This window comes from Equus asinus, chromosome 17, assembly GCF_041296235.1.
Source record: "Equus asinus isolate D_3611 breed Donkey chromosome 17, EquAss-T2T_v2, whole genome shotgun sequence".
Classification (NCBI taxonomy): Eukaryota; Metazoa; Chordata; class Mammalia; order Perissodactyla; family Equidae; genus Equus; species Equus asinus.
The window spans coordinates 3,057,361-3,299,953 of NC_091806.1; the positions used below are offsets into that span (position 1 = coordinate 3,057,361).

The following is a 242,593-nucleotide window of genomic DNA, read 5'->3' on the forward strand; positions in this document are numbered from 1 at the left end:
GAACTCACGACAAGGCTGAACACAACCTGAGGCGGGGAGCAGGGGCTCTCGACCTGGAAGAAGCGGGCTGGCTTCCAGGGTCCACGAACTTGTCACTGAAGGTAAAAAGCGGAACGCTCACTTCCCACAGGAAGGATGCACAGCTTCCAGCAGATTCCCAGTGCCTACAGCCCCGAAGGATTCAGAACCGCCATCTTGCAGAAGGCAGCTCAGCTTCTGCGAGAGCAGACAGAGAGGAGCACTTTCCTAGTGTCTCAGGAGTAAATTTTCTCATCTCTACTTCGGTTCCAGGGTTTTCCAAATGGAGCTAAAGTCACAGGCTCCGTGTCCCTTGCAGAGTCCTATGTGTTAGAGAGAAAGCTAGAAATCTGGGCCAAAGTCCTAATGAGGCCACTTCCCAGCAGGTGACTTGACCTCAAAGAGCTGATTTCTTCAAGGACAAAGGGAGGATAACAGTCACTGTCGCACCAACCCTCTGATGGTGGACGAGCAGTAGATGCACAGAGCTCTCTGCGTCGCCGCCATTGGTGCTCGGAGCTAACGTCACCAGGCCCTTCCTGTGTGCCCTCACAGCGCTAAGTGCTCTTAGGGACGCTATGTCCTTTCATCTTCACAAAAGCCCCACAGAGCAGGTACTGTTACCATCCCCATTTAATTAAAAAAACTGGGGGGAACCAAGGCCGAGAGGCCAAGCGCCTTCCCATGGAGCAGGGGCGCCCGCCCCCAGCCCTCCGCACACACCACCCGGGAAGCGGCCCAAACAGAGCGACCTGGACGGGGAGACCCCGACACACTGAGTCCCGACAACGCGCCAGGCACGTGACAGAGATGACCTCGTCGGGTTAAACCCTGAGGCGTGCTTCCATCACAGCTCTTGTAACAGGCACACCCCGACTGTCCACCTTGCTTTCTTTCACTCTAGGTGACAGACACTTGGAAAGCAGTGAGAGTCGATGCCCGGTGTCAGGTCACACCTTGCTCACAGGCTTAGCTGCGAGTTAGGGAGCTGGGGTCACCTTTACGAACAAGCGGCAGCACCTCAGGCTGAGGACAGAAGCTACCAGAGCCCTGAGCAGAATCACGACCTTGTGGAACTGCTATTTATTTCCAATCCCTCCCACTTCCTCACCCCGGAGCGGCTGCCGTCAATCACGGAAGGGGCCGCTGGCTGCACGAGGGGCCTCAGCACCCACGTCAGACCCCAACGCTGGAAGGCGGTGCAGCGGGCCCAGGGAGCTCGGGAAGGCACCAGACTTCAGCAGGGGGCCACACTACAGTGGCCCTGCTCTGTGGGGTCTGCCTGGCTCCTCTGGCAGAGAGGCGGGAACTGCTGGCGTCACCCACCTGACTCCCGGCTGTGTCCCAGGCGTGGAAATGGCCCCATCAGAGCCACCGCTGGAAGGGAACTTATTAGACCAGCTCCACAGTTCGGGCCTGAACTTTCCATCAGCCACACAGAGGCGGCTGAAGAAGCAAATGTCCCCTCGGCTGCCCCGCGGGCAGAGTCGCACACAGGAGCCGGTCAGAGACGGAGGCTTCTGCTCAGCAGCCTCAGAAAGAGAAAGAGAAGCAGTGGGAGAATGGCATGGGCACGGCTGCTCCCTTCTGATCCAGCTCTGCCTTCCTGATGGCAGCCTGCCTCTGTCCCCACTGCCCTGCCTGCTCCCAGGGCAGCCGCGGCCCTGAGTGCTTCCTCGAGGCCGAGCAGGGGCCTGGGCTGGGCCAGCAGCTGGCTGTCATTTGTTGGCCACGGCAGAGAGCTGGTCTCGGATGCGGCCCAGCCCATCTAACATGGTGTCCAGCGTTTCCTTACTCAGCTCCATGGTGACCGCTGAGACAGAGGGCCCGTCTCCACACACACTGGGATCTTCCTGGATCTGAAAAGAAAAAGGGCCCCCAGTCAAAGCTGCCTCTTGTGCTCGCCCCGTGCTGGGGACCCTCTATGGAGGGGCTCCCTGCCCAGAGCTGCCAAGCGGCCCAGCCCTGGACTTCCAGCAAACGGGGCGAGCAAGGGATGTATCTCATGGGCTTGGCCGTTTCTGGCTCATTGGGTGCTCAGGGCGGGGACCAGGGATGCCCAGGCTCACTTGGCCCCAGGCCCCTCGCTCTCAGCGGTCAGTGAGAAGACAGCACAGGGGTCCACACTGGCACTGTACACAGCGGGCTCGAGGGGTACATAAGAATCTACTGGGAGGCAGGAAAAATATTACAACTTCTAGTTATATTTATTTGTATCTTTAAAAAAAAGTAAGCTTTACTAAAATTGAAAACTTGCTTGTTAGAGGCGCCCTTACACTTTCATTTTCCTACAGGTGCTGCATTTCTGGGTGTCTGGTAAAGCAAACACAGCATTTACATGATCTGGTTTTAACTAAACAAGCCTTAAAAATGGAGATGTGGCTTAAAAAGGTTCCTGAGAAGAACTGTAAAGTGAAGACAACAGCAAGGAGGCACAAGCATGGGCACAAGAGAATGAAGAACTGACGCTTCCCCAGCTGCTGAGAGGAGCTGCTCGTCAGCACCTACAGACGGCGAGAGCCTGGCCCCACTGGGCGAGAAGCTGGCCGAGGCAGACACGCTCAGGAGGGCAGCCTGACACCTGAACGCACGCCCTACTGTTGAAGCCAAACTTCCCTCTAAGTGTGGAAGGTAACTTTCAGGTATCACAAATTATTTTACAGTTTATGCTTTGTGTTTATCATTTAAAATTTATTTCAGCCCATGCTGTACCCTATCTACGTTAATACAGCAGTACACACACACTTTGTCAGCACTGCATTTAGGGGTGCTAAATGCTTCTCGTAGAGATCCCTGAACTTTGGAGACTGGGACTCTTGATGGCCTGCAGGGGTGCCGAGTCACTGCTGTCCCATCTTTTTTTGTGTGTGAGGAAGATTGGCCCTGAGCTAACATCTGTTGCCAATCTTCCTCTTTTTGCTTGAGGAAGATTGTCGCTGAGCTAGCATCTGTGCCCATCTTCCTCTATTTTATGTGCGATGCTGCCACAGTGTGGCTTGACGAGCAGTGCTGGGTCCATGCCTGGCATCTGAACCTGTGAAGTCTGGGCTGCTGAAGGGGAGCGCGTGAACTTAACCACTACGCCACTGGGCTAGCCCCCGCTTCTTTCCTTCTAAGGAGCGTGACGAGGACGTACCTTCATCTGGAGCAGGCAGGTGGGCACGGCCATGCGGCTGATGCTGTCTGAGGCGGTTTTGATATCCACTCTCCAGTCCAGGTCGACCAGGTGTGGCAGAGAGACTGTGGAGGGGATAGTGGCGCTCAGAGCTTGCGCCCCCGCGTGTCTGAGCCTCTGCTCTCTGACAGGCAGCCCTCGGGGCTGTACGTGCGTAATGCATCTGATCCACCCAGCCAGTCTCTGAGGGAGACGGCCAGATGGCACCCAGGACCCCACAGCGCGTCAGAGACCTCACTCAGCACCGCGGGGTGCCGCCTGCACTAGCACTGAGCGATGGCTTCTGCCTGAACACCCAGCCCTCCAGATGTCAGGTGGGGATGAGAAATGACATAAAGAGGAGAAGAGGAGGTCGTGGCCCGAGTCTTAGGGAATGTGCAGCAGCGATGACAGTGGAAAGCTTTGGTTTGAGAGACATGCAGGCTTGAATCCGGGTTCCACCGCTCGTCTCACCTCCAAGCCTGTTTCTCATCTGTAAAAGGGGTCACCCTGGCCTCGCTCACGGGGTTGCTGGGAGGACTAAAGCAACTGATGCAGGGAGAGTTCACCAGCATTGTGGCTGGCTTCAGCACTGTCACTGACAGGGTTAGTGACCATTTATTAAACACCCACTTTTACTCAACCTTTCAAATTAATTTCAATTATGGTTAATTTTTTTCCTCATTGAAATATACTTATTTTAACTACTTCACTTTCTGCTTTGGACATTTCTGTTGTTTTTTTAAACAATAAGTTTATATTATATTAAGTTTACAATGAGAAAAAAATTAAAAAATAGAATTAAAAAGACAAACACAATGACACTGCTTGGTCTGAGATTAGAATCACTCACTTTGAGTTTTGCTTCAAAATTCGGGCCCCGGCAGATTGAGAGCTGGGCTGGGAGGGGCAGGGAGGAAGAGGCGGGGCTCCGGGTACTCACTCTGATTTGCTTGGGCTTCACTTCTCCAACTAGATCTGCATCGGAGGGAAAGACGAGGAAAAAAGAATGGAAAGAGATGAGAAGGGGGTCTCCTGATAAGGAGGGAGGCCTCTGCCCTCTGTGATCTTCAAACATGTAATCACGTCCTGGCAGGAAAGGACCACAGCAACGCCCCCTCCAACAAGCCGCTGTTCGTTTGTTTACTGTACAAAGCTCAGTGATGCGACGGCTGTAAATGCCGTTGGTCAGTTTTCACGGCTTTGGGCAAAAAAGGAAAGCTTCACGCACTGTAATCTTATCTTGCTATCGTCCTCAGAGACAAAACAGAAAAGGTCAACCTGTTCTCTTTTTGCTGAGCATCTACCAGACAAAGTATTGCATCTTACACAAAAGACACCCAACCGGATCTAATGCCACAGCAAACAGCATCACAGTGCAAGGCCAAGCAGAGGCAGGGTAAAACGTGGTCACGGAGGAGAAAGTTTCTAAACAAACAAGACCCTTGGTAACTGGCATTATCGGTCATGACCATCAGAGAGGTCTTTCGAGCCTGCTGCTGACCAGCAGTTCATCAGTTCTGCTTAAACTGTACGTGTCTAAAAGGACTTGCCCAGTCAGAGAATACACAGATAATTCACAAAAGAAATCAACATGACCGGTACACATATGAATAAGATATTCGACGTGGCGAGTATCAAAGACACAAATTGAAATGAGGTATCATTTGCCATTTGGGAAGCTGGGAAACAATGTAAAAGAGTTCCCTCAGTGCTGGTGAAGGCGTGGGGAGAGCGGCACACGCCCGTCCTGCTGGGGAACAGCTGCTGCATCTTTCCAGTGGCCGACCTGTGCAGGTGAAGCCAAAGCCTCCGCACGCGCCTGGCTTCGACCAGTCAGGCAGTGACGACGCTGACGAGCAGAGTTCCCACGGTACACTGCGCACCGAGGGGAACCTGCCAGTAGCCCAAGGAATGTCTGAATTCGACATGATTTCTCCATAAAATGGAATATATTTAGCCATTAAATATGATATTGAAGATAAATACTCATTGACCTAAAAAATCATTAACATTAATACTTTTAATTGAAAACAAGCAAGTTATAAAATGGCATGACCCTATTGTGTTAAAAACAATTTTCAAGAAGACACAGACCTCCCTCTATGTGTAAATAGAATAAAGGAGTCTTGGAGGCTTTCCACGCAGGAATGAACACCACTAGCCCTCCGCGTGGCAGGACGAGGGTTTGCTTATTTTCGCTTACCTGTGTTTTCCAACTTTTCAATAATGAACATATTATTTCTAGAACAGGAAAAAAAAACATAAGCATCGCAAGGAACTCAAGAAATGAGCACTCACACGTGTTCCAGGATGATTTTCGTCAGCAGGTTTTTGAGGTTTTGGTGGAAATTCTCAGGAAAGAGAGCCAGAATCGCCTCGGCCGAGGACAGGTCGCGGAAGGCCGCCAGCCTGGTGAGGCGGTGCAGAGCCTGGAGCAGCTGCAGGACAGAGCCAGAGCGGAGCCCTGAGTGCTGGGGAGGGGCAGGGCGGGCGGGGGCAGGGCTCTACCCCCCGCTGCTGGGAAGAGGGCCTGCCACACACTGCCACCGTCCTTCAACAGAGGCCCATGAGTGCTGAGGCCTGCATCGCAGACGCCGACGCCCACGGGCCTCAGCCACAGGCCTCAGCTGCTCCGAGTCCACCTGCCGCTGTAGGAAACAGGTGCCGCCCCCCCGACACAGGAAGCTGTCACCCTGCCAGAAGCTCTCTTCCTAGGGGCCAAGGGTTAACAAATCCCCTTTCCTTGTGCAGAGACTCTGACCTTCAGTTAACTTGCTAGCCTGTTCCCCTGGTAGCCTGAGAGAAGTGGAGAGTCAGCTGTGTCACAAGGCAGCACTGCCGGGGTCCCCAGCCTCGGACTGGGAGACCGCACAGAGCCCCGCGGGGCCCACAGCTTTCGTGGGCTTCCCTGAGTGCGGCTGCTCGCTCCTCCCCAGAACCTGGAGCTGCACTTACTGAGCTGTTACCAGAGGTAACAACTGGCTCCCATGGGTTTCGGCTTTGAATCCACGGTGGTAGGAGCGTCATGTCCCTGCCCTAGGCTGTCACCTGGGAGGGCAAAGAGAACAAACAGCCCCAGGCTGGCTGTGTGGACCCCGTGTGGAAGAGGAGTGCCTGGCCCTGCCGTGCTAGAAGGCTGTGTTCCACCCTAGGTCCTTCTAAGGGAAGCTGTAGCCAAATGTGGCCTGTGGGCTCCTGTGACAATGATGCTTAGCAGAGCTAAGAAGACCCTGGAGTAACCGCCTCTGCTTTGGGGCTTTCTCTGATGCCACGGAGGCTGCTTGGCTGCAGACAGTACAACCCAGAGGTGAGGGGATGCTCACCCCGTATCCACGAGGGGTGCGGGTTAGTGGACAGATGCCCCAGCCTCCCCACCCTCCAGGGGACAATTCTCGGGTGTGCTCCTCATGGTTTCTTACAGGATCCCGAGGCTGAGCCCCCGCTGCCCGCAGCAGCAGCCACTCATTAACAGACCCTTTTGTTAGCTTGTCTGTCTCCCTGCTTGATTGTCTGCTCTCCCTCCTTTGGGCTTTCTAGAATCATCTCCCAAAAAACTACCTGCATGCAAGTCTTTGCTTCAGGGTCTACTTTTGAGGGACCCAAACTAAGTCCCCAAATCACTTCCACAGTCTTGCTCCTGCCTTTGACTCTTCCACAGATGACTTCAATGAAAAAGTTCGGATTAAAAAAGTAGTAACAACAACACAGGCCCACGTGGATGGACTCCTGTCTCAGAGGGGAGAGGAGAGATGAGGCTGTGAGAGACAGCCTGAGTCACCGTGCTTTTCCTCTTGGCCGCCAGCTGAGGTCAGCTGAGGTCCAGCAGCACGTGCTCCCTCATTGTGCTCAGGGCTCAGAGCTCCTGCCCATGGGCCCCTGGAAAGTCTGCCTTAGCATCCAGCTGACAGTTATCAGCATCGGCAAGTTGCAAGTTGGGAAAGAAAATCACCAAAAGGTTGGCTTTTGTCCACACTGAAGGTAACAATCCTGAAAAGGAAATGGTCAGGAGCTCTGATTCTGGGATAGCTTCTGCCATCCATGCCTCTTTTATCAAAAGGAAGTGACAGTTCAAAGACAATAGCTTTTAAGTTCATTAACATTAAAAAAATCTATTTTAAGTTTGCTATAATGTCAACTCACATTGCAGGGGACACATTTCCTCGGATGGGGCAATGCCTGGGAAGTCAGGAAAGAGACTGATGAGTTGAGAGTCCAGGGGCCAAAGGTCATTTCTGACCACACTTACCTGCTCGGCCTCCTCCTGGGTCACAGACAAGCTGGAACACGTAATATCCAAGAGTTTTTTCGAGCCAAGGGCTGAAATGGAAAAGCTCTCTTGGCACAGCTGTCTGACAACATCTTTCGAAGAGGCCTATGATTTAATTTACAGAGGAAAACAAGGAACAAACTCAGACTCTGGAAATACATGTGTTAGAACATAACATTGTCTCAGGAACAGTGTGACACCTTTGAGATTCAAGATTAAAAGTGCAGAGGACACTCTATGTCTAATGGAGTGGATGTACTTTTCCTTATTCTTCCTGTTAAGCACAACTGAAATTCCTGGGCACTAGACAGAAAACAAACATAACAGGAGTCTGAAAGCAGAGAGGAGAAGACGGACCTGCCCTGGACCTCACAACCAAGGAATGAGATGGTGGAGAGTTCCCTGGGTTTTCTTTTTGTGCATCTATCCCAGACTTGGAGCTGAAGAAGAAGGCAACCCAGAATGCCAACGGGGGCAATAAAAAAAGCTCCAACACACACCACTCTCTCCAACCAGAGGACCAAGAAAGGCACAGCTTAGCAAGACAGAAAACTTTTAGACAATAACAGCTCGACTCCAGGAAAACACCACAGAAAGAACTGTGTTTCCCACTGTCACTTCACATCAGCAAAAGCTGAGTGGAGAGCCTAGACTTCTACCCTTGTGACGCTGTAACAAGGTGTCCCAACACTCCTGCTGGAGCTGTGTCAGAGAAGGCCACGCAGGGAGCTGGAGCTTCATCTCCACCAAGCAGTAGCAAGCCCCACCACCTCATGGCACTAGTGCAGACTAGATGGAGCCAGCACTTTCACCCCTGCCCAGTGGTGACAAGGAACCCCAAATTTTAGGTGTCAACAGGAGCCAAGTGGGGAACCAGGACTTTTACTTCCAACTGGCAGTAATGAGGCAGCAAGCCCCCTTCCCTACCTGAGCAGTATCAGAGGAAGCCAGCTAAAACAGAAGATTTAGGTAATATCCAGAGTCTGAGAACATAATATGGAAATGTCCAGGTTTCAACTAAAAATCACTCATCAGGGGCTGGCCCTGTGGCCGAGTGGTTAAGTTCACGCGCTCCGCTTCAGCAGCCCAGGGTTTCGCGGGTTCAGATCCTGGGCACGGACATGGCACCACTCGTCAGGCCATGCTGAGGCGGTGTCCCACATGCCACAACTAGAAGGACCCACAACTAAAATATACAACTATGCACTGGGGGGATTTGGGGAGAAAAAGCAGAAAGAGAAAAACAAAAAAGAAGATTGGCAACAGTTGTCAGCTCAGGTGCCAATCTTTAAAAACAAAAAAAAAGTCACTCATCATACCAAGAGCCAGAAAGATCTCAAACTGAATGAAAAAAGACAATCAACAGATGTTAACATCAAGAGGAGAGATGTTAAAATTATCTGAAAGGGATTTTAAAGCAGCCATGATAAAACAATTCAACAAGTAATTATAAACATGCTTGAAACAAATAAAAAAAATAGAAAGTCTCAGCAAAGAAACAGAAGATACAAAGAAGAACAAAATGGAAATTTTAGAACTGAAAAATACAATAACCAAACTAAAAAGTTCAGCAGATGGGCTCAGCACCAGAATGGAAGTGACGGAGGAAAGAATCAGTGAACTGGAAGACAGAAGAATAGAAATGACCCAATCTGAACAACAGAGAAGACGGACTGAAAACAAAGAGCAGAGCCTCAGGGATCTGTGGGACTGTCACATATAACGTAACATCCAGCAATGACATCTAACGTTCACGTAATTGGAGTCCTAGAAGGAGAGGATAAGAGATGGCAAGACTGAAAAATACTCAGACATAATGGCTGAAAACTTTCCAATTTAGCTTGAGACGTTTGCATACATTCAAGAAACTAAGTAAATCCTAAACAGGATAAATCCAAAGACATTCACGCCAAAACACATCATAATTAAAATTCCAAAAACTAAAGGCAAAGAAAAATCTTGAAAGCAGTGAGAGACAAGTAATATCCTATCCACAAGGAAAAAACAATTAGAATGATAGCAGATTTCACATCAGGAACCACGGAGGAAAGAAGGAAGCGGCACATTTTTCAGATGCTGAAATAAAGAACTTGAACCTGGAATCTTACAGCCATTCCTTATCCACACCCTTCAAGAATAAAGAGGAAATCAAGACATTCTCAGATGAAGCAAAACTAAGAAAATTTGTCACAAATTTTACCCTAAAAGATTGGTTGAAAGAAGTTCTCTTAACCGAAGGGAAACAATAAGAGAAACCTTGGAACATCAGGAAGAAAGACAGAACACGATAAGCAAAAAATACAGGTAAATACAGTAGGCTTTCCGTCTCCTCTTGAGTTTCTAAATTCTGTTTGAAAGTTGAAGCAAAAATTATACCAGTCTGTGATGTGGCTCTAATGTATGCAGAGGAAATATTTAAGACAATTATATTGTAAATGAAGGAAGGGATATACACAGAAGTAAGGTTTCTATATTTCACCCTAACAGGTAAAATGACGACACTGATAGACTGTGGTAAGTTATGTATATGTAATGTAATACCTAGAGCAACCACTAAAAAGGCCATAAAAAGAAATGCACTTTAAAACACTACAGATAAATCAAAATAGAATTCTAAAAAAATGTCCAAATAACCCACAGGAAGGCAGAGGAGAGTAAAAAGAAACAAAAAAATAACAGACAGAAAATAAAAAATAAAATGACAGACTTAAGCCCTAACATCAATAATTACAAAAGCTGTAAATGGTCTAAATATACCAATTAAAAGACAGAAACTGGCAGAGTGGATTAAAAAATACGACTCAATTAAATGCTGTCTACAAGAATTTCCCTTCAAATATAGTGATAGAGACAGGTTAAAAGTAAAAGAAAGGAAAAAGACATATCACACAAACATTAATTAAAGGAAAGCAAGAGGGGCTACATTAATATCAGATAAAGGAGATGTCACAGCAAAGAAAATTACCAGAGACAGGTATGATAAAAGGCTCTATCTATCAAGAAGACAGTCTAAATGTGTATACACCCAGCAAGAGAACTGCAAAATTGTAAAGCAAAACCAGATAGAAATGAAAGCAGAAATAGAGAAATCCACAAATATAGTTGGAGACTTCAACACCCGTCTTTCAACAATTAATAGGACCACTAGACAGATATTCAACAAGGACACAGAAGAATTCAATGACACCATCAATCAGTCTAATTGACATTTATGGAACACTACCCAGTAGCAGCAGAATACACATTATTTTCAAGTGCTCACTGAACATATACCAAGATAGGTGATATTCTGGGCCATAAAACAAACCTTAACAAATTTAAACTTACTGAAATCATTCAATGTGTTCTCAGTGACCACGATAGAATCAAACTAGAAATCAGTAACAGAAAGATGACAAGAAAATGTCCAAACACTTGGAAACAAACAACATACTTCTAAATAATCCAAAGATCAAAGAGGACGTCTCTTAAAAACCTACGTTGAATGAATGAAAATGAAAAGACAACATACCAAAATTCTGGGGACACAGCCAAGGTAGTGTTGAGAGGGAAATTTATAGCACTAAATGCATATATTAGAAAAGAAGAAAAGTCCCAAATCAGTAATTTAAGCTTCTATCACAAGAACCTAGGGGAAAAAAGAGAATAATAAACCCAAAGCAAGAAGGAAGGAAAAAACAAAGAGCAGAAACCAATGAAACTAAAGGCAGAAAAATAGAGAAATCAGTGGAACAAAGAGTTTGTTTTTTGAAAATATCAATAAAATTGACAAACCTTTAGCAAGACTGACAGTTAAAAAGAGACGAGACACAAATACCAATATCAGGAGTGAAATGGGGCATATCACTACAGATTGCTACACATCCTGTAGATTTCAAAAGGAAAATAAGAGAAAAACTACAAACAACTCTATATCCACAAATTTGACAGCTTAAATGAAAGGGATCAATTCCTCAGAAAACATAAACTACCACAACTCCCCCAATATAAAATTAATAATTTGAATAGCTCTAAACTATTAAAGAAATTGAATTCATAATTTTAAAACTCCCCAAAAAGAAATCTCCAGGCCCAGATGGTTTCACGGATAATTCTTACAAACATTTAAAGCAAGAATTAACCAATTCTACACAACCTCTTCTAGAAAACAGAAGAGGAGGGAACGCTTCCCAGTTCATGTCATAAAGCTAGGATTACCCTGACACCAAAATCAAAGACCGTACAAAAGGAAACACCCCGCAACTACAGACCAACATCCCTCATAAACACAGATGCAGAAACCCTTAACAAACTATTAGCAAACAGAAGTCAGCAATATATAAAAAGGATTACTCACTATCACTCTGTGGGATTTATTCCAGGGATGCCAGATTGGTTCAATATTTGAAAAATCTATGTAATCCACCATATTAATAGGCTCAAGAAGAAAATCACGTGATGTCAATCAATGCATAAAAAGCAGCAGACAAAATTCAACATCCATTCTTGATGAAAACTCTCATAAAAACAGGAATAGTGGGGAACTTCCTCAACTTGATAAAGAGCATCTACAAAAAACCTAGAGATAACATTATAATTAATGCTGGAAGACAAGGTGGGAACAAGACAAGGACGTCTGCTCTCACTACTCTTATTCAACACAGTGCTGAAAATCCTAGCCACTGAAATAAGGAAAGAAGAAGAAATAAAAGGTATACAGATCAGAAAGGAAGAAATGAAATTCTCCCTATTTGCAGATAATATGATTGTCTACGAAGAAAGTTCCAAGGAATGTACCAAAAAACTATTAGAATAAGTGAGTTCAGGAAGTTAGCAGAAACAAGCATACAAAAATCGGTTGTATTTCTATACACAACTAATGAACAAGTGGACACTGGAATTAAAAATACAATGTATCATTTGCAGTTGCTCAAAAAAAGAGAAATACTTAGGTATAAATCTGACACAACACGTACAGGATTTGTACAGGCATATCTTGGAGACACCGTGGGTTTGGTTCCAGACCACATGAATTTTTTGTGTCCCAGTGCATATACAAGTTATGTTTATACTATACTGCAGTCTATTAAGTATGCAACAGCATTATGTCTAAAACAACAATGTGCACACCTTAATTAAAAAATATTTTATTGCTAAAAAATGCTAACCATCAACTACTGAGCCTTCAGTAAGTCCTAATCTTTTTGCTGATGTAAAAAACATAGCACCAGCAAAACTCAATAAAGCAAAGTGCAATAAAATGTGGTATTGCCTGTAGGCTGAAAATTATACAACACAGATGAAAGAAATCAAAGATCTAACTAAACGGGGAGACATATCATGATCATGGATGGGAAGATTCAACACACCAAAGATGTCAACTCTCCTCTAATTAATACACAAGTTTAAAGCAATTCTATCAAAATCACACCATGTTTTTTTAGATATAGCCAAGATCATTCTAAAATTTCTATAGGAAGGCAAAGGAATTAGAATAGCTAACACAACTTTGATAAAGAATGAAGCAGGAGGAATGACGATATGATTTGAAGACTTATGACAGTAATCAAGACCGTATGGTCTTGTCAGAGGGATAGACAAAGAGATCAATGGGACAAATAGAGAACCTGAAACAGAGCCACACAAATATGCCCAACTGATTCTTGACAAAGTTGCAAAAGCAACTCAGCAGAGGAAAGACAGCCTTTCAACAAATGGTGCTGGAACAACTGGACATTCATAGGCAAAACAAAGACAAAAAACTCTCAAGTTGCCTCACGCATCTCATATTAAATTAACTCAAGCTAGATCATGGGCTTAAATGTAAAACATAATGTAAACGCAAAATGTAAAACTATAAAACTTTTAGAAAAAACAGGAGAAAATCTGGGGATCTATGGCATGGCAAAGAGTTAGACTTGACGTCAAAAGCACATTCATAAAAGAAGAGGCGAAATCACAACGGATAACAGAGAAATACAAAAGATTCTAAGAGCATACTATGAAAAGCTATATGCCAACAAATTGGACAATCTAGAAGAAATGGATAAATTCTTAGACTCTTACAACCTTCCAAAGCTGAATCAAGAAGAAACAGAGAATCTGAATAGATCAATCACAAGTAAAGAGATTGAAACAGTAATCAAAAACCTCCCAAAAAATAAAAGTCCAGGAGCAGATGGCTTCTCTGGAGAATTCTACCAAACATTCAAAAATTTATTACCTATCCTTCTCAAATTATTCCAAAAAATTTGGGAAGATGGAACACTTCCTAACACATTCTAAGGGGCCAACATCACCCTGATCCCAAAGTCAGACAAGGACAACACAAAGAAGGAAAATTACAGGCCAATATCGCTGATGAACCCATGTTCATCAAAAATCCTCAACAAAATATTGCAACCCAAACACAGCAATACATCAAAAAGATCATACACCATGATCAAGTGGGATTTATACCAGGGACACAGGGATGGTTCAACATCCGCAAATCAATCAATGTGATACACCACATTAACAAAATGAGGAATAAAAACCACATGATCATCTCAGTAGATGCAGAGAAAGGATTTAACAAGATCCAACATCAATTTATCATAAAAATTTTTAATAAAATGGGGATAGCAGGAAAGTACCCCAATATAATAAAGGCCATATATGACAAACCCACAGCCAACATCACACTCAACGGGGAAAAACTGAAAGCCATCCCTCTGAGAACAGGAACAAGACAAGGATGCCCACTCTCACCACTCTTATTCAACATAGTACTGGAGGTTTTGGCCAGAGAAACTAGGCAAGAAAAAGAAATAAAAGGAATCCAAATAGGAAATGAAGAAGTGAAACTCTCACTGTTTGCAGATGACATGATTTTATACATAGAAAACTCTAAAGAATCCATCGGAAAACTATTAGAAATAATTGAGAACTACAGTAAAGTTGCAGGGTACAAAATCAACTTACAAAAATCAGTTGCATTTCTATACTCTAATAATGAACTAACAGAAAGAGAACTCAAGAATACAATCCCATTTACAATTGCAACAAAGAGAATAAAATATTTACAGATAAATTTAACCAAGGAGGTGAAAGACCTATATAATGAAATCTGTAAGACATTACTGAAAGAAATCGATGATGACACAAAGGAATGGAAAGATATTCCATGCACATGCATCGGAAGAATAAACACAGTTAAAGTGACCACACTACCCAAAGCAATCTACAGATTCAATGCAATCCCAATCAGAATCCCAAAGATATTCTTCATGGAAATAGCACAAAGAATCCTAAAATTCCTATGGGGCAACGAAAGACCCCAAATAGCTAAAGCAATCCTGAGAAAAAGAACAAAGCTGGAGGCATCACAATCCCTGACTTCAAAATATACCACAAAGTTATAGTGATCAAAACAGCATGGTACGGGTACAAAAACAGACACACAGATCAATGGAACAGAACTGAAAGCCTAGAAATAAAACCACACATCTACAGACAGCTGATCTTCAACAAAGGTGCACAGAACATACAATGGAGAAAGGAAAGTCTCTTCGATAAATGGTGCTGGAAAAACTGGACAGCCACATGCAAAAGAATGAAAGTAGACCATTATCTTTCACCATACATAAAAGTTAACTCAAAATGGATTAAAGACTTGAAGGTAAGACCTGAAACCATAAAACTTGTAGAAGAAAATATAGGCAGTACACTCTTTGACATCAGTCTTAAAATGATCTTTTCAAATATCATGTCTACTTGGACAAGGGAAACGAAAGAAAAAATAAACAAATGGGATTTCATTAGACTAAAGAGCTTCTGCAAGGCAAAGGAAACCAGGGTCAAAACAAAAAGACAACCATCAAATGGGATAAAATATTTGCAAATCATATATCTGACAAGGGGTTGATCTCCATAATATATAAAGAACTCACACAACTGAACAACAGAAAAACAAAAAATCTGATCTAAAAATGGGCAGAGGATATGAACAGACATTTCTCCAAAGAAGATATACAGATGGCCAACAGGCACATGAAAAGATGTTCAGCATCACTAATCATCAGGGAAATTCAAATCAAAACTATACTAAGATATCACCTTACACCCATTAGAATGGCTATAATCACCAACACAAAAAATAACAAACGTTGGAGAGGATGTGGAGAAAAGGGAACCCTTACATACTGCTGGTGGGAATGCAAACTGGGGCAGCCACTGGGGAAAAGAGTACGGAGGTTTTTCAAAAAATTAAAAATAGAAATAGCATACAATCCAGCTATCCCACTACTGGGTATTTATCCAAAGAACTTGAAATCAACAATTCAAAGAGACTTGTACACCCCTATGTTCACTGCAGCATTACTCACAAAAGCCAAGACGTGGAAGCAACCCAAGTGCCCATCCACTGATGAATGGATAAAGAAGATGTGGTATAAATACACAATGGGATACTACTCAGCCATAGAGAAAGACAAAATCCTCCCATTTGCAACAACATGGATGGACCTGGAGGGTACTATCCTAAGCGAAATAAGCCGGACCGAGAAAGACAAACACCATATGATTTCATTCCCACCTGGAAGATAAACAGACAGACAGACAAAGAGAACAGTTTAGTGGTTACCAGGGGGAAGGGGGTTGTGGGTGGGCACAAGGGGTCAAGGGGTGCACTTATATGGTGACTGACAAATAATAATGTGTACAACCAAAATTTCACAATGTCGTAAACTATTATGACCTCAACAACAACAAAAAAAGCACATTCATAAAAGGAAACAATTTTGATAAATTGTACCTCACCAAATTAAAACTTTTGCTCTGCAAAAGTTTCTGTTATGGGTTGAATTGAGTCTCCTTAAAATTCACATATTGAAGTCCTAAACCTCAGCATCTTAAAATGTGACCTCATTTAGACACAGGGTTGTTGCAGATATAACTAGTTAAGACGAGGTCATAGGATGGACCCTGACCCAATATGACCAGTGTCCTTATTAAAAGGGAAAATTTAGACACAGAGACACAAACTGGAGAACGCCATGTGAGGATGAATGCAGAAATCTACAAGCCAAAATACACCAAATATTGCCAGAAACCAAGAGAAGCTAGGAGAGGGGCATAGAACAAATGGTCCCTCACAGCCCTTGGAAGGAATCAACGTGGCTGATACCTGATCTCAGACTTCTGGCCTCCACAGGACTGTGAGACAATGAATTTCTGTTGTTTAAGGCCCTGAGTTTGTGGTACTTTGTTACAGCAGACACAGCAAATTAATATACCTCTATAAAGAGGATGAAAATACAGCTATAGCTTAGGAGAAAATATCTGCCAACCACATATCCAACAAAGGACTAGTATTTAGAATATATAAAGACTCTTAAAACGCAAAAGTAAAAAAGCAAACAATACAATTAGAACATAAGCAAATGATATAAAGAGATATTTCCCTGAAGAAGATGCACAGATGGTAAACAAGCACATGAAAAGATGGTCAATGTCATTAACTACTAGGGAAATTCAAACTAAAGCCACAATGAGATATAAATACACACCTATCAGAAAGGCTCAAATAAAACACAGTGATGACAACAAATGCGAGGATGGGGAGGAACTGGATCACTCAGACACTGCTGGTGGGAATGCAAGGTGGTACAGCCACTCTGGAAAACAGTTTGGCAGTTTAAAAAAAATAACCCAAACATGCAACTAACAAATTATCTGACAACTGTACTTCTGGTTATTTACTTCAGAGAAATAAAGGCTTATATTCATACAAAACCTGTATGCAAATGTTTGCAGCAGCTTTATTTGTAATAGCAAAAAACTGGAAACAATCTAGATGTCATACTATGGAATGACAATAAAAAAAAGGAACTATTGATACTCACAAAGGGAATGAATCTCCAGAGAACTGGGCTGGGCAAAAACAGCCAATCCCAAAAGGTTACATAATATATGATTCCATTTCTATAACATTCTTGAAATGACAAAATTATAGAAATGAAGAACAGATTACTGAATGCCAGAGGTTAAGGAGGAGATGGGGCAGAGGGGAAGTGGATGTAGTTATAAAAGGGCAACACGAAGCATCCTGTGATGATGCAAACGTCCTGTATCTTGACTGTATCAAGGTCAATGCCCCGCTTGTGATATTATACTATAGTTCCACAAGATGTTACCACTGGGGGGAATTGGGTAAAAGGTAAATGGGATCTCTCTGTATTATTCTCTACAACGGCATGTAAATGTATAATTAACTCAAAATAAAAAGTTTACGTGTTTTTTTAAAAAAAGGAAGTACAGGGACATTAGGAATGAAAATGAATGAACTACTGCTACATGATGGCAAGCGAAAAGAGCCAGACACAAATAAGCATATGTTGTATTCCATTTGTGTGAAGTTCAAACACAGGCAATATTAAATTGATGGTGTCAGAAGTAAGCCTAGTGGTTACCATTGGGGAGGAGACTGCGGAAGGAGCAACAGAGGCACCTCTGGGCTAGTGGGAATGTTTCATTTTCGGACCGTGGCGGTGGTTACACGGGTATGTAATAAACCATTAAGGTGTGCATTTATGATCTGTGCACTTTTCTGTGCATGTTACACATTAATAACAATTTTAAAAGTTTATTAAATAAAAAAGTCTATACGACGAATAGGCCTGGGGGTGGTGGACAGAGCAGCCACAAGCAGAGTGAACAGGCACTGGGCTGGGGGGCGAGAGCCCTAGGTTTCCAGTCCCAGCTTTATTACTTCATTCACTAGCTCATGTAGCAGCTATTTACTGAGCACATGCTGTCTGCCAGGCGTTGGGGAAACACTTGTTGGGGATCCATCCGTGAATAACATACAGCAGAGGCCTTTAGGGATGGAGAAAATGAGTGAACACTGGAGGCTGGAGGTTAAAACAAAACAGGGACCATTGCAGGGACCAATGATGACGTTGTGCCATGAACTGCTGAGTGTCATTAACTCAATTCTCTTCATCTGCAGGTGAAAAAAAAAAAAAAGGGCAAGGCCCCTCATGGATCTTCTATTCTTGTGACAAGTTCCACAGAGGAAGATAAAGCCGCCCCTTCTATACGGGAAGTCGGAAGTTAAGCAAACAGAGCCAACCCATCATTTCATCTGATCCTTACAAAGCCCGATGAAGTAGGCCCGTTTCAACCTCGCAGTCTTTTAAGTGATTACCAGGAGGTTTTGAGCCTTGCACAGGGTAAAGCAAGTACGGAAATCCCGGGACTCTAGAGAACACGGAAGGCGCGCTCACTTGGGGCGGGAGGGACGCAGAGGAGAGCCTTTCCCAACCACGGAGCGCGCGGGGGCGGCGCGGACCTAGCAACGCCCGCCCCATGCAGCTCTCGCCACAGCCAGGCCGAGAGGAGTAGTAGGGATGTTCGGACAGCGCCTTCATGCCCAGTGATCTTCTTCGTCCCCCCACCACGCCGTCCGGCAGGGCGGTATTCTGTTCCTGCCTTCAAAAGGCTCCGAAAGGCCAACCACTTGCCCGGGGTCACACAGGCAGTGGGGGAGACGTGGGTCCTCTTAATTCCAATTCCTGCTCTGACCAAAGCCCCAGGGACAAAGGCCTGCCTCACGCTGTCCCCACCTCTCCAATTTACCTTCAGCAGGCTCTGGAGCGCTACAAAGTTCTCCGCCGTCAGCGCGGCCATCTTCCTCGCGTCACGTGACTGCAGCCTCGGCGGCGCGCGGTCACGTGGCTCCGGCGTCTGCCGCGGGGATTGCCGGGAGCTGTAGTCTCTCAGGATGGCGGGCGCTGCCAGGGTTGTGTCGCTACGGGGAGCGAGCGGAGGACTGAGTGGAGCGAGAGGGTTGGATGGCTCAACCTCGGGACGCGAGGCCCGTGGGACTGCGAGGCCACGGGCGCGGGATGGTTTTCAGGGGAGGACATTTGATTGGCTTGTCTATTTACTAGGTCAAGGGAAGCTCTGATTTTCCCTTGACCCACGTTGTGGGGGGGGGGGGGGGGCGGATGGCTGGCTGATTTGGAGGTGCACCTGCAAGCTTGGCAGGCGCCCTGGAAACGTAGCTGTTCTGGAGTGATCAGCGAACCCGGCCGCTTGGAATTAAAATGTGGCCGTGCTTATTGGAATTCTTGGAATTTACTCCTCCCCACATCTCGAAGACTATAAAACTGCTTTCATGTGTATAGTTTCCCTTCTGTCTATGGGGTAGGCAGGAGCTGGTATTATTTGCCTTATCCAGATGCGGAAACTGAATCACTTAGGGTTTTTAGTGACTTTGTCGTCGTAGTAGGGGAGATCTGTTTTGAAGAGCAAGTGCGGAGGTTTGGGAGCGGGAGTAGGGAGGGGAGAGGGGGTACGGAGGGAATAGAATGAAAGATATTACCTACTAAGGTTCCTGTTACACCTGTGGTGGGGGTGGTTCATGAAAGTCATTAAATTCATTTATTCAACAAGATAATTATAATGAATGTGAGGAGGGGTTTTGAGTGGCAGTGAAGGACTCTGATTTGCCCAGTGCTCCTATCTCTAAACAGACTGAAATTGTAAAGTCATGGAACTTAGTTTTTAAGGAACCAGCTGCCTCTTCTGCACCCGGACACCCCAGCCTCTGACTTTTCCCTTATCCACCCTTAGTATCTGGTTGGCTCTTTCTTTTTCCACCTCCACTTCCTTAGCAAAATTTGGCTCAAAACGGGTCTGATAAATTCAAGCTAAAGAAAGAATGTCTAATTGTGAAATTCCGGAAATTGCTAAGCTGCTAAGGTCGTTTGTTCCTCTGCCTCTTGCTCCTCCTCCACCTCCTTCTCTCCATCTTTTTAGGAGGTGTTGTCCAAGCCCAGGAAAATAAACCCAGGTTGTCTAAGGATGAGCCCATACCTGGACTAGATTTTAGAACCATATGGTCGTGGAGTCCTGATTCCACCTCTCTTTCTTGGCCTCTCCCTCTTCTCTTCCCCAGGACCCACTGGCTTGCTTCTTGTTTTCTGGCATAATTCGCTGTAAGCTCTAGGTTTACTCTTGCCTGTATCCATAGCCCAGCCCAGTGCCCTGAGTGAATTGAGTGTTTCTTAAATAAACAGCAATCCCCCCAAAGTGGTTAGACTAAAATTGCCTTCTGAGACTTTTCTGTGGGGAAATTGCCTTATTATTTGCAGGACTGTGGCTTCTTGTCTTACTCTAGAAAGATGGGCAGTGTGGTCACCAGCATCCAAGATGGCGCCCATGACCCTTGCTCCCTGGTGTTCACACCCTTGTGTTGTCCCCTCCTGCATTGTACCAGGATTGGTCTGTGTGTCCAGTTTCAGATGGAAGAAGTGATGGTGTGTCACTTCTAAGATTAGTTATAAAAGACTGCAGCTTCTGGGTACTCTCTCTTTGCTCTCTTTTTCTTGACTCTCTTACTCTGGGAAAAGCAAGCTGCCATGTGGTGAGCAGTCCTCTGGAGAGGTCCTTGCGGTGAAGAGATAAAGACTCCTGCCAATAGCCAGCCAGAAACTAAGGCCGCCCAACAACCGCATTACTGAGTTTGGAAGCAGATTCTCCAGCCCCACTAGAACCTTGAGATGCCAGTAGCCTTGGCCAACATCTTCACTGTAACCTCATGAGAGATTCTGAGCCAGAACCACCCAGCTAAGCCACTCCTAGATTTCTTGCCTTCAAAAACTATATGATGATAAGCATTTGTTGTTTTAAGCTACTAAGTTTTGGGGTAATTGTTACACAGCAATGATAACTACACATGGAGGCAGTAAGGGAGAATAGCAGCTTTAGAATTCAACTGAAGTTTGAATCCCAACTCTACACGTTATTAACTATCGCTTGAACAAATTCTTGAACTTCTCTCAGCCTCAGTTTCCACATCTGTAAAGTGATGTTGATCACGCCTACCTAAGAGAGCCAAGCTGAGTGACAGGTGCCGCCCCAGTAGGAGGATACTCAGCTGTCCTTGCCTTGGGGGCACGTGTGATATGAGGGGATCCCCCAGGCTCCAGTCGGTGCCAGGCAGGGCCTGCAAGCCTGCACCATGTCATCCCATTTTAGTCAGGCTGCTCCGATCTCCGCTACCATGTTGCATTTGAAGGTTTGTCTGTGGTCTGGAGAGCTTCCAGCAATTCCTAAACCATAAACATTTTCAAGGGAAGGAACAGAACAGAATGTCAGAGTTCATTTCCGTGATTTGGTCTCACTGCCTGGTTTTTGTTAGGCCTAATCTGATTTCTTTCCAATTCTGTGTGTTTGAAGCTGTGCTTAATTTCATTTATTTAATAAACTTGCTGTGTGCCAGGCTCCATTTTAAAGCCTCTTCCACTTGTTGATTTATTTACTTCAGATAACAATCTTATGTGATACACACACAGAGAGAATACTATTATTTTTCCCATTTTACATGTGGGAAACTGAGGCAGGGAGAAGTTAACTTGCCCAAGGTCACACAGCTAAGTAGCGGCAGAGCCCGGCTTCAGACTTGAGCAGTCCACCTCCAGAGTCTGTACTGTTAACCACCAAGCTGTACCTGTCTCCTTGTCTTCCCAAGCTGGAAACTCATGCTTCCTCTGGAGGTCTGACTACCTTCCCCAGGCAGCAAGAACAATTTAAGCGTGTTGCTGGACGGTCACCCCAGTGGTTTGGTGAGACACAATATGATGAGTGGAAGGGGTACCCTGGGCTTTGGAAAAAGCCCGAGGCTCAATGTCCAGCTCCTGTGTACTTCTGGCAAGTTACTTCATCTCTTTGAACCTCAGGTTCCCCATCTGTGAAATGGGAACAACAATAATAAAAATACCTTTTGACGGTTAGGGGGAGCTCAATAATGACTTACACCCAAAAGGGAGAAGGATTATTTATCTGAAGATTGCATTCCAGCCATTGGCAGCTCTAAAGAGCAGAGATTTCTTGTGCTATGGGAAAGGGTTGGTACCAAGGTGATCAACCATCTCAGTCCTCAGGGGTGAGGGGTTTCCTGGGACGTGGCTTTCAGTGCTAACCCTGGGACAGTCCTGGGTGAACCAGGCCAGCAGGTCACCCTTGTTTGTGTCCTGAGCGTTTGAGGGAAACTATCCTTTTGTAACTCTTGTCCTGTCTTCTCCGACGGGACTGAAGTGAAGAGAGCGATATAGATACCGATTTTCTTTTTGGTGAGGAAGATTGTCCCTGAGCTAACATCTGTGCTCACCTTCCTCTATTTTGTATGTGGGATGCTGCCACAGCATGGCTGAGGAGCAATGTGTAGGTCTGCACCTGGGATCCGAACCTGGGAACCCCAGGCTGCCGAAGTGGAGCATGCAATCTTAACCACTATGCCACCGAGCCGGCTCCCAGAATTTTTTAATAGAAGATGCTTAAGGGCTGCAGTCTCAGGTTTCTTTCTTTCTTTCTTTTAAGTAATAGCTTTATTTAGGTGTAATTCACATATCATACAATTTCCCCATTTACAGTATGCGATTCCGTGGGTTTTAGTATATTCAGAGTTGTGTAACCATCACCACAGTCAATTTTAGAACATATTTACCACCCAAAAGAGACCCCATAGCCTTTAGCTATCTTTCCCCAGCTGTCTCCATCACACCCCAACCCTGAGCAACCACTGATCTCCTTCTGTCTCTGTAGATTTGCCCTTCTGGACACTTCCTCTAAATGTAAGCAGATGACATATCGTCTTTTTTAATGGTTTCTTCTACTTAGCATAATATTTTCAAGGGCTGTCCGTGTTGTAGCATGTATCAGGGCTTCATTGCTTTTGATTGCTGAATAATTTCAATTGTGTGGATAAACCACATTTTGTTCGTGTATTCCTCAGTTGATGGACATTTGGGTTGTTTCCACCTTTTGGCTTTCATGAGTTATGCTGCTGTGAACACCCTTGAACAGGTTTTTGTGTGTATTTCTGTTTTCATTTCTCTGGGGGTCTATACCTGGGAGTGCAATTGCTGGGTCGTATGGTAACTGTGTTTAACTTTCTGAGGAACTGCCAGACTGTTTCCCAAAGTGGTTGTACCATTGTATGTGCCCATCAGCCACGTATGAGGGTCCGATTTCTCCAAATGCTCACCAGCGCTCGCTATTGCCTTTTGCCCATAGCCATCCTAGTGGGTGTGAAGTGGTATTTCACTGTGAGTAATCTTGTTTTGAAGTTGCATTTGCACGGCAAGCACATTTTGTCACTTAGACTACTTATGTTCATTTGAGGTACTGATGGAGATTATGGGGCTCCAGCCCCAGCCTGCGCTCTGATCCTAGCACTAGTCCTGGCTGCCTTCCTTATCAGAGGAACGCCTGCAGGGGCGGACTAGGCCTCGGGGCCTGTAGTCCTTTAGGGACAGCCCCCCTGATTTTCCTGGTTTCCCTTTTCCTCACCCCAACTCCATGTATTAAGATGAGGGCAAGTCCAGGGAGAAGGGACTGCTCTGTCTTTTTGGTCCTGGGCCACCTGCCCTAAGCCAAGCAGTAGCTTGGAAGTGGCCTGAGCAGCTCACTGGGACACTGCAGGCAAACTGGGGACAGGAGACCTGAAAATGACCTGCATGCACTGGCTCGGAAATGCTACCCTTGTCCAGATGGGGCACCACAAGCTGCGTGATTTGGGACTCTCTACACTAACAATATCTTAGGTAACACTGTGTTTCAAAATTGGGAGATCTAACATAAAAATCCAGTTTTATGGCTTTTCTTTAAAAACTGGCAGGCCTAGCCATGCTGTTTCCACCTAAACGCGTTGCAGCTGTTGGCTGGAGCCAAGCCCTGGCTGTCCCCTAAAGACTGGCATGGGCTCTCTGAATCCCCACTGTCCCCACTGCTCTCTATTGTGTCACAGTTGGTCCTCTCTGTAGTTTGTCACCTGCCTTATTCCTGACAGTATTCCTTAGAGCCCAACTTCCCTCAGGGACCTACTGGGGTAAACTCAGGCTGTAGTAGGCGGCCAGGCTGCATTTTGGATCCTGGGTTTCCAGCCATTTCCATACCATCTCCCCATGAGTCTAAGCAAGTTGCAGGCATAACGTGGGCATCTGATTTGTCATCCGTGCTTCCTGAGCAATTTTTACGGGCCAAGCACTGTTCTAAGAGTTTTACATGTATTAACTTATTTAATCCTCACAGTAAATCAAGAATAATCCCAGTTTACAGATGGGAAAAGTAAGACTCAGAGAAAAAACTTGCTCCCAGTCCAGGGGAATTAGTGGCAGAGGCAGGATTTGAAGGCAGGAGAAATGGGGTCATTTTGCGAGCTTCATGGTATAATGTCTGGTCCATTATGGGGGTTCAGTGGATGCTGTTATGTAATGACTCATCTGGTCTTGCCAACTGCTACTAAGATGCTACACGGCTGGGCACTGGTCCAGGCCAGGTGCCCCTCATTTGGAGAGATGGTATCTGTGATTCTTTTCAGTTCTAACTTGAGGCGAGCCTCTGAAAACTGGTGAGAGAAAGGGGGGGCGGGCATTAGGGATTAGCCATGCCTAGAAGACAGGACGTACCCAGTAGGTCACTCCTGGGGCATGTCCCCTGCCCCCCATTTCAGAACACCATGGGCTGGGAGTCCAGAGTTCCTCTCCCAGCTCTGACTGGCCTGGTGGCCATGATTAGTGAAGTCCAGGGCACGTCAGACCCGGGAGGGCACTGTGACCTCGTTTCTCATCCTCCCGTCCCCAGGAGTAACACAGAAGTGGCTGGTGACACACAGCATTGTCCTCCCACACAGGGCCCCTTTGTTCCGCTGATGCACAGAGCAGCGGCTGTGACAATGGCCTTGAATGGCACTGTACTCTCCTTTCTCCAATGTTACACTGTGTTTTCAGTTCTGGAATCAGCTAAACAATTATTTCCTGCGGGCGGGGTATCAGCTTTTCATCTTTTCCGCCTGCTTCTCTGTCAGTCCTCAGGCTCCAGGTCAGTGGGAACTGAGTAGAAAGCCAGGCCCAGAGAGAGCTAGGACCATTGAAATGTCGCCTTCTCAGGAAGCTGGAGGGCCGTGGGCCTCACCTCTCCCCTGCAAGATGGGACCTGCCCTGGAGGAGGGAAACAGACCAGGTAACACAGGCGAGAGAGCTGCTGGCGGGGAGCAGGGGCTGGAGGTGATGGCTGAGGGTCCAGCCCCAGGAAGGTGGGTTTTTGTGTTCAAGACATCTGTTTTCTTGAGAGCCACTGCCTTCTGATAAATAAGCCAGCAAAAGCAGCTGAGATCAAGTTCGGTAGCCTCCCGGTTAGGGAAACACTCTGCCCATCTGACCCCTGTTCGATGCCTCTGATGTCTTTGGGTGACCAGAAACTTCAGAGCCCATGTGGGTTTATTGAGATGACCGTTCCCTTAAGAATAGCTGCCATTATTAAGCTCTCACTGTACGCATTGTTTCAGTATACATATTACTGTACGTATCCTACTGTATCGATAGCAATAATAGCAAACACTTACACAACGTACTTCCCATTTCTGCTCGATTCACACCCAGGCGGCCTGGTTCTGTGCTTTTCATCCTCTGCCTCTCATATGCTGTTCTTTACAATAGACCAAGGTTATTGCAGGGTTTCACTTGGAGAGGCAGTGATGTGTAACGACAACTGTGAGTGTCGAGTCCTTTGCCCTGTGCCAGGCAGCGTTCTAAGTATTTTGCATGTATTTCCTTGTTGACTCCCCATAAGAACCCTGCTGGGTGGGTCCTTTTGTTATCTCCATTTTATAAATGAGGAAACTGAAGTCCAGAGAAGTTAAGTCACTCGCTCGGGGCCATGCAGCTGCCAAGTGGCAGAGTCAGGATTTGAACTCAGCTCTCTCTGGAGCATTATGTGACTCTGAAGCCTGCCCAGCCTGCGCTGGTTTGGTGAGTCTCCTTCTCTGGGTCGTGAGGTAAGGAGGGCGGCGTTCTGTCCCTGGCTTTGTGTGACATCTGCACTTGAGTTGTCAGCTTGAGGAACACAGAAGCCCATAAATAGTTAGTTTGTCTGGTGTCATTAGCTTTTGCCTCCCTCAGAGAACATGGAATTGCTCATGGTGACAGGACGGGATTTGGAAGGATGGTAATTGCTCAATGAATGCCGTCTCTATGTGGCCAGAGACGGGCTAAGCTGCGCATGTGGAGGAGGAAGTATGTTAAGTAAACAGGACTCGCAGGGTATATTCAGGAAGCCAACTTTATTTTTGCCTATCACTGCCCCTCAGCTTTTCCTGTGGTGCCCCACTCTTTGCTTTCGCTGGGATGAAAATTAGGGCAGGTCTGTGACTTTTCTGCTGTCTTTCTAGTTCCAGCACTGTCTCAGCCAGTAGCTGATGTGTCCAGGTCTGTGGGATAACCCGGTCATCAGACTTCCTCCCAAGTGGAGGCTGCTCTCCTCCTCCAGCAGGGCCCGGAGCTGGGACGGGCTTTGGGGTCAGATTTTCACTTCCCACCGTATGCCTCTCTCTGGCTCCCTGAAGGTTCCGATCCCTGGTGGGGAGAGGAGGAGGAAGGGGACAGGGAGTCCTTACTTGGTTGATGCTGTGGTAAGCTGGCACCCCACTGGCTGGGCCTGGTGGGTGTTTAAACTTGATTCTTTGTCTCGCGGTACGATTTTGTGGATACTTCAGAGAAAACCCTCCTTCCTCAACTTTGGGGATTTGTACATGGCTAGTCCCTTGGAGCTGGCTGCCTTAGACTCTTTCCTTAGTCCCCCAGCATCTGAGCAGTGCTGTATCAGTTTGTTGGGGCTGCTGAAACAAATACCGTGGACTGGATGTCTTAAACAATGATTCTCATGGCTAGAAGTCTGGGATCCAGGCGTGGGCAGGGTTGGTTTCTTCCGAGGCCTCCGTCCTTGCCTTGCAGGTGGCCGTCTTCTCCCTGTGTCCTCACACAGTCTTCCCTCTGTGGACGAGCATCCCTGGTGTCTCTTGTGAGTCCAAATCTCCTCATGAAGATCCCCATGAGATTGTCGTAGGGCCCACTCTAAAGGCCTCCCCTTAACCTAATCACCTCTTTAAAGGCCTTTCTCCCACTGTGTCACAGTCTGAGGTCCGGGGGTTCGTGCTTCAACAAATGAATCTGGGGGATGCACAGCTGTAACAGATGCTATCAGGTTCTCTCTGCCTCCTGGTGGCCCTCTTAAAAAGGATCTGCATGGCCCTCAAGGTGGCCCATTCATACCTCTGGATTACAGAAAATACTCAACTCCCGTTTGCCTGCAAGCGCAAGGCCGCCCCCCTCCACTCCAGCTGGCCACCCCATCCCTGCTGCACCTTGAGTTTGTCAGGCATGATTCAGACACGAGCCTCGGTGACAGCCCAGCTCCAGGGCCACGGTGGCTTTGAGCTCCCGCTCGGCAGTGGGGCCTTGGAGCGTACCCATTGCTGACTCCAGAGTTCCTCCTCTGCTTTCCCACTGTCTTCCTCATCCAACCCACCCTCGTGGGATGGGGGTGGTCCGGTAAGGGGGGCCTGGTCCCTTCCATGAGTCCCATGGGGTGTCACAGCTCCCTGTGGAATGTGTCATCGAATGTCTTGTGCCTTCAGCACAAACTGAGACAGAAATCGTTTCTCCATCCTTCTACACGTCTCCTTTCATTTTCATGAAGAACCCTATGAGAAAGAAAACAGTATCCACAGATAGCCAAAGGAGAAGAATCGGGAGCTCAGAAAGGTTCAGGAGCTCACCCAAGACAGATGTTCAGCAAGAAGGGGGAGGTGGATTCCGGCTCTAACCTGATTCGTTATCCTTCTGCTGCCCTTCGCCACCCGGGTTCCGAGATCTTTCGCCTGCCAGCTTTTGTTCTGTGCTGGTAGAAATGTCCTTCTTAGCAGAATGTTATAAAGGGAAAAAGGGAAAATCTTTGCTTGTGCTCCCGTTGTGATGCAGGGGCAGGTGCTGGGGCCACAAGGACCGCGGGGACTTTCCCAGGGGCCATATGAAACCAGTTCCATGTACCAAGGGGCTCTCTTCTCAGAACCCCAGCCCCTCCGCCAGCGTAACTTGATCAGTGGAATAATGATGTAGAAATGGAATATCTTCTTTATAGACGTGCATGTAAACAATATTGTATTCTGAAAATCCTATTTGGGGCAGAAGGGGCCGTGCCCTCTCAGCTTCTGTCTCCTAGAAGGCATTTTACCTAAAGCAGACTTCAAAATATAAAGGAATTTGTTTTGAAGAAATTTTTTTGTTTAGATTTTTAATTCTTTTCTTTAAATATAAAAGGTCCATGCCTGGTATTGCCCATCCTTGCACAGTTTCCCAGGAAAGGAAGACTGTGTCAGGTCCGGCAGCTGTTCGGAAGCTGCGTGCTAAGGCTGTGTCCAGGGTCCATCTGGTGACCGTGCAGGGCTGCGCCGAGCTGGGCTGGGGTGGAGTCAGGGGACCAGGGAGCAGGACTGGGCTGGGCTGGGGCTGCAGCTGACTGGACCAGGGAGGAAGGAGAGGACAATGATTCTGTTCACCCAGTTGGCAGGTATTTAATGAACACCTGTTATGCCTGCGGTGTTCGTGGGCACTCTGCCAGGGAGGGCCAGATCGTTGAATGGACCCTGGAAAACATGACGTCTGAACTTCTCTCCGGGGGTTCTCAGAGGAAGGTGAGGTGCTGGAGGCAGGGACATTCAGGTGGAGCGATGGGAGGGAAAGCATAACGTGCTCAGAGACCCGCAGATGGTTTTGAATGGCCAGAGATCAAGCCGGGTGGGGTGGGGAAGCAAGAGTCAGGATGGGGCGAAGGATGGAGGTGGGGAGCTGGCGGATTAGTGCTTGAGGCTGGAGGGGGAGGCCCGGCCCAGGGGTGACCCAGCAGGGCTTAAAGCAGAGAAGCAACCCCAGCGGGTTTGCCTTTTCGAGTGCGAGGACTGGAGGTGTCAAGAGTCAGGGGGCTGGGCCAGGGAAGATGGACGGCCCAATGGAAGCTCTGGCCTCCTCGAGAGTAGAAAGGGGAAAGGGTTAGAGCAGAGAGAGAGTGGGAGCCTGTGGGCCCACCGAGGGAGATATCTAGAACGCCCTTCTGGTGTCTGACTGGGACCACTGAAGAGGTGCTGTGCCGTTAGCGAGGGGTGTGTGTGTGTGTATGTGTGTGTAGGGGGCAGCTGGGCTGGGACTGGAGGAGGATGGAGACCCTTCTTAGCAGGAGGAAGTGGGGCACAAGGGTTGTTCTTTCTTTCAACAAATATGTACTGAAGGCCTGGCACGGCTGAGTGCTGGGGAGAGGGAGGCACAGGGAACACAGTCCATTCCTCCCGGAGCTGAGAGCGAGGACAGGAGCCGTCCACTGAGATGGAGCGGAAAGGCTCTCAGAGGGAAGAGGGGAGTGCTGGGTGAGTTTGGATATGGACCAAGTATTCAGTGATATTAGGCAATGATTCACTTTTTTAGGTGTGGTTATGGCATTGTGTTTTAGGTGGGAGAATACCCCTCAGCTTTTTTATTTTTTGGAGATGCAAATTGAAACGCTTAGGGGTGAAAGATGATGTTGTCTGTAATGTACTTGAAAACAAAATAAATACAGAGAGAGAGAGAGAAAATAAATATGATAAAATGTTACCAATTGTTGGGAGTATATGAGAGTTTGTTGTGCTATTGTACCACTCCTTTGGCTTTTGGATTTTCGGTGTGAAATAGTTCATAATAAAAACTTAAAAATACAAAGTAGTAAGTGCATCGATGGTAAGTCAGGGTACTGTGATGAGAAGAGGAAGGCCCCTAACTGGAATTTGATGGGTGAGACACTTCCCAGAGAAAAGGTCATCTAAGACCTGAGAGGTGAGCAGTCAGCAGGCAGAGGGACGGGAAGAACTTCTAGGAGAATGTTCTAGACAGGGGGAACAACATGTGTGAAGGCCTCGTAGCCTGTTTTGCTAGAGGAACAAGACATTTAATGTGAGTGCAGAGTGTGAAGCGGGGAGTCCCCGAGAGGTGCGAGGGGAAGGGCGAGCAGGTCCTGCAGAGCTGTGAGGTGCGTGCGACAGTTTGGACTTTGTCCTGACGCTCGTGAGCGCAGGGGGCTGCGTTTCAGAAAAACGCCACTAACCAGTACTGGGCTCCTAGGGTCTGGCAGCATGGCTCTAAGCACTTCATCTATGTGAGCTCACTCAGTCCCCATTGTGCCTTTGCCGGGTACCCACAAATCAGCATCTGTACTTTAGAGATGAGGCAAACTGAGGCAGAGGAGAGTTAAGTAACCTTCCTGAGGTCCCGAATCTGGAGGGGCCTGGAGGAGCCGGGATGGGAAGCCGGGCACCTGGATCCGGAGCCCGTGCTCCTAACCTCCAGGACACACTGCCTCTCAAGCACAGTCCCTCTCTGTGGGGAAGGAGCTGCAGGAGAGCAGGACTCAGGTGGGAGGACCGCTTAGGGAGCAGGTGCAGGAGCCCAGACAAGTGGTGATGGGGAATTGAACTAAAATAGTAATGGTGGAGAGGGATACCACGGACAGGATCACGTTATCCTGGAGTGGAGTGGACAGGACTTGGTGACGACAGTTGTGGGCAGGGGGAGTCAAAGATGGGGCCCATTCCATACCCCGTGAGAACCCGGCCCATCTTGGCATGAGAAGTGGGGCCTAGTCAGAGAGTGTGGAGGCATCCTCTTCAAGCAAGGGTGTTAGTAGACCCGTCACATCACCTTCATCCGTGAGGGGCAGCTTACTGTACTTCCAGCTCCCACTTCTCTGCTCCTGGCCTCTGCTAACCATCATTTTGGGTGCAACTTACTACTTTCATTGTTTGAATTTTGTCACCTGCAACTGCTGTAATCTCTGGGTCATTCCTGTGTCCTAAGTTGACTGCACAGGTAAGCCACAGCCCCTGGTCCCTTTCCTGCTTGTCTCCCAGTGCCCCCACGTGCCGTTAGCCTTGACTGATGCATCATGAGTTCCTGGGCTGCTTCACTGGCAGCCCTCGGGCCCCGGGCAGCGTCAGAGGGCTCGACAGGGACAACAAATTAAACAAATATTGAAAAACAATAGAAAGAAAATACTCGACTGTGTCCTTCTAATGCTTATTGATTTTTAAGATCTTGGGCATGAAAACAAGATTCACTGCCGGCATCTTGGCATTGGCTTCCTGTCACCTGGAAGAGCGGCTTATCGATCAGGTGGGGGTGGCCAGCAGGGCAGGAGCACCCGTCTGCCCTCCAGGTGACCAAGCCCAGAGGTGGAGCCCGGCTGGGAGGGAGCTGTACGCACTGAGGTCAGGGCCACTGCGCCCGGGGGGTCCTCCCGACATCCTGGGAAGCCACTGAGGCCACTTCTCAGTTTCATAGCAATTCTCTGGGGCCTCATTTTTTTCTTGCTAAAGGCCCCAACACTTCCAGGTTATTGTTTTTTCTGTGCCAAAAGTGATACAACGACTGCATGAATTCATGCATAGAAGACATGGGTCTGCAGAGTAAAACATGAGCTCCTCTGTGCATACGCGTGCCTTCCGCTCGTCTCTCCAGAGGAACTGTCCATTGAACAGCAAATATTTATTTAGCCGCTACTGTGGTCTACATCCTCTTCTAGGTGTTGGCGGCAATGCACAAAATGAAAAAGTCCCTGCTCTCCTGGAGCTTGCTTTCTAGGGAGCACTGTGAGGAGGTTGGGGTGTAGCCTTCTAGTCCATATCTATATCTGTATCTGTATCTGTATCTATATCTGTATCTGTATCTGTATCTATATCTGTATCTGTATATATATCTGTATCTGTATTTGTATCTATATCTGTATCTGTATCTGTATCTGTATCCATGTCTAGATCTATACCCGTATCTGTATCTATATATTTATATATCATCTATATCTTACATATCCATAGCTATATCTACATCCACATCGATATCTATATCTACGTCTACATCCACTTCTATGTCTGTGTCTCTCTAAGGGCTCGTTTTGCACGCGTGATTCTGTGACTCGCTTCTTTCACTGACCGTGTGTCTTGGAGTTCCTTCCACGCCAGCATAAATGGACTCTCCTCATCCTTTGAGAGCTGCCTAATGGTCCTCTATAGGGATAAACTCCTTTAGATGGGCATATGGGTTGTTCTAATTTTTTTTCATGAACAGTGCCACAACAAACTTTTTTTTGCATATAGTGTTGTATAGACAAGAATATGTACACTTACTAAGTAACCAGAGTCAAGTTAATCAACCTCTCTGTGCCTCACCTTCTTCATGAATAAAATGAAGGTAATCATGGTACCTCCCTCAAGGAAATGCAAATTAACCACAATGCGATGCCACTTCCCATCCAGTAGGATGGCTATAGTAAAAAAGACAGATAATGCTGGTTGGCAAGGATGTGAAGAAATTGGGACCCTGCTGGTGGGAATGTAAAATGGTGCAGCCACTTTGGAAAAACATTTGGCAGCTCCTCAAAAGGTTAAATATAGAATGATCGTATGACCCGATAATTCTTCTCCAATGCATATACCCAGGATAAATGAAAACACATGTCCACACAAAACTTGTACACAAATAGTCTCGGCAGCGTTATTCACAACATCCAAAAGGTAGAAAAGACCCGAATGTCCGTCAACTGATGAACAGATAAAGAAAATGTGGTCTGTCCACACCGCGGAATATCGCTCGGCGTTGAGAAGAAGGCAGTCCTGACGCACCTGCAGCCTGAGGGAATCCTGAAACCTTACCCTCACTGGAAGCAGCCGGTCACCAAAGACACATATCAGACGATTCCATTTACGTGAAATGTCCCGAATAAGCGAATCCACGGAGACAGAAAGCAGACTGGGCGTTGCCAGGGTGGGGAGTGGTTGAGGCGGTGAGGAGTTTCTTTTTGAGATGATGAAAATGTTCCAAAATTGATTGTGGCGATGGTTACACAACTCTGTGAATATACTAAAAACCATTGAATCGTGCACTTTAAGTGGGTAAATTGTATGGTATGTGAATTGTGTCTCAATAGAGCTCTTATGAAAAAATAGTACCTGCTTCATGGGTTGCGAGGATTGCCTGAGAGGACACAGAGCTGCGCAGAACAGGAGCTGGCATTCTATGAGCTCCAGCTGTGTCCACTCCTCTCATCGATGTTTCTGGAGAATAGATTCCTCCAAGCAGAATTCTGGAGCCAAAGGGTTGGTGCATTTTCAAAAAACATATTGAAAGGCTGCAAAGTGGCCCTCCAAAAAGGGCCTCCCAAGTTCACCCCCAGGAGAAGTGTGCAAAGAGGCCTGTTTTTCTCTTTTTTTTTTCTTTTCAAGGAAATCACCACCACAAAAAGTCTGGAGGAACACACACCAGTGTTCACAGTGGTTTTCTTTGGGTGATGGGATCATGTGTAAATGTTCTTCTCTTTTTCCCATATTGCTTATCCACATTTTCCATATTTAAAAAAATATATAAGAATGATATAATATTTAAAAAGAAAAAAACGTGTCGCCCTTTACTCTTTGCTGTGCAACTTTCACCCCTCGTGGGCTTCAGTGGGTAGAGGAACAGACCTGACACTCCTCTGTCCACCCTAGAAAGACACAGGTCCTTCTCGTTGTAAAGGTTTTATTGCAACTTTCCAGAAGGAACAGCCAGAGGACAACAGCTGTCAGCACAGGGAAGCAGGGAAACTGCAGTTTTTAGCTCAGGCCTGCACTCTCCTGCTCGCTGGTACCAATAAGTCCTTTAATAAAAATCATGGCTGCGAGTCATTTGCACCCTTACCAGGCACCAGACGCTGCCAATTTGGAGTCAGAGAGATTGACTTGCCCAAAGACACGCTGCTGATAAGTGCTGAGCTACAGCCTGGTTAAGATGCCTTTAGCTGTGAGTCAAGAGTCACCAACCAGGATATTTTATTATGTCATTTAAAAGTAGACATAATTAGGGCAAGCCTCAGGGGAGGTTGATTCAGCAGTTTGGTGCCCTCAGGACACCTGCTCTTTCCGTTTCTCTGCTCTGCCATCTTCCTGTTGTTTCATCTGCAGGAAGAATGAGGGCTCAAGCAGCAACATCTAGACGTAGCAAGGTTGAGAGAGAGAAGAGAGGGTCAGTTTCTTCCCAGAGCTTTCTCCTCACAGGGAAGAGACTCGTTCTGGAAGCCCCTCCCTACCTCTTCCAGCAAACTTTTCCCACAGGCACTGTTTGTCTCACCAGCTCATTCTAGGTCACAGACTGTTCTGGAACCAATCATTGGCAAAGGGAGTGGAGTTACCGCTGGTCAATTAGGCCCGCCCTCAGCTTTGTGTTGGAGGTGGGTCGTTATTCCCTGAGGAGGGCAGTTCCCTGAGCAAAATTAGGATTCTATTGGAAAGGGAGAAAGGGAAATGGATGCTGAGGAGCTGGGCAGAGGCACCAACAGCGTCCAGCAGAAGGAGAGAATCGACTAAGGAGCCTTTATCCTAGTTACTCACGGTTCTGCATCTTGGCCAAGACTTCCACTGCCAGAAATGGAATATCTAGGATGGAGCTTATAAATCACCCACAGCTGCCCCTTCTCTCCATCTGCAGATCCCTTCCTCCACAAAGGGGCCCTTGAAAGCTGGATCTCGGGCAGATCATTAGGAGTGAAGTAGTTGATTTTTTAAATATCTCAGTCTCGACTGCATAGTTTCCATCTTGGGGATCTCTGTTCTGGGAGACCGCCATTTCACATTTCCCTTGGGTCTTTCAGGAAAGGGCCTTTGGAACGGTCTCCTCTTGGCAGCTTATTGGGCTGACTTGATTAATAGGACAGCATCAGTTTGTAGATTTAGAGGACTTTGGAAAGATGCACTTGACCTCCCTTCGTGGGGACCGCGTTTTTAGCTGACGTGGTGGACCGGAGTATTATTCAGCAAATCTTTGCTCACCTCCCTTGCCCCTTGGGACGTAGGGCAGTTATTGCCCCACTAACTTTGGGCATTGGCCAGTGACTTGCTTTGGCCAATGGAATGCAAGTGGGTACGACTCTAGCAGAGGCTTTAAGGAATGCCTGCATGTGCTCCGGTAACCACCACGAGAGGAGCACGCTGTGTGTAGCCACGGCCCCTTCTCTCTGGGCCCCAGGATGAGTCGCATGGAGCAGACCCAAACCTACACTGAAGCAGGGTTGCCCCAGCCAACCTGCAGACCTGTGAGCAAGAAAATGCAGTGCTTGTTTCCTTAAGTCACAGTCTTTATTTCGAAGCGGCGTGGCAGCGACAGCTGACTGCTACGGGTGATGGTTCTGAGTGCTGTACAATGGGTGTGGACGGTGCGGCAGACGTGCAGGGCAAGCCGTGAGAGCCTGACCGTCAAAGAGGACCTGGAACAGCGTGTGGAATACAGCTCAGGAGGGAATGAGCTGGAGATGTCTTGGTGAGTTTCTTGGAAGAAGCTAAATTCTAAGAACTTTCTATAAACCATTCTCTGACCCATTCTTAGCAAAACAAGCTTCACGGCCAAGAAATTACTAAACGTGTTTCATCGCCAATGCTCAAATGTAGTGAAATTAGAGGAAAGAGCACCGGACCCCATGTGGTTTGGCTCCACAGTTCAGCTCATGTCTGTGGCTTCTGGTAAGTCATTTAATCGCTCTGAACCTCACTTGCCTCACCTGCAGGTTGGGAGTGGTTATAAGAATAAAATGATGATGCATATCTATGGTTTTCAAATCGTACTTTTAGAGGAAGTGAGATAGCAAGAGAAGGCCAGTAAATGTTACGTTATCAGCAAGTTACCACAATGGACTTAGCCCTGCTGAGGACGCTGGAAACCACATAGAACACGGTCCTGAGAGCTGGTCCCTGAGCAGCCAGGGAGCAGAGCTAGTTACTTATACCAGCTTCGGTTAGTTGTCAGTTGACGGGTGCTGGGACAGTGGTGGTGGTGCTGTTAATCACTGAGTCCTTCCAGCCTGCCTTACGTGTGGGCAGAGTGGACACTGGTAGCTAGAGAAAGAGCTCAGGCAAAGAGATGCAGATGCTCATTGTTGAAAGCCAGACCAGTGTGCCCCGAAATGGTCCCACCCAAGAGAACTGGGCAGGTCACCAACAGCATCAGTGACAGGGAGGCAGAGAGGGAGGAGATAACTCCAGAAAGCAGTGACTGAGTTTGGGGAACAGCAATGATGCTAGGACAAATCAAAGGGCATCCGAATTGTCCTAATTCTCATTTTTTAGTGCTAGTCCTGTGCAAAAGGGTGGCTGCTTCGCAAAGCTGTTTTTAGTAAAAACCTTAAAGGGGTAGGAGAAGAAATACACACCATTTCTAGGTGACAAATCTAGCAGTGAGGTGACAATTTGCAGCTCCAGGTGAGCCTCTCCGGCTGGGCGGGGGGGGGGGGAGGGTGAGGGAGGGGCGCCCAGGGGAGAGCACTGCCACCCGCCCTCCTCTCGAGCTGGTGTGTGGGGCTGAGCTGGATTGTGCACTACCTCAGCGGGCCCCCCCGAAGTCATAGCTTAAAAATGTGCTATGTATGGATTACCTAGTTCAACATGTCACATTTTTTGGGGGGCTGGAGAGAGATGGAATCTTTGGGAAAAGGTGGATGTGGGAGTCTCCCCTGCAGAGCAGGATCTTCTTAGGGTAGGACTTTTGCTGAGCATGTTCTTCTTTGCTCTGATGGATTGTAGTGGTGGCTACTGTTGGAATTTGGGGATGCCCATCAACCTCCCTCCTTCCCACTGAGTTCTAACCAACTGAGACATAGGCACAGCGGTCAAAGTGTCGACTTATGAGTAGCAAAAGTCTGGAGATCATTTGAATGTTTGTTAATAAGGGGAAGGTTAAGTAAATATGGTACATCCACAAAATGGAATAGTACGCAGCTATAAAAAAGAATGCAGATGCTCTGAGTCTTCACATGGGAAGACCTCCAAGAAAATGGGCAAGGGTGAGGGGAGATTACATAAGTGTGTGGGCTCCTACATATATATAAAGAACATTTGGAAGGAATCACAAGAAAATACTGATAGGTAGAGCGTGGGTTTGGTCACAGGCTAGGTGCGGCCTTGGGTGGGAGGCAGACTTTTCACTGAATACCATTTTGGGGGAAGCTGTAAGTAAGTTAGCCGGTATATATCTGGAGATCCAGGGAATGACTCAGGGTGGGGAAGACAGGCCCCTCACCGTGAGTCATCTCTGTCTCCTGTCATGACTTTGGGAACGGGAGATGGAAAAGGGGAGACAGGCAAATATGAGAAGGTACAAGTGAGGAACAGAGGGTGGGGAGGGGTGCTCTGCCTGAAGGTGGGGAGCACCCTGCCACCTGCTCCTTACATCACTGGCGTGCTCCCACATCTCGGCTCATCGGGTGGGCTTTATGGTGAGTGCGTGCTGGCAAACAGGACTGCGAGGGCCTGAGCCAGCCCGAGTGCTGCATGATCTGTTGGCACGGCTCTTCATTGCCACCGGCTTGGGAGGCGGTGTTGGGGGACAGGACCCAGCATCGGAATAAACCTATGTTCAAGTCCTGGCCCTGCCACTAGATGGGTGGGCTTGAGTATCTGACCCGTCCCTTCCTCGCTTGTAAACAGGAATAAACCAGCACCCACCTCACGGTTAGGAAATGTCACATGCAGAGTGCACAGGACAGCGTCTGGCCCATTATAGACGCTCAGTAGCTTTTGGTGTTTATTTTTACGAGTTTAGTCATTTATTTTTGTGGCCGGGAGCACAGCCCCTGACTCTCTGCACAGAACAGAGTCTTCAGTTTCTGGCCTGGACAGGGCGACCTGCCCCTTCCTCGCTTTGCTGGCTGATGCAGCAGCTGTGTTTCCATACCAGCCTCTAAGGCCTGGTGTGCGGCTCCCTGCAGGAGCTGCTGTGCTGGCAGATGTGTCCTTTAGAATTCCAGATGTTGGCATGCAGCTCTGAGCCCAGAACACTCTATCAGTGTTTATTCCCCGCATAATGGCAAAGTAAATGGCTTAATGTTACTGTGAAAATGACTCTAAAAGTTAACGGTTCCTCTGATAGGCGAGCCCGCCTCCCCTCTCCCAGTGGCACCGGATGGCTAGTTCTTGGTCTGCTTTCTGGCTCGCGGAAAGAGGCGAGGGACCCAGACTACACCCTGGGCGAGAAACTGACTCCGAGTTTCGTTTGCGATGACCTAATCTTGGTCGGGGCCAGAAGTAAAGCAGGTGTTCGCCGAGTTGTTGGGGATTTCCCACTCTCAGTCTTGTTTTTTATCGCACCTGGTGAAAGAAGTTTTAAGCCACACCGACATCCAAGGTTCAAAGGGTTAACTGTGTTCCAGGTTTTGAAAACGTTGAATACATCCCAGAGAGGTTTGTCCTGGTCCCATGTTCGGGCCAGAGACGAGCTTTGCTTTCGTGTGTTGCCAAATGCTGTCTCCTGAAGGAACAGAGGTGCAAACAACGGGCAGCCTGCTCTCGGATGTCATCAGACAGGGAAGGCTGGGCTCAGAGCAGGGAGGGGCCGGGGACCAGACAGCTGGCGGTGAGTCCAATGTCCTCCCCGGCATCTTTTCCTGTATGAAAAAGCCAGACATCTCAAAATAGGGGCCCAGCAGCCGCCTGCGTCATCGACCTCACCTGCGTTGTTGGTGACCCCTACCTGGAGGAAGGACATCAGAGAGACTGTGTGGACACTGTCAGCTCAGGAGCTAGTGGAGGGGACGGCCCTGCAGTTCCTACATTCCTGGTGAGCACAGTGGCTCAGCGTGTGGCCTCTGGGGCCAGGCTGCTTGAGTCCAGGTCCCAGAGGCGCTTCTCACCAGCAACGGCTTAACTTCTCTGTGCTGCAATTTCCCTTTGCTAAAATGACGACAACAGCACCCACTTGATAGGGTTGTTGGAAGCGGTAAATGGGTTAATGCAGGTAAAGTGCCTCTTTCATAGCAAGTGATATAGAAGTTTAGTCTCAAATACCCTGAAAGTTTTTTTCTTGTTTAGTGCCCGGTACTGAGAGTACTTCATTCAGTTGAACCACGTGGTTGGCCAGAAGGAACTGGAGTAAGCTCCCTATAAGTGGTTTATCTCACTCAGATGGATGTCACTTGGCCCCTTGAGCCTGGGCTCCTGCATCCACATGAGCAGGCTCTGTTTTTGCCCGGCAATAGTCCAGATCTTGGCGTCTCATTGAATTACCCAAAAGAATCTCCTCACACATCAGTGGGCACGGTGAACGTTGCTGACAGTACTCTGGCGAAGTGTGAGGAGGGACTGACGAGATGTGTGTGGCAGTACAGACATGCGTGCACACCGCTCGCTGCAAACAACTTTAACATCGCCCTTAGGCTTTCTTCCTTCCAAAACCCTGCTTGGCTAGGCTTTGAGGGTTTCCTCCAGTGCCCTTTTCCCCACAACAGCCTCCAAAGTCGTTCTCCTCTCCCTGCCTCTTGGGAACCTTCAATTCCTTCCTCTTCTTAGTAAGCAGAGCCGTTTAGCCCTGCCCCAGCTCCAGTGCACAAACTTACCCAATCCAGGCCATCATAGCTCAGCATCTCCAACTTGATTCCTGTGATGTCTCAAGACGGTGCTCTCCTGAAGGGGCCTGGAAGCGCTTCGCAGACACGCAAACACCCATTCCCCTACTGAGTGCCCACTGCTCTGTTATTGACTAGCTCTGTAACAGTGGGCGGGTTACTCAACCTCTCTGAATCCCAGGTCACTCACCTGAAAAGCGAAGACGCTAGGACTGGTGCCTGCAAAACAGAACAGTGCCTGGTGTCCAACGGGAAGGCAGGTTGCACTTTCTGAGTGAACAACAGCCTGATCTCACACAAAACAGCGATGGGATTTCTCCCAGTAGAAAATGGCGTGGATAACGTTTTACGAGATGTGTGTAAGATGCCAGGGGCACAAAGGAGGGAACAGTTAGGGCTGTCTAGACGGTGTTGGGAACTTCTGCAAATTAGTTCATCACTCTGCACACTCGTTCCTTCCATTGTAAAATGGAGGTAATAATGGAGCCTATTTATATGGCTGTTGGGAAGATTAAATGAGATAATGCACGTAAAAATAGAGCCTCGTCCAAGTTAAAAGTTTGGAAAACTGTAGCTATTATTGTGAAAAGCTTATGCCTTGAATTGAACTATTAGGATAGGAAAATACATTTGCCTCCATTCTTGGTATAAAATTCAAATTTGGAAAGTCCAGATGTATTTAGGAAATCCCAATGCTATTTTACTGAAGGCTTTAGTCAAGACAGAAGTTATTTTACTTAAGCTGATGGCTTCGGCTTTAGAAATTTGAAGTCACTATGCAATTCATAAACTGCCTAATGGTTGTTTTTATCAAAAATCTCTTGATATTTGGTTTAGGAAATCTTCTCTTCTTTTCAAGCTGTTAGCTTTGTAGTAGTTTCCTTTCATCAGATGCACGTTAAGAATTAATTTTGGGTAGGGGGGCCAGCCCCATGGCCAAGTGGTTAAATTGTTGCACTCCACTGTGGTGCCTGGGGTTCACTAGTTCGGATCCTGGGCACAGCCCTACACACCACTCTTCACAGCCATGCTATGGGGGCGTCCCACATAGAAGAACTAGAACGACCTGCAACTAGCACCTACAACTATGTACTGGGCTTTAGGAAGGAAAAAAAAGAATTAATTTGGGGTACAAGCTAAGAATCCAGCACTCCTGACCAGTGTTTCCTTTGATTTTGCGTAAATTGTGAGCAATTGGCCATGTTCCATGAGCAATTAGTTATGAAGATGGAATACGCATGAGCAGAGTTTAGTGTTGGGATCAAGTAAAGACTGTAACAAATTTAATGTGACATTTTACAGGATATGCAAAGTCAGTATTGTGCGGTGGGGTGATTAAACATAAACGCAGTACACAGAGGACCATAGTTACCTTGTCCCAAACAAGTCCTTCCAGGATTAGCTACCAGAGGAAGGTGCTGGGAACATTAGGAGGAGAAGGCAGCGTTGGGGCCCCTCAGAGTCCTCCTGAACGCAGAGCATCCAGATGTCTCTTTTGGGATGGGGCATGGGTGACCAGGAGACTTGTTGCTTAGGACCAGGACATGACAAAATCAACCTCCCCCTGGTCTTTATAGGGGTTTGACTGCAAGGGAAGTTTATTAGTCTAGGCCAGGGTTGACTAACTTTTTCTGTAAAGAGCCAGATAGTAAATATTTTAGGCACAGAGGACCATGTGGTCTGTGTTGCAGCCACTCGCCTCTGTCACTGTAGGGTGAGATCAGCCATAGACTATACATGGACTGATGGATCTGGCTATGTTCCAATAAAACTTTATTTAAACAAGCAGGTGATGGGCTGGATTTGGTCCTGTAGTTTGGGCTGTAGTTTGCAGACTCCTGGTCTAGGCTAAGGCTCTGAGTGGGAAGTGGAGAAGAGAAGAGGAGAACCCAGAGCAACACTTTCCTGAAGCAGGCGAGCATCTGGGTTGATGGACGAAACAGGGGCAAGGGAAGTCAGGGCACAGGGAAGCTTCAAACCCCTTTTTCTCTTCCCCTACTTTAGAGGGTTGGCCTGTCTTCATGAAGGCAACCGGCTGGAAAGGCAGTGCAGAATGGATGAGAGTGCAGGGACCAACCAGGATCAGGTTTAATCCTAGCGCTCTCCTGATTTAGCTGTGTGACCTCTGAGCCCACCTGTAAAATTGGGGTACAGAACCCGTCTCATAGAGTCTTGAGGATTGAATGAACTTTGTTACATAAACTCTTCAGTACACATTAAATGGTAGACATAGTGTGTCTGTATACTGTGTTTTATGGGCAATTTAAGGAAAGTTCAACAGTAATTTTGCCTTTTGGGGTATTTCTACCTCTCATACAGACTTTAGGATGCAACTCCACATAAGCGGGGTCTGTGTTAAGAGTTACTTGACTAGTTCCGTGATATACCTAGGAGGGGACTAGGTTTGGTTGATAACCTAGGTGGGTCATAAGTTGTGCGCGTTCAGCTTTGGTGGACACCAAACTGCTTAGCAGACACTAAGTGGTTTTCCAAATGGTCGTACCTCTTTGCATTCTCACCAACAGTGTTATGAGAGTTCCAGCTATTTATCATTCTGGTTTCTGGTGGTTTTCACTGGTGTCTTCCAAGTGAGTCATGAGTTCGTCGTGTACTTTTTCGTATGCTTATTAGCCATTTGAATATCCTCTTCTGGGAACAGCCTGTTCAAGTACCAAGTTTTCTTACTGGTTTGTAGAAGTTCTTTACATAGTTTGGATATGAGAACTTTTACCATCACAGATGTTTTCTGATAAGTAGATATCCCTGATTTTAATAAGGTTGTATTTGTCAATCTTTGTTTTATTTTTTTAAGTTCAATGATTTAAGTAAATTATTTGGTACTGTTTACACCCCATGGATCAATACACACCAGTTAGAACCACTAGATTAGAACCTAGCTAATTTTATTCCAATCTTGAGATTTGATGAATCCATGAAGCCCAGCCAGTTGGTGTTCATTTGTGTTCATTGTCAACACACCTGAAAAGGATGGTTGTGGACATGTGGCGCAGCCATCAGCTATGAATCATTACGTACATTGAGGGTGCAAGTTTTGGAGGCAGGAACCTACACTGGGACAGGATTTCAGGGGCGAGGTGAAGTGGTTTAGTGAGACAGAGGTTTGAGCAACCATGCAGCATAGCCAGAGAAGGTCCTGGGTATCTGGAATGAAGAGGGTCACAGAATCCAGGGAGTGAAGGAAGATGGGGGGAATAGGTGGAAAAGAACGTTTAAATTTGGTAGCAAATGTCTGAGACTCAAATGTAACAAAATAAGGGGTTCATGGGAGCTTAGCCTGTTCAGAGCTGATTTCCTTGAATTTCCCCAATTTTTTACTAGAAAGGCTCTAATAGTCCAAATCACATAGCAACATTTTTCTTTTTCCTTTTTCTTTTTTTGTTATAACAGAAGCACTTAATACCCACTACTATTTTTTCTTCTCCTGATGGGAAATAACATGGATTATTAACTTCTGAATAGGTGCTGTATGAAATAAAGGGAATAAAGGAAATTTAGAAGTGGGAGCAAGCGCTGTGAACAGTATATATCCCATGTCAAGATTACAGAGCTAGTCCAGCCTAAATCTCTCCTCTTTTCAGGGTTCTCTTTAGGTCGTATTGGAAGGCTCGTCGTATCAGACAGAACTCTCGTTTGCAAGTGACTGAAAAACTCAGCTGGGAGGTTTCAGTGATAAAAGAAGTGTATGACTCTCATAGTTGAAAAGTCTAGAGTGGGTGCTGGCCTTGGGTGGCCTTTTTCCAGCAGCTCGAATGACATGGTCCAGGGTTGGGATTTTCTCCCTGTCTTCACTCTGCGTCATCACTGTTGACTTCACTCTTTGCTTATATGCACAGTACGCCCCCATACCCTGCTCATGTCCCTCTCCCCCCTCATGAGAGCAATAACTAAAGCAGCAGTAGCTGCCTGATCCCACACGGGACACAGGAACACAGTCATCTCTTCTAATGTGTCCTGCTGAAGACCTAGGATTCACAACCTCTCATTGGCCCAAACTGGGGCCCGTGCCCAGGCCTCGCCCAAACACATGCGAGCATCTAAGGCGGGCTGACTGTAAGAGGCAATGAGCATCCGCCGTGCAGCTGGGCGTGGAGTTGGTCCCGTGCTGGGGAGGAGTGGCATCTCCAACAGCAGGCGGGGTGGTGACACCCGGGGCATCGGACGGTGGCCGTGGTACCTCGCTGGGGGGCCTGGACCGTCAGGGCAGCTTTGAGAACAAAGAACAGCCGTGCGACTTGGGATCAAAGGCTGACTACGTGCACCTTCCTCTGGTAGCTGCTGGGTCGGGAGACCCTGCTGGATTCTGGCTCCAATGTCACTGATTAAGTTATCCGACGCTTCCGGGTCTCAGAGTCCTTATCTGTCCCGTGTGAAGGTGATTCCAGCTCTCTTGTTATTGGAGGAGTAAATGAGAAAATATTTTCAAAACTGTTTTGGACAATACAAAAAATACGTGGATGTGAATGTACGGTATTTTTACCACTAAAGACCATGGCACAAATAAATCCCAAATGCAGTGTTTCCATTCAAAGTTCAACTTCTGGAGCTAAAATTCATGCAAAGTAAAATTTTGGCTGGGCCTCAGTAATGATGATGAAGGTCATGGCGTTGACTGTGATAATAGTACTAACCACTGATATCTAACCAGGGCTTACTATGTGCCAGACACTGTTCTAGGCATTTTTCATATATTTTTTCATTTAATCTTCAAACAACCTTATGAGTTAAACATTATTATCCCCATTTTACAGATGTGTAAATTAAGCCACAGAGAGGTTAAGCAACTTGCCCCACATCCCCCAGCTAGTAATGGTAGAGCCGGGATTCAAATCTTGGCAGCCTGTCTCTAGAACCCGAAATTTGAACCCCTATATTATGCATACCTAAGAGTGTTGAAATCTACCACTTCGCACGTCAAGTGACAGAGCCAAATTTACCTACACCATTTTATGCCCTAATATATCTAATTAATGCAAAATATATTAATGGACTCATTAGCTGTGAAAATAAATGCCTAAACAGAAGTCTCTGTTATGTTGGTATTTTTTCTTGTGGCAATTCAATTCTTTAGCTTTGACCTGTGGCGTGTGGACACGTCCTAAGGCAAGAGCCTGTCATTTATGGAATTACAGCTTGTAGATTGGGAAGAGTTTGGATTCAGAAAACTAGAATTACAGGCACAGCTCAGTCAGTTACCAGCTATGGCCATTTCGCATTTGTAAAGTGGAGATGGTGTCCACTCCAGAGAGAGAGGTGGGGCCAAAGCCAGATGGTGTCTAGGACTGTCCTTCGAGCTGTCAAGCATTGTAGAGATCTAAGACATTTATTACTTTTCTTAATAATAGTGCTCCCAGAGACCATATGCACTATCAATGAATTATGTTCCATGGGAACGGCGTTTAATACTTCTCTGGATAGCCATGAGATGACGCCTTTACATTTCCTCGGAGTCTGGCCCTCCTAAGTGGCCTGATTCTTTCCATGGAGGGTCTGGATCAGCTGTCAGGATGACATGACGGGCTCCTTCACCCACTTTGGGGGCTCGTCTGAAGTCAGCGTACACAGATGCTCGATGGGGTCCTTGAGGGTTCATGGTCATGGGCAGCCTGGACGAGCCCACAGATCTCCAGCCTCTCGGGCCCGACTCCTGCTTAGCACCACGGTCCCATTCACCCATGGGGATAAATATTTTATTTCCTTAAAACCACAGGCTGATCCCGTCTGACCTGGCTTATCAGTTAGTGTTTCATAGTGGATGCTTGTGTGGGGTTTTGTCTGTTTTGTTTTTTTGCCATCTCATATCTATTTTTATTCTGGTAAAAGAAGCCCCCATAATGGTTTGGGCAAGTTCAACGCCAGGCTGTGCTGGAGCTGGCAAGGGAGAGCTGACAGCTAAGTATAAGCCAGTGGTCAAACCCGGCATTACTAAAAATTAAACATGTAAACGTGCGGTTCAATAACATACTAAGAGCCAAGGAAATAAACACTCAAAGTTCATCACTTCCTAATATTTCTCCTGTATTTGTGACTGTCTCTGCCCCAAGAAGCCTCCTGTCTGTGGTGTCTGGGTGGAGATCCTGTCGAACGGTGCCGCTCTGTGTCTCTGCCCAGCTTTGCATTCAGCAACTTCTCAGTGGCTTGAAGTCAGCCATGGTAGAAATATTTACACTAGGAAATTCAGCAAATGTGGCAATTCAGGGCTCCCCCCCACCCTGAATCCTGGTTTACCCTACTCTCAGCTCCATGGGGTGAATCCTGATTGATTTAAACCAATCATTACGTTCTGTCCCTCTGACCACAGCAAAAGGCTGATGTGGGCCAATGAGTGTCTGACCCAAGACTTTTACTTGTCTGTGGAGGAGATGAAGCTGTTGTCCCTGCTTGGGCTGCAACCTCAAGGAGAGAGGCATTCCAAGAAGCAAGAGAACACATGGAACAAAGCGGACAGGAGCTGAGAGATGGAAGGCCTGGGTTTTGGAAATGTCACTGAGCCCCTGGATCAAACCACACCTGACTCTGAATCTATTTAAGTCAGAGGATGGCCAACTTTTCCCCATAAAGGGCCAGATAGTAAAGTTGTGGGCTTTGTAGGCCATACTGTTTCTGTCACAGCTACTCATCTCTGCTGTTGCAGCATAAAAGCCGTAGAAGCTCTTATAGCTATAAAAGCTATACGTAAACCAGAGCTGCGTTCCGATAAAACTGTTTACAAAGGCAGGTGGTGGTCAGGATTTGGCCCAGAGCAGTAGTTTACAGATCCCTCCTCTAAAGCACTAAATTCCCCTCTTTTGCTTAAGCATTTTTGGCTTGGGTTTTCTAATATGAGTAACTGAAAAAGCCTTAACTGGCACAGGCTCTCGGGTCATGGACAACAGAAATGGACCCTGAATTCCTTAAAGGAAAACAGAGATTTATTATCAAAATGAAGAGTAGCCAAAATTCAAGTTCCCAGGAGACAGACTCCCATTGTTCCAGCTCAGGCCACATGTCCGGGGGGGGGGGGTCACCAGACCTTCCGAGGCCACAGGCAGCCGTGGGGAAGGGGTTCTTTCTCTAGGGAGATTAGGGGGCTGTTATCAGGGGAAGAGGCACCGGGACCTGGGTCTACTCCATTAAGACAGGGAAAAGCTCCCAAAGCGAGCATACTCAGCAGGCGCCCTAGACATGCGGCTCAGCAAAAGCAGTTTGGCGTGTTAGAAAAAAGCGCTCATCGACAGAACACCTCCATCGTATTTGTCCTTCTTCAACTAAAATGCTGTGTTGCCCTGAGCAAGATATGAAACTTCTCTGGGCCTTAGCTCTTCAAGAACAAAATGAAGATGATGAACCAGGAATCCGTATGGGCCCTTGGAGTGCTAAGTTTTTTCCTTATATCAATGATCTCGCCTGTCGGTCTCTAAGACTCAATACTCTGTGCCCAGTGGTTCACCTCTCAGCATCGTCACTAGCTGTGGGACCTCCCTCGTGTTGCTCGATGTCTGTGAGTATGACCTTCCTCGTGCTACTGGCCCCGCCCTGGAAATTGGTGTGGGGATGGGAATTGGATGCTGCATCCCCGGAAGGCAGTGTGTGCGCCGGTTTAGAGTGCGGCTCTGGAGTCAGAGCAGCAGGCGGGCTCGATCCTTGTGGAGCAGTTTTCTTCCTGTAACGTGGAGCAGATTATCGAATCTCTCGGCATCTTTGTTTCCTCGTCTGTAGGGTGGGGCTATTTACAACGCCCTCTTCCTGCAACTGTGGTGTGGATTAACTGAGAGACTGCACGTAACATGCTTAGACGGGGCCTGGCGCACAGCAGATAACCTGTGAAGGGGAATTGTTTATTATAATTCCTTGTAGTGATTTCACTTGGTTTTTAGAAACAGGGTCCTGATAGAAAACTCCTCCTATTATTTACTGTGCTTATTATGGACTTTTTCAAAAGTCATTCTTTGAATTGTGACACTGTTGGTTGCTTTTAGTTATTTCTCTGAAATCGTAAAAGTAATACATGCCTATTAAAAAAAAGTATTTGATTTTCCAACCGTTACAGTAGGATGCTTTCGGTTAAGGTAACGGATTTATGCAGAAAGGGCATTTATTGGCTCATGTAATTGCCAAGTCATCTAAGGCTCAATGAAGCGCTCAACGATGGCACCAACGATTGCTGTCTTCCTCTGTCTACACTCTGCCTTCTGCAGGGACCGTTTCATGGTAAAATGGTCTCAGCTCATGGCCGTAGATGGTTGCCAATAGATCCAGCGGGGACCTGCTTCATCTTCCACATCCTGTCGAAAGAAGAACAGCCTCTCTCTGAAAAGCAAGGAAGTGTCTTTCCCGCGAGCCTCTAGGAAACGTCTTTTCAAGCCTCGCTTGCCCAGATTAGGTCGTGAGCTCATTCCTGAAGGAAGCTGTGCCCACAGAGGTTGGGCATCAAGACTGTGCTCGACGTCCTCTTACCATGTCTGATGCCGAGTGCACAGCGTGGCCGACAGTGCGCGAGGCATGCCCCAGGGAAGCCCCGCGCCCAGAAGCCCCAGCTGAGGTCACGCGGGCCGTGCCTTGGATCCTGTCGGAATCCTCTGTGCTGGTTCCAAGTCTTGTGTTCATCTGCCGGGCCAGGGCTGCCTACAGAGTACCCCAGACTGGAGGCTTCAGCCCGGAAACTTATTTCCTCACACTTCTAGAGGCTGACAGCCCAAGAGCCAGCCTGGCCGGCTGGTTCCTCCCAAGGCCCCTGCCTTCCTTGGCTGGTAGACGGACATCTTCTCCCTGTGTCTTCACGTGGTCTTCCCTCTGCGGGCTTGGTCCTCATCTCCTCTTCTTACAAGAACAGGAGTCATGTTGGATTGGCGCCCACCCACATGATCTCATTTTACCTTAATCACCTCTTTTTTTTTTTTAAAGATTTTATTTTTTCCTTTCTCTCCCCAAAGGCCCCCGGTACATAGTTGTATATTCTTCATTGTGGGTTCCTCTAGTTGTGGCATGTGGGATGCCGCCTCAGCATGGTTTGATGAGCAGTGCCATGTCCGTGCCCAGGATTCGAACCAATGAAACACTGGGCCGCCTGCAGCGGAGTGCGTGAAGTTAACCACTCGGCCACGGGGCCAGCCCACTTAATCACCTCTTTTAAGGCCCTGTCTCCAAACACCGTCACATTCTGAGGTATTGAGGGTTAGAACTTCAGCATACGAATTTTGGGGGGCCACAGTTCAGCCCATAACAGCCCATAACCACCAACGTCCAAGACCGCTCCTCAGAGTAGCTGTTCGTAACAATTTGGTGCATGTCTATAGCTCATAATTGTTCCAAAGACATTCTTTGAAGTGAGCCTACAGTGACTTTGCCTCGGAGGTTAAGACAACCATTTTATCCATGAGATTCTCTCCACAGTCGGGAAATCTCCCATGTGCCTGACAATTTTACTCTAGAAAAGTTTTAAAGCAGGTGTTACCAGTAATTTGGGTATCTATTTTTAAAAAGTATCTCAGGAAAATGCCTACACCAATATACCCCAAATAAATTCTTGAAGAACCTCTTAAAACAAATTGGTAATAAATATAACCCTAGAAAATGGAATAATTTAACTTAATGGTTTAGAGTGACCTGTGGCAGCTTTGGTTTTCACCTGCCTAGCACTTTGGTCAGACCATTTCTTCTGGTTTCTTTGGGGAATTCCTTCTCTACTCCGTGTGCTCTTTGAGCACTGACAGTCAAATCACTGCTGCGCACCACACAGCTCCGGCCTCATCATGGGGGTGAGTGTGTGGCTGCATCCTCGGGACCGGGTGACCAAAGGACTGGACACATGGCCGGCGACAGGACTTCCTGGCTGTTAGGACTTGGAGGGAGAGTAGCTCTCCTCTTGTCGGTTGAATTGTGTCCCCCAAGAGAGATGTCCTTACCCCTGCTGCCTGTGAATGTGATCTTATTTGGAAACAGGGCCTTTGCAGATATAATCAAACTGAGATGAAGTGACACTTGGTTAGGGTGGGCCCTAATCCAATATGACCAGTGACCTTATCAGAAGAGGAGAGACACAGAGATGCACAGGAGAACGCCATGTGAGGACGGAAGCAGAGACTGAAGTGATGCTATAAGTCGAGAAACACCAAGGTTGCCGGCAACGCCAGAAGACAGACAAAGACGAGGGACAGACTCTCCCCAGAGCCTTCAGAGAGAGTCTGTCCTTGCGGACACCTTGCTCTCAGGCTTGTGGCCTCCAGAACTGTGGGAGAACAGGTTTCTGTCGTTTAAGCCCCGGTCTTTGGTACTTTGTGACGGCAGCCACAGCCACAGCTCCTACATTTCCCATTCTCTTGCACAGCAAGTGGTCTGAGCTGTGATTCTGGGTGGTCACTGCCCCCAGCCTATGGAGAAACAGTAAAGCCAAAATAAAGAGATACACAGAGATGAGAGATGGCCTGGTTGGGCCTGAGTTCTGGCGTTACTGAGCCCCAGTTCTGACCTCTTGGCCTGGTCCCCATAATGCTTGTTTATTGTGCTCCCCATGACCTATGTGAGGGCTTCCCAACCAGGGCACCGGAGGCAGCAGGCTTGTAGGTGTCCCGAGATAGGCGTCCTCCTCAGCCTCTCGGGCGGCCAGGCTGGGCTGGGGTGGGCAGGCGGCCTCCGAATGCAACCAGAGGCAACTCGGTTTAGGATTGCCGCCATGTGCTCCATACGTGTTGTCATTTTCTACCTCTACCACGAGGTGAAAGAGCTCGGAAGCACTAAGCTATCTGCATGGCCTTCCAAGCCTTGTGAACCAGTCAGTTCCTGTTTTTGCTCATACTATTTGGCCTTGCTTTCTGTCACTTGCACTTCAAAGGGTCCTAGCTAATCCAGCATCATTAGCTATCAATCTGTTAGGCATTTGGAGAACGTCTAACAACAATTATTTGGGCTAAAATTTCAAAGACTGATGACATCACATGGTGGCCAGGCTGTGGAGCAACTGAAAGTCTCGTCCATTGTTGGCGGGAATACAAAATGGCACAACCACTTTGGAAAACTGTTTGGCAGTTATTACTAAAGTTAACCAGTTATTTCACGTCTAGGTAGATACCCAAGAGAAGTGGTTGCATATGTCCACAAAAAGACTTGAAAAATAAAGTTCATAGAAGAACTATTCCTAATAGTCAATAACTTGAAACATCCCCAATGCTCCAACAACAAGATAATAGGTAAATAAATTATGGTGTATTTATATAGTGGAATCCGGGAACACACAAGAATATAGATAAATCACAGATATTGTGTTGCATTACAGAAGCCAGATACAAAAACATATATACTGCATAGTTCCATTTATATGATGTCCAAGGACAGCACAAACTTGTCCATCTTTATAGAAGTCAAAACAGTGGTTACTTCTAAGGGGGGGGGGCAGTAGACTAGAATGTGTATGAGGGAACCTTATAAGGTGCTGCAATGTTCTATGTCTTGGTCTGGGTAGTGGTTACACGGGTGGGTACATTTCTAAAAATTCATCAAGTTGAGATTTAAAATTGGTGTGCATTACTTCAAGTGTGTTGTCACTCAAAAAATTCTAAGAAAAAAATAGAGCCTTTTGAGTTTGTAAAATGTGATATTTGGCATTAAAAGTCGTCTTAACCTATCCTTTTTTAATTTGCCTGAAAACAAATATATGTTTCTCTCTCAACTTTAGAAGATACAGAAACGGAATAGTAAGAGTAAGTCATGCACATTCTCACTATTTAGAGAAAATCATTATTGACTTTAGAGATATATCTTTTCATTCTCTTTTAATAAAATCAAAATCTGATTATAGAGTATCAATTCTTTAGTTACTAATTTTTTTTACCTATTGTGAACATTTTTTATGTCAGTAAGTATTCTCTGGCAACACTGTTTTTCATGATGGCGTAATGCACCAACATGTTCCTTCACTCTAAGTTACTTAACTTATGATAGTCGTGATGAAACCGTCATAACCATCATTGACAGTCACTATGGTATTTTCCACGTTCTGACATCATAATTCTGTCTGGGACAAATATCCTTTTAGTGATCTTTACATATATCTGGGATTATTTCCTTAGGATGGATTCCTAAAAGTCAGTTCTTGAAGTTTGCAAAAATGCTGAGGTTTTTTTTTAAGAGGCAAACATTTTTATTATTTTTGATGTGTATTCCAAATTGTTTTCCAAAAAATTTGTATTCACTTCCACTCCCAGCAATGATGTGTGCTGTTTTACTTTTCATTATTTAAAATCTCAAACATACAAAATTAGGACAGTAGTGTGACTGCTCCCGTATCTTTAATCATCATCATTTTGCTGATCTCATTTAATCCACATCCCCCCGCCCCCTCCAGTATACCCCATTTTTTCTTTCCTGGTATAATTTAAGGTAAATTGTAGATGCTGCAGCTTTTCATCCGTAAATACTTTAGTGTGTATCTCCAGTAGATAAGGACAAAAACAAAAAACAAATGAACATCACACATGCAACTAAATATAACAACAATCCACTCAATTTTGCCAAATTAAAAACATTTTCTTTAAGTGTGGCTCATTGGAAGCAAGATCCAAACCAACATTTCATTTGATTGATCCGTCTCTTAACTCTCTTTTAGTCTCTAACAATTGCCTCCTCTCTCTTTTCCCCAAAATTGCACTTATTTGTAGACCCTGGCTTGGTCCTATAGTGGGTACCGCATTCCTCATTTGACTCCCTGCATCCCTGAGGTGTCCTTAATATGCTCCTCCCTGTTCCTAATCTCACCAGGTGGTAGATGGCACAGGTCTCACTACACTATTTCAGTTAAAGTGGCTAAGCTCTTGAAATGACTTTTTAAATGTCTCCTGGAAAGATAGTGAGTATTTAAAGAATCTAAACCATTCTTAAGGACCCAATTAAATATCAAGGTAAGTGGTTGTTAAAATCTTGAGTAGTTAGGGCAGTAAAAATAAAACTCTGTTATCTTCATCTGCTGAATTCCCCTACAGGCCAGTAAGAGATAAAATATAAAGGTGGTACGAAGTCTTTAAGACATAAGCCAAAGTAGAGTGGGAAAGATATTTCATTTACTTAGTGAATTTTCTGGCTCTGTGCCCACCTAGGTCCTTTGGGCAAACAGAAGAATTATTGTAATACAGGTAGCTCTCAATGAACACCACCTGCAAGGCAATCTCTGTTTTATTTAGTCTGTTGAAGAGGAAAGACTTTTCATCTACCTCTTACATTCACTGTTTGGAGATCTGCAAATTAAACTGACAAAAGATTAGCAAGATAGAAGACAGATTTTTTATTCACGTATGTATGCAAGAGTTCACAGAAAACGTGACTCAAGGAGATGGTTAGAATTTAGGCCTTATAAATCATCTTAACAGAGGAAGGGAGGGGGAGAAGGGCACTAGGATAGATGGGAGATATGATCGTTTTGTGACAATATCTGTTTGGATAATTTCTTATCCCTGTGTCAATTTCTTGTCTCTGGTGATTCGAGTCAATCTTCCCTGTTTGTGAAACTCCTGGGGAGGAGATTTGCAACAGCTGAATTCTTTTGGGAGGCTCTGATTTTCAGCAGATAAAGAGAGTTCAGAAAAAAAGACTCTTCACAGTGGTATATTCTGGATCCCTTCATTTGCCCCCTCTGAAGCTTCTCTAGAAGTTTTACAGACGAGTTGCCTTGTTATCTTATTGACCCATATCCCACTGAACTAGTCTCTTGGTCCAGGGAATAGGTCAGCCCAGTTATACGTGTCTCACTTCAGGAGATGGTGGCACAGGTAGACGTAGGGTGCCACTGAGGTTAGGCCTTTGTATGGTGCAAGGAATCAGGCATTTAATTCTAGGGAAACAAAAGAAAAACAAAGATTAATGGTTGGAGCAAATTATAAACCCAGTTGCTGGCTTGTTTTGTTTCGTTTTGTTTAGGGAGTCCACAGCGCAATCAGTCAAAAAGATTTCTAGACGTTGAGCTTGAAATGTCTTTAGGTGGTGGAGCAAGGATGATAGTGGCAATGTTGATTGTGGTTATTCCCTGGAGGAGAATATGGAAGAGGCAGGTGTTCTGGTGAACTTTCTGAGTGGCCCACACTGTTGTGATAAATCACACAACTTTGAAGTTATGCCAAGTCATCTAACTTCAGTTTGCAGGGCTTTGGGGAAAGGACATTTTTAGTTCTCAGTGATGACAAGTCAGGAGGGTAAGAAAAACTGGAAGCATCAATTACTGACAAAATGCATAAAATGGCAGGGTCCAGTTTGTGATGAAGTGAAAAGAGCTCAAAGACAATGAGCAGAACTAGAATCTGATACCCAGAAGGGTGGATTATTTTTCACTGAAACATAAAATTTCCTTCTACAATCATCTCCATTTTGAACAAAGATAATCAAAGTGAGATTACTCTTGTTTACAAAATCAGTCTAGTCTCATTAAATTTGGCCTGCTCATTTGTATGAGCACAGCAGAAATGGTAACCAACCACACAGGTGTTTTAAATTTTGCTTTGCTGTCACTTTGATAAGGGATGTTAGACTAGACTTTTAAAAGCCTCTCAAGGATAAGAAGCCAGGCCAAGAACTTGCCATCAGACTTTGCTTGCAGTACCTATAGATCTGAGTGAATTCTTCTCTTCTTGAGGTTCCAAAATATCCTAAGGTTCCTAGACCTGCCTGGAAGTGACTTTCCTTACTCACCAGGAAGGCTGGGAACCCTGTAATCCAAGTACCAGGCTGGGTTTTCTAAGAGGGCTTTGTAAACAATGGCCCCATAAAGTCAATCTTCATTCCTTAAAACTGTCTGGTAATATCTGATTCTCTGTACATCATTCTTGAACATGGCATTCCAGTCAAAGCCATGGTAGTAAAACCAATGTTTCTCATTATTTCCTGTTACAAGGAGAACAAATTGTTATTTACCTTATGCAAATAACTATGAAACATTGCCATGAAAACAAGAATACTCAATCTAAGAGTTTCCAAATTCTGGAGGGCTCAGGTAGGGAGAAAAAGATTAATGTTTCATTTCTGTTTACAAAAGTATAACCTACTAATGGCTGTCAGTTATAGATAGCTTCTTAAAAGAAAAAAGAAAGGGGTTCCTTATATCCAGAAATGGAACATTAAAGAACCAACAATGTTCCAAACAAAAAGACCATAAAAATTATAACCATTCTCCATCAGTTCATTCAATCCCATGTAGTTAATTCTTATTCTGCTTGATCTTGAATTAACAGTTTCAAGAACCCATCAGCGTCTCCATTAGTTCTGGAAATCTTGACTCAGCCCTGTAGTATGATCTGACAATTCTTTAGGCAATGTCATCATAAGCGTGTCTCCAAGAGTCCCTGTCATAGTCCCTTCTCTGGGTCTCTGAGATGGTCCCTTTTGTTGATGATGAAACACTTCGGCCTGTAGCAGATTGAAAGCACTTTCATGAATGCATCAGAGTAAAACAACAACTGTGTGTGAGTGACAAAAGGCTTAAAATGGCTGTGGTTATAGATCTGGTGAGAGTTCATTATAACGCAATTGACAAGGAAATTTGGTTGTCTCTGTGAATACAGCATTTTAAGATGATACCTGGAATTATGACTGATAACATTATACCAGGACATATCACAGACAAGAAGGACATTGACAGATTTCTAGAAGCATTATATAATTTCTGAAATACTTATATTAGTAACAAATACCCACACAAACATAAGCTGAGGAAGGTTATGTGTCTCTTCTTGACAGTGTTTCCCATGCAATTTAGCCTATCAAAGCTAATTAGCGTAACCTCTCTTTTTACAAGGTGAGAGAACAAATCCTTTGGGATTTTCCAGGGGCCCTCTGGAAAATCTCAAACTCAACTCAAGGTCAAGAAGATTTCACTTAGAATTTGCTTTTGGGAAGATGTCAAAAACGTCAAAAGGTTTGAACACCTGATTAAATAAAGATCACAAGAAGACTTGGTTTTCTTAAATAATCAAAGACATGATAAGGACAGTAGAAAGCACAGGAAATTATTCTGATAAGACGCAGAATCTTTGTTTCAGAGGTGGATTCCTCAAAAGGTAAAGAAAAACCATTTACAATCTTTTATTAAGAGCAGACTGAAGATGCAAAAACCTGTCCTCTGAAGAGACAGAGCACCCAGTTTTGTTTTGTGTTGGTAAACTATTGATATTAAAAGTCATTTAAAGACCTTATAATAAATGCATTCAGTCTCGGCCAGCTTCACACATTAATTAACCTTCAACTTAAAATGAGAAAAGACAGATTTTGATTCACAGACATATGCAAGAGTTCACAGGAAAATGTGACTCAAAGAAGCGGTTAGAATTTTGAGCTTATATTTGTCAGGGTTCTTTAGGGAAACAGAATTGATAGAATATACATATATTCCATATATGTATATATATGATTAGTTTTATATATATCATATAAAGGAGATATACATAAATATATATATATATATATATACAGAAAGAGATGTATTATGAGGAATTGGCTCAAGCAATTATGGAGGCTGAGGAATCCCACAACTTCTCCGCAAGGTGGAGACTCAGGAAAACCAGGGGTGTAATTCTGTCTGAGTCCTAAGGCCTGGAAACCAGGGGAGCTGATGTATAAGTCCCAACCTGAGGGCAGGGGAAGACCAATTTCCCAGCTCAACAGCCAGGCAGACGACGGGGCAAATTCTCCCTTCCTCGCCTTTTCTTCTGTTCAGGCCTTCGGTGAATTGGGTGATGCCCGCTCATGTTGGGAGGGGCGATCTGCTTTCCTGAGTCCATGCGTTCAGATGCCAATCTCAGCTGGAAACACCCTCACAGACACACCCAGAAATAATGTTTAGCCAAATATCTGGGCACCCCATGACCTAGTGAAGTTGATAGCTAGAATCAACCATCATGGGGCTTATATACCATCTTAATAGAGGAAGAGGAGGGAAGGGCATTTATGGGAAAATAAATGACTTTTAGGAAAGATAAGTGGGCCCTTAGGAGAACAGATGGGAGATATGAGAGTTTTGTGACGATGTCTGTTGAGGTGACCTCTTAACCTGCTGCCACTGTCTCATCTCCGGTGATAGAAGCCAGCCTTTCCCATTTGCAAGACTCCCAGAGAGGGCATTTGTGACAGGTGAAGTCTTTTGGGAAGCTCTTCCTTTAGGCAGATAAGGGGAGTTCAGAAAGAAAGACTCATCATGGTGCAATATTCTGGATTCCTTCACTCTATAACATTTTGCTCCATGTACCCTTACATGACAACGTAGCAAAGGTTATTTTTCTCATTTTACAGATTGGGAAACTGAGGCTTGGCAGGATGAAGGAATTTGAACAAGTTCACACAGCTAGGAAGTGGGGAACTGGGCGTCACTCCTACCTCAGGGGACTCTGCAGCTTTGTCTTCCTACTACGTTGTGTTTTGAAATAAAAATCACTCACCCAAAGCCCTTAGTTTGGTTTTTAGCATCAGGTCTACTTATTATTTAGGTCCTTTGATTTTACTTCCCCCCGGAATTGGAGGTAAAAGGGGAAGAACACACAGAAATCAATAATAATAATAATTTCACGAGGATTATCAAAAATAGCAACAATATTATGCAAAATTCTTGTGAATGCCAACATCAGCATATTTGCAGCATTTCCTGCCAAAAACACTATCCTGCACAGCAAAACAAAGACACAAGCAGCCCAAGCAGCAAAAATCACAGGCTTGCCTCAGCTGCAGCTGGAGAAGTTGCCAGTTGTCCTCTGTGTGACTTCGGCATCTTGGGGGTGGAGAGAGCAGGGGTTGGTATGTCCTCTGGCATGAAATGGGCCTGGGCCCGAGACCCAGCTCCTCTGCTGTGTAACCCGAGTGATTCTCTGAACCCTCATACCTGATCCATTACTGATCCTCAGTCCATTATGTCCTCAGGACCTTGTCAACTCATCCATCTCCCTCCGTCTCCACTGCCCGTGCCCTCTTCAATCCACCACCGTCTCCTCCTGAAACACAGGGGTTTCCTAACTGGTCTTCCTGCTTTCACTCTTGCTTTCTGTATTCGAGAGATTAGCTTTGGCTGGGAGTGGAAGAAAATCCAAAATAACATAGCTTAAACACAACTAACAAGTTAATTTTTTCTCATATAAAAATCCAGGGAGCCCAGTGCACACCCATTAGAATATCTAAAACTTAAAAGACTGACAATACCAAGTATTGGCAAAAATGTCAAGCAACTGGCATTCTCATTCTCTGCTCATGGGAATATAAAATGCTACACTCACTTTGAACAACCGACTGATTCTCATATAGTTAAACATATGTCTGTCACACAACCCAGCCATTCCTAGGTGTTTACCCAGAGAAATGAATCACATGTCTACACAAAGACTTGTACATAAATGTTCATAGCATCCTTGTGAACAATAACCCCTAAAAAGTAAACAACCCAAATGTCCATCAACTGGTGAATGGATTAAACAAACTGTTGGAGCTCCAGTGGCGCAACCGGTTGGCGGACGGTCCTTATAAACAAACTGTCTACGTTCCTGATGTAATGCACATTACATGTGCTACATTCATGAAATAGAACACTGCTCAGCAGTAAAAAGAATGAACTATTGATACAACAATATGGACGAACCTCAAAATAATTAACGCTGAACGAAAGAGGCTAGACACAAAAGAGTCCATGATTGCATTTATGTAAAGCTCTAGAAAATGAGAATTGTCATCACTGTAGTGACAGCACGCAGATCAGGAGGCCTCCTGCTGGGAGCAGAGGGAGGGTGAACTGCAGAAGGGCATGGAAATCTTTGGGGGGGTGACAGAAATGATATGACTCTTGGTTGTGTTGACAGGTGGTTACACGGATGTGTATGACTGTCAGGACACACCAAATTGTACACTTTAAATGGATGCAGTTGTCATTTCTTTTTCTATGTATATAAATTCTGCCTGAGTAAATTAAAAAGTTGACAGAGCTGTCCAGGGCTGGTAAAGCTCTCCATCACGTCAGGGATCCAGGATCCTTTTTTCTGGTTGCTCCTCCATGCATGGCATCTTCCTCATGGCCCAAGATGGCAGCATCTGGTTTCCCAGATGCAGGACGGAGGAAGGGACAAAGAAGAGGGCAAAGAGCACAGTGACTTGCCTCTTAAAATATGGTCTCAGAAGCCCCTCCCACCTGAGGATTCTGCTTATCTGCCACGGGGGATAACTTAGTCACATGGTCATACCGAGTTGCAAAGAGGGCTGGGAAACGTATCGTTATCCCAGATGGTGACATGTCCGTCGAGGAAGGGCAAGATAGATATTGAGGGACAATTAGCAGACAATTTTTACACTGCCATTTGTCTCGTTTTCAAAATGTGCGTCTGATCATATTACCCTCTCTGCTTAAAGCTTTTCGGTGGCTTTCCAGAGCTCTCAGAATAAAGTCCGAATAGGCTCCTTGCTGTGGCCTCCTGGCCTGATCTCGCCCTGCCTGACGCCACCCGCACTCTCCTGCCAGTGTGTCCCGCCTCGAGCTCCTTGGTGCACTGAGCACACCGGGCACACTGGGCACACCGAGCACACCACAGGGCCTTACCTCCCCACCTCCCTCCACCTGCAGCGCTTTCCCTCCCTCTCCGCCCGGTCAACACTCCATCCTCGGCCTGGGCCATCGATCTCGGGTGGTTCTCGCTTCCTTCCTGGGCAGCGCTTCTCAGTTTCGACTCGTGTATATGTGTGACATGTGAGTCCATCTTTCCCACACACTGAACTGTAGGCCCCTTCTTGTCCATGCCTGTGTGCCAGGGTCTAACCCAGCACCCGACAAGTCGGGAGCTAAACACGCTTTTATGCCCGAGAGCGTGACGACGGCACGGTGCCCCGCGCTGCCGACTGCACCAGGTTGCTCAGGGCTGGAGGCTCCGTGAGCCCTGCCCACACCGCAGCCCCTCGCCCTTCACCCCTGCAAGGCGGCGGCTTTGGAAGGCTGAACCGCATCTATCTGATCTTCTGTTCTGGCCTCCTCCCCGAATGTTCGTTCCAGTCCCGTCTATGCTTCGAGGGGACATCTTTCCACGAATACTTCCGCTTGGGTGGCAGGCGTGGGGGATGTGAAATGAATCCAGTTTGTGGCAACAAAGTCGCTGTTCATTAGCTCCCATTTCGGTGTGGGGGAAACTTGAATCATTGAGGGTGGAACAGAAGTGGCGTGCGGAGGACGGCAACGTGCTGCAAGGTGTTCACGGTGCTCGTTTAACCGCGAGGCGGGCGCTGTCGATCTACTGGTGGGACACATTGTGCTCAAGCGCATGATATTTATTTGAATGCAGGTACAGCACGGTCTGCTTAAGTGGGAGCTCTGACAGGATAATTACAGGACATTAATAGATTCAGACGAACAGGTTCTCCAGAGCACAACTCATAGTTAGTCAGCCATATATTAAGCAAAAGTGAAAACCACTTTTCTTTATAAATATTTTCTTATCCAGAGTTTCCTTGATTTACAAGGCTTTGCCATAGCTAAGCCAATTAGTGGGTTTTCTTATAATTTTGAAGTGGAAATACTCTGATTCAATCTTGTGTAGACCTCCAAACATAGTCAAAGAAATAAATAGGAGACTTGAGAGTGTACGCAGAAGTGGAGGGAGGTGGTGGTGAGGATGTGGCGAGCGCTTCTTGGCAAGAGCGCCAGTCTAGAAACTTCTTCCTCTGGGTGCTAAATGAGGGGCCTCGGGCCCAGTGCATCCCAGGCGTGGCTCATTTTGTACCACCCTGGCCATTTCTGCATGTCTGATTACCAACCAGGCATTGCTTACTTAATGAGATCTGTTCTATTTTTCAAACTTAAATTTACTTAGAAAGGCAAACTAAATTAACTGTAAAAGAAAATTCATAATGCCAGCTCTAGCAGGTCAAGAATTTTTCTGTTTTGCTCTTTGTTCTATCCCCTCAGGCCTAATAGAGTGCCTAGTAGGTACTCAATGGATGTTTGTCGAATGAATAAATGTCGTTATCATCAATAGAAAAGCAAGTATTCCTCTAAGATATGTTGTCAATATACAGCTACTACAAGCAATTAAAAATGTTATCTGCTCCCCACTTAGAATCTTCTCGCATGCCACCAGCGGTACACACCATGCCCCACACTTTTCTAGGCCACATGGCAATTGTGGCCTAGAAAATTGACATCATTTCATCATTGACTTACTGTCTTACTCACTACACAGGCAACTCCATTCTTGCTGGTTGTGTCCATCCCTGTCTTCCCCTGTCTTCCTGGCAGCCAGGACAGTGGGGTGCACACACCAGGTATAAATACAACAATCTGTGGGTGAATGAATGACCTCATATAGTTCCTACAGCAACTCTAGCACGTAAACCGTTATCCCCATTGTCATATAGATGAAGAAGAAAGCACGGCACAGAGGCGTTGACTAACTTGCCCAAGGTTGCAGCGCTGGTAATGGAAGGAGCTGGGATGTGGACCCAGCAGTAACTCAGGAGGAGTCCTGCGTTTTAGATCTGATCCTGGACTGTCAGATGTTCTCTGGTCCAGCCTGAGCCACCAAGCCTGTCAACTTTAGTTAGACCGATGAAGCAACAAGTTTTTTCAACCTTATCAAAGGATATTATGCTTTGTGTATTTTTTCACTTTTTTATCTCAATTCTTAGGATGGTTTTCCCTCACAACAGGTTTCAGGACGTGCTCATTTGTGATGGTCAACTTTATGCATGGACTTGACTGGCCACAGGTGCCCAGACATTTGGTCAAATGTGGTTCCGGGTGGGTCTGTGCGGGTGCTTTTTGGATGGGGTTGGCATTTGAACCTGTAGACTGAGTGGAGCAGATTGCCCTCCCCACTTGAAGGTCTGAATAGAACAAACAGGGCTGAGTCAGAGGAAACTCCCTCCCTGCCTGACTGCCTTTGCGCCGGGACGCTGGCCTCCTACCCTTGGACTCAGACGTGGCCTGGAACGACGCCATCGGCTCTCCTGGGTCTCCAGCTTGTCACCTGCAGATCTGAGCACTGCTCAGCCTCCATAATTGCATAAGCTCATTTCTCATCATCTATGTAATAAGGAACATGCATATTCTATTCCTTGTGTTTCTATGGAGAACACAGACTAACACACTCGTTTATTCACCTTGCCTAAATTACCGCACTAACCGCCTCTCTGAGCTCCCAGCCTCTGGGTTCTCCTCCTCGCAAGCCCATTGCACAGTTGCTGCCAGACTGTTCTGTATTGTACTCTTTACATCAAATATTCATCTTGTTATTTGCCTGTTCATAAATTTCCAGTGGTTGCCTGCAGACCTTGGCTTGTGTATAAATTAGGTTTGGGTTTGGTTGCACGTTAAAATAGACCCCAAATAACAGTGGCTTAAACTGTATAATTTATTTCTCTTGTGTGTAACCATGCAGAGGTAGGATATCTGAGGCTGGTATAGTTATCAGAGAGCTTGGTTCCTTCCTTCCTCTGCCATCAGTCTTAGAATTGTGCCTCCTGATCTAAGATGGCTGCTAAAACTCCAGCCATTGTGTCAACATTCCAGAATTTGCACATAGGACTTTCCCTTAAGTCCCATTGATCTTAGCTAAATTAGAACTTAGTCGCACGGCTGCGCTCAGCTACCAGTAAAACTGAGAAGTAGAGTCCATTCTGGGCAAATAAATTAGATGTTTTGTTAAAAAATACGAAGCGGAGACATCTAGCAATCTCTACCATAGCCTGGCATTGAAGGCCTTTTTCAATCAAGTATCAGCCCAGCTCTCCAGCTCTCCTTCTTCTACTAGCTGTTCTGAACACTTTGTCCCCATCCAGTTCCCGTGCTCACTGTCCCCAATACACCCAGTACTCTGTCGCCGCCTCTGCGCTTACTCAGCCCTCTTGGAATGCCTCTTGGTTTCACATCTAAGCCACACCTTTGCTTCCAGGGGACTGTCCCCAACTGCATGGATCCTGGTGATTCCTTCTGAAACGGACCTCTTCCAGCAGGGACCGCGGATCTGACGCATCCAGACTCCCCCTCTCCTGCTTCGGGCCACCCCGCTCCGATGCCCTAAACAGTGGGGACCTTTCTTTGTTAATCTCTTACACACTTGGTCTTGTCTGCCCCACGCCCCCCGACTTCCAGATTCCCTGAGGACGGGGGCCCCTTACTCAGTGAGTATTCACTGGCCTCCCTCACATCCCGTGCTGCCCCGAGGGGGAGTGAGCAGTGAATAAGACGTGGGCCTCTCCTCAAACTCCTACTGTCCCCAGGAGCCTGGTTGCAAAGCTTGCACACATTAAGTGCTTCACACATTTCTGTTGCTCTGTGGGCATTAAGAGCTGACATTTATTTGAATGGTTATTACTCACCTTCCTGATAGCATTTACTAATTACTGTGTGCCAGGTACTATGCTAGCTTTTCACATGTGTCACTTCATTTCCTTCTTGTGACAGCGATGAGATAGTCACTAGTAATTTTCACAAATAAAAACGAGGCACAGAGAGCTTAGGTTTCTTGTTTAACGTCACACAGCTGGTAAGAGGTGGAGCCAGGAATTAATCCAGGCGGCTTGAACCCTGAGGGTCTTAGTCAGTATGCTTAGAGGGTGACTGGAAAGTGAGGGTGGTCCCATGATGCCAAGATTTAGTGGCACCATTTAAAGTGGCCATCTCCTATCTGGACGTTGCCTGCCACCCTGGCCGGACAGGAAGCTTGCATGGCTAGGATGCCCTTTCCCCCTGGAGTGTGGCCTGGTGGGCACTGCCGGCCCACCGCTCCCCTCCGGGTCTGCGCTGCCCGCTCTGTCCTCCAGGGGGTCGGGTCCCCCAAGGCGGTAAAACCAGCCCCCTCCTTCTGCATTTCGGGGGGCCGCAGGCTCTGGTCCCACCCTTTCTGCAGGACACGTGCAGGCTTGGTGGAGGCCGTGGTCCGGAGGCCCCGCTGGGTCAGGCTCGCTGACTTGTTTCGTTGTGTCCAGCTCAGCGTTTAATGTTTTTTAAACTCATTGTCGGCATTTACAAATTAGAAGATGTCACACAAAATCTGGATTTTTGGCTTCTTTTGCAAAACTGGAAGATTTGGAAAGGCCGGGTCTGTGTGCCCACAGGCTCCGGCGGCCGCGTCCACGCGGAGCCTGTTGTCTGAACTGGCACCATGTCCTCGTCCCTGCGACCCGGACACCTCCAGCCACACTCCTTTCTCAGCAGCTGAGGACAGATAGTAAAGTGCCCCCAAGTCCGCCCGTCCGTCAGGCCCCGCTCTGCGTGCTGTGCTGTCACCGCCGCGGTCACCTCGGGGACAGGCGCTGCCACGGCCGCCGCGTGCAGGAGGAGGGGACGGCCAGCGGTGACAGTGGCGAGGGCTGGGCCTCACAGCGGCCACGGGTCCCTCCCAGTGGAGGCGCTGGGATCCACGCCGCTGCCCTACAGGGGGAGGGCCACAGGGGGACTGTGCCTGGCCCCCGTGTTGCCTCGTGTTGACACCCTGAAAACACAGGCCCACCCGCTGATTTCCTGCACAACAGCGGGCGAGCGGGGCGGGCTGCTCTCCCTTATTGCTTGAGCAAAGCTGCACCTGGTGCATAGGGCGCGGCAGGGGTGGTCGGGGCAGGGCCAGTGGCGCGGCCATCGCGGAGCCAGCTGCAGGGGCCTGCGCGTTGGGCCGGCCCGGGGGGGGGGGGGGAAAGCCCTGACCCCACAACTCGTGGGCTGGGCAAGGGTTTGCAAACAACTATTAAGACAACCCTGCCGGCAGCTCCCACAGCAGGGCCGTGGGGGTCCTGGGCTCAGGGAGGATCGGCAGAGGCCCTGCCAGGTAGCTCACTCCTGCCATCAGGCTCTGTCCGTCCACGCGAACACCTCTGTCCAGCTTGGCAGCTCTGAGCTCTGAACCAGCGGGAACCCTTTGACATGATCAGACAGAAGAGGAAAACTAAGGCCCAGCGAGGGAGGTACTTGCTCCGGTCACACAGGCAGTGAGGGACAGGGCCAGGCTCAGGTCCCAGGTGAGGTGAGCGGTGGGCGGCCCCAGCACAGCTTTTGGCAAAGCGGGGGTCCTTTCCCTCTGAGAGGCCAGGGAATCTGCTCTGGATTCTCTTCTGGATCCTAAATGGGCTCTACCCCAGCTCTGAACTCTGAGCAACCCTCTGCCAGGAGAGACAAGGGCAAGGTCATTGTTAACAAGTATTTATTGTTAATAAAATCATGGTGCATTTACAGTAAGTGACAACATTAATGTATAGTTACAGTATCATACGATATTACAGCAATAAAATAACGCCTGTCCCTTTGTACATCCTGCCCAAGCAGCTAGTCGAAACACATTTTCCAGGACTGCAAGCCCCCGGGCTTTTCAAGGTGACCCCCTCTCCTTGGGACAGAGGGAACTGATTATCCTGCTGAGCCTCGGTCCACCTGTCACTGAAGCGTTAGCCCGTGAACGGCTGTGGCCCCTCTCCCCCCGCTTCACCCCAGGGAGGCGTGCGGGTGCAGGACCCGGTGCCAGGCTGGGCACGCGGGGCTGGGCCCCCAATGCGGAGTCCAGGCGGTGAAAGGAGCCCGGCGCGCAGAGAGAGCCTCGGGGAGCTGAGCCTTCGTCCCCGGCTCCGAGGCGGAGGCAGGTTCAGGGGGGTGGCGGCCGTCTCAAGGTCCGCAGGCCACAAGGTCTCTGAAGCTGTCGCTTGAGCGCTTCTGCATGCTGGGCGCTGCGGGTGCAAAGATGGCCGCACCTGCGGCCAGTTAGGGGACCCTAATGCCCCAGACCCGGGCTTGGGAGAGTGAGGAACACAGGCCGGAAGGGGGACCTCCAGGGCCGACGTGGACGAGGGGTCACAGGAGGCCACTAGCCGGGCGGGGCAGGTTCCCCTGCGAGCCTGTCTCCTGCTGCGTGACATGGAAAGGGAGCAGCTCCATGTGCTCGCTCTTGAGGCTGTCGTGAGGCCGTCACAGGACGCGGGGGCTGCAGGCGCGGGGGACCCTCCCCACGGGGCCACCCAGCTGTCCCGGCCATGCGAGGCCAGAGCCAGTCCTCCGGCTCCAGGACGCGGAGGGAATCATCCAGGCTGAGGGCGGGCAGAGGAGGAGGAGGAAGGAAGAGACACCCGGACGGGAAGGCACCCGGGGTGGGCAGGCGACAGCTCGGGGAGAGTCTGCTCAGTGGCCGCCGTGCGCGCACCGTGGTCCCGGGTCCGCGTGTCCGTCGCCGCGCGAGGCCTTCGGTGGACCAGCCGCCGCTCACGGATGCAGATCTCTCGGGAGGATGCGACAGACCCCAGGCGGGTGGGGGGCGAGAGCTGAGGTGCCCCCAGCCCGCGGAGGCTCCCCCAAGGGAAGTCCAGGATGCCCAGCGCTGGGCCAGGCGCGGCCCACCAGCGCCAACCCGGAAACACGAAGCCGAGACCCGGGCAGGCGGGAGGGGTACCGCCCCGTGGGCACGAGGGGACTTTAACTGCAACACCCCGTCCCTGGAGAAACGGGGCCAGGCCTCCCAGGCCCGGAGGGCGCGTCCAGGGTGGGCGGGCGGAGCGGATGGCGGCTCCCCAGTCCCGGGCGCTCTCGGCTCTGCATGCCCCATAAAACCGCCCTGAACGCGGAGCTCTCGGAAGACCAAGGGCGCTGCACGGGATTCTCAGGCGCCCTGCAGGCGGCCCAGGAACCTGGGGCTCCGCGCTGGCTCCCTCAGGAACTCTCAGCATCCTGACTCGGGACCCTTCGCCCACCGGTCTTGTGGCCCCATTACACACGGCCACACTGCAGAAAGGAATGGGAGAACACAAATTCATTAAAAAGAGAAAAGAAAGAAACCCTAGTTCAAAATCGGTAAGGGAATAAAAAATGTAGAAAATGCAAAGTTCAGAATATGGAGCTACCTATGATTCTTGCTCCAGATTTAAATAACGTAATTGTTGTACTTACGAGTGGCGGGGAGTGTCTTTACTGCTTTACAGGCGGGACCTGTGTCATTTACTCTGAAACTGCAGCACAGACCACATGATATTAGGTATATTATGTGAAGCAACATCCCCAGGCAGCTCCCAGGGGTGGTCAGCGAGGGCGAGGTCGGAAGAGTCTCACCCCAGAAGGGCTTCCCTGTCTTTACCTCTGGGAGACGCCAGACGCTCTGCCAATAAGCAAACTGCATCAGAAATGAGTTTTCTCCTGTTGACGGCTGTGATGGGTGCTAGAGAGGGCACTCAGTTATTTTCAGTGAGTGCCATTCAGGTTTGTAGATTGGCCAAAATGTTTTATTATGGATACTCCATCCTCGTGTGAAAGTATGTAAGAATTCAAGTCTTGGCACCTAAATGGCCCTCGATCTAACTGTTTGGAGAATTACTTGCTTGCCTGAGGCTGGCCACAACAGTCCCATAGTCCTGCCTCTGAAATACTGTTTCAGCTGCCTTGGGAGCCTTTCATGCAAGGTGCTGGTTGGTCTGAGCAGTAAAGACAGCGAGAAGGGACTTCAATGGAGCATGCAGCACAGGTCATAGGAACTACATATTCCTGCTCACTAATAAAAGTTTAGCAAAGGTTAGTAGTGTAAAGGAGGAAAAGCTTTTCCTCTGTCCTCTTAGATTCTGTATCTGGGGCCTGTGAATTAAACTGACAAAAAAGATTAACAGGAGAAAATTATTTTGTATGCCCATGGGAAGCCTCACAGAAAAGAAGTGAAAATTCCCCACAAGTGGTTAAGCCTGGGAGCTCGTATATCAATTTAACAAAGGGTAACAAATTGTGGAGAAGTGACAAGACAAAGGAAAGGGGGTTTGGGCTTCTAGCGGTCCACGGAAGATAAGGGCTGTTTAGGAAGGTTTCTTTTGCAGACTCCAGTCTCACCATAATTCCCTGACTCAGGCACTATTACTGCCTCCACTTAGCGCTGAGGAAACCGGCCTGGAGAGCCCGAGCCACTCATGCAAGGATGCAGCGTCAGGACATAAACTAGGTCATTTGATTAGAAAGCCTGTGCTCTTCCCACCATGCAGAAGTAAGTTTTATGAGTTTTTTTCTTGATTTTACAATATCGCATGCTCACAGAAAAATTGGAAAACACACGAATGTGGAACAGCCTGATTCCACTGCTCACAGCAAACCACATCCAGCCCTGGCGTGAGCCCTCCAGCTCATTTCTGTGCATATTTAGGTGAGATTGTGCAGTGCGCACAGTTTTATGTGCTGCTTACTTAACAAGTCATCAATAATTCTCCATGTCATTAACAAATCTGCATTACATCGTTTTTAAGGTGAACAGGATATTCCACCCCATGACTATGTCCTATCGCCTCTTGTTGGATGTTTAACTGCACTCTGACTTTTTGCTGCCATCAGTAGGAGATGGCGGCCTCGGAAGGTAATCTCTTGTTTACTTTTATACTATTTCTTCAGGGCAGATTCCTGGAAAGGAAATTTGTGGGACAAAGGGCAAGAAGGTTGAATGGACATTGTGAGGCATTAAAATCGACCACAGTGTAGTCTGTGTCTGTAAATAGCAAGGCCAGCATGACTTTCTAAGACCCAGATTAAAAATCAAGAGATTTGGCTGCGTGGACTTGCCGCCGGCCGTCAGTTTATTTCCAGCTACTTTTCTAAGCAGTAGGGGGCAGCACAAACAAATGCCGCTGGAGAGCCTCGTTGGCTATTGAATTTGACATTTTTGTAGCCTTTTATTTTTATTTTTTGCCAAACTTCCTTTGTTAAAATTTAGCCACAACAAAGTCATCAAATTTGCAGGCAAAGGCCAGAGAGGGAAATCTAGTTTGCTTGAAAGATTTACGACTTTCAGGAATGTTCCGGAAGACTGATGCAGATGGCAAAGGCTGGAGGGAAAACAGGCTTTCCGGGCGGCCTTGCGCCGGAGGCTGGGAGGCAGGTCAGGGTGACAGCAGCGGAAGGAAGAGTGGTGTCAGCCGGTGGGACTGAGGGTGGCATTCCGGGACCAGCGAGAGGGCTGGAAGCGGGTTTGTCTTCCCAAACAGGATGGAGGAAGGGGGGCGCGTGACGGCCACCTGAGGCTGACTGTGCAACAGCAAGCTGAGGTCAACGACGCAGAGGGCGAGCGTTAATGAGTGACAGAGGAATCGGCCGTGGCCTCAGCCGGTGACAGGGCCCCTCTGCCTCAGCAGGGAGCGTGATTGCGGTGGCTCTGGGGCCAGGGTTGTCGACCTGAGGACTGGGCGCCCCGAGGAGTGGGCGCCGGTGAGGGCATCTCCAGGCAGCCTGAGGGACAGGATTTATGCAGAGTTCATTCGAAAAATAGACACATTTTTCTGGGGGAAGATCTATAGCTTTCAGGAGTCTCGGGACCCCGAAAGATTAGGAACAAGTGATCTGTGTATATTCCTCCATCTGCGGGATCAAAAAGACACTCTCTCCCCCGAACTGTCCCATCTGCCCTGTCCCAAAGGCACCTCTTGCCCTACAAGCGGCAGAACACGGGCCAGGATGGCACAGCGGGGTGCCCCAGCCTACACATGTGTTGGGGGGGTGCTTGGCGGGAGGTGTGAGTGGGTGGGGTGACAGAGCCTGGAACCTCAGGGAGAAGCTCTGTGGCCCAGCAGAAAGCTGGGAAGCGCCCAGGCAAATCTGTTAGGACAAGATTGCCGCTTGAGATCCACTCTCTTTTCTAGAAGTTTAATTCATCCCCCTGGAGCCTGGTGACACCCAGGGCTGGCCACAAGTGCTGCTGGAAGAGGCTGATTAGCCTGGAGGGGGCCTCACATTGGAGCCCTGTGGATCTCTTCATTATAGCCAGTTTCTTCTGAAGGATTTAAAAAGATGGATGCTTGTCACAAGCACTGTCCACAGTGGCAGAAACCTGGAAGCCATCCCATGTCACCACACTTCGCTTCTGACAGACGTGTGGGTTTCCCACACCTAGCCGTGCCTCAGGTCTCTGCGACACCACCTGGGTGTCCCACAGGTCAATTCCCTTTGACACTAATTACAGAGTTAGCCCGGACCCCACAGGTTAGGGGCTCGATCCTCCACAACTGCTACCCTCACTTCAGATGCCGATCACGAATAGCGGGGTCCAAGGTTACCCAGGCTTCTGTCTGACTTGGCTACAAATTGGGTATTCCCACGACCCCCTCCTCAGCTCAATAATCTGCTGTAAGGGCTCACAGAACCCTGGGAAACACTTTACTTGCTATGACCAGTTTATTGTAAAGGATATTATAAAGGATACAAATGAGGAGCCAAGTGAAGAAAACAGGGCAAGATCTGGAAGGATCCTGAATGAGGAGGTTCCATCCCCGTGCAGTTTGGAGTACACTGTCCTCCCAGCGTCTAGATGTGCTTACGAACCCACAAGCTCTCTGGACCTCTTTGTTTAGGGTTTTTACGGAGGTTCCACTATGTGGCACGATTGATTAAATCATTGGCAGCTGGTGACAGGACTCGATCTCCAGCCCTCCCCCATCCCCTGGGGCTGGGTGTGGGACTGAAAGTTCCATCTGATCACTTGGCTGTTCCTCTGGCAGCCAGCGCCCATCCTGAAGTCACTGAGGAGCCACCAGAGTTACCCCGTTGGCATAAACTCAGATGTGGTTGGAAGGGGCTTATTATGAACAACAAAGACACTTGTCTCATTCCTGCCACTCAGGAGATGCCAAGGGTTTGTGCCACACACATATTTATATACTTGTCTATATATACTTATCTCTATATATTCCTTATTATACCACAGTATCGCAAATAGTGAAACCATAGACTAAGGCGTGGTACCTCCGTATTAAGAAATAGCAGATAGCTTTTTAAAAGAACGTCTGATCTGCATGCAGTGACCTCAGCGGTGTCCGTGATATTTTCTGAAGTGAAAACCAGGTTGGAGTGTGGTGCATAGTGCAGAGGGACAAACGGATTCTGTTCAGGGCCAAATAGCAAAGGTTTTAGGCTCTGCCACCGTCCTGCAAAAAGCAGCCGTGGACCATCTGTGAACAAATGGACGTGGCTGTGTTCCAATAAAACTTTATTTACAAAAGCAGGCCCGGGGGCCGGTAGTCTGCGGCCGTAGTTTGCTGACACTCGACATAGAGTGTGATGTTTTTGAAAGGAGCCTTTGTACACCGTGTATATGTCTGGTAAAGATGGGTTCCAAACTGTTAACGTTGGTTGCCTTGGGGAGAAAAAGAGTTGGGTGGGGGAGGGAGGTGGTTCACTTTTTCTTCATTCATTTCCGTTCTGTTTGATTTGCAATGAAACACATGTGTTGCTTGTGCAGTTTCTTTTTCCAGTTCTGAAAATGGCGTAATGAAGATGGGGAGCTCTCAGCTGTGGAGGAGGGCCTTTGCCTGGAGAGCGGGAAAGTTCTGACTGGAGTTAAGGAGGTCTGAGTTGGCTACAAGCTCCAGAGAAACCCGCAATTGCTAAGAACCTGACCCAGTCTGAGACGATGATAATGAAAGTATGACTTTATGATAAATAGAAGGGACGGCTCCATTGTTCTTTGCACCAGTCAAGCCACACCCAGATTCCTCTTTTGAATTTGGGGTCTGGGTTGTAGGGCAGACATGGCCAGAGTAGATTAGTGCTGAAGACAGAGGCTGGGAAGGCGAAGCGCATGGAAGTTCCATCAAGAGGAGCAGAGCACACTTGGCCTGAAGAGGAGAGGGTGAGTGTGGGGCGCGACAGCTGCCCTCACATAGCGGAGGGGAGAGAGGAACCGCCACCCAAGCTCCAGAGTCTGTGCCTGAACCACAGCGACCCTTCTTCTGTCCTGGAGCAGAGGCTGGCCCGGCCGCCAGGGGTACTGGAGGGGATGAGATCAGCTGGAGGATCTCTACGGGACGCTTTTCTCAAATACTCCAGAAGGAGTGGTCTCAGTAGGACTCGGAAGGCAGATGCTATGGCGGCTCGGGGCCTGAACTTTGGGGTGGGCAGACGTGGGTTTGCAGCTGGGCCTGCCGGTTAAGAGCCAGCAACCTTGGGCGAAGTTTCTGTACCTCTCTAAGCCTCCATTCTTCCTCCGTAAGGGAGAAAAATATAATAATAATAATAATATCGTTATGCGTCATTTAACGACGGGGATACGTTCTGGGAAATGATTCATTAGGCGATTTTATCATCGTGCAAACACTGTAGAGTGAACTTACACAAACCTGGTGGTGCAGCCGATTACACACGAGGCTACAGTGTGCCAACCTTATGGGACCACCGTTGGATATGCGGTCCATCGTTGACCCAGACATCTTTAGGTGACTCACGACTGTCATCATCCTAATAATACCACCTATTTCATAGGTTATTATGAGAACGAAATGAGTCAGTCACGTTCGGCACTTTCCATGATGCCTGGCACAATAGATAAGTGCTTAGTAAATGTTAATAGTCTGTTGTCATGGTGATGATTATTGTGGTTGTTATCCAACCTCTGGGTCACTCTTTCGGTTTACTCCCATAGCTGTTTGACAGGCCTGTCCCCTTAACCTCACAACTTTTTGCCCCATTTTTGACAAAATCAAGCTGACATTGGCTTGGCCGCGTGGCTTTCTCTGGATCCCAGTTTTGTCATCTATCACACAGCCTTCACTGTACCTGTGGTTCCTCTCTAATAAGGCAGTGATGTCTGAAAGACCCCAGAGAGAGGACAATGTGGGACACAAAGGGAAGGTGACATGATATCGAAAGCCTCGAGCGCCCCAGCTCCTTTCTGCACACCCTAATCCTGCTCCTCCTCCAGCCAACTCAAGTCCGGCCTCTGCTCCCCACACGGATGTCTCCCTTCCCGGAACTTCCAGGCACTTCTGCCCACCTTGCCCATTTGGGCTGGAAATTCTACGCCTTATCCCCTTGCATCACAAATGAATCGTTGCACACGTATGTGTCACAGCCACAACTGAAAGCAAGATTTTGGAGAGTTGGAACTTTGTTTCATGTATTTACAAGTGAATAACTATTAGTAAAGATTAATTAAAAACTAATAATAGATGCTAAATTCAAGGAGATTGCTGTGTGTGATGGTGCTAGATGACTTCACATACAATTAACATTTAATATTATCACAATGTCAATACATATTGATACCTATAAGGTATGTATCAATGTTCCCACTCTACTGATGAAAAAGGGGGCTCTGGAATGTCATTAAGTAGCTCTAGTAATTAAGCAATTAAGTACCACCCAAGTATATTAAGAGGCTGACTCTTTCCTGTTCTCTCAGTGCCAAGCAGAGTATCAGCAGAGCAGGTTCAGGGTAAATATGGAGTGAAATACCATCAGTACCCTCTCTGATGGATTAGAGATTTAAAAAATGGTTATTTCTGAGGAAAACTAAGTTAAAGTTAAAAAATATAAGTATATGAGTTGCACTTGGCGCTTTCTGGCATCTGTTTACTGAACAAGCCGAAGGCTCACCTGGAACAGAGCCAGGGCCGCTGAGGGAGGGGAGCAGGAGGCCCGAGGAGCCTGGGTTTCCTGTGGGGAAATCCAGGGGGTGAGTGTCCCCGCTTCCTTCTAGCCAATTGTTCATGGGAAGGAAGGCAGAATCCCGTGATGCCCGCTGGCTCAGCAAGCAAGACTACAGGGCCCTCCCCTGCCGCCCCCCCAGAGAGCTCTCCACGCCTTCCCCTCCCTGGGGGAGTGAACAGGGGTGTGGAGGGGATTCCTGGGTGGGTGTGGGGGGTTCCTTTTATTTCCTCCTTGATGGCAAGGACGTGCAGGTTTAGCTTATTACTTGTTTTTAAAACATCATGTTTTGAACCCTACACCACATACGGCATCTTTGGGTGGTCCACAGGTAACTGGGCTCCCTCTTTCCTTTAATAACCAGAAAACAGTACTATGAGACCCGCCCATCCCCACAGAGGATTCAGCAAAGGCGAGAGACTAACACCATCTCTGGCTCTGAACTCCTGCCGCCTGCTTTTTCTCCATCACCTGGAATGCCATCCTCACCAATGCTGGGGTTTACTTTCTGCCCTCTGCGCCACTCAGCCCCCAGGGCAAAGACGATATATTTAGCTCTCTCTCACCTTTACTTCCCATATTTTTCTGGGCTAGCAGAATTCATTCGCAGAGCAAGCACACTCACCTGCAGTATAGAAAAGTGGTTAAAGGCACCCATCTTCGACTCAGATCACGCAGGTTCCGATCCCAGCTGTGGCTCCCCACCAGCTGTGTGATGGTAAGTTACTGACCTTCTCTCTGTGCCTCAACCCTGCAAAATGGAGACAATGAATAATACCAATGGGATTGCTGTGGGGATTAACTGACCTAATGCTTGTACGGTGTTTAGAACCCTGCCTGGCGCACAGTAAGCTCTGGATAGTCAGTTATTAAATAACTATGATAGCACCTGCGACATCTCTGCCTCTGATCTGGCTGGACTCTGTGTTGCTGCACCCCGTGTCCATCCTTATTCCAAAGGACAACTTCTTTCATTTTCTTCCTTTCTGTGATTCCTAGGCCTCTCCGATGTGCCTATGGCTCAGGCTGCAAAGGGAGAATGAAGGATTCTTGTTACTTTATTGTGGGGAACACTTTTACCTTCCTTTATTTTTTTAACGTTATATATTGAGGCCATATTGGCTTACAACATTGTGTCAATTTCAGGTGTACATCACCAGATTTCAGTTTCTGTGTGGACTGCATCGCGCTCACCACCAACAGTCCAGTTTTTATCTGTCATGTGTGCTCCTTTACCCCTTTCACCCTTATCTTACTCCCTTCCCCTCTGGTAACCACTAATCTGTTCTCTTTATCCGTGTGTCTGTATCTCCCACATATGAGTGAGGTCATCTGGTGTTTGTCTTCGCCATCTGGCTTATTTCACTTAACATCATACCCTCAAGGTCCATCCATGTTGTTGCAAATGGCACGATTTTGTCTTTTATGGCTGGGTAGTATTCCATTGTATATATATACCATATCTTCTTTATCCAATCATCAGTCAATGGGCACTTGGGTTGCTTCCATGTCTTGGCTATTGTGAATAATGCTGCAGTGAACATAGGGGTACACTATATCTTTGGATTGTTGATTTCAAGTTCTTTGGATAAAGTGGGACAACTGGGTCACATGATATTTCTATTTTTTTTAACTAATAACTCCCTTTTTATTTTTTTGCAGGGCAACATTCACCCTAAGCTAACATCTGTTGCCAATCTTCCTCCTTTTTTCTTCCTCTTTTCCTCCCCAAAGCCCCAGTACATAGTTGTGTATAATTGTAAGTTTTTCTGGTTCTTCTATGTGAGCTGCCACCACAGTACGGCTACTGACAGATGAGCGGTGGGGTTCTGCACCTGGGAACCTAACCTGGGCCACTGAAGCAGAGCGTGCAGAGGCTATCAGGGCCGGCTCTGGTGTTTCCATTTTTAACATTTTGAAGACTCTCCATACTGTTTTCCACAGTGGCTGCACCAGTTTGCACTCCCACCATCAGTGTATGAGGGCTCCCTTCTCTCCACATCCTCTCCGACACTTGTTTTTTTGTCTTCTAACAATTATAGTCATTCTAACAGGTATAAGATGATATCTCATTATAGTTTTGATTTGCATTTCCCTAATAATTAGTGAGGTTGAACATCTTTTCGTGTGCCTGTTGGTCATCTGTATATCTTCTGTGGAAAATTATCTGTTCGTATACTCTGCCCATCTTTTGATCGAGTTGTTCATTTTTTTGTTGAGTTGTATGAGTTCTTTATATATTTTGGAGATTAACCCCTTGTTGGATATATGGTTTGCAAATATCTTCTCCAAGTTGGCGGGTTGTGTTTTCGTTTTGTTGATGGTGTCCTTTGCCGTGCTGATAGCTTCCTTTATTTTGGCTTGCTCCTTCCAGTCTGAGCCAGAGAACCTTCTCTTCCTGAAGGTTCATCACTGTGTTTTTCTAAACAGAAGATCAGTTCACTCCTCCCCACTCCCCCACGACTGCAACAGTAGACAATGCCCCTAAATGTGCTCATGATGCAGCCATAGCCATGGTCAGTAGTTTTTAATAATACTTTTGCCTTTGTAGGGGAGGAAAAACTTTTCCTCTACCCTCTTAGGTTCTGAGACTCAGGACTGTGAATTAAGCTGACAAATGACAGAGTGACAGAAGAAAAGCATACAAATTTTATTTGATATTAATATTTTACATGGCATGAGGGGCTTCATTGAAAAGAAGTGAAAATCTCAAAGAACCATTTCGATTCCAGGCCTTAGATATCATTTTAACCAAGGGCGATAGACTGTAGAGAAGTGTCTAGACAAAGGAAAGTGACCAAGAAATGTGTGGGAGAAACCAATGACTACGGCAGTAAATCACTTTGGTTCCAGATTTCAGGGCCAGAAGTTAGATCTCTGGATCCTCAAGCTGGATCCCCAATTTCCCCCTGTTCCTTCCATTTGAATAAGAGGGCAATGTTAACTCTGGGCTATAGTACTCGGCACTCAGATAAATAGTAGGGTTTTTACATCCCAGCCCATCTCAGCCACGAGGACACCAGTTTTACGAAGAACAAACCCTTATATCAGGTTTCTCAGCCTCAGCACTGTTGACATTTTGGCCCAGATAGTTCCTTGCTGTGGGTGACTGCCCTGTGTGTTGTAGGATGTTTAGAGGCATCCTTGCCACTAGATGCCATTGGTGTCCTCACCCATTATCCTCACTTTCAGTCATGAGAATTAAAGGTGTTTCTAGACATTGCTGAATGTCTCTCGTGGGGTGGAGGTGGGGGTACTAAATATCTCCTGGTTATTTACAATGAGCTCCAGCATCGATGGGCCAAAAAACATAAAATTGCAAGGGTTGAAGCTCTTAGATCATTCATCAAGAATTAAATGACTAACATTTTCCAAATAGTCTTTAGAAAAGTGATTTGTTCATTCATTCAACAAATATATATTGTCTCTGTACCATGTGCCGGGACTGTGGAAGTCTTTAGAGAGAAGGGGTGAATCAGATGGCTTTAAAGCGTTTGTAGGCAAGATCAGTGATGTGAGAATTAAGATCTCCTCCAGGACTAAAAGGCTCACGTGGGGACTGGGAGAAGGGAGAGAAGCTGGAGAAGACATCGACGGTTAGATGTGATGGAAAACCAGGAGAACATTCTGCTGCAGAAGTCAACATAGGATTTGAGCTGCTGAGAGCACGGACTTTGAAGTCAGATGCACCTGTGTCTGAACCTTGGCTTAATACGGCTTGGCAAATTATTTTCTTAACCTCAGTTTCCTTATCTGTAGAGTGGAGATAATAACAATACTCGGCTCATGATTGTTTTGAAGATTCAATAAGATAATGAGTGTAAAGCTCTCAGCACGGGCTGGGACCTGGTAAACACTCCACAATCTGATGGAAGCTTCTCTCATCATCTCTCATCTGCTACTATCACACAGTTAGGAACAAAGTCACGCTCCAGGCAGAAGCACGCCAGCTGCCACGAGAGAGAGGAGTAAGTCACGGAGGCACTAATTTTAGCTTCAGCCACCTGATTTTTATGGCTTGTTTGTTGTGTGTGTGCTTAGTTTTGAGGTACCTGATGAATATTACTGAATCCTTTATTTCCTATATGCACAAGAGGAGTGAGAATGTCGAACGTGCTACTTAAGATGTTTGCTCATAATGGAAATGAAAGTAGAGGTCATTTTTAAAAATCGAAAGTGAGAAAATGCAGAATTCTGCATGTGCTTGTAAGGGGAGGCATAGGACGGTGGGGACAACGATACATATAAAGCGCTTGAGAACAAGCTTGACAGAGTGAGCACTCAGGAAATCTCTTCTATCATCATCATTATTATTCTTATGCAGAACAAAGAGGAAATCATATAGTATGTGAAAAATACCACGCTTATGCACTGCACAGTTATCAGCCAGAGGCAAGGAAAAGTGAAGAGCAAATTGGAAAAAAAATCTCAAATATGTGGCTAGAGCTCATGAGCATCAACCTCAGAAGCCTCATGCAAATTTAGGAGCCGGCTGCGGACTGGAGAACACAAGGGCTTACCCTGCAGAAAGTGGAAAGTGCTGCTTGGAGGGGTTTGTTCTAAGCCATGAGTGTTCCATGAATTTAAGGTTCATTTAAATCTGCTCCTCATTAAAAAGAATCTCCGGTGACTGGTGTATGGGTCCCATGGATCTCTGAGACACTTATGGGGACCCTCTGGGGAAGGAGTGTCATTTGCCTCAACAGGTTTCCAAATTGATCTATTTTAAGGAAATATGACAAGAGAGGGATGTCTGACAGCAGCAAGGAGAAACGGAAATGTCGGAGCATAAACGAACACTTCTATTTGGCGGATAGGTGAACACGTCCTGCCAACTTAAACTCTCTTTGGTCACCTTAGGTCGACAAATATGACATCAACAGCAACAACTCACATTTATTGAGCATGCAATGTGTGCCAGACAGTGTTCTGAGCATATTTCATGGCCTTTCACCAAAACTCTACATGCTAGGTACTGCTGTTGCTCCCGTCTTGCAGACGTGGAAGCTCACAGCCATGCCTTTAACTACTGACCTTACAAACCACCTTTCCACACTTCACCTGTTTTAAGTGTCAAAGCTTCTGTGTCATCAGAGTGACGATCACTCGTGGGGAAGTGAAGCACGGTCGCTGATGCCAAGGAGAGTGACGGCCACACCGAAGCCCTTTGGTTTAGGAACAAGCACACCACTGACCCTTGAGTGGGTGGTTTCTGTTAAGCGCTGGGATGGCAGCCAGAATGCAAGGACTGAGAGTGAGGGAGGTGAGCAAAAGGAGGCCTCTGTGTATGTATCACTTCCAGGGGTTTGGCAGTAACAGGCGAGAAAGAACTAGAATTATAACTATATGGAGCAGCCAGCCACGTGAAGCTTGTTTTATCTTCTCCCCACGGTGATTCACACACATTGGAGGGAAGGAAAGGGGGCTGGTGGAGGGGAAGAGGATGAAGATGCTGAAAAGGGAGGAAAGATGTTTAACAAGCACCTGGGGAGGGATGGTGCCGGGGCCCTGGAGGAGAGCTGGACATCGGCTGGATTTGGAGATGTTCGGGCTTCACTTGTTAATGATTCCCCGATAAATGAGTGGTTAAATTTTCAGTGATCTGGACCCACGCTGTCCTGAGAGCCCACATCCTGCTGGTGCGGATGGCCCCTTATCTAACTGTTGGGAGAACCGGGTGAGTCCCAGGCCTGCTGTTAAACAGCTGTGTGACCTTGGACAAAAGAATCACTTCTTGTCTCTGAGCCTCGGTTTCCCCATCTGTAAAGTGGCCGATTCGACCTGAAGATCCTGGGTCCTCTGTGCTTGCAGCAGTTTAACTTCTAATATGCATAGAAGCACGTCCTCCCATTTTAGGTGAAGAATTAATGTCCTGAGTTTGAGATTTTTGTCTTAGAGAGGGAGAGAGGCTGCAGTCTTTCATATTTATATTTATATGAGACTCTTATTTTTATAAGGCTACAGAATTATATTTATAAACCTGTGTAAACGTGTTCATTGAGACGGACTAAGTTATTACCAGGATTCTAAGGGTATCTTTCTACATATTACACAAGCCCCACGTCCTTTATTTGCCATCTGTATGTTTGCATCTCAGGAACATCATGAAATCTCACTAGCTTGTTGCTGGAGAAGGACGTGTTGTCATTAGAACACACAAGTCCACTCGTTAGCAGTGGGATTGCTGCTCTCCCTAAGCATCCCCTTCTCAGAAAGAAGAGCTAAACGGTGTATTTGTGTTGCCAACCATCGGTTGTTAGCAGCATTTAATAAGTAGGATTTCCCCTCCCACCAGAAATATAAAATTCAACTCGGCAATTGTATAGAGTGCCTACTATGTGTCAGGCACCAAACAGGAAAATGGGGACTATAGATATCACTTTGGCTGATCGAAGCCTGTAACCACAATAAAACACAAAACAGGAAACCATAGCAAGCCTCTGACTATCTGGTGTGCAGCCGTTTGGAACACAAGGGGTGCAACCCATCAGTTGGAGGCGTGTGTGTGGTCAGTGTGGAATAATGGGCTGAGCTGGGGAGAAGGCTCTGTGGTCGGCACGCCACCAGGGGAAAACTGGCACAAGTTATGTCTTTTTGTTGTTATGGATTTTTTTGTTGTTATGGATATGTTATTGCTCAACAACACCTACACCTGGTGGTCCAGCATGTTCCTCCCTCTGTAGCACCTTGGTGTACGCTAATGGCCCTAAGCCAGTATTTGATTTGAGATGCAGATAGCGTCCTACAGCAGCGGCTCTCAAAGTGTGGTCGAGGCCTTTGAAGTTGCCCTCAGGACCTGTGCAGTCGACAGGGCCCGAGCTCGGTTTAATGCTCGGTTTAATGCTCTGCTGTGGCTGTCGTGAGATTCTTAATGACTCTTGAACAAAGGGCCCTACACTTTCAGTTTGCACTGCAAATTACGTAGCTGGTGTTAGTTGCTTAGATCCCTTCATGGGGTCCGTGAGCTCAAAATTATTTTAATAATAATAATAATAAGCTATTTGCTGTTCCCACTCTTATTCTCACACAAGCACACAGTGGAGTTTTCCAGAGGCCACATGACATTGGTATCGCAACAAACTGAATGTAAAAGCAGATACGAGAATCCAGCTATGGTCTCTTCAGCCAGGTGTTAAAGAGCTCTGCAGAAATGAAAACAATGCCACTCTTCTAACAATATATACTTTGCTTTTGGAAAATATAGTCAATTTTCAAAAAATCTGTTATCTGACATGTCATGGATTTTCTAAGTGAATTATTAAATATTTAATGTTTTTCTGTTTTAGTTTCTAATGTTAAATATGTTAATAGATACAACTTGTAAAAACCAAAGTTTTGGGGGTCATCGATTAGTTTTAAGAGTAAAAGGGGTACTGAGTCCAAAAGATTTGAGGGCCATGGCTCTCTATTAGAGGAGAGAAACCATTGAGGGAATGTGACCAAAAGATAGTGTGTTTGTTTATAGTTGTTGTGTTAGAGTTCTCCAGAGAAGTAGAACCAATAGGAGATATTACGTATCTGTGGAGATTAGTGCTGGAATCAGCTCGTGTGACTGTGGGGCCCGAGAAGCCCCACGACCTCCTCGGCATGCTGGAGCCAGGCGAGCGGCCGTGCAGTTCAGTCTGTGTGTGAAAGCCCGAGAACCAGGCGCTGACGGCATGAGTCCCGCTCCGAGTCTGGAGGCCGGAGCACCAGGAGCTCCGATGCCCAGGGGCAGGAGAAGTTGGTGTCCCAGCTCAAGAAGAGAGCAAATTCCACCTTCCTCTGCCTTTTCGTTCTACTCAGGCCCTCAGCGGATTGGAAGGCGCCTGTCCGTTTGGAGAGGGCCATCTTTCTTACTCAGCCTATCCATTCAATTGCTAATCTCTGGGAACACCCTCACAGACACACCCAGAAATAGTATTTTACCAGCTACCTGGGGATCCCTTAGCCCAGTCAAATTGACACATAAAATTAACCATCAAAGTTGTTCATTTATGAGGGTAAATCTATGTCTACTAGAAAACAAGGCAGACACAACCTTTTTCTTACTCTTGCGCTCCTGCAGAATTTCCTAAAGTTTCATGTAACACAAATCACTTGTTTTTTCCTCTCTAGAAGTTTCAGAGTGGCAGACTCTGAGTTATATCTAGCCCTGGAGCTTTCTAAAATGGAATGTCTGCTTCGAGAGGCAGTGAACACCTCCTCTCTCGAGAGGTTCAAGCAGAAGTCAGCTGTCCGCCTCTGGAGAGAGTGTTGTCTGCTTCTGGAGGGGGTGCTGTCCGCTTCTGGAGGGGGTGCTGGAGAGGATTCCGGCGTGAGGCAGAGAGTTGGATAAAGTGACCTCTGAGGTCCCAGGCACTTCCAGGATGCTAGCCGATGAGAGAGTCTTTTCTTCCACCAACTCCAAAGTCACAGGGCTGCAATGATAATCAGTGGGCACATATCTTAAGAAAAGAGTCAGAAAAGATGTTCTGTCAGCGCCAAGGCAGTGGAGCAGTCCCTGGGGGTCCCGGCCTTGCATGTGGGAATGGGGCCCCAGCTACAGCCTGAAAGGGGCACTCACTCCAAGTGAACCGGCGGGCAGGGCAGAGTGGGAATGCGAATCGCATGTCCTCCTTCTTGTGACTGTGGCTCACTGAGATTGACATTTTTTTAGTCACTGTTCCCTCCCTTCCCCCTTTGGGGCCCCTTCCCTCCACTTTTAGAGCCAAAGTGCTGACGTGCTTTTCCTCCACTTGTCTTTCAAAAATTCATCTTGTAAACCAGGGCTAAGGTGCTCGGCTGTTAATAGTTGAACACATTACCCTTGGAAAAGAAACCAGGAGATCCTGGAGACAATATCTCCCCAGGAGGAAATTTTATACACTGGACAGGCAGAATAGACATGTGAGGGGAGAGGACGTTTTTCTAGCGCTTCTCCAGCCGTGCCTGCTTTCTTTAGGGGGGTCAAATATGCCTGCCCTCCCTTCCTCTCTCCATCTGTTTTTCCTTCTTCATTCTCACCTTTCCTCTTCCTTAAAAGCTCTTAGGAGCCTCTGTTTTGTCCCTGGCATTGCCTGGATATTGGGAATTCAGAGAGAAGTAACATGACGTCGTTGATCTCATGACTTGCGAGTGGAGACAGACAGGTGAACTGACCTTTGTGACATACTGAGGCAGATGCTGTCAGAACGGTGTGCAAAGCGCTCTGGCAGCCTGCCTGGGGTGCGGGGGAAGGAGGATCCTGACCTGGGTCCTGGAGGGGAAAGTGGGTGTCTACAAGGGGAAGCAAGAGAACAAGGCACCCCAGGCCTGGAGAGGTTAAGCGATGTGCCCAAGTTCACGTTGGCGTGCGACTGGACCAGCGCTGACACCTGGCTTGGCTCCGCAGCCTGCACCTCTGACCTGCATGTGGTTCTGCCTTTCCCGGAACCACAAGCAGCTCAATGTGACCTGGCACAGAGTGAGGTGGGGGAAAAGAAAGAGGGGCTGGAATTGAGGCTGTGGTCAAGACTGACACAGCGTCCCTTGAGTCATACTGGTAAACAGAAAAGAGAGGCAAATATTCGTGTATCAGAGAAAGCAGAGCCCGTTCTTTGAAGCGCTGTTAGCTTACGTTCCTATCACAGTTATTTAACACAGATCCAGGGACGGACACCACTCCCTGCCCTCTCAGAGCCCACATCTTCCCAGAGCGGCTGGTGACAGGCCCACCTGGCCAGGCAGGACCCACTGTCAATGGCTCAACGTCATTTCTACAGATGCTGTCGTTGCAGCTTCTCAGGGCTTCCTTAGAGGAGCTTTTGTCCCTTCTCCTAGCAAATAACCCAACTCACGTCTTTTCTTCCCTCCTCTCCTTCCTCCTGCTCCCTCTGTCAGAGGTTCGGAAGAGCTGTGAGCTGACTGGTGGCAGCAGGTTTCCTGCAAAGCGGGGAGGAAGGAACCCAACTCCTGGACCAGTGGAGTAAGTAGGAGGTGACCCATCTCTGTCAAGCTCGCCAGACAAAGGGAGGTGGTCCTCTCCACCTACCGGCCTTTACTTGCCTGATGCTGGCTGCGAGCTTACTCTTCCAGAAACAGCGGGGCCCAGGGAGAATGGCCCACCCCTCCCACAACAATACAAAGAAACAGTCAGCTGTTAATTTCCAGTCGGACAGACAGGAACCCATCCAGCCCGGAAGCCTAAATTGAACAATGATTAAGTCACTCCCGCTCCCGGGCCCCGGCTAACTTCCAGGCTGCAGGTGGTCCTGCCCTCCTCTGCAAGACCTTTTCAGCCGCTGGTCTGTGGAGAGTAGCTCACTTTTAAATGAGGTGCCTGCTTGGTCTCATCCGGCAGCTCTCTGTGGGGGTTAAACCTAGGGACCATCCTGCCAGACTGCCTGGGTTCGAATCCCAGCTCTGCCAATGCTGTGTGGCTTTGGGCAAGTTACTTGACCCTCTGTGCCTCAGTATCCTCATCCACGAAATGGAAATAGTAATAGTCCTGTCCTCATACTGTTGTTTCGTGATAGGAGAATTACATGAATTGATATTTGCGATGAGCTTAGAACTATGTATAGTAAACACTTTTAAGGGTTAAATTTATAAAATAGATACATTTTATTATCCATCTGTGGGTGGTCTTGCCCCCCTCTTTTCCTCTTCTCAGGATGCCTGCTTTTGGACAGAGGGAAGGGGTGTAGTAAAGATGCTAAGAACAGAGGCTTTGGGGTCACCTGCTTCCACCACTTAACTAGAAATTGTCAACCTCTCTGCTCCTCAGTTTTGCTCACCTGTAAAGAGGGGATTATAGTCACACCTAGTTCTTAAGACCATCATGGGGAGTGAGCTCCGTCACGTTCTCAGGGCAGCACCTGGCACATAGTAACTGCTCACTAAATTTTAGCTGTTGTTATCAAGTGCTCCAAAAAAAAGTGCCACACAAACACAGCAACTTTGACTGCACAAGCTACAATGATGCCACAGCTAACGTGCGAGCACCGTGGCCAGCGCCTCAAGCCAGCTCCCAGCGGCCAGTTGTGCGTGGGTTAATGGGGAGCTTGGCAGCTCGGTGAGGTGGGGAGCCCTCAGCTGTGCTGCCAGGTGGAGTCCTGGCTCTCCCGCCTGCTAGAGGTGTGAGGTGGGGCGAGTTAACATCTCCAGACCTCAACTTGTTTCCTTCCTGCCTGCCTCCCTCCCTTCCTTCCTCTAATAAATATTTATTGAGTGTCTACTCAGGAGGCACAGTGCTGGGTTCTGGGTATTCCCCAGGAAGACAGGACAGTGAGGCACCACACGCCAGCTGTGAGGAGCAAACGAGTCACTGTCACAGGGGGCCTGGCCACGGCTGCCCGTGCTAATTTGCCATCGCTCGTCCTTAGGTCACACCCATATCCATCTCCTCATCCTTGCTCGTAGGGAGGGCTGGTGCTGATTCCTACCTCCAGCTGAGGGGAGGCGCCCAGGCAGGCCAGGTGCTCGATTGCTCGGGGCTGTGCATTTTGTCGCTGCAGTGGAGAGCAAAGCAGGGGTATTTTCTCGCAGCAAATTTAGGATACTATCAGCAGATTAGTCATTCAAGAAATTAAAAGCAGAAAGCAGAGTCTACTGAGCAGACTCAATTAAGATCTCCCCTGATCTTACTGAGTGCTGAGCCCTTTTCAAAGGGAATTTGACCGACATGCAGTTCTTCTGTCTAGGACAGCGTTCCGTGGCCTGCTCTGTTCTTAAACCACTAATAGTACTGCATGGAAAGAAATGAAATTATTGACTGTTTCCTTCCTGCAGACCAGCTCCAGGTTCCTAAGAGGCTGATGCATATTATGCTATTGCAGCAGTATTTCCGAAAATTATCTGAGCCAGAGACCTTTCTCCAGGAACACTAGCAACATCTTGTGGTCTTCACCTTGCTCAGGGAACAGTGTGAGAAATGCCCATCCGGGTGGTCTGAGCTAGACTTCACTGACGAAAGGCAGGCTGGAACACCCAAACCCTGGTAACGTGAGTACCACACTGCAGTGGAACAGGCATCGAGGGATGGGCTGGTCTGCGTCCCTGTCAGACCAGAACTGCCCCAATTACTGCGAGGGAATGAACAGAGAGTTCTTTGTGAAGGCGGCCATCCACTGGCTGGCTCGGCTACCCCGACTGAGCGCGACCCTCGGGCACGGCTGGGTGCAGTTGTCCTGGGGCGCGGGGCGCTCTGCTCGGGCCACTTCCTGCTACTGCAGAGTTCTCCTCGTTTCCCACGTCCAGCAGCAAGCCTCCCCGCAGTTGGTGGTTTGGATGAGAATATCTATCTTCCCCAAACAGCTGGGCAGCTTCCTTTCCCTAAACTGGGAGGTCAAGATGACTAAGGGTGGGGAAGAGCTGACAGTGGGAAGTAAAACCTTGTAATGGGTGGTTATTTCTACTTCTGACAAGCCGTGTGACCTTGGGAAGGGACTGCCCCATTCATTCAGCCTCAAGCTCTTCATCCGTAAAATGAGGGTGATAATCACAGTGCTGTCTGAGGACTGAGTGAGACGCTACTTACGAAGCACCCGGGGCAGTGTCAGCGCATCCTACGTCAGCGAGTAAAGTCAATGACAGTTGTAATTAATGTTATTATAGATTTCACATCTGTGTGTGCGTGAGAGAGAGAGAGGGAGAAGAGCGGGAGGAGGGAAGAAGGAGGCACATGAAGTGCTTAGGGTATAATGGGGATTCCATCTGGCAAAGGAAGATTTAGATTAAAATGGAAAATGGATAAATTTACTACCTATGCTGACTCTTTCACAAAGAGATCATTTATAAATGTGATTCTAGGCGGACAGTCCTAGAAGCCAATATTACTGGTTATAAATTAAGTAGTATCTTGGTTTATACATCAGGCTCTGGAGAATTTAGTTAGCATGAGTCAATCCCAAAAAGCTTACCGTGCATGAGATGCACTCGTGGGTGTGTCTTGGTACCCAGCATACTGAATTAGTGGTTAGAGGGCTGTGTGGTGGGCACTGACTCTGAGGAAAGGGGTCTAGATTGCCACGAGGGAGTTTTCATTGGGCCTCTTGAGCACAGTGAAGATGGACCACCCTGTCAGAACTCTTTCACGGCCCCGACCGTCTCTTTCTCCCTGTCTCCTTTCTCCCCTCCCTTCCCTCTCCACCCCCCTGACTCCCTTTCCCTCCTCCAGAGACAGAAATCAATAAGCATAAGCACAGTCTTACTTATTGCCTTTGCCTTTGTGTATATCCAGTGCACCCACTATCTTATGTGCCTGCATTAAATCTGTGTGATCATGCTCCTTATCTTTAATTGATCTGTTTTTGAAATGAGGAGGGTGCGGACGTCATGTTTTACGATGACCATTTAATTTCCATATTCTTGGACCACTTATCGAAGTCTGCTTCCCCCTCTACAGCACTCTTGAATACAACAGTATATTTATGTTGCAAGGATCCAACAAATGTTAGAGGATAAAGAAAGGTCAAAACGTAAGCGAACCCCCCTGGGCATCGAGCACAACACTAGGCTTGACCATAAGGATTTGGGATTGTCCATCTAGGGAAGCAAATGTTATGGACGATAGACACACGAAGATCTCTCATTCTGAGTATGGTGCCTCATTGCATTTCTATTGCCACTAAAAAAAAGTATTAAGCGTACCCAGCGCTGTGCCAAATTCTTCACAGAGCTCTCATCGACCTCATTGAGACCCTAGAAAATCCCGGAAAACTAGGTTGTGTCTGCAGCTGAGACTCCGGTGGATTAAGGAATAGTACGACCAGGTCTAATCCAAGGTTTGGCTTTCTTCCCCACGAGGAAGCACGTCTTGGCTGTGAGGTTTGGCTTCTACTGGAGGAGATGACTGTTCTGGTCAAGATCCCTGCATTGCAAAGGACGGCCTTACCCATACCTCGATCTTTTTTTTGAATTGAGGTAACATTGGCTTATAACATTATGTAAATTTCAGGTGTACATCATTATATTTCTCTTCCACATAGACCACCCAAAGTCTAGCTGTCATCCGTCATCATGCACATGTGCCCGTTTACCCCTGTTCCCCTCCCTCATGCCCCCTTCTCCTTCCCCTCTGGGATCTGCCAATCTATTCTCTGTCTGTGCGCTTGCTTGTTGTTTTATCTTCTACATATGAGCGAAATCATACAGCATTTGTCTTTCTCCATGTGCTTCATTTTGTTTCGCGTAATACCCTCAAGCTCCATCCATATTGTTGCAAATGGCACGATTTCATGTTTTTTATGGCTGACTAGTATTCCATTGTGTGTATATCCACCACATCTCTATCCAACCATCTGTTGATGGTCACAGGTTGTTTCTAAGTCTTGGCTATTGTGAATAATGCTGCAATGAACATAGGGGTGCATATATCCTTTTGAATTAGTGTTTTTGGATTCTTTAGATAGTCAGAAGTGGAATAGCTGGATTGTATGGTATTTCTATTTTTAATCTTTTGAGAAATTTCTATACAGTTTTCTACTGTGGCTGCACTCCCAGCAGCAGTGTGTGAGGGCTCCCTTTTCTCCACATCCTCCCAAAAACCCCACTCTTAAATAAAAAAGGCTCTCACAGAAATAAGGCCAAGCCAGGCTTCATGGGAGCTGGGGTGAGAAAGAGTTTTCTCTGTCTCTGTCTCTTTCCCCCTCTCTCCCTCTCTCTCTCTCTGTGTGCCTGTGTGTGACTTCTCTGTTGTGAGATCGTCACTATCTGAGAATTTATCCCTTAATTCCCTCAACAAGTAGTAGATGAGTTCCTATGTGACATGAAGATCATGGGTGATGTTGACAAGCAGTTTCAACAGAATGGAGAGGATGAAGGCCTGATTGGAGAAGATCAAAGAAAGACAAAGAAAAGGAATGTGCAAAACTCTTTCAAGGTATTTTGCTCAACATAAACTAGAAGGGGAGGCAGGGGGAATATCCTCCACGTTCCACTAGGAGATGGGACTGGGGGGATGGGGTCTGGTGCACAATGCGGGGTTCAGCCTCCGATTTGGCTCTTCATCTCCAGCAATAGGAGGGAGGCCGAATATGGCTACGGATTCTAGCAGGTGCATAGGAACAACAGTGCTAGTCAGCTCAGGCTGCTGTGACAAATACTACAGGCTGAGGGGCTCAGCAAGCAGACATCCATTTTCTCACAATTGTGGAGGCTGGAAGTCCAAGATCAAGGTGCTGGCAGATTTGGGTCTTGGTGAGGGCTCTCTCCACAGCTTGCAGATGCCACCTGCTTGCTATGTGCTCACAAGGCTTTTCCTTGGTGGAGAAAGAGAGACAGAGAGAGACAGAGAGAGAGATCAATCTTGTGTCTCTTTCTCTTCTTAGAAGGGCACTAACCCCATCCTCATGGTCACATCCCAATAGTCCTACCTACAAATACCATCACTAGGGGTTCAAAACATGAATTTTGAGGGACACAAACAGTTAGTTAATAGCATTATGGAAACTATCATTAGATGTTCCTGTATTCTCAGGCAAAGAAGGAAAGAAGGTTCCCAGATGAGCGGAGGATGTGGGTGAAGGTTCTGGAGTGTTGGAGAGAGTGGGAGAGTGAATAGACTAGAGACACCTGCTATGGGTGCTGAGGGGCATAAAGGGCCCAGGAGGGTGGTGGGTGTGAATTTAAAGTGAAACCAGGCAGCAAGGTTGCGTGGATTTCTCCAGCCATGCTTCTATGGATGCAGGCAGAGGGTGGGAGGAGCATCAGATTGAACACCCCTGACTTCGCAAAGCAAACACAGTGAAGTGAGAAAAGGGTGGAGGGAGTTAATGTACTAATGGAATCGAATCTGGGTGAGGAAGGAAGTGAGGACATGCAGGGGTGAGAGGCCATGAAGGCTAGACCATCCCTGGGAGCCAGGGAATCACGGAGTGAGTGCACAGGAAAGTTAGAGAATGAGAGAGAGCGGCAATAGGAGATGAGAAGGTCAAGGCTGACCATGAGAGTGAGAGGCGTGGTAGAGTGGAAGACAAGAACATTGGAGCAGAGGTCAGGGAACTGAGCCGCCAGGACACTGGAAGTGTTCTTTCTATGAAGATTGAAATCACCAAGAATTACGACAGGAGCCACAGCTAACAGGGTGACCATGACTCACGAGCTAAAGCTTCAAGGAAAGAGGGGATAACCCAGGAGTCTGCAAGGACCACAACGCGGGGTGGAAGTGAGCAGAAGAGTCTGATGATCTGATGGGGATTTTCAGGGAGGGACTGTGGTGTCAGAGTGGCACAAGGACCAAGGAAAAGAACCACTCTCTCTCACAGCCCAGTGGTGCAAGGAGGGCTGGAGAGAAACCACCCCCACTAGAGAGGACGTCAGGGGAGAACCAGGGTCATCCCAACGGCGATGCTCGAAGCGTGGTTTGGGAACCCCAGAGAGTCTCCAAGACCCTGTCAGAGATCCATGACTCAAAACCATTTTCATAGCAACACTAAGATATTATTTGCCTTTTGCTCTCATTCTCTCACAAGGGTAGAGTGGCATTTTCCAGAGGCTACATGATGTGTGATAACACAACAGAGTGAACACAGAAGCGGAGAGGAGAATTCTGCTGTCTTCTATTAAGACAGAAGTTAAAGAGATTTGCAGAAATGTAAAACAATGTCATTCTTCCCATGACTTTAAAAAAATATGTATTGTTCTTTTCCATAAAATATGTGATGATTTTATTATAGTTATTTTAAAATTAATGAATTAATTTTAATGTTTAGTTTCAAGTCCAGTAAGTATTGATAGATATAGCCCACATAAAAAAAGTTCTTTGGGGTCCTCAGTAATTTTTAAGAGTGTCCTGAGCCAAAAATTTTTGAGAGCGACCGATTTACAGCATAAAGGCTAATGGAATGTTCAGGAAAGAAGTTGAAGATATAGGAGATTTTGCTGATGATGGACTCTGGGTTCCATCGCACACAACAGAAGGTTTTGGGGGGTGGGGAAGGGCTGGGAGGCAGGCCAAGTGGGAATGGAGAAGTCATGTGGTGACGACAGTCTGGGGGATTCAGGGCAAACTGCCTTGTCCCATTGATGGAGAGACAGGAACGAAGGCCACGTGGAGGCTAGTCCCGATTACCCGGAGGCAGAGAGTACTGAGGAGGCTGTGAGTGTTGCCAGGAAGCCAGCAGTACATGGAGCCAGTCCTGCTGGGGGAGGTATGGAGCCAGGACACAGCCATCTGATACAGCATTTGAATTCCACTCCCAGGACTAGTCACCTGTCACAAGTCACGGGATGATCCACCGCCCCATCCTGCAGAATCTGAGGTATGTACTGGTTCCTGCGACAGAGGACGTGATCTGGGCAAGCATTCCCAAGTGGCTGCTACAATGACCAAGGAAAATCAAAGAATTTTTTGGAACAACTTTGAATATTTATTTGAAATGTTTCCCATCCAGTCCTGCCTAAAGGTGCTGAGATGGACTGCATGCACTGATCTTACATTTTGATACAAAAAGAGGGATGTGTGGTTTGCTGTGAATGTATTCCATTGCCTCTGGATGCAAAAGGCCTTCTGAGAGATGAAACTAAACAATCCCGATGTTGATATCCTTGGATGTGGCAGTGGTGAGCGGGTTGATGTATAAAGCCGGATTCCACCCTAGCGGAGGAAGTCTGGAGACGCATCTGCACCAATGATTGGCCGGTGGAGGAGCTAGCCCAAAGACTCTTCGGGGCAAGTCTGCCATATTGCACAATTCCAGAAGACACCATTCACACTGCAACCCAAGTGACAGATGTTCCTTGCAGTTGTGTAATGCAGAAGGCCTGATATGAGAACCCTCCCTGTGCGTGTCAATATCTGACTTCCACATTGTTTCCTCTAACATCGTTCATCATAGTCCCAACACGTCAACTTATTGCATTTAAAATGTGTTTAAATGTCCCACATTTGGAGAACAAGCTCAACAAGAGCATTTATTTCCCCCTCCCACCAGACTTTGAGTAGGGACATAAATCAATTTCCCTCTCTACTGGATAATTCTCATCAGCCTTCAAAATACGCCTTACTATTTATGACTCATTTGAAAATACAGGCTTGTGCCACATAACGTTTCTGTGAACAACAGATCAGATATTTGATGGTGGTCCCATAAGATTAGCACCATACAGGCTGAGCCTGTGGTAGGCTGCACCATCCAGGTTTGTGTAAGTGCGCTCTGTGATGTTCACACAGTGACGAAATCGCCTAACAAAGCTTTCTCAGAATGTGTTTCCATCATTAAGCCACTCACGACTGTAATTAGTCAAACCAACAGGCTTTCTCTTGACCCCATATCCCCCTCCAGGTACAGCCCATTTCTCTGCTCCTCTTCGGAACAAAACTTTCTGAAAGAGTTGTTAGTATTCTCTGTCTCCATTTCTTTCATTCTCTGTCTCTCCTCAGCCCACTCTGATGGGATTTCCTCCCACATCGCTCCACTGAAAGGACCCTTATTAAGCTCACCAATGCCCTACATTTTGCCAAAGAAAAGTCAACAATCTGTTCTCATTATACTTCACCTTTTGGTGGCACTGGACATCCTTGACCGATCCTCCCTCCTTGAAACACTTTCTTTTCTAGGCTTCTGCGTCATCCTGCCCTGGATTTCCCCGTTTCATTAGCAACTCATTTCTTTCTATTCCTCTGCTGGTTCCTCTTCTTTTACTAGACTCCTCTAGTCTTCCCAACATCTCTCTCCATCCATACTCACTCTCCAAGGTATCATACCTAATAGTCCATTGGTTTTCAGTACCATCTACATACACTGAGAGGTCTCAAATTTCTCTCTCCAGCCTCCAATGCTCTCTCACACATTCAATGTCTGACATCTCTTCTTGGCTCCCCCATCAGGCATTTAAAACTTAACATGGCTAAAGCAGAACGATTGATTCCTCTTGTAGCTTCACTCTCCATCCTGTCTTTCCCATCTTAGTAAATGGTACCACTGTCTATCCTGTTGCTCAAAGAAAAAACTGAAGCATCACCCATGACCACCATCTTTTCTTCACACATCCAATTCATCGGGAAGTCCTATCATCTCTAATTCCATCATGTTTTACAAGCATCATTGCTCTGAACCTAATCCAAGCATCACCATCTCTTCTTTGGTTTCCTGGGACTACATCTTTAGGGTCTGCCTGCCTCACTTTTGCCCTTTTTCTAGGTCATCTACCACACATCAGCCAGAGATCTTTCTAATGCAGATATCAGATCAAATTACTTCCTACCTAAAACCCTCCAAGGACTTCCCACTGTGACCAAACTCTCAGCATGACTCACCAGGTCTATTTCTTGGATCTCAGCTCTCCACCTGTTTGCTATGCTTCAACCATACTGGCTTTTTTTTTTCTCTGCTTTATCTCCCCAAGACCCCCTGTACACAATTGTATATCCTAGTTACAGGTCCTTCTAGTTGTGGGATACTGGCTTTCTTTTTGTCCCTCTAACTTGTCCTTTTCTTGACTCAGGGTCCCTGTACTAGCCATTTCTTCTGTTTGGAATGTTTCTCTGTTCCTATGGATGCCTCTTGTCATCACTTAAGTCTCAACTCCAAAGCTACCTTCCCTGAGAGAGCATCCCTGATGACTCTCAAGAAAGCACTTCTCCTCTTCCCTACTGTCACTCTGGTCCCCACTTCATCCTCGCCATAGTGCAAACTTATTCCCTTCCTGTGTTTCATCCATGTCTACTGTTTGATTTCTGCCCTTGATGGCACAGACTTTGTCTTTCTTGTTCCCTGTGGCGTCTCCAGTACTTGACACCAACAGGTGACCGGTCAATATTTGCCAGCCAACTGACTGACTTGGAATTGTGGGAAGGAATAATTGAAATCCGTATTATCCAGAGAAAATTCATGTAAGATTGCTAAAGTATTTTTCACTTTTAAGATTTGCTCATTCAAGTTATTCTCCAAGTATATTCAGATTGAATTACATACCAGCCCCTTCAGAGTGGAGGGCAGACTCCTCCTAATACCAAAAGGCAGAAAAGAAAGTAGAAACCAACATACCACAAACACCCTCTTGCTATCAAAAAAAAGGATGAAAAGGACAAAAATTACTTTTTGTTTGTATCATCCAAAATTCTTCTAGAAACAAACTTCAAGTTTCTCCATTTTTCTACTGTGGAATTTAAAAAGAGGGCAGAGGGACGGCAAGATTCTTTTCGTTTGTGTGTTGTCTTCCTGCTGTGCCAAAGGTCGCTGATTTTACACCCCAGTGTTAAATGATGCTGAGCTTACTTATCAAATGCTCCTGTTTTTATGGATGGTGCAGTGCTGCGGACGTCTATCGAGGGCTTACGCAAGTCCTATATCTAGACTGGTGCTGATCATGAGTAACTACATTAACTTACTTTATGACCGGAGCACTGAGGACTGAAAAATTGTGTGTTCTAACCCTGCAGGTGCCTGGGGGACCTGTCTGTGGTCCTCACAAACGCTGTAGCAGCCATTAGCAACAGATCTTGGATTTTCAGGGCCTCATTTTTCCATTCATGAAAGGAGAAAGCCTATGGAAGGATGTGATGCTTTTCTTCATTGGAATATGACAATCTTACGACATGGTATGAAACATGGAGGTGTCACGGAAGGAGTTCTGAACTGGAGATCAGAGCTTGAACACCTGAATTCACCAGACATTTATTTCACACCTATTGTACAGCAGATCCTTAGGGCATTAAATGCTATGATTCTGTAAACTGAAATGATTTAAGTTATTATTCAGAAATGGGAGCAATCGGCCCAAGAGGGAGTAGAGGCAGTACCTGAGCACCGAATCGGCCTCAGGAATCCCTGCCCTGTCCTTTCTTGCTACTGTATAACTGTGGACAAGTCACCTAACCCCTCCTGAACTTGGTCTGATTAGGTTTTTGGAAATAGGAATAAGCAGTGGGGATGGGGGGCGGGGCAGGCACTGTCATGGGAACAAAGAAAAGGGGAACGAGAGGCCTCTGGAACAGCAGGAGCTGGAATGTGGGGTGATCCCAAGGCAGCCCCGGGCAGGCCTCTACTTCTCCCTGCCTTCTTGTCCCCTTGCCTCCATATCCACCTCATGGCTTCCTTTATCTCAGGAGTGTGCACATTCTGCGATTCCAAGCAAGGTTTTGTTTAAAAAATGGGTTCCCTTGCCAGGGAGAAAAATGGTCTGAACCCATGCCATCCTCTTGCATAATTCCTGCTTACTCATGGCTCCGGCCCCTTCGAACTACGTGCCAGCATCCCTTCTCTCACCGCGTCGGGGGTGGCAGAAATGGAGAAGCAGGCTGGGAACACGAGGCGCAGGGAGTAGGGAGTGGCTGGGATTGTGGCAAACTGGAGCCTGCTGCCCCGTCTGCAGGAGACAGAAACACTGCCGTGCTAGGCGACGGTGGCCGTGCAGCTGGTGGCGTGAACAATGTCAGGTCTCCCAGATTTTTCCAGTCAGGTTGGAAATCCTTATTTTTACCTAAAGTTTTCTGATTTTTACATGTTGGTAAGTAATTTGAAAAATGTTGACACTGTGGAGTCCAAACAATATACATCTAGCTGGCCCACAGACAGCCAGTCTGCAGCTTCTAGAATCTACAGTCCAGATAAAGTCACGCCTTTCAGCTTTTCTGGAGGGGTATTAGCTCTGTGTGTGTGTCTGTGTGTGTGCACACTCCAGAAATGGAATCTGATTGGCCCAGTGTACCTTTTTGGGACCAGAGTTTGTCACAGAACAAATCTGTGGATTGGCTGGCTGCATTTGGGTCAAGTGCTCACCCCTGGTCTTAAAGGGGCTGCCTAAGGCCTACCCTTTCAGCAAGGGTCTTGATTGAGCCAGTGTTCATTTCAGAGGCTGTGACCATGGCATCCTGTGTACTGAGAGGTCTAATGAAGACCTAGAATTTCTTTCTCCTCCAAATGAATGTTTAAGTAGAATGATTTGGATTGGTTTCTCCTAACAAAATTTTGTTTCTTAGTAAGAAAAGGCAACGCCCCATTGACATTTAGTTATAATTTCGGTAAAAGTTTGGGTGGTGACAAGTATAATATATTGGTATCAGTGGTGCTTAGAGAGAAGCTCTGATTTACACCAAAATGCTTGCTACTTCTCACTTTAAGAAAATTCTGTTTAAAAAATTAGCAACTCTTGGGGTTAGAAGCGACTTTAACTTCTTTACACATCCCTTCGGTCCTTGAGGACTCTCTTAGGGCACCCCCACCAGGCTGGTACCCGCCCATGTTGTGGCACTTCTTCCAGAGGGAGCCTCTTTTACCCTTGGACAGGCCTGGTGATTAAGTGTCTTTCTTATTGCACAGTGCCCAACCCACCATAGAGTGTGTTTGCTAAAAGAACCCATGCATGGATTCATTCCTACACATTTACTGCCTGCACACTATGTGCCAGGTATTGTTTTAGGACCTTGGGCAACAGCAGCGAGCAGAACAAATCCATGTTCTTGTAGAGCTGATGGTCTAGCCTGCAAGGAGGAGGTGGTGGGAGAGAGATGAGAAATTTTGTTTAAAAAGTAAATCATGCAATATATTCCAAGGTGACAGATGCAATGGGAAAGAAGAAAAAGCAGAACTGAATGAGAGGGACTACGAGGGAGGAACCAGTTACAATTTTAAATAGACCGAATAGGGGAGGCCTCATTGAACAGAGGCTGGAAAGAGGTGAGGGAGTGAGCAATGCAGCCTGAATGTTCCCAAATCAGTGTTTCGGCAGCCGGGCAGAAACAGCGCCCTTTTCACTGCCCAGCCCTGCAGGACAACAGGAGTCACAATAATAACTTAGTATGTGGTGAGTCCTAGCAGAGAGTCCAAGTGCTGTCTCTGGATGAACTCATGCAATCCTCAGAACAGCCTTAAGAGATAGCTACCACTTTTTAAATTTCTACTTGTTTGTTTTTTATTTTATAGGGTCACGTTGGTGTCTAGCATTGAGTAAACTTCAGGTGTGCATTCTTACACTTCAGCTGCTGTACAGACTGCATCGTGTTCACCACCAATAGTCTAGTTTCCAGCCGTCACCAGACATGCCCCTTCACCCCTTTCACCCTCCCCCACCCCCTTCCCCTCTGGTCACCGCCAATCTGTTCTCCTCATCTACGTGTTTATCTTCCACATGTGACAGAAATTGTGCTGTGTTTGTCTCTCTCCGTCTGGCTTATTTCACTTCGATAGCTGCTGCTTTGATCCCGGTTTTCACAGCAGTAAACTGAGGCATAGCACAGCCAGTAACTTGGCTAACGTGCGGTAGCCAGTAAGAGGAGGGGATGATATACAAACCTTGACCCACCAGCTCCAGGCTTTGGCTCTTCAGTCTTGGCACAGCTGCCCTGAAGACATGCCTGCAGCCCCTCCCCGCTCACTGCGCCCCAGCTCTCCTTTCCTGGGCAGCCCCGAGCCGCCCCTGTTTCTTTGTAGGTGATTCCTGGGAGGAGATTGAAAGTCTCTTCATCATCCTGGGGTTTGTGCTGAGAATACTTTAGTTGATCTGAAGTGGGGCACTTTACCTAAGTGAGGCACCCAGAGCTCTAGGAACTGGCCCCCTTGGGCACACCCTGACCAGCAGTCCTTGTGTAGGTTTTGGAAGGTCACAGTGACCAAGATACAAACAAGTTTTTTCTCAGTTTTGACATAAAAAGACACATACATCTTTTCTTCAGCAAATGTCACTGTGGTTTCAAGGCTAAGTGTGATGTGTAAGCCGGCAGCATTTTTAAAGTATTTCCTGCTCAACCATAGGTTGAAATGATGCAAGCCAGTGAGTCCTGAAAACAGCTGCATCAAATTCTTAACACCTGCAAAAAAAAAAAAGTTTTGAAAATAATTTTACATTGTTTTTAATTTAGGGATTGGTTGGTTTTCTGTTGTTTCAAACTTCGAAGGGCCCTCCAACCTTCTGTTGCAAAGAGAACTTGGCAGCTTTAAGAGTTTGCAAATCTGAAGGAGAGACTGCACTGGAATTTTATTTGACTACTGCACTTAGCTCCTGAAACCAGCCTGCGGACTGTTTCTTAAAACAACCCAAGTCCCAGGCTCCAGACCTCTAGCGAGTCCTAGACTCACCCCCTTGGCTTCTTGGTAGAGTTTCCCCTCTTGGGAGGACGGGGGCGGGGACGGGGACGGGGGCGGGGGGAACCCCGCGGTGGAGAGGGGGCATCTCGTCCTGTGTGAGGGAAACGCAGCACTGGGTTCCCTTGACCTGTTGCATCCTCCCGGCTTCTCAAGTCAAAGAGCTGGACTTCCTGAAATTGTTAAACTGCCCGTGAGCACAGGCGCCCCCTCCCCCCACCCCCAGCGGGGTGAGAGTTGCTGCAGGGGCGGAGGAGTGGGATGGAGTGGGATGGGGTGGGGTGGGGTGGGGGCCGTTGGAGAGAAACTAAAGCGATGAGCACAGGACAGGAAAAGTGGGAGGAGGAGGAGGAGGGGGAGGAGGGGGAGGAGGCCGTAAGATGAGAGAGGAGGGAAACGTGTCACCGCGGAGCTCCGCGGCCGCCGCGTTGTTGACTTGCGCCGGAGAGGACTCGAGGCTGGACCGGACCCCGCGGAGGGCAGAGCTGGGAGAGGAGGGCGGAGGGAGGAGGGAGAGCTGGCAGAGCGCGGCGGCGAGAGCCATCCGGGGCGCTTGTTCCTGTCTGGGGAGAAAACTTTCTCGGGAAGACCGGAAACTTTTTCCTGGGCGTTCGGAGGCGAGCAGCGAGTGTGCGCGACTCAAGGTGACTCACCCTGGGGACCCCAGGGGAGTGAGGGAGGAAGTCCCCGGGAGGGGCTAGAGTCGTAGGCTCAGCAATGGCACAGAACTGGGAACAAAATCGCCAGGCACGCCAGGCGCAGTCCGGCGGGACACGGGGAAGGGGGGCTTCACATTTTAGCGCCACCGGGTGGGGACCCCCGCGTGGGTAAGCATCTTCCCATCGATCGGACGCTGCTGGCAGGCGTAGAGCACCGGACTCGAGCCCACCGTCGTGCGACCAGGGGAAGCCACGCCTGCGCCCGTGGCTTAGAGGGGGCGCGGGACCGCTGTGAGCGGGATGGGGGATGCCGCCCATCGTGGGACCCAGGCTGAGCCAGGAGATCGAAAAGAAAGTTTGCTTGGCTGTCTCTCTCGTTCTCCCGCGGCCTGAGGGGCAAATCTAAAGAGCTGCCCTACTCGAGCGCGGGCGATTCAGCGCCCCGAAACTGCCCATCTTTTCCTGCCGTTCCCCTTTCCCGGGGGGAGCGTGGGCGGAGGGGGCAGCACAGGCAGCCACTTTGTGGTCGCTCCGCCGACCGGGGTGGGCCGGGCGCAGCCTGGGGAGACCCGGCGGCATCCCCTTTCTGCTTCATCTTTCCCGCCCGCCCTCCGCCTGGCAAGGCTTTCCCTGCGCGCCTACTGTGCGCGCACGGCAGGCTCACTGCGCGCAGGGGGCGCTCGGGGGCCCCGCCCCAGCGGCTCGGACCCTCCCTTCCTAGTTCTCTGCCCCTTTTCTTAGGGGCGGCCGCCCCGGGTCAGACCAGGCTGTGTACTTGCAAACCTTGCTTCAGGAATTGGCTCCAGGGTGCCTCCCTGGCTGGCAGTAGGGTTTTCCCCCGGTTCTACCCAGCCCCCGCCCTCGGTCACATGCCGCCGCCTCTTCCCCCGCGGTGCCGGGAGCCCGCGTTTTGTTTGTCAGCAGTAAAGGCGGTGAGTATTTATAGACGCCACTGCAATCCTGCGGTATGCAAGGTTTCAATTACTGCGATGCGCCCCACGAGACGGAAGGCTCACGCGCGGCGGCTCAGCGGCGCGTCTGCTCCCGGGACCCGCATGGAAAAAGCTTGGGCTGGAGTCTCCGGGCATCCCTGCTGGGGCGGAGTTCCGGACCTGTTGCCCAGACGATACGTGCAAATTCAAATACCCCATGCAAAGGACCAAAGCAGTCAAGGACGCCGGCAGTCCCGATCCTCTCCATCCTCCTCCCGCCTCCCCCACCAAAGGGTGCTCGCTGATCCAGCCCCGGAGACTGCCCTTTTTGACCTCGCTTTGCTCATCCTCACCACCGTGGGTTGCAGTCATGACATTTCCTTGCCCTACTTACTGCAGAATGTCATAGTGCTGCTCTCTGGTGAATCGCTCTGGGCTGGAAGGCTCTGTTATTGACAACGTGGAGCAGCAAGTGGGTCAGGAGGGGAAATGGAGCTTGCAGAAACTGACGCAGCCGCGTTTTAAATGCAGCCCTGGTGAGGTTCCGGTCCACCCAGAGGGGCGCAGCGCTGCTCTCTGTGGGACCTGGCTGTGGGTCTTCTCTGGTTGCGGTCCTGAGCCTTAGAACCCGACCACGGGTGCTGTTCGGAGCGTTTTCTGTAGAATGCAGCAGATAAGGGAAACATGCTCGGTCAGTCCACAAAGTAGTCTTTGGTTTTCCCAACCCCAACTAATGTCCTGTCAGTGTTTTATTGATACTTTTAACAGCTAGAACCATTAATACTGTTTAAAAAAAAAAAAAAAGGCCTTAGAAATAAGCTAGTCTGGCGTATTTCTCAAGAGTTTAGACCAGCTTGTTTCTCAATGAGGAGACCTCATTTCTTTCAGATCTAGAGGGTCGTGGATGTATATTTATTTCAACGGGTGAGATTTCAGTAATGTCTGTGTTTGGCCATTACAAAAATAATCCCTTTATTTAAAAAAAGGGGAGGGGGCAAACATGTCTTGAGGTCTTATTATGTCTTAAACTGGGCACTAAGAGACTTTGATAATGTTACATAATCTGCACCAAAACATCGAAGAGGTGGGTACTGTTATATCTCCATTACATGGATGAGCCCACTGAAGGTTAGAGAATTTAAATAATTTGTCTGAAGTCACACCCACAGGGGGAGCTGAGAATGGGCTCCAGCTGCTTAACTCGGGCTTGTAGTGCAGCCTGTGCTGGAGATGTCTGTCCCCTCTGTTCCCCACTTGTTGGTGAGATCATCTTATAGTTGATTAGCTTGGTGCCTTCTTTCTTTCTTTTTTAATATCACAGAGTGGCTCAATTAATGAAAAAAAATCCTAATCTCATCTTTAGAAGACTGTTACACTGCTATCTGAATTCCATGCTTATAATCCACACCTGGATGTCCTCATCTTCAGCTTTTTGATTGACAGTATGTGTGCGACGTTTACACCAGTTATCTGTGGGAAATTGAATTCAGGAAGGACTTCCTGGTGTCTTAATTATTTCTCTTTCCTAAGGATTTGTAGGTGTATATTTCCCGTGATCATTCTTTTTGTACTGCCTTGTACGAGGTGAAATAGACTGACATCTTTCTTGAATTGCAGCCGTTTTCTTTTTCATCTTTTTGCAGAGCTAGACCAATGCAGAATTGAGAAATAGAGCGTGACCCCTCTGAAGGATCCTGAATGTTTAACACGTCGTTCAAACTTCCTTCTCTAGAGCTGCCTCTCTGTCTGCAAGATGGAGATGCTGTGAAAAGCAGTGCTTGTAGAAAGTATCATTTGTTAACAAGTCGGTGCAAATTAACGTCTCAGCTGCGGAAAGTTGGGAATAAAATGTTTTGTGGGTTTTGTAGGTGGAGCAGGATTAGGAATTTGGGAACAGAGAGAGCGGTTCCCTGATAAGCAGAGGCCCTGTTTTCCAAGAGAAGACTCCACTTTGGAGCCAAGGAGGTTAGGAGCATAGATGCAAGGCAACGATGGGGCGTCAGAGGTGAACTTGAGTTCATTCACATTTTTGTCGGGTTGTGGGTCCAGGCTCATTTTGAAACTTGTGCAGTTAAAACAAACCAGCCAACTTATTTATTGAGCAACTACTGTGAGCCAGGGACAGCCACAGTCATGTTATTTCAGTCTCCCAACAATCTGAGCAGGTGGATCTTCTTTTCTCTATTTTAAGATGTGAAAACAGAGGCTTAGAGAGGTTAATTACTTCCCTGATGTCACACAGCCAGTAACTTAAGCCCCTTGTTCTTTCCAGTACATTTTGTATTTATTCAGGAAGGCCTTCCTTGAAGAATCCAGAGTCCCCAAGAAGATCCTAGTGGTTCCCTGGAAGTTTCTGGATCAGAAGTCGATACCAGAGCAGTGCAGGAGCTCTAAAGTGGGGGCGGGGGTGGCAGTGGAGGAACCGAGGGAGAGTCTGGATAATTTTGACAGTGGTAACTCCGTGGAAGGAGGAGAGGCCCTGCAGATACTGTGTGTGTAGAGAACTCCTAGCACTGGGCTGGCCTGGGACAGCGGTCACACTGCAGAGCGAGGCCTGGAGACTGGCACACCAGCGAGGTGCCCAGAGGGGAAAGCGGGGGCGGGCGTACACCTCCCCCCCCGCCCCCCGCCCCCAGGCCTTCTGTTGGAGACGCCTGGTCAGAATCCCTGGTTAGAGCTGGTGCACACTGGGGAGCCAGAGAGGCCCATCTCCATTGTAATTGGCCTTGGCCCTTTGAGGTAATAGTCGCCAGGCTCTCTCTCTTTAAATATTCTTTTCTTATGTTTTGCCAGTTTATGGCCTTTGTAGATCAATCCTTGGATTTCATTTAGAGGAGAGAGAGAGAGAAAAAAAAGCAAAGGTTAGTGATTATCTAAATTGGATTAAGTTCTGTCTAGCAGCGTTTAAAGAAATACTGCTTGCTCTCTAATTACCATCACCTAGGCATTTAAAAGCTCCATTAAATTTAAGCTGACTTTGTTTTTTTTTTATCCCCTGATGGTTCCAGCTCTAACATATTCTGGGATTTTGCTTTTTTGTATTCTTCAAATGTGTAGGGGACATTCTCTGCCTCCCCCTTTAAAAATAGGACATTTCTGTAGCAGGATAATAAATGATATCATGATATACTGGCTTTATTAACAAGCAGAAGCTCCCAGCCAGGTTCAGCCAGCTCTGGAGGCCTCTCCAGAGCAAACCAGTTGACTGAGCTCTTGGTCAGAAATTTCAAGACACCTGTGTGACGCTTTTTGTTTGGAGGATGGCTCACCCATTTTTTTTTTTCTCTGTAATAATGGATAGGCCTAGAATGAAAATCAGCCCCCTTTACTCTGTTTGAGCTTTGAATAGAAAATATGTGCGTGTTCCTTATCAAAGTGGATGTGTGCGCTTTGGGGCTGGGACCAGGGTGAGGCAGCTCAGGCGTCAAGGGTGTGAAAGTTAAGGGCATGAGCTGAGGGAGCGAGCCTAGGTGTGCTCAAGCATGAACTGTGCCCAGAGGGTTCTGGAGAGCCGTGGAACTCACCAGAAGATCTCTCTCCCTCTTTTGACCGTGGCCTATGGGAAAACCTGGTCAACATGTGCCCTCACCACTGCCCAAACAACCTGTCATCGTGACTTGCGTGGTTCATTTGTGTGTGATCACACGCTACCTGAAATCGTGTATTTACCTCTCTAGGCCTTCATTTCTTTCTTTCTGGTGAATTTTGAGGTTTAAATAGAAGATTTCTCTCACGCACTCATCAGTCTTCTGGTTTCACTTTAGCTGGTTGCCAAACGCCAGCAACACCTCCAGTTCCTTGCCGGTCTCCTTACTTGTTCCAGAACTTTCTCCAGCTTTGCTGGTACTTTCTGACCCAGCTGAGTTCTGTGTTTTGTTGAAAGCATCTGTGACAGTAGTTAGGTTTCTAGTAAATTCTAGAATTAAGAGACTACCATTTGGGCTCCCTCACTGTCCGGGAACTAGAGTATATGTCGGCTTAAGCTGAGCCTGGAGAATACCTGAAAGAATGTGTTTTTGTCTCCTTCCCAAGGACTGGGGCAGCCATCCAGCAAGGGCTCTGATGTGCGTCTGTGTTATTCTGAACTGAGCTGCCTCAAACCCTGTCACAACCTGCTCGTGACCTCAGCTGTGTAAATCCTCCGTGTAAACCCTTTTACGCTTGCTGTTTAATTCTAAATACTCCTCTGGAACTGGTTCAGCATCATTCCCCAGCTGTCTCCGGGAGAGACCACGTCAGCGGCTGCCGTCATGCTGGGGAACTCTGCTGCAGCTTGCTGGCTGCCGGAGTCCCCCAGAGTGGGGGCCGTATGGCCACTTTCACTGTTAAATATCTGGAGGCAAAATTAGTGAGTAAACATAGTAATCCTTTATGGTGTTGTGAGATAGTTTTAAAAAAAATTCTTGGACAACAAGACGATTGATTCTTTTCTGGCTTCAGAAAAGCCCGGAAGACACCCCCAAAGGTTGGTACCCACTGTGCAGAGAGGAGAGTTGTTGGAGGAGTCCACGTGTTGGTCATAACTGGCATCTCCAAGACGACACAGGTCAGGGAATTGGGATCTGCAATCTGACTGTGACGCTGCCATGGGCAAGCTGTGTGACCACAGGCAAGTTGCACAGTTGTTCTGGGCCTCAGTTTTCCTGTCTACAGAATAATGAGATTGGCCCACTGCCAGGGTTCCTTTCTGTTCTAGAATTCCGTGATGGCCGAGGAAGCATGGTCCCTGCTTCTCAAAGTGCATGTGAATTGCCTGGGGTTCTGTTCAACCAGAGAATCTGATTCCACGGGGCTGGGCTGGGCTGGATATCTAAGGAGCTCTGGGACATGGTAATTCTCTGATTCTCGGATCACGGTTTAAATCACCAGACACTTGAGGCCAGGTCAGGGTGGACCTTGGCCCTATTGACGTTTCGGGCTGGAGAATTCTTGGTTGTGGGGGCTGTCCCGTGCACTGTAGGATGTCTCATAGCATCCCTGGCCTCCACCCACGAGATGCTCGTAGCACTTCCCACCCACGCTCCCCACAGTTGTGACAACCCCGAATGCCCCCAGGTCCTGCTGACTGTCTCCTGGGGGCAGGGGGTGCAGCGTCACCTCAGGTTGAGAACATTGCGCTAGACCAGCGTTATCGAGCCTGGCTGTACATCAGAATTGCCTGAAAGAGGTTGAGAAAGTACAATAGCCTGTAGTTCTTCTCTGTGAACTTCTGGAAAAGCGCAAGTTCTCGCCCTGAGTCCGGGTACCGTCCCTCCCTAGCTGTGGGACTGTAGGCACGCTGCTTACGTGCTCTGACGCGAACTTCTTCACTTCTGAAATAGGGGTAATAATGATGCCTCGTCCATGGGGCTGCTGGGGAGATCGAATAGAAGGCCTGAGGGTGACCTTGGAAGCTGGGAAGTGCTGTGCACATGTTAGTGGTTGAGTGTCATACCACAGGCCCCTGGAGTTTTGTTTTATTGGTTCAATTACCTTGTTTGTTCTTCCCAGGGCTGGATTCTCTTCCCTCAGGCCTGCCTCAGTGACCTTCACACTCTGTCATCATCATCGCTCCGGCCCTCGTAGTTCCGAGCTGTGCCTACTATTTACTCCAGTCACTGAAATGCAAGGGTCTCAAACTGGCAGCCCGGGGGCCAAACTCTGGCGTCGGACGTGTCTTGTTTGGTTTGAAGTGTGTTTTGAAAAAAATAAGATTATTTTTTCCAGTATTTAAAAGTTGAGAAATTAGACATAAACTCAGATTTCTAACTTTTCTTTAAAAAACAAAGAGAAGACTGAGAGTTCTCTTCAGTTTGGCGCAGCCCCACTTGGCCCTCTAACCGTGGTCATGTTCCCTGCCTTGGCTCCCTAGGCATCGAGTTTGCCATCCCTGCTTTGGGCCTTCCTGTGTTTTTCCCTAATTATGACCAAATTACTATTCTCTGTCTTTTTTTCCTTTATTATTGGTAGGACTGTACCCGGTTCATCTTTGTGTCCAGGCTCGTAGGTGCTCACAGGTATTTCCTGAAATGTGATATTTTCGTTCTATCCTTGCCTGTCCCAGATGAAAAAGGGTACTTGAGCTTTACCTATGAAAGCTTGTTTTTCCTTCCCCGAGTTTCCTTTCCGGTCTCCAGTGTCCGTATTCTTTAGAGGAGAGGACAAGAAAATGGAGACCCGGTAAAAGTCAGTTGACTTTTCCTTAGCTTTGCCTTGTAATGCGAGGAGGCGATTTGAGCTTTGTCTCAATCTTGTCTCAGCCGCCCATCTTCGGTGACAGCCCTTGGGTCCAGCTGAGTGCCTCCTGTGAGCCCCTGAGCCCCTAGGGCAGGCGCTTTGCCCCCTCGCCTCCAGCTTCCTCTGCTCAGGCCTGGCACCCAGCGGACCCTCTGACGTTTGACTGTCGACGGGACTTGAACTCATGACCTCTGTGAAACGATCAGCTCCTGATGGCCCCTTCGGTCTTCTGACTGTTCAGTGCTCTTTGTGCCTGGCTCCGAGACACGGGGGAAGTTTCCTTCCCTTCCTCTCCTTTGCTTATGAAAAAACCTTCCTCCTTTCCTGCCGTGAGAGAGTGAAGCTAACTTTTAATCAATAGCACGTGTGAATCTAAAGCACATTCCCCACACTGAACATTCTTGTTGGCTGCCAGACAGTAGCTTCTGACCGCTCTGTCACCCACCAGGCTGTTATCTATGCTCCATGTCAGAAATGTAATTGCTCACCTAATGGTCAGTCTCGCTACCGCCTGTGTCTAGACTTTTCTGTTTATCATCTGCCGAATCACTCTGGAGGGAATTCATCGGCCACACCCAAACAATTTGCACTCCCAGAAACTCGATACTTAAAGTGGGGCTCATACGTGAGTAAATAAGATGTGTGGTTATCCCCTAGGGTTTTGCTTAACTCGTACCAAAGGGGGGCATCTCTCTCGTGGTGCTGCTGTGGTTTGCAAGCCAGGGTGGTGGGTGAGCATGACATGATGAAATAATTGCTGCTAGGTGGCTCTGCACTCTCAGTGCTCTGAGTCCTGTGGACACGCAGCGAACACTGTTCAGCAGAGATAAACACAAGCCTGCATCCTGTTTGCGTCAGTGTTTACTATTGCACACATTTGGACTCCAGACTCTTCTCTCTGCGCTCGGTTTCCAGTGGCGCTCAGGGTTGTCTCATTCTCCCTGTTGAGCCCCTTCCACAGTCTGAACTTGACCCTTAACATTTTCTTGCTCGTGGGAGTGTCTGCTCCCTGGCTGGCTTTTGTCCCCTACAAGTTGTGAAGTTTGGTCCGTAATGAAAAGCAGCACGGCGCTTCAGCGGGCGCCTGTCCCCTGCCAGCTGTGGGCTCCGCTGGCCGCCAGAGGCACAGGACCCCTTGCTGAGCGGCCCAGGTCCGGCTCCCGTGCTCAGGAATGCTTAGGCGCATCCCAATTCGGTCAGCCGGAAAGAGAGTTATTCTGGTCCCTCAGAGATGGGAAGGCTGCTCTTCCTGGTGGCCTGGAAGTCCACATTTCAATCCATCACTCAGAACTATTTATGGGCACCTTCCATGTGCCCAGCACTGTGCTTGCAGCCGGGTACGCAGTGAAGGAGACAGCAGGGCTTTTGACTTTAAGGAACTTCCGTGCTGTCTGGGCTGGTCAGACAGTAAACAGGTAAACACGACGACTTCAGCTCGCTTGGTCAGTGTCTTTTTGTAAAAGGAAGAGTGCTCCCTGCCCAGGCGAGGTAAGCGCTGCAGGTGGTGTTCCAGAGGGAGCCCTGGGTGGCTGTCAGCTCTCTCCTCTGCGTGGGGCAGACACGGGGGTTGTTTAAAACAGCGGGGTTAGGAGCTCAGGCCCTGGAATCAGACAGGATCTGACTCTTGGTTCCTCTTACTAGCCTTTGGACAAGTTGATTCCCATGCTTCAGTTTCTCCATCTGCAAAATGGGAATAATAAAATCTACTCCTTGGTCGAGAGTGCAAATGAGCTGAGATGAGAGATGCAGAGACTGGGCGCCTCCTGAGGGCCGTGGCCAGCCTCTGATGGTGGTATCTTCCTCGAGACAATAAATGGTTGTGGTGGGCAATTTGACTTGCAAAAGGGGCTCACCGCTCTTGAAAACCTCCCTGTGACCTGGTTTCCCTCCAGCGGGCCGGGGCCAGGGCGCGGGGTTCCGATGCGTTTCCCAGATCGGCTCAGAGGCTTTGGTTTGCTGTGTTTCTTTTAGCGAAAGCTGGGCGCTGCCAGCTGGCTCTGTCTGTCTGGGTGTGTGTTAGTGTAGCGGGGCGCTTGTGGCTCCATTGAGGAGTCGGCGGTGGGGCAGGAGCGGGGCTGGCTAGTTAGGAGGCTGGTCCCCAAGAGGGCGGGTTCTGGGTTTGCGCTGTGTCTGGGTCTAACCCCCGCCTGGTCTCTCAAAGGTGACCGGTTCCGGAGGGTCCTCAGGGTGGGGGCTGAACGCAGGCTGGCGATGCTGAGAGAGAATCGTGGCCCTCAGCTACGCCAAGCCAAACCCTTCATGAACGGATCGGTCAGCAGACCCAGGGAAGGGCAGTGACTTGCCCGAGCCCACAGCCCACAAACCACGGGCTGCTTCATGCAGGCTTACGTTAGACTTGGCTTGGGCCCTCGGTAGAAGGGTAAGAAGTCTGGTGGTCATAGCTGGGATGGGATAAAATAAAGGTCACAAACCTATATGTTAGCCCCCTAAAGTGCTAGTCGGCCTGATGAATTAAGTTGCCAACACTTACAAATCAGGTGATGTCACATTTTTTAAAATCTGGATTTTTGACTTCTCTTAGATCTGGGAAAACTGGGCTTGTATCGTAAGATGGCAGAAACCAGGTTGGACTGAGCAGTGGCTGCCTCCTTCAGCCTGGGCCAGCCCTGCCCACGCCCTGCCATGCTCCGGGCCCGGGCCTCCTGGCCAGCGTGTGCTGCACGGGGCAAAAAAGGAAAGGAACTGGCTCCTCTTTCCGTCTTTTCTTACTGGGGTTTATTTTCAGGCCCATATGTCCTTACACAAGCAGCTCCTGTTGTCAGTAAGTCCTGAATAAGTAAATTTGTGTTGAATGAATGAATGAATGAATGGGCTGTAATTGATGGAGCTCCGCCCTGGGGATCAGAACCTGGGTTTGAATCCTGACTTCTTCCGAACAGCTGAGTGACTTTGAACAAATCCTGTGACCTTTACTTTTTGTCTTGTTTTTTTTTTTGGTGCGGGGGGAGGAAGAGGGCCACTGTCGCCTTGACTTATTTGAATAAGTAATACATTTTCATGTTTCAAAATTCAAAATTCAAAAGGTACAGAAAGGTCTATAGAGAAAGCTCCTCCCTGTGTCCCTGGCACCCCGCCTCCTTCCCAGGGAGCCAGCGTTGTCAGCTTCTGGTTTGTTCTTCCAGAAGGACATTACGCACATGTGATGAAATATGGAAATGCTCTTTTTCATCTTTTTTACGTAGGTGGTAGCACAATATACACGCAGTTCTGCGTTTAGCCTTCCTTTCGCTCAGGCCGTCCCCTGGAGAGCACCCCGCTCGGTGTAGAGAGTCCCCCTTCTTTCTTCGAGCCGCGTGGGACCCCAGGGGATGGGAGGCCATGGCGTAGACAGCCAGTCCTCTGCTGCCGAGCGTGAGGGTATTTCCAGCAGTTGCTGTTACAGAGAAGGCCGCAGTCGAAACCCTGTTACATAAGTCCCTTGACATGCCCAGAGTGGATTTCCTGGAAGTAGAATTGCTGGGTCATGGGGAGCAGCCTTTGTCATTTTGGTAGATGTTGTCAAATTCCCCTCGGTAGCCGCCATCCCAGACTGCTCTCCTCCCGACCACGTGTGAATGCCCATGGCCCACACCCCGAGCATCCCTCACTTTTTGGAGTCTTTTATGAGGGTCTTGTGAGGAACACAGTGTTGTATAAAAATATTAATACTAGCTACAATTTTGGGGCCCCCGCCATGGGCCACGCCGTGATCTAGGTCATCTCATTTCATCTTAATGAAATCGAGATAAATATCACCCTCATTTGACACACGAGGAAACAGATTCAGAGAGCCTCTGTCTCTCACCCGGGCACCCAGCTCATCTGTTGTAGAGGCTGGGTGTGAACCCAGGTTTGTCAGATTTCAACACTGGGATGTTTTCGTACGGTGAAGCCCTACGTGATTTTCGGTGCCGGTATCCTGAGCTGGCACTTGCTTATGGTTCTCGTGACTCCCAGTGCTGGTGCCTCCTGTGTGGCTGGTCCGTTTGCTCGTTGGTCAGCCGTCTGTGGAATTGCTGCCTGTTCCAAGCCCTGGGGATGCACCTGAGAGAACAGGGTAGACAGAGTCCCTGCGCGGTGGGCCTCACGAAAACAGTGACAAGTGGTTCTGTCATCATCTGCTGAGGTGGACTGCGACAAGCTCTGTGGGGTGATGTGACCTAATCAGGTGAGGGGAGGCGGCCACGCGGGGCTTCCTGCCACAGGGGCTCCTGAGTGCACGGGTCGCATGGACCGTCTGCCTGGTCCCTGGGAACTCGCTCCTCCCCGTTTTCCAGGCAGACCGGTAAGTGTGCTCAGTTTGCTTGGACTTCTTTGTTATGTACATGCAGAATGGCTTTTTCCTGGAAGCCTCAGAGGCATGGAGCCACCCACTTCTCTATTTCAAGTTGAGCCATGATTGTACTTCCCTTTCAGAGGCAGGCCGGGGCCTTAGTGGAATTCATTTGCATTTCCCACCAAGTGCACCAGTTCCACCCGCAGCCCAGCCCTGCAGCTGGGAGGAGCGAGCGAGGCACCACATTCTCTTTCTCTGAGAAGCACATCCTGGATCCTGAGTGCGGAGGTTTTCAAAGGGCCCCTGTGAGGGGAGCCTGGGAGAGCAAGGCCAGGGATGACGCCCGCTGGCCCGTAACCACCAGATGCACTCAGGCATCCAGGACCCCAGCTTTCCAGCTAACTGAAGCGAACCCTGTAAGCACCAGACGCTTTACCCTTGAAATCATAGTCGAAGCAGTTTTCTCCATGTGAACGGTGTTGGTCCTTCAGAAGAGAACGTGTACCTGACACTGTGGTCTCTGTACCTCAGAGACGGTGGGTGCAGGAGCTTCCTGAGGCTGCAGCTGATGGTTGTGGAGCTGGTGGTGGCTGAGCCCATGTCCTCCCATTTCATATGGTGAAGACCTAGTCCCCAGGACTCCGAATGTGACTATATTCAGAGACAGGGCCTTTAAAGAGGTGAGTTAAAATGAGGCTGTGGGGCGGCCCTACTCCAGCCTGGCTGGGGTCCTTCCAAGGAGAGGTGATGAGGACGCAGAGAGAGACAGCAGGGATGCCCGTGCACAGAGGGAAGGCCACATGAGGACACAGCGAGAAGGCCGCCGCCTGCAAGCCGAGGGGAGAGGCCTCGGGAGAAACCGACCCTGCCCACACCTCGATCTTGGACTTCCAGCCTCCAGAACTGTGAGAAAATAAATGTCTGTTGTGTGAGCCGCCCAGTCTGTGATATTTGGTTACTGCAGCCTGAGCAGACTAATACAGTCGTGGTCATGGAAAATAAAAATAAACAATAGGGCCAGCCCCAGGGGCCTAGTGGTTAAAGATCTTCATACTCCGCTTCGGTAGCCCGGGTTCCGTTCTGGGGTGCAAACCTACGCCACTCGTCTGTCAGTGGCCATGCTGTGATGGTGACTCACATACAAAAGGAGGAAGATTGGCAGTGGATGTCAGCTCAGGGCGAATCTTCCTCAGCAAAAAAAAAACCCCACAACACACAATAGGTTGCATTTGTCAAAACCTCACCGTGCATACCAGGACTGTTTTAAGCCTTGCTTGAATCATCTCAACCAACTCTCATACCCATCCTCCGTCCCCTGCTGGGTCACATGGTAAGATGTGACCCAGGCCTGCTCTGGCGCCCTTGCTCTGACCCTCCACTGCACCTGTGTCCGGCTCCTGCATGGTTCTAGGAACTGTGCCAGACGCTTCCTAGGTAATCTTTCTCGCCATGACAACAGCATCCCCGGGTAACTCTTCCTGTTCCTGCTTTTCAGACGTAGAGACTGCGGTTCAGAGTGGTCCAGGGCCGTACGGTGAATGCATTCGTTTCTCATGCTGCAGTCACAAATTCTTGCAACCCTCGTGGCTTAAAACAGCAGCACTCATCCTCTCAGGGGCCCGGAGGTCAGAAGCCCAGAGTCAAGGTGTCACGGGGCTGTCCTCCCGCCAGAGGCTCTGGGGGAGTGTCTGTTTCTTTGCCCTTCGAGCTGCTTCTTGTGGCTGCCAGCGTGCCTTGGCTGGTGGCGGTGTCTCTCCAGCCTCTGCCTCCAGCTTCCCATCACCTTCTCCCCTGTGTGTACCTGTGTCCCCCGTCTTCTGTCTCCAGTCTCCTGCATCCCTCTTACAAGGAGACACGTAATTGTATTTCTGGGCCCACCCGGATCACCCAGGATGAGCCCCTCCTCTCCAGACCCCTCACTTAACTGCATCTGGTGCCGTCTGAGCTAACACTCGCAGATTCTGAGGACGCGGAAGTGGCTCTTTCTGTGGGGCCAGTTTTTCTGCCTCCCGCTGTCAGTGAGTGGCAGAATGAGCGTCGATGCCAGGCTGTGTCTGATTCCAGAGCCTCTCGTGGCCACTCGTCCTTTGGGGCCACAGGCAGATGTCCCTCAACTCCTTTTCTGCAGCCCTGGGCTGCGGTGGGGGTGGGTGCTAGTCACAGGGGGCAGCTGAGAGTTACTGGCCCTTTGACCCAGTGGGGTCACTTCTGAGAGTGCCCCCAACAGGGACGGTCCTGCGTCCCTTCGACTGGCAGGGATGCACTCATCCTTTGCAGCAACAAAAACCTAGAAGCTTTGGAAATACCCGTCCACAGGGGGCTGGTTAGATCAAGTATGGGATCCCCTAAAGGGACCAGTTGAGAAATCGTTAAAAATAATGAAGTGGATCCATCTGTAGTGATAGGGGAAGACGACCATGACGTAGTGAGAGGAAAGAACAAATGACCCGTTTTTATTAATAGATTGTGTGTGCACATGTGTACGGCTATTAAAAGTTAAACTAAGTTAAAACCCAGCTCCTCAGCCACACTGGCCGTAAGCGCTCTGTAGCCTCGTGTGGCTGGGGGCTGCCCCCCTAGACAGCAGGGTGTGGAGTATTTCCGTCGTCTCAGAAAGCTCGGGCAGGACTTCTCGACGCTGCTAAGTGGCCGGAGGGAGGCCTTCCCTTTCGTACGTTATGGATTTACGTGAATGTTTACATTTTTAATAGTGAATAAGGAGGTATCCTATTATCAGAAAGATAGAAACGTGGGAGTTCCAAGGTGACGTACATTTCTTAAGCAAGTGGCAGTTTATTATCATTTTTAAGATGTGTGTGTTTGTGTGTATAAACTCCTTTTTTTTTTTTTTTGAGGAAGATTAGCCCTGAGCTAACTGCTGCCAATCCTCCTCTTTTTGCTGAGGAAGACTGGCCCTGAGCTAACATCCATGCCCACCTTCCTCTATACATGGGACACCTGCCACAGCATGGCTTTTGCCAAGCAGTGCCATGTCCACACCCGGGATCCGAACCGGCGAACCCCGGGCCACCGGGAAGCGGAATGTGCACACTTAACTGCTGCGCCACCGGGCCGGCCCCTAAACTCCTTTTTAAGGATGTTTCATAATGAAAATGTTTAAAAATATACGGGGTAAAAAATAAAAGCATTTCCTGTCAGGGCATGGGTGGCGGCTGGGCTTGAGGTTGGACGCCCTGGGGCTGGGGCTGGCTCCCTGGCCCAGAGCTGTCCAGCCTCGGCTGAGTCGCTCAGCCTGGCGGAGCCTCGGTTTCCGAGTCCGCCAGTCGATGCTCGGCCTGCCCTGTAGGACGGGATTTCCCCGTGTGATGATGTTGGAGGAGCTCTTTGAGACTGAGGAGCACGCTTCACAGAGGAGAAGCGTCAGTAAAGGCCCCAAGTGACCCCCGCCAGGGCCCCGAGGCCTTGCCTGCCCCCGAGGGGAGTAGTTTCTAGATGTTGCTGAGGTCGCTATAAACAGGAAGAAGTGTCGCCCTCTTCCCACTGCTGTCATTGGTTGGAGATTTAGAAATAACAAGTTATTTTATTTATTTAACAGGCACTTACGTACGTTCGCTGTTTGCCGCACACTGTCCTGTTAAGTGCGTTACAAATATGTCCTCATTTTATTACTCATTTTATCCTCATACGACCCCAAGATTGTCACTGTTAGCCTGTTCATTTCATGCAGGAGGAAGTCAAGCCTCAGAGAGGTCAAGGCACTTGCCCAGGGTCACACAGCTAGTAAGGAGTGGGGCATCTAATAAGGCAGTCTGTGCTTTCTGCTTTTATCCTTGCTCCTCGCTGCTCCTCTTGCCCCCATCAGATGTGGTCGTAAGTTCCTTATGTCTGGTTCTCTATCTCAGGGGCATGGATTTAAATCTTGATATGAAATCTCGTGACTGGATGTTTCTGATTAACTTGGTAGTTTTGATTGTGATTTTCAGGCTGAGCTTAGTAGCATGGCAAAGTGGGAATAGGCTGTAGAATTAGGCCAATCTGGGCACCGGTCAAGGATTTTTCCCTTTTTAGCTGGGTGATTTCTGGCAGGTTACTTAACTTCTCTGATCATCAAATGGGGTTTGTGAGTGTTGAGTAAGTTTCCCTACTGACAGTGCTTGTCATCACATCAGGCAGGCAGTGGATGCCTTATTAGTTGCTATCCTTTTCTTCATCTTTATCTTGAGTAGAGAGCTTAGCTTGAGGATACTGAGGTAAGTCCCAATGCCTGTCTTGAAGGAGTTCACAGAAGGCCTAGGTAGGGGCTGGGGAACTTTCTAGATCAGGAGTCAGGGAACCTGAGTTCTAGCCAGTGCTGGCTCTCTCCTACCCCAGAGACGTCAGACAAGTTCCTCTGCTCCTCTGGGCTTCACTTTCACCACCTGTAGATGGGGCAGGACTGGCTCCTCCCCAAGGCCCTGTCTGTCTAGCCATTTTCTGATTTGTCCTATTTGGTGAGGATGAGCCTGTGCCTGCAGGGCCAGCCCCGAGGCAGGTGGACACAGGGGTACGTATCTTGTCAGTGCTGCCAGCAGCTTCCTCCCGTGTGCTCTGCGTGGCCGTCCGGGAGGAGTACCAGTAGCAACAGACGGCTCCGCTTCTCCAGCCTGTCGCGACCTGAGGGTGGCGGGTTTGCAGGTGAAAAATGCGTTAGAGGGAACTCGTTTGTGTGTTGCTCTGCAGCGGGTGCAGCTGCGGGACTGAAAGAGGTCGAGTATTGGGATGGGGCTGCCCGTGTGCCCCGCTGGATGCGCACTCTCCTGGAGTGGGGGCCCGGGTTGTGTGTGGAGGGGACACTGAAGGGGAGGTCCAGGAGCCGTCCCAGGTCCTCCGCGTCGCACAGCCTCCTGGAGGAGAGGTGGTCTCGGCAGGCAGCTGGAAGGCAAAGGCCTGGAATGATCCTCCTGCACACCTGGCTGCTCCCTGTGCAGGTGCCATGGAGTGGGAGGCCGCTCCCTCGCCTCCAGTCTAATCTCCTCATAAAGGGAGTTAATGCCCTATAATTACACAGGTGGATTGCACTTAGCAGCCCCGCTTAAGGAAGGGCACGAAATGGGTTCTCTCAACAGTGTGACCTTTACCCAGCGAGTTAAATCCCAAAGCCAGACAGTCGGAGGGTCCTGAAGGGCCTCCCGGGGTTCTGTTTCTTCTGCGCCTCCTTCGTTATCGGCATAGATCTTTCCGAATGCCGGCAGTGCTTGCAGAGTTACTGGGACTCTGAAACCGAGCAGCCTGTATGACCAGCATCGCCTGATGAGCTCTAGGGGCTGTCGGCTCGTCCTGAGAGTGGGGTGGAGATGCAGGAGACTGTGAAAGAAAATGGCCCACAAGTCTGCTTTCCATTAAAAAGGATTAAGAGGTAGGATAAGCCATTCCTTTCTTGCCTCTTGCTCTTCCAAGTTTGCTGTCCCTGTGGCCGTTGTCTAGAGAGCTGCTGTGGGCCCGTGCCCTCTCGGCGGATGGCCTCGTGCCGCCCCGCAGCCTCTCCCCTCTTCCCACCTGGGAGGCGCAGCTGGGCTCCCCCTCCTTCAGACGCTGCAGCTGGGGCTGCACACCTTCCCCCAGCCTGAAGGTGGCATTGGCAGCGGGACCATCTCCTTTCCTTTCAGCATTGGTCTGCAGGACTCAGCAGGGCCAGCTGGTGAGAGAGGTGGCAGGGGCGCACTTCTGGGCTAAACCCTAAACCCTAAACCCTCAAGAGAAAAGCGGCTATAACCTGGATGGTGTTTCCTCCATCCTTCACTCTGACCAGCTCCGAAACTCACTTTAAGTCGTTGGTTTAGACTTGAGGCTCGCTAAACAGTAGGAGACTGAGATGACAGGGCCCGAGTGCCGAGGAGAGACAGCGGCGGCTCTGAATGGACAGAGACCACACTTGAGGGCCGCGGATCTGCCGTTCTGCTGGGTGTGTCACACGACTCATGCCATCTCTCACCAGTCCTGGGAGGCTGACAGCTGAGGACTCTGACTCATTGTGCCCAAAGTCACACAGCCGGGGAGTGGCCTCATGAAGCGTCAAACCCGGGTTCACCCCAAAGCCACTGCCTTTAACTATGAAGCCATAAAGCCTCCCAGGAACCACCCAGGGGACAGTGTCCTTGAACCTGACCTGCAGGGGAAGTTAGATAAGCAGAGAGAAGGAAGGGAATTCTGGGCAAGAGGAGCCGTGGATACAGTCGAAGCCTGGGAAAGGGAACAAGCATGACACAGACCCGGCCTGCTGGTTGTAAGCTCCATGGGCAAAGACCACCTTGACAGTGCCTGAGTGAGAGCCTGGTACATGGACGGTGCTCAATAAATATTTATTGTGGGTATAAACACATGAACAGACAAGTTATCGTCTCCATAGATGGGCAGCCGCTTGAGGGCAAGGACCAGGTCTTAGAAATCGTTGCATGCTCTACAGCTCCCAGTGCTTCATAAGTAGCAGACACTCAGTAAATACGTCCTGATGGAATGAATGAATGAACGAGCGGCAGGGCGGGGGTGGTGAGCTGTGCTGCTGAGGAGGCTCTGATGCTTGGGGAATGCTGAGCGGTACACGGGCTGGCACGCTGAGGATGTATCATGGAAGGTCTTCAGTGCCGGGACAAGGAGCTCTTGAGTTCTCCTTGAGGCATCTTTTTAAAAAGCCATCTTTTAGTGCACAATGTTGCGGGGTCTACCACAACCCTCTGGGGCCCCGACTTCGGTGGGCGTGCATGGGAGCCGCAGCCAAACACAGCTTGGAAACCACTCCTCTGCGGGAGCGGCCTCAACCCGACTCGTTGTCACTGCCTTCCCACCTGAGATGACCACCCTGTTTAGACCAAAAGAGACCGGCAAAACCTTGTGAATGGAACCTGTAGGGTGTAGACATGACCGTGTGGCCCTGGAGTTGCTTTAGGATGGTCTGGTTGGAAAGTCCCAGCCACCTTCCTCCCCGACGTGGTCTGCTCAGCCCAGGCGTTCGCAATAAAAGCTGCCCTCTCTTTTCAGGTGTCGGCCACACCTGTGGTTTTAAGCCAGCCTGAGGGCCAGGAGGCGGCCCTGGGAGAAGCCCCTCTCGTGGGCAGTCGGAGCCTTGTGGTCCAGGGGAGAAGCCGTCCCCTCACCTGGACTTATGACCCGCGGCTTTGCGCCCAGCCTGCCTGCCGAGTTCCACAAGATGGGCTCCTTCCGCAGGCCCAGGCCCCGCTTCATGAGCTCCCCGGTGCTCAGCGACCTGCCCCGCTTCCACGCCGCCCGGCAGGCCCTGCAGCTGAGCTCCAGCTCCGCCTGGAACAGGTAAGGGCGGCGGGGCCCGGGGGGCTGCCCTGGGGACTGGGCTCAGCTTCTGCCGCATCCAGACTCTGCTCCAGAAGGTCGTGATGAAACGGGCGCTGGACGCGGAGAGCTCCGCTCCTTCCAGAATGCGTCCGTTCGCTTCCCTTGTCTGAGCAGAGGGACAGCGGGCCTCTGGGCTCTCAGTCAGTTAAGCAGCCTGGACGGCACCTGAGGGTGGAGCCGTGCAAGTAACCTCAAGTACCTGTTGCCTATCTGGGAAGATGAGACATGTGTCTGTGCAAATACACTGCTCCTTAGCGGCATAAGCCGGGGATTGTCAGCACTTGGGAGCCACAGAGGGCTGGGGGAGGAGACACTGAGCTTTGTGAGGTGCTGAGCTGACCTTGTACATCAAGCATGGAGCAGGGTCTGAATCAATCCTACCTCTTGCGTTTCTGTGGGCCCCTATTTTTCAAATCCCTGCTAAGCTCTTTGAATAAATTAAGTGCCTCATTATTTTAAAGCATTACCGACTTCTTTGTGGTTGGGATCGTTAGGGATTTTCTCAATGAATGCACAGCTCTCCTGATGGGGGTGGAGAGGAGGGCTCCGAAATGTTTTGGTTGAATGGATCCGTGTTCCTTGAGAAAGGCCTGGGATGCTTGGTAAAGGCAAGACTGTAATCAGCTCCTTGCTGAAGTGCTGGACTGGGCTCCCGGGAACGTGGAGCAAGGCTCACGCATCCGTGCCCCCGGGACCAGCTCTCCTGCCAGTGCACCTCGCCGGGCTGGGAAGGGAGGGCGCACGGAAGCCAGCCCTCGAAGTTCCGAGGAAAGTGCTCTCAGAAAGGCGGGGAATTCTCATTCCATTTTAGCCCTGCTGCCCTGTGGAGACAGAGGCCTCCTGGGTGAAGGGACCGCAGAGGTCGGCCTCTGCTTGCAGTAAACGCCACCTTGGCTCCCTCCAGCCCCAGTGGTGCTGCCCGGCAGTCTCCTGGCAGCGGGTCCCACTGCAAGCCCTTTGTTCCTGCTGCTCCCCAGTGGGGCTGCCTGAGAGGCGAGGGGGGAGACTGGTGGCCTGCGGGAAAGGGCGGGGAGAGGGGCCGCCTGGGGGTCCTTTTGGCCTCAGTCTTCCTTCCTCTCTGAGGACCCTGGGAAGGAAATGGTGGAGTCCAGGGATGGAAAACGTGGCTGTGTTTGTGCCACAGGCTTCCTGGCCCTCGCGCCTGCCTTCCGCCCCGAGCTGTTTGTTGAGCGGCCCCGGGAGGCAGGCCTCTCACCAGGCTCGTTTCTGCTTCCCTGCAGCGTCCAGACTGCCGTGATCAACGTCTTCAAGGGGGGCGGCCTGCAGAGCAATGAGCTGTACGTGCTGAATGAAAACATCAGGTACGTGCAGGCCAGGCCGGGCGTCCCCGTGGGCCTGAGCGGGACTGAGGGGCCACCCCACCAGGGCCTGACCCTAAGTCTTGTTTTCTGCTTGGTTCTTGTTGCTCCTTCTGCCGGCTCTTATGTGGCTCTTATGGCTGTTAAGTTCTGAGACTCTGTCCATCTGGGCTTCTGATCCAGAGAGGTGCATCCCTTTGTTCGTTCCATAGGGTTGGGGGTGGGGCACAGGGGCAGAGGGTTGAGAGATGTCACTGTCATTTATTCTGTAAACACTGCTTGTGTCCTCCTGAACCTTTAGGCCCCAGATTAGGCAAGGTTTCCTAGTGGTTAGAACCAGACTGCTTGGGGTTTTATTGCTGGGCTCCCTCTTCCTAAGTGATTTACCAGCGTCTTTGTGCCTCAGTTTCCTCTTATGTGACAAAGGGATAGGAAATGTGCCTACTTCCACAGGATTCTTGTGAAGATTAAATTGAGTTATTATATAAATAATCTGTTAGAACAGGGTTGGAACCCACCAAGTACTTGATCCTTGTAGCTCTTAGCATCATTGTCAGTAAGTTTAGGTGATGCAACCCTCAATAAGATGCGGTCCTTGAGGAGTTTGCCTTCCAGAATCTTCCCAGCAGTGTCAGCTCTTCATTCATTCATTCAGTCATTCATCAAGTATTTGAGTGCCTCCCTATTGGCCAGGCGCTGGAGAGACAAGCATGAGCAAAGACAGACATGGACCCTATCCTCCTGGAATTTACATCCAGTTGGGGAGATCATCATCAGTCAACTGCTCACACGTGTAAAATGTGAAAGTGCTACTGTGACAGCTGCTGCACCACAGCTGATATGATGAAAGCATATGGGAGTAGGACGTGATCTTGCCAAGGACAGGAATGGTGGCTGTGATGCTTGTGCTGTGATCTGAAGCATCAGTGGGAATTAACCCGGTGGAGAGGGCTCCAGGTGGTGGAAACTGCAGGTGCAAAGGTCCTGTGGTGGCAATGAGCAAGGAACTGAAAGAAGGCCCACGTGCATAGAACACTGGAGGTTGGGTGGTGGTGTGGCTGGGTGTGTATTTTGGTGGAATGAGGGCAGAGGGACAGGCAGGGCCCCAAGCACCAGGGTCTCCTGGGGACATGAGGTCAAACATCTGGTCTTTTAATACCCTGGTGTTCATTCCTCTCTGGTGTGTTAAGTGCAGAACATCAAGGCTAACAACCCAGCCCTGGAGTGGGCAGAACAATAAACAAGGCCATTATTCGGGTCCTGTTTACACTGAGTTCTGACCTGTGTTAAGGGTCAAGGAGGTGTTCTAAGAGCTCTGCTTTCATTCAAACCTTTCAAGCTCAGAAGTAAACAGAGTTGTGTTACATTTCTACCCGTGCACTTGAATTTCACATAATAATTACACAAATAGGGAAAGAGGCAATACAGAGCAGCTAGCCCAAGGCCCCCTCCTTTTGCAGAGGAGGAAACTGAGGCCCCAAGAAGTGGGGTGTCAGGGGCAAGCCTGGGTCAGCCAACCCCTGAGTTATAAGAGCTCAATTGTACTGCAAGGACTACGATCCTGGCCTCTCCGTGAGGGTTCTTTAGCTCACAATAGAAGCATAAATAATAAAACAGTGAGTCAGCAATGTGCTAATTGTTCCTCACATCGGGAGACTGATCCTGAAATTGTGCTTAGAATCTTTGTTTGTGGGCAGCTAGGAATTGTACAGGCCGTGCCCGATTCACCAGCCGTGTTAGCCCAGGGGCTGTGAACTCAGGTCTTCTAGATGGGTAAGGCTGGCCCGCGTGCACCCAGGTGAGAGCTCACCCTGTCGAAAGGGGGTTACCCTGGCAGAGCACAGGTCTGGGGACAAATCATTTTATTTCTCAAGAACAACCGGAAATTGAGATTTTTATGTGAAATTTCCTGGCTTTTCAATGTTCATAAATAACCCAGATTTCCCCAAACATTGGTATAGGCCAAACAAAACACATCTGTGGGCTGAAATTGATCAACAGGCTACCCGTTTACAAGATCCGCTGTGGCATGCGGGGGTGGAGGGGGTGTGGGGGGGAGGCCTCACTGACAGTGCGTGTGGCCTCCTGGGTTCCAGCGCTCAGGCCACACGAGCTGGGGCAAGGGAGCTGGTGTGCAAGGAGGTGCCAGAAGCACCAGGCAGTGTGCACATGTGTCGACACATCCAGTCCTCCTCAGAGCCCTGCGAGGCGGCCATGCGCTCCGTAGTTTATCTACAGAATTGTGGATAAGAGAAATGAAGTAACTTGTCCAGGGTCCCACGGCGATGAATGGTGAAGTCAGGGTTTTAACTCCCGCATCACTTAGACACCTGTGTTACTCAGGTCAGGCTGCCTGAACAAATACCGTGTCCTGGGTGGTTAGAGAGCAGACATTTATTTCTCATTGTTCTGGAAGCTGGGAAGTCCAGGATCAAGGTGCTCGCAGATTCGGTTCCTGCCGAGAGTCCTCTTCCTGGCCGCCATCTTGCTGAGTCCTCACGTGGCCTCTTCTTTGTGTACCCCAGGGGGAGAGAGCCAGCTTTCTGGTGTCCCTTCGCATAAGGACACTAATGCCATCATGAGGGTGCCACCTTTGTGACCTCCTGGAAACCTAATTACCACCCAAAGGCCCATCTCCAAATACCATCACATTGGGGGCTAGAGCTTCAGCATGTGGATTTGGGGGAGGGGGCAGGCACAATTCAGTCCACAACACCCATCGTCTCTGCACCATATTGTAGTGCCAGAGAGGGAGGTTTTAGGTTGGAAGACAGGATAAGCCGATGGTCCTGATCTTGCTTTCTGCCGTCCTTCCTTCCGTGCAGCCTCTGGGACCCGGTCTCATTGTGTGCTGTGATTCTTGACGCCCCTCTGAGGGGCACGACGCTCCCCCAGCCCTCCTTCCAGTGTCGGCTTTAGGGAGGCTGCTGGCTGTTCCTCTCTCTGTTTGGAGCAATTTTCAGTCTGCTGAGAAATACATGTGATTGGGGTTTGAAACTGATGGCCTGGATGTGAATTCAGCCCAGAATAAGTCAAAGCTGTCAAAGCCCAGAGCTTTGATCCCCCGTGTTCTGTGCGTCCTGTCCTCTGGCCTTCTGTAGGATGGTGGTTAGAATGGAGACGGCTTTCTCATCACAGACACCCAGGGGGTCACTGAGCACGTGAGCCACATCCCAGGTGTGCACGTGACCTGCCATCCCCAGTTGAGTGACGTGAGCTGACCTGCACATGTGTCCACATCTGCACGTGCCTCTGTGGGAATAACACGGCTGCCCTTATTTCAGTCGTTAAAATGCCCAACAGACACTCCACTTTCTGGTTACATTCCAACAGACGATGGGGTTTCAATTTTCGCTTTCTCTTCTTTTTTCTTTTGGAAGAACTGTTCTCAGAATAGAGCGGTAAACTCAGCAGGGTGGAGGCATGAGCATGGGGGGTTGTGTGCCTGAGGTGGGGCACAGGACGGTAGGAAGGTAGGGAAGACTATGAAAGGAGAGAAGGCTAAGTTACTCTCAAGCCCATTTTTCAATCAATTGCGACAGCCCTACTATGTGCACAAAGATCTGTGCTAGGTGCAACAGAAGTTTTTAACTTGTTAAGAGAATTGCTTCTGGATTCAGAGAGGCTGGGGATCAAGATTAGACTAGCTGTGTGACCTTGGGCAAGTTACTTCATTTTTCTAAGTCTCTTTTTTCTTGTATAAAATGGTATAATAATAGCATCAGCCTCAGGCGGTTGGGAGGACATAGATAATGCTAACGGCGTCATTAGTACAGGATCTGGTGCATTATTATTCCTATTATTGTGAAAATTTCACAATAATACAGTGATAAATGATGGACGAGTGAGTGCCAGGCTGGAGGGCACAGGGCACTGTGAGGAGCTGCCCGTGAACGGCCCTCGGTCAGGATTTCTCCAGCAGGTTGGAGGGCTGAGCTCCCTCTCGCTTTGAACGAGAGAGGTCCAGGACAGCTCCTCCAAGAATGCGCTGGAGTTGAAGCTAGGGTGAGGCTATGTTCTTACAAGGAGAGCCAGCTGTTTCTCCTTTCCACGGAGAAGAGTGCAAGAGGAAATGACTCTCAGTTCTCCATTCTACTCAAGCCAAACACTAATAAATGTTGATGGATTGTCCAAGTCCAGTTGCAAAGCGTAGATCAGCTTCCCCGGGTCACCCCAGCCAGCCTGGCCATCTTCCTAACCGTGGGGTCAGGATGTTCCCGGGAAATGGGAATTCATCGACCTGTTAGCTAATGCAGAGAATGACAGGAAGGGAGAAGTTTTATAGAACTGGGTCCTGAAAGGCAGTCATTACAAACATGTTGTTGGTTCTTTCTTTTAAGACGTGTCATCAAAACTGAACTCCAATTTAAACTTTAGCCGGTGGGCTTTGGGGTAGCTATGAGGAAGAGCTTTGGACTAAGGATGGCCAAGTTCTAAAACTCATTGTTAGATCAAGAGAAAGGTGTGGAGACCTTTCAAGAACAAATTCATCAGAAATGTCACACTTCAATAAAGTGACAAGTTTTCCTCCAGTAAAAGTCAGGGCACGTGGTCTGTCAATATGAAGACATGAATCAGAATATTTTCCATTGAAACCACCTTAGAAAGCAGGGCTTGCACGTTGTTACGTCCTTAAAGGCAAGAAAGCGGCCCTTCAGAATAGACACGTTACCGTGAAGTCTTTACTCATCAGCATCTCCGATTCTGGATGCCCACACCGTCCATCTGCCCTGGCTGGGGCTCGTCCTGGTGTCTTCTTGGCTTACACTCTCTATGGGGCATTGATGTGGGTTTCAACACTCCTGTCCAGTCTCAGTCCTGATGCGGCTGCCTTTTGGCAGTGGGGACGAGTCTTGGTTAGAGGTCGGGGTTTCACAAGCTCTCGCAGGAGCAAAAGTGGCCAAGGTCTCGGATGCGGGAGCATGGTCTTCCTAAACGTTCTTCTCAGCCGACTATTTGACTGATTGTACGTGAGCAGGAAGAATGGAAACATGTGAGACGCCGACAACTCATGTTTACGGGTTCTTACGAGAACCTGTGCAAGTGGGTTCCTACAGGGACGTTCACGTTTTGGTTGGCTGGGGGCGTGTGTAGAGGGAGGGAGCATTGACTCTCTGGTTCCTTTAGGCAGTGGATATCTGTGGAGTGCTCTGCCAGGTGCTAGGCCAGGTTTTGGGGTAACGTTGAAGTAGGTGGTTCTTGCTCTCGGGGGAGCCTACTGCAGAGTGAGAGAGGGGAACCAAACAGGCCGTCACCACAGTGTTTTAGGTGGGGCGACTGCAGACTCAGGAGGGCTGGGGGGTGCGGAGGATGGGCACACATTGTTTGGGGAAAGCGGTACCTCAGTTGAAATCTGAAGGATGAGCAGGTGGAGTAGGTGGAAGGTAACTGAGCGTGTAAATTTCCCGCCGCCGCTTGCTCTGTGCCCTCCCAGCTCCTCCTTCTCCCTGGGTGGATTTTTTTCTCTGCAGAAATAAATGCTCAGAGACAAGGTTTCTGGAAACCAGAGATGAGTTATCTGCACCTGGCCTGAGTCAGGAAACTCACATTACCCTTCTCTCTCCAATCACCCAGCTGCTTCTCTTCTTGCTGGGAGGGAGGGGCGTGAAGGGAACCCCAGAAGTTTCCAGGAAAAGACGAGGTTCCAAGAATTGTGCTTGAGTTTTGACAGGTCTGAGTCGAAACGCCCTCCTGAGTCACTTGGTTGCCTGAGCCCGGAAGGGAAACCCACCTCAGATTTTCCCATCTCTGTAAGGGAGTCCGTTGACTGCGGTGGGCCCGCGGCTGGGGAAGAGCTGGAGGAAGTGAGGAGAAGGGCCTGGCGCAGCCCACAGGCCGGCAGAGTGGCCAGTCTGAGGCGAGATTCCAGGAGGTCAGGCGAACAGCAGACATGCGGGCAGCGTTTCGCATGTGCCAGGCTCTGCTCTAAGCGCTCTGTGTATGCCGACTCTTAAAACTCCCCACACCCCTGTGAGACAGGGACCATATCCCTCTCTTGCAGATGAGGAAGTAGAGGCACAGAGAGGTGGGATAACTTGCCCAGAGTGGCACAGCTGGTTAGTGCAGTCATGGGCTGTTTAACGACTGGGACATGTTCTTAAGAACACATCGTTGGTTGATTTTGTCATTGTGCAAACACCATAGAGTGTGCTTGCACTAACACAGTCTAGCCTACCACACACCTAGGCTAGATGGTGCTGATCCTACGGCACCACTGTCATATGTGCGGTCCATTATTGGAGACGTCGTTAGGTGGCGCATGACTAGCTGAGCTGGGATTGGAACCCAAGCCTCCTGTGGCCTTAAACACACAGTAAGTAGGCTGCAAGAGGCACACAGAGTTGGCGTCATCCAGATTTAGGCCTGACCTCCCCGGGCGTAGATGCATTGATAGATCCCAAGGCAAGTGGGGTGTTGTCTCCTGAGGACCCTAGTTTGGGAGGGCGTAAGGTGAGGTCTTCTCTCTTGGGCCGGGTCCCTCTGCCTGACTCTGCATTGACACCTGTGTCTGCTCTGGTTGAGAAATAGCCTTGACTTTAGGGGCGGGAGGAGTAGTTAGAGGAAAGTGGCAAATTGGAAACCTCCGGGGCTGGCCCGGGTAGAAACCTAGATGTCTCCCCTGAAACTCCAGGCCTCTCCACCAAGTTCACATTGGGCAACACAGGACTCGCGGTCTGGCCTGGAACTGGTCAGCGAGGCCGAAGCCTGGCTGCTGGCTCTGGAGGAGCTTGCTGTAGGCCCCGCTGTGGTTGCCCGCCTGCCCCACGGGCGTGGGGCGTGCCACTGGCTAATGTTCATGTTGGCCTCTGTTTGAGTTGGGATCTGCCGGTGTGTGGCCCCAGGTAAGGCACTGAGCATCAGTCTCCTCATCTGCAAAAGGAGGATAAATTCCTACTTGAAAGGCTTTTGGAGAATTTCGGGTGCTGTGTGCCAGCTGCCGAGCATCGTGCGTGCGACGTAATTAGGAGCCCAGTAAATGCTCTTTGTTGGTTGTCTCCATCTTTCTCACTGTCCCCACTGCCACCCACTGGGGTGCAGACAACAGAGAAGTGGGGGAGTCCTAGAGCGTTTTACTTGAGTTACGGACTCCACCTCCAAGGGGCCCCAGTAGAATGGACCAAAGGAGGAAGGGGGTGTTTCCGTATGTTACTGCTTAGAAAATTCTGCTTCCTTGACACACATCTGTTGCAGAAGCGAAGCGGGTCATCTTTGGAGGATTGAGAGGCTGGGCAGGAACTGACCAGCTGCAGCATCAGGCACAGGACCCCAAGGCCCCCTGCTGTTCCTGGCTCATGGAGGTCAGGGTGGAGAGTCTGGGTAGTTGGGGCAGCCCCTAATTGCCAAACAGACAAAAGCATTTAACAGCCGATGGCGGCCTGACTGGTGCTGGCTGGGCTTTGGCTCTGCGGCCCCCGTGTCCACGCTGCATCCCAGGGTCTCCTGCCTGCGTCTCTCCCTCTGTGCAAGGGAGAGCGTGGCTCTGTGCCAGGTGATTTCTCTGCATCGTTTCTGCCTCTCCCTGCTCTGTCTGTCGTCCCTTCGCCTCTCCACCAGCCAGAATCCAGCTCCAGCATCCTCGGTTAGCTTCCGGCCTGCAGAAGCGGGAAGTTGAGTTGACAAGACTGTGAGGGGCTAGATGGCCGGTGCAATAACAGGAAGTGCTGTCTTCTGGGGTGGTGTCTCACCCGGTCAGCCTGGGAGGAGAGGGGGTGAGATAATACAGACAGTGAGGGGTTCCCCATTTCTTTCCCCTATTATGGCCTTTTGGTCCCTGACTGAACTTTGTGCCCGTTTCCCCTTTGGGGTGGGTCCCACATAAGCATTGCCTTCCTGTTACTCTCAGGTCCCCCCACTTCCTTCTCCTTCCAGCTCAATGGCTGCTGCTGCTGGTGAGCAGCAGAATTCTGTTTTCAAATGAAGCCTGGCATGGAAATCCAATATGGAAAGCAGACGAAGTGGGAGCTGCTTAAGCTGGGAGCTTGCTGCATTGCAACTCTAAGTCTCCCAACCCCTTCCCCAAGCTCGGCCTCTACCGTCCTTCCTCCGTTTTCAGGGTGGTCTGGGCATACTGTCTGGCCCACTTCATCAGGTTCACCTGGGTCCTTCATGCCAAGTGTAGGAAACGCTGGTCCTTTGCAGAAGATGCTGAGAAGAAGTGGAATGGAGTTCTCAGGAGGGTGGGCCTGGGCTCAGACAGACCTGGGTACAATGGTGGCAGCTGGCACTTGCTGAGCCTTGCCATGGGAGTAACCCCCCAGGACTAACTCACATAGCCCTTGCAGTCATCTTGTGGAGTAGGTGTCCTCATTGTCCCCGAATTCCAGTTGAGGATTGGGTACCAGGGACCATCCTGTGGAGTTAGCTTGCAAAGGTTATCGCGCACAGCAGGCTTCCGGCCCGGGCAGCCACCTGCAGGCCCTCGCGCTCCGGGAGACTCCTCGTCTCTGTCCTGTGCTTGCTGTACGCCCTCCTTGGAGGCCTCAGAGGTCCGTTTCCTTGTGTATAAAAAGTGGAGAGATTGCTGCTTCCTTCCAGCTCTGTTGTAGGCTGTAGTGAGGAAACACGTTGACAGTGGGGTCTGGCGCTTAGTAAGTGTTCAGTAAACTTTGCGGAAAAAAGTTAGCCTCCATCCTAGAAGTAATTTGTTTTTTATTGCCTTTTTTTTCTCCCATAAATAATTACTTTCCTGTTTCTGGAGAAGAAACCCTAGGAAAGGGTGGATGAAGTAGAAGGCAGGCTGCTGGGTTCTAGGCCCCTTTGCCTGAGAGGAACCCACGTCCTCGCTGCTGGGAGCCGGGATTTCGTCTTTCCCCTGTATCTGGGGAACTGCAGACCACAGGCTCTGAAATTTGGACATCTTTCTCCTGTTTTCTCTGCCTTCTGTGCTTTTCAAGCCACACTGGCAGGCTTGTGAGGAAGGTCACAGGTGAGCTGTCCCTCTGTGCATCAAGGTCGGCGCATCTCTGATACCTTGGTTCTTTTCACTCTCACGTTTTGGAGAAGATGGTGCTCCCAGGCCTCATGAACGTGGTCCCATGAGAAGCAGTCACTGTGCCTGGTCTCGGGCATCCTTTGCTTCTAGCATCCAGCACCATGTCTGAGGCAGGGCGGGTTTTCAGTCAATGGTGTGTTTCAGTGAATTAACTCCTGGGGTCCCTATTCTCTGTCAGTCACTCTCCTTTTTCGGAGGGAAGCTGCTCCCCAGTTCCCTCTGGAGACTGTGCAACAAGACAGGGGGTGGAAAATCCCTCTCTCTCGGTTCAGCTAAGGTCAGGGTGAGTTTCTCAGAAGAACCCTTTCCTTGTACACCAGTGCAGGCAGAATAAACACAGGGTATAGGAATAGAGCGTAGGTTTTGCAATATGACTCAGCCGCAGTCTCTGGGTGGCTCGGCCAGCTCTGCTCTCTCTCCCCCCGCTCGCTCTCTGGTTCGGTTCTCGGGTTACCAGCCTGACGTGGGTTTGGGTTGGCAGGGTCTCATGGTCTGTGGGATTCTCTGATACCCCTAGGACTGCCTGCTTCCTGATACTGTGCCCTTGATGGGAACTCACTCCCACAATGCCTTCTCGGCTTCAAGCCAGATGGTGGTAAACTTGGAGGTGGTTATTGTTAATTAAAAAAAATTTTTTAATGCTTTTCAGTTGGATTGCATTCACAGGGTACACAAATTTTAAGGACATAATGAGACATACAGTGAAGCATCACCTCCCCTGAACCCCAGAAACTCAGCTCCCATCCCCCCCAAAGATAACTGTTACAAGAGTAGTTCATTGGCTCTTCTTCCAGAGCATCTCTATGCATATGCGAAGAATTTTCATGCAGAAGGAGCTGGGGATACTCGACACTGTACTGAGCTCCCCAGACTGGCTCTGACGAGGTGGCATGTGGCCTGCGGGACACTGTGTCCTCTCCTCCGGGAAAGAGGTTTGCTCGGTGTCTGTTGTCCTACTTGATTTCCAGCTTCGACCTTTCTAACGTCTTACTTGGGGAGAGGGAGAGGAGGGCACAAAACCCAGTGCATTTATATATCATTTCGAAAATGCATGTGTGTTTTGTGTTTAAAACTCAAGGTACTGTGTATTTCAGTTCCAAGGGCTTTACTGGAAACCCAGTCATATCACCGTTACAGAACAGCGAGTTAGAGCAGATGTGATAAATGAATTTGGTATTGTGTAAATAAAAATAAGTATTCTTTTTCTCTTCTCTTTTCACAAGGTGGCCTATTATACATGCTGTTCTGCATCTTGCTTTCTTAACTTAATGCCATCTAGATCTTTCCATATAATTTCTTACAGCACTTCTTTGTTCTTTTTTTTTCACAGTTGCATAGAATTCCATGGTGTGTATGAACCATAATTTTTTTTATGAGCGCTTTATCAGTGCACTCTTATGTTGATTCCTATATTTTGCTGCAATGGAAACTCTACACATATATGGAGTGACCTTGTCTAACGCATGAGAAATGAGATGGGATTTTGTAAGGGACAGGGGCACCCACTGTCATTGGCCCCCAGGACAATAGAACATTGACTTAAAGGATCAGGTGGGGTCTGTCCGTTCTGATGATTCTGTATAACGATACCTAGTGGAGAGGGCTTTAGAACTCGGGATCTGATAAAAGGACAAATGTGTGGTTCTTTTACCATCCTCGGTTAGAGTCTGTTACGTTTAAAGTGTATACAGCAGATTCCCACACCTGTGCCTGTCCCTCCTCCCTGAAGCCTCGAGATGGCCATTATCCGGGGGTAGAAGCACCCTTGTTTTGCCTCTTATTCTCACGGGTCACCATCTCGGCGCCCTTTATGGCTGCTTCTGCTTGAGTCCTTTCTTCTATGCCCTTGTCTTTGCAGTAGCCTCAAGCTCATTCGCAGCCTCTTATCCTGTATCAGCCGTTTGTCCCCTCAGGCTTCGTCTTCCTGTAACGCTCTGCGGAATTCTGGCTGTGGCTCACTGCAGCCGGGGCCGTAATGTAAGGATGCCGTGCCTTTCCCCACATTGTGGGCTGCGGCCTTTCTGGCTCCCTGACAGGCAGGGGAGGAGACCCATTGGATTCCTCTGTTGGGTGACGTCATGATGCTCGCCGAGTACCACTGTGAAATGCCCAGGGGCAAGAATCACCTGTTTAGTGATGGCCAGCCCTGAACAACGGTTGTTCCACTTGCCTAGGTGTCTCCTCCGCCTTGCTCCGGGCTGGTTTCCATGGTTCTGGACCTTGCAGGCCTAGCCTTACCCCGACCTCTATCTCTCTTTTACCTGGAGCATCTTCAGGAGCACAGTGGCTTCTCATCATGGGTTCCTTGGGGCACCTGTTCCATAGCTTGTTAGTTGGTCTCAGATCTGTGTCAGTCCCTCAGCTTTGTGAGTACCCAAGATATGCTTGGGAAACTTTGTTCGAAATAGCCCATCGTTAGGACTTGTTTTTCCACTTTTTAATGAAGCTTGGTTTCTTCACCTATGGTTTTGAGACCTCCCAGTGGCCCTGGAAACTTTGGAAGGGGGTGTTTCTCCCTCCAGCAGTAGAAACAGCTTCCCACCTCTTCCCGTTTCAAAGCTTGCATCCAGGGCTGCCCGCTGGCTTTCTGTTTCCTGTCTGGAGACGCCTCTGCCCTTGAAGAGCAGCGATGACCACCTGCTCTTGGCCCAGTGACTGGTGAAGGCTTCCTCGTCTCCGTCAGACCTGCCCCCATCCAGGAGAACCCCGGGGCTGGTTGACGGGGTGGCCTTCCAGGAGCCCACGATTAAAGTGCATCTCAAAGTGCAGTGTCCACCACAGACCCATGTTCTGTGGCGGGAACAGGAAGAGATTTTCCTTGTGGACACCTGTCTGCAGCTTTCCAGGGCTCTTTCTGCACAGAAATTCAGCTCATGCTACCTCTCCTTCTGTTTCACTTCTATCCTGCCTGTGTTCTGCACATGATGACATCTCACTGTAACTTCCTGATTATCCTAGAGGGATGTGTGGGAATGCGTTTTTGGCGAGTTAATACCCAGTAGGTGTCGCCAGAAGCTTTAGGGTGTGCCCCTTAATGACCCTGCTGGTGGGATGAGTAAAGGAAATGTCTGAAGCCTGGAGACTGTGCTCCCTGGGGCCTTATTAGCTCTGGGAGCCAGTTATTCTTGTTTTTCCTTCTCGCCTTGTTGGGATCAAATTAAAGCAAGAACAGTGGGGACGGTCCTGTGGTTTGTCCCAGGGAGAAGGAGGTCTGGTGCCAAACTTCTATTTTTTAATTTTGTTGGTATTTTTTAGCACTTAAGACTCTTTGAACTTGCCTTGTGAGTGTGTTTATCAACATGCTGTCTCTCCACACCCCTCCCCCGAGAACAGAAGCCCCAGGAGAGCAGAGACCTCACCCGTCTCGTTCACTTCTGTATCCCTGGTGCCAGAAGAGTCTCCAGCACATAAAGGGCAGGTCGCTAACTGTTTGTTATCTGGATAAATGAAACCTATGTGTTCTCCCCGCTGTGATCCCTTTGAAGGACTGCCTCCGTCCCTCCCACCCAAACTGTGGCACCTGGGGAACGTCTCTGATGGATTTGCAGGAGAGGCAGGGTGGAGTTATGGGAAAAGATGTTGAATTTGAGGAATGTCTGGGTTCGAATCTTAACTCTAACTCTGACTTATTTTGGGGGCCTCTCTGAGCCTCAGTTTCCTTATCTGTATGGGAGGGATAATAATTGCCACCCCCCCCCTCACTTTACAATCCTTGGTTGAAGAATGTAAGAAAAATGCATTTTAGACCATTATGTCTACAAATGGGGAGGATTACGAAATTGTGGTCTTCCCGTTCCTTGCTTTTTCAGTTTCACATGGAGCCCTGTGCCCTGGCCTGCCCCCACCACCTCTGTCAGAGTTAGAGTCCCCTGTGCGCTCTCTTGAGATGGTTGTCCTTGTGGTGTGAACCAAGGAATAGGTCTCCCTCTTGGATTTCCATCACCCCAATTCCCTAATAACCCCGGGGGGTGTTACTAGGGCCTAGGAAAGCACACTCCCTTCGCAGGCCTGGCCAGTCCCTGAGCCCTTGGTGAGCGCTCCATCCTCAGGTGCCTGTGGACTGGACTCCAGGAGCTGGACCATCAAGGGCTGTGTGACGGTGTTTCTCTCTCCCCAGGCAGCTGCTGAAGAGTGCACTGGGATCCTTCATTACAGACTATTTCCAGGTAAGCGGTGTGGCTGTGAGCACCGTCATTGTTGGCTGTGGGTGCGTGGACCTAACGGGGTGGTCGGTAGTGCGTACCTGGCGTTCCTTCAACATCCCAGACGCTGTATCCCAAGGCACACTGTGCGCCAGGCACCGCGGGCAGCGGCTGCGAGCAGTGCGAGGCGGGTGTGGTCCCTTCTCTCACGAGATGATAGTCTCGGGCAGCAGGTCTCAGGACCCCTTTAGGTTCTTAAAAATGATCACTTATTTGGGTTATCTCTATCTTCGTCATATTAGAAATTAAACCTGAGAAACTTTAAAATATGCCTTAATTCATGTAAGTAATAAACCTATGTTACATGTTAGTGTAAACAGCATTTTTATGAAAAATAACTTTTTCGGATAAAACAATAGAAAATGGCGTTGTTTTATATGTTTGCAAATCTCTGCAGTGTCTGGCTTCGCAGGAGGTAGCTGGGTCCTCAGGTCTGCTTCACAGCCAGCCTCCTGCGATCTTGCACGTCTTTGGAGAAATCCGTGCTACGCTCACGGAGGAGGCAAGGAGAAAGGCAAACAGCAGCTGAGTGTTATGGGGGAAATAATTTTGACCGTGTGGAAAAGGTCCGGGGGGTCCCCCAGGGGACCCGACTCACGTGTTGGGAACCACTGCTCTGGTGACATTCCCTCCCCCGTGTATGGTGTCTAATTGGGGGTAGTTAGACCCTGTAGCCACATTATTTCTTGTCACTCCGCCTCTTGGTCTGTTCTGTTAAAGATAGAAATGGATCACACGCTCTGACGTCCCTTCTGCCTGAGCAGCAATTCCATGGGCTGATGAGCTCAAGTTCCAGATTCAGTCAGGATGGTTGCTAGTCCCCTGGCGTGAGCTGCCTTCCTGCTCTAACCAAAGGCGCGTGGGGAGGCGTGTGTGGCGAGTAACTGGGTGACCCTTCAGTGAGATAAGAGCGCTCACTTTTCACTTATTAGCTGAGTGGTCTTGGGCAAGCTGCTTTCTCTCTCTGTGCCTCCATTTCCCCATCTATAAAATGGGAATAAAAATATGACCTACCTGATAGGTCATTTTATGGAGTACATGCGATAACACATGTAAAGCATTCGGCATGTTGTACGTGTGTGCAGGGGCAGCATAGCATAGAGGAGTGTTCAAGAACACCGCCCTTAGAGCCAGACCACCTGGGTCAACGCCCAACATAGCCACATGCTAGCTGTGTGACCTTGAGCAAGCTGCTTTACCTCTCTGTGTTTTAGTTTCCCGTTCTATAAAATAGGGTTAACAGGACCTAACCTTGCAGTGTTATTGTGAGGACTAAATAAATTATTATTTATAATAATAGTAAACAGTGACTAGCACAGAGTGAGACAGAGTAGTAACTGTTCATGAAATTTGTATAGATGCGAATTTGTTATTCTGAAGTGTAATCCATCCCTTTTAATGGGAAAGGAACATAAATATATTTCCCATCTTGGTTTTAGGTTGGCGATATATTCTGTATCTGAAGAGAACATACTTTTAAGACAGTTTAAAGACTTTTTAGGTTTTAAAAACAACACAGGTATCCTTTTCATTTCTTTTCTTTCCAAGATTCAGGAAGCTTAAACTTTTATGTGCACTTTTAAAGAATGACCAGTCAGTCGTTTAAAACACACACACACTGAGTGGAAAGCAACTACTCTAAATCTGGACACGGGAAGACCCCACAGAAGCCTGGACTTCCGTTGGGTCAGTGGCTTGGCTGCTTGAGACAAACATAAGGACTTAGAAAGAGATAATCAGTCACAAATGTGCATCATTTCAGTTGCCCTTGACTCAAAGGGCATTCTTGTCCACACTCTCGTCTCTTGCTGTCTCTACTCATTGATTTTTAAATCGAACTCCCGAGAAGTGGTTTTTCAGTTGGTCTGGAGAAATGGGCCGGCTGCCTTCCCTGTTGACACTTAAAATAGACAGGCTGTGGTGTGGTTTCAATCAGGTTTGAAATGTCAGCTGTCTTTCAGTGCTGGGGGCTACCCCCAGGATGGGTGGGGAAGGGCTTTTGGGTGGGGACTTATTTATCTGGGAAGCCCTGAGGTTTGCAGGGGTGGTTAATGCTGTTTACCAAGGATGCCAGACACTTAGCAGCTAATAACCACACATCATTTTCTATTGAGAGCGTAAGCAGAGAAACCGCTTTGCGAATACTGAGTCTCTTTCTGGGGGCGTGGGGTAGGAACTGGTTTTCAGTTTTGAATCTGGGTTTTTCCTTAGTTTAAGGAGCTAGGCTGGAGAGAAGGCTATCCTAGACACTATTTATTTAAATGTAGGTTTTAAGTTTCCTGAGGGCGCAGAGCCTTTGTTTTTAATGTGTTTGGTTTCCCAGTCCCTAGAAAGGACCTGGCATGTGATAGATGCTCCATAAACATTCTTGGGAGGGAGGGAGGCATTGTTCGCCCCAGACAGTGAGGGAGTCTAGGCGGTGCGTCAGCGGCGTTACGAAGTGTTAGCCTGATGGCTAGGAAGTGTCCTCTTCTCTATTTTCAGTGCTTCTGATTGTGCCAGGGAGAGTCTGCCTTTGCACCAGTGTGTGTCTTTTACACTTCTCCAAGCACAAGTCTGACCCAGTTCCACTGTGTGGGTTCTCCCCACACTAAGCAATTCTCCAACACCAGCTGGGTGTCCTACCATTGAGCTCACTGCTGACACTGTGTACCTGGAGGTAGTGTCAGATGCTACAGGTCAAGGGCTCAGTCCCACAAGACTGCGCCGCACAACTTCAGACCCCATTGACAAGTCCGGGTTGTCACCTGAGCTTCGGACCAACTGGCTATAGATTGGAGTTTCCCATGACCCTCTCCTTGGGTTTGACTAATTTGCTGGCCCAGCTCACAGAACTCAGAGAAACACTTTACTTACTAGATGACCAGTTTATTATAAAAGCATGTGACTCAGGAACAGCCAGGGGGAGGAGATGCACAGGGCGAGGTCTGGGGAAAGGGCGCAGAGCCTCCGTTCCCTCTTCAGGGTGACGCTCTCCGCAATCTCCACGTGTTCGCCAACCCAGAAGCTCTCCAGACATTGTCCTTTTCGGGTTTTTATGGAGGCTTCATTACACGGCACGATTGATCAAATCATTGGCCGTTGGTGGTTGGACTCCATCTCCAGCCCTCCTCCCCTCCCCAAGGTCAGAAGTGGGGTCACAAGTGGGGACTGAAATTTCCAACCCTCTAGTCACATGGTTGGCTCCACGGGCAACCAACTCCCATCCTTAGGTGCTTTCCTAAAGTCATATCATTGTCATAACAAAAGACACCTTTGTCACTCTCATCACAGGGTATTCCAAGGGCATTAAGGAGCTCTCTACCAGGAACAGTCTGGCTCTAAGACCAAATACCCATTTGTTGTCATAAATTACAATATGGCACCGTGACATGGTGATCTCCCTTGTTTAAGGGGGAGAGCAGGCCTCTCACTTGCTTCTGTCTAATCAGGATTTCATGACACCCTTTGCATTGGGTTGATTGTTGCGTTACGTTCGATTTATGGTAAATGATGCTCTAGTTTCCCTTTTAGACATATGTATGTTTTGTTTTTTTGGGGGGAAGAGTAGCCCTAAGCTAACATCTGCTGTCAATCCTCCTCTATTTTTTTTTTAAAGATTGGCACCTGAGCTAACAACTATTGCCAATCTTTTTTTTTTTTTCTGCTTTTTTGTTTTCTCCCCAAATTCCCCCAGTACATAGTTGTATGTTTTAGTTGTGAGTCCTTCTAGTTGTGGCATGTGGGACGCTGCCTCAAGGTGGCCTGATGAGTGGTGCATGTCCACGCCCAGGATCCGAACCAGTGAAACCCTGGGCTGCTGAAGCGGAGTGCACGAACTTAACCACTCAGCCACGGGGCCAGCCCCTGTCCTCCTCTTTTTCCTGAGCTAACATCCATGCCCATCTTCCTCTACTTTATACGTGGGTCGCCACCTCAGCATGGCCTGATGAGTGGTGCCGTTTCCACACCCAGGATCTGAACTGGTGAACCCTGGGCCGCCGGAATCAGAGCGTGGGAACTTAACCACTGCACCACCTGGCTGGTGCCAACATATTTATGTTTTTAAAAAGTGGATTGATTTCAGAACAATAGTAGGAGAGAGTAATAGCGTAGGTGGCCCTGGCCGTGGCCACATAGTGAAGGTGGTTCAAGAGGAACTCAGGTTTGGAAAGCCCCGTGCTGGCACTGCTTGAAAGTGGGCTGGTTCCGGAGCCCAGCAAAGACAAGCTCTTCACAGGAGGAGGGCAATCCAGGAGGGAAGGCCACAGGAGGTGACCCTGGCCATCACACTCAGCTGGCAGAGGGGGTTCAAGAGGGGAAGGCAGAATGAGCTCCAGAAATTACCTTCCTTCCTTCGGAAGTAAGGAGCAGAGCCCGGGGGCAGATGAGACCAGAGGCCGCGGGTGAGGTGTCGGGGAAGGTGAGGAACGGGCTCCTGGGCGCCAGCCCCTCAGTATGGAGGGTGACCGAAGGCCGCCTCTGGACCGCCCGCATTCGGCAGTGAAGTCCTCCTCCCCGACTCCCAGCCTGCTTCCGCCCGCCACTTGTGAAGCTGTCTCTGTGGCTCTGCTTTTGGAAGTAAATGTTTTCATTTTGCAGCTTTAAAGAAAGAATGTCTCAGTGAAGAATAGTGAAAATGACCCTAGGGGAGGTCAGAGGGAGGGCAGGGGAGGGCCAGGGCTTATCTTGCGTCCGCACACAGAGAAGTCAGCCTTTGATCCGCAGAAGCATAGGTGAATTTCCATCAGACACTGGCCGGAAAAATCTTTGACATTTCCAGTATTGATTTCTCATTTTCCTCTGTCTGTTTTGAATTGCGCCCAGAAGGAAAATTGGGGTCTCCGAGAGGAGCTCTGTAGCTTAGCGACAGCTCCAAGGGGTAATTGGTTCGCTGTAACTTTGGAGACTGACGCTGTGAAGTGCTCTGCCTTTTTCTCTCTCCTAATGAGGCACCTTGGTGGTTCAGGGCTTGGGGCTGGGAGGGGTTGCAAAGAGCACTTCCTGTCCTTCTGCCTCTGCGGTGTTTGTTAAAAGCTCTTTTCCCCAAGCCCAGAAGGTTAAATTCGTTTCGATGGAAGCAAAGTTGTGCTTGATACAGAAACTCAGTCTCTAGTCAGTGGCTCTGAACGGATAGTCTTAGGAAAGGGGATGTTAGCCCCCACGATGGCCAGCAGGTCGGGGATGGCCTGGGAGCGTTTGATATAAATATTTCCAGCTCACGTCTGCAAGGGTCCCGGGAGGCCAGTCCCCTTAGTTCATCACTATCAGAGAAGATTCGTTAAGGGCTTGTGGCACGTGGCAGACAGCCGAAGGAGGAGACCTGGAAGTGTCCTGGTCACCATCGACTTTGACATTGAAGACGGCCCAGGGACATAGATGCGTCCACACAGGTAACACACGGCGAAATGTTAGCTGAAGACCTGAATGGATGGTAATGGCTTAAAATCAGGCCCAGAACGAGTACACCTTATGGGGACAAGACAGGATTTATAAGAATCCACAGAAAGTTGGGTGAGCGACGATAAAACATGAGGAAAATAATTTTTCTGATTTCCAAACCCAAAGTGAATAGGGGAGAAACGTTTCAGCTCTTCTTTGATCAGCCTGGGAAGGCTTCTAGAACAAGCAGGATTCCCCAAATGGAAAAAGAGGTAATTAGGTGGACAGAGGGCAGCAAAGGACAGCCCACGCATACTCTGCTTTGAAGGTGCAGTTGGCGCCAAGGTACAAAGGGGCTCTGAACAGGTGGAGCTGGGCCCCAGCGAGCAGACGAGACGGGGAGGAGGATGTTTTCGGGTCAGAAGGTCGTTAGAGGGGGCATTTGGGATTTGGCTGGTACTTGGAAGAGAGGCATTGTGGAGTTATCAACACTGCAATGGCCTAGAAGCTTCCCTTAGCTGCCACGAGGGGAGCAAGGGGGCGGCGCTGCCCTGCAGGTGGTGAGGACCCCTGGGGGTTTGGTTGTCCTCTGTGGGGCTGCCCCCCAGCCAGCCGTTACCTTTTCGCAGCTTGGCCATGCTCTGTCTCCTCGGCAGTTACTTGAATTTTATGCAATTATTTGAATATTTGTATTGTACTCTTCTCAAATTTTGTAAAGATAAATGGAAAGAATGAGTCCTGAAATTGACCACCACAGCTCTTCATATAATTGGAATAAAGATGAAAATCAATAGGCGTGCTGAAATGGCAAGTCTTTAGCTTCGTTAGACTTAGGTTGTTGCACGTTCAGTTGTTAAATACGGCACACAGAGGGACAGAGTGCTCAGAATACATCACCCGAGGATGAGCTCCAAAGATGAGGGGTAATTAGGGTTTCATAATCCCTCTTAGCTCCGTGGCATCAGAATGCCTCCTTATATCATGTAGGCGTCGTGTTCCACATGAGTCCGTGTTTTCAGGAGCCCAGCGTGTATGTAAGTGGATGACACTCTCTGGCCTAGGCAAGGATCCCGGGTTCAGGGCACCAGTGAGGGAGGGACAGAAGGCAGGGGCAGACGCTAGAAGTGTGGTGGTCAAGGAAGTGGCAACGTTCAGCCATTCAGTGGCCATGAGAAGGAAGCACCAAGGTGGAAGGGCTGAGATGTTCGTTAGACATGGAAAGCAACAGGACGTTCTCTGGGGCTGTTTAAGAGCTACAAAGAAGACAGAAACAATGCTACTAGTAACAGCAGCTAACACCTTCAAGCATTTAAGTGCCGGCCCTCGTTCTAACCTGGTGCTTCTCAAAGTGTGGTCCCCGGACCAGCAGCTTCAAGGTCACCCGGGAATGTGTTGGAAAAGCAGATTCTCAGGCCCCACCTCAGACTGACTGAATCAGACACTGGGGTTGGGGCCCGGCTCTCTGTGTTTTAGCAAGTCCTCCACGATTCTGACGCGTGCTCGAGTCCGAGGACCGCTCCAAGCATTTTTCCTGTGCTAGGTCATTTATTCCTCCTGGCGGCTGATGAGGAAGATTTTGTTATTACCGTTTTTTGCAGAGACTGCAACCGAAGCTCGGAGAAGGGAGGTTATCCAAGACCTTACAGCTGCTAGAGCAAAGATCGAACTCAGGCCATTTGGCCACAGAAGGAAAAGCTTTTGGATTAAACTTTAAATGTTGAAATGCCCTTAAGACATCCTCTGAAAAACCCCAGAGAAGGGAAATTTCAGTGTTATTTTATTTTTAGTGTCCGGCAGAACAGACATCCACTGTTTTCTTGCTTTCTTATAAAATAACTTTTTTAAAAGCCCAAATTCGCCCTTTTAATGACCACTGAAATGGTGCTAAATGAAGAATTAGCATTTGTACCATGTTTCTAATCCCCTTTGGTCTCTGTCCAGGGATGTCTGTCTGGCTCATAGAACCACACACACCCCAGGACTGGTTTATTAGGAATTCTCTGGGCCTGGGGGTGAGCTGTGTTTTTAAGACTTTTTGTTGCTTATGTAGGAAGCCAGCCAGGTCCACAGGAAATGTGGATGTCCTTAGAGATGATGGCTGTACTTTCAAAGCGGTAGAGGGACATAAAATGGAGGCGCCCATGATTTCCATCAGTGGCGTAGTGTCAACAACAGGAACCTTCGTAGACATTGATATCACTGGAAACCAGTGCCTGGAGTGGAATTGTTGGTGAATACAGGTTCTCGGTAGGCAGAATGACATGCTGCTAGACCCCTCGGGGGTAGGAAAAGTTGTCTCATTTGGGAATAGAACCCACCTGGGAGCCAGGTGTTCACCTTGCTAGACACTGAGCGTGTATTCTAGAGAGGAAGGCCCTGGAAAAGCACTTTCAGAGAGGCGGAAGTTGGGAAACTGGTAGCAGGATTGGGCAGCAGAAATGACCCAGCTGGATGGAAGCCTTGTGGTAGAACCCAGTTACGTGGCCTGAGATTGCCAAGCCAATTGCCCCTCAGGATCCGTGAACCTGAAATGGATCTCATCTACTTTCCCGTGTGGACAAGGACATAAGAAGTCTCTCCAATTGACAGGGCAGGAGAGCATGATGGCTAAAAGCACCAGCCCTTCTGCCAGATAGGTCTGGGTTCTAGTGTTTGCTAGAATACTTATTGGCTATGTGACTGCAGGCATGTTACTTAACCTCTCTGAGCCTCAGTTTTCTTAGTAGTAATCTAATGTAATCACGGTACCTACTTCAAAAAGTTGATGTGGTCAGGGAAATGCAAATCAAAACTACACTAAGATATCACCTTACACCCGTTAGAATGGCTAAAATAACCAGAACAAAAAATAACAAATGTTGGAGAGGTTGTGGAGAAAAAGGAACCATCATACACCGCTGGTGGGAATGCAAACTGGTATGGCCACTATGCAAAGCAGTATGGAGATTTCTCAAAAAACTGAAAACAGAAATATCATATGACCCAGCCATCCTAATACTGGGTATCTATCCAAAGAACTTGAAATAAGAGACCCATGCACCCCTATGTTCATTGCAGCATTATTCACAACAGCCAAGATGTGGAAGCAACCTAAGTGCCCATCAACTAATGATTGGATAAAGAAGATATGGTATACATATACAATGGAATACTACTCAGCCATAAAGAAGGATAAAATGGTCCCGTTCACAACAACATGGATGGACTTTGAGGGCATTATGTTAAGTGAAATAAGCCAGATAGAGAAAGACAATCTCTGTATGACTCCACTCATATGTGGAAGTTAAACACGTAGACAAAGAGAACAGATTAGTGGTTACCAGGGGAAAGGGGGGTGGGGGGGTTGGCACCAACGGTGAAGTACCAACCTACAATATGACTGACAAATAATAATGTACAACTGAAATTTCACAAGGTTGTGAACTATCATAACCTCAATAAAAAATACAATAGAAAAAATCGCATAGATGTAACTTCTGATTAGAAACAAACAGAAACAGCAGCAAAGGCAAATTGGGTAGCATGTTAGCTTTATTTTGAATTATAACACTGAATATGACATCAAACAGATGTAATGAAAACCTTTTGTGGTTCAATTAAGCAAATGGTTCGTATAGGAATTTCTAGGGCTAAGTCTCAGGATGCAGAGCTCATAGAATTGTAAATTAGATTAACATAAAATAAGAATCATCCACCTGTGCAAAATAAAGACATTTTAACTTTAAAAAAACACAAAGGTTGATGTGGTTACTAGATGAGATGACGTATGCAAGGTGGGTGGTACGTAGTGAGCAGCCAAGGAATGATGGCACTTCATCTCTTTGTATTTTTTCTTATCATTGCTAAAGTCAACTGGAGGAATGGGCTTTGGATTCAGACCAACCTGGGTGCAAATTCTGGTCTCATTTGCTAGTTGCTTCTCTGAGCCTCAGTTTCTTCATCTGCACAAAGGGCGTAGGTTTGTGGCAAAGGTAATATGAGATAATGCATGAAAAAGGTGTCATACAGCGCCTCACAGAGTAAGAACCAGTAAATAACTAGTGGCATTCTTCTGTCATCATCATCATCATCACTGCTGAAGTGATGGAAGCGACAGTGGCTAGCAGCCTTAGCATCAGCAGGATGCCTGCTGCGAGGAAAGCTCTTCCCTCGGGGATCACAGGGCAGCGTTGTTCTCCTCGTCCCCTAGTCTCGTTGGGTCTCCGTTTTCCTGAGTCCCTCTGGCCGGGTGGGGAGGTGCCTGACGGAGAGGGGTGCATGCCGTTGACAAGCCCTGTGCTGCAGCCACCTACCCTCTCCCCTGCCCTCCCCAGCCTCTCCCTGCCTGCCCTCCGTGATTACTCAGCATGCGCCAGGTCTTTCCAACCCACTGAAAACCGTGTGGTTCTGGATGCCTTTCCCCAGAGAGCCTTGTTTTTTGCATTTTTTTCTAGCTGAAACTTGTTTTTCTGTTGGCAGCCCATTTTTCGATGTCTTAGGAAAAATAGATATGTCAGCTGTTTTTCACTTCCCGGCTCCTCTGCCAGTTCGTTAAAGTGCTGTGTGTTCCACGTCTAAGTTCATTTATGGGGCAGGGGATGTCTGAAGGAACAGCGGGCCGGTTCCAAGTCCCGAATCATTTCCTAGGTGGCTCTATTTGATGTCACCATTTTTTTTGGCTTGAAGCCTTCGGGCTGGGGAGGTGACCGGGTAGGTACCATCGGGCAGGGAGTGCGACAAGAGAAAAGTCAGGTTCTTTCCAGCTCTGTCACCATGCAGCTCCATCACCACCGCCCCACAGCGAACATGTACTCAGCACCTTCTGGAGTCAAGCGTTTGTCAGGGGCGAGGATTCTGTGAGATGAGCCCGGGAGGACAGACGCTCAGACAAACGGTGTAAGGCAGCTGCCTCAGTCAAGGCTGGTTTTTTCTTTTCTCTTTCTTTCATTTTTCTTTCTCTCAGCAGCCTTAAGCCCCACTGATGTCCAGTTGGCACATCCAGCAGACAGGGCGGGCTTCGTAATTTGTGGGGCCCAGTGCAGAATGGAAATGCGGCCCCGGCTGGGGTGGGGGAGTCGGTCTCCCCTTCCCATGAGCCTGCTGCTGCAACTCATGGGGGACAGATGACCCTCAGAGATGGTAACCTTTGTGCTCTCAGTGCCTAGATCAGGGGGTCCCCCACTGCGTCACCAGCACTCAAGCCACAGCTGTGCCAGCCCAGGATGGGGAGGGCCTACCACGCCTCTGCCCAAGATGCTGTAGGGTGCATGCCCAGCCCCAACCCACCCTGCATCAGCCCCCACCAACACAACGCTGTACCACCTAGGGAGTAGGATGCACGGGGGGAGGGGCAAGGGAAACCCGGCAGGGCCAGACGCCAGGGCATGGGGGGCAGGGGCCTGAAAAGCCCTCCTGGGAGGCAGTAGGAGGCAGGACCATGGGGAGCTGAGGCTCTAAGCAGCCAGGACATACACGCTCCATTGCCTCTCAGACTTCATGTACTAAACACAGATTCAAGGATACAAATAGGAAGAATTGAAGATGGAACTGCAGAGCACTCAACCCCCAGGGCGGGGCCCTTCAGAGCACGAGGCCCTTTGGAACATGGGACCCTTTGGCCTGTGGGGGCCTGTGTGACTGCAGATTGCCAGGAGAGGTCCCTGACCCACTTTGAGACCCAGGTGGGGTAGGGATGGGAATGGAGCCAGTCACCTAAGCTGGAAGATGCAGGTTGTCCCCAGGGGTTTGAGCCTCGGGTAGATGGCGACCCATGCTCCTGGAAGGTGGCTGTGGGCTAGACTGACCTGAACGATCTTACTCCACCAGCACATGCCGCACAAAAGATGGAGGCCTTACTTCCAGCCTCAGCTTATTCAACTGTAAAATAAGGGCAAAATCTATGAATTCCTAGGGGTATAAGAATTTTCAAGATGCTTTTGAAAGGTGCTTTAGCTTCCTGGAAAATGGGTCCACCCAATATCGTCAAAACTGTGCAACCAATGGACTTTGACCATAGGCCTGGGGAGAGGAGGGGCTGACTGGGTGGTCCTTAGGCCCCGTCTGAACCCAGTCTTGTTGCTCTAATTTCACTCCACGCTACAGAATCTCCATGGGGTATATTGTGAGAATTTTTAGAATGTTTTCTCTTTCATTTCTCCATAATACACAAATATCTTCTTTTCCTTGAAAAAAATTTCTTTTCCCCAAATGTCTACTTGAAGGGGGAAGAACTGGAAAGTAGAAGGACGGGGAATGTAGGCCTTTTAAAACTTTTTCCCTTAAGATACAGACAAAGTGAGTTTTATCAAATGAAGAAAGTGTCAACAGATTTAGGGCCCCGTATCATTTTTGTCCCTCTTAAAAATGTTCTCTCTCTTATCTTGATTTCTTAAAAGTACAAAATGGTCTTCAGCACCAAAACAGGTGGTATCTACTCAGCGGATGTTTGTTACATGTCTGCTTGTTCTAGGCACTGTTCTCAGAGCCAGGGCTGCTCCAAGAAGAAGGGGTCCTCACATCCTAACACCTCTGACAGAGGGCTGGAATTCCTTTCTCTTATTACCGCTAGGCTCTGATTTCTCCCAGTGCCTCAGTGCCCCCCTCCCCAAAATGTAGATAAGTATAGAGATGGAACAACACGATGGAAACTGCTTCCTAGAGGGGGTCTCTGTTACATTTGGAGGGACACCTCAGAAAACGAAGTCAAGGAGGGCTCGTAAAGTTGTTTTGGGAGAAGGCTGGGGCAGCAGTGTTGACGTTAGAGGTGGTGACAGAATAACGGCCTCAGGGGCCCTTGCACAGAGTGCGAGGGGACGTTCTGAGAGCCTGGTCTGGACCAGTGACAGGGACCTGGGCAAAGCCTCCAGGCGCCATCTGGGATGTCTGCCCAGGACGTCTCACAGAGGGACTGCCACCTGCAGGCACCTGTGTAGTCCCCTCCCGTTCCGCTCGGCTGCCGCAGAGCCTTGATTTCGGTAATCTGAATTGGGTGCTGTGGTGTTTTCTTGCTTTCTGACCCAGAAGCTGCTAGGACTCACTGTCGTGGCTGGAAGGTAGAGAACACAGCTAGGGTTTTGCCTTAATTAGCTATCCATTCTGTAAGTCTTCGTAAAGGAATTGGTTTTTTTCTTTAACAGTTAGTGTCCTCCTGGAAGATGTCACCGTCCCTTTGATTTGGGGTTCTATCTGCCGTCTTGAGATGAAATGGTGGCCAATTACTTTTTAAAATTAGGTCATATCTTGTGACTCTTAGTAGGACCTCTGAAATTTGGTTTATGTGCATTAGTCACAGAAATGTGATATTTTTGATAGATATTTTAATATTTTTGATGTGGGCCCCTTTGATAGATATTTTAATATCTATTTTGATGTGGGCCCCTTTGATAGATGCTTTAATATTTTTGATGTGGGCCCCTTTGATAGATATTTTAATATCTATCTATTTTGATGTGGGCCCCTTTGATAGATATTTTAATATTTTTGATGTGGGCCCCTTTGTTACTGACTCTCTTTACCTCCCACTCCTTTTGTGAAGAGAGTTGGACTAAGAGAAAAACTATTATCATCGTTACCCGCTACCACTGATTGCTAGGGACATAAAATACTGTGTGTGCGTGCGCGTGTGTGTACAATGATTAATCTCATGAGAACGTCATGGTATTGTTGGTAGGATGCCATTTTACAGATGAGGAGCTCAAGACTCAGGGAAATGAAGTTCAGGGTCGCACAGCTAGAATGTGGCTGAGCTGGCACTTGAACCCCATCTGATAGCCAGTTCTTTCCACTCTGCCGTGCATGCTCTCGTCATTGCCAGCACAGGGTTTTATAAAGGAGAACACTAAGAAATGCATTCGGTTTGTAGGATGCGTTCATCTTGGGTCCCCGCCCCAGAGCGCAGGCCTTTGACACTCTGATGGTGTGACGACGTGAGGGCAGCCCCAGCCCACCTTGCTCTCGGAGCGTCTGTGCCTGGCAGAGGCTGCTCTGCATCCTTTCAAGGGGAGGAGGTGGTCTGGGTGGGCAGAGTTGCTTGAAGGCAGCAAAGCAGAGTGGACAGAACGTGGCTTCTGGGCCAGGAAGACCAGCTCTGCCTCCTGGGGGCGAGTCTCTTCACTGCCATGAGTAAAGTCAGGATAACGGCACCGACCTGATGGGGTTATTGTGGGGGTTGGAATTAAGCGAGATGAAGGGCGCAAACCCTCTGATGTCCACAGAACACCCAGAAATTGTTGGCTGCAACTGCAAAAGGGCTTAACCTTACTCTTTCTCTCCACAGCTTTCCCATGCACGCGCTCATCGACGGACACGTACTGCTGCTTAAGAGTTTGTATGCAGTCTCTTTCGTGTTAGCGTGCGAAAGCCTAATTTATCTTTTTTTTTCTAAAACAATCATTATTTCAGCATAATTTACCATTGCCTCAGTGTTCCCTGTTTAGAGTTTGGACGAAGGCTCCAAGTGTCATCCTGCCCTAGAATCAGCCAAGCTCGTGCTGCCTCTGCCCCGGTGGGAGGTATGGGGATGGTGGCTACGCCAGCTTCGTCTCGCTCTTTGCCTTGAGATGTCTCCCTGTCTTCTCCTGAAGCCTAGGCTTTCCGAGAGGACAGAAAGCTTCTTAAACTTGGAGGCGTGACTGGCGCACAGGTGCCGAGAACTCTGTGCCCTCGCCTGTTGGCAGTGGAAGAGGGTTTGTCACGCCGTGAAGTAGCCCAACTCTTGTGTTCTTTGTTCTCTTTTGGCAGAACCAGCTTCTTGCAAAAGGACTGTTGTTTGTGGAGGAGAAGATTAAGCTGTGTGAAGGCAAGTACAAGGCGCCCTCGCTGAGTGGGTCCCTATGACTCAGCCTTTGAGGTCTGGGCAGCCGGAATGCTTCTGGGCAAAGGTGTGGGCGCCTGGGAGTGGTTCACCCATCGTTTCTTCTGCAGCTGGGGGCAGCACTTCGGTTTGAGCCCCGCTCACGGCAGTGCCAGGCGCAGCTGCGTTTTGAGACAGGAGGTGGGATTGGGGTGTTCTCTCTGGAGACCTCTCTAAGGGGCTTTTTCACAGGATGTGTACTGGTGGTGTGCTCTGAAGGGATCAATTGTACGGTAGGTGCTGCCACGCTGTTCCCTCTGGTCCAATCCAGGCTGTTTCCTATTGGCCTTTGTGATGTTTCTTCAGGTCACACGTGACAAGAGGCCTGTCTGTTTGGGAGACATGAGGCTGAGCACGCACACCCTTCCTGGAGTATGACTTGATAGGCAAAGGAAAATCTGCTAGGCTTAAGAGATTTTAGAGCCCAGCTGGCAGGAGAGGAGGGCTCTGAGTGGAGATGGGAGATGGGACCAAAGGCCAGAATTGGCCAACCCGGGATCTGCCGAGGGCTGATCCCAGCTCCCTCCAGCGTGGAACCTGATCTCAGCCAGCCACCTACTTCCTGGGTGGCTCTGGCAAGTTTCTCGTTTCTCTGAGCCTTGGTTTGTATCATTCTGAAATGCTAAGTGAGGCTGGGGATTGGAGGGAGCACAGGGTGTGTGACCAGCATAGCACCATACCCGGCATGCAGGGGCTGTGCGAACGGCTCTTTCTTTTTCTTCCATTCTTGGCTAGATACCTCCATCTCCACCTCTTTGTTTTCTCCCCATTTCCTGGGAAAGAGACTCGTGTCCAGTGAAGTTCTCCTGGAAAGACAAAGTAGGTGGAAGAAGGAGAAACCGACACCAGAGGGTCTCAGGGCTGGGCCCACTGTAAGAGCTCACAAATCTTTGGAAGAATAGAGGCTGGCAACTCACCCTGTCGATTTGAAGCCTGGCTGAACCTGTGGGCTTGAGGCCCTTGAACACATCTATGCTGAGACTCTTCAACCGTATCCATCCCCCCGGCCCAAGGCCTGATGTGGGAGTGACTGGCGTCAACAAGAACTTAGTGGCCCTTTTGCATCTTGGAGCCAGGCTCTTGCACAAGTGTGCAAGGTGGCTGACTAGTAAGGGGAAGAGGAGCATGGTCTCCAGCCACATGGTCTGTCTGTAAGTCATTTGGGGACACTTGAGTGCCCTTCGGAGGGAGAGTTGAGTGTCACCCGAAGTGACACTGAACACAGGTGACTTCAGAGTGAGAACTCAGGAACGAGCTCGACGGAGAAACAAAGGTCATCCCTTGAGCATCACTGGAGAGCCTGGGCCCGGGTGGCTCTCTGGGTCCCCGCTTGTCCTGGGGCCTGAATGTCAGGGTCCTTTCTGCACAGTGAAAGGGTGTGTGGGGCCTTTTAGGGTCTTTCACATCTGCAGCCAGAACATCTCTACTGTTTTATTTTATGCATTGCAACTCTAACAAAGGTTTCTACTGGATCAAAGCATTCTCTTGCCAGAAAGTACAGTTTGCAAACAACTGGTCTGGTCAGCTCTCGCTGAGCACCCTGAGCCGGTCCACCCTCGCTGAGCGCCCTGAGCCGGTCCGCCCTCGCTGAGCGCCCTGAGCCGGTCCGCCCTCGCTGAGCGCCCTGAGCCGGTCCCTCCTCACTGAGCACCCTGAGCCAGTCCCTCCTCGCTGAGCGCCCTGAGCCGGTCCCTCCTCGCTGAGCAGCCTGAGCCGGTCCATCCTCGCTGAGCAGCCTGAGCCGGTCCACCCTCGCTGGGCAGCCTGAGCCGGTCCGCCCTTGCTGGGCAGCCTGAGCCAGTCCACCCTTGCTGGACAGCCTGAGCCGGTCCATCCTCGCTGAGCACCCTGAGCCAGTCCAACCTTGCTGGGCAGCCTGAGCTGGTCCGCCCTTGCTGGGCAGCCTGAGCCGGTCCACCCTCGCTGGACAGCCTGAGCTGGTCCATCCTCGCTGAGCATCCTGTGCTTTACTGAGCGTGTTTGCTTTTGTGTGTCCGCCCACCTTGTCGCTGTGGAGAGGGCAGCGGCCGCTCTTATCCGGGTGTTGCTCCGATGTGGGCAGAGATGCCATCTTACTTCCAGTAATCCTTTCTAGAACTCTAGTGACCCTGACTTGGAAGAAGATTCTCATTCCTGTTCTGTATTCCTCCGGTGGTCTCAGCTCCTGTGGTACATTGGAGGACATTTTTTACAGCACGGTCGTCTAGAACTTACATCCAAATGCCCTGCATCTCTACAGGGCGCTCAGTCCTTGACTTGTGGGCTCTTTCTGGTGGCGAGGTCACCTCCCTCCTTGACCTCTTTCTATCCTGCTTTGTTGCCTCTGTCTGTCTGATGTTCTCTGAACACTTTCCAAAGCCTCTATTTCTCTCTGAAGTTTGCGGCCAGCAATGAGCCGCAGGTTCTCGGAGAGGCACCTCCCTGCTGTGGGGCTGCGGGACCACCTCACGCGCTGTGAGCTTTCCATCTTGGTAGGGAAGGGAGGAAGGTGCCCCCACCACTGACCTGCAGGAGCCCCCTCCCTCCCTGCAGGTCTGAAGGGCCTCCGGTGTCTCTAATGGAAGGTTCAGGGTAGGACCATCATCATAGCAGCTAGAATAGCCTTTTCTCCTTTGGGGTACGTTGTCTGAGTGTCGGGCTCACCTAGTTTTAGGCACCAGGATGCCCTGACATTTCCGATAGCTCTTTCGACATCCCCGACTCCTCCCGATGTGAACTAGCACGGCCTACACTTGAAAAGCCGATGCTGAGTGGTTCATCCAAACGTGCATTGATTATCTACTAAATGCCAGGTCCTTTGCTAGGTGCTGGGGACACGGCGGGGAAGAAAACCATCATAGGATTACAGGCCCTCATGATGCTCACAGCCTGACAATGGAGACAGATATTAATCAAACTGCCATCAAGTATAAAACTGTAACCAGGACCAGTACTGAGAACACAATCTGTAGTAGGGGGATTTGACCAATGGGGGAGACTTTCATGTGGGAGTGATGCTCAAACTGTAACTAGAAATATAAACAGGTGTAGGTTAGGCAAAGAGGGGAGGGGAAGAGCAGTCTAAGCAGAGAGGCTAGCATATGCAAAGGCCCTGTGCCATGAAGGAGCATGATATGTATGAGGGGCTGAAATAAAATCCACATAGTCAGGGCCTGAAGGCTGGGGCGAATACAGAGGAGGATGAAGACACAGAAGGAGACAGCCTCTCCTGGGTCAGGTTAGACTATGTTATGGAGATTTTCTTTATCCTAAGAGCAAAGGAAAGTGTTGGAGCTAACTATTAAGTCCTGCTGTGTCCCGTTTCATATTTGGGTTAAATGGAGTCTCCTTCCACTCACCAGCTCTAGCATCTGTGAAAACCTGTACACTTGATGCTTGCCATTCATTCCTTGGAAGATTTCTGAAATTGACTTATCGATGTGCCCAGCACTGTGCTGAGCACTGGAAGTATGTTGGTGAGCAGGACAGACAGGCCCGTGTGCTCACTGCGTTCTGGTGGAAGAGGCAGAGAGGTGACTGAGCGATCCCAACAGTGTGACGAGCGCTTTGCGAGGCGAGTGGGGGGGCGCTGTGGGTTTGCACTTCTCCAGTGTATCGCCCCCAACCTTTCCAGCTCTGCACGCCTTCGGCCCGGCCAGCTCCTGGTCCTGCCCTGGCAGCCACCGCTTTTGTTGCCCATTGAATTAAGAGATAGAAGATGCTAAGTGAATCTTTCCAGATCTGTTTGGTGGAACTGGCAGTGCCAGTGCTGATCTCGGCTGACCCAGTGTCTCTGCCTCAGGCGAGCAGAGACGGTGCCCATCAGCTGGGCAATCTAGGTCGTTAACCAGCAGACTCCTCTGCCCGGGCCGCCTCTCCTGCAGGGACAGCTCCTCGCACAGCCTTCCACTGGTGCTGGGTCACTGTGCGTGTCTAGCCTGGGGGGCACTTGGCCGCACTCAGCCTCCCTGATCCCGGGGGTGTGAGTAGCCACGGGGTCAGGAGGTGGGTCCTGTGTGTGCAGGGGCCTCTTCAGAGAAGCTGCCCTCCCACTTAGTGCAAACAGTGGCTGGAGGTGACCATTTCCAGGCCCTTTTTTCACCTCCCTCAACTGACAGCTCAAATCCAGACTAAAAAAGCCAGTGTCTTATTAATTAAAAACCAAAATGGTGCACATAATCTTTCCGGATTATGCTGGTCAAGAGCACGGGTTCTGGGATCCCAGCTCTGCCTTCTAACTGTGTGACTTTGAGCCAGATCCTTGACCTCTCTGAGCCTGTAGAATGGGGTTATCGAGTCTCCTCAGGAGGTGTCTTACAGATAGGTGGTTCTGTGCAGCGCCTGGTAATGTGACCATCCTTGTGATGACAGCAATTATGTGATTTTCAAAACTCAGCTCCTCTTCTGGATCGTGGGGGTGGGGGGGGGGGCGCGGGTAGGAGGCATATTTGCTCGCTCTCTGTCGAGCCTCCCCGTCCAGTCCTGCGTTTACTGTAGTAACGCGCGCAGATCAAATGTAGGCAGTGGGCCTTCTCGGCGCCCCACGCTCCGTTTGACGTGGGACTGTCTTCTGGCCTCTCCTGCGAGTAATGACCAGTTCTTCTCTTTCTCCCCTGTCTTCTCGCCCTCGTGTAGGTGACAGTCGCATTGAGGTTCTGGCTGAAGTCTGGGACCACTTCTTCACCGAAACCCTCCCCACCTTGCAGGCAATATTTTATCCAGTTCAGGTCAGTCTTGCTGGGAGCCCCTCCTCCCCGCCGTGGCCGGCTGGCTCCTTTCTTGGCCTTTGCACCTGGGGCCTCCTGGTGGATGGGGGAGAAGCAGGGGCCTGGGCGCGGAGGGGGCTGAGGGCCTCGGGGGATCGGAGCGGGCTCCCTGGGTCTGTACGCAGCATCCAGCCTGAGCGGACAGCACTTGGCGGGCCCTCGTCTCCCTCTGGGTGCTGCGTGGGTCTGCGCGCTCTCGGAGTCGTGTGCTTCCTCTTGCTTTTCAGAAAGAGAGAGGATGGGGGAAGGGCAGTTCTATGTTTCCTTTCTTTCCTTCTTTTCTCTCCCCCTCCCATTCTTTGAAGCACAATTTTTAAGCGAGTTTCCTGTTCCTCCCAAGTTGTGGGAAAGGAGCATGCTCCTTGCCCTGCATAAGGGATTCCTGAAGACGTGACGCAGCAGAAAGAGCTCCAGACTCCGAGTCGGGACTGGGTCTGGGCCAGCTCATTTCATGACGCTGAGCACAGCTCCACTTCATCTCCTGCCACGTGAGGCGTTTCGAGGACAAGATGAGCAGCGTCTCTTAGCGTCTTTGGCTTGTGGCCTCAGCCCATCTTACCACGCATGTTGACTTCCCTCCCTCCACCCTCCAGCAGAGGCTCAGAGCAGGCCTGGTCAGCGCCAGGACAGGATGGACGCCCCAAGGCAGGCTGACCAGGAGATACTCCTGTCCAAAATATATGTCTCTCTCACACTTACGCCGCCCTGTGCTCTCCATCCGTCCTCCCCTGGGGGTTAAGGCTTCCCGTCCAATCTAATGGGGCTGAAGCGCAGGTGTGGGACACAGCAATGACACGCCCTTGGCAGTGGCAGGAATTACCCAGTCCCGGAGGTGAGGGCTCACGTCCTTGTGTGCTCTGAATGGTGTTTTAAGGGAATTTGGAATTCTTTTAAGTATATGTCAAATATTTAAAAGTTGGGAGGTTATGCCTGCGGAGTGCGTTTCCCGGGTCAGGCCAGCCCCCAGCCATTCTGACAGAAGCCTCTGGCCTGCAGACCACTGTGCTTTTCAGCCCACCTCAGCTCCATCTTGCACCCCTGCGAGGGGATTTACAGCCCTGTGTGGACAGTCGGGCCCCTGCCCACAGACCTCGCCTTGGCCAGCAGTGGTCTGAAGACGACAGACTTGAGAGGTAGGGTTGCCAGAGTTAGCAAATAAAAATACAGGATGCTGAGGTTAATTTGAATTTCAGATCAATGATGAATAATGCAATATTTGGGACATACTTATACTAAAAAAACTACCCAAATAGTTTTTGACCAGATAGCTTGTGTTTTATTAGGCAATCCTATTGGAGGGGGCGTGCAGACCTGGGCCTCTCTTAGGACCATTTGAGCAGGGAATTCCAAGGTGTGGTGACCCAGGTGGGTTTAGAATGGCGAGTGTGGGATCTGGGCGTGCATGGCCCCAGCACAGTCATCCGAGGGCCAAGAGGGGCCCTGTTAGGCTCAGAGCCAGGCAGAGCCCGGGTGTGCGGGTCTGAGGAGGGTACTGTCCTGCTCCTCTTGAAAAGCTGTAAGGTCTGATATTTGCCCTTGTCCACCTCCCCACAATTTCTCAAATGATACTGCTGCTGGTCCAGACACCCCATTTTGAGAACCCCTGAGTTAGGGCTTCTCTCTACTGGTGCACCATTCCTGAGCTGTCTCTTAGTCCAGCTTTATCGGCTCGCAGCTCCCTTTGTGCATCGGTGTCTGTGTGGGACCTGCTTCCTCGTTGGACAGGTGTGGCTTGAGTGCCCACTGTGTTCATGGGTGTGGAACTTGGCCTTTGACTTTTCTGCCTTGTAAAGTGAAAGGAGTCCCGGGGATGACACGGGCACAGACCCCCATGAGACAGGCAGGCAGTGCCGAAGGCTGGGCCGTGGTGCCAGCACCGGGAACCACAGGACCTTGGAAAAGGATGGAGGGGAGCACTGCCATGGGAGGTGGGCGGGGACGGCGAGCCCGAGGGGCTGGTTACACTGGGCCTGTGGGGAGTGGGTGGTGGTGTGTGTGTCTGTGGGGACTGGAGGGTGGGGGCATGAGATGGCAAACCCCCTCTTGCCCGTGTTTCTGTAAAACCATAAGGAGTTCTAGGAAAGCTAAAACTGCCTTAAAGCTTGGCCGGCGTGAGGGATGGGAAGCCGCGTCCTGTTTGGGAGGGTACCCTAAGGATGTCTTTGTCTCTCCCAAGAGCAACCAATTAGGTGTGACCATCTATACGTGTGCAGAGGAGAGGCTTAGAAATGGGCCCTTCTTTCTCCTTCTGTTCTGGAAGCCTCGGGAGCTCTGAGATGAGATGGTGTGGGTTTGCAATCCGGCTGTACCTTGAGTGAAGTACCGTCACTCTGGCCGCTAGGGTTTATCTGGGAAGGGGGTTTTATGATAGTCCCTATCTCAAAGGACGGTCGTGGGGATTAAAGGTGTCATTTAGGTCTAGAATACTTAGAATCCTGCCCAGCACATAGTCAGACTCTCATGATTATTAGTTGTAACTTTCATCCTCTGCCCCCCCACAGTTGAACAAGTCCCTGTCCTTCTGCATTCCCAGTTATTTTTCTTCTTGAGTTACAGGTGTTTACACGAGGCCAACAGGTCCTGTTTCCTCCTCTGCCTGGCACATGATGGGTGATAAATATTTAACAGATGAAGTGGAGGAAGCAGCCTGGAAGGAGGCGGGGCGGGGTTGATCTTTTCTCTTTTCTCCCCACCCTCCTCTCTCTTCCTGCTTCCTGAGCGCTCACAGCTCCGACAGCACGGCCCCCATTGTGTGCGTCTTGTATGGTCCTTGGGTCATTTAGGCAGATGAGTCATGCATATCTGAAAGGATGGGGGGGCCAAGTCTTGGATTCTTAGACGGCGCCCCTGGTCCTTGCAGACGCCTCATCTTCTCCCCATTTGTTGTCCGGAACCCTGTGTGGTTGATGACAGGTCCAGCGAGCTCTCACCTCCCAACCCGGCCTCTTCTCTCCTCCCCAGGGCCAGGAGCTGACCATTCGCCAGATCTCCCTGCTGGGCTTCCGCGACCTGGTCCTGCTGAAGGGGAAGCTGGGCGACCTGCTGCTGCTGGCCCCGTCCAAGCTGCCCTCATCCATCGTCCAGATGTTGCTCATCCTGCAGGTGCGGCCCCAGTGGAGACATGACCCCAAGGCTGAAGGAGGACACTGTCACTGTGGGATGAAGGCAGGGGACTGAATGACCCGTGCACTTTAGCTTGGCTCAGTGTCTTTTGGCTTGTTGTCCATGTTCCTTGGTTCATTTGTTCACTTGCTATGTGTCCCCTGAGTGCCTCTGAGGTCCCGGTGCTATGCTCGGTGCTGGGATCCTGGTGGCGTGTGCGAGGGGCACGATCCTATTGTCAGGAAGTCGCCGCCTGCTCTCCTCTCCTGTTGTGTCAGGGCCACAAGCTGCAAGTAACAACCAGAACCCTGCCTGACTCAATCCAGACCAGGAGCGCACTGGAAGGTCCCCAGCGCAGCTGGGCTTCCCGAGGGCCTCCAGCAGGAGGGAGCCCGTGTCAGGCCGCAGAGTGCCCACCTTTCTCCACTTACGGATCCCTGCTCACCTCATCTGCCTTGTTCTCGCTGACGCTGCTGCTCCTGGCCTGCCCGGGCTCCCTTGGCCTTGCTGGTTCTGGCTCTGGCTCTGGCTCTGGCTCTGGCTCTGTCTCGCTGCAGAATTGCGTGCCGTCCTTTGATTTGCACCTCATGAAATGTAGATCCTACAGCCCGTGTTTTTCCACCCAGAGACGACCAGGATGGTTGCCTAGTGTCTCTTGATCCCAATTCTAAGTCAACAGTAGAAGTTGAGCCCACTACTGTGTGTGCCAGGCACAGGCCGAGGACTTTGAGTGGGTTCTCTTCTGAGTCAGATAATCTAAATGACCACCTTATGAGGCAGGCACTGTTGTTATTCCCATTTACAGATGAGAAAACTACAACCCCAGAAGTTTACATGCTTGTCCGAGGTCCCTCAGCAGAGGAAGTAAGGTTCAGGGGAGAGACTTCGATGGTCTACACCATCAGGCTGCATGACTCCTCTTTGCCCAGGCAGCTATGACCTTGAGTAGGGTCAAGTAGTATGAACATGGCCTCAGCAAGCCCAGTCCTATGGTCAGGGCGCACAATTCCAAGAAACAGGGCTGCTGCACTCCCCCACCTCTGTACCAAGTTCACTGCTGCAGCATCAGCTCTGAGCCCGTCCTCAGGGAGATGGTTCAGCCTGGACCAGGCAGGTGGGGACCCTGGCTGCCCTCCCAGCAGCGGTGGAACATGAGGCACGGGGCCCTGATCGCCCCCTCCCTGGATGCCATTCTCTCCAGTTCTCTGAGCTGGGCCATTCCTGTGGGCGTTCTCCCCCTTTCTTGAAAGCAGAAAGGAGGAAGAGTTGCCTAATAGGATGAGAGGGATTAATTGGCTGGAATGCCGGGTCAAGTATTTTATGGAAGGGACAGAGAAGGAAGGGGAGAGAAAAGTGTGCATGCAGCTCATGTCTGAGAAGCAAAGAACAGAGCTGGGATCCCAAATAAGGAGTCTAGAAATGAGCTCTTGGGGATCTGGCCAGGAAGATGGGAAAGTTGGGCTTCCACCCTCCCGTTTCCAGTGTAGTATTTTGGGGAGGAGAGGTGATCCGTTTGGTGGTGGTGGTTTTGTTTTTCTGGGAGGATAATTGAGGTGAGGGCTCTTACCTGTGGGCCACAGACCAGGAGGGCCTGTTTCTGTGGTAATGAAAACATCTACCACTTTCTGTCATTCTGGGCCCTGTGCCGGACAACCCAACAGCCATGTGAGAGCTGTTGGCACCCTGAAGCTTATGGGGAGGTCTAGATGCCTGGAGGAGCCTTCCTCACTCGCTGGCCCCTCCCAGCTTGCTCTCCACGGGGCAGCGTCAGGCTCTTCAGTGGTCCGAAGGGTCTTAGGAGACAGCCAGGTCTGTACCCTGGCCTCGGGCCCAACCCCCCTCTCCAGCCTTTACCTGACCTGACACCCCTGCTGCTCAGTGCCTGGCCACACTGCTTTCACCTCTCCCTGCCGGGCGGGGTCTGTGTCCCGCTGCTCAGAGCACTGGCTCTCCGGCCACAGCCCCCATGGGTCAGGGCAGCTGTGTGTGCTTTCTCCTCCCTCCTGGGCCCTCGCAGCCACCAGGGGCCCAGGCACACAGAGCGTGTTAAGTAGACATTCGTTCATGAACGGTGGCACCAGCTCGTGAGAGCCTGTGCGGGACCGACCCCAGGTCTCTGGCCTGAGTCCCGTGGTGGTGACCATCACGCAGGCCTCTCTCCTGGCAGAGGGAAGCGTAGTCGGAAAAACTCCATGGTTGTGACGAATGTCTGGGAGGTCAGGCAGGGAAGCAGTCCCTGTCTTCCCGCTCCACAGATGAGATGCAGGGTCTGAGATGGTGGCTGACCAGCTCAAGGTCACGTGCTCATTAGAGAGCCGGTTGGTACCCCTCCTCAGCTCCTGCTCTCTCTACTTTCCACTTGGCCTTTCTTAGCCTCCACAACCTCCCCTCCCGCAGTCTCCCAGGGTGCTCGGAAATGCCCGTGAACTTCCAGATGGTCCCACTCCAATGCAGGGCATTCGGCATTATTCCCCTGGGGGCCTGTTCTTCCTCACCCTGGGACCTGGAGAGCCTGGGCTGGGAGTGTGACAGTGATGAACACGGGTCTCTCCCCAGTCCAGGTCCGTCTTCCTGAGCAGTAGGGGTGGCAGCTTCTGGCTCTGAATGGAACTTAGAGGTTGTGCTGCCCTGGGACCGTTCCCGCTGCAGGAAAGCTGGGCCCCGGTAGTTAGAATTGCTCCCGCTCCCCGCAGCCCCGCTCTCCACAGTGCCACGAGGTCTGGGGTGACTTCCCTGCCTGACTCTGACAGAGAAGAAGAGAGAGCCATTTCTCAGGCCTTCACGGCTCCCTTTTCCAAAACTCTTCCCAAATGTCCCTGCACACACCCCTCCCCCTGAATACACACAGGACTCAGCCTTCCCTACTGTGGGCTGTGTGCTCCTGTCCTCAGGCCGAACCGGGGAGTTTGAGCGCTATGGGATCTGGTTCCTCCTGGCAGGTGCAGACGGGTCCTGAGATCGTCCTAGAGCTGCCCACCGGCCAGGCAGAGGCTGCGACCTGTGCAGTCACCCAGGGCCCCACGCTCAGCAGGGCCCAGGCTTGGTTTAATTCTCTCCCACTGCCATCTTGGAATTCTTAATAATTTTTGAACAAAGGACCCTGCATTTTCATTTTGCACTTGCAAATACACAGCTGGCCCTGCAGCCAGGTTGAGGGCAAGGGCAGCTCCTTCCTGAGGGCCACGTGCAAGCCAGGTTCTCAGCAGCCCCATGGGAGCAAACGGTCCAGTTCCACATCACACATTCCTTACCCGTTTTCTTCCCACCTCTTGCCTTTTCTCCTTTCTCTGTCATCCCTGTCTGTTTAACACTTATGAATTATCAGGAGGAAAGGCTTGGGGGAGACGTTAGATGAGAAATATTGAGGAAAGAAAGTGGAAAAAACGTTTCCGCGGCTCTGAAACCCCATCAAGGTGGTTTTGGGGCCACTTTGCTGTTGAGGCCTGGGGTGGGTCCCCGGGAGCGTGAATAAGGCTCCCCTCCCCCGTCTACGGCCTGCTGGGCAGATGTGTATGTCTTCCTCCGAGAGGGACCTCCTTTGCACTTCCCCTTTCTTTCCGCTGCTGGCTTTCCGCGGGGTCAGCTCAGGCTGAGCAGAATTGGCGGCTGGGGCATGAGAAGCCATTGCCTTCTCCCCATCGCTGCCTTCCAGTGCCAGGAGCCCTTACTGAAGCCACCCACTTTTTCTCTGCATCTCCTCCTTTCTGACCCCTTCCCAGCCCTGCCTCCAGGTCTGCTGCACGGTAGCCCCCTCCTTGCCTCCTCTGTTTCCTTAGCCGCCCACCCCCTCCCTCCACCACCCCCAACCCCGTCACTCTGAGCTGAGTCAGCCTGTTTCCTGGGAGCTTCATCTCCCCCACTGACCTCCAACCTGTGGCATTGGCCCTTCCGGCTCCATTGCCCGACCGTCTTTCCCTCCCATCCCCGAACATTCCGGTGCAGTGGAGAGCTTTTACTTTTTAAGTGATGGTGATTTAAAATCAATTCTGCTTTGAGAATTTGGTGGGACAACCTGTCGGGCTGAGCACAGCCCCACGGAGCCTTGTCTCTCTGCTCGCCTGCAGCCCCTCCATCCCAGAGCGTGGCTTCGAGTCCTTGCCAGGGGAAGACTGAATTCCCTGGGCGTCTGCTGGTTTTCTGGAAACGCTGGTTACTCCCTGGCTCCTTCTGGTGGTGACTGTGTGGCCGTTTGTTTCCGCCATGCTCCCTGTGGGCCTTGCTCTGCGGCTCGGGTCACGCTGCGCTGTTGAACTCACTCTTCATCTCGGTGCTGAACCTCTGTCTAGTTCCACAGTGACTCTTCCTTTCTTCGACTGTTCTGGGCTTTTCCATATTCTGTCCCTTTCTTTTCTAGCCTGGTTACAAGCGGCAGTAAGATGTGTTCGGAGCCACACGGCCTGGTTCCTGTCCTGCCTTTTTGCCACTTACCAGCTGTGTTTTCCTGGGCAAGTGACTTAGCCTCTCTGGGCCTTCATTCCCTCATCCGCAGAAGGGGGACGGCGAGAGCGCCTTCCTCCTTGGGTTGTTGGGAGGCCTCTGAGCTGGATACGCGTACGGTGCTGATAGAACATGCACACAGGTTGAATGTGAAGCAGTCACTGCCAGTGCGGGTGGGATCACTGTGGGTGGGACCAGTCAGACGTCAACCCTGGAGCTGGCATGGGGACAGTCCCGCCCAGCCTGCATTGGTGGGACTCAACAGGAGTGGCTGCCATGGTACCTGCCATGCACTGTTCTGGGCACCGTGACCCATGACAAGTGACTCAGCTTCAGGCCTCAGTTCCCTTTGCTCCGGCCATGAGGATGCTGCCTACTGGCGTCCCTGCCTTGTACGCACAAGGCGGGCAGTCAGGATTTGTTGACTGAGTGCCAGCTGGCCTGGAGACTTTGATTGACCTCTCTCTCTCGATGTTCATTTCCAGAGTGTTCACGAGCCCACAGGCCCTAGTGAGGGTTATCTGCAGCTGGAGGAGCTGGTGAAGCAAGTGGTGTCTCCTTTCCTGGGCATCAGTGAGGACCATGGTGTCTCAGGCCCCACGTTCACGCTGGGTAAGGGGCCGACTCTCGAGCTGCTGGGAGCCTCAGTGATCACACTATCAGCTGTGTGTCACTGAGCCCCGATTATGTGCCAAGCCCTTAGCTTCCAGTGTGGCTCTGTGCAAACCTGTGCTTACTCATCACTCACGTACCCTGGCTAGCCTGTGTCACAGCAACCTTCTTGCTCGGTGATTCCTCCCCAGGGACGGAAACTGTGCCTCTGGGGTGATGCTCACCTGATCTGTGGCTTTGATCTTTTTCATGTGCCTGCCACGTAATTTTCCTGGATCTGATACCAGAAATGGTGCCTTATTGCCCCTGCCCCCACCTGAAGGGAAAACCCACCCGGGGTGGATTCCCTGTGGAAGCTGCCCGAGACGTGGGGCCAGGTTGTTGCGAGTGTGGCCATATGGGATGGAGCTGCTGCTCCCGCTCGTTTCTGTAGGTGCCACCAGGGCCTTCCCGCCCAGGAAGGGGCTCCTGGACTTGGGGACAAATCCCATCAGGGCCTTTTTCGGTGGCTGTAAAGCTTGCATTGGTGAGTGTCAGGCTCTGTGCCAGGCCCCCTGGAGACTCTAGAGATGAAAGGATCTGTTCCTTCTCTCAGAGAGCCCACAGTCTAGATGGCAAATGGCTCTATAATAAGGCTTATCCTAAAAGACACTCCTCAGTCACTTTCTGAAATAAAGCCCTAGGTGCTGGGACTTTTGTTTGTTGCCCTTTCTCCAGGAACTGGAATGGTGTCTATGCACAGTAGGCACTCAAACAAAGATGTTAGATGGCTGGCAGGCCCCGCACCCGAGGCCAGGGGGCCGGCACCCACAGGGAGGTGCAGGGCAGAAGGAGATGCCCGCATGTGGAAGCCGCCGCCCCCCCTCTTGCCCTAACGGAGCTGTGGCTGAGCCTGGCCAGAGCTGGGGGAGGAGCCGTGCCAGTGGAGTTCCGCCCCTTCCTGGGCCTCGAGGCTGCGGACACACGGGGCAGGCCGGCACCAGGGGTTCTCGGTCAAGTTTCTCTGGAGACAGAGCCACAAGTCAGAGGGTGCTGGCCCCAGCCTGCTGCCTGCCGGGTCCCCCTTGTCCGACCGTCCCTCCCTCATTCCACTGAGAGCTGGAACAAGCCAGAGCAGACGTGACAGCTGAGGGGAGACAGGCTCCTGCCCTCCCTCCCCGGAGCCACCTTCCTGCTCTTCGGGCTCCGAGTTGGGGCTGGGCTGGGGCGGGAGGAGCCAGGGAGATGTCGGACGCCAGCGGCCAGCTGGGCTGTGGCAGGACTCCGCCACCAGCTGGGCCTGGCGCCCGGGACAGGAGATTCACTCCAAGAGGGGGTGCCTTCAGCTTTCAGCGAAAGTACAAATAATGGCTACTTCAGTCGAGTTGTAAAGCAGAGGCCTTGAGCCAAGGGCAGTCCTGGCCTCTGGGGCGTCGTCTGTCTCGGTAGGGGCAGAGAGGGAAGGGGATGGCCCTCTTTTGATTTTATTATTTCCTCAAATGTGTTCCGAAACCCCATCCTGGCACCTTGTGAGGTGCTGCCGGTGTATCTGTGTACTAGTCCTTTGGCCCCTTGGGCACACGGTCTGTCCCGTGAGGGGGTCACGGAGAACAGATGGTGACTCATCAGCATACGCTTGCTCTGAGCGGGGCCACGGCAGGGGTGCGGCACGGGGACCCAGAAATCCAGGAAGACTCCCCGGAAGAAGTGACATCTGTGATGGGGCCTGGAGGATGAGTACAAGTTAGCCAAGTAGACTGGGAGGGCAGCCTGAGGCAGGCAAAGCGAAGGATCTTTGGGGGCCTTTTCGGGGTGGGAAGAACAGTGAGCAGGAGGGTGTGGTGTTGGAGGAACTGAAAGAGCTTCAGAGCTGCCAAGTGGCCGATGGCAAGGGAAGCCACTGGACACAGATCACGTCCTGGGCACTGTGTGGGGTGGGCAGGGTTCCAGGCCACGGCGGGGGCGCTGCTGTTCCCATTTCATGGGTGAGGCAGATGAGGATTGAGGTCACTGGGCTGTTGGGGCCAGGATTCCGGAGCCCCAGGTCTGCACTTCCCCAGCTGTCCTGCAGGCTCCAGCCTCCCCCGAGCCCACCCACTCCTGGAGGCAGTCCGTCCCTCTCATTCCTTAGCCCAAGAGGCACTGAAGGCCAGACATTTCACCTCCAACCTCTGGGCACCAAAAAGCTAAGGTGGCCGCTGTGCTGCCTGCCTCGTCGAGGACACTCCTTCAGGAGAAAGTAAAAAAGCTCGTCCCCAGTAAAGCGGAGACGAGCATAAGTTTATGTTCATCCCGCTTGTGGGAATGAGTGTAGCGAGGAGATGCCTTGGACCTGAGGAGCCCCACACCCACTGTGGGCTCTGCCCCTCTGTCCGCCCTGGGCCTGGCTGGGGTGGGAGAGGTCACGGCAGCTGGGCCGATGGGCTCCAAAGCCACCGCTTATCAAACGCCTGTCACCTCTCAGCTACTGAGCCCTCACTTGGCGTGGATTCATGTTGTGCTCGCTGCCGTCCTGCTGAGGCGTGGGTTCCTCAGGCTCAGAGTTGTTAAGAACAGTCCCCAGGGTCACACATGGGGGAGGTGACCAGAGCCAGAGAAGTGGTTTTCACAGGAACCCCTCGCTGCACCAGGTGCCCACCTGTGTCGTGTTGACCCCATGGGGAGTCTGGGGGCGTCTCTGTTCCTGCCAGGCGGCAGATGGGCATGAGGAGTGAGCTTCAGCCCTGTATGTGCAGGGCTTGCTCCAGAGAAAAGACGAGCCCGAGGCCATAGTGGAGTGAGTGAGTGTGTGTGTCCTCCCCTGCGAAGCTGTCACTTTTCTAGGGACCAGGGAGCGCGAGTGAGGAGGGAGACAGTGATATCACGAACATGTGGACGCCAGGCCTGTGCGCCCTCCCTGGGTCCCCTGCTCCCCACTTTGCCCAGGTGCCGGGTCCTCATGCAGCGGGCGCCCGGCCTGCTCAGCCAAAGCCCTGGCCTCCTGCAGGCCTCCCGCCTGAAGAGCGCCCGTCCACGCCTGGTTTCTCTCTGGGGGTTTGAAAGGAGCCGCTGCTGTTGGCCCCGTGTAGGGTGATGAGTGCCAGGGCTCAGCAGCCCTCGGGCGGCCCCCCCCCCCCCAGTGCCACGCCGAGTGAAAGGCAGGGGGAGGCCCGAGGTGGGTGCAGCTCGCTGGGGCGTCAGCCAGCGCCCCCCTGCTCAAAGGGCCCCGCAGCAAGGGAGGGAGCAGGTTTTAGGCCCTGGGGGTGCCCACCGCTTCCTCGGGCCCTTGATGGGAGGATCCCCTCCTTGAGGGGCAGGCGCCGGCCTCCGCTGGTGCAGACAGCGAGCAGGGCTCTGTGGGCCCAGTGCGGGTCTGAAGGCCACCGAGGGGCCCAGCGGCCAACCGGTGGGGAGGCAGCCGACGCCTTTCTGGGGCTGGCTCTGGAGTCTGGTGGGAGTTGGTGAGGAAGCACTGCCTGCCCAGGGGACTCGCACAGCCCGGCGGGCCTGTGGTCTCGGCGCTGCCCACACCCAGTCTTGGGAGCCAAAACACTCCACCAGAAAGCAGAAGGCAGAGCCGCAGCCTCGCCCTGAGCCGGGGCAGGGGCCAGCGGAGGAGAGGGGCGGGGCGGGACGGGCAGCCGGCCTTGGAGCCGCGGCAGCGCTGCAGCGGTGGCCTGCAGTCACATCTCTGGGCCTGGGGCGCTCAGAGGAGGAGGAGGCTGACCCCTGCGTCTGTGGTCTGTGGCCCCGGCGGCGGAGGCAGCCGCGTGGGCCACTCCAGGGAGAAGCTGTGCGTGCCTCCTGGGGGCCCCACACAGCATTCGGGCCCTGCTGTGCTGGGTAGTCCTGGCCCGATTATTTGTCAGTCTCCCCGTTAGACCGTGCGCCTGCTGAGGGCGAGGAGCGCGTGGGCCCCCGGTTCCCAGGCCTCGCACCCCTCGCCTCTCAGGGAGTGAGTGAGCCAGTGGCCAGGCTGGGGTCAGTCGCTGAGTCCCTGTCAGGGAGCAGGCCCCTCTGAAAGGACCCCTCTGCATGGCGGTTCCTCTCTGAACCCCCAGGTGCCCTCGTCTGTATCTCTGCCCCAACAGTCGTCGTGTGGGCTGGGTTTTAACAGTTATTTCAGGAGCTGGGCTCTGCTGTCAGCCCTGGGCTGGAATCCTGGCTTCCTCGCTGACTGTCATGGTGCTTTAGCATCTCGGCTTCAGGTGCCTTTTCTGCAGAATGCTCCGGAGATGATGTCAGCGTCAGTGAGGTGCCTCCCTTTTGGATACAGTTCCAAGCACACAGTGGACCCTACCCTCCACCAGACACACACACGCACAGACACACACACACACACTCTGATCTGGCATGGCTCCACCCCCTGGGCCAGGCCCCACATCGGCTTTATGTTTCTCAGCAGCAAGCACGGCATTTTGCACATAGTAGCTGAGGAAATGTTTGTTGAAGGAGGGATGGGTTTCCTGAGACCCCCTCCCTGAGGCTGACCCCCCTCACTCTGGCTCCAGCTCTCAGTAGCAGCTGAAGTGGCCGCTCCTGTCTGTTTGCTGCCCTGTTGAGCCCTCCAAGAGCTTCAGTCAGGCTGCTGGACGACGTGGGGGCACCTGTCTGCGACATCTTTCCTGGCTCCTGCTACCCAGCTGGGGCCCCTGGAAGTGATGGAATGAATTCTCACTTCCTCCAGAGATGCTGCATGTGTCTGCTGTGCACACCTGCCCCGTTCAAGCTGCCCTGTATCCCCTCTGCCTTTGTTCCAGCTCTTTTCTCTCCCTGGACTGTGTGTCCCCTCATGTCTGCCTGGCCCAGGTCTTAGCCACGCTGAAAGCCTAACATTAGTCCTGCTCCTTTCCAGATACCCGTCCCCAAGCAGAATCATTCCCTGGGTTGCCACACTCCCGTAAGACATCACTGGAGTCTCTGTGCACAGTAGACATTGTGGAGATGCTGTCTGCCCCTGTGGCCCTGTCATCTACACAGACCCCGCCCCGCTCCTGCCCGCAACCACCTGGTCTCGTTAACACAGAGACCTGCACGCAGACCAAACAGTCTGGCCACTCTCCGGCCAGGCTGGGTGTAGGGTTCGGGCCACAGCACAGGTTTCCCACCAATCTAAAGTGTTGACTTTTAACAGCAGTGGGAGAGAAATGAATTGTTTTCCAGGGTGTGTGTTTGTTTTTTTTTTTTAGTGAGGAAGATTAGCCCTGAGCTAACATGTGTGCCAGTCCTCCTCTATTTTCTATGTGGGATGCCTCCACAGCCTGGCTGATGAGCTGAGTAGGTCCGCACCCAGGATCCGAACCTGTAAACCCTGGCCAGTGAAGCGGAGCACGCAGAACTCTAACCACTTGGCCTTGGGGCCGGCCCTCAAGGGCATTTTTTTAAGGATGGTTCTTTAATGAGGTCCCTGCTTCTTTGAACTCTTCCAGTGCTTCTGTTTTATAGTTATCGATTTTTGTGATCATAAAAGCAATGCATAGTTCTTGTAAAGATGTGGGAACGTGATAGAAATGCGGGGCGTGGATGGCTGGAGCACACGTGCTTCAGGCAGAGCCTCTGTGAACGCCTGGCGTGGATTCTTCTGTCTTGCTTGTTCCTTGGCATTTTGTCTCCTATTTTTCTTCCCAGCGAGGGGGCCAGTGGCCAGCCTCCCCCAGACTACACAGCCTCCTGTCTGGTGCCTGCTGGGGGCCGTGGTTGCTGTCACCTGACCTCGGCGGGTGGGCCGGCAGCAGCAGCGTGGCCAGGCACACAGGGCATGTAGTGGGGGTCTGGGCACTGCCCTTTAGAACCGAGGAGCTGGTGGAGCCACAGTCTTCCCCAGTGAACAACGGGCATGACAACATATTGTCCTACTGCCAAACAGCTCCCTTGGGGCTCCGAGCCAGCAGACTTGGCGACTTATTCCTAACGGTTAGGGTTTTGTTCTCTCGTCGTTGTTTGTATGTACATACGTGTGTAGATGGACATGTGTATGCACAGGACGTATAAACCGCCCGGTGACAGGCCCTGCTGAGAGCTGAACAGAGGGACGTGGCAGGTCTCGCTGCTACGTCCGTCCAGCAGGGGAGCTTTGGAAGTGACCCTAGTGTGTGTCAGGGCCCCCAGATCCAAGTAGAGAGCCAGGAGTAAACTAAAGCACACAGGCCGCGTCCCCAAGGCTCGTCCATAGCGGCACCGCGTGCTCTCCTGATCCTGTCAGAGCGCCCAGGGCTGGTCTGCGCTCAGGCCCTTCTCCTTTGCTCCCTGCTCCGTCCCCTGCTGAGAGAGGGAGTGGGTTTCTTTTGGGGTCCTCAGGGTCTCAGGGACCCTGCACTGGGTGGGCTGCTGGAAGGCTGGGAGAGGAGTGCCCCGGCAGGAAGAGGGCAGCTGGAAAGCAGCAGAGGCCTGGCACAGAGCCCCCCGACCCGGCATTCCTTACCCTACGCCCTCAGCCTCCTCCGCTGCGCTGGGATCTTTCATCCAGCTCACGCAGCTGACACGCGCCTCAGCGTGGAAGAGCCAGGTGCCTCCAGGGGAGCCACCCCAGAGGGAGCTTCTCGTGGAGGGGAGAGGAGAGGCCCTGGGAATTGCTGTGTGGCTGGTATCTATGCTTCCTCCTTTGGAATCTTCTCCCTGGGCTTCAGTTGCTTGACTGTTTCAGTTCTTCTCCCACCTCTCCAGCCCATCCTAGTGTTTCCTTCCTCCTGGAGAGGCAGGGGGCTCATTGGTGAAGATGCTTGGCTTCTGGAGGTCAGGACCTGTGTTCCAGGCCAGCTTTGCCTCCTCTTAGTGACATTGGGCAGGTTACGTGACCTCTCGGTGCTGTGGCTTCCTCATTTGTAACGTAGCAGTAATGGTAACAGGACCCCCTTCCCCGGGGGGAGAGGGGTCACAGCAAGGTGCTTAGAACAGCGCCCGCCCCTCTTCAGTGCTCCCGGCTGCGTTATCGTCAGTGATTTAATCGTCGTTCTGGCAGCGTCCGCCCGCTGCATGCAGGCATACGAGAGATGACTTAACCCTTGACCCCTCTCTTCATTTTCAGAGGGGTCATGTTCTCTCTGAGGGCCACAGCCATCGGGGACTCCAGAGTTGTTATATCCCAAAATGTTTTTTCCTCATTGTGAAAGAAATGCATGCACGTGGAATAAAATGTGGAAAATATTTTTTAAAAGGATAAAGGAGAAACTTTAAAAATCACTGTAATCCTTCTACCCAGAGATAACTACTATTAACATTTTGATGTATAAACTTCTCAGGTGTTATACATACGTGTGCATGTATGTGTGTGAATGCAACACCTGGTATAACCCCAGTTTTGTTTAAAAGAGGAAAAAAATGCGTATTATAATAATAAGAATGTTTATATTCCGCTTTTGTCACCAAATATTCTGTGAACATTTTCTTACATGCTTCAATATTTTGGGAATATATTCAAATTTCTATCTTCAACTGCAACTTCTTTCCCCAACTTCAAAATGGCGTGTCCGCTGGCTGTCCCAGCCCCTCCCCTGTGGTCCTGCCCCCGGCCTGGCGCTGCCGCCGTCTTGCATCCTCCCCGGCCCTCGGCCTCTTGTTTGTTGGCGTCTGTCGTGTCATCTCTGGCATCGCCAGCCCACCCTCTTCCTCGTCTGGCCCCCATCACCACCCCATCTCTGGTTCCTGTCTGGGTCACCTGTCACCATGATTCTGATGTTAGTGCTGATTTTTTTCCACTTGTAATCCATATTCATTATAGAAAATTATACGTGGTCTCGCTGGCTTTCCTGACTTCTGGCCTCTCAGGCTCCAGCCCTGCTGGCTCCTGCCCAGTGAGTGTCCCTGAGGCCCAGCCCCCACCCCGCCTGCTTCTGATTGCTCACAGGTGGTTCCCTGGGGCTTTCGAGGGCCGTCCTCTGGCACGGCCCCTCCCACCTGCTGGGGTGCATCTCCTCTCTTCGTATGTGCTGGGTCCAGCCAGCCCATGGCCTGTGGTGCTCGGGGAGCCGGCCCGGTGGCACAGCGGTTAAGTGCACACATTCCGCTTCAGTGGCCCAGGGTTTGCCAGTTCGGATCCCGGGTGCGGACATGGCACCGCTTGGCAAAAAGCCATGCTGTGGTAGGCGTCCCACATATAAAGTAGAGGAAGATGGGCATGGATGTTAGCTCAGGGCCAGTCTTACTCAGCAAAAAGAGGAGGATTGGAAGTAGTTAGCTCAGGGCTGATCTTCCTCAAAAAAAAAAAAAAAAAACGCCACCACCCCCTCCCTTCTGGGAGCTCTGCTACTCTGAAGGCCCATCTCCAATGTACATCCTCCCTGGCAAGTTTCCCGATTGTCCCCCGGCGGCAAGCTTTTTCCTCTCTTTGAACCTCACACACATGGCTTGTCCTTCCCTCGGGAACTTCGCTGGTGATAGGTGTCTGTGTGCTTGCACGGCAGCTGGCCGGGCAACGTCTGCAGAGACAGACCTTGCTGGAAGGCCGGCTCTCCTACGTTCTAGCTGGGTGAGCGCGGGTAAGTTGTTACCTCTCTAGGCTCAGCATTCTCTCCTGTAAAGTGGGAGCTAATGATGCATCAAGACTTAGGTTCAGTTCTTAGGAGGATTCAGAAGATGAATGTATGTCAAGTTTCTGGAACGTGGTGAGGATTCAAGCAGCAGCAGCAGCATAATAATCTGTGTCCGGCCCTCGCTCTTCCTGTCTGCCTTCCTGGAGCCTAGCCCGTTCGGTGACGGTGCTGAAGGCTGTTTGAATCCAGATACTGACTTGTACAGAACGTGGGTCTCAGACCGTCGTCCTGGCTGGAGGAGAGGAGCGTTGATGGTCCTGGCTCAGGAGGATTTGGGGGATGTCCCACTGTGCTAGCTTTGATGGCTGAGGGGCCCCCAGTTACCTCTTCCTCTGGATTTAATCTTAGGTTGACCCTGCAGAAGCTACCTCTAGCTGAATGGAGCTAGAAGACTTCTTTTAGAAGCTGGTCCAGCCAGTGCCCAGGTCTTCAGAGGAGACTGGTTGAAAGGGAATTCAGGGCAAATCCAGTGAAGCTTGGGGAGCAGCTGGGGAGAGAGAGATGCCCTTGAACCCAGTCTATCAGGAAAGTCCTTTGGTGACCCCTAATACGTGGGGAGGGTTGGTCGGGGGCAGCATCTGGCATAAACAGATAAAACTGCAAGAGAAAAGTTCAGCCCTCCCAAGGTCGCCCCTCGCGTTGCCGCAGGCTGCACCCAACGCTGGTCCTGCAGGTGGAGCTGCCACCGCCTTCCTCCCGCGACAGATCCCGAGCTTTGGACTCCTGCTCTCTCTCCACCATTACAGCCTTTGCTGGTTTTTCTCTTGCAGCCAGGCGCCACTCCCGGGTCCGCCCCAAGGTGACTCTCCTGAACTACGCCTCCCCAGTGACCACCGTCAGCCGGCCCCTGAACGAGATGGCCCTGACCCCGCTGACGGAGCAAGAGGGGGAGGCCTACCTGGAGAAGTGTGGCAGTGTCCGGCGGCACACGGTGGCCAACGCCCACTCGGACATCCAGCTGCTGGCCATGGCCACCATGATGCACTCAGGCCTGGGCGAGGAGCCAGGCATTGAGGACCAGCACCTGCTCCTGCCACCCAGCTTCTCTCCACCCCACCGGCAGTGCTCCAGCGAGCCCAACATCACCGACAGCACTGAGGAGCTGGGGGAGGTGGCAGCGGGCAGCCAGGAGGGCTCGGAGCTAAACTGTGCTTCCCTCGGCTGAAGGCCCACCTCGGGACTTCCCAGCTCCTGCCTGGATGCCCACCAGGATGAGGATGCCCCGTCCCGGGCAGCTGAGGGACTCCTCCTTTGGGCCATGCTGCCTTCTCGCCTTTTGGGTTCGGGCCTAGTCTGAGTGCGCTGGGTAAATCCCTGTTGTCAGCCTCCCTTTCTCATGACTGTGACCGCTGCTCTGCAGACACACAGACCCAACTGCTAATGTTCACTTCTTGACTTCCAGCCTTGCCTGCCTAACTCACATGCTCACCTCCGGGCCTTTTCCCCTCAGATACTGGACTGCCTCATACTCCCAATGATATATCCCGTATCCCTGGCATTCCCATAGCAGGAGCTTGTCTGGGCCACATGCAAAACCATCCAGGATGTGTTGGCTTTCAGAGTTCCTTTGGGTTCCAGTGATGCGGAGCCTTACGGGTGACAGCGAGATACCTCTGCTCCCGTCTAGTGGAGTGTAGGTAGCCTGCAGCCCTACACAGCAGGGCTCTGGGGATGCGCCTTCCTTGTTTTAGTTTCAGAATTCCTGGGGAAGAGCTGCCTGCCTTGTGGGTGAGGGGCCACCCTCACCTCCATCTAGACCCTCCATGCTGCCTTTGGCTTTTGGCTCAGGGGGGCCACAGGGTGGGGAGAGCCCGTCTCCGATCAAGCCTCAGCATTTCCTTCTTGGGCTTCTTCCCAAGCTCAAGGAACTGACCTCCCCGGTGGCGTAGCTGGTGCCTTCCTCCCTCCCTCATTTCAGAAACTGACCATTTTCCTAGTGTGAGTGAGGGGCCAGCTGCTACCAACCAGCTAGTCTGTTCCTGGATTTGACTTGAATTTTTTTAAATGTGCATCATTTAAAAAAAAAATTGCAAATATTTGCACGTAGGATCTTGCACTGCTTATTTCCAACGGGGCATGTCTTCAGACTAAAAAGTAAGCAACGCCCCTAAAAACGGAGCCTGGCAGTGGGTGAGGGGAAAGTCCTCCGTGCAGGCAGGGCTCATGGGCTGCAGCTCTGGAAGCTGCCGGACTTGAATCCAGAAGGGCCTGTGTGTGTGCGTGTCATAGTCTAGAGGAAAAGCTGCTGCAGGGGTCTCAGCTTGCTCTGTGAGCAGAGGGCTCGGCTGAGTGGCAGGTCTCATTGCTTCCCAGAGGGGAGACAGGGAGATGTGGGCGGGGCCTTTTGGAGAGATGTTCGTTCCCTGGGATTAAAGAAGTGCCCGGAAGGGCCTGGAATTTCTCCCATGTGAGGTCTCAGAATGCTGTTTGGGGCAGTGGGCTTTGGTGCTGTGCCGGTCCTCCACACTGCTCCCTCCGGGCCCCGGCTCTTATCCACCCTGAACCCCTCTTCTTCTCTTCGTATTTGCCTGTTGGCCCCACTGATGACAGCTCCAGAAAAAAGAGAAGGCTCTGGATCCTTCTGGCACCTTCTAGGTGTTCTCTTAGTCTCTCTGTTTGTGAAATCTCAGAGATGGGAGTCAGCTTGGCTTTGAAAGGGGCGGGAGGCGGCTGGGAGAGGATGAGGAAGTTTCAGCTGCCAGCGGGGGAGAGACCTCAGCACATCCAAACCTTGATGGCATTTCCCTTCTGGGTGAAGATCTGAAATATAACCCGAGTTGTGCTTTTGGTGGCTTGTAATTTGGAAATTCTGTTTAAAAAGTCCTTTCATTTTCATCCTTCTAAGAGAGTGATGGAAGAGAAATGTCCAAAAGAGATCTGAGAATTCCAAGCCAAGAAAAATCTGTGTGTGTTGGATAAAGTCCACAAATTGACTAACATGCATTTAGGAAATGGAATATCAGTAAGTAGCAGCAATATGATTTCTTCAACTGAGGGCTTTTGTCCTCCTTGGTATACGACAGCACTTGGCACTAGCATTTACTGATCCAGGCAAAGTAATTAATCGTGCTTGGATTTGCTTTTTTAGTTTGCAACATTCACAGTATATATGTTTTTAAAATGTCTTTTCCACATACAAAATGCCCCTGATGAGGACAGCAGTCATCAGTAAATATGTGAGCTCTTAGGTCGAGAATGGGACTGTCACTTCAGACCCAGTGCACTTGCGTGCTGTTAGTCAGTTTACAACGTCACCTTTGAGGAACACCCCTGATAACTGGACAGTAAATATTTCAGACTGTACAGAAAAAAGTTTTCTTGATGTTTCTGGGCACGTTAGCCGTCAGAACTACTGCGAGAGTGACAGCTGTAGTGTTTTTAACCACTTTTTCTCCCCTTGATGAGATGAAGATTCATTTTTGTTATTGAAGCTAGGATCTTCCTGTGGCTGAGGTTTAATGACAGGAAGTGATCACGACTCTAAATTTGGAGTGAGCTCACAAGCCAGAAGCCTTTCATGTTGTCTGTTTCTAACACGGACTCAGTCACCAGCATTTTGTACACGTCGCCCTGCCCCGCGCTGTGCATCTCGCTTGCATGTGCAAGTGCGGCAGCCCATGAGTCTGTGTGTCCTGTCTGCACTGCCTGAGCCTGCCTTCCCTGCCTGTGCCCCACGGTGGGCAGCGGCCGCAGCTCGCCGGTCTCCCCTGGGCTTTGTTGCTGTCCTTGGCTGCACCGGCAAGCCATTTCCTGGAGAAACCGCCTGTCTGCAGCGCCCTGGAAACACTGAGCAAGTCCGAGAGGGCCAGGCCTCTCCTACACCAGCTTGGTCTCTCCTCCTGGAGCGTTTGACCTGGAGGAAACCCTCGCTGTATTTCCTCACGGACTCTCCCCATACCTTCCCCTCTGATTCTGTCCGGCAGAGGGAATTTATAATATTTTCCTCTCCCGGGAGGGCTAGAGCAGCATAAGCCCGAGGGAGAGGTGACCTGAACTGAGCGAAGATGCTGGAGGATTGAGGGGGGCGTGTACATTTCGGTTGAGCCTTCAGAGGCTGTGAGGCCGGAGAGGAGCCGCTGAGTGCTCGGCCTGCGTAGGTTTCACGGCGCGGGTGTGCCCCCATGTTCTCTCACGCATCCCCTCATCGACCCACCAAACATTCGTGGAGCTGCCACTGCGCAGGCACTTTTCTTGGTCTGGGGATGCAGAGATGGACTGATGACCAAATGCCTGTCCACTGGGAACTTACAATCTAACAGGGGAATCATGTCAACAGGATTTCAAATCATGAACAACTGGCTGAAATAAAGTGGCAGAATGGTGACGAGGAGCGACGAGAGGGCGGCCTTAGGGAAAGTCTCTCCAAAGTTGACTCGAGCTGAGACCTGAGTGACAGGGAGCCAGCGGCACGTTTGCTTTTGTTTCCTAACTGCCACGACAAATCACCACAAGTTAGTGGCTTAAAGCAGCACACGTTTATTATCCCTGTAGGCTGGAAGCCTGACGTGGGTCTCACTGGGTGAAGATCAAGGTGTCGGCAGGGCTGCCCTCCTCTCCTCTCTGAGAGACTCCATTTCCTTGTCCTTGCCAGCTTCTAGAGGCCGCCTCCATTCCTTGGCTTGTGGCCCCTTCGTCTTCAACAACGGCAGTGGTGGGTTGAATCCCTCTCGCAGTGAATCACGCCAGCCTGCCTCCTGCCCCGCTCTTCTAATGTCAAGGACCCCCGTGATTCCATTGGGCCCACCCCCTAATCCAGGATACTCTCCGTCTCATGGTGTCTGTGGGCACTGCCTCTGCAGCCTCCTCTGCTGACATCTCTCTCCGTGGGAGAAAGGCCACCACGTGGTGTACTGGGGACCCCAGGAGGGTGAGACTGCATTGGGCAGGTGGGGTCAGGGGAAGCTGGCTGGCCTGGCCCAGGGGCCTTTAAGCCTGACTTCCACCCACCGTGGCCTGGACTCCCACGGTGACCACGATGCTGGAGTCCCTTGCTCCAACCCTTCTCTTACTTCCTGTGTCATGTGCCTGTCAGGCCCTCATGGTTCCCTGTCTGGACTCCTACGACTTGGTACTTCCTGTATTTGTCTCCAGATCCCTCTCTCCCTATGGACACCACCAGCTGATCTTTCTAAAATGCAATCCCTGCTTAAAACTTTTCCCTGGCTTCCAACAAAATCCACGCCCCTGAACTTGACTTTGAGGTCCTTCCCCAGCTGGCCCCCACCTGCCTTTCTGGCTTCCTTTGCTGCTCTTTGACTCCCTGTGAACCAGTGTCAGCCTCACCAGGACTGGCACTGTCCAGGAAGCCACCCTCCACCGCCACCCACCCCCCCTGCGCCCTGCTGCGCCCGCAGTCCCCCGGGGCCCTCCACACCGCTTCTCCAGGGAGAAGGAGGCATGCGCCTCTGTGCCTTCTCAGTGCATGTGCTGGGCAGGCAGGGGTGTGGAGGACTTCTGGCTGCATGCCTGGGGCCTAGCAATACAGGGACAGTTCTCAGGGAAGTGCATTGACGAATTAGTGGGGTGGTGATGATTCTGGTCCCCACTCCTTCCCTCCCAGTACTTGCAGAAAGGACCTTCACCCGCTCTTTCTCCTGTGGCAAGGCCCTTCCCCCTGCTGCTCCCTAAGCATGTTCCAACTGGCCTACAGAGTGGCCAGGTGACCTGTGAACACAGGGGGGCCACATCTGAGCCCTTCCCTGCAACCCCTCCCCTTCCTGCTCCAGCCACTGGCTGCCCATCCCTGCCGAGAGAGAGCCAACCCTGCCCCCAGGGCTGCTGCTTTGCTCCCGACCCAGCCGCCTCTTCCTTGGCCTGTCCTCTTTCGGTCTGTGGTGAGAAATTCCTTTGGGGCCTTTGGGGCCTGGAACATGTGCCCGAGGGAGGGGGAGAGAGCTTGCCTCCCGCCAAGAAGTAAGAGGGAGAGTCCCAGGCCAGTGTGCTCGGGCTGACCTCAGGATCCAGCACAGGAAGGTTCCGATTCTGCTGGCTGGTGTGCCCAGCACTGTGCTGGTCCTCATGACAGCCTTGCAAGGCAGTATCACCCCCATTTTCTGGCGGGGGGGGAACCTGAGGCTTGAGTTCCTTAAGCAATGGAGCTGGGACTCCACCCCAGGTTCCTTCACCCCAAATCTCCTGGCCATCCTATTTCATGTTATCCTGGCTTGACAGAAGGTGAGGAAGCAGAAGAGCCAAGCCAGGGCGTGATCTCAGCCTGCTACAAGGCGAGATGGTTTCTGGGTTTCCAGAAAAGCGGAGAAGCAAAGTTGCTTCTCTTGCTCTTCTCCAGCCACTTCTAGGAAAACTTCAGGGGATGTGGAGTGGGGATGGGGAGTGGGGCCGGGGGTGGGGACTCTGCTGTCCTGGACGGCGGATTTCTCATGTAGAAAAGATGTCAGAGGGGTTTTTTCCTTTAAAAATTGGTAAGTTTAAATTTGGCTTTAAAAATAATATTTTAATAAGTTTAATAATTGGTAATCGTTTAATAAATACAATTAATTTTGTCTTTAGAATCAATATTGAATTTAAGATACAGATTAAAAAACCTTTTTTAGGCTTTTAAGTTGAGCTTACAAGTCTTATTATTCGAAGTCTAGCCGATTCTAGCCACAACTCTGGAGGTGCCTTTGAACAATGCTCGGTGCTGTTCACCAGCTCAGCTCAGCCCTTCAAACACGTGCATTTATACAGCTCATGTGTTTCTTTCTTTTTAAGTACTTCGGTTTTTCTGACAGCATACAAAATCTTCCCAAATCCTAAATTCTTATGGAAACTAATAAATTAAACTTATAAAAATAAGGGAAAATTTAAACGTTTCTATATTCTACTTAGATGTCACCATAAAAAGTCACAAGTCTAAATTAACTGCTCAATTACGTTTAAGGTGAAGTTATAATCTCTTGCTCTTTAAGCTCTCCACTCTTGCGCATCACGTCTGAAACGCCAATATGCAGATTCCTTCTAACATAAAACACCAGTGCTGTGGTTCTGCTCCTTTTAAATCTTCCTACACATAACCCTGCCTCTCCGTGTGCTGGTGAGCTGTTTCTCTCAGCTTCAAGCCGTTTCTGCATCTGGGACCCTGGGGCTGCCTGGGATTCCACAAGCCTGTCTCTTTGTTAGCTGGTTTCCTCCTGGGGTCTGCCAATGGGGCCGCAAGAGGGAGCCCGCGAGGCCGGTGCCTTGGGAAGGGTCTGTCTTCTCTGCTTCCCGTCTCTGTCATCATCGCCTGGCAGGGACAGTTGGGGACCAGCAGCTGCAGCTAGTTCCAGCTGGCAGTTTTCCACCCTCCCAGAGCCAAGCTCAGCGTCTCCCCTGGAGATGGCAGCACCGGCTGCACTGAGCCCTGCCCCCAACTATTTAAATTTCTATCCTCCGCAAACCTTTTCTCTTGTTTCCCCACTTCTAAAGGTGGTAATTACTTCCTGTAGTTACCACTTGTGTGATTCCTCTGTGTCTCCTGTTCGCCATTTTATTTGTCCAATACCAGATTAATAATTCTTTATATTAAATTCTCTCTGTTAAAATGACCCATGTGGCTTTTGCCCCCCAACTAGACCCTGACTGATGCACCAGGGTTGAAAACTACACGCCCGCTGAAGACGACGACAGCCATCCCAGTTAACCGCGGTTACCGATGGCCAGAGCTGCAGACTTTCAGAGTGGTTCTTCTCACCCCCACTAAGGAAACCAAAATGTTTCCAGTCATTTGCTGATTGCTCCTCAGCATTCTTGAGATTCCTGGTGAGGCATACTTGATTCTTGTCAGCATCCCCAAGAGACACTGGATGCTATTTATGATTGCTCAGTCAACTTCATAATCTGAGAGAAGCGATCTCGTAGGCAATTGTCTTACACAATTATTCTTCAGTCTACCTTCAGAAGCATGCCCTTCTTACCAAGTCACTCATTTAATTGGATCTTAATTTTCTTGGTTCTTTTGGCCTAATAACCTTTGAAAAGGATCCTAAGCAATGTAAATATCTTGAACCCAATAGGCTCCTGAATTCTTTCATATTCTCAAGACCATATAACTTTTAACAAATACCTAAACTTCAGTCTGATAGTTAAATATCTCAGATCGCTTTGTCTGGAGTCCAACTGATGAGGTCATCCCATCCTCTGTAGACTGAACTAGGTTCAAGTCAATTGCCTGCCAGCAGAAACTTTTGCTCCCCACTCTCAGGCAGTTTTGAGAAGGGCTCAGCGAATGGAAAGAGCATAAGGCTTGTGGTTCTGGCTGTAGGGGAATAACTTGTATCAGATTAATCTTCCTGCCAAAATAGTTATAAATACTGGAAAAAATATAGAAAGCAACTGTTTGAAGGAATTGGAGAGTACCCATGCAGTGCAGGCAGGATCTGAGACGCTACGATCCCTAAGAGAAGGAGAAGTATGAAGGAGCGTCACATTTGTCTTGGCTTTTCCTGAGGGCATTTCCCAAATCACTGGATGGGGGGGGGGGGGGGCCGGTGGGCATTTGGGGAGCGCAGGGCAGGGAGGAATGGGTGATAGCAGAAAGCAGCAGCAGTCTTATTGCGCTGAGATCAGAGTTTAAGGCGGCCAGAGTAGCTGGAACTTGAAGGAAGAATGATGGAGAGGACTGAATGAGAAATCTGCATACAGGTTCCCCTCAAGTTGCTGGCTGACTCCTAAACCAAGCATGCAGTGAGAACTCTGGGAAACCCAGCAGGAAACAGCAGCTGAGAAGATGAAGAGCTGAACAGATTTCAGCTGCTGCGTAATGGGGAGGAGACACAGGGGCTTTGGCAAACATCTTAGGCTTTTGGTTGAGACCCCAGAAGGGGCACATTCTGGGAGTAAAGGTCGTGCCCAGTAGCAAGATGGTAGACTAGAAGACAGCTATGTTAGTAATTACATTAAATGTAAATGGACTAAATGCTCCAATGAAAAGACAAAGATGGTTAAACCAGATTCAAAAATAACACTATGCTGTTTATAAGAGACATGCTTTAAATACTGGGACACAGAAGATTGAAAATAAAAGGATGGAAAAAGATACATCATGTAAACACCAGCAAAAGAAATTTGGGTTGGTAATTTAGAGTCATGCAAATTTCATACTGATAAAACGATGATTTTAAAGGAAGGTATGAATTATAATACATAAATTATCATTTACTGGTCATCACCTATATGCCAAGCACCACCCTATTTCACATTCATTGTTTTGTGTAATCCTCTGAGCAATTTTATGAAGTAAACTTGATCATCCCCTTTAGGTGAGGAAACTGAAGCTCAGAGAGATGGAGCAATTAGTCTAAGGTCACACAGCTAGAAAGTGACAGAGACAAGATTCAAACCGAGTTCTGTCTGACTTCTTGCTAAAGAGCTTTTAATCGCTGCTCTGCTTTCTGAGCACCATGTGCCCCGTAGCGTGCTTGCTGCAACCAGGTGGAGAAGGCCACTGAGGCACAGGAGTACGTTCTCACCTCAGGAGAGGACATTCTGTGTGGACTCCTGGAACTCTAGATGGGAAACCCTTCAAGAGCTGAGAGAGGCTGTCCGTCTGACTCTCTCTCTGACACGCACTCACAAACACTTCTGCGTAAATTCTCTGCTGCCCTATACACTTGATCCCCCAAAGGTACAGAGGCTTCCAGTTCATGGACTACTGCAGTCTGACTTTGAATCTTTCAGGCTAAATTCTCGAGAATCTGGCCTGCTGCAAGAACCACGTATCCGTCCCCAATTCGGTCAGTCGGCCGCCGCTGGGGAGCGCCATCTCACTGGGCTTCAGGCTTAGCTTCTGCTATGCGCCTCTGGTGGTGGAAAGGGAGATGCAGCAGTTCTCAGGGAGGAGAGGCTTCCGCTCCAGCCAGAATCTGTGCATATGCAGGTGGGTGGGAACCAGAGCAGAAAACCCCGGATAAACTCTCCCAAGCCGCCTCTAGCTCTGGTCTCCACCTGAAATGCAACGATGCCCCAGGGGAGGACAGGGAGCAGGCTCATGCAGAAGGGCTGGAGGAGCCCTGAGAGAGAGTGGAGGATAAAGGGGCTGTCGTGGTGGGGGGAGGGGCAGGGGGACTCCAAGGAAACCCAAAATGAAGCATTTCCTAAAGCGGGCAGTCTAGGCTGGAGTGCTCTCTGCCCTTGAGCTCCCAGAGGCCCTCTCTCTCAGGAGGATTGTCATCAACGCCCCTCCTCTTACTCCCTGGGCAAAGGGGAGAGCCTGCAGAGAAGAAGCCGAGGTTTGGGCATGATGTGCCACAGCGATGGACAGTCAGGATGATGGAAGGGCCCTGTGTGTCTTCCAGGCTCTGGGACCCCCAAGGATAATTCTGTAGCAAAGAAGTATAATAACAACATTTAATACTTATTCAGGGCTTATTATGGCCAAGCGCCAGTGTGATCCTTGCTCTCTCTATATTATGTCATTTAAACCTCATAACAACCCAGTGAGTTATTCATAGTTTACACATGAAGAAGCTGAGGCACACAGAGGGTAGGTAAGTAGTCCAAGGCCACAGAGCTAATAATATGTGGCAGCACCAGCGCGTGAACCCAGGTAGTCCATCTCCTGAGGCCTCACTTTTAAACACTGTGGTAAATACTTCCTCCACTCTTTGGAAAATGTAATCTAAATTACCAAGCAGAATTACAGTCACTGAGACAAGCAAGAGCTTGCTGGGTGGCCCCTCAGAGCCCCTGGTTTCTCCACCCGAGGGAAATCCCCTCTGTGAGCCCCCCATCAGTGTGATGGTCTCCAGGAGGGTCAGCCCCCAAAACCTGCCACCAGGAGCCGGTGAGGACCAGTGGGGAGCGAACTCTGCGGAGAAGCCGGCGCTCACTATTCACAGTTTGAACCTCATTCTTTCCACTCTGTCACCCTGCTGCCACCACGGTCGGTCAGACCCTTTTCTGTGCCCAGGGAACCTAGCTGGGTGACCCAAAGGTTATTTAACCTTTCTCTTCTTCTGCAAAATGCAGCTAATTATGCCTACCTTGCAGGATTAGAGAAAAAAATATACACACGCATACACACACACACACACATATATGCAAACATATATATACACGGGTATATAAATATATACAAACCTATACACACACACATATGCATACACGTGGCACAGCTTAGGCTGTCTCTGGGAGGGAAAATCACGACTGTTCATGGCAGCACTATGTGTACCAGCCCCAAACTGGAAACACCATCAACACCCTGGGCTCCGTGAACAGACAGATGAAACAAGATCCATCCACACAGTGAAGCCATATTCGCCAGTAAAAGAGGAGTGAAGCACTGACATGCTCGCTCTTGTGGATGGACTTCAGAAGGTCACTCTCGGGGGGAGCAGCCAGATACAAGGACCACATGTCACGTGAGTCCATTCACATGAAACGTCCAAAGGCAAATTTATAGCGGCTGATGATATTAGTGATTGCTTGGGGCGGGGCGGCAATGGGCTTACTGTCAACGGGCATCAGGGATCTTACTGCAGGGATGAAAATGCTCTGAAACGGCTGTATGATGATGGTGACACCACGTGGTTAAGTTACTAAAAGTCAGTGAACTGTACACCCGAAATGGCATTTTTTTCCTTTTTTTTATTGTGGTGAAATATACATAACATAAAATCTGCCGTTGTAATCACTTTGAGGTGTATAGTTCAGTGGCATTAAGTATATTCGCATTATTGTGCAACCATAACCACTACCCATCTCTAGAATGTTTTCATCTTCCCCGACCAAACCTCTGTACCCATCAGACGATTACGCCCACCCCTCCCCAGTCCCCGGAAGCCACCAGTCGACTTTCTATTTCTATGAATTTGATTATTCTGCATACCTCACGTAAGTGGAATCATACAATATTCGTCCTTTTGCGACTGGCTTATTTCACTTAGAATAATGTCTTCACGGTTCATCCATGTTGTAGCCTGTGTCAAAATTTCCTTCCTTTTTAAGGCTGAATAATATTCCATCGTATGTACAGACCACATCTTGTTTATCCATTCATCTATTGATGGACATCTGTGTTATTTCTACCTTTTGGCTATTGTGAATAATACTGCTATGAATATTGGCATATAAATATCTTGAAATTGGTGGATTTTATGATATGTAAAACATATCTCAATAAACTTATTTTAAAATAAAACAAATTATTTTTTCAAGACTTAAAGAGCCAATGGGTCCAATAAATGATAGACGCTGTATTTATCAATAACTTTAACAATGGTAAATTTGATCAATGAAGTGAGTTTTTAAAAATTAATTTAATAAAAAAGACGTTCTTGGTTTACAAAAAAGGAATAGAGAAAAGTACAAAGAAGAAAAGAAATATCTCTCCGCTCATTTAGAGATAACCACGGAAAGATTACAAACATTACTAAATTTAAATTTTACTTGAAATTAGAAAATGGAACTGAACTGACGTGAAGTTGCTGAACTCCAGAGGTTTATTCACAGCACAGGTATTCATTTTTTTCTTTTTAAAGATTGGCACCTGAGCTAACAACTGTTGCCAATCTTCTTTTTTCTTCTCTTTTTTTTCTTTCTGCTTTTTCTCCCCAAATCCTCCAGTACATAGTTGTACATTTTAGTCATGGGTCCTTCTAGTTGTGGCACGTGGGACGCTGCCTCAACGTGGCCTGACAAGCGGTACCATGTCCGCGCCCAGGATCCAAACCAGTGAAACCCTGGGCCGCCGCAGTGAAGCAAGCAAACCACCACTCGGCCACGAGGCCGGCCCCTATTCATTTCTAAACTATGGCGCTAAAGCCAAAAGAAGTGATGAAGAAACACTGAGGTTGGGTTGGGACGTGTAGTTTTCTATTTCAGTTCATGTTTCTTGATGGTCAATATTTAATCCCCCAGTCAACAACTGTTTTGTAAAAATCAGACGATGTTTCTGATGCTTAAAGTGCCCAAATTTTTAGATTAAAGACAAAAGAATACAGTTGAAAACCTTAGCAAACTTTTAGGATAAACTTCTAAGAGAAATTACTAGAGAATGACTAGTTTGTAAGCCAAGTAACTACAAAGATGGCAAGTCACTTATTTAAAAAGCAGGAGGACGTGACTGTAGCCGGTGTCTGAGGTAAACCCAAGGACATTCTATATGAACTCTGTGTGTCAGTCAGGTTTCTCCTCCCTGGGAATTAACTGGTTATGGTTTTTGAATATATCTGCTCCAGCCTGAATTTTCTCATCCAGAGGTGTGGAGTCCACACATTTCATGTTCTGCTATCTTCACTCACTGTAAAAAAAGAATTATTTAAAAGTTGGAAATAAGGCAAAAAGTTGGGCTGCTTGTCCTTCCAAAGTCATACAGAGGCATCACTTAACGAGTTCACCCAAGGCGAAGCCAGGGGTTATTTAATTTTCTCGCCGAATGTGCCTGTGTTTGACTTTGCTATTCATCATTTGATTATAGCTAGGTCCTGTGAAGTTAAGACATTAATTTGTGTTTTTCTATCTGGTAGGAAAGAGCCCTAAAGGTTATGGGGTTTTATTGGCCTGCAGGACACTAAGCAGTTTCTTCTGTAACCTAGCAATCTTATCTAACATTCTTGTTTGGAAAGTGCTCTTCCTGGTGGATTACATACGCTCTTTTTCCTCAAATGTGCTTGGGATCAGCTTTACCACCTAATGGTTCTGACGTAAGTTAATGAGTTAAACAAAACCTCTGACACAGGTCCATTCTGTATTTGAATGAGCGCCGTGATTCACCATTTTATTATACTTGGACTCAGCTGATAGGTCTCCGACTACACTCTCCCCTCCCATCTCCAGTAATGACTTACGTTTTATGTTGCACAAGAGTCACCTGGGGAGCCTGTTCAGAAGGCAGGTTCCCCAGCCCACCCCTCGGAAAGTCTAATTCCGGGGGCTCAGCATGGGACCATATGATATGTATTTTAATAAGCACCCCCAGGAGATTCTGAGGCTGGTGATCCTCAGACCAGACACCTGGAGAAAGCCCCCGGTGGACTGCGTGGTGGTGACGGTCCTAGTGCTGACTTGGGTCTCCCTGTTCGGCGTGGGCAGAGACGACTGGGGTTAAACGTCGAGGGCTTGGGATGGACTGGAGTCCAACAGTCCATTTCCCTCAACTTCAGCTTGGAGGTGGCAGCTGACGGCAGACGTTCGTCCAGCCATTGGCTGAATCAAAACAGGTGCGGGGGCGTGGGGCCACCAAGAATCTGTCTATATTGAGGTTGAACCTTGAAAAATTGCTGATACTCAACTCTTTATTGGCCTTACAAAAATTGCGGTTTTGTATGGGTCAACTTAATTCCTCAAGTGTTTCCAATTTGAAGCTAATTTAGCAACCGTGTGAATATGACAACTGGGACGTGGAATTTCCCCTATTTGGGGAAAGTGCCTCATAGCTTTCATCAGACAAAGCAAAAAAATTAAGGACTGTCTTCCCAGAAGAATGCATAAAGTACTACTTTTTGCAAACCATCTCAGGGGGATTTACGGACTCCTTAAAAGTCTAGGGACTCTACAAACTTCCCGCTGATGGCTGCACTCTCTCGGGACGGAGCTTTGCTGCCCCCTGCTGCCACACGGCTCCTAACGCAGCTTGCTCTAGTCACGCCTGTCTTCCTGCCTGGAGCTTTGTGGGCGCTAGAAGCAGCTGTCCGCTCACACCCAGGGACAGAGTAGTCCCTTCTGCGCAGGATGGGCAGCTCAGGAGGACTTACTGATAACTCACACACTGCATTGGCTTCGTACAGGGTGTGGGGGAAGCTTTGTGCTTTGACAGAACGCTATGCATTGCCTACAGCACACCCTTCAGGGTTATCAGATTCTGACGCCAGGGAAGCTATTTTACAGCCCTGCCCTGTAGATGATGAGAGCAATGCCAAATAAGCTTTGTTTCTAGAAATGCAAATTTTGCCTTGTGGGGAGAGGTTCCCTTGACTTTCTTCCCGAGGAGGAAGCTGGTTTGCCTCCATTTGGACATCCATTTAAATATTCCTGGTCTGTAAGTGTGTCTTGGTTATAACATCTGCGTGGTCCCCTCATTAAGAGTTACATAAAATCTTTAACGTGCTCATTTGCTATCTATACAAGAGCCCTAATTTGACTCTCTTTTGAAAATTATCCCTTAGCAATGCCAGGCTCATAGTCGCTATCTCTGATTCCCATCTGGGATATGGCAGGGCTGGCTCTTTCCTTGAAAGCTAGCAGTCTGATTAAGGAGACAACATTGGCAGTAACTATGGAATTTTTAAGAAATCCGCCCCTCCTCCCCCACGCCCCCACCTTCGATCAGGTAGCTCCCTACCTCACTGCCTCGGGGTGTATGGCAAAAACAAAGCAAAACAAAACAACAAGGGAGTTTGTAAAGCTTTCTGGATTTCGTTTTCCTAAAGCTTCAGTCGATAGAAGAATTTAGGAGCGGTGGAGCAGGAGAGAACGGCATCTGGAGAGAGAAGAGATGTGGCTTTTCCTCCATGAAACAATGAGGTGACCTCAGGCTGAGGGGAGAGCGCCAGGAGCAGCAGCCCCACAGGCCGGGCTGCAGGGGTGGGATGGAGGGGGCCCAGACTCATGGAACAGGGGCGGGGCAGGGCTGGGGCCGCAGCTAACCCCTGCAGACATTTGCCCGTGAGAGAAACCGAGCCAGAGACAAAGACAGAGAGACAGAGAGAGAGAGAGAGAGAGAGAGACAGACAGAGAGAGAGAGAGAGTGAGAGAGACAGAGAGAGAGAGAGGAGAGAAACAGAGTGTGTGTGTGTGTGTGTGTGTGTGTGAATGAATTTGGCCTCTAGCTTTCTGGGCTATTTTAAATCCTCAGATCTTGACTAAGACAAGCTGCATTCTGATAAACTCATTTGTGTTCTGGGGCTACATTTTAAAACTGAAAAAAAGAATAGAAAATATCAGAACACATTGGAGAGAGTAAAACCAAGTGTTGCATACACTTTCCATTTCAGTTGAGTCAGTGTGCATATTATTTATTCGACTAGCTTTGTCTATCTATGTAATTTACTGTGGGTAGTGAGCAAAAAAAAAAAAAACAGATGGCAGAACACTGACCCTAAATGCATAAAACAGAAGTCAAATTCAGCTCTACTAGCTTGGTTGTACTCAGAAAACCTGCTTTCTTTTTCCTGTTTCACAATGGCTCCAAAGGAATATCAGATTAAGTCTGAAAGAAACTTTACCTCCAGGCTCCTATTCCAAAGGGAATGAGCAGTTACTTTGGGTACTTCTGGCGGGGCTTTGTCTACTTTATCTGGGCTCCTCGTGTCACATGAACAGCCAGGGGACAGGAAGCTGGGCCTAAGACGCAGTGGCCGCCCTCCTCAGACTCGCGCTCCTTAAACCAGCCTCTGCCAATCAGGATAGAGCAGCCAGTGGGCAGGTGGGGTAAGGAGGTGAAGGCTTATTTTTCAGGATTTTGGGATCTACTTTTCAGTGTGGTTTTACTATTTAGCTTTCAGGAGTACAAATTCTGTGAAGATCAAACTCGCTGACTCACTTTTATATTAAAATGTACAAATCCCTACCCAGAACAAGCAAAAATTTCGTGATTATGCATCATTTCCTGACAAAGCTGCAACTGTCACTTTATAAAGTAATCCTGTCCCTATATAAAAGTTAATTTTAAACATGTGACAACAGTGTAACAGACATTCACAATGGACTAGAAATAAGATGTGTCAAGAAGCTAACCCAAAATAGAAGTGGAATGTTTAAAAAAATTCTATGGCTTATTCTGGGATTAATAACAGTATTTCATTTTTGGAACTTTAATTTAAAAATTAAGGTGGAGTTTTGTAAAGCATTTAGCTCTTACCAGCTTTTATATTCCACTTAGGGAAACTGAGTCTGCTTTAGAAGAGACGGGTTGACCCATAGAAAGCTCCTTAAAATGCTTTTTGACACCTCGCAGTAGAGGTGGCTGTCACTCAGAAACTTGCCCAGGGAGTCTGGAACTAGGGAGAGGCAGGGACAGTCACAGCCCTGGGGCTCTCGCCAGGCTTCTCATTTCTCTGTTGGGACTAAGTTCAACCTGTTACTACCTGGTTTCACACTTTCTATTTGGTTTTGGCCTAATTTTGTTTTGTAAAATGCAACCTTAGAGACCGCAGGACAGAAACACAGCCCACACCAAAGACTAGGATGAATCCCCAGCTACTATTTGCTGAAGGGGCAAGATACTGATTTTGTGTTTATTTCAAGTGAAAACTAGCACCTGCGACGCTTCTTCCCTCCAAATACAGTGAGAAACCACGTCTCCAAAACAGAGCAAAGATAAAGCAAAAATGAAAGCACTCTAGTTTATTTAAAAACACCTGGAACATCACTTATATTTTGATGGAATTTCGTTTTAACTGAGTACTTTTCTGGGAAAGATATTGGTGCCATATACAGGCTGATAAGAGAATATCAACAACAGACGGGAGGAGCAGGCGTGTCAGTCTGCATCTGTGTTCTTCTGAATTACTCTGCAGTAAGGGGCCATCCAAGGAATGCTGTTTCAGTCACATCCTTGCAATTGCTACAAAGGCGCCATCTGAACTAAACACTCCCAGTGCCTTTGTGAGGTGAATGGGAACCCGTATGCATAACCAGGGTTTAGAAAGAACAGTTCACACTCATCTACTACGTGGAGACCCTGCTCTTCCCTCCGTCAGCCCTGCAGTCCAGCTGTACTGACCTGAGGGAGACCGCCTGAGGCTGAGCTGCAGGGGGAGCAGGGCCTGTTGTCCTCGTGGTGCGAGGTGCTGGGGGAGCAGTGGAGGGCGAGCGCAGTGAGTCTGGATAATTCCTCTAAGTGCTCCTTCCCCCAGCCCTGCTTTACACTGCACTCTGACTGTAAGTGTGTCTCTGGTTAGCGCCCCTCCTCCCGTCTGCATTCACTTGCTCTCACAAAGCACAGGATTTCCGAGTCCAGGTGGATCAGGAAGAGCGCACAGGCTCCGTGGCAATGCTAAGTTCTAAGCAGCGGCAGCTTTTTGATAAGACACGTTGACCCCTGCACATGCCCCAATTTCTCAAAAGTGAGATTTCATTCCGCAGCTTGTCATAGTTATAGAACTGTAAGAGCCTCCCCAGATTCATAAGTGTCTTTCCTGAAAGCTCCGAGCATTAACAAATGTTACCCATGACTTAGTGATAACCAGATTTCAAATTCCGGCCCCCACTGTACAGGTAGATAACCTGACACAACAAAAGAACTGGCTTGCCCACGGTCAGCTGGGAGTAAAACCTGAGTCTCTCAGCTCCTAATTTAGTGGCTTATGTTAAATTACAAAACCTCTTTAGCCCATGGGTACATAATCCTGGAACCCTGCACAAGCAAAATGGGCCCCAAATTACATTCGCACCAGAGAACTTCCTTGGATAATTTATCAAGTGTGAAAATAACATTAGAATATTCTGCACAATTGATCAAGGACTTTCAAATCCATTATAAAAAACATCCCTTTAGGCAAAATAAATAAGGTTAAAATTCAGCATAACAGATTTACGAGTTTAAAACTAGCTTCAAGTGAGGACTACAATTCCAGCTACAATACAAATGTCCCAAGTTTACCCAAAGAGTTTAAGACAACTCCATTAAAACTGTTCAACTCCCTCAGCAGTGAGATTTACGAGGAGAAACCAAACGTGGAGAAGTCTCAGGGAGAGTGACATTAAGCGACAAGGCAAATGTATCCAAACGTTATTTGCAGATTCTAGGTGGCGCATGTTCACTGTACAAGTCTGTCAACACTTCTGCATGTTTGAAAAATTTCACAATAAAGTGTTGGGGAAAAAAGCAAAAAAAGTAACATCTATGCCTTACCACCTAAAACTTAGGTGACAAATACCTGAAATTGGTCCGCTTTGACTAGTACTTCCACTCATTATGAGATATGTGAGTGTGTGCTGCGTGCCAGGCACTGTGCTAAGGGCAAGGTTTCGGCAGTGGGCGGTGTCCCTGTCGTGCACAGTTTACATTCTGCTGAGGGCTGAGTGGAAGAGAACTGCTAGGATGGGCTTCTGGAACCACTGACAGCGTTTCCTTCTTGGGTAGGGGAATCCACATGCCCTTCTTCCCACTGAACTTCCGCTCTTACCCTGAAATCCACCTGGGAGGACGCCGGGTTAGCGCCACCAGTCAGCAGCACACGGATGCCCTGCCCTGTTCTCGAGGCTCTCCCTCTGGAGGAGCAGCTGGGAGCAGCAGCACTCCTTCCGGGAGTGGACCACCCCTGCATTCAGAGCCCCTGGCCTTGAGAGAGCAGGGGCTGCCCCTCCTTCCCAGGGCTGGTGTGCTGCTGAGGGGGGGCCGCCCCTCCTTCCCGGGGCTGGTGTGCTGCTGAGGGGGGGCCGCCCCTCCTTCCCGGGGCTGGTGTGCTGCTGAGAAAGCACTGAGAGGAGGAGGAGCATCTGTCTCCTCATTCCACAAGGTGTTGTCCCCATCTCTAATTACTCTTTAGTATATTTTACAATTTTATAATAACAACCCAAGTTTTCGGGGAGGAACAAGCTGTAAAACATTAAAGGCTTCGGTGACATTTAGTGAACTAGGCATCTCTTTGCAAGCATCTGTCTTTGGCTGCAGGAGAAGGTCAGGACCTGCAGAGATCCATCTAACCTGATGTCATCAGATGGCCTTTCTGGATACTGGGAATTCGGAACTGCCAACTCCATTCTAGAGGCGTTAACAGCCAACTGCAGAACCAACTACAGCTTATCAGGGGAACGTGGGAATTCAAAAAAACTGATTTCAAAAGAAAAATACAAATGACTACTGTGGCATTTTCATTTCCTTAAAGCGCTGCACTGCTTAGCTTCCAGGGAACTGGCATCACGGAAACACCTAATAGTATCTCACAGAAACAATGAGTAGAACTTAAGGGAGGCAAGCCAAGAAAAGAGCAGCAGTAACTGAATAAAGTACTTCAAGGTCGCACGTAAGAAAAACCTCTCTGATAATTAAAAACATCTTCTGGTCAGCAGAGACTTGGGACTCCCTGGAGAAAAGAAGGACAGGCCACGGCGCCTCTTTAACGAGAACGCACTCTAACTGCATGCGTAATCATAAACACGCTCAGAGTTCATCTAAGACATACGGGTATAAAAACAGTAACGGAGGATAATTTCAGAATTTTATGCCCACCACAAGACGAACTGCGAGAGATCACCCAACATCTCTAGATGAGTCCATCATTGGGGGAAAAACTCACCTTTCATTCTTTTTCACATTTTTTCTGATTCCCCAAAATAAAAGATGAATCATACTGCAGTACAGCCCGAAAATGCCACTGCTGCAGCGCCCGCAGGAGAGCAGAAAACTACCGAACTACAAACCGACACTCAGACTGGCTTTCCAAGAGCAAAACGCGTGACTGGCAGCAAGGTCCATCCAGCACTGGGTTGGACATCTTCAGGAAAAGAGGAAATTTTACTTTTAAGTTAGCAATGTCCAAGAATGATGTCAAAAGATAAATACCTTAAAAGGTTAATAAAATATAAATACACGGCCCAAATACTTGTAGACCAACAGGGTGAAACTTGCATGTTTCAAACCAGCTTTCCAGGTAGGACTTGACTCTGAGTTGAAGTCTTAACGAAAGTTTCCATTTGGAGTGACAGTTTAACCGTTACTTTTATTCTGTGTTCACAATATATGACCAGCGTGAAATAAGTAGCTGGTTTATTACAAAACGACAAATGTTGGGGGTAAAATAATTGCTTATTAAAATTAAGATGAGACCCAGCTGATGGACACTAAGCTGAAGGACAGTCTGATGGCAGCAAAACATAAGTTAAAGCAACTCGCTACTGGCAAAATCTTTTTGTAAGTATCGTCAACATTCAATGTTCTGCTGGTCAGAACTTAAACTTTCAAATAGAATCTTCTGGTTGGAGTGGACCTGAGAAGCATCTACTCCCCTCCTTATTTCACAGATGGAGAAGTTGAAGTTGGGCGAAACACTGCTTTTGTTTGGATTAAGACTCCTGAGTTAGTAGGAAAAAAGAACATAACCAAGGCAGGAAATGAGTCACCTCAGCGCCCTAATGCACAGCCACGCTTTTAATAGACGTTTGACCAGGAAGCTTCTGAATATCGTTTCCTTTTTTGGTGGGGTTGAAGTGTTTTGCGGCAACATTTAATTTCTCTGATGAAAGTACATGTTTACAGTAGAAAATGTAATACACGTGAGAGAGCACAAAGAAGAAAATAAGTCATCAAAACAGTTTATTACATCTCCTTCGGGCTTTTTCTGTGCAACAGAAGAATAACTGCCACTTGCCTTTTAAGTGGGATGCGACAATTCTTCATTCATCGGCAACAATCACAGGAGCAGCGGCGTGGGGTCCCCACCTCGAGGCGGGCGCTGCCGCAACCTCAGGAGCTGGCTGGAGAGCCCAGGAGCCCAGGGACAGACTGCTGACGAGCAGGTGGGACTGACTGTGGCGTGGGGCAACAGGAGCTCCGCTTGACAAACCCACCAGAGCAGGAGCCTAAACCTGCGGTGGGGTGGGGCAGAGGGCAGAGAGCAAAGTAAGGGGAAAGGTCAAAGTGACACTTGCTCGGTCTGCATGGAACGGAGACCATTCTTCGCCATAGACTAAGTCTCTCGGCTTCCTCTTGAAATAAAGGCTGATGGTGAGCGCTGGTCACAGGGCGGACTCGGCCTCTCTGGAGACACAGGACCCTCTCTCACATCCAGACAACTTTCAACAATCTCTCGTGTAAACAGCATTGTGCACGGGTCCTCTTAGATTCCTTACAGGAGCCTATGCTAGTTGTGGGACTCCCTGAGAACTAGATTTCACCATAATATTTACTATCTGCAGGCCTTGAACAAATACATAATGACACAAAAATCATCTCCCTATTAGGGGAACATTTGGCCACTTCAATACATTCCACACGATCCTCCTAGGGTCTGAGCTGTTGGACTAAAACAGCCACTCAAGCCAAATCCTGACGTGACCACGTGATTTCCAGCCTTCGTTTGACCTCTCAAGCATGACCAACAATCTCCCAAGTATTAAGAAATTCTGCTTTTAGGAAATTAATTTTGTTCTGTTTAACTGAACTAAAACACCAGAGGGTGTTTGAGAGCTGAAAATGTCTTGCTCAAATAGCCTCTGTCACCACCAATGAGATGCTGTATTGGTCGACCAGTTGAGTCATTTTTAACTTTAATGGTGATTATGTGTGTGTATCTCCTTGTCCTACAAGCACTAAGCAACAGAGAACATATGCAGAGCTGTGGAAATCACTCTGCACTGAATAGACAGAAAGAGATTTACAGCATCACACTGGGCAGCTGGTACCCACCTGGTCCTCAGCATTCTGAACTCTGAAGAAGATGCTACTTTGCAGCCTCAAAGAAACATGTAAGTACGGTAGAGTGAAATACTTAAACAAGAATTATTCAACAGACAACATGTTCGCACTAAATAAGTAAGGTTATATTTAGGGTTTAAACTAGTCCCTGAATATCCTTAGTAAGATTCTGGGGGGAAAAACAGGGTTAATGAGAACTTAAACTTTCCACTGAAACCTGCAGAAGGTCAAATAAAATGAGAACTCAACTCTGGAGTAACGTCTTCTTGCTGGAACCTGAACGGGGTGGTAGTGATTCTCAAGTTTAATATATTACATGTAACACTAGAAAAATAAGGTGAAGTTTTAAGGAACATTCATTATTGTTAAAATGTCTGAGTTTTACTATTCCAGCCCTTTACTATTTTTTCTGACAATAAAACACACTGGAGCAAAAGCCCAGGAAAGTACAACGAAGAGGTATATGAACTGACAAACAAGTGCTGCAATATGCCACGGGCACTTCACTTGCAACAAGTTTGAAAAAGCTTGTAGATTCCCACGAAAAAGCTGCTTCCGATGTTTGTAACAGGAAGCAGTGGTAAGTAACCTCTCTAACCACATTCACTGGCCGCTATTGCATTTCTCCCACTGCTTTTGCTGTGTGCAGATGATTACTGAGAAGAGCGCAAGGAAAGGCCCTGCTTGCTTCAGACTGATTTTTTCTTTTTTTTTTTAACCAATGAGGGGATGCTATACCCCGGTATCAGTGCTTCGTGGCTGAAAACCCTCCCTCCGAAGGCTGCCCATGTCGAAGCGGGTAGAGACTTCACAGCGTACTAACAAAGTATCATCCTTAATGAAGGTTCTTTGTCTTAGAGCTTCCAGATGCATGAAAGTCACATAGCCAAAACCTTTTGGATTCCGTGGGATTGTGGGTCTCTGGAAGGCAAGCAGCTCTGGTTTGGCATCCATTATCTCTTCATGGTTTTGCCTTATGGGTGCTTCAGACTGATCAAGAATTGTAAGGCGTATTGTACCCTGGAAGGGCCAAGGGAGGTGGCTGTCATACTCTCCTTGCATCGTGTGGACAAAGAGGGATATATAGTTTGCACAGCGCTGAGCGGTGGGTAACTGGAGGTGCAGGCGCATGCACAGTTTGTATCCAGGTTTGCCTGTGTAGAATCCAGGGCTATGAATGACAACGGGCTTCTCCTCTTCTTGAGATTTTAAGTGCATCCCAAAGTTGCCAATCTTCCAGATATAAATGCCATTGCATTGCTGTGCTTCTATTTCAGCAACTTTGTCCTCAAGGGTTCGAATAGTTCGTTTGAGCTCACTTACATATATGCTCTGAGTTTCCATTTTCGCTGTCAGCTCCCGGATTTGATGGTCTTGTCTTACAAGGCGACCCTCTAACTGCTGAATGGTTTCTTGGAAATTCCGGACCTCTGGGTAACACCCAGAGGACACCCGGGACAGAGGGGCAGAATCATATGGGAGCATGTCCCGTTGAGGTGCGGGAGCTAGGGCAAGGCTTAAACTCTGGACAGCCTGGGCCAACATTCTCATGTGCGACTGGGTGTTCTCTTGCAGGTGGCGTGCCAAGTGATTCCTCTGCATCTAAAAAACCACGAACAAGCCTTACGTCGGGAATAGGCACTGTGAGGCGGAGGAAGGGATCTAGCCAAACCACCTAAAAGGTCTTGAAGTAATGTCACCACTTCCCTCAGTCCCCTACAACCTTCTTTGTCTTCATCAGACTCCCAGCCCAGTGAGACGATCTTGCCCCTCCATGCACAGAAAAATGGAGGCTGCCTGCTGAAGTCTCTCCACCTGCCCTCAGACACGGGTCCCTCCCACCGAGGAGAGCAGCAGGATCTAGCCCAGCCCCTCTTCTGCCTCGGACATGACCCTCCTCCTATCCGAGATTAGCGCCTCACCAGCCCTGCCTGGCACCCATGCTCCTCAGCACCTCGGCCATTCTGCTCCACTATCCCCTTCCTCCTTTCTCCTCAAACATTCTCTCTGCCAACTCTGCCCCCTAGAATATAATTATTAAAGTCTTTCTCTTTAAAAAAAAAAAAAAAAAAGCAAACCTCTCTATTCATCTAGGTCTCCCTCTAGCTAACACTGTTTTCTCCCTTTTCCATTTATAACCAAAAGTAGTCCACGTGCACTTCCCAACTCCTCCTTTACAAATCTGCTGTGAAATGAAACCTCTCCTGTCTTATACTTTTAAGGTCATTGGGAACATTCTCACTGTTATATGAAAAAAAATATTCATGATACAACAATTTTTATTGTAAGGGTAATTCACGTATATTACAGAAAAACAGAAAATATAGATGATCAAAAAGAAAATGTGGGGCCAGCCTCGTAGCTGAGTGGTTAAGTTCACGTGCTCCGATGCAGGCGGCCCAGTGTTTCATTGGTTCGGATCCTGGGCATGGACGTGGCACTGCTCATCCAACCACGCTGACGTGGCGTCCCACCTGCCACAACTAGAAGAACCCACAACTAAGAATATACAACTATGTACCGGGGGGCTTTGGGGAGGAAAAGGAAATAAATAAAATCTTTAAAAGAAAAAACAGAAAAAAGAAAATGTTACCTATTATCTCACCTAACTACCATGAACATTTTGATGCATTTCCTTCAAGTCTTTTTCCTCTATGCATACAAACCACAGAGAATTTCCCCACAAAATGTAATTATACTATATACTATTTGCTCATTTTATTTTCAAAATTATTAAAGGCATGCTTATTCTAAAAGAAGTGAGGTTTAAAAAGCATAACGGAAGGGGCCAGCCTGGTGGCATGGTGGTTGGGTTCGCATGCTCCACTTTGGTGGCCCGGGTTCCTGGGTTTGGAGCCTGGGCATGGACCTACACACTGCTCACCAAGTCATGCTGTGGTGGCGTCCCACATACAAAATAGGGGAAGCCTGGCACAGACGTTAGCTCAGCGACAGTCTTCCTCACCAAAAAAAAAAAAAAAAAAAAGCCCAATGGAAAAGCAAAAGTGTACCTGCACTCTCTAGAAAGGACGACTTATCATAAATAGTGATCCACTTCTGACATTTCACACAACTGATCACTAGTGTTGAAACTAATTTTGGAGACCAGAACAATCCTTCTCCTTGCCTGCTTCACAGTCCCTGGACGGCTGTTCCTGGCTCCTTTCCTGGTGCACACTTGCTCTACATGACCTCAGCTGCACCTGCCATCACCATCACGAACTACTTCCCAAATCCATATTCCGAATCCCAATTTCCCTTCAGTGCTTACGACCACATATATGACACCTGTCAGCCGTCTCTAGGCCCACCGGTGTTCTCCACTAGACTGGCTGACTGAATCTTCTTGATCTATATTGAAGAATTAAAAGAAAAAAAAACCCTTACCTTTTCGTGGCAACCAAAAGTATTGAACGTGCATGGAATTGGGGCTGTAGGACAGTCTAGATCATAATGATTAGGCATCTGAAAACCAAAACAAAAGTCGAAAAATGTTTCTCCTTGCGTATATTCTAGTTTGATGACATTACACTTGAAATGAAGATTTACATTCATCTAAACAAAACCACGCATCGTCTACGCCTGCTTTTGTGTCAGAGCGGCAGATGTGAGTAGATGCAACAGAAAGCGTGAAGCTCACAAGGATTAAAGTAATATTTATTTGCACGAGTCAGAGAGAAAGGAAATGTCAACATCGCATACCATCCCCCAAATCACTCAGGATTCACTTCAAGAAAATAAATTTGTTCCTGTTGCTGGGAACTGGCACCCTCTACTGGCACTTTAAAGAAAAAGCACCTTATGATGTCAACCACAACTGCAAACTGACCAAGACAGTCCCCGGGGTTCAAGCCATTTAACAGGCACCCGTCCACTGCGTGCATGAAAGCCACTACCTGCATTCAGTACTCCCCTCACGACCGCCTTTCATAAATTGTCTTACTTTTTGTTAACATGGGCATGTTCTGGTTATAATGTTTTGGCTCAGATGTTAGAAGGCATTTTAAGCACATAATTAAAAGTTCTAAAGAAAGTCTCAGCCTTTGATCTGGGGACTCGAAAGCACATTCTTTAAGGCGAGGTCCATTACACAGAATTGTATTCTTTGCAAGCGGTACCAAATTCCCTTCAGAAATTTAATTTGCTTATAGTTATAGATATTTTAAGCAAAAACAACAATGGAGACCATTTAATTCAACCCTTCATTTCACATACTCCAGAACACCGGTGAGCAAAATTTTATGTAAAGGGTCAGAGAGCAAATATTTTTAGCTTTGTAGGCCCCACGGTCTCTGTCCCAAGTACTAACTCAACCACTGTGGTACACAACCAGCATATGTAACACACAGACACATGGGCATGGCTGTGTTCCGGTAACCCTTCTTTACAAAGACAGGCCAGCTTTGGCTGGCAGGCAGCTTTGCTGATCCCTGATCTAGAATGTCAACTTTCTTGCCAGAGATCACTGGGCAAGTTAGTGGCACATCCAGATGTCCAAATCTAGGCCTTCTCACTCTTAACCTAGGGTTTTTTCCTACATTAAGTTTGATTTTTGCTAGGTTTTAGATGTGCTGCATGGTTTCCTTTAAATATTAAAACAGAGCAAAAAGGAAAACCAGGGAGGTGAGACTTCATATGCAAAAAGAAGTTTAACACCTTCAAATTAAGGCTTTATTGGAAAAAACTAAAGGACTCTGTTAACAGACAAATGGAAAAGTTTAGTCAAGTGACAGGTTTTGCTGGCTTCTACTCAGTAAGGTAATCAATTATGATCTCTGGGTTTGCAGATTTCATGGGTGTATAAATATTTAGTGACTAATATTCAGATTTTGTGGGTAAACTCCCCAAATGTCAGGAGATAGCAATCAGATGGAATTTTCCTTTGTCTATTAATAATAAAAATGTAAGTTTTCTATTATAACTACTACTTCTGATAGTGCCCCACCAGTGGTCTGAGGACAAGTGCAGAGAGGGGCTACAGTCCCCGAAATGGCACAATCTTCCATGCGTCCCAGGGGCCACGGCTGCAAAGAACGTTCTGCCGCCCAACAGACTTGCTGTCCTTCGATCTCATCGTTCTCTCTCTCTCAGCTGCTCTCTGGATACCCAACAACCTTATTTCACAGTGTGTAAATACCCATTTCTTCAAGTTTTTCCTTTTTTCTTTCAATGTGGATTTTTGATTACTTTTATCTTAAAATTACCTGGTTTCGTGCGGAACTTTTATGAATATACATAAACATGAATATTATGTTAATGACTTACAAATTTTAGGTACTCAGAGAGGGCTGAGGATTTTTTTCTTTCTGAAAGTATTCATTATTTTAATTTATATGAAAAATTTTCACCGAGTTCTAATACTTCTTCAACCTGCATTCATTTTGCCTTACTGATCTAAATGTTCAACTAAAAACTTAACTCACTTCTTTAATTTATGGAAATATTAATTTATGAAAGGAAATCCTTTATACCTGTTCTCTGATGAGCATGGTATTGCAATATTCACAGATGACATTTGCCAAAGGACAGTTCTGGTCATGGATCTAAATTTTATTAGAGAAACATAAGGAAAGCATGAGAAAATCTGAAAAAGTAAAAACAACCTATTTTTATAAAACATATTTTTCTCACTATGAACAAATTAAGGACATTGATGTGCATAAAACAAAAATGTGAGAATACTACATGAAGGTTATTTCCTCTCCGGTTGCCAGTGTAATAATGTGATTCATCTCTTCTTCCAGCTCTTTAAATGAATATGGTTGTAAAAGATTCAAAAGAGAATCTTTTAAATCCCTTCTTTTAACCTGAGGCAGAGCATCTGTGGCTGGTTTGGACATCATCTGCCAATACTACTCTTCTCCAAAGGCTCTTCCAACCATTCGCAGCAGCACCATGATGATTCAATTAGCACTCCCATCGGGAGGGTTAAAGAAGGGAAGAATCTTAGGGCAGGAGGCTCGGTGCTCAGGTCCTCTGAGGCCCTGGAAGGGTGAGCCTCGTTTTCTAGAACACAACGAATTTAAGAAATAACAAACCTTCCAGGTTAAGTCCATTTAATTTACTCAGGTTTAGGAAGACATCAATTTGCTCTAATTATGCCTCAGAATTTTCTCCATTTTAGCAAGTTAGTTGACTTTTTTTTTAATATTTCATGAACTTAATGAGTATAATATGCTCAATCTCATAAGAAGGTAGGGAAAATTATCAAGGTGAATTTATAAGAAATAAAGTTTAAGGAAGTATCTTAACAGCTATAAAAGAACATAAATTACACGGAGGTTATTTTAGTAAAGAGGATATAGGATGGGGATCCAGGACAAGGATCTCAGTGCTACCTTCGCCATTGACAATATTAATATAAAATTACTTAACCTCTCTACAGCTCAGATTCCGAATGGAAAAACTTTTCTATCAACATGATGCTGTCAGGTTCCATCCAGTTTCTTTTTAAAGATAAACGTTTCAGTTGAAGTATAATATAGGTACAGAAAAGTGAATTCATTATATGTGTATAGCTCCATGAATTACCACCAAAGGAACACACTTTGTGGGTTTTAATTTATTCTCCATAAACGTTTTACCAACCCATTCTCTGTTTCAAAGGGAAAAGTACAAGCCTCATACAGTATTCATTCTACCTGTTTCTCTCTCCTCCGAGACTGGTCACTAAAACATCACACAGGAAAGCAGACCAGCATATGTCTTTCCCGGAAGCTTTTGTTACTTGCAGATCTACTAGAGTGGTAAGTACTATAAACAATGTTTTCTAAGAAAGACATGCAAATAGAAACCCTACAGTTATTTACTAAAATGATTTATTGAACTTTCTTTCTTAAAAATCTCCCCACAACTGATAATATAGACTAAGAATCGGAGTACCATTCTCATCTGCTGCTAACCCCTCAAATATACAATAAAAACATTTTTAGTACTGGAATTAACAAATCCAAGTTAGTACATGCCTCTTTATCTTCAAATGCCATCGATACAGCACAGTTTACACAAGAAACCTGTCTCCTTGGACACTCCTTGAGCATGTGAATATTAAGTTGGCATTTTTGGAAGGGATGCTGGCACTGGGGACAATTCATAAGAGCAAATTCACAATGTGCTTGATGATCCTATAATAAGGAAAAAATAATCAATGAGTATTTTCCAATCCTTAAGAACTATCCTAAATATTCTCTCTTCTAAGAATATACTCCTCTCTTTATGAAACTGGCTACCTAACCTACTTTGTCTAGTACATACCACTGAAGCACAATATGAAGCCCTTAATGAATTTTTTCAAATAATGGCTGAGAACTGCAAGTTTATAGAAAGAATGTGAATTCTCAAGTTCATGTATCCAATTAGGGAAGAGAGTTGGAAAGAAGTTAGATTTTCTGACTATCAATTTTGTACTGTTAAAAAGGCCACTCTTTCAAAAGGAGCTAAGTAAAGGTGGTAAGTTGCAAATATGTTTTAGATACTTAATTTAAAATAGAAAATAAACAGAGTTAATTTCTCACCAAACCACCACACTAAGAATTGATTTAATTTAAAAGCTAATTATTTTATCTGATTGCTTCAGTTAATCTCAAGCTACAGGACAACTCCATTTAATGCGTAATAAAATGCACAATTTAGAAAAACAGAGAGAAAGTATGATGAGATTACTAAGACGATGGCTACGTGGGGTTTGTTGCTTATTTCAAAATGAAAGAATTATGCTATGGGTTTAAAATGCGACAGTTGTATTTAAAATGCTCTTCAGTTTTACTGCAGATAATGTTCACCCAAAAAACTTGCAGAAGAATACTGACTTCTTTTTTATTATCACTGGGGCAAAGCAAGAGCAGATGAAATAAGAAATTTCTGAGGGCTGGCCTGGTGGCGCAGTAGTTAACTGCACATGTTCCGCTTTGGTGGCCCAGGGTTCGCAGGTTCTGATCCTGGGTGCGGACATGGCACCGGTTTGGCAAGCCATGCTGTGGTACACATCCCATATATAAAGTAGAGGAAGATGGGCATGCATGTTAGCTCAGGGCCAGTATTTCTGAACAAAAAGAGGAGGATTGGTGTCAGATGTTAGCTCAAGGCTAATCTTCCTCCAAAAAAAAAAAAGAGAGAGAAATTTCTGGTTTCTACTTACAGTAGGCCCACAGTGGATGCCTGAAACTGCAGACAGTACACGCCTTATATACACTATGTTTTTTCCTATGCACACAGACCTATGATAGAGTTTACTCTATAAATTAGGCACAGTAAGAGATTAACAACAATAACTAATAATAAAACAGAACAATTCAAACAATATACTACAGAAGTTACTGTGGATCTTAGCAACCTCAGCACAGGATTTGCTTTCTTTTCTTATTAAGTCAAGAACTTGCACATCTTCACTTTAAGGAAGGACTTTACAGCTTCTCTTTGGCATATCTGAATTGCCAGAATGAGTACTCTCGCGCTTTGGGGCCATTATTAAATAAAATAAGGGTTACCTGAACACGCACACTGCGACACTGAGACTGTCCATCTGCTAACCCAGATGGCTACTAAATGACTAACGGGCGGGCAGCACATACAGTGTGGACACACTGGACAAAGCAATGATTCACGTCTCCTGAGAGACGAAGCAGGATGGTACAAGATTTCATCAGGCTGCTGAGAACAATGCACAATTTAAAACTTAGGAATTATTTCTGGAATTTTCCATTTAATATTTTTGCATCGAGGTTGACCACAGGTAACTGAAACCATGGAATGTGAAACCACAGACAAGGGGGGATTATTGTATATTTATATTCAGTAATGAAAGGGTTGGTGTTAACTCAGCAAGAACTTATTAATCAATTATAACATTCCAGGCACTGGCAAAACACAGAGGGCACAGCAAAGTCCCTATTCTCAGGAGCTGCCTTGCATATACGCTAACGGCTAGAAAATAATTTTGATACCTCAAGATGCCTCAGTTCCATCTTGTGCAAACAACCTCCATTTGGACATTTCACCATCAGAGAAAGAATCTCTCGTTTTGCAAAATTGTCAGGAAATAGTTGATTTTCCAGCAGTATTTCATTGTCGACTGGACATTTGTGACCTGCATCCCTAGAAGACACAGACAGGACTCATACATTTAGTAGACAAACACCAGAGAACACAAAGAGCTTCCCTGCACCACACAGAAATCCTCTATTCATTGTTCCCTATGGAAAAGAATTTAACACATCATATTGCATAATATCAACAAAATATCCTTTTTTTTTTTTTTTAAAGATTGGCACCTGAGCTAACCACCTGCCAGTCTCTTTTTTTTTTTTTCCCCTGCTTTTTCTCCCCAAATCCCCCCCCAATAGATAGTTGCATACTTTTAGCTGTGGGTCTTTCTAGTTGTGGCGTGTGGGATGCCGCCTCAACGTGGCCTGATGAGCGGTGCCATGTCCGGGCCCAGGATCCAAACCCGCGAAACCCTGAGCCACCGAAGCAGAGCGTGTGAACTTAACCACTCGGCCACGGGGCCGGCCCCCTAAATTGTCCTTTTAATGAACAGTTTATGAACTGTTCTTTTAAGAAGTGAATACAACTAGCACCATATTGGTTACCTATCAAACACTAGGGATTTTAGATTGTGGGATAGATTCCAACCAAAAAATGAAAAAAATTAATTGAATAAAATCATATTTTGATCGGCATAAAATGAAGTGAAGGTTAAAGACGGGAACGGTGGCAGTCTGGCAGGCCTCTGCTCTGTCAGCAGCTGCACAACATACTAGTGAGATGGAACTAGAAACACTGCTCATAAAACTAATAACAAGTCTGCAGTGCATGGCTCAGTCATACGGAAAAATTAAACCAATTAGCAGTTCCCCTACGAGGCCACATTTTAAGGTTTACTCTGAATAGTCATTACAACACTCTGGCTCAGGGGCAACACAAGGGTTCCTCTATTTTTATGTCTAGAGTGCAGTGGAGCGGGGAGTTAGAGGCCCTCCATGCCCTGCTTCCCAGTGGTTCATTCTGTCTTATGATGGGAAAAACTATGCCCAGGAAGCTTGGGTGTCTGTCATTCCCCTTTAATATTTTGGGATGTCTCAATCTTCACTCACAAAACATGGCAGGTCAGGCCAGCTACAGGGGCATACAGGGGACGTGCTGAGCACGTCCTATGTGTAAACCAATGGTGCTATTGCTGCCGCAGGTAAAAAGTGCCGGAAAATGGGGTCTGCTGTCAAACGTCTTAGCACTAATAAAGGTGAGACACATAATCAATCTTTATGGGGCCTCTCAGACTGCATAATGTTATTATTAAGCTGTCAGATATCTTCTGAGAAGCACAGAAAGCCATAAACAAATTTATTGAAATATATACCCAAAACCTATGACATGGCTGTCTAAGAGAAAATAAGAAAAACCTTACACAAAGTAAGTGGAAACCATTATCTACTCCAAAAGAAAATGGAATTGGATTGAAATGCATTTTAATTCTCTGAATGACTAAAATAGATGAGAAAACAGACCCGTTCCTTTAAGAACATTAGAGTTATATTAAGTGATCGTTTCTGGCTTAGAGGGAGATAGGAAAAAAAAAAGCCTCAGACTTCCTTTTGTGGGTTTTACTTCCTTTTCAGATCACTGTCCCACTACTTTCATGAATGTCTTGCTATTAAAAACTGCTAACAATTAGCTGTCTCCCTGGGCATGGGTGATACTTGGGAAAATACTGTACATTTCTACCTACAGGAAAATCAACCACCCATATATGGTACTATTTTTACCAAAATGCAATATAAATTAAAATCATTATAAACTGAAACTTGAGCCTTTAACACTGCTTTTATGTATACCCTAAATCACTGGTCTCAACCGGGGCAATTTTGCCCCCCAGGAGACATCTGGCAATGTCTGGAGACACTCTGGGTCTCCAAATTGGGGAAGAGGGGGATATTACAGCTTCCAGTGAGCAGAGGCCGGGGATGCTGTTAAATCATCCTATAACATGCAGGATATTCTCCCACAACAAAGAGCTATCTGGCCCCAAATGCCAATAGTGAGCAGGCTGAGAAAACCTACCCTAAACAGATCTTGCCAGTTCAAAGCTGGGTAACCATTTTCCCCTAAAATTGAAACAAGACACATGTTCCCTTGTAATTTAAATTAAGCCAAGTCCTGAGTATGGACTAAATTCAAATTGTATAGAAAAGTTTACCTCGACTCACAAGAAGAGAGAGGACTCAAATAAATAAAAACAGAAATGAAAGAGATGTTAGAATTGATACCACAGAAATACAAAAGATCATAAGACACTACTATATGCCAACACATCTGACAACCTAGAAGAAATGGATAAATTCTTAGAAACATACAACCTACCAAGACTGAATCATGAAGAAATAGAAAATGGGAACAGATTGATTATTAAAGAGAGTGAACCAGTAATCAAAAACCTCCCAACAAACAAAAATCCAGGGCCAGATGGCTTCACTGGTAAATTCTACCAAACATTTAAAGAATTAATACCAATCTTTCTCCAACTCTTCCAAAAAATAGAAAAGGAAGGAATACTTCCAAACTCCTTTTATGAAGCCAGTATTAATTACTCTGATACTAAAACCAGACACAAAGATGTCACAAGAAAAAAAAAGAGAAAGGGAAAAAAGTTAATTTAAACTTGAAAGAGAAACTTACAAGTGAATAGCCAACTTAACCTGGTTAAAAATGATTTCATCAATACGACTAGATGTTTATTTACTGAAGAACATAAAATCTCACTTCTTCTAATTTTTCTTTCTGTATAGAACTCCTTAGTCACCTAAAAATATTCCCACCTATGTTTGAATTATAGCACAATGTATGTATTTCTTAGGAGATGAACTGGAATCATTGGTGGAAATTCCACAACTTCCTTCCTTCAGTTGAAGCAATCATGATTCACTGAGCACCTACTGTGTGTCAGGACTGTTCCCAGCACTTAGGAAATATCAAGAAATAAAACAGATCTCAACCTCTGCTCTCAAGCTTATTTTCCAGTTGGGCAAGCAAATAAACACACAAGTTATCTGGAACTTGTGGAGTTATCTGGAATCTGTGAGGTAAGAAGTGCTAAAGAAAAAACAAAAGTAGGTCAGGGAGACTGGGAGTGTGGGGGGCGGCGGGGGAGGCAGGGCGGTACAAGGAGGGTGGCAGCCTGCCTGTGAGAAGGTGAGCTCCGAGCAGCCTGGAGGGAGGAAAGGGCATGAGCTACGCGGTTGGCTGAGGTGAGTGCTCCAAGCAGAGAAGAGCCATCTTCCCCAGGCAGGAGCATACTCGAGACATTCGAGGAACAGCCAATTGGGAATCGGCGGAGGAAGAAGAGTAGTAGAAAGGAGGTCAGAAAATGGACTAGGGACCTAACACAAGGGCCTGATGAGGACGCTGGCTGCGGCGCCCAGATCACCTGCTGCAGGGTTCTGAGCACAGATGACATCAGCGCACTTACCTGACCAGGTTCACGCTGGCTGCTCTAGAACAGCCTGCAAGAGCTGAGGGCGATTCCCAACAGGGTGGGAGCAGTGGAGGCAGAGAGAAGGGACTGAAGTTTGGATGTATTATGAAGGGAGAGTCATCAATTAATACTTTCTTTAAAAATGCTGGTTGTTTGAGGCTGGCCCCGTGTCTGAGTGGTTAAGTTCACGCGCTTGGCTGCAGGTGGCCCAGTGTTTCATTGGTTCGAATTCTGGGCGCGGACATGGCACTGCTCATCAAACCATGCTGAGGCAGCATCCCACATGCCACAACTAGAAGGACCCACAACAAAGAACATAATACAACTATGCACTGGGGGGCTTTGGGGAGAAAAAGGAAAAAATAAGATCTTAAAAAAAAAATGTTGGTTCTTTTACAGTTGTGCATAGACATCAGGTAACAGAACTTAACATGGCTAAAATCAGAACAACTGGTCACTTACAGAGTCACCCTTCTCTGTATGGCTGAGATTATTGAATTCGAGGAGGCTCCTCATTTAAGGTACATTTATTTTATACTATTTTCTTAAAGCACAGAGACACACTCTAGTCTGCAACAGTAACAGAACTGCTTTAAGTAAAAGTAGCTACTTATTTACTTATTTATTTATCCAAGGGTCAGACTAGGGAGGAGACAGAAATTACCTTTCATGCCACAGTAGGAATTGGGATAAAAATGTAAATTTCTTAATTTTCTGTCCAGCGTTCCTTTTCCCTAAGTAGCTTTTTACGTATAAGACTCATCTTGGGATGTCCTGTGTTCTACGTGACGATGTTCTCTGTACTTGGTTCTGTCAGGGGACTGGGTTCTCTGCCGCTCACGTACCTTATTGACTTGATGATGCAGGCTTTGCAGAACCTATGGCCGCACGGTGTTTGCACTGCTTCCCGCAGCGCCATCAAGCAGATGGGACATTCATACTTGCTCTCCAGGGGTGGGTCAAACTCCACATCATATCCCTGGATATCTTCCATGAAAGAGCTGGAGAGATTCCCCGTGCTGGCAGTTCCACTCACACTGTCGTCTTTTGCCGCAGCACTACAGGAGCTGGCCATGGCTGCACAGCAGTCACTTTCAGTCTGGCTGGATCCACAGCTATTTTCACAGTTTAGCAGACTCATAGTAACGTGTTTATTGGTTGCTCTGTAGAAATAGCAAGAAAAAAATGCCTTAACATACATAAATATACACGCACATATATATCACAGCTTATCAATGCAAGTCACCTTTTAGTTGATATACATTAGCTGTGTTAATATCATCTTCAGAAAACTTCCAGTTTTTTGAGCTTTGTTTCATGACTACTATTTTATAGTAAGCTAAGGAGTTCATGATCTAGTAGAAAGAATGTAAGGTTAAAAGAAGAAAAGTGCCTCAATTGCAATACTATCTCATAACTATCTGTTTCCGGTGACTGAAGTCAAGAATTAATTCTCATATTCTCAGTACTTAGCACAAGATCTTTCACATAATAGGTGTTCATGAACCACCTGCTGAAGAACGTCATTATGCTGCTGAAGCTCCTTCAAGTATCCTGAAGACACGAGTGCCAGCAGCAGGCAGCGCAAGGAAGAGCAGCGCACAAGGGATCACCATTGTGTGCAACTGTTACACGTGTGATTTAGGGCAACTTAACTATGTGGATCTTGGTTTCTTCTTCTAGACCTAAAATTCTATGAGCACTTCCAAACGTTCAGTGTGGGGATTTCTCCTGTGTAGAAAGAATGGAATTGAAAAAGTCTATCTGTATGTCCTTCTGCCTTTAGCCAAGTCAAGTGACTATGTTTCATTATTAATGACTGGAAAAACAAGTGAGCTTGTTTGCCTACGGAAAACTACTGCTTTCATGGGTAGGTGGGGTGCCTTCAAATTCGAAGTCATTATGACATTTGCCAGTGAGAAGCTAATGTCTAAGAGCAATTCACAGCCTGTTGTAGATAATGACCCCTGGGGAAAATTCCTAACATGTGCCAGATGTAGTTCTAGAAACAGAATGTAAGCCTCCAGTTAATCTGGTAGACAACTATCCCCCTGCCTGTTTCATTTTTATATAAAAATCCTAGCTATCACCATGTAAAATATGGATTAAGACAGTAATCCTCTGCTTTTTTTTTTTTTTTTACCACTATAGATACCTTTTCCTTCTTCTCAAAGAGATTCTGAGTACCCCAAGTGAGCACCCACAAAGGACGCGGCGCTGTCCTGGCTGGAGAGGCAGTACTGCGAGGTGGTGGAATCAGACGCTCTGGGTTTAACTCTTTCTCCATTACCTGGGCTATGACCTGGGCAAATTATATAACCATCTGTGCTTCCTGTGCCTCATCTGCAAATGGGGATAACAACGGAATCCACCTCTGAATTACTGAGAGGATTAAATGCGTTAACAGGCGCAAGCACTTAGAACTGTGCCTGGAGGTAAGGAGTGATCATGATATGTGCAGCTTTATAGAGTAATCGTAGTTAATAATTTTACTGTCCCCTTTATCATAGTGGAAACTGTGGAGCTCAAAAAGGTTAAGCCGCTTGCCAAGATTACCCAACTAATAAGTAACAGAGTTGTGATGAGAACCCGTCTCCCTGACCCCAGAGCCTGTGCACTTTGGACTACGTCTGTCTCTGTGTTTTGATGAATTTGTCTATAAATCTGCATTTAAAGTTTTTTCCCCTTTCTTTTTATTACACTTGACTAAGGTGTTGACCACAGCTTCTACTAAACACGAGCTATCCAGTATTATTACGCCAGGTTGATAAAATTTTAAAGAATCAGTAGAGAAAAACTGGCATTTTGTTTTACTTTCTTAGTTTTGAAACAATATTTTTGAGAAGACAGAAACAGCTCCCAAAGCCTTGTTCTAGCGAATGTGGATTCCCAGGGAAGACCAAGTACAGGTTGGCAGGAAGGAAGGGACGGCAAGACAGTGGCAAACAGCAGAATCAGACATGGCAGCCGCGCTCCAGGCTGGAGCCGAAGGCCCCGGCACACCCTCCCAATCGAGAGGACATTTATGCTACAGCAGGGTTTATATCCTTTCTTATTTTCTTCCCATACACATGTTTGTATCCAATTACTTCCTTAGATAAATTTCCTAGAAGTAGAATTATTAGGTCAAAGGGTATGTAACTTTTTAAGGTTTCTGATAGATAACGCTGGTTATCCAACATGTATCAAAGGCTTTCTAACTCCCAAAAGCAGAGTAAGTATTAGCAAGTCCATTTTATATACCCTTGACAACTCTAGGTATATTTGCCTTTTGAATTTAACCCATTTTATTTTTTAAAAGTAAAATCACTTTTGAGAAGTCAATATTTGTTATCTGCCTGTACGGCATATAACAGTGGTAGCCAGAAGACAAAAGCAAAAGTTACTGAGCTAAGTTTCCTTTTTCTGCCCAAATGTCCACTTAACATGCAATTTCTTGGATAGCCAATAGACTGCCCTCTTGCAGACCAGTTCCAAAGACCTGAAGGTCTTGAGATTTAAAGAGATCTTTTACAGTAAATGTGTTACTAAGAAAACCTGTCTGATCAGTCACAGCGCCTTAAAAGGAATTCCACTGCAGGAATGCAGTGCAAGGCATGAAAATGAGCACTCTCAAAAACCTAGATATCTACAATTTTCACATTACTTTTCATGTTTTAAGAAGTAATATAGAAGCTTCATATCCTCCAAATAAACTTTTTCAGATAGTCACTCTCTGTCTACAGTATATGGTCCCATGTAACTATACTACAAAGGGAAAATTAAGCTAAAACAGTATTCTGAGTGCCATGCATTATTTTTATGTTGAATCTTTCTTTTTTTGCAAGTTAAAACATTTTTTCCCTTTACTTTTAGGGATTGTGATGACTTGATGACATAAGTGAAAATAACTTTCCTAAATACAAGGAAAATTATAGCTATTTTCATTAACATTCAGAGAAGAACACAAAGTGCTTTGTATCAGCCATAGCAGTGAACAGAAGACGGTCCGGCACCCACGGTATGTAGAAAACAGTGTTCTCTCCCAAGATGCTTTCCAACCTCAGAGGGCAGCACGGGTATCCACACCACGACACGCTGCAGAAGTCAGCCTGGCTTTCCGTAAGCTAAAACAAGCAAGAGTTCATATATATTCCTACCTGTAAAACAGACTTCTTACAGCCTCTTTTCTTTTCTACTCTAACATTTAGAATTTACGTGGCTTTCTCTATGAATTAAGAGAAAGAATGGAACAAATTTAAATCGCTCCTTACCTTGTAGGTTAGGAGCTGCATGACTGCAATTCTCTTTTTGCAGTTCAGACTCTAGTTAATAAGCGCTGCCTTAATTGAATATTGTGGGAGGTAATCAGAGTCAACTTATTCTGACTGCGAGAAATACCGCAAATGGCATGCCATAAATCATGGCTTAACCCACTTTTGAGTATCTGGATATACATACTACAATCCAGAGAGTATACTGTTAAAGGTCTTGGCATGGGGGAGTAGGGTGATGCACAAAAACTGGTTCTTCTACGATCCACAGATGCTAATGAGAGAAACCTTCCAAGCTAAAGAAATCAACAAACTGTGTCTTGAATTGGTCAATTTTAAGTCAAAGGAAATTCACTCACGGCTAAACATACAGCTCACGTAAAGTAAAACAAAATACTGAGAAGTTACGCTTAATTTGCTACTAGCTTTAGAAACAGAAATTATTTACCAACTCCTTCAAATCTATCCCTAAAATGCAAAGACCTCCAAATGTGCTGCATGGGCCAAGAGGCGGTGCCAGTCCATTGTTAGGCCTTAACTTTGAACACAAACGAGGGGCAGTCCCCTTCCCAGGCACTGCTCCCGCTCCTCCAGGAAGCGAGGACGTGAACGACTTCTTTCAAAACCCAAGCGGCAAGAAGTTCACCAGCATCACACGTCCGAATTAATCACAGAGAAGACAAGTTGCAGTTCTGAAATCCTGCCATGTGCACCGCGCCTGCAAGCTGCAGCTGACCACCGCCTGGGCAACAAGTCCCCGAAACACGTTCCCTCCTGAGTCACAAGAGGCCACCCCGTCCTCACCCCACCCGCAACCTCCAAATCCGAAAGGTCCCTCCCCTCCCCCGACAATCCCGGGTTCCCACGGCCGACACCTGCAGCGTCTTCACGCGCTTCTGGGTCCAGCGAGACCCGCAGGGCCGCTCCGGCCGCCGGCGCTTTCTGTTCACACTCGAGACGCCCTAAGCCTCGGCCGGAGTTCCCCTAACGCCAAGTACTAGGAACAGCTTTATCAGCCCGGCGTCTGGAACAATCGCTGCGACTACCGAGTGCAGGGGCGGGGAGGAAACATCCGTGTCATCTGAACCTTGTCTTTTTTTTTTTTTTTTAAACTCGCTGCCCGGGACCTCTATCGAGTTCAGCCGGGAACCCAAAATAGCCTTCCCATGACAGTGACAGAGGGAGGCGGTGGGAACTCAAAAGGGATTTTTTTTAAAGCTCCGAGAGAAGGGGAAAATCCAGGAGGCGATTTCCTTTTCTGGAAAGGGAACGCGCGGAGCGAATGGAGGCAAGGCTGGGGTTCGGCGCGGGGCACGGGGAGGGGACCCCGGCGGGAGGAGAGGCGCGGGGAGGGGACTCCAGGGGACACGGGGGGCAGGGAGGCGACCTCGACGGGAGGAGAGGGGCGGGGACCCCAGCAGGGAGGAGAGGGGACTCGAGGGGACTCCAGGGGACACGGGGGGCGGGGAGAGGACCCCGGGGGGGAGGAGAGAGGCGGAGAGGGGCGGGGCGGGGACCCCGGCAGGGAGGAGATCGGCGGAGAAGGGACCCCGGTGGGGAGGAGAGGGGCGAGGAGGGGAACCCCAGGGGGCACTGGGGGCGAGGAGGGGACCCCGGCGGGGAGGAGGGGGGCAGGGGGGCGGCACCCCCACTGTGGGAGGCCAGGGGGCAGGGGTGGAGTCCTCACCTGTGGGAAGCGAGGGGACCGGGGACCGCGCCCTCACCTGCGGGGAGCAAGGCCGCGGCCGCCGGGAGCTGTCTGGAGGAGACTCACCGCTCTCGTCCGCTGGCCGCCGACTCCACCGGCCGCACGACTCGCTCAGCCGAGGCGCCGGGAGAGCATGCGCTCCGCGCTGCGAGCCGAGGCGGCCAGGACGCCAATCTCCCGGCCCCAAGGCCGCCGCCACCGCCGCCGCCGCCGCGTCCCTGGGCCGCGGAGCCCGAGTCCCAGCCGCCCGACTTCCGCCTTCTCTGCTCGCGGGCAGCGAGGGCGGGAGCGGGCGGGGAGACGGAGCGGCCGCGCCGGGCGTGCGCGCCCCCTGGCGGCAGTCCTCCACGGGCGCGCGGGCAAGGCGCAGGCGCGGGGCGGGTCCTGCTGTCAACCCGGAGCGCTCCGGCTGGGCTTCCCTCCGCTCCGGGGGTGTCCCACCTGGGAATTCCTTACACCGCAATCCTGGAGTGTGTGTGTGTGTGTGTGCAATTCCTGAACTGCAGTGTGAGTGTGTGCAATTCCTCAATTGCAGTGTGTGTGTGTGTGTGTGTGTGTGTGTGTGCAATTCCTGAACTGCAATGTGCGCGCGTGTGTGTGTGCAGTCTCTGAACTGGAGTGTGTGTACTGAAATATGGCGATGAGAAGATCCGTGCTAGAGTGACTGTGATCTGATGAGCAGCAGCAACAGCAGTAATCCCAAACTGTGTTTTTATAGCTTCCCTATCCAAGCAGGAGAAAACACCAACTAGGCTAGATCACTGAACCTTCAGCATTCTTAAATCCCTCCACTACTCCATCCTCCTTGCCAAGGAAGTTTCCGTGATTGGCAGAACCCTCTATTATTGCCTGGTCCTTCCCCTTCAACCAGTCCAAGGCAGTCAAGCCCAGATATTAAACATTTCTTTGAAACTGCTGCCAACTACACCACCTCTTTTTCTGTCAATGTCATGAGAAAGCTATGTTGAATTCCCTGTTTAACTGGATGCAAATCTCCAAGGAATGTAACAGGCACTTCGCCGGAGACACACAAAACATTTTCCCCCACCTCTGCAAATTTGACTCACCCACTCACGGGTTCACCTCTGAGGAAAGTTATTATAGGGTGGTGGTCTTTAGGTGTACATATCTTGAAACCAGAGTGCTTCTTTCAAATCTAGTTTTTTCCCCTTTATAAATTATATGACTTTCGATAATTTACTTAATCTGACTTTCTTCAATTTTTCCATTCATATTAAAATGGGGATAATAACAGTATCCACCTCATATGTTGTTGGAAGGGTGAGATAAGGAGATAAGTTAGTACAAGTAAATAAACTATTTAAAACTGTCTAGGGCATAGTATGTGCTCAATAAATGTCAACAATACTGTATTTCCCGCTTTTCTGGCTGCCAGTATTTATAGAAAATTCTTATGTTTTCAAGATAAACATTAACATATTTAAGATGTAAAAAGTATAAAGATTCATACACACATGTCTGTGTGCTCACCACCCAGCTCAAGAAATGAAATGCTGCCAGTCGAATTGCCAGCCCCTGTGCATCCATCCCCAGTGGTGCCCCTGGCCTTATAAAAATAAATCCCTTATGGGATGGAAAATAGATAATTGTATGAAATTGAGAGACAGAGAAAAGGAAGAGCAAGGGAGTTAGACTTCCCTCCACTTATTGGTATGAGCTCTGGGGCCAGTTATGTAACCTCCATGAGCTTCAGTTCCCTAAACCATAAAAAACAGGATAATATCTACCTTCTGGGCTGTTGGCAGCATCAGCTAATAAAAATGTATGTGAGAGAACCCAGCACTGGGCTTTCAAAAAGATTAGGTATTCTGCATTGGTTTCCTGACACGATTTTCATAAGTGAAAGGCCTCCTCCTGCTTCCACAAATCCTGTGTGTTCTTCGCTGTCTTATATATGGTGAGAGTTTTAGTGCTCACCCATGCCCAGGGCACACAAGACACTTGCGCTTCCCTGTCCCCTTGCAGTCAGGCGGGGCCATAGGACTGGCCCACAGGCTGTGAAGGGAGGAGATGCATGACAATTCTGGGCCAAAGCACTTGATTTTCATTGCAAGATCCTCTTCCCCAGGTGACAACCAGAAGATCGTGGGGCACCTATAAGAGGGAGGATCACTAAGTCCCTGTGCAGAGGGCGGTTGTCTTGGAAAATCAACCTACCTGCCTTTGACTTAGACGAGCAGGAAACAGATCTTTGTGGTTTTAAGCCATTGAAAGGCCGGGCTTGTCTTTTCTGCAGCATAACCCAGCTGCCCCTATGCACAGCTCAGCCTTGAAGTCTTTCCTGATCGTTTGTACCCCTACTGGACTGGCAGTTGGAAAAATGAAGTGTTACTCATGGCTCTGCCTCTTGTTAAAATTGGGACCTGGTCAGGCATCCTCATCTATAAAGTTGGGATAAAATGCACCCTGTCTTCTTTTCACAACCGTTATGAGTGCAAATGCTATCATATATGTGAAAATGCTTTGCAAACTAGGAAGTCCTGTGCGGATGGAAGGAACTGAATATTCTGATTAGTAGAGTTACCTGATATGTGCATGAACAACAATGCCCAGGTTTTCTGAAATGCTGTTAATTTAAAATATTTTGTCCGGTTGTCCATATATAAGTAAATCAAAGTGTACAAAAATATCATCACCATATATTCCTGGGTTGCTGTTTTTCACATTCTATTTGAAAAATGAAATAGGATATACCTTGTAGGCTATTCCAAGTTTCGGGTAGGAGGGTGAGAGATTTTCCCCCAAACATTTAAAAATAGGATGGCTCTCTAAGAGTTGAATTATAAAATTAAAACACAGCTCGTTAGTTCAAAGCATATTTACTGAACAACCATTATGTGTGAGTGGCAGTCAGCCTTGAAAATGGTGTTTATGCCCTCATGTGTCCCCTTCCACAACGAATAGGGTGGAACCAATAAGATACTGTGAAAGTGACAGAATGTGACTTCCTGGGTGAGACTCTCTCCAGGGTTACAAAGGAACCAATTCAAGAATTCACAGCTGCTAAGGGAGAATTTCAAGGATAGATTCAGTAAGAAATATTCTAAGTGACTGCATCTTCTTTCTCAGAAAACAAAGTCAAGACAAACCTCAGCGTTCTATCATTTCTCCCATCCATTTATCTTTTCCTTCCTTCCTTCCTTCTTTCCCTCCTTTCTTCTTTCCTTCCTTCCTTTCTTTCATCTCCACATCCATCCATTTGTCTATCCACCCATCTATGATCTATAGGTCTATTGTAGAATTAAAATTCTCAAATGAGATGGTTTTTGTGATGCATATTATTAAATTTATTTTGACTGAAAACTGATGGGAAATGAATCTAATTCATTGAATTGGTTTATCAATGAGGACTGGCTTTGTTAACTATGTTATATACTGGATTTCCTCCATAAGTTGAATGAGAATTGAATGAGCTATGTGTGCAGCTCCAAAGTTTTGTTTAGAAATATATAAGGCATGTGTAAAATATACAATATGGTAGAATTTCATCCTTTGCAGTTATCTGAACTTACCGTAAAAAATTTTTAGATGCCAACCTAAAAGTGTGCAATGGAATACATCATCTTACAGGAGCACCTTAGAGTCAGAATCTTTCTCATACCAGAAGCAGGAAGAGCAAGTAAGTAAATATGTTAACCTTTGATAAAATGACAGACCAAGAAAGACTGAGTCAGTCAGAAGAGGAATTCGATACGACAGAACCTAGAAAAAGGTCCGAGAGCTCCACTGTGGCGTTTCCCATGGATGTTCTGCTTGGGGCAGGAAGCACTCTGGATCAAAGTCTCCCCAGGGGATTTTCTAAGTCCAGTTTCAAAGCCAGGAGTTTTGGAGATGGCTTGATGTCATTAATCTATGAGTTGTAAAAGCAATTACCTATTGAATAATTTCATGATCACTAACAGTGGCTAAATGAAGCCAAAGGAACACACGAAGGAATGTTACCCAATGGAGCATTCTGGCCTTAGAAGATACTCCAAGTACAATGAGTTTCAGGGTAGCCACTGCCGTTTCTCCCTCCCTCCTCCCATCCCACTCCACCAAAATAGGGGAAAGTTCTCAGAGCAGCGGAGGGAGTAGATGATGAAGGGTGGAGTAGGGGCAAAGAGGCAGGATGGGTGAGGTGCGGGGACATGTGGGTGCGTATGGGAAGACTCCTGGGGAGGCTGCAGACCGTATGTCGTAACAGGCTTTGGGGCTGTGCCCTTGGTTCAGTCCACCATCCAGGCTGAGAGCAGACTCCGAGCCACCAGGAGGCAGAAACTTAGTTTCGGAACCTGCCTTGGAATCTAGAGAAGTTCCCAATATTGTCTACGGCAATGAGTTTTCTTGGGTAAAGCCTGTCTACCAGCAAGGAGTAAAAATACTCGCCCTCCCTCTCCACGCTTTTCCCAAAGCCCATTCAAGAACTTAGACTTTTTGTGGCCATGCTTATTTTTCTTGCTCTTGGAGAAAGGACGGGGTCTTTTTCTTTTCTTCATTTGAGAAAACCAGGAGAGCATTTCCACTGCATTGGGACTAGTTTTTTTTTCCTAGTTTCACCACAGCTCCTCAAGCAATGTTGAGATGATAAGTTGACTCAATTTACTGCATTCCTTGAGGGAAAGAATGTACCAGGCATAGGATGTAAGTATCTGATCTGTTTGTGAGTTATACTTTTAATGTCAATGAATTGCTTTTGACTGACTATATAAAATCTCTGTTTCTTTAATTCTCCTCTGAACCAACTTTATCATCTCACTGATTCCCTCATTAATTAATGGGTTGAATAAAATCTTAGAATGTGTTTGTCCTATATTTCTATGGCAGTCTTGTGTTTGACTTTATAAATTAAAATCATACTTTAACAATACAATATTCCTGCTTAACTCTTCTTCTTTGCAACGTTTGCATATCAAATAAATTGCTCAGTCGGATTTTTGCATGATTGATGTTTGATCTCTTGAATGGGACAGTGTTGAATCTTGCAGGACATTGGAATCCTTATAAAAAACCTTAATCATGGCACTTGAACACAGAACAAAAAATGTATATTTAGTCTTTTGGCTTATCCGTATTCTGGAACAAATGGAGGCTTATTGTTTAGGAAGGTTCTGAGTTCAAAAGCCAGGTTTGTGTATGTCCTGCTACCGCAGCGGAAAGCGGAGTGTCTGAGGCAGGAAACAGGAAGTGTCCTGAGCTCAAGCTTGCTCTGCGGGAAGAACAGGAGGCACGTTTCCAGTGCTCCTGGTTGGAATTTGTAGTATAATTTCCCAGAAAGGCAATTTAATAAGTAATGCTTAGTTTCCTTGAATTGCCCACAATGTAGTTGAAATAATGTGTCTTTTATGCAACAGTATTATTTTCAGTAATTGTATCTTTGCATTGCAAACGTATTTCAGATGCAATGTGAGTCAGTCTTTTGTAGGGTAGACTGGGAACTAGTCCCAATTTATAAGACTGTTTTTATAGAGAACGTGTGTTTTGTTCCAAACAACTAAATAAAAATGCTTTGGGGAGAATATACAATTCTTTTATAGATTGGGGACAGCCTACAATGAAGTTTATTACAATGACAAAATTAAGTAAATTAAAAACTGCTTTACTATAAGAGAGAATGGAAGGGGTGTGTGTGTGTTTTGTTAATGCTATCACATCTTTTGGTTTTTTATCACTTGCGGTAGGGCAAATTCCAGCTTCCTCTGAAGACTTTGCCTACGTATGCCTTTTGCATATGGTGGTGTTAATACCTTGTGATTGTTAAGAACAAAATAATTCTCAATCTTAAATTGAACTTTAAGCATTTCATCCACCAAAAATATCACACTTTCATCCCAATTTCTTCCAGAATGGAACAGATCTCTTTCTCAATTTTCTGGATAGAACATTGCTTTAATGCATAACATGAAACTGACCACTTCCTTATAAAAAAGTAATTTTCATCTTCTGAGTGATGGCTAATAATACTGTATTGCTCTCCTGAAGGAGACTCTGTAGGGGATACGATATATAATAATTATGTTAAATCAAGAATGATTTTTGAAGATCTGACGTGTGTACATGGGAAGATTTCCAAAATATTTTTCTGAGGGTGGCGGTGGTAGTAATTTTTTCTTAAGGCGTTTGTTAAGGGTCATTTACATTTTTTGTTTTCTGCATGAGTGAACAAGGCATATAGAGGGGTAAATGTCAGAAATCAATGAATAAGAGATAATTCTAGCCATGACCAGAAAGGTATGTTTTCTGATAGGCAATCCCTCAGAACTAAATTGGAAAGTGCCAAGTATCACATTCCAGAGAGGAAATAAAGCATCAGAAATTGGAACAGAATTGGAAACCGGAATGAGTCATCAGCTTTAGCTCCATTGCTCTAAAGCAGTTTATATTTATTTCACTTCTTATATCAAGCATTTCCTGTGTAATTAAAATACCTCAAAATAATATTAACGAATGTACAGTTGCCTATCTATATGGCTATGCCTATAATCAATTAATTATTTTTCTAAGGCTATTTCTAATATATTTGCTTTTATAATGTGCCAATGAACTTTTGTGCATGAATCTTTGCCCACATCTTAACTTGTGACTTTAATATGGATTTCTTCATTGGGAATTGGTAGGTCAAAGGCTGTAGATATTCATGACTTCCCAGAAAGACTGTCAATTTGGTTCCATCTGGTTCTTGGTGTGTATCTTACTCATTCTCCCTAGGATTCTAGGATTGAATGTTATTTGAAAAAACAAATGAACACACACACACCAATAATTTTAAAAAGAAATTAAAATTCACATACAACATGAAATAGTCGTGTTACAGAAGGATAAAAAATAAAAGGCAAAAGTTTTCCTCTGATGTTTTTAAAACTTAGTTCCATTTTCCTGAAGTAACCACTGTGGTGGAAAAAAAATATGGCCAAGTTGAAATTTGAAAACAAAGTCTTGCTCTTTCTATAGCATTGGGGAAGGAGGGGAGTGCTTACCTGCTTGGGCTTAGGGACCATTATAGCACAATCCTTGCCTTCAAGAATGTCACAGGGGCCAGCCAGTGGCGCAGCGGTTAAGTCTGCACGTTCCGCTTTGGCGGCCTGGGGTTCCCCCGTTTGGATCCCAGGTGTGGACATGGCACCGCTTGACACTCCATGCTGTGGTAGGTGTCCCACATATAAAGTAGAGGAAGATGGGCACGGATGTTAGCTCAGGGCCAGTCTTCCTCAGCAAAAAGAGGAGGATTGGCAGTAGTTAGCTCAGGGCTAATCTTCCTCAACAAAAAAAAAAGAATGTCACAAATGTACTTTTGACATGAGTACAGTCTAAAACCACCTGTAAGAATTACCTTCTGGTTCTTGCTGACATTCCAGAGGGGGAAACAGCACCCAGCACATTCGGACAGGCGGGGAAGGTAGACTTGGGAGCCATACTTTGGCAAACTTGAAAAAGGCTAATAAAGGTACCGATAACATGCATTTGACAGTATCTAGTCAGTAAAACATTTGAGATTTAGAAAAAGTTTATAACATTTATCCGAGAGAGTGGAGAAAGTGTCACTGTGTTTGTCAGGACAAGTAAGACATTAAACATTCCTAGTATGGGGCAAAGTTCATAATTATTGGTTACGGAGGCTGTTTTCCTCATCAGCACTCTTTAGAATGTCTGCCTATTTGCTATTCAGAAATGTTCCACATTGATGCTTTCTCTCCCTCCCTCCCTCTCTCTGAATTATTTGAGAGGGCTTTTTTTTTCTGAATTACTTAAGAGTTAGGTGCAGATGTTGTTACATGTTACCCCTAAATAATTCAGTATCCTAAGAACAAGAGCAGTTATATAGTCTCTTATATAACTACAACACTATAATCATACTCAAAAATTAAACTTATACAATAAACATTATGCAATATACATTTGTATTTAAATTTCCCCAATTGTACCCCAAATAATCATTTAGAGCTGTTTCTTTGGTTTGTTTTTCCATCCAGGACACAGTCCAAGTTTGCAATTGCATTTGCTTGTCATTATATAATCTTTTAAAAATTAATTAATTAATATTTATTTATTTCATGAGCAAGATTGGCCTTGAGCGGCTTGATGAGTGGCGTGTAGATCTGTGCCCCAGATCCGAACCTGTAAACCCTGGGCTGCTGAAGTGGAGCACACCAGCTTAACCACTACGCCACAGGGCTGGCCCCTATAATCTCTTTTTTAAAAAAATTGAACTTTAAATTTGAGATAATTGTAGATTCATGTGCAATTGTAAGGTATAATACAGAGGAATCCCATTTACCCTTTACATAGTTTCCATTAATGGTAATATCTTGCAAAACTGTAGCGCAATATCACAACATCCAGATATTGATCCAGTCAAGATACCAAATGGTTCCATCAGCACGAGGATCCATCATGTTGCCCTTTTATAGGCACGTCCACTTCCCTCCTGCCTCTACCCCGCTTCAATCCTGGAAACCACTAATCAGTTTTCCATTTCTGTCATTCTGTCATTTCAAGAATGTTCCATGAATGGAATCATATAGCACGTAAACTTTTGTATTGGAATTGGCTATAAACAATCCTGTACAGGTTTTTGTGTGAATGTAGATTCTCATTTCTCTGGGTCAAATGTCCGGAGTGCAATCACTGAGTCATATGGTATTTGCATTTTAGCTTTTTAGGAATCTGCCAAATAGTTTTCCAGAGTGTCTGTACCATTGCACATTCTCACAGCAAGGTATGTGTGATTCCGGTTTGTATTAGCCATTCTGATAGAGGTATGGTGACATCTCACTGTGGTTTTAATTAACATTTCCCTTAATGGCTCGTTCTGTGCAACATCTTTTTATGTGCTTATTTGCCACGTGTATATTCTCTTTGGCAAAGTGTTTCCTCATGCCTTTTGCCTATTTTATAATTGGATTGTTACTTGTTTTATTGTGATCTATTTTGAGTTAGTTTTTGTTTAAGATGTGAGACTAGGTCAGCTTCCTTCCCCCATTCCCTTTTTTTTTCTTTCTTTCTTTTTTAGCCTTTGGATGTCCAATGACTCTAACAGAGCTTGTTTGAAAGGCTATCTTTGCTCCATTGAATTGTTTTTGCACCTTTGTAAAAAATCAATTGGGGATCTTCATGTGGGTCTATTTTTGGTTTCTCTGTTCTGTTCCCTTGATCTCTGTGTTTATTCCTCCACCAAGACCACAAAGTCTTGATTACTATAGCCATATAATAAGTCTTGAAATGAAATAGATGAATTCCTTCTACTTTAGATTTCTTTAAAAAAAAATGGCTTTAGAGTGACGTCAGTATCGTGGCAGAATGAGCTCTCCCCTTACACTCTCCCCTCTAAGATACAATGAAAAGGACATTCACACACCAAGAGAGGACATTCACACAACAGACGTCTGAGAGACCCATGCAGCCATACGTCTGAAGATGGAGGTTCTGGACCCTCTGAAGGAAGTGGAAGGAGGTAGGGTAATCTTTTCTACTCCCCAAAGGGCAGTGACCCCAGGATTGTGCACAGCTCTAGAGGAAAGAGGGAAGGAGTGGCCATCTGTGGAACACCACTGCTCTCCAAGTTCCCTCACAGTCCATGAGAAAGCCCCACAGAGAGGTGACTAAGCTATCATGGGGCATTGTCTTCATCAAGCTAGCACCCCAGGAGAGCAGATAGCGAGGGCTGAGAGAGAACATCCCCGGGATTGTGCAGGTGAAAGAAAGTGCCCCTCCTCCTGCCTAGTGCTCCAGCTCAGCAGGTCAGCCAGAGTGCCACACAGACAGAAAAGCAGCCAGCAGCTGTGAGTGTGCAAGTGAGCCACAGATCATAGAAGGCTCAGAATACACAGCTCTTGACCCCAACCCAGTGGCAACAGGTGGAAGCTGCAACCAGGTACTATCACTATGTGGAGGAACAAATCCACACTGTCAAGCAGTGTGAAAAAATATATTACATCTCCAGACCAGAAGGAAAATGACAAGTACCCAGAAAATTAACCCTGAAGGCACAGAAATTTATAATCTAAATGAAAGAGAATTCAAAATAGCTATCATTAAAAAACCCAGAGAGTTACAAAAAAATAAAGATAGACAGTTCAATGAAATCAGGAACTTCTCCACAAAAGAGATAGAAACTATCAGAAATGTTGGAGATGAAAAACACAATGGATGAGAGAAAGAAAAATCTGGATTCCTTAAAAAATAAAGCCAATATTATGAAGGATAGAATTAGTAATGTGGAGGACAAAAATATAGAAATGCTTCAGGAGGAGAGAGACGTGGAGGAGAGAGAAGTAAGACAAAAAAAAAAAAAGAGGAAATTCTCTGAGAAATATCTGACTCAATTAGGAAATGCACCATAAGGATTATAGATATTCAAGAAGGAGAAGACAAGGAGAATGGAGCAGAAAGCTTGTTCAAATAAACAATAGCTGAGAACTTCCCAAACCTGGGGAAGGGACTGGAAATACAAGTGAAATAAACCAGTAGATCTTCTAACTATATCAATGTAAAAAGACCTTCTCCAAGGCATATAGTAGTGAAGCTGGCAAAAGTTCATAACAGAGAAAAAATATGAAGGGCAGCAAGACAGAAGAAAATAACTTACAAAGGAGCCCTTATCAGACGTTCAGCATACTTCTCAGCAGAAAACTCATGGGCTAGGAGAGAGTGGAATGATATATTCAAAATTCTGAAAGACAAAAACTTTCAGCCAAGAATAATCTATCCAGTGAAAATATCCTTCAGATATGAAGGGGAAATAAAAACTTTCCCAGATAAACAAAAGCTAAGGGAATTCATCACCAGAAGACCCCCCCCACCCCACCACATACACAACAGAAATCCTCAAGAAGGCCCTTATACCTGAAAAAAAAAAAAAAAAGGTTACAAAGCCCTGAGCAAGGAGATAAGTAGGTAGGCAAAATCATAAAATTATAGCACTCTATCTGAACAGGTTAGCAAACAATTATAACATTAAAGGTAAAGAGAAGGAAAACATCAAAGATAAATATAATCTCATCATTTTAACCACAAACTCAAAAGACAAAATGGAACAAGATGTGACAATAATAACTTAGAAGGGGAAGAGGAAAGGAATGGAATTGGCTTAGTCTAAGGGAATAAGAGGCTATCAGAAAATGGACTATCTCATCTGAGATTTTTTATACACACCTAATAGTAACCTGTAAACAAATAATTACAACAGAGATACAAATGATAAATAAGGAGAAAACTAAGAAAACCATCATAGAAAACTACCTAACTGAAAAGATAATCCAAAATACACAGGACAAGAAACAAAGGAAATGCAGAAGAACCAGAAAACAAATGATAAAATGTCAGCATTAAGCTCTGATATATCAATAATCACTCTAAATGTAAATGAACTGAATTCTCCAATCAAAAGGCATAGAGTGGTGGGATGGATTTAAAAAAATTAGACCCAACAATATGCTGCCTCTAGGAAACACATCTCAGCTCCAAAGACAAACACAAGCTCAGAGTGAAGGGATGGAAGATGATATGCCAAGCTAATGGCAAACAAAAGAAAGAAGGTGTTCCCATACTTATATCAAAGTAGACTTCAAGATAAAACAGGTAAAGAGAGACAAAGAGGGTCAGTATACAATGATAAAAGGGACAGTCCACCTAGAAAACACAACACTTATAAATATTTATGCACTCAAGGCAAGAACACCAAAGTACATAAAGCAACCATTAACAAACCTAAAAGGAGAGATTACACAACAACAACAACACAATAATAGTAAGGGACCTCAACACCCCACTTATGTCAATAGATAGACCATCCAGACAGAAAGTCAATAAGGAAATAGTGGAATTAAATGAAAAACTAGACCAGGTGGACTTTATAGATATATATGGAACACTCCATCCAAAAACAGCAGATTACATTTCTTCTCAAGTGCACATGGAACATTCACAAGGATAGACCATATGTTGGGAAACAAGGCAAGCCTCAATAGACTTAAGAAGATTGAAATCATCTCAAGCATCTTTTCTGACCATAATGCTATGAAACTAGAAATCAACTACAAGAAAAAAGCTGGGAGAGGGACAAAGATGTGGAGACTAAACAATATGCTACTGAACAACCAATGGATCATTAAGGAATTTAAAGAAGAAGTCAAAAAGTATCTGGAGACAAATGAAAAAGAAAACACACCATACCAACTCATATGGGATGCAGCAAAAGTGGTCTTAACAGGGAAATTCATAGCAACACAGGCCCACCATAACAGACAAGAAAAATCTCAAATGAGCAATCTTAAACTGCATCTAACAGAATTCGAAAAAGAACAAACAAGGCCCAAAGTCAGCAGAAGGAGGGAAATAATAACAATTAGAGCAGAAATAAATGATATTGAAACAAAAAAGACAGAATGCAGGATCAATGAAACAAAGAGCTGATTCTTTGAGAAGATAAACAAAATTGACAAACGCTTAGCCTGACTTCCTAAGAAAAAAAGAGAGAAGCTCAAATAAATAAAATTAGAAAGAGGAGAAATTACAATGGATACCACAGAAATACAAAAGATTATAAGAGAATACTATAAAAAACTATATGCCAACAAATTGGAAAACCTAAAAGAAATGGATAAATTCTTAGACTCTTACAACCTTCCAAAACTGAATCAAGAGGAAATAGGGAATCTGAATAGGCCAATCACAAGCAAAGAGATTGAAACAGTAATCAAAAATCTCCCAAAAAATCAAATCCAGGACCAGATGGCTTCTCTGGAGAATTCTACCAAACATTCAAAGAAGATTTATTACGTATCCTTCTCAAACTATTCTAAAAACTTGAGGAAGATGGAGCACTTCCCAATGCATTCTATGAGGCCAGCATCATCCTGATACCAAAGCCAGACAAGGACAACACAAAGAAGGAAAATTACAGGCCCACATCGTTGATGAACATATATGTAAAAATTCTCAACAAAATATTGGCAAACTGAATACAGCAATACATTAAAAAGATCATACACCATGATCAAGTGGTATTTATACCAGGGACACAGGGATGGCTCAACATCCACAAATCAATCAATGTGATACACCACATTAACAAAATGAGGAATAAAAACCACATGATCATCTCAGTAGATGCAGAGAAAGTATTTGATAAGATTCAACATCCATTTATGATAAAAACTCTCAATAAAATGGGTATAGAAGGCAGTTACCTCAGCATAATAAAGGCCATGTATGACAAACCCATAGCTAACATCATACTCAACGGGGAAAAACTGAAAGCCATCCCTCTGAGAACAGGAACAAGACAAGGGTGCCCACTCTTACCACTCTTATTCAACACAGTTCTGGAGGTTTTGGCCAGAGCATTAGGCAAGAAAAAGAAATAAAAGGAATCCAAGTAGGAAATGAAGAAGTAAAACTCTTTCTGTTTGCAGATGACATAATTTTATGTATAGAAAACCCTAAAGAATCCATTGGAAAACTATTAGTAATAATCAAGAACTACAGCAAAGTTGCAGGGTACAAAATCAACTTACAAAAATCAGTTGCATTTTTATACTCTAACAACGAGCTAACAGAAAGAGAAAGGAATACAATCCCATTTACAATTGCAACAAAAAGAATAAAATATCTAGGAATAAGTTTAACCAAGGAGCTGAAAGACCTATACAATGAAAAGTATAAGACATTACTGAAAGAAATCAATAATGACGTAAAGAAGGGGAAAGGTATTCCATGCACATGGATTAGAAGAATAAACATAGCTAAAATGTCCATACTACCTAAAGCAATCTACAGATTCAATGCAATCTCAATCAGAATCCCAATGATGTTCTTCACGGAAATAGAACAAAGAATCCTAAAATTCATATAGGGCAACCAAAGACCCTGAATTGTTAAAACAATCCTAAGAAAAAAAGAACAAAGCTGGAGGCATCATAATCCCTGACTTCAAAATATATTACAAAGCCATAGTAATCAAAACAGCATGGTACTGGTACAAAAACAGATACACAGATCAATGGAACAGAATTGAGAGCCCAGAAATAAAACCACACATCTGTTGATACCTGATCTCAACAAACTAAGCTAAGAGCATACAGTGGAGAAAGGAAAGTCTCTTCAATAAATGGTGTTGGGAAAACTGGACAGCCACATGCAAAAGAATGAAAGTAGACCATAATTTTTCACCGTATACAAAAATAAACTCAAAATGGACCAAAGACTTGAACATAAGTCCTGAAACCGTAAAACTTGTAGAAGAAAATATAGGTAGTACACTCTTTGACATTGGTCTTAAAAGGATCTTTTCGTATAAATACCATGTCTACTTGGGCAAGGGAAACAAAAGAAAAAATGAGGGACTTCATCAGACTAAAGAGCTTCTGCAAGGCAAAGGAAACCAGGATGAAAATGAAAAGACAATTCACCAACTGGGAGAAAATATTTGCAAATCATATATCCAACAAGGGGTTAATCTCCATAATATGTAAAGAAATCACACAGCTGAACAACAGAAAAACAACCAACCTGATCAAAAAGTGGGCAGAGGATATGAAAAGACATTTTTCCAAAGATGATATGTAGATGAGCAAAATAACAAATGTTGGAGAGGATGTGGAGAAAAGGGAACCCTTATACACTGCTGGTGGGAATGCAAACTTGTGCAGCCACTATGGAAAACAGTATGGAGATTTCTCAAAAAATTAAAAATAGAACTACCATACGACCCAACTATCCCACTACTGGGTGTCTATCCAAAAAGCTTGAAGTCAGCAATTCCAAAAGTCCCATGTACCCCAATGTTTATTGCAACATTATTAACTATAGCTAAGAATTGGAAGCAACCCAAGTGCCCCTCAACTGTTGATTGGGTAAAGAAGATGTGGTATATATACAATGGAATACTACTAAGTCATAAAAAGGGACAAAATTGTCCTATAAGCAATTACGTGGATGGACCTTGAGGGTATCGTGTTATGTGAAATAAGCCAGACAGAGAAAGACAAACATTGTATGATTTCACTCATATATGGAAGATAAACAAACACACAGACAAAGAGAACAGATTAGTGGTTACCAGGGGGAAGGGAGTTGGGGGTGGGCACAAGGGGTGGAGGGGCACATTTATATGGTGACTGACAAATAATAATGTACAACCAAAATTTCACAATGTTATAAAGTATTATATCCTTAATAAAAAAACATGGCTTTAGCTGTTCTAGTTCCTTTACCTTTCCATATTAATTTTAGGATAATGTTGCCTATCTGCAAAAATTCTTGCTGGGCTTTTGATAGGAATTGTGTTAAGTTCATGTTTCAATTTGAGGGAGAATTGATATCTTTATTGTGTTGAGTCTTTCAATTAATGAACATGGTATCTCTCAATTCATTTAGATCTTCTATGATTTCTTTCATCAGCATTTTGAACTTTCTCAACTTGATAAAGAACATTTACAAGAAACCTACAGATAACATTATACTTGATGGTGAAAGACTGAATGCTTTCCTCCTAAGATTGGGAACAAGGCAGGGATGTCCAATGTCACTCTCTCCCATATCACATAGTGCTGGAAGTTGTAGCCAATGCAATAAGGCAAGAAAAAGAAATAGAAGGAATACAAATCACAAAGAAAGAAATAAAATTGTCCCTACTTGCAGATGATATGATTATCTATATAGAAAATACACAGGATAAACACACATGCACATTTCTAGAATTAAAAAAAGGAGTCAGCAAGATCCTAGGATATAAGATAACCACTAAAAAGATCAATTTGATTTCATTATACTAGCAATGAGCATGTACACCTGGAATTAAAAATATAATATCATTTACAGTAGTTTAAAAAATTGAACAACTTAGGTGAGAATCTAAAAAAAAAGGATGAAAATCAAATATATTTCTCATTATAGCACAATATCACAGATATATTTAGACCTATAAATTTACATTTGAGTAAGGCTTTGGGTGTATCCTACCAGTTTTAACATGTAGTGGCCTCATTTTCATTATTCTGTAAATAGTTTGAAATTGTAGTTCCACTTTCTCCTTTGATCTAATAGCCATTTAAGGTTGTTTTAAGATGTTCAGATCATCAAGCTTTTCTCTTTACCTTTGTTATTTACAACTGCATTATATTACATTTTGATTGGAGGCTATGTTCCATATAACTGTGTTGTCTTGGAGTTCATCAAGTTCTATTATATGGGCAATTTTTGTAAAAATTCCATGGATGCTTGAAAAGAAGTTTTGGACACTTTTTTTTTGAGGAAGATTAGCCCTGAGCTAACATCTGTTGCCAATCCTCCTCTTTTTGCTGAGGAAGACTGGCCCTGAGCTAACATCCATGCCCATCTTTCTCTACTCTATATGTGGGACGCCTACCACAGCATGGCTTGCCAAGCAGTGCCATGTCCACACCCAGGATCTGAACCGGTCAACCCCGGGCCGCCAAAGCAGAACATATGAACTTAACTGCTGCGCCACCAGGCCGGTCCCTGGACATTTTTTAATTGCATATAAACTTTGAGATATAGCGATATGTAAGTTCAAACACATTAATTAGAATATATGAATTCTTTAAGTACACATACACATATAATTTATCACAGACAGAGTGAAGTGTTAAGTATCCTATTACAAGTGAGTTTCTGTCCATTTATCCTCTGTCTTTGTTTTAAATATCTCAATGCTATGTCGTTAACACATGAAAGATGTTTATTGTTAGTTCATTATTTTGGATTACGGTTCATTTAATTTCTTGTCCTTATCAGACACCCATCTAGTTCAGATCTGCCAGACTAAGGTGGATCCCTATCAAGTTCTATCATTCTGATGCAGAGTTAACAGTTAAGGTGAGCTTGTCTTTCACATTTTAGGGAGACAAAGATAACAAAAAGTAGGCACAAGTGTGTTGTTTGTCATAATGAATGTGAATGGATGAAACTCACCTATTAAGGGGAATGATTGGTTTAAAATACTAAATCCAATTATAACTACCCAGAAGAAACCCAGTTAAAATCAAATACTATTAGTCAAAACTAGAAACAATTCCAAGGGCCGCCAACAGTAGAATGCTTAAGTAAATCATAGTGTATTCACACAATAGAATATAGCAATGAAATTGACTGAAGTCAAGCCAGACACAATAAATGGACTGAATCTCCAAACATTGTGTTGAACACAAAATGGCAACAGAAAAAAATATATTTATTACTATTTTATTTACACAAACTTCAAAAACTTGCACTTAGGGATGTATTCCCAGATAGTAAAAGGATAAAATAAAACCAGAAAGTGTTTGCTCTAGTGTATCAGCGAGAAGGGACACATAAGGACATTTAAGGTGCTGGCTAGCTGTATACTATTTCTTGATTTGAGTAGGAGTTCTGTGGATATTCACTTTACAAGCATTCAGCAGACTTACACAAACTTTTAAAACAAATGAATGGGATGCCTTATTAGTTTCCCGTGGTGCTTAATACATCATCACACCCTTAGCAGCTTAAAACCACATCCATTTATTATCTCACAGTTTATTTTTTAAAAATTATTTTTATTTGCTCTTTTTCCCCAGCTTTATTCCTAGTTTAATTGACATATAACGTTGTGTAAGTTTGAGGTGAACAATGTGTTGATTTGATACATGCGCACATTGCAAGACTGTTACTGCATCGCGCTAGCTAACATCTCCATCCCAGCACATACTTGTAAACATAAATTTACCACCTTCACCATTTTTAGGTGCACAGTTCAGTGGCATTAAGTACATTCACACTGTTGTGCAACTGTCACCATCCATTCCTAGAGCTTTTTCATCTTTTTCATCTGAAACTCTGTCCCCATTAAACAACAACTCCCCATTTCCCCCTCCCCCAGCCCCTGGAAACCACCATTAAACCTTCTGTTGCCATGAGTGTTACTATTCTAAGTACTTCATGTGAGTGGAATCATACAGTACTTGTCTTTTTGTATCTGGCTTATTTCAGTTAGCATAACATTCTCAAGATTCATCCATGTTGTAGCACATGTCAGAACTTTCTTCCATTTTTTTTCTTTTTAAAGATTTTATTTCTTTCCTTTTTCTCCCCAAAGCCCCCGGGTACATAGTTGTATATTCTTCATTGTGGGTCCTTCTAGTTGTGGCATGTGGGACACTGCCCCAACGTGGCCTGACAAGTGGTGCCATGTCCGCGCCCAGGATTCAAACCAACGAAACACTGGGCCGCCTGCAGCAGAGTGCACGAACTTAACCACTTGGCCACGGGGCCAGCCCCAGAACTTCCTTCCTTTTTAAGGCTGAATGATGCTCCATTGTACGTCTATAGCACATTTCATTTACCCATTCATTTGCTGATGGACACTTTGGTTACTTCCACAAATTGGCTCTTGTGTTATCTCCCAGTTTCCGGGGTCAGGAATCCAGGCAAGGCTCAGTGGGTCTTCTGCTCAGAGTTTCACCGGGCTGCAATTTCATCAGAGGCTTAACTGGAGAAAGAGCTGCTTCCAGCTCCTTCAGGCTATTGGCAGCATTCATATCCTTAAAGTTATAGGACCAAGAGCTCGTGTTTCCTGCTGGCTGTCGGCCAAGGGCCCGCACTCAGTTATAAGAGGCTGCCAGCCCTTCCCTGCCAGGTGCTGCTCTCCAGAGGCCCACTCAAGGGGAGAAACTTACTTCCTCAAACTAGCAAGGGAGAAAAGTCTCTCTTTTGGGCGCTAAGACAGGGTCTTATAGGATGTAGCATAGTCAAAGGCAGGATTATCACCTTTGCTATATTCCCTTGCTTAGATCAAGTCACAGGTTCTGTCTGAATTCAAGGGGAAGAGATTTGTACCTAAATGGCTATATGCACTCTTCCGTATATGTAATATATTTCATAGCACATTTTTTAAAAAAACAAATAAAAGAAAAAGAAAAAATAGCATAGATAGGTAAGAGAATGGAGATTATCTATCTATCTATCATCTATTTATAGTAAATCAAAACCAAAAACAGCAGGGCAGCAATAGCTATCCTAACCATAATAGAAATCAAAGAAAAAGCATGAAATAGTGTAATGAAGGTCATTTTATAGTCATACTTCTTAGTTTTTATTTTTCATAGGTAATTTTTTTCCGTGAATGGATATTTTCAGGATTATTTCTTGTTCTTTAAACTTTAAAATTTCAATAGCCTGTTCTTTGGAAGAGGTGTCTGTTCATTACCTTCATCAGATTATGGTGATGAGCTCTCCTATAGCTAAAGCTTTGTTTAGCACTGGAAAATTGACTTCAATTATATCTTGAATAATGCCGTTATTCTATTTGAATTGATGGGATTCCATTATCTTTGGGGGAACATCGACCATTCTCTGGGTTGCATTTCACCATTTCATTTGTCCTGTAGTATCTGTCCCTATGCTTTTCTCTCATTGTTTTCATCTCTTCAGTCACTTCTGATGTGATCTGAGAGTGTTTCTCCAGTGTCTTCTGTTCACCAAGTTGCAAATTTGTCTTTTAGTGCATCCAATGTGTTTATTCTATATCTTCTCCTTGTGGGTTACTTTCACTGTACTTTCTTCTTATCTTGGCTTGTCTTCTCATCAAGGCCCCTTCTTGCTCAATAGAGGCAAGAGTTACAAGAACAAGAGTAAATAAATATTTTCCCATTTTTCTTCTGTTTCGGAAAAAGCTTTTTCCACTGAATTATGTGGTCATTAAAAAAGGTTTGTCTTTGTGCTGTAGAATTTCTTCATAGAAATCATATTGATTTGTTCTGTTATTCATCCAAGAAAGAGGATAATTCCACGTGGAGCTGGTGTTGAAGATTACTCATGTCTATTTCAATCAGAACCCTCACATCTGTCTTTCCGGGGGGCTACCTGCACTTTCTGCCTGAGTTTAAGGCTGGACCTACCAGGGACAGAAACAGCAATGCTGGCTTTCTTTCCAAAGCTAAAACTCTTCAATACAAATGCAAGGAGACTCACATTGAAATTATTCTTACTTTATTCAACAGATTCTTATTTGACAGAATAAGAAGGCAAATAGGGATAGGCTTCTGGCTTATTGTATATTTTGCGCGATCCTTTTGGTTTCATAACATTTTTTTTTCAAACTGAGACTAAATCTTACGTGCACCTAAAGCTGCAGTTGTAAAGAGGTAAAAAGGAATTTTGAGGAGAGGCTTTTTGGGGGCTTATTCAACCTTTCCCCTCTGCCTGATTTCCTGGTTAGTTCTGCTTGCCTGAAACAGATTTTTGTTTTTGCCTTTGTAATTGGCTTCCCAGATGCTTGCAACAGCTGCTTATCTGAGGCAGATTCTCTATCCTGCTCCACGCTGCAAAGTCTTTCTTCTTTGGGCGACCCTGTTCATCAGCGCAGCCTCCTTCCCCGTCTTCAAGCTGTACTGTGGGTCAAGAAGGGGGCCTCAATTCAGTCCTTAAAGGGCTTTTTCTTTTCTCCTGCCTCTTCCCTTCCTTCTCCTTTTCTTTATTTTTTTTTAAAGATTGGCACCTGAGCTAACAACTGTTGCCAATCTTCTTCTTTTTTCTGCTTTTTCTCCCCAAATCCCCCCAGTACACAGTTGTATATTTTAGCTGTTGGTCCTTCTAGCTGTGGCATGTGGGACACCACCTCAACACGGCCTAATGAGCGGTGCCATGTCCGCGCCCAGGATCCGAACCCCGGGCTGCCGAAATGGAGCGCGTGAACTTAACCACTCAGCCGCAGGGCTGGTCCCCCTCCCCATTTCTTTTCTGTTTTCCTTCCAGGCCATCTTCTCTGCAAAAATTGAAGAGTGCATTGGGACCCTGTTCTGGTCTGAATTGTGTCCCCGAAATTTATATGTTGAAGTCCTAACCCTCAATGTGACTGCACTGGAGAGAGAGCCTTTAAAGAGGTGATTAAGGTTGAACGAGGTCATATGAGTGGGCCCTGACCCAATAGAACTGGTGTCCTTACAGGAAGAGGAAGAGACGGCAGGGATGGGTAAGCACAGTGGACAGGCCATGCGAGGACACAGGGAGGAGGCGCCAGCTGCAAGCCGAGGGGAGAGGCCTCAGGAGAAACCAAGCCTGGCAGCACCTTGATCTTGGACTTCCAGCCTCCAGAGCTGTCAGAAATAAATTTCTGCTGTTTAAGCCCCCAGTCTGTGGTGTTTTGTTATGACAGCCCTAGCAGACGAAGACAGACCTATCTACCCATTATTCTGCTGATCTGTACAGATTCCTTCTGGGGGTCCTGGCATTTGTCTAATTTTTATCACTAATATCTGCTGCTGCTGAAATTTTCTCTCATTTTGGATGTTTTTACAAGCATTTTAATGGGGCATTGGGACAGAAGGTCCACTTCGCTTCCCTTAATATCCTCTGAAACTTAGCATGTCTTGTGATCTCCGGCACATAATTTAGCAGTTATGTCTTATCTCATTCCGCTCATTAAAGCAACCGCTTTAAATCACCTGCCGATTAACAAGCTGCAGGTTATTATGTTCTGTAATCCCTGTCTAGACAGTGTTTGTGCTTAACAACACTGGAGGGTTGGTTGATTGGTTTAAAACCTCAAATGGGATCCAGGGCACAGGGGTCTTCTTGATCCTTTCTGTTTCGTAGGTTTAGACGGAGAATTTGGATTCCGTGGGGAGCGAGGGCAGGGGGGCTGGGCCTCCACCCAACAAAGGCGAGTATTTTGTAGCCCTCAGTTCTGGTTTCCACACGAAGCGATGTGCTGCTCTGCTGTTTTCCCCGGGGACCCAGAGGCAGATGGAGACAAACAGCAGGTGAGGAGGCAGAGCTGGGCTCAGCAGGCTGGGGGCCGTCAGCAGCGGGAGCTATATTAGGAAAGGTCTTGCATCTGCCGTGCTTGTCTCAGTCCTGCCACCTGCCGGGCACGTCCCTGATTAACTTCCGCACTCAGCTGGTCAGGGAGCTGCGGGACGATGTGCAACACACACAAGTCGCAGCTTCTTAAAGCTGGGAGGGTTCTTACACATCACAGCCTTCAGCATTTTGCAAAGTCTCATTGTGGTACCTGAAACGATGTTAGATGGACACTTACTGGGTGCACGTTAACACTGAATTACTCTTCCAATTTTCTTTCAATCCTTTTGATTTGGGGAAGGAGAAAGTTTCTGTTTGGTGCTGGCAGACTTTACACTCGCTAATCGTCCTTTCTAACAAAGAGAGCATTCCCCCTGCTACATTGTCTTTCTGCTACAACCATCTGATAACATACAAGTCCTTCTTTAAGTAAAATAAGTAAGGAAGGTGACTTCCTTTGAACACAAATGTTAAATAAGTGCCGGTGACATTTGGATAAGGCAACGACTGTGAAGGAGGTACAGAGTGAAATCACGGAGATCCTGGAGTCCCCTCCCCTCCCTTTTGCTTCCACGAGTAAAGGAGCCGAGGCCTCCTTTGTAGGGGTTCACTGAGAGGCTGAGTTGGGATACTTGACTTGTGGCATCTGTTATGAACAGGATGCCCAAGAGGAAGAAGTGGCTGCCCCAGAAGGAACCAGAGCTTGGCATCTGCATGGACCTTTACAGTGGCGATGCCTGATACACGGAGGAGGTCTCTGAGCAGCCACTGTTCTGCTGGTCACCAGAAGGCAAAGAGAAGGACAGAGCCAGGAGAAGGAATATTAGCATTTGGGAGTGTGGTCTCTGTGGCATTAAAAGACACAGGAAAAACTGAGAAGAGAGTCCTGAGAGTTCTGGTGTATCTCGCCGTAGGTTCCTCTGTTGCATCAGTGTGATACGTTTGCCACCGTTGGTGAACCAGTGAACCTCCTTTAGCCATTCTTTTAGAGTGAGTTAAATAGGCTGAAAAATGGCCCCCAGAGATACCGGGTTCTAATCTTTGTAAATGTTACTCGCATAGCAAAGACTTTGCAGATGTGATCAAGGTGAGGATTCTGAGATTGGGGAGAGCATCCTGGATTACGCAGGTGGGTCTAGATGCAATCATAAATGTCCTTATAGGACAGTGGCAGAGGGACGTTTGTCTCAGTCAGCAGAGCAGAAGGCAGTGCCCCCGAGGCACAGATCGGAGGGATGTGGCTACTCGCATTGAACTCAAGGAATGCAGCTCTAGAGGCTGAAAGAAGCAAGGAACTAATTCTGCCCTAGAACCTTCTGAAATTCAAAAGGTACTAAGGGAATCTAAGAGTTTCTCTCTGGTATAGTTCCCCTTTCTGGAGGCGGGCAGTGTCACCAGATTCTGCTGCATTTTTCCAGAAATATTCAATGTGCATACAAGCAACATAGGTATTTATATATTTTCCCCCTCTTTTTACCTAAGTGTTAGCCTGTACATTGTTCTGTATCCTGCTTCCCCCCTTCTTTTCACCAGCAATAACTTTTTTTGTTTTAAAGACTGGCACCTGAGCTAACTGTTGCCAATCTTTTTTTTTTTTCCTGCTTTTTCTCCCCAAATCCCCCCAGTACATAGTTGCATATTCTAGTTGTGGGTCTTTCTAGTTGTGGCATGTGGGACACCACCTCAACATGGCCTGATGAGCGGTGCCATGTCCACACCTAGGATCCGAACCCGTGAAACCCTGGGCCACCAAAACGGAGTGCACAGACTTAACCACTTGGCCACGGGGCCGGCCCCTCACTAACAATAACTTTTGAAGATTATTCCATATAAATACACAGCTTCCTTATTATTTTTTATGGTCCTAATTAGAATAGTAACAAGAGAAAGCAGGAGTGCACACACGTGGAGAAAAGGCCGCGTGAGACTCAGGGAGAAGGCAGCCGTCTGTAGGCCGAGGAGAGAGGCCTCACCAGAACCAACCCTGCTGGCACCTGGACTTCAGTCTCCAGAACTGTGAGAAAATAAACTTCTGTTAACCTTCCAGTCTGTGGCATTTTGCTATGGCAGCCCTAGTGGACGAATACGGTGCATAACAAATCTTGACAATGATTGCCGAATTGCCGTGCATACACGTTGGATCAGTTTGCACTTCTTCCAGCCTCTGTTCTTCTGTTGATGGAGGTTTACATAATTTTCCGTCGTTTATGACAAATGGTGCTGCAGTGAACATTACAGACTTAAAAAACATTATAACATTATAGACTTTTTTGGGCTTTCCAATTAATAGCTGTACACCTGATCAAAAGATGGCCAGATAATTGCTTTCATCAGAAACTCAAATTCAACCTAGCTCAAGCAAAAACAAAAACAAAAATGGAACTCATAACTTGGGAAGATTGGCAGTCTTCGTCCTGCCTACCAGGAGCAAGATAGGCTCTATAGTTCCAAATATCCTACTGGTTGAATTGAACTTGTACCTACGATGTTACCCAAAATTCTAAGAAGTCAAGCTTTCTAAGGAAGATTCACACTGGTGGAAGGAAAGATCCATGCATGTGTCAGTCAGGACTTATTGTGGTTTGAGGGCCAGAAACTCAAATTCAACCTAACTTAAGCAGAAAATGGAATTTCTTGGCTTTTACAACTGAGAAGCCTGCGAGGTAGAAGCTTATTTCAGGCATAGTTGGATCCGAAAGCTTAAAAGATGGCGTCAGGTCTTTCCGACTGCATCTCTGCTTCTCTTGCCTAGCTGGACTTCATTCTCAGACAGGTATAGTCATACGTAGCATGACGGCCTCTGGCAGCTCCAGGCTTATGAGATACTTTGGGTACACAACCCCAGAGAGGAGAAAGGGTCCCTCTGTCTCCATTGTTCACACCAGTCTCCCAGAAGCCCTCTGCTTACTTGGGTCATGTGACTAACCCTGGCCAGTCACTGTATCTAAGGGATTGGGAAGCTGTGATTGGCTGGCCTTGGCTCAGTGAGGGAGGCAGGGCCGTGGGACTGACAGCCACGTCAGATTCACCAGGGATGGGGAGAGCTGGCCTCAGCTGGCAAAAGAGTTAGACATCTGGAAAAGTAACCAGTATCAACTTTCTTGTAGAAAATCAAATTATAGGCAGAATGTTGTTTGGTGAAAATGCAACTAGAGAAAAAGGATTTAGCTGGATGATTCAAAAGTGTAATGATTTCAAGCAATGGTATCTCGAAGTTTTCTTCAATCTATGCATGCCCCAGTGATAGGAAAGTGGCAGTTTTTGGGTTGACAGCCCCCTTTCTTTGGTGAATGTGTGTGTATATCTGTGGGTCTTTCTGACTTTGCTTTTCTGAGCATCTATTAATGACTGTATTAGCCTGCTGGGATTGGCATAACAAGGTAGCACAGACTGAGTGGCCCAAAGAACGGAAATTTATTTTCTCACAGTTCCAGAGGCTAGAAGTCAGAGATCAAGGTGTCTGTGTGGTTGGCTTCTTCAGAGGGTTGGCTTCCTCTCTCCTTGGCGTGTATGTGACTATCGTCTCCCCACGTGCTCACAAGGTCTTCCCTCTGTGTGTGTCTGTGTCCTAATCTCCTATTCTTGTAAGAACACCAGTCGCATTGGATTAGGGCCCACCTTGATACCCTTGTTTTAACTTAGTCACCTCTGTAAAGACCCTGTCTCCAAATGCAGTCGCATTCTGAGGTCCTGGGCATTAGCAATTCAACATATGAATTTTGAGGTGACACAATTCACCTCATAACAGTGATCAACCTCTTCACTCTGGTTAATAGTATATTCTTTCCGTATTTTAATATCTGTCCTCAAGTTCTGTTCAGCCTGGAAATCATTGTGTTTTGTCTTCTTAATACGACTTTTCACATCTCTGTTCTGATCTGTTATGGGTTGATCTATAGTACAACTCTAAGAAGGCAAACCTAATCCTAATTTTTTAGGGAGTGCACACTTCTCCATCACCCACATGTAGCAGCAAATGCTTATTAAATGCCTGTCAAGTGTCAGACTGTGGGCTGGGCATTTTCATTTAATTATCTGGTCCTCATAGGGATTGTGGAAAGTAGGTGTTAGACATTTTTACAGGAGACTAAACTGAGAAAGCCTCCACTTGAGAGAGGTTGCGTGAGTGGTTCAAGGTCACAGAGCTGCCTACGGACAGGGCGGAAAGTACGTATCGTATTTCTTGACCCTTGATTCACAATCTCACTCTCCCCCCCACCAACCACTCCGTGTTTGTCTTAATTCCACCTTAGACTGTAAGTTTCTAGAGGTCAGAGGCAGTTGTGACAGTTCATTTGATGTGTCAACTTGACTGGATCACAGGGCGCCCAGACATTTGGCTAAACACTATTTCTAGGTGTGTCTGTGGCGATGTTTCTGAATGAGATTGGCGTTTGAATCGGTAGACTGAGTAAAGAGGAAGGCCCTCCCCAACGTGTATGGGCATCCTCCAGCCTGTTGAGGGCCTGGACAGAACAAAAGGGGGGCGGGGAAGGAGATTGGCTTGCTCTCTCTGCCTGACTGCTGAGCTGGGGCGTCAGTTTTCTCCTGTCCTCAGACTGGGACTCATACGGCTGGCGTTGCTGGTTCTCCAGCTTGCAGATGGCAGGTTGTGGGACTTCTCAGCCTCCATAATAACACGAGCCAATTCCTTACAACAAATGTTTCTTCTAGGTATCTAGGAGGGAGACTTCTCCTATGGGTTCTGTTTCTCTAAAAAACCCTGTCTCATATGGCAGTGTGTAATGCAACGTTTCAGGCCGAGAATAGCAAGTGGAAGGCCCTGTGAGGGCCAGTGGCAGGGCCAGTGTGGCTGTCGTGCGGTGCGCAGGGGGCACGTCGGAAGAGGTGGGAGAGGCAATGCTCTCTGTTGGTCTCTGTGAGGCCTTCGGATTTTACTTGTAACAAAGATGGGGAACCACAGCGGGGTTTTGATCAGAGAAGTAAAATAATCTGACATGTAATTTTAACAAGATTAGAATTTGTTGACTGATTGGATGTGAGGATTTAGAGAAAGAGATAAATGAAAGACGATTTTAAGAGTTTGCCTTGAAGTGGGGAGTTACCTTTAAACAAGATGAAAAAGACTGTGAAAGGCGTGGGTCTTGGGAGAGGATGGGAAATTCTTGAGGCCGCACTGTGTTTAACAGTGTGTGGAGCACCTTGCACGTGTTAATTCATTTAATTCTCCCAAGCCCGTTACCAGGAACGTACAATTATTCCCATTTTCAAATGAGGAAATGGAGTCAGAGAGGTTAAGAAATGTGCCCAAGGTCACACAGCCTGAGAAGAGGGGCTAGAATTTAAAGCCAGGTTTATGTCACCTCAAAGCCTGGGGTACCCAATACCACAGCCCAACACTGTGAGATATGATACTTGTACTTGCTCATTAAGACTGAGGCCCATTGAGTACCTCAGTCTTGACCATCCAAAGATCCTTTTGCTTCTGGGTGGGTAAATGAAGGGAAAGTCCAAGATGAAAGACTTGATTCCCTCCATATCAGTCAGCTGGGGCTGCCATAAAAAGTACCACGGACACAGCAGCTTAAACAACAGAAATTAATTCTCTCACAGGTCTGGAGTCTAGACATCAGAGACCAAGTTCTCTTCACTTCGTTTCTCCTGAGGCCTCTCTCCTTGGCTTGTCAATAGCCGCCTTCTCACTGTGTCCTCACGTGGGCTTCCTCTGCTTGCACATCTCTCCCATCTCTTGGCGTGTCCAAATTTCCTCTTCTCATAAGGATGCCAGTCAGACTGGACTAGCACCCAGCCTAATGACCCCATTTGAACTTAATCACCTCTTTAGGCTCTCTCTCCAAATACAGTCACATTTTGAGGGACTGGGGGTTAAGGTTTCAACACATGAATTTTGGAGAACTCAATTCAGCGCAGAACATCCACCTTGAGATCAGCAATCATAAACCACAAATTATGTCAACACTACACTATATTGTTATGGATTATCACCAGGGAAAAATAGCTTTGATGGTGAAAAAGAGTATGAGTCCAGGTGGCCGAAAGGCCATTGAACCTGGAGTTGATTTCTGATATCTTACACCTCATCTCTACAATCGGTCTGTGGGCAGCAAGAAACAGGGAAGCCACAGAAAGCCTTTGGAGGCCTGAGGACTCTTCATGAATCTTGTCATGTTGCTCAGAACCGTTCTTTTTCTGGCATAATACATGTAACACATGCTGCTTAAATGCATGCCTTAAATACTCAGATTAGACGATTTCACCCTTTGAATAAATGAGTAAAAGACATAGAAAAATAATAAATAGGCTTCTAGTGAACATTCACCTTTCAACTGCCTCTCAATCCACTGACCCCGTGTAAACTTGGTTACTTACTTGATGTTGCAGCTGAAATGATTCAGGATGCTGACAGGACCCTGACAAGCTGGGACAACCCCTTAACGTGTGAGGAGGGCAGCTGCAGGGTTTGGTCCACAAAATATACACTTTTATGTCTTGTCCTATTTGATGTGAGAACTACTATGTCTTCAGAAAGTTGGCTTCTGATCTATCCCTGGTAACTTTTACTGGCAAGTGCACCCATCCCTCAGCCGCTGGAAGAACTGGCTGCTAACGCTCATGGCTGCAAAAAAGAAAAAAAGATAATTGTACTTTTTTGTTGTGGTTGGTGGTTTTACTTTTGGGGGTTAAGGGCGCTGGACATGTGAGAGAGGCCTGAAGAGAATGAAGGCAAATTCTTCTTTGATGGAATATTACAGAAAACAGCAAACCCCAGCTGGAACTCAACTCAACCGGTCTCTCCTTATTTGTCACAAAGCAAAGTCACTTTTTAAAATTGCCATGTAGACAGGAATCAGTAGAATCCAGATTGATCTTTATAGAAACTTATGTAATGAAATACTAAATAAGTTATTACTACAAGTGGCCATCCCCAGATGTGGAAATAAAGATACAGACTTTTCTCTTTCCCATAATAATGGCGAAGAGGAATTTTATCTGCATTTGGAAACTGAACCCTTTGTTTGACTGGGAGAAATGTCCCAAGAAAAATTTATAACAACATCGGCATTTAAATCACACAGTAAATTATAAACTATTTTTTTGAGAAACATGTTACAGACAATCCAGTAGCAAATTTTTGCACAAAAGTAATTAGAAGCTGATTCTAGCTTTCCATCTCTCTCCAGAACCACAATTCACAAGTTGAAAAGGAATATGGTTTTTAATTAAAATTTATTTAAAAACTTAGCAATTGCTCTCATTATACAGAAAATTAAGCCACACAGTAACTATTGATAGAAACACAGTTAAATCACAATTAAAGCCCCTTTCTTTCAAAACTATCTCCTTCTAAACCTCCAAAAATGACTGTGAAATTTTTGGAGCCCCTAGATTGTAGATTAGGACTGTTGCCCAGTTTGGATTTTTGTAAAGATGTCTATTTACTGTCCTGCACTTAGTCATTTCAGGCCACTACGTTTACTCCAGGCTTGAGAAAGCTCATTTCCCAAGCCTGAATTGCAGCCCTGAGAAATTCAGAACGAATTCGTCCTACACAGATGTTTGAACTCTGCTTACACCCTATACAGCTAAATAGGACGAGAAGGCGAAGCAATGCTTTTCTATTGTTAGGGTGTGGAGAAGGAACAGACGTCTTCAAACTAGAAAGATGTCTAGTAGAGTCCTGAACACTGGACCTCACTTCTCAGTTCCCCAGACTCCTCATGTCTTCAAATGTTTGAGGAATGAGGAGAGGGCATTTATTGCATATTTTCTGGGACCAGTGAGCAGTAGCAAAATAGTGAGACCAGAGTTGCGTGTTGGAGCCCTGACTTTAGTGGCAGACTGAAGTTAACTACATGTGGGGTCTTGAGCGAGTTACTTTGACCACCTAAGCTTCGGTGCTGTTTCCTAGTCTATAGGAATGATGGGGAGTTCCTACAGAGGAAGACGATGGTGGAGGGGATAGAAGTTAGGATAAGGGGAGGAGAGAAGAGAACCAAACAGGTGACTCCTTCTGAACCAGTTCATGGATTCAATGACTTTTTGAGACTTTGTCTTTCTCAATGATAGAGACTTTTTTGCCCACACGATGGCACTAGTAGTTTAGAAAACAGCCTCACGTCAGAAAGCCCGCTGTGGCACTCTTGAATTTGCGGGAAATGAGCTGCAGCTGACGTTTACAGCAATTAATAATGCATTAGAAAATTTACTAACAGAAATAATCCACATTGAATTAATTAGAAAGCAATTCAAGACTGGGGAAGTGGGAGAGAAACGAGTGGGGATGCGGGCTCTGTACTCCCAGAGCCGCGGGGCGAGTTTGCACTAGCACGGGCGGGCGGCTCTCTGCTAGCAACAACCTGTTACCCTTAAGGTTCTCTTGTTGTCAACTGAAGTTCTTTTCCAGGCTAAGAGAAGCAAAGTGGCCTGGGGGTGGGAGGCGGAGGGACACTCCCTTTTCAGTGTAGGGGCAAGACTCTTGTCTTGGGACCTGGGAGGCCAGGTTTGCAATGCTATTTCTTCTACTAGTTCCCTCCTCTGACATTGAACAGGACACTTTGCCCTTCGAGGACTGTTTCTCACCTATAACATGCACCCGTTGGGTCCAATAACCTCTAAATTCTCTTCTAGCTCTGGCATTCAATTTGGTGATGTTAGAAGACAAGAGTTTTGCTAGTTGAAGATATATAGATACACGCTTATATATGTAATCACAGTGTCAGTAAACAGCATCTGCTGGATTATGATAAGAGCACAAAATGCAGAGTTTACACACTCAGACCACGGACCGGCCGCAGGAGTAGATTTTGATTGCTGCCAGCAACTGGAGCTCATGGCTGTCTGGGAAGAAACTGAATTTGAAAAGGTCTCTTAAAAGGGCTTGCAGGGAGCCAAGGGGAATAAGTCTGGGAACCTGGTAAGGAGGGTTTGGGGCTGAGATGGAGAGGCAGATGAAGGGAGGGGCAGCACGGTGCACTGTCCAGAGGGAGCTGGGCCTGTTGGCGCTTCCAGGATTAACCATAGCTAATCACTCGGCCGGGAGGGCTGTGCTCAAGGCTGGAATCTGGCATCGAATCTTCTAAACTTTGGTTTGCCCTTTTCATGCTTTTCCTCTTGCTACATTTGGCCAAGATCCATTAGCACGGTTTCATTTTTAATTTGCTTGGAGCAATGTGGGATCCCAGGCAGCTCTGACTTTGCTGTTTTATGACGGAAGTCAAAGGTGGGGTTTGTCACATGGAAAAGATTAGAAAGAAGAATAGTGGGTGAAATTTTAGTGGCCAGGAGAAAGGACAAGAGTTCATCACTCAGCATGTTTTTCTTGGTGATCTAATGGAAGTTTCATCTCTCAGCAGGTGACAGGCGACAGCAACATGATTTCAACACGGATGGGAGAAAGAGGCCCCCAGGTGTAATGGGGAAGAACAAGAAACTACTGGAAATTCTGCCCTGGAAGAATCTGATGTATGTAAATCCAGACTTTTATAAAACAAAACAATTAGAAGAGTGTATCTTCATATGCACCAATATTTTTTCTCATTTAAGATTCATTATTAATATTTTTATTTGTAAATCTTGTGGTTTTTTTCTGTTTATAAAAGTAATATCTGACCAATAAAAAATCAAACAATACAAAAATCTATGGTAAATATGGTAAAAAAAAAAAAAAAAAAGAGAGAAAGAGAGAGAAAGAGAAAGCTCTAATATCCAGTCTGACTCTCAGGCGACTGCCCCCATGGCCTGGGGCATGCTCTTCCCTGAGTCTCTTGGAATATCTAACTTCCCCAGGAAAAATCGAAAAGGACTCCATTTTTGAATTTTTGAGCTCAGAGAAATTTCCCAGCTCTGGTTTGGGGCTGAAGGGTGACCAGCTGACCTTGTTTGCCTTGGACTTTCTGGGCTGTACCCAGGAAGGTGCTGGGTGAAGACGAACAGTAGGTCATCCTAGATTCTCTTAAATTCTCAGCGAGTGTATGGAACTGAAGCCTGACCCTTGAAGATGTGACTTGCTCCTTGGTTGCAATTCTGCGAGATATTATTGTTTCCGTCTTTCCTTCAAGGTGAAACAAGAATATCCGGCCCTTTCTTTCTCTTTCTGTGAGTCCAGTGGACACACAGCGTTTGGAGCACAGGAGGATGGATGGGAAGGTAGATCTTCTTCCATGTCAGCCATGTTGTGACCCCACCATATGAAGAGGACATCAAGGCACATCCTGGAGGCTCTGTGGCCTGCTGATTTGAACATGGCCACTGTCTCCAGGAAATATTCTGTTCCCACCTGCCCAGTCTCACAACATCATGTGAGCCTCAGGTGGAGGCCCCATCCCCTTGGGCATAAACACACTGAAGCTCCTAGAAGCCACAGGCCAGTTCCCCTTCTCCCGATATTATCGCGATGGCTCTGCTCTGTCTTTAGCGTACTGAGTAGAAGCTGTGGCCCTGGGACTGCTGGGTGGTTGGACAGGCCCAAATGCAAAATAGTGTAGAGTGTCTGAAAAGGGCAGCACAGCACAGAGAAATCCTTGCACCTGCCTCTGTGACAGTTTTTGCTGAGGATCAATTGAAAGCAAGGCAATCCCTCACATATTAGCCGAACACAGGGGAACTTTGGGGAGAAAGTTGGTGTAAGAATTACACAGGGGATTTGAAACAGATCGTGGTAGGTACACAGAAGTTCATTTTTCAGTTATCCTCACACTATTGCTACCAGGTGCCTTTCAATATTCTCCTTTTATAGTATAGTGGAGTGGCTAAGAACGCAGATCTAAGTTAGACCCTGCCCCACCTTCACGTGTAGTGGCTGTGTGACCGCGGGCATGCTCTCCATGGCTTTAAACTTCTGTTGCTCTTTAGAGATAGGAACACTGAATGCACAGGATTGTTGTGACAATTAAATGATATGTAAAGCTTAGAAGGCTGGCTTATTGCTCGCAATAAGTAGGGGCTAATATTGTCAATCCTATGTTGCAGATGATGAGATTGGGACTCACAAAGTTTAGGTAATGTATCAAAGAACTGAGGCAAGATTTAAACCCAGGTCTGATGACTTCAGACTCTAGTGATGTTTAAATGCAGTGCTGTCGCAAGGAGCACAACTTCCCCTGCCTGAGATTTGACCCTGTAGAAGGATTCTGGGGTGGTTCCAATGCCATTTCAAAACAATAATAAAATATTATTGTATTGTTAGTATTCGATGAGTATCTTCTAAGGGCAGACCCTGTTCCAAGTATTTTCCTATAATAACTCTCACTGTATAACCTCACTGATTCTTTGAGGTATATACTATTAGTGTTTCTATCTTACAGATGAGGAAACTGAGGCACAGAGCTATAGAACCTCGGCAGAAGTCAGAGCTTATGTTGACAAGATCATTTCCAACCCAACCATCTCGGGGAGTGAACTGGCAGCTTGGCAATGCTCCAGCATGATTCTACACTCAGGCCCCCCAGCTAAGCTTCCTGAAGAGCCAGGTGCCAGCTGGAGCCGGGGGCTCCTGGCCTCTGATTGGCTGCCATCATTTGTGGTTAGCCCTCCGTGGTCGGGGAGGCTGGGAAGGACAACAGAGGCTGATAAAAATGCAGCAGTCCGCTCTGAGAGACAAGAGAGCAAGGAGGGCGAGGAGAGCACACTTTGTCTTCCCTTTGGTATCAAGTAATATCAACCGAATTACAGACATCCCCACACTGTGCCCAGGCAGCCTGCTGAGCAAGGTAACATGCGTGCTTTTCATGCCTTGAGCCACAATATTTATTGCATTTTTATATTTCTAATCAGAAGTACTTGGGCTTTTTTCCTTGCAGGCGCTGAGGGGAGGGAGTGAAGGAAGCTGGCATCAATTTAGTTTTTCTTTCTAACGTATGAAGATAGAAAAGGAACAACAGTCCACGTTTAGGAAGACAGCGTAGGTTCATAGAGAAGAGGCAAAATATCCAAATTACTGTAAATAAATGTTGGAGGCAGAGGAAGGGTTTAAGGAGTGCTTCTTGAATGAATGAGTAAATAAATCAGCAGAAGGAAAGGTGTTACTCTTGGAAAGAAATACTGAGCTGGGCCAGGCAAGAGGAATAATGAAGAACAAACCAATTGTGGAGTGAGAGGAAATATCTAGTTTCCCAGGGATTGCCCGTGTCACCAGGAATCCCCTGAACTCAATTGGACTAAGTAGGAGACCAGTATTTCTCAAGGTGTAACCTGTGGGCCACTCATAACAGGATCACTGGAATGCTCGTTAAAAAACAAGTTTTTGGATTCCCTCCCAGACAAACGTCATCAGACTCCCTGGGACCCGACAATCTGCATAATTTTTTTTAAACACAAGCTCCCTAGTGATTCTGACACATACTAATTTCGAGAATTGCCACTGTTGACACCCTGCTCTGAGGTTGTTCTTGAGCCAGGATTCCAGACAAGGTTGTGACTGTGTATTTCTCTTTCTAAAAGCGGTTCAAGCAAGAAATCGCTTGGTGGAAGGGCAAGAATCTTGGGGTCATTTTGTGCCTCTTTGAGGCTTATCAAAAGGCTTTTGATGCTGTCACTTTTTGATGATGGTGTTTGGCAAATAGTAAACAATAGTGTTTGTGGAGTGAATGAATGAATGGGTGGGACAGGTGCGACCAGGAGGGGTCCCGCTTGGGCACACTGTGGTCACCTGACATTGTGTGTAGACCAGGTTGAAGATGTAAGAGGGGAGACTGCGGGCCGAGTACCAGGATGTATGCATGTGTGTCGGGGGGTGGGTTGGGCTGGGATGGGGGTGGTGCTGCTTCTGTGGCCCAACTGGTCATACGCTCACCACAAACTGTAGCTTCTGCCCCATGCAAACCCCAGACTAGTTTATCAAAACACATCTGTGCCCTGTGGAGAGAAAGAGCCCTGTGGCTGTGATGTCAGGGGACGGCAATGTGGAGATAACAGTGCCCGACGGAGCAGGGCTGAGCCAGCGGCAGGCACTCTGCTGCGGAGTCCTTTTGTTAGAAAAGAGCAGATCAAGCATTTGCAAGATTCTTGAGTGTCAAGAAATGACTACAAGATAACTCTTTCCTAACCTGAACTCCACGCTGCCTGCAGGCCTATATTTTAGTCCCCTTTCTCCATGTTTACTAGAAAAGAAAGCCAAGTGAAGGATGGTGGTCAGATTTGAGGCTTAGCCAGAACTTCAACTTTTCTGGGGGAACACTTAGGAAGAAATACGGAAAAGAGTTCATGGGTACATATAAATCTAGTCTTTAAAACATTTTTCCCTAAAGTGAATCGATCACAAAACTTTAAAAATAATACATTTGTTGTCAAAAATTCAAATGATACAAACATTAATAAAATAGAGAATCAAAGAGATCTTTTTATCAGGGCCAATTCGATTTTCTAGAGAGTAAACGTTGTTAAGATTTTAGTGCATATCTTTCCAGAATCTCTCTACTTTCAGGGATATGCAAAAGTGAACAAATAGGCATAAATGGGATGCTACTAGATTTGCTCTTGTTCTGTTCTCTGCTTTGTCACGGGGGCATCTTTCTGTATCATTGATGCCTATAGACATTTAAAATTTCTGTGTTGTTGTCCATGGTATATCTGGACCATAGTTTATTTAATAGTGCCCTATTCATGATTATTTGTGCTGTTTCCTATTTTTCAAAGTAACGAACAATTTTTTTTAAGACAAATCTCCTT

At 47.7% G+C, this 242,593-nt stretch overlaps 3 protein-coding genes across 15 annotated transcripts; 1 reads left to right on the top strand and 2 right to left on the bottom strand.

Annotated features, from left to right (window-relative positions):
* Positions 1–1,082: 1,082 nt before the first annotated feature.
* On the bottom strand, positions 1,083–19,237 carry COMMD9 (COMM domain containing 9). Of its 3 annotated transcripts, XM_044749929.2 has the most exons (7): positions 19,041–19,123; positions 11,779–12,000; positions 7,422–7,547; positions 5,474–5,613; positions 4,116–4,150; positions 3,155–3,258; positions 1,083–1,877 (listed from the first exon to the last, which is right to left on the bottom strand). In XM_044749929.2, exons 2-7 carry the CDS (start codon positions 11,848–11,850, stop codon positions 1,737–1,739), a joined length of 618 nt encoding a protein of 205 aa, XP_044605864.1. In that variant the 5' UTR covers positions 11,851–12,000; positions 19,041–19,123; the 3' UTR covers positions 1,083–1,736. The 3 variants fall into 3 exon arrangements, with proteins under 3 accessions (XP_044605864.1, XP_014706517.1, XP_070343639.1); XM_014851031.3 differs by lacking the exon at positions 11,779–12,000 and having other exon boundaries at positions 19,041–19,237; XM_070487538.1 differs by lacking the exon at positions 4,116–4,150.
* A 6,040-nt stretch (positions 19,238–25,277) lies between these two features.
* Positions 25,278–168,861, top strand: PRR5L (proline rich 5 like). 8 transcript variants are annotated; one of them, XM_070487532.1, is made up of 10 exons: positions 26,073–26,218; positions 82,864–82,948; positions 116,045–116,332; positions 117,616–117,696; positions 130,803–130,851; positions 144,967–145,024; positions 149,693–149,784; positions 152,785–152,925; positions 157,848–157,974; positions 167,231–168,861. In XM_070487532.1, exons 3-10 carry the CDS (start codon positions 116,169–116,171, stop codon positions 167,623–167,625), a joined length of 1,107 nt encoding a protein of 368 aa, XP_070343633.1. In that variant the 5' UTR covers positions 26,073–26,218; positions 82,864–82,948; positions 116,045–116,168; the 3' UTR covers positions 167,626–168,861. The 8 variants fall into 8 exon arrangements, with proteins under 8 accessions (XP_014706514.1, XP_070343638.1, XP_070343633.1 ...); XM_014851028.3 differs by lacking the exons at positions 26,073–26,218; positions 82,864–82,948 and adding an exon at positions 25,278–25,430; XM_070487533.1 differs by lacking the exon at positions 82,864–82,948 and having other exon boundaries at positions 26,191–26,218.
* Positions 168,862–187,533: 18,672 nt separating this feature from the next.
* On the bottom strand, positions 187,534–207,447 carry TRAF6 (TNF receptor associated factor 6). 4 transcript variants are annotated; one of them, XM_044750068.2, is made up of 7 exons: positions 207,183–207,447; positions 202,051–202,368; positions 197,682–197,832; positions 195,705–195,863; positions 194,211–194,282; positions 192,127–192,204; positions 187,534–190,341 (listed from the first exon to the last, which is right to left on the bottom strand). In XM_044750068.2, exons 2-7 carry the CDS (start codon positions 202,344–202,346, stop codon positions 189,472–189,474), a joined length of 1,626 nt encoding a protein of 541 aa, XP_044606003.1. In that variant the 5' UTR covers positions 202,347–202,368; positions 207,183–207,447; the 3' UTR covers positions 187,534–189,471. The 4 variants fall into 4 exon arrangements, with proteins under 4 accessions (XP_044606003.1, XP_044606004.1, XP_044606002.1 ...); XM_044750069.2 differs by having other exon boundaries at positions 207,233–207,444; XM_044750067.2 differs by having other exon boundaries at positions 207,146–207,444.
* Between the last annotated feature and the right edge of the window lie 35,146 nt (positions 207,448–242,593).

Coding starts and splice junctions, on each gene's coding strand:
- TRAF6 (XM_044750068.2), bottom strand. CDS start 202,346: ATGAGTCTGCTAAACTGTGAAAATAGCTGTGGATCCAGCCAGACTGAA. Junction 192,205..194,210: donor CCATGCTCATCAGAGAACAG/GTATAAAGGATT, acceptor TTTGGTTTTCAG/ATGCCTAATCATTATGATCT. Junction 190,342..192,126: donor CTTTTGGTTGCCACGAAAAG/GTAAGGGTTTTT, acceptor GTGGTTTTTTAG/ATGCAGAGGAATCACTTGGC.
- COMMD9 (XM_044749929.2), bottom strand. CDS start 11,850: ATGGTGGATTACATAGATTTTTCAAATATTGAACCAATCTGGCATCCC. Junction 4,151..5,473: donor AAAATCATCCTGGAACACGT/GTGAGTGCTCAT, acceptor CCTCCGATGCAG/ATCTAGTTGGAGAAGTGAAG. Junction 3,259..4,115: donor TGAAGCCCAAGCAAATCAGA/GTGAGTACCCGG, acceptor TCCCCTCCACAG/TCTCTCTGCCACACCTGGTC.
- PRR5L (XM_014851028.3), top strand. CDS start 116,169: ATGACCCGCGGCTTTGCGCCCAGCCTGCCTGCCGAGTTCCACAAGATG. Junction 152,926..157,847: donor AGATGTTGCTCATCCTGCAG/GTGCGGCCCCAG, acceptor GTTCATTTCCAG/AGTGTTCACGAGCCCACAGG. Junction 157,975..167,230: donor AGGCCCCACGTTCACGCTGG/GTAAGGGGCCGA, acceptor TTTCTCTTGCAG/CCAGGCGCCACTCCCGGGTC.